Here is a 288,358-nt window from a genome sequence, read left to right as displayed (position 1 = left end):
TCTGACATCGTGCTGCCCTCAAATGTCCTGCACACCTATTTGCAGAGTGAAAACGATCCTCTGTCCGAAACCTGTCTCCGTCTGAAATCTGCAAGGAAGATCAAAGGGGACAGAGTGACGGACTGGGGTTTCAGCTCCACCGCTCGGATGAAAGGAGAGCCTCTCGGGGAGGGCGCGCAGGAGGGCACCGGGCAGAGCACGGCCTATGATTTCTAAATCACACTTTGGCAGGCAGGCTCTAGGAAGCCCAGTTGGAGACCCATGTTCTCATACTTAGGTCTCAGAAATCTGGAAAGTCCTGGTGCAGGGCGGGCACCAGAAGCATCGATTAGAGCCCAGCATGGCACAGGTTAGGCCAACCGGCCTTGGGTTTTCCGGCAGGAGGCCCTGCTTCATTGTTCTTGCTGTAAATGGACCCAGCACTGCGTGGGGAGGCATTGTGCATCGTTACCCCTAGGAAAGGACCGGGTCAAAAGTCATCCCAAGAGGAAATTTGGCCTCAGCACCCGAGGCCCCCCATCTCTGTCTGCAGGAAACTTGCATGAAACAAATCAGATATTCACACTGTGAACCCTGAGTGCTGCTTGCCCTCTGACCTTATCCAGTGACACCAGCCAGCACTTGGAGCCAGTTAGTCCTCACTTGCCCAAGGGTAGCCAAAAAAGACAGAGAGGGAGAGAAGGAATCGTTCTGTAGGATCCTGGTGGACATTTTACAGGGATATTTACTTGTTGGCATCTTTACAGCTTTCCCCCCAAGACGGTCATTATGGTAACAGACGGCTTTGCCTTTAGCGGTTCAATAAATAAAAAGGCTTTAAAAAAATTTTTTTTTAAATCTCTTTCAAGCTTCATCTCAATTATCTCAGGAAAAGAGCCTCAATTGCATTGACTGGGTCTTTTAAAATAGATTAATTGGCTGTCATAAAGTTTCCTAAGTTAGACTAAAAAATCACGAAACACATAATCCTAGCCAGAGCAAACGTCGGCTTTCTGAAAAGGAGCCTGACTTTTCCAGAAGGCTCTGAGGATTTGCGATTTACTGGTTTGCCTCTATGGAGAAGGGAGCCCCAGGCTCCTACTGCCCATAAAAAAACAATTTTCTTTGGTACCCTGGGGACTGACACCACCCGGTGAGGAGGTGGCCCACCCCTGAGGAAGCTCCCCCGATCCATCAGAACGAAGTGCCCGTTCCCTGTGTAGAGGATGCGTTAGAATTCTTTCCTATGCCTACAACATCTCAGCAAGCACCGAGCCTTCACTCATTCATTCTTTTGTTCATGAATGCATCAAACAACACTTATCGAGGCTAAGTCTATTCCATCCAGGGGCGAACAAGACAAGGTCCTGTTCTCATGGGGTTCCCATTCTAGTGACAGAGCCCAAAGAACACACCGGCACACATGTAATGTCATGTCAGGTAGTGAAGAAAAGTAGCACCGTGGAAGTAGACAGAGGACCCGGGGCAGGGGCCAAGGGACTCTTGGAGCGGTCAGAGACAGCCTCCCTGAGGCTTGAGCAGAGACTTGAGTGCACGGAGCGAAGAAGCCAAACAAATGTCTGGGAAGAACTTTCTAGGCCAAGGGAATAGAAGGCCATACTTGGGGACAAGCTAGTTGTATTCAGGGAACATCTATTCAAGAAGGCTAGAGTGACCTTGCACCTGTTGGGACGGCTAGCAACAAGAAGACAAAAGCTCCCAAGTGTCCGCCAGCATGTCCAAAGGGAGCCCTCTCGGTGGTCTAGCAATTCTTCTTCTGGTGATGTATCCAAATCACCAGCTCAGAAAGATGTCTGCAGTGCTCGTTGCAGTATTATTTACGATAGTCAGGGCATGGAAACAGCCTGAGTGTCCATCGATGGAGGAATGATAAAGAAAGGGTGATGTATAAAGCTCTACAATGGAATATAACTCAGCCATAAGAAAGAAGGAATCTTACCATTTGTGAAACGTGGATGAGCACTGAGGGCACTCTGTGAAGAGAAAGATACTACGTGAGCTCCCATATATATATAATCTGAAAGATCCAAACCCAGAGATACAGAGAACAGATTTGTGGGTCACCAAAAACAAGGGCTTGGGGTGGGTGAAACAGGAGGAGGGGGTCAAGAGGTGCAAACTTCCAGTTAGAAGGTAAGTCCTGGGGGTGTAATGCACAGCCTGGCAGCTATAGTTAATAACACTGGATCATATACTTGAACGTTGCTAGGAGAGTATATCTTTAAAGTTTTCATTCCAAGAAAAAAAATCGTGACTATGTGAGATGATGGGTGGTAACTAGACTTATTCTATTTTGCAATATACAGATATCGAATCATGATGCCGTACACGTTGGACTAATACAATGTTATAAGTCGATGATATCTCGCTAAAACTGGAGGCTAGGACGCCAGACGAGAATATACAAGGTGCAGGGCGGTGGACGATAAGGCGGAACCAGCTCACGCAGTCCTTGTCGGCTGTTGTAGGGAATCTGGATGCAACGCTTCTGAGGTCTGCCTTTGTCTCTGCTGGCCGCCGGCTCTCCCATGATGCCCTTAGATGTGGCTTTCTTCATAGTCACCGTGCTTGGGGCTCAGAGTGTCTGTGGAAAACGTGCTTTGCTACCTGTTTGGGGAACCTTTCCGTCATTATCTCTTCAAATCTTACTTCTGCCTCGTTGTCTCTCTTCTCTCCTCCTGGAACTTCCAATATTTGTGTTAGACCTTTCTTCTGCAGCCTTTCATCTCCGACTCTTTTCTGCTTTCTCCTCTGTACATCCTTCTAGATATTTTCCTTGTTCCAATTCACTAATTTTCTCCTCAGCTGTGTCTAATCTGTATATGAAGCCCTAGGGTCTTCCTTTGTTGTTATGTTTTTCATCTCCAAGATTTTCTTTCGAGTCTCTTTTATAGCTTCTAATTCTCTGCCAAAATCTTCTTCTATTTATTTCCTTGAATACATTAAGCATAGTTATTTTAACCCACTATTTTGGATTCCTTGTTGGTATGTTTCTTTTAATTCTTATGTCCTTATTTCTCTCTCCCTCTCTCTTCCTTTCCCTCTCTCTCTCTTGCTCTCTCTAAGTACTGCTATCTTGCCTCCTCATTCATGCACTAGGTGATTTTGACTGAATGCCAGATGTTGTGTATGAAAAGCCTAGGGATCTAGGGGAAGCACTCCCTTGTTGCCGAGAGAAAGCACATTTAACTGATGGTGGGCAGCTGTGGGCACTGACTGCCCCTAATCTCTTTAATCTGATGTGGGATTGAGACAATTCCCAAATGAAGCTGGGCTTCATTCTTGCAGGGGCCAGTCTATTTGTTGTGACCCTTGCTTACTCTTAGTCCATAGCCCCTTGTGGTTTTCCCCCACCAAATCCTCTGGGGTTGTGGCAGTGTCTGGGGCTCTGAGGGCCAATGTTTGTTGTCCCATCCCCGTCATCTATCAACAGCTCTGTTAACCTCTCACTCTCTCAGCTCCTTTCCTCTGCAAAAAAGACACCGAGGGGAACGTGGTCACACGAGCTGGCTTGCCCTTTTGTACTCCATCCCTCTCCCACACCTTGGCCCTGAAAATCTTCACTGCTGTGGTAACTCTCCAATGCCTTCAAACACTATTCCTATTTTCATTTTTAGCTGTTCTTTGGGGGGAGAGTTGGATTTCATTCTATGTATGTGATAGATTTCAAGCAAAAATAACCCAAATTCTCCAGCTCTCCCTCCATACACACAGACACGCGCACACGCACCCAGACGCCCATACACATTATTTATAAATTATAAACACATTCTATTTTAGTCATATGTTATGTACATTAGAGAATGTACAGTGCATACATTATTAAATAGAAAGAAGGATGGAAACCAGCAAATATAAATAGCAGGTTTAGTGGTTTCCTCTCCCCCCACACTGGAGACCATTGGTCCAGGAATAGCTGAGGGCTGTGTGCCAAATATGGGGGGTCAGGTGAACTGGGACAGGTGGTGAGAGTGGCTGTTTGAAGGTAGAGTTGAGAACACTTGCTGATGAATTGGGTGTGGAGTATAAAGGGGGGTCAAGGACAAATCCTATGTCCAAGCAGCTGGTGAATGTAGGTGCTACTGACTGAGACAGGGAGGACCAGGCTCCGAGAGGGGGGAGGAAAACTCTGTTGCGCCCAGTGGCGTGTTACAGATTCTGAAGCCTAGTCAGCAACTGCTTTCCCCCCTCCCCACCCTCCAGAGAATCCTTCCCTCTGAAGTTGAACTCAAGAAAGTTAAGCAGACTGACATCCCAGCTCTTCCAAAACCTTCCTTGGACTCCTTGCACTGCTTCCAAACCGTGTTCTCAATGGGGCAGCATTTCCCAATCTGAGATCTTCAGAATATCAGTTCTACAAGGAGTGAACGTATATTCTGTGGCAAAGAAGGAGGAAGAGGAGGAAGAGGAGGCAGAGGAGGAAAGGAAGGAGCATGTGGAGGAAGTTTCCCATGATCAGTTGGGGAAGTGTTGCACTGAACAGCATGTTGCCCTTTTTTTTTTCACTGCAGGACTTCTCAGAGCCTTTAATATGCTCATGTGCACTGACTCTCTAAGAAAGATATCTATAGTATTTTCCAAATTCATTTTTCTGCATGCCCACTAACAGCCCATGAAGTAATTTTATCCTACTAAACAGTTCAGGACACTGTGCTCTGGACCAGGAGTCAGCAACTACAGCCCCGACAATTCCGGCTTGCCATCCGTCTTTGTAGGGCCAGTAAGCTTAGCTAGTCCTTTTTTTTTTTTTTAATTGTCCTGTCTCAGCTCAGTGCCACTTCCTCCAAGAAGGCTCCCTGACACCCTAACCTAGGTCACATGCTTCTTTTTTCACTCTTCTCACTTCTTGAAATTGTGACCTGTTTCAATGGTTGAGGGAAAAAATCAAAAGAAAAGCAATATTTCATGACTGGCTCAAATTACATAAAATTCAAGTGTCAGTGCTCATAATGAGGTTTTACTGGGACACACCCATGCTCATTTGCTAACGTAGCGCCTATGGCTGCTTTCTCTCTACAGCGGCAGCGGTGAGGAGTCCGACAGACACTGGGTGCCCACAAAGCCTAAAATATGTACTCTCTGTCTTCTTACCAGCCCCTGCTCTAGACCTCCCACACAAAATAGCATCAAAAAACGTGCCCCTTAGAGACATTTTAGGAAACTATCCTGTAGGTTACCACTGTGAGAGATACCTCGTTATACATTTGTCCAAACCCGCAGAATGCTCGCCAAGAGTGAGCCCTTCCATAGACTAGGAACTGCGGGAGATGGTGATGAGTGAGAGGAGGCTCGCTGATTGTAACAGACACACCACAGTGAGCAAGGGGGCATGCTGATGGTGGGGGAGGCTGTGAGCGAGGGGGGCAGGGGGCTTACAGGAAACCCGCTAAACCTTTTGCTCAATTTTGCTGTGAACCTGAAACTGCTCTAAAATCTCTGGTTTGGGGCGCCTGAGTGGCTCAGTCGATTAAGCATCTGACTCTTGGTTTCAGCTCAGGTCACGATCTCAGGGTTGTAGACTCGAGCCCCGCGTCAGGCTCTGCATTCAGCAGGGAGTCCGCTTCTCCCTCTCCCTCGCCTTCTGCCCCTCCCCCTGCTGATATGCTCTCTCTCTCTCTCTCTCTCAAATAAATAAATAAATAAAACTTTTAAAAACCAAAAGTTAAAAATACTCTATGATTTATAAAAAGGACAGACTGCATTCCCACTTGAGTAAAAAGGAGAGGAAGCGACGCACGTGTGTGTGTGTTCAACACACGTGTGTGTGTACTGACTTATACATGCATCAGATATCTCTGGAAGAAGTCGGTAAGACCGGCTGCCTACGGAGAAGGGAGAGGGTGGTTAGAACATTTGTGTTGGGGCACCTGGGTGGCACAGTGGTTAAGCGGCTGCCTTCGGCTCCGGGCGTGATCCCGGCGTTCTGGGATCAAGCCCCACATCGGGCTCCTCCGCTGGGAGCCTGCTTCTTCCTCTCCCACTCCCCCTGCTTGTGTTCCCTCTCTCACTGGCTGTCTCTGTCTCTGTCTAATAAATAAATAAAATCTTTAAAAAAAAAAAAAAAGAACATTCGTGTTGAGGGGAGGGCCTTTGTGGTTTATTGACTTCAAGGCTTGTGAATGTCTTACCTACTACCTGTTTTAATTAAGATTGTTGAGAAGTAAGGTTTTTCTTAAGTATATGTTCTCTCATTCTGTATGAGTCCTTCCTCAGTCCTCCTCATGACTCTGAGAACAGGAACCACGTCCTGTAATTTTCTGTCTGTGTTCTGAGCACAGATACCGTGCAGTGATTTTCTTGCTGACTGTCCAATCCTTGTGAGGACCTGGCATTTCTCAAAGGCCTTTAGGACACACATGGGGAGTCTCAGCTGCAAGATTCTCTCTATCAGGAAAACAAAGCCACGCGCTACTTAGGACTGGCGAGGTCGGGTCCGCGGAGGGGGGAAATCATAGCGCGGCATGCACGATGGCCCCACGTGCACACTGCCTGATTCTTCCTCTTCTAGGAAAGAAATTTTTTTTTAAGATTTTTTATTTATTTATTTGACAGAGAGAGACATAGCGAGACAGGGAACACTAGCAGGGGAGTGGGAGAAGGAGAAGCAGGCTTCCAACAGAGCAGGGAGCCCAATGCGGGGCTCAATCCCAGGACCCTGGGATCATGACCTGAGCCGAAGGCGGACGCTTAATGGCTGAGCCCCCCCGGCGCCGCTCTAGGAAAGAAATTTAAACCACACGATCAAATGGCATGATGTGTGAGCTTCCGAGCATCAACGCCGGCAGGGGGAGCGTCCAGGAATAGCCCGGCCTGCACTTGCTTTAAAAGTTAAATAAGAGCAGTTGAACTAGACCATAAAAATTAAAACTGCTCAGTCAATGCCTAAGGCACTGTAATGCCGACCTAGGAGCCCTATCCAACGAGGCCTGCCCCTAATGTCAGTGGGGCCCAGGGGGAGAATACAAACGAAGGCCTACGAACCACGCATAGAAATATTTTGCAGTAATGAACCAAGCGAACCGACCATTACATTGTGTGCTAGGCTTCCACCTTGATAAATATACTGATAACAACCCAGAAAACTGGGGTTGAATTTAGAAATCTCGGACTGCGGAGAGTTCTGGAATCCAGTGGCTTGGGAGGGGCTGACCCTTACCCGCCAGCCTGCAGCCCACCCCACTGCTCTCCCTCCTCCCCTGCCCCCCACTCAGCTGTGTCCCACCCCTAGAAGCTCAAAGGCACCTGTGGATGTCCATCCAGTGGTCTTACAGACAGCCACCCCACATCCGCCCCCGGCCTTGGGGGGGCACAACCCGGGAGGGCAGACCCTGATGAGAACAGCCTTGGGACGACTAAGGTGGCAATGCCCGAGTCCCCAGCACCTGGAGTGTGGTCTGGAGGGTCACGGGCTCAGCCCCACGCACTCCTGACCCCACGGGAAAGCCGACGGGGGCCTGCTTGTCCAGGCCTAAGGGCAGGACTGATCTGACACGAAGCTGGGCTTTTCTCAGGCGGGGTGACCACGGTGGCGACAGCTCCTTCTCCCTGAGGGCTCCCCCCACGTCAGGCTCTGCGTGTGCTTAACACATACTAACTGTTTCACCGAACGACAAAGTCTCCCTTCAGCTCGGACTGCTCAGTGGATTTTTGTCTGTATCTCTCAGGACTTTCCCTTGAAAGTCTGTTCTCACCAAGAAGAAGGATTTGCTAAGTTCTCAGCGGAGAGGATTAGATCCCCCAGGTGCTTCCCTGGGATCGGAGGACCCCCCTTCCCTGGCGGTGACCAAGCCACAGGGAGCAGAAGGACATGAGGTCCAAAAGATCAGACACCCAGAGCCTGCACCATGTGAGCCGCGTCTCCAGGGACGGGAGGAGGGAGAGCAGGAGCAAGGGAAAAGCTGACACTTGTCCAGAAGGACACGTGGGAGTCCTAGAACATCCCAGGCACAGAAGAGGAGAGGCTGCAAGCCTTCAGCCCTGAAGAGGAAGAGGAGGAAGGGGAGGGGCCATGAAGATGGGAGCCTAGATGAGCCTGAGGAAAGGCCCCCTGGCCTGTGTACAGCTCGAGGGGCCGAGGACCCCAGGGAGGGGTGTGGGTTGGCAGAGCATGAGGGTGGGATGGAAGAAACCTGTAGAACAGCAAGAGTATCTAGAAAACTTCTCCTCCTTGATAAAGAAAGTCAGCTGAGGAGAAACGGGTCTGCCTCTCAGCAGGCTGTGCGTTGAGGTGATGGCTGGTGCAGCAGCAGCCACTTTCTGACCAGGAGAGGACAAGCTAGGGAGTTCACCCCCAAAGAGGAAAGGGGCTCTAGTCCCTGATGACATCCCTGAGCCACTGAACTTCAGAAGCACTGCCTGTGGGCTTGACAGTGTGGATTTGGGGGTTTAAGTCCTTTTTACTAGGATTTTCTGTGGCCCACCTGCCAAAGCTTCCTAATGACAATGAGCCCTTTCCTGCTCAGACACAGAAAGTTTCTTTCCTACCAAGGGACTTAACATCGTTGCTTGTCCTGGAGAAAGGGAAGGGAAAGCGGCAGATCACCAATACCAGAGTGTCTTGTGATAAGAAATCGTCCGAGCAGGACGGTTCCTATGAGAGAGAAAACCGCTTGGAAGTTTTTAATGAGACGAAGAGCATCTGGTTAAACCAGCCTCTGATGGAGGCGGGGAGGGAAGGAGGCCCCTGGGAGCGAGATGGCTCCTGAGCTGAGGCCTGGGGGAGACTCGGTCTCCTCGTGGAATTCTGGCACCAAGATCCGAGGGAAGGAGAGCAGGCCCTCTGAGCCTCCATGCTTTCCACTCCATGTCTAGACTAATTACGGAACCGGTTGTCTCTACGGCACATGAGAGAGGGCGACCTGGTGAAAGACGAGTGTCCACAAGGCCCAGGCCCCCAGAACCCCATCTGTCGTCCAGCCTCGGGAGCCGTGGGGTGTTCACACACCCAAGTGCTTTGAGGAGGACGCGGAGCTGGATAAGAAGGGCTAATGGGGGGCCCAGGGGGCTCAGTTCATGCAGCATCTGCCTTCGGCTCAGGTCATCATCCTGGGGTCCTGGGATCGAGTCCTGCATCGGGCTTTCTGGTCAGCCGGGAGCCTGCTTCTCGCTCTGTCCCTCCCCCTGCTCGCGCTCACTCGCTTCTCTCTGTCACATAAATAAATAAATAAAATCTAAAAGAAGGCTGCTGATAACCTCCTCCCCGGACACCAGCTCGAGCCACACTTTCTCAGAGCCCACTGTCCCCTGCTGACAAGAACCCACGCGTGCCTCTGCACCCCACCCACGAGCTTGGGGCCCCCGGGGGGCGTCTCGCCCATCCTGTGAGTGAGTCCATTCAAATGCCCAACCACAGCCACCTGCATCCGCCCTTTCCTCCCTCGGCTCCTCTGGGCCCAGCTCCAGGTCCCGCTGTGCCCCCCGGGGGCCACCTCCCGCCTGTCTTTCCTTCCCGCCCCACCTGCGAGGCAGCACAGGACAAGCCCAGCTGCCCAGCGACCCTGGACCCGCCACCCCGAGAAGGCTCCCGAAGGTCAGCTCTGGTCGAAGCCGAGAACTCATCCACGCGCCCGGTGAGGCGCAGAAGGGCAACGGGTTAGAACAAATCCATTTAAAGTACAAACGTGGGTTCGCCGTTCATGCTACGGTGTGTTTACAAGTGTTTATAAACACCGTTGAGGGGCACCTGGGTGGCACAGTGGTTAAGCGTCTGCCTTCGGCTCAGGGCGTGATCCCGGCGTTCTGGGATCGAGCCCCACATCAGGCTCCTCTGCTGGGAGCCTGCTTCTTCCTCTCCCATTCCCCCTGCTTGTGTTCCCTCTCTCGCTGGCTGTCTCTATCTCTGTCGAATAAATAAATAAAATCTTAAAAAAAAAAAAAAAAAAAAAACCACCATTGAGACAAAAAGGAATCAAACTTCACAGCCCCTGGTCGTGGAAGCAAACGAGGACGCTTTCCACCGGGTTCTGTTTTTAACTTGACCGTTAGGATGGTAGCAAAAGTTAGCGGCGATGACGAAGGGCTGCTCTTATGCCAAATACTTGTTTATATCCCCCAAATTATACCTTCTATGTCGAATCGGAAATCATTCACTCAGAAAATATCCCTTCCTGATACAGAGAGAGAAAAGGCATCGCCCAAGGAAACGGAGCCCGGGCAGGGCGTGGCGTGCGGACGGCACTCGCGAACGTTCCAGCAAGACGCCAACCAGCGCCAACCCGAGGGCCGACGGACCACCCGAGCTACCTGGGAGCACCTGGCGCCTGCGGGGTTTAAAAAATAAGTCGGTCAATAAGTCAAGCTAAGACCTGAGGACGGCCCGCCGATCCTGCCGTCCGCCATCAGACGCTCCAGGAAGACAGACGGGGTGGGCGAAGAAACGGGAATGCTGATTCATTTTAGCCTGGACCTCTCTCGATTTGCCAACCAAATAATACATTCTGGACTTGCAAACTGTACGAGAAAGCCAGGAAAGGGAAGGGGGAAAAGAAGGAACACCCTGGGACAAAACTTCCACAGCCAAGTGGAGAGGCTAGGCCATACGCATGCCCTTGTGTGGGTTGGATTCTATTTTCTCTGGGTTCGTTGGGTTATTATAGCACCGAAAGTTTTCCAAAAAAACGTCAGCCGAGTTTACCACAGCAATTAAGCTGTCTGCCATCTGCAAGAGGCTTGGCTTCAGGTCTACTGGAGTTAAATATATTTTGAAAAGAAAAAATTAAGACTCGCAATGTTTTGCATATCGGTGGGGCTCAGCAGCGTGGGGTGTTGGAGACGCTTTGGGGAGAAAAGTTCTCCCTAAGGGAATCGTTCGGCGTTCGCATGCTGATATTTCAGAACCCAAGAACACCCTGAAAATGAATTATTCCTTAAGAAACACCGTGCCTGATCTTGGGGTTGGCAAACTTAAAACTTGACTGGGAAACTCAGCCAAGCTGCTGAGATTAACACCGTATACCGTCTTCCCAAATGGCGAGTTATTTTCAGAAAACCAGACTCGAATATTAACTGAATGTCACATTCCCGCCCCACAGTTTCCATAAAGTAAATAAATGTCGAAAATGATGAGAGTAAAGCCGTGGTTTAACATGCTGTGTGTCTGCAAAGCCTTATATTCTTTCCGCAGAAGCTCCAGGATACACTAAAGCTTTCACAAGAAAAGGGGAGGACGGGCTGTGTACGTCTGATTGCACGCGTGCCTGGGAATGTTATGATTCTTTTCAGTTGCCCATCTTTGGCCCGGAGTTCTGTTTTATTCTTTCTTGAGGAAAAAAAAAATATTTCAGGAAGCTAAAAGACACTGTTGAATTTTACCCTCTGTGCAAGGGCGGGGCAGGGGGGGAGGGACCAATGCATCTTCTTCATTTTTTCCAAGAATGAATGGGGTTTTTTCTCATCTTCAAGCAGTGGTGTGCTGGCAAACCAGCTCCCTGAGAGGAAACTCAAAATCTTGATTGTAGCATTTGCCAATTTCCATGATGTAAATATTATTTAATATTATAATTATTGTCCACATATTCTTCGTCCAATATGTGTAAATAAACTTATGAGCATTGATAAGCTTCCAGTTAAAAATAGACAATATGGAATATTACTCAGCCATCAAAAAATGAAATCTTGCCATTTGCAATGACGTGGATGGAACTAGAGGGGATTATGCTAAGTGAAACAAGTCAATCAGAGAAAGACAATTACCATATGATCTCACTCATCTGTGGAATTTAAGAAACAAAACAGAGGATCACAGGGGAAGGAGGGGAAAATAAAACAAAACGAAATCATAGAAGGAGACAAACCATAGGGTTGCTGGAGGGGAGGGGAGTGGGGTGATGGGGTAACTGGGGGATGGGCATTAAGGAGGGCACGTGATGTAATGAGCACTGGGTATTATATAAGACTAATGAATCCCTGACCTCTACCTCTGAAACTAATAATACTCTATACGTTAATTAATTAAATTTAAATAAATGTAAAAAAATAATTTACTCAAAAATAGATAAATAAATAATAAAATACAGACAATAAAAAAACCTCTGCCATGAAGAGCCTCACTTAGCATTTAACAACAGGAAAAAAAAAAAAACATGCAACAATAAAGAGCTCTAAAACCCCATCCATTTTGGAATATTCTCTCCCCTTCTGGACATGACCTTTCAAGGTACTCCTAGCATACAAGAGTGTCCGGGCCACACGACCAAGATGGTACCAGGCATGGAAACCACAGGGCTTGGGAATGCTGGAGGAGAACCGAGGGAGTTTAGCAAGGAAAAGAGGAGACACAGATAAGCACGAAGTGCTTTGTCAATCCAAGTGCTTCCAAGACGGTTGTCACTTGGAAGAGGAGTTTGGAGTGACTTTGCTTTTTTCCAAAGATGCAAACTCCGTCTCTCCCAGGCATTGGATTAGGGGTTGGAACTGGACACAAGGCCATTCTGGGCTTCTTTAGGTTTCTAGGTAAATCAAAGAGTGTTCTCCTGGAGACGGTCATGATTTACCTACTTGGACCACCTGAGCGGGCACTCAGCATCAGTGATAATAGATGGTAGCAGAGCTCCCCAAACCATGGAGGACACACTACCGCAGGCACAGGACCAACCCGTGGAGCCTACCAGGGACAGCTCTGAGCAAATTCCCCTCCTGTAGGAATGTCCTGGGAAACTATCTACTGAGCCATAGTCCACGAAAATGAACATGATCGTTCCAACATCATGCAACATGGGGCTAAGGAGAACGATGATTTCTTGTCTGGGGGTTGTTAAGGGTCGTCACTGATTTAAGAAGTTTCCAGAGCAGGGTAGACATTCCTGCCCTGGTCCATCTACGGTCCACCTGACCACCTGCCTTCCAAGGCTTGCACTTAACCGAGGTCCCAGACAGTAAGACCACAGACTCTTTTTATTTTTAAGATTTTATTTATTTATTTATTTGACAGAGAGCACAAGCAGGGGGAGCAGCAGACTCCCCACCGAGGCAGGGAGCCCAACATGGGGCTCGATCCCAGGACCCTGGGATCATGACCTGAGCTGAAGGCAGATGCTTCACTGCCTGAGCCCCCAGGCGCCCAAGACCCCAGACCCTTGACTTGATCCGCTGATACTGGGTTTTCTCTCCTCACTTTGCGGACGTAAACCGAAGTCCACCAGCGAACCTGTAGGCCTCACAATAAAACCAGAAGACGGTTCAGGTAGGGTTCTTAAGCAGTCACAGGCGTTTTGAGCCAGAATCATGACGCAGACATTGAACGCTCCTCCGAATCGACCCTGAATTTGAGACATACCAGGCAGGCTTAGCCATGCAGTCATCTCCACGGGCCCCCCCACCTCCCCACACAGTAGTCCCCTGTGTGTTGGGGGGCCCATCTCCCCTTTGGAGGGTTGACATTCTTGACGAGTGAGTGCTGACAGTCAAGCCTGCCCGTGGCGACACAGCCCCCAGCTAGGGACCTGAGTCTCCAAAAGCCACGCTTCTGGGCCTTCTGGCGGGGCTGCCCCTGGAGATCCTTGTGCTGTGAGGTAGTGTCTCTGCTCCGGGGTTAAGTGTTCGGGGAGTGTCTTATCCTCTCCAAGACGACAGACATGGTAGCTTACAGTTTGGGGAGCTCTGGGCCCTTTAGGAAAACAAGGGGTGAGGGAAAGATGAAACCTCGCTGCGAAAGTACTGAACAGCCTCCAAATAACACAGTGGGAACCAACACAGAAAACCAGAATATTTTCTATGCACATATGTGTGAACCCACAACCAGCCCCTGGGGGATAATAAACCCGCACCACGCTTTGCCCCCAGACGTTTTGTGTCTCTGGATCTGGGCATCGGGAGATGGTCCCTCTGGTGACTTGCTCGGGAAGACAGTGGAGCAGGAATGCGCCCCCTGCTCAGACTGACATGCAATCAATCAATCCAAATATTATCCCTACCCCACCACCCCACCAGGAGCAGTGCGTTCCAGCCTCCAAGAAGGCAGGAGAGCCGTCGAAAACGCACCAGGCTCTGGGGGAGAGGGGGTCGCTTTCCACCAGCCTGCCCCTGACTTTGTCCCCAGCTGGGGCATGCTATGTGTGTCCCTGAGAAATGTCTCAGGGCTTCTGCAGTGAGCTCACCCTGGCCTCAGGATTCTAGAACCTCCACCTCAAGTCTTGAGAGCCCAGCACTGGGGCCCCCATGGATTCCGTGTACACAGCACAGCTGCACGTGGCCCTGTGGGCCCTCACCCACAGCAGCAAGCCCCAGGGCCTTTCCCACCCACAACTCCTTGGCAGCCTGGGCTGAAGGCATGGGTTGGAATGGAAGACAGAGTCCAGGAGCCTCGTTGCCACCCACCACATTCCAGGCCTAATGGCACGCCCTCCTGCCAACCTCATCCCCCCCTTCCAAGCATTCCTCCCAGTCCTCGGAGAAACGGAGTCCTTGCCCACCCCCCACCCCCCACCCCCACCCCCCCGTGCATATGTTGCATTCGACTTTTTTAGTGGTTACTGGTTGCGGTGGTTAATTTCGTGTGTCGGCTTGGCTGGGCCATGGTGCCCTGTCTGTGGTCAAACACCCATCTGGGTGTGGCTGTGAAGGTATTTTTTTAGATGTGATTAACATTTAAATCAGTGGACTTTGAGTAAAGCAGACTTCCCGCTACAGCGTGGGTGGGCCTCACCCAATCAGTGTAAGGCCTCAGGCGAAAAAGACTGAGGTCCCGGGAGGAAGAGGGAGCTGTGTCCCCACACGGCCTTCGGACTCCAGCTGCTCAGCCCTTCCCCGGGTCTCCAGCCCGCCTGCCCTGCAGACTCCAGGTGTGGAGATTTTAGATACGGTCAAGACACAGGTGAGAAACACGGGGGTGGAGAGAAAGCCGCACACCCTCTGTGTCATGTGTCTCAGGAGAACCCTGACACACGCTGGTGGACAGACGGGCTTCCCGAAATGCTCTCTGGAAGCTGAATGTCTTCAACCTCTGTGACCCCTGCAGTGTCCAGCCATGGCCCCCCACAAACAGACCCTCCACACATGTTGGACAGACAGAGCCCACGGCCTGGGCCAGGACAGGGGGACGTCAGGCTGACAGCCCGGAGAGGGGCCTCATTCAGCGGCCTCACAGTGGCCACAGGGGAGAGGTGACTGGTCCACGAGTGCGCGGTGGCCCTACTCGCCTCTGGCACAGCGCTCCACAGGGCCAAGTGTCTGGTTGGCACCAAATGAAAATCTTGAGGCACTCACAAGGTCTGGGTCTGGGGACCACCTGCAAATTTCAGTTGGCCATGCCCTCCCACAGAGAATCAGAACCTTCCAGAATCCTGGGCCGCACACCATGCTGCCCAGCGTGCCTGTCAACAGCCAAGGGCAGCCCTGAGCCAGGTAGAGGGGGTCAGAGGATGGGGTGCAGGCCGCAGGCCACAGCCCACCTTCCCAGCTTCAGACTCTTCTCCTGGACCGAGAAGGCCTTCCTGCCCTGGCTCCCCTGCATCTTTACAGGGAAGGAAACGGCCCCTCTTAGACGACTGGGCCCTAAAACTTCAGATGTGTGAAGACTCTGGGTGTCGGATATGAAACCGCAGTGTGCCCGGGGCGAACGCAGTGCACAGCTCGCACCACCGGCCCTCCGAGGCGCCTCCTTCCTCTGCTGCCCCATGGCTCTTGGCTTCTGTCTGAACTCCCAGCTCCTTCCTGGGGCCTCGAACATGGCAATTCCCACCCCACTGCTGTTGGGACAGAACCACAGAGTCAGGAACAACAGACACAAGAGGACCCCCCTCACCCCGCCCCTCCCTCATGGCGGCCCCATCTCGGCAGGTGGATGTCCGGCCTCCTGGCCCCTCCGTCCATCACCATCACCGGATAAACAAGAGAGAAGCATGGAGGCCTTCTGCCGTTGGTGTCACACAGGCGTTACTCAAGGGTAAGTAGGTCTCAGGACAACAGAGGCTGTGAGTTGAGAGTCTTGATTTGTTCAAAGAGCCCAGAACCATCCACACAAAGTGGGGAACCGCGGGGGCTGCCAGGCTCCTCCCCCGGACCACTCACGGAGATAAATCAGGTGATGGAAGAAGCTGGTGGGTCTAGAGCCTCTTGGATGCTGACAGGGTAGCTGTGGGTGAACCCAAGGGGAGGCAGGCCCCGGGATGTGCACGGTGGGCTGGGGCGAGGAGCAGGTAGGAGAGCCAACCAGGGGGCTCAAGGGGGCTGGAAGGCACTTTTGACCTGTGGCCTGTTCTCCCCCTCAAAAGCCATCAGGGCAGACCCCTCCCCACCCCCTACCCCCACCCCTGGTGCACTTGCATAGCTCAGCTGAGGACCATGGCCTGCACAGGGCATTCCGGGTCCTCACAACCTTGGAAATAGCATGCGCAGAGGGAAACAGCCACCGCGCACACCCACGGCCTTGGAGCCCACTGTCCCCACTGTCCCCACCATCCCCGCCCCAGAAAGAGGCCTCAGTGCCAGGTGAAGCCCCAGCAAAAGCTGCCCCCGACCCCCACCGGCTCTCCTCAGGACCACTCCAGGGAGGCTGGCTTCTCTGAAAAGGGAAGTGCCTGGAAGGAAGTGAGAAGGGGCTGGGGGGGGGGGGCGGTGGCTGATGAGCCCAATGCACTAGAAGTTTATACGTTCCTAAAACTCACACCCAAGGGCTGCAGTCAGCCTGGCCTTGGACCCAACCCCCAGGGAGACAATCCCAGCCTGATGAGAGCAGTAAGAACATAAAACTTAAGAAGAAGGTCAACTTTCACGTCCTTCCAGAAGAAAAGGTGAGTCACCCACCGTATTAGTTCACTTGAGATGCCTTAACAATGTCCCACAAACCGGGTGGCTTTATTTAAAAAAAAAAAAAAACGATTTTATTTATTTGACAGAGAGAGAGAGGCAGCGAGAGAAGGAACACAAGCAGGGGGAGTGGGAAGAGAAGCAGGCTTCCCGCTGAGCAGGGCGCCCGATGCGGGGCTCGATCCCAGAACGCCGGGATCATGACCTGAGCTGAAGGCAGATGCTTAACGACTGAGCCACCCGGGCACCCCAAGCCGGGTGGCTTTAAACAAGAGAACTTTCCTCTCTCCTTGTTCTCGAAGCCCAAGACCAAGGTCAGAGCGTGAGCAGGGCGGTGCTCCCTCCCGAGGCTCCAGGCAAGGGCATCTCCGGCCTCTCTCCCGGGTTCGGTGTTTGGGGGCATCTTGGGCATTCTGGGCTGGTCGAAGCCTCACTCCCGCTGTGCCTCTGGCATCCCCGTGGCATTCCCCCTGCGTCTGTGTCTCTTCTCCTTCTCTGATTAGGACCCCATCGTCCTGGACTAAGGGCCCCCCTCCCCCGGTCTGGCCTCACTTAACTAACCACAACTGCAGCGCTCTATTTCCAAATAAGGCCACATTCACAGGTACCAGGGCTGAGGACCCGAACATTTCTTTTTAGGTGGACAGAGTTCAACCCACAACAGCTACAAAAGGGCACAAATGATATTTTAATCGGGGCTTTCAATGATAATGGACGAAAGAAAACAGTGGAGTAACGGCTTAACTCTCGTGAAGGGAAAGCACGCTTAACCAAAGACAGCCTACCCAATGAAATTACTGCTCGACATGAGAAAGTAACATTATTCTTGTACAAACACGGGTTCAAAGAATTTATTCCACAGAGCCTTCTTTGAGAAAATTCTTGAAGGGTTTACTCTGGCAAGAAGAAAAAAAATGAATCCAGAAGGAAGCAGAAAGATCTAGTAAGTAGAGAAAAAACAATGTTGTCAAATTTAGCAGTGAATCCAAAACACTAGGTTCTCAGTGCCTCCAGTGAAGTTCCTGGAAGCAGAGCCTGAGACAGGGGTTGTTGTAGAGGTCGTTTACAGGGGAGAGAGAGGGAGGGAAGAGGACCAGGCAGGGGTGGCTGTGGGCAGCTGGAATCCAGCTCCAGCTGACTCAGTGGTGGTATGTCACTGGCTAAAGGCTGCCCAGGATGGGGACAGATGATGGGGACCAGGGTGCTGTCATCAGGAAGCCCTCTCAGCCCTCTAAAGGGATCTGGCAGAGTGCCAGCAGTGCCTAATGTGAAAATAACCTCCAGGTGAAACACGGGGGGTAAGGGGGGCAGTGGAAGGGGACAGTGAGACCACAGGGGGTGAGACAATGCCCAGTAAGGGGCTTGAGAAGTTAGGGGTGACAGGCAGAGGGGTCAAATTAGGATGTGTAGCTTTTGCCCCAGCTGCATATAGGAAGGCTGTGAGCCTTCTGGACCCTTGCGGCGGGGGGGAGGGTGCCTCTTAAACCTTTGTCAAGGAGCAGCACCGGCTGTGCTCCAGTGAAAGGTGGTGGAAGCCATGCACAGAGCAAGGTGGGGACACCCCACCCTGGTGGGACCTGGGGACTGAGGACTGTGGACACAGAGCTGCCATGCTCCCCACCCATAGCCCAGATCACTCCCCAGGCCACCTGCTTCCTCACCCCAGAGGACCTCCCCAAGGGACAGGTCACCACGGGCACTTGAGGATGACAGAGTCATCCCCTTGAACACCTCCTAAGACGTGATTGGTTTTTAACTGAAGCCTTAAAAGTATTCATTCTCTTAGACTCAACAATTCCACTTCCAGAAACTTCCACTTTCAGAAACTTCCACTTCCAGAAACTTCCACCTCCAGAAACAGAGCCGTGCTCTCTGTGTACAGAATCCCATCATAACATTATTTATAATATTACAATGGAATCAGCCTTTGTATCCCAAAGCAGGAGCTTGCTGAAGTCAGTTACAGTGGAACACGTGGGGAAGGGAAGATGGGGGACAGCCTGTGCTCCAAGGTCACGGAGTCCATCCCTGGCTCAGTGTCCAGCAGGCCCCCCTCGTACAGCCCTGTGAATGCCCTCATCTGCAAGCTAGAGACAAACACCAGTACTGCCCAGCTTCAGGGTTCTTGCTGCCATAACTGCAGCTCCCAGCCTGGGCAGGACTCACGGGCCAGCTGGGCAAGAGCTCTCGAAACCAAAGGGCAGCAGGTGCGCGACCAGAGAAGAAGGTCGGTGTTCAAAGGCCCACAGAACAAGGGGGGAGTTTACCATTTCCTTTGCCCACCCGTGGCCTGAACTCAACAGCCCAAATCCAGAAGGGGCTACCGGCGTGGACAGGGAGGGCTCAGGTGAATGGGGAAAGGGGCTCCTAATACTCAGAGAGGGAGAAAGCTCTGTGGGGTTTTTTTCCTTCTTTTCTCCCCACTTGTCCCCAAGCAATTCCACGTCTGTGACAGTGACAGGGTGGCAGGGGCCTACACTCTGGGGGGTGGGAACCTAAAAGACACCCCTACCTCAGAGCTTTGCAGAGGCTGTTTCCCTGCTGCGGTGCCCTTCCCTGATGTCCCGTTGGCTCCCTTCCAGCTCCACTCAGGTTCTTGAGCTCACGCACGTTATTGGTGAGGATTTCCCTGCCATCTGATCCGAAACCAGAACAACGAGCCCATTCCCACCTGTCCACCCAGAGATCCTCAGAGTCACCTGGGAGGGAGCTTTCGCCATCCCCAGGCGGAACCTTTCATTCCGCTGGTCCCAGGCGGCCCCCCAGGTGTTTCCGAAGCTCCAGGGGAGCTGCCAATTCAGGCTTTTGCAAACCCAGGTCCATCCGCTCAGCCCGCACCAACGGCGTCTATCACTAGCTTCCTTCACTTCTCCTGAAGGGCTTGCTTGTTCATTATCCATCCTCCCTCCCCCACACCCCCTAAAGGTTAGTCCTTGGAAGCAATGAGCCATGTCCATCTGCTTCTCCCCCATAGCCGCTCGGCCAGAAGAGGTCTGGGAGCCCGCAAGCACGTAAGAAACCAGTGTTCAATGAATAAAATACAGGGGTTGGGGGATTTTTAAATAAGCATTAATTGCTTTGATGAGAAGAAGTGATTCTAAAGTCAAGCATTTAAGCTCAAGCTAGGAGCAATAATTAAGATAATAAAATCCAGTACGAAGGGCTTAAGGAAAGGAACAGAGTTCTACATTCTACGGGGCACGAGAAAAGAAATCTGCGTGTGGAGCAGAGGGGCAGGGTGGAACGGGGATTGGAAGCTATCCACACCCTTTGCTAGGGCTCCAGCGAAGTCACGGGTAAGGAAGGGGGAGAGAGGGCGGTGGAAACGCTACAGCGGAGGCTCTGCAGGCCAGGGAACCGTCGTGGTGCATACACCGCACGACACACTTTTAAAAACCCGGAGAAAGTTCGACGGAAGAGTGAATGCTACTGAACACAGGGAACTTGGGCTGATAACCACGTGGCTGTCGATACTGGCCCAGCGCGGGCAAGACGTCAGTACAGGGGGAACGGCTGGGGGCAGCGCAAGGCATATGGGAACTCTGTCTGCAAGTTCTGCTCACTTTTCTGTAAAGCTAAAACACTCTGAAAAGTAAGGTTAGTTAAGGATAACAAAAAAAACTGTAAGCTACGGCACTATGTATAAGCACGGCCAGAAGGAACCAACTTGAAAATCTAGCAACAGAGAACCCGCGAGCTCACCACTGAAAGGGGACAGCAATGTCAGGGCAGAATATGTGGCCGGTTTTCTCAATCTCATGCAGACTGATTCTAGTTTAACCTCCAAACCCCCGAGGGAGGTGGAAGTGGGATCCTGCCGGTCCCTGAAGCCTCAGGGCTCAGACCCGGTGATCGGGCTCCAAGTCCGGGAGCTCTCTCCACCACATCATGTCACATAAGAGAGGGACCCAAAGAGGACCGTGCTGCCGCTTGGGAAGTAAGCTAGAGCCGGAGGACGGAACAGGAGAAGTAAATAAATTAGCCCTCAGGAGAAAATCTAACCAGCACAGCAAGAGATTCTGAGGTCAAGGAAGTGGTTGATCAGAGTTGAATATTTTTCACTAAACTCTACTCCTGAAACTAATAATACACTATATGTTAATTGAACTTAAATTTTAAAAATGTATGAAATCAAAAGGTTAAAAGTTATAAAACTTACACTTACAGAAGGACATCTCAATAAAGTGGAAAAATTTCTGAAAAAAAGTTGAATATTTGCTGGCTGGTTGTTTGAGTTTTATGAAATTGGCCAAGTTTATCATGGTCGTCTTTTTTTTTTTTTAAGATTTTATGTATTTATTTGACAGAGAGAGAGAGGACAAGGAGGGGGAGGGGGAGAGGGAGAAGCAGGCTCCCCGCTGAGCAGGGAGCCCAATGCAGGACTCGGTTCCCGGACCAGGATCATGACCCGAGCAGAAGGCAGACACTTGACCAACTGAGCCACCCGGGTGCCCCATCATGGTCGTCTTTTAAAGGGACCCAAAGCTCAGCATCTCAGAAGGCACTCTTGCTGGTACTGAAAGGCCCTGATGCCCAGCAACTTTGCTGCCTTTCTTCTCCACTGATAACGTCTGGCCGCCCAGGCTGCAGACGCAGGGCCCTGATTCTAACGCAGGCCCATTGGCCCACAGGACCGCCCGCCCTGGGCCTGTGCGACTCCCCTCTGGGCCCGCCCCCCCGCACCTGCTCACTTCCATGAATACGGGATAATGACCAGAGTTTGCCAGTCAGGAGGGCTGGTTAAAAATGACTCAGTACCCAGCGGGGGAAGCTGCCTCATGACTCAGACATGCCTGGCTCTCCTGAGCGGGTTGCCTTGGATTTCCATGGAAGGCTATCGGGGCTCCCCAGGTGACCCCGGAGAACAAAGGAGCTGAGCAGGCGGGGCTCCTGGCACCGGCCATGGGGCTGGGTCCTGGCGCCCCCACTTCAGGGAGCAGTCAGGTAGGCGGAAGGGAGCAATCCCCAGGGGTCACCACCATCCCTGTTTTAAAGAGGAGCTCAAAGAGGCATGGGGCAGCTCAGGGAGCTACTCGGGGCTGCAGGCTTCTTCTGCAGATGCTCTGAGCCACGTCCCACTCGGAGAGGCCACCAGGGGCCATCAGTGTTGTCAGAGGTGATGACATGAGGCTGAGAAGAGCTGGCGGACAGCCCTCCCTCCCAAGCAGTGGGTCTCACTGTGGGCGCAGAGACACCGTCATCTTCAGACACTCTTGCGTATTTCACTGTAAGAAAATGGAACCAGCTTATTTCTGGCAAACTGCGCACATGTGGCCATTTCTCCATGAGCACCAGTCAGCTGGTCTGATATCTCAGATATCAGAGGAACAGAAGACTCGCCCAAAATTCAGCCAAAAGATGTCCTGTAATCCAAGAATGGCACAGAAGATTCAACCAGCTCATGGTCTACAAAAGAGCGAGTGGGGGAGGCTGGAGGATGGGGGAAGTTCCTTCCCCAACCTCAGTGTCATTCCCCCAAAATGGAATCAGACCTCTTAAAACACACTTATAATCACCCGTATGCACACACACACACACGCAGAAGATCTGTGTTCCAGGGAGAATGTGCCCAGCTCAAGGTCTGCTCATCCACACCGGAGCTGGGAGCCCAGACCCCTGCCCCCCAGGGGCGGGCCCTCATCCTGCTGGGAAACAACTGAAAATGATACAATGGAAACTAATTAAAGACATTTGACCTTTTGTTTCTCAAATAATTTAGGGGTAAAAATACATCCTGATTCTTTTTCTGAGTACAGTTACAATATTTCCCATTAAAAAAAACAAAAGGCAACCACAAAAGAAAAGGAAACAATAGTGCAAAGAAACAATTGCATTTCCGAGGGAAAGGAAATCCCTTTTGGAGGGCCCCCCCCCCGCGCCCTAATCTGGAAACAGCCAACCTTAGAACCGATACCAAGGCAACCAATGTATGTGCCTCAGTGCTGGGCAGGGAGGAACCTTCCAGAACGTTCCCCACCTTGTCGTGGCAGCGAGAAACCATCTGTAGTGTGAGGGGCCCACAGCCCTGAAGGGAGCCCAGGAGGCAGAAGCTGTTCCTAGTGTGCGAGGAGGACAACCTCTCGGACCTCTGCTTGCATGTGCACAGACACGCGCGCGCACACACACACGCACACACTCTACGTACGTTCCCTGTCACTGTGCTTAAATTATGTCCACTGCGGCAAAAGGACAAGTAGAGGCTGGGGACAAAGAGAAAGGGACATTTGCTTTATGCTGTGTGTCTCTTTGTGACTTCTAAATTTTGTACTTGAAAAGGTGTGTGCGCGTGTGCGCACGCTTGTGTGTCTGTGTCCTGCGGGTGAACGGTCGTCTCCTAAGAGACCGTGACACAACTTCTTCATCTCCAGCAAGAGCCCACTCTCACCAGGAGCACACGACGCCCTCGCGCCCTCCGACCATACACCCCCCACACCCACACACAACCCAGCGCACGCCGCCCACGCACGTGCACGCACACGCCTGCGTCGGTCAGGGAGCTGTCTCCACCGCCCTCCCGAAGCAGTTCTGAACCAGGTGCAGGGTGGGGCTCTGTTTGCAAAGCAGGTCAAAGTCCGGTCACCGCGCAGGCAGCTGCGCCTGGCGGGCGGCACTCTCTAAACCTCTAGGACTCAGTGCCACCTAGAGGCTCCTCCCTTGCACTATTTCCCGGTCTGAAAAGGGACCCGCCAGGGGTCGGCATCACGCAGGGCACAGGGACAGCTGGAGATGTACGAAGAAGGCCCGTGTCTTACTTGGATCTGGAGGGTTGGGGCTGCCCTTGGCGGCGCTGGTCAGGCCACTGGTCGGCGGGGAGCTCTCAACGCCCCCTGTGATGTGTTTACTCCCCGCTTTTATACAACACACGGATGTGTGCATCTATCTTTAATTTTTGTCTAACTATACAAGTACAGCATTTGAAAAGCTGCTAAGCTTCATCAGTGGTCAGAAAATGCAAGCTGCAATCACACCCACGCAGCAGATTGCTAAGGGGAGCAGCTCTGAGGGCGGGCGAGCCTGGCGCCCCCGGACCCCCGGCCCGCGCAGGTGCGTGAGCCCCCTGGTCACTCGGGAAATCGGTCCGGCGGTCTGCTCAGCCCGGCATCTGCGACCCCCAGCAGCACGGTTGCTGCGTGGCCTAGTCCCACCCCATGTGCTGACACGTAGAGCCCTGACCGCCCAGGACGATGACACAGGAGCCCCAAGAGGGACGGACTCTTGCAGGGGAAGGTCAGAGCCTGCTGGCGGGCTTGGAGGAAGGTCACCGCCAGCTGGCTCCTGGGTGTGCGTGGAGCCCTCCACCCTGCCCGCCCTCCAGCCTCACCCTCTGAGCCGTGGTTCTCAACCGGGGGCGATTTGGCCCCCAGAGCACTGGTGGCGATGTCTGGAGACATTTTTGGTTGGCGCCGCTGGGGAGGATGCCAGGCTGGAGGCCAGGCGCGCAGCTCAATGTCCCCCAGTGCCCCGGGCGACCCGGCAGGCAAATGCCAACATCGTGAGGCTGACAAACCCTGCCTTCAATGCTTGGCCGCGAAGCAGTGGTGTAAATTAGTACTACTTTTAAACAAATGGAGGCTTTAGCTAAACATTTAGAAGGAAAAACTCTAAGAACACTGTTATAATGTACATGCATTTTGCCTGTATGGAAAAGAACAAAGTTGCCGGGCAATGCTGTTTGTCCAAGGAGAGCATGAATTTTTCCCGGGCTTCCATGCATCTTTTACTACTTCCCTCATCAGCCAGTGGGAGCACGGTGCTCCCCAGCCCAACGGCCCTCCTTCCTCTCCCTGACACCTGTTCCGCTCTGTAAGTGAATCCACATCCAGATCTTCGTATGTGGAGCTATGCATGGAGATGAAAACACATTTCTGCATATTCCTTTTTTCCCCCTGAGGGTAATGTCTTGTTCAACATTCCTTTTGCCTAATTGGGCCATTTAATTATTTTTAACTATGAGATTGACGATTAAAAGGTCACCACCGTGGAAATGAACTGCTCGCATCATCTGTTATAGTCAACATGAGCCGTGAAAATTGTTTCTGCCCACCCTGGAGTGATAAAGCATTACTTAATATTGCGTAAGAATTAACCGGATGCCAGGGGAGGCACAAAACAGATAGAAGACCCAGTCTCTACAGATGAGGAATTCTGTATATTTTTTGCCAAATGCCTTCTAGACTGTGGCTCTATCTGGTGTTTCGAAACCCCGAAGGCTCTTTTAATAACTGCGTTTGCTGATTGATTCAAATCGTTCAACTACGATCCAGCTAAATTTCAAAATTTACTTTGGCTGTTCTACTTTTGAAGAATTAAATGTTATCCTTTGGTGGGGGGGAAGTTTTACAGAAGAAACCAAAACCGAACAGCTCCAAACGTCTCAGCAGAACCCAACGTGAGGAACCAGCGATAACCTCAGCAGCGGCCCCCAGAGGAAATGCAGTCTGCTTATCGATGGTCGGTTTTAAATTTAAAAAGTAAGGCATGCACGTTGCAAACTAACATTCCAAACCGCACAAGAAGGTGTGCAATTGGAGAGGAGGCCTCCCCACGGTCTGTTTTCTGTGTATTCTTGCAGAAATTCTTTACGAATGCAACAATATTTTTATGCATTGGGACGGCGCTATATACCCACTGATGTTGCAAGTTGCTTTTTTTGCTTTATTTCTATTGTGATAAAATACACATAGCGAAATTCACCATCTTAACCATTTTTAGTCTACAGTTCAAGGGCACTAAGTACCTTCCCACTGTCCTGCAGCTGCCACCGCCATCCGTCTCCAGTGTCCCCGTTAAATACTGACTCTTCCTCCCCACTATCCTACTGTCTGTCTCTATGACTCTGGCTGCTCTAGGGACCTCAGGGAAGTGGATCCACACAGTGTCCGGCCTTTTGGGTCTGGCTGATGTCACTGAGCATCACGTCCTCAAGCTTCATCCACGTTGTGGCAGGTGGCAGAGAGTCCTTCCTTTTTAAGGCTGAGTCATATTCCGTTGTCTGAAGATTCTGCACTTTGCTTACCCACTCCTCTTCTGGTCAGCACTTGGATGGCTTCCACCTTTTAACGATTAGGAATCACATTGCAATGAACATGGGTCTACGAATACCCCTTTAACACCCTCTTTTCAGTTCTTTTGGGTACATTCTCGGAAGCAGACCTGCGGGATCATATATGATAACTCTGTGTTCAGCTGGAGGAACCGCCCTACCGTCTTGCATGGTGGCTGCACTGTTTCACATTCCCACCGACAGTGCAGGATGCGTCCAACCTCACATCCTCGCCAGCACTTGATATGATGGGTTTTTTATGGCAGCCATCTTAACGCGTATGGGGTGGTATCTCACTGCAGTTTGGATGTGCGTTTCCCTAACGGCCAGTTGCACTTCTAACATGGGTTAGGACTTAATCCTATGATGGCCTCTAAGGAAGTCTGAGAGACACAATGCATCACTCCCTATCTGCCTCACAATATCACTGCTAACGTAGTGCATTAAAACAAAACATTTCTTTTCTCACAGTTTCTGGGGGTCCGGAGCGTGGGCATGTTGGTATTTTAAATTTGTTTATGGTATCTTGATATGCAGAAGCTTTCGGTTTGTGTGAAGTGAAATTTATCAGTATTTTCCTTTACGGCTCCTGAATTTTGTCCCGATTTATGCCGCGCCACAAAAGACCTTCCCCATGCAAGGTTATATAAAATTCCATCCACGGTGTCTCCGAAGATAACTCGTATTATTACAGCCCAGCATCCCCATCTGGGAGGAATGCGTTCTTCGCGGTCATGGTGACTCGGTTATATAAACTATTTTGCTGCTGACTTGCTCGAAAAGCTATTTGTTCACGATTTTGCTAATCAGTGACTTTCTAAGGGGAAGAAGTGGGATTTCAGCAAATTATTTTCACCCCTTAATATACAATTCTTAGTATGGCTCTAAGCTAAGCAATAAAATCTCACAGAAAGCTCTTTTTCGGTGCAAAATCAGCATCACCCACGTGTAGTCAATGATACACGGTATTCCACGCTGTTTCCGCCTTCCTTGTACAGGACACAACTTTTGGGGGCTTCGGAGGTTTGTTACCACGTGGTTACTTTCAAACAGAAAAGTATGATTGTGTCTGTAGGATCCATTCGCTTAAAGTCACCTCCCTCCCACACAGAAGCTAAACCCTGGGAAATCCCAAAGACACGCAGGGAGTGCTCTGGCTTCAGCAAATAGTCAGGGCACCGGCCACTCTGGGCCAAGCATCCTATGCAAAGTGGGAAGTTGCTAGCAAAACATTTCTTTGAAAAATCACCACCAGCCAAGGAATGCCATACTTTGGTCCTACAGAAGCTACATTTGCGATAATATTTATCACACACCAGTATTTTTCAGAACAACTAGGTACCATTGGGGCCTTCAAACGTGGCCTCCTAGGGACCCGATGTCTAGAGCAGGGAACAGAAAGCTGGGACAAAGAGACCAGTGTCTCATGGCATCTTTGTATCGGCAACATTTTTTGAACAATGACCAAGAACGGATGTCCGTAAATGCTTGTGTGGCAGACACGACTCTCGGCCAAGAGATGCCGATGGGTGAGCCATGTGACCGTTCACTGTTCAGCACGATTTCCACCAGGAGCCCTCACCCTGTCCATGGCAGAAACTGGAACGCAGTCAAACCCGGGCCCCCCACTGCCCTGAGGTGCTGCTGGGTTCCCGCGGAACTGCCCAGCTTCTAGGTGCTGGGGAGGGTCATCTGTCCCTGCTGCAGCTCGGAGGGGCCTCACCCTGGCAGCCCAGCTGCACCGTCCCCCTCAGCCCCCTCGCCCCTCCCCAGGCCCCTGGCCCTTGGCAGGTGCCTTCCTCCCACCTGCAGCCCCGCTCGTGGTCCCGCTCAGCGGTTCCTTCAGAGCTGCTGAGACTGACCTTTAGAAAACCAAGCCCAGACCTGAGTCCGGGTTTTCTCTTTTTTGCCATCCTACCCCCTCCCAGAGACAACTAGAAGCCTATCCGAGGGAAGGGCCCAAGGGCTAAAGGAAAGCATCACCTCACTTCCCACCGCACCTGCCAGGCAGGCTGACGCCACGGGGAGATTCAGACGCCCCGCACAAACGACCGGCATCCAGTCATAATGCAGAAAACCCTCTTTTTCAAAAGGGAGCGATAAATGGTTCTTGAGCACTGCAAGGCTGTGCAAGCATTGATTTCAGTAAGTGTGATTAAAGTAGCTCCCAGGAGACTCTAAAACTCGATTATTAATTACAACAGAGCCTGATGGCTTTACCAGAGCTGCCACGGCACGAAACCCGGTTTAAACAAGAAAGGCTGTCTTTTCTCTCACGTGAGCCTGCAGGTGCAGGGTCCACAGTCACCAAGACTGTCCCTCTCTATCGCGGGCCTCCCACTCCCGGGGTGGCTGCAGCCCTGGCACCCGCAACGGCTCAGCACCAGCCTGGCCCCGCGTCAGCCGCCGGGGGGAGGAAGACAGAAAGGGGGCCGGTTCCCTCGGAGGGCACAACTCCGAAGTCACATTTCGTGCTTCCCTTCTCCTGCCCTTGCCACACCTAGCTGCCAGGCAAGCCTTACGGAGCCCAAAACCGGGGCTGCCGTAGAAGATGGCACGAGTGGGGAGTAAAAGGCGATGTGCCGTCTTGGATGCTCTGAAACAATAAAACAGCTACTTTCTCTTTTTTTTTGTATCACAATTTTTTAATCAGTTTCAGAGGTAGAATTTTGTGTAAAACAGCAACTTTAAAAGAATTCTCCCCAGCTTTCAAGGCCTAAGTCAAACACCTCCCCCTTCATCGGTTCTCTGAGCCAGCAGTGCTCCCCGCCCCTCTGAACTTCACCTGTGCCCTTCAGGTGGCTGGACCCCACCGCAGCACCCACCTGTGCCCGGCCACCCCCAGCGGAGGGAGCGCGCCTTTCCCCGCCAGCTCATTCCATTTCCTGCCATGAAAATGGTCTTTTTATTGAGCTTTGGGGTCGACAAACTTCCGTGACCTACCCAACACCCATTTGACACACACGCAAACACACTCACAAGCTCACACGCACTCACACACTTCTCTGAGAATAGACCCCTGCGGTTTGCAAAAGCGGGAGGGGTAAGCCCTCTCGTGCAGAGAGGGTCGGGCCTGACCTGTCCCCTCTGCCACCCGGGGCGGCCACGAGGCCCGGCTCTGGCCGATGAGATGTGCGCGGGTGTTCCCCGCAGGGTCTGCTCTCCTGCACAAGGGGACAGCGCTGGCTGGCAGCAGCCTCCCCCTGCCCCATCCCCCTTTCCCCAGTGCAGCTGCCCCCGCAGGTCCCAGGGGCTGAGGTGAGCGGCCCCTGAGCCCCTGAACCCCTGAAGCCCACGACCGCCCCGCTGCAGACCCCTCAACAAACACGACGACGCAGTTATTCAGCACAAAAGGCCGCTGTAGGCCATGAAAGACACAGAGAAAACTTACACGCGTGTCGCAGAGTGAAAGATGCCGATGTGACACGGCCGCATGCTGCCTGAGCCCAGCTGTTCTGGAGAGAAGTCTGCGGAGACAGGAACAACATCGGGGGTTTCCAGGGGAGGGACGGATGACGGGCAGAGCTCGGAGGGTTGGTGGGGCAGTGCTACGGCTGGCGGACACCGTGATGGTGGAAAGCTGTCCTCAGACCGCAGGCACACGCCACCCGTGAGCCCTGACATCAGAGGAGCCACTTGGGCTGGTTATGTGTTAGCGCGCGTTCTTCCATCATAACCAAGCACCACAACGGCGGGGGTCCACGGTGGAGGGATCTGTGGGGAGGGGTCGATGGGAGGCCTCTGTATCGCCTACGAAATTTTGCTGTGAACCTAAAACCCTAAAACCGCTCTTTAAAGTAGTCTATGGGGAGGCTGCCAGGGTGGCTCAGTCAGGTGGGCGTCTGCCTTCGGCTCAGGTCATGATCCCCGGGGTCCTGGGATCGAGTCCGTGTCGGGCTCCTTGTTCAGCGGGGAGCCTGCTTCTCCCTCTCCCTCTGATGCTCCCCCTGCTTGTGCTGTCTCTATGTCTCTGTCTCTCAAATAAATAAAATATTTTTTTAAAAAAACTAAGCTATTAATTTAAATATGTATATATATGACTACTCATCCATACTTGTTTCCACCTCTGCGGTCAGATGTTCTGAACTTGGAACCCGATGCACTCCAGCTGACACAATCCCTGCCCCCAGCTGCCCGCAGCACCTCCCCTTCCCCCCATTGTGAACTCACAGAACCCATCAGGACCCCCTCCCAGGCTGAGGGCCTGGACACAACCCACCTGAGGCCACAACCCCACTGCAACCCATGGCCGGCCCACTCTTCTTCATGGCCACAGCACAGGCCAGGAGCTGCCAACTGGAGCAGAGCCGAGAGGCCACAGGCCCGGTGTCCACGGCCACGCTGGGCTGAGATGACCCAGGACTCACTTTGAGGCTGGAATCTGAACTCGCTGGCCCAGTGGGCTACCCACCACTGGGATCCACCAGCCAGCCCGTGGCTGGGCACCCCGAGCCGAGCCGTGCTGGCCTTAGCTATAGAATGGGGAGCTCTGGGGACCACAGGCTCCCGGAGCGCACAGTGGGGGCCGCTGTGTCCACCTGCGGGTCCCCAGGGCTGGACAAGGTGCCTGGCGCCCAAGAGCGCTTATTATCATCCCTGGCTGTTGAGCAACCAACACGAAGTGCCTGTTGAAATCCTGCCGTGGCCTCAGCCCAGAGAAGAGCGCCCTCAGCAGGCCGAAGGGAAAACAGCAGCGAGAACGGTGGGGCGCGTCCCCTTCCTCGTGGAACCTGGACTTGGCTTCCGGAGCCGGTGCAGGGCTTGATGGCTCTCAAGTGTGGCCCAGCGGGAGGGGGAGACGCTGCCTGGAAGGAAGCCCAATAGACGCAGACAATTTACTGTTCCCGAGAGGGCACCTGGGGGGCCGCCTCTTCAGAGGGGTCCGCCGGGAGCACGTGGGGTCACATATGGAAACCATACCGGCCGAGCAGAACCGGGCGTCTGGAGTCGCGGCCCAGCCGGGGGCCGCGCCGTTAAAGGCAGGAAGCCCAGGTCACCGAGCCCGCCGTGCAAACAGCGCACGCAGACCCGCGGATCCGCGGACTGAGCGAAACCCCTCACATCCCAGCGCCTTTTCCTCAGGTGCCTCGGAAGGGGCAGTGGGAAAATCCATGCACTTTTCAGCCCTAACAAATGTCACCTCGGAGACTCGTTCGGACCAGTATGGAGGAGGACGGGACAGGGCCCGGATCGCAGAGGTGCACACTCGGGGCGGGCGAGGGCGGTCACAGCGTGCCCCCCGGAGAGGCCACCTCCGTCCCTTTCCGACAGTGTCCACTCAGAAGAAATCAGGAAACAACTGAAACATCCGAAATAACACCGCATTGAGTTTCGGCATCAACAGGCTTCCCCACAGATCAACTTCTCCTCGAGAACAAACCCTCCTAACTTAAGCGTATTAATATCTGCAGGGCAGAACGTTCCAGCACTGCTGATAAAGATCAGCGTTTTCCAGGAAAGGACCACGTTTTTATCTTTGGTAATAACTAGCAAGGATCGCATAAAAACGGCAAGAGAAATAAAATCCTTTAAAAATATATTTTAAAACAGTCAGCAGACATTTTAAAAGGTCTGATGCATACGGATTTCTTTGGTATGTTTTTAATCGCCTACAAGTCCTGGGAGAAGGAAGAACAAAGAGTATCTTGATACCATACATATTTACAAAGAGCGGGGTGTTAAAACTCCAGGGTCAGGGGCGGCTGCCAAGCATCTTTGTGGGGCAATACTGCCCCCTTGTGACCAATTTTCACGGACCTATTTCAGTAAATCAGCCCCTAGATCTGGACAGCCTGCAGATTGCACCCGACCGTCTTGGCCCCTTTCAACTCCCTTTTACTCCTGAAGGAAGCCGCAGACCCAGAACCACTTCTAGGCAAGGAGGAATTTGACGTGAGAACACTCCTCCAGCATTCAGGCTGCAGTTCCCAGTGGGTCTTACGCGTATGTGGGCGGATGCTGTTAGGAAGAAGGCCTCACTTCCACACCTTTTTTTTTTTTTAACATTCTCCATGAATCAGTGAGCTGCAAATGCCCAAGAGGGGTGAGTGTAAATTCCTTCCAGCCCACATAACTTACCTGCTGGATTTTTTGCAGTAACACGAGACTGCTGTTCCAAACATTTCCAGTGACTTCCAAGACTTTCTATCAAGGCAAGTTCACTGTAAAGTTCATTTACAATGTGTAGTCATCGGCACAGTCCCATGCTTCCTGTAATCCCTATGTTCACTAAATATTTATCCAGTTTGACTGGGTCTTACGGAGCATCTACTATAAGCCAAGAATTGCTGGGAACCCGTGCCCTCGGTCCTCTCAGGAGTAGCAGCCCATCACCTGGGAGTGCGTGAGAGATGCGGGATTGCAGCCCACCCCGACCCACTGAGTCTGCATCTGCATTTTGCTAAGATCCCCATGTGGTTTGCGTTAGGGTTTGAGATGCTGTACAGTGGTTTCCAGACATGAACAAGCATGAGCATCATGGGGTGCGGGGGTGTTAAAACACACACTACTGGGCCCCGCCCTGGGGGTCTGACTCAGTGGGTCCTGGTGAGCCCAAGAATGTGCTTGTCTAACAAGTTCCCAGGCAATGCAGGCCTGAGGGCCACGCTGGCTCTCGCCTTGGCTGCATGCTGGCAAGGGAGGTGGAAACGACACCGACCCCTGGGTCCCACGTCTGGAAACCAAACAAAGTGTGGCTTGGGAGCTGAACATTTGAAGAGTTCCCTGGCAGATGCGAACAGGCAGCAAAGATTGGGAACCACTGCTCCGAGGGATGAAAGGGGAGACATCGGAAGTCCTTTATCGCCAAGTCTCGCTAAGCCACGTGATTATCTGATGAAAATATTTTGATCCCGTGGTAAGGGTTCTCCAGAAGCCTACTTATATCCTCTTTGAGAGCTAACGCAGGACAAAAGAAGGTGTTGGCACCAGAGGGCAGTGTGATGTCTGCCCAGTGGGGCAGGAGGGAGACAGGGAGAGGACAGTCAGGTCATCCAAACTTCAGAGAAGCCACTGAGAAGAACGTCCTAGGGTAGTGAGCCGGCCACTGTCCTATCAGCAAACCCTCACAGCTGTGAGCTGGGGCTGGATTTTATCCTGAGCAAAGTCCGTGGAAGAGCCATGCCCACGTCACGGAAACTACCCCTAAAACCATTCCTCTGAACTTTTTTGTTTGCAAATATCAGGAAGCTCTGGCAGGTGTAGGACAGGCAAAGGACAGGTGGCTCTCGGCTTGGGCTGGTGTGTTCTTGGAAAATAAATCATCACCTGGATCAATACAGCCTCTTTTCTGCAACGATGGCATGATGGGGAAGGTTTGTTTTCCTGACCAAGACCCCTGCAACAAATAAACAGACACGACCCGCGCAATGTCATAGAAAAAGATTCTCAGCACTAGCAGCCATCCACTATCACCTAAAATAGCAAAATTTGCCTGTGGTCCTGATAGAGGGACATAAGGACACTGGACCGAGGAACAGAGCCATACCATGCAAAGGCTTAGGGCTAGAAATCGAAAGACCTGGCTCTGAATCACCTGTAAATAGAATTAAGAACGCTGCCCAGCTCACTAGGCTGCTTTGGAAAACATACGGAAACCAGCTGTGAAAACGCTTCCTAAGGGCACCTGGGTGGCTCAGTCAGTTAAGCGGCTGCCTTGGGCTCAGGTTGTGATCCCAGAGCCCTGGGTTCAACTCCCTCATTGGGCTTCTTGCTCAGCGGGAGTTTCTTCTCCCTCTCCCACTCCCCTTGCTAGTGCGTGTGCTCTCTCAAATAAATAAGATCTTTTTTTAAAAAAGAAAAAGCTTTGTAATTTACATAGCATCTATAAAGTGTTTTCTTACTATACACACTTAAAGTAAAATAGACATTACAGCACATGAAATACAGCTGTTTGATAAACGTTAATTAAAAATAGCGGGAAATTACAGGGGGCGCCTGGGTGGCTCAGTAGGTGAAGCATCTGCCTTCAACTCAGGTCATGATCCCAGGTCCTGGGATCAAGTCCCACATTGGGTTCCTTGCTCGGCGGGGAGCCTGCTTCTCCCCCTGCCTGCTGCTCCCACTGCTTGTGCGCTCACTCTCTCTCTCTCTCTCCCTGACAAATAAATACATAAAAATCTTTAAAATAAAAAATAAAATTAAATTAAAAAAAATTTTTAAAGACCAAATGGATAAAAATAGTGGGAAATTACAGCCAACACTGCATATTATCTTAATCATCTTCTTACAATTCAGAAGGGAATTTTTGGAAAATCATTCAATGATAAGATGTTTCCAGAAGGTTATTCAGGGGACTTTGCTTCATTAATTGCTTCATTTGACAAAATTTTATTGACTGGCATCTATGTGTCACCTGAAGTGGTGTGTCTTTTATTACATGTAAATTTCCCAATGACGGTAACCTTCAAAATATTTACGGGGAGATAAACACAGGCAGTTCTGTACAGAACAAGATGGTCACCTGGGCATGTGCTGCTTTTCCTCCCTTTCAAGAATCCATTAAAATGAAAGCAAAGGATACTTAAAAGCAATAAGCCCATAAAAGCAGAGAGTTGGGAGTCACACCGAAGCCCTTCCCCACATGAAGCTGAAACCTCTCTTGGCAGGAGCAGAGCAGATCGGGACAGTTTTCCCTCCCTAGCACATCCTCCTGAAAGGGAATTCTTAGGAACACACTTCATGCAGAAGGAATGTGACTTCAAAGAAAGGGTCTAAACTATACAGCAGGAAGGAAGGACAAAGAAGGTGGTAAATGAGTGGGCAGGTTTCAGTGAACCTCAGTTATGGAAAATGCTATCATAATAATGACCACTGGGTTGCTGGACAGATCTGGACAGATCTGCATCTAAAATCCCAGTCGATTAATCATATAAAGAGAATGAATAGACTGTTTTCTAAGATCCGCGTATCGTCCAGGGAAAGGATAAAGGTTTTCATTAACTTTAAACAATAACTTAATTTTTTATGTTGTGAATTTCTAAAGTAACCACTAGAAGACTAAAAACAGAGAGTGTAATTTACAAACCAGAGGGGGGGAAATGGGATGATAGAAGGAAAAACTCACTAGATCCGCCCAAAAGCAAAAAATGGAACATCGACATCACAAAATAAAATGGTAGAAATAATCCAAATAAAACAATTACATTAAATGTAAATGGACTAAATGCCTCACTTAAAAGGTAAACATTTCACTTTTTAAAATCCAGCTTTAGGGGTGCCTGGGTGGCTCAGTCGTTCAGCATCTGCCTTCGGCTCACATGCCCCGCATCGGACTCCTCCACTGGAAGTCTGCTTCTCCCTCCCCCACTCCCCCTGCTTGTGTTCCCTCTCTCGCTGGCTGTCTCTCTCCATCAAATAAATAAATAAAATCTTAAAAAAATAAATAAATAAAATCCAATTTTAGGCTGTTTACAAATGCAAATACTTGCATTTCAGTATCCATGACTGGACATGAAAGAAAGAGAGCCTCCAGGCCACCAGAGAAAGATGCTGGACGTTGCTACAAGGATCAGCGAGGCACTAAAGGGAGCACAGACAGAGGATCACCAAGACGCCAGGCACCTCCCACAGGAGCGGACACCACAGGGTGGCCCCCGGCAGCACCTGCAGGCCCCCCTCGGGCACCAAGAACAGCGGCCCAGAGTGAATGCCCAGAGAGGATTCCCCAACCAAAAGAAAGCATCAGACCCATTGCTTTCACCACCTGGGGAAGAGGTGTCTGTTCATTAGCTGGTTGGAGAGGACAATGAGCAATCAGAAGTGGGGTTTCCAAAACCACGGGGGCACCTAAAGCCAAGCTATCATCCTCACACCCCTCTGAGGGCTGTGGCAGGAAACACAGAACCGCTCAGAGCCACCACCTGCGGCCAGGCAGAGAGCGAGCGTTGCATGTTCACCAACACCGTTTCCTCCTCCTCCTCCTCCTGGGCAGAGAGCGGCCCACATTCCCACCTCCTCCACACCAGGGAGGACATGGCTCTCCGCTCTGCCAGAGGAGAGGGGGCAGAACTGATGACAGTGCCTTGCTGCGGAGGGTAGGATGGCTCCCATGGTTCCTCTGCCTGTGTCCCCACCCTTGTGTAGTCTCCTCCCACAACTCCTGGTCCAGCCACCTGGTTTGGGCCAACAGTACCATCATAAATGAGTCAGCAGCCAAAATTTCAATAAATGCTTGCACCTTGGGCTTGTCCCCTGTCATAGGTGGGAGCCCTTCTCCACCACTGACCGAGGCCAGGCTAGCCTTTTGGAGGGCAACGGCACAGGGAGAGAGGCCCAGCCAAGCCCATCCCAGACCCTCCAGCCCCACCGGAGTCAGCCCAGACCAGGGCAAACCACCCAGCAAGTCCACAAAACCACGAGAAACAATAAACATCTATTGCTTTAAACCACGAAGTTCAGGGTGGTTTGTTGAGTAACAAAATCTAATACAGCCATGAAAACCTCCGGCACAATCCTCCAAGTTCGCTCTTTCTTTATCTTCCAGCTGAAAGGAAGGGGTTCTAAGGATCTAGAGAAAGGAGGAGGCAGAAAATGGAAGGAGCTTGGTCCCTGAGTGACCGTGTGGAGCAGAGTACTCCCTCCCCGCCACCTGTTCTGTTCCTTTGAGCTAAATATTTATCCTAAATATTTAACCCCACAAGATGGAATATGAGCGAGACATAAACTTGTCTTGTGTCCAGACCCCAAGGTCAGATGGCCAGAGAAACAGACAGGTCTGTTACATAGACTTGAAGGTCAGGTTAGATTACTCTTTTAATGGCTTTATTGAAGTATAATCTACATATTTAAAACAATTTACCCACTTAAGTGTATCGTTCCACGAGTTTTGATAAGCGTATACCTTACTGTCAAACAATCGACACAATCAAGTTTTAGAATACTTTCATTACCCTAAAAATTCCTGTCACTTTCCTTTGCCTTCAGTCCAGATCCCTCCTTTGCCTCAGGCCATCATTGGTCTGCTTTCTGCCTCTATAGTTTGGCCTTTTCTAGAATTTAATACAGATCGATTCAGACAATGTGCAGTCTTTTATGTATGGCTTCTTTCACTCAGCATCACACTTTGTTGTTTTTAATCTTCTTTAAGATTTATTTCTTTATTTGAGAGAGAGCATGCACGCACAGGGAGGAGGAGCAAAGGGAAAAGGAGAGAGAGAATCTTAAGCAGACTCCCCTCCGAGCGGGGAGCCCAACAATCTCACAACCCTGAGATAATGACCTGAGGCAAAACCAAGAGTCGAACCCTTAACCAATGGAGCCACCCCCGTGCCCCAGCATCCTACTTTTTAGATTCACTCATGTTGTTGCATGTATCAACAATTCATTCTCTTTTGATTGCTGAGTATTATTCTATTTATGGATACATTATGACCATGTGTTATAATATTACAATATGATACATTATAATAACATTTTGTTTGTTCATGCCCCAGTCAAAGGACAGTTGGGTTGTTTTCACTTTTCAGATGTTACGAATAATGCTTCTACCTACAAGTCTTCTTGTGGACATGTGTTTTCACTACTCTTGGAGTGGCATTGTGGGGTCACATGGTAAGCTTAATGTTTATGGCATGTTTACCTACGAAAGTACAAAACTGTTTATCCAACCATTTTCCATTCTCACCAGCAGTGTTTGAGGGTTTCAATTGCTCCACATTCCTGCCAACACTTAGTATTTTAATTCATTTTTTTAAATGTTAATTATTCTACTAGGTTTATAGTAGCTTCTCGTTTGTTGCCTTTATTTGCATTTTCCTAAAGACCAGGGATGTTGCCCATCCTTCCGTGTTTATTGGCCATTCATACATCTTTGTGAACATCTCTGATTTCGTTTGTCCATTTTTTATTGTTATTTTTCTTTTTTTTTTTTTTTTAAAGATTTTATTTATTTATTTGACAGCGATAGAGACAGCCAGCGAGAGAGGGAACATAAGCAGGGGGAGTGGGAGAGGAAGAAGCAGGCTCATAGCGGAGGAGCCTGATGTGGGGCTCGATCCCAGAACGCCAGGATCACGCCCTGAGTCGAAGGCAGACGCTCAACGACTGCGCTACCCAGGCGCCCCTATTGTTATTTTTCTTAAGTTGTAAAACGCCTTCATATAATTTCAGTGAATTACCTTGACGCCTTTGTCTAAGTTCGAATGATCATATGCATGCGTCTCTAGTTTCAAACTTTTTATTCTGTTCCTTTGAGCTAAATATTTATCCTTATGCTGATCCCATGCTTTCTTAATTACCACAGCTTTATAGTAAGCTTTGAAATCAGGTCACTGAAGTCCTCCAACTTTGTTCTTTTTCACAATTGTTTTGGATATGCTTTGCTTCTCCATATAAAGTTTTGAATCAGTTTGTATCTTCTACATAAAATCTTGCTGGGATTTTTATTGGGATAGTGTTGAGTCTATAGATAACTTTGGGGTTAACTGCCATCTTAATAACACTGGGTCTTTCAGACTATGGTACCCCCCTCCCTTTTATTTAGGTTTTCTTTCATTAACATGTGTTAAACTTCAGAGCAGGTTGTTAGTAATATTTCCTTATTATCTGCTTAATGTTTGTAAGATCCGTAGTGATGTTCCCTCTTTCTTTTCTTTTTTCTTTTTTTTTTTTTTTAAGATTTTATTTATTTATTCGACAGAGATAGAGACAGCCAGCGAGAGAGGGAACACAAGCAGGGGGAGTGGGAGAGGAAGAAGCAGGCTCATAGCGGAGGAGCCTGATGTGGGGCTCGATCCCAGAACGCCGGGATCACGCCCTGAGCCGAAGGCAGACGCTTAACCGCTGTGCCACCCAGGCGCCCCTCCCTCTTTCTTTTCTAATTGGTAATTTGTGTCATCTTTCAATCTAGATGAAGGTTTATCAATTTTAGTGATCTTTGCAAAGAACCGGCTTTTGGTTCCATTCATTTTCTCTTTTCTATATTGTTGATTTCCACACTGATCTTTACTATTGCCTTCCTTCTACCTACTTTGCATTTAATTTTCTCCTCTTCTTTAGCTTCCTAAATTGGAAGCTTAGTTTAGTGATTTCAGACCTGTCTTCTCCTATAACAGAAGCATTCAAAGCTATAAATTTCCTTCTTATCACTTCTTCAGCAACATCACACAAATGTGAATATATTGTGTTCTCATTTTCACTAAACCTGATGTATTGTAATTTCCCTTGTGATTTCCTTTTTGATTCATGAGCTATTTAGAAGTCTGTTGTTTAATTTCCCCATGTTTTAGGATTTCTCAGATTTTATCTGTTGTAGATTTCTAAGTTACTTCCATTGTCATCTAACAGCATGCTATGTATGGTAGAAATCTTTTTAAATGTATTGACACCTGTTTTATCATTCAGTATATGGTTTACTTCATGAACATTTCTTGTACATTTGAAAAGAATAAGTATTCTGCTATTGTCGGGTGAAGTATTCTATCAAGTGGGTTGGTAGTGCTGTTCAGTTTTCTATATTCTTGCTCAATTATGCCACTTGTTCTGTCAATTACTGAGAGAAGAATATTGAAATCAACTATATCATGTTTTTACTTCATTTGTTTTGGAGCTCTCTTATTAGGTACAAATAAATCTATAACATTTAACTTATTTCTGTCGCATAAACCCTTTTATTATGAAATGCTGTCTTTAGTAACATTCATTTTTAAAGTCTATTTTGTCTGATATTAATAAACAAAATCATCCCAGCTCCTTTCTGATTACTGTTTATATGTTTGCATCACATACATTTTGCCATCCTTTCATTTTAATCTATTTGTGTCTTTGAACTTAAACTGATCTCTTATAGACAACATATCTCACTTTTCTCCAAACAGTTTGTTGGAATTTTGATTGGAATTTTTAGTTCATTCCCCTTAATATAAGTCTACCATTTTGCTAATTTTTACTATTTGTCACATTTTTCTCTCATTTTGATGTTACCCTTGTACCTTTCTGTTAACAAATATTTTAGTATTCCATCTTAATTCCTGTATTGACTTAATTCCTGTATTTAACTATATTTCTTTGCACTATTTTTAGTGCTTTACCTAAGTATTATAGTATAAGGCTTTTACTTACCACAATCTATTTGAAATTAACACTGACTGACTTCCAATAAAATATTGGAACTTTGTATTTGTCTAGCTCCCTTCCCTTTTGTGCTACTTTTGGTGCTATTGTTGTCATATATTTTAATTTCTATATGCTAAAGCCAAACAATACAGTATTATAATTTTTGCCTTATATAGTCATATGTCTTTTTTATATTAAAAATTATATGTGGGGGCACCTGGGTGGCTCAGTCAGTTAAGCATCTGCCTTCGGCTCAGGTCATGATCCCAGGGTCCTGGGATCGAGCCCCACATCAGGCACCCTGTTCAGTAGGGAGTCTGCTTCTCCCTCTCCCTCTGCCCCTCCCGCACTTGTGCTCTCTCTCAAATAAATAATAAAATCTTTAAAAAATAAAGATTATATGTGTATATATACATTTTACATATATACTTACACATGTTTTACATATGTTTACATACATATATACAGATAATATATACATATATATGATAGAATATATTTATATATCATATATATTATAATCTGTATTTCTTACATCTTCACATGTTTCCATTTAGGGTTTTCTTCAATCCTTCTTATGTATCTGAGTTACTATCCAAGCTACTATCTGATGTCATTTCTCCTTAGCAGTTCTTTTAGCACAGGTCTGCTAGTGACAAATTATGTTTTGTTTTCCCTTTAAAAAAATCAAAAAATGGATTTGTTTTTGTCTTCAGTTTTGAAGGAGACCTTCACTGGTTATAATTTTCCCCCCTCTCAGCACCTTGATTATGTCATTAAATGGAACAGGAACCCATTAAAAATAATAGGAAGCCACCGTTCTTTTACAGAAAATGCAGTAAATTCACAGAGTCTCTTGGGCTTTCAGTGTCTTTTGACGTCTCATGTTTCTGTGAAAAGTCAGCAATAAATCATATTGTTTATTGTTTCTGTATATGATGTAACATTTTTCTTTTGTTCCTTTAAAAATATTTTCTTTACCTTGGGCTTTGAGCAGTTTGACTATGAGGTGTTTTTCCTCTTTATTCTTTAGATAATTACTATTATTCTATCAAATTCAATTATTCTTTCTTCTGACATCTGACTTATGCCATGAACTTTTTATTTCAGTTAGTGTACTTTTAAGCTCTAGAATTTCCATTTGCTTTTTTCCATTTCTGTTGAGATTCCTTGTTTATTCATTGTTAGTATATTTTCCTTTAATTCTTTGGATATATTTTTAATAGCTGCTTTGAAGTCCTTATTTGCTAGATATAATGTGTGTGCCCCTCAGAGTCAGTCGCTTTGACTGGTTTCCCTCCACCTCCTCTCCCTGAGTTTGGGAAATACTTTATCTTTGGTTTGCATGTCTGCCAATTTTGTATTTAAAACCAGACACTGGGGACGCCTGGGTGGCTCAGTCGGTTAAGTGTCTGCCTTCCGCTCAGGTGGTGATCCTGGGTCCGGGGATCAAGTCCTGCATCATCCCTGCTGAGCAGGGAGCCTACTTCTCCCTCTGCCTGCCGCTCCCCCTGCTTGTGCGCTCTCTCACTCTCTCTGACAAATAAATAAAATCTTTAAAAGAAATAAAAATAAAAAAGAAAAAGAAAAAGAAAACCAGACATTGTAGGCAATATTTTGTAGCAATTCTGGATTCTGCTTTTTTCTGAGAGTTGTTGGTTTTAATAGACAGTTAACTTGCCTGGACTCAACCTGCAAATCTATCTCACTTTCAAAGGATAGCCATTGATAGCTCTGCTTATTATTATTATTTTTATAAGTCTGGCTCTTAGGGGTTTTCCCTTCACCTGCATAGTTTTTAGCCAGGCAATGATTTAGGCAGAGATTATGCTAAGATACCTCGAGCCAATGTACCCACTTCCACTGCCTAAGCTGTGTGTAGATTGAGGGATATTTTCAAAAGTACAGTAAATGTACCAGTCTCCCACACTTTCCATTTCTGCTGGGCCCCCTGTGGGTCCCGTGTGCCTACGAAGTTTAGCCACCAACCAAGAACGTATGGAGAAATTCTCACACATGTTCTTTTTTGGCTCTTCCTTTCAAAACCTCACCCTTAATTTTCTAGTTGTTTCATCAACTCCCTGAATGAAGTCTGTTGTATATAGCTGGTTAAGTTGCAGATGTCCATTACCCAAGCTGGGTGAGACGGGCAAGAAGGCACCAACTCACCATTCCACCCAATAGAGTAGCTGTTTTTGTAGGCAAATTCTCCAGTTGGTATCTGCGGGTCCTGTTAGAAAGGGGTAAGGGCTAAGAGGAGCCTGAGGAGACAGCCCACCAAGGCTGCTCCACGGCCCAAGAGTGGGCTGGCCCTGATTCCATTGTTCGTTGCAGACTGTTCCATCTGTCAGCCTGGGCTGCCCTTACAAAATACCACAGACTGTGGGGCTTAAACAGCAGACATTTATTTCTTCAGAGTTCCGGAGGCTTGAAGTCCAAGATCAAGGTGTTGGTAGTCTGAGTTTCTGGTGAGACTGCCCTCAGTGGCTTATAGAAGGCCACATTCTCCCTGAGTCCACACATGGCCTTTTCTCTGTGCCCATGCGTGGAGAAAAGAGCTCTGCTGTCTCCTCTTTCTTCTTCTAAGGACACCAGTCTTAGTGAATTAGAGCTCCACCCTTCACCACTCATTTAACCTTAACTGTCCTTAAAAGCCCAATCTCCAAACACAATCACATTGGTGTCTTCAAGGAATGAATTTGGGGGTAGAGGGCAGACTCAATTCAGCCCATGATACCAGACAAGGGGCAAGGATTTGGGTCTCCTCAGTGGTGGCCAGCAGAGCTGCAGATCAGCCTGGAGATTTTGCAGTGGCCTCCCAGGCCAGCCTGGTAAGGGAAAGGAGGAAGCTGTGTGTACACACACACACACACACACACACACACACACATGCACGCATGCAGGCACAAAGCAATTCTATTAAATAATCCACTCAGCTAAGATTGAAGATAGGAAAATACCTCTCTCATTGGTAATGAAGGGATTAAGATACTAAGATAGCCACCGTCAGCTGTGACGCAAATGCAGGGGCCACGTCCCAAGAACTGTACTTTTAAGCTCCAAATCATCCGTAAGTCAGGAGGGAAAACAGTAATAGAAAATGAAAAATAAAACCATATCTAAAAACAAAATAAGTCAATTTTTAACCCAGGGAAGAAGTTATAAATATAATTAGATTTACCCTCCTGCAAGGTGTTGCGGGCACGGTAGCCCGAGGACTGCTCTCCACACCATGGAAACAGGCACCGTCAGCAGCCTCCCACCTCCCTCTGCATCTTCTTCCATTCCTCCCCCAGTGCGGAGCACAGAATTATCCCTCCCCGACCACCCAGATTTCTCTGTCATTCCTGACTCAGGGCCCGTCCCACAGAGCAATTGTTCTGTTTTTGCTATAGACTAAATATTGTTCTTCCCAGCCCCCTCCCCCAAGTTCCTAGCTTAAAACCCTCCCCTCAGTGTGATGGTATTTGGAGATGGGGGTCTTTGAGAGGCAATAAGGTCACAAGGGTGGAACCCTCATGATGAGACTGATGTCCTGGGTAAGAACAGACATGACAGAGCTCGCTTCCTTCCTCTCTCTATCATATGAGGATACAAGGAGAACATGGCCTAGGTCTACAGGCCAGGAAGAGTCCTCACCGGAAACTGAATCAGCTGGCATCTTGATCTGGGACTTCCAGCCCCCAGAACCACAAGAATCGATTTCTGGAGTTTAAGCCACCCAGGCTACGCTGTTTTGTTACAGCAGCCTGAGCCAACAAAGATCCTCAGCAACTCCCCTCCGCCCACACAACCTGCCCCAGTCCTCCAGGGACAGAACTGTCACCTTGAGGAGATGGCTGGCCAAGAGGACCCTGTTCGGCTGGAGACCGCTAAGCCAAATGGAATTGATCCTAGTTATTCGTGGCAGTGATAAAGTCTCCGCGAGCATGGATTTGGCAAGTACGGAGCCACTGCTCCTGGGGAAGATGTGAACACATATACAGCATACGCATATCTCACAGAGATTATAGCCCTGAATTCTAGACACAACTCATCCAGGTAGAGTCTATTTTCTTTCCTTTAGGGGAGACAGACAAGATTCAGAAGTGCTAAGTGACTTGTCTGAGGCCGTACCGCTAACTCACACCAGAGTGGGGCTTCAACACCACCCAACCGGCCCACGAGCCAGAGCCTGCTGGTCTACTCCCGTCTCCAGCCTCCCCTCGTCTCTGGAAGGCAGGGTGTCGCTTTGTTCAATCTCAGCCGGAAGCGCACGGCTGGGGACTGGTTGTGCTGCTCTGCACGTGTCCACACAAATGACCAAGACAGTACTGGGAGTATTGATTTGGGGCTGACAGATCAATTTTAGTGAACGGAATTCGCAAATACAGAATCCGCAAATAACGAGGACAGGCTGTACCTTTCTGTCACTGTAACAGGAGCAGCGTCGTGAGGACGGCATCCGTACACGGGGCTGTTGTCAGGTCCCCCGTGGGACGGTGGGGCTTGGATCCAGGCACCACCCCTCAGGTGGGCTCCTCGCCGACCAAAAGATCCGCAGCAACAGGCACTGTGTCTACCTTGCCCGTCTCTCCGTCCCGACTACTTGGAAAGAAGTACACGGGAAACAGAGGCAGATGAATCATCGGGCTGAGAATTTGTCTTTTAACGCAGGTCTTTGTGAAGATTCAACAAGAGATTTGGTGGGCAAACCTGGGGGCGCACTCTGAAATGAGATCCAAACCCGACAGACTGGAAAGGGAAACAGGGTGGATCTTTTTTAAAATTCCCTGGTCTGGGGGTTATTTTTCCTCCTAGTTATAAAAGTAATTCATGTTCAGGGTTGAAAAAAAAATTATTTTTTTAAGTAAAAAGCAGAAAACCACCAAACCTAAAAACAATCATGACTCAGATCTGAGCAAATACTCTTCCAGCGTCTTTGTGTCCGGTTTTCTGCAGCGTGACTATGGTTTGTGTCCCTCGCTGTCCCTGCACCCTGTGCCCCCCACCAGTATCCTGTGCTTCATGCCACACGGAACGGATGACCCTGCAGAGCTCAGAGTCCAGGAGTCAGACTCTGCACGTGTCCAGTCCCAGAATGGGAGGTCTTGGCCTAAACGGGAAGACAGAGATATGACATCTGTCCTTCCTGTCCCCAGACATGAGACTGCAGGGAAGTGGATGAGGAGGGTGGGGACAAGGGGTGTAGATGTTTTTGGGGGTCCCTGCGTGTGTCCCGACTTCCCAAGCCACGGCCGGGCAGAGGCTGGCACAACAGATCGCCCGGATCACCGGGCAAGGGGAGCCTTCCCTAGGAAGGGCCCAGCAAAATGCCCAACCCCAGAATTTTACCAGACATGAACTGCAAGAGAAACAGTGGGCCCCCCAATGTCGGGGCAGAAAAGATCCCCTCTGCCTTGTTGGAGTGCTCTCACTAGTCATATGTAGATATACAGACATATAGATAATAACCTTCCTCTTCTTCGACGGTGTGTGTCCTGGTATTTTCCTCTAATTCCTACTCACTGAGAAATTCACGATAATCCTGCACCGCTGTGGCTGAAATCCCACTTCCCAATTGTGGGAATGCCCTCACTTTTGTCCTGTGTCTGCTAAGATGCTGGCTTCTGGCTTCGGGGCCCTAACTCTTACCTGCTGAGAATTCGTACCTGTGCGAGGTACCCCCCCCCCCAGGGCCGACTCCTGACCCTCTCATCTTTGCCTCTGTCCAGCGAGTTCCCCCAAAATCCTGACAGAGCATCACCCCACCCTTAAAGCCCCTCCACGCAGATGGCCAAGTGCTGGGGCGACAGGTGCACGTGCTGTCCCGCTCTGTGGAGGTCCAGAGGCAGAACAGAGAGCTACCGGTAGGCTGAGCAGGAAGGAGCAGCTTTTGGAAAAGGCAGCACATACCTGAGTTTTTTAAAAAAAGCGAGGAGGTAAGACTGGGAAAGATCAACTCATCTGGACCAAGCAGAAACCTGAATGGGGATCAGCTATTCGGAGTTTATCTGACAGACAACAGGAATGGCAGGGCTCCCAGTTCCCGTGGTGAGAGTCCTTTGGCGGCAGTCTGAGAGGGCGGGGAAGGAGGGACACGGGGGCACCGAGGCTGGCACTAAAGCAAGCTTCTGTGGACCTGGTGGCAGCTAATCTGAAGAGGTGAGCGGGCACCCAAGAGTAGCGGGACCTGGTGCGCTGGGACTGGGACGCTGCCTCGTACACCCACACAGACCGGTGTTCCAGGAGCGCCAGGGGCCAGACGACCAGAGATGGGAAGATGACTTCAGCTCCTTGTTCAGCAGGACTGAAAGAAGGTTCTAGAACACGGGGGGAAGCAAGCATGGTTGTCGATGGAAATAGAGCATTATAGGGAAAGGAAACAGAATGGTTTAATCAAAAACCTAAGCAGATCATGAGTCGAAAGCAGAAACGCTTTTGTGGTTATAACATATAAAAATTTAAAAAAATACCTCGTATCTTAAAAGTCCAAAGATTTCTGTGAACTTGCAGTAATAATTGCATGGCCTTTTACCCCTTCCTCAAGATACCTTTAAAGTTCACTGTGGCTATAAGGATTCAACATAAATCACTGTTTTCTTTGAAATAAATACACTCTGAGCTATTTTGGTATGGGTCATGTTTAATAATGGTTTCACAATGTGTAGACATGAATACACGAGCAATCTCACATTTAATATTATGAGATTGAGCAGACGGCCAAGTTATTAATATGTGGTTTAAATCCAGCGCTCTGGCCTTTTGAGAACATGAGGCGGAATTTCTGAGTAATTGCCAGCAATGCTCAGTCTGGCAGCCACATGGCAACCCAAAATACAGGTTGTTTTGTTATAAACATCAAAGGCGCACATTTGACCTGGCAGAGACCTCCAGGGTTCACAGCACTCGCAGAGCAATGCGGATGCACGTGGATCTCAGAGCCCAGCCGTGAGGCCTCGGGGTGCCTAGGGACCCCGCCGCAGGCCTGCAGCTCACGGACAGGGCAGGCCAGGGTGTCCTTTCATCCTGGGGCCTCTGCCTGGGCCCCGTATCTCTTGAAGTTGGAGGCATTCTGGGACTGGAGAGCGAAAAGAAGCCCAGAAAGCAACAGGGACCGGCGTGTCTTGGCTGGGCCGGCTGGCAACCAGCGTTCACTGTCGGGCCTGCGGGCCAGGCCTTGTGGGTCCTGCTGTCTGGATTCTGACTCCATGCCCTGGGACGGCCGCCCGGGCGCTTCAGCAGCTCCTGGCCGGGCCTCGCCAGGCTCAGCCAGAGAGCTGACATTCCCAGAAGGCACTTCCAAATACCATTTTGCCTGTAGAGCACGGTTCTGCTGTCAGTTCTCAGATTTCTGGTACGTTACCCACAACTAAGTGCCTGCCGAGCTCCTTTGCCTGGCAGCTTTCAGTGCCATGGCCCACACGCCCTGCGGTTTCCTTTCCAGCACGACTTCCCTCAGGGACTTGGACCCTGCTCTGCCTAGCCTCCCGCCCACCGCTCTCCAACGGGCACAGGAGGAGACAGGTTCCGGACAGAGACGTCTGCACTTGGGCAAGGGGGCTGAGCGTCAGGAGAGCCAGGTGTGGAGCCGAGGGCACGCTGCCCCCAGGAGCCCGAGATGGGCCAGACCCCAGCTCAGCACCTCCACCTGATGTGTCTGCTCTGTGCCCACGGCCACCAGCTGGGACTTGAGATGTGGAGCTGCTGAGGCGGGGAACTTGGTTCTTTTGGACCAGTCCCATCCCCGGGAGGCTGAGCCATCTTTGGTCACGGGGTTTCCAGTCTTTTGGATGGTTCCAGCCGTGAGGCCCTGGAACCCTGCATTCCCAGCCTTGGGCAGGCAATTTTGCAGCGAACGCTGAGCACGGTGCAGCAGAGCTGGGCTGAAACCCACCACTCACCAGGGTCTGACCCCGTGGGACTCAAGCTCCTTAGCGCCCTTCCTCAGCCTGTGTGAGATGACAACCACGAACTGGGCTAGGCAACGTCAAGTGCAGCATAGGCCCCTGCCCTGTGGTCAATCATAGGAGCTCCTTTCCAGGATGCGGTCCGGGTCAAAGGGGACTAACAGCATCTCCAAATGGCAACGAGGCTGGAAAAGGGAGAGCGAGGGCTGGTTCACACTTGTCCTTTTTCTCAATAAGCGAAACTGACACTCACACGTAGCTACACTGGCCCGGCTTCCGAGGAAACCCTCCCTTCCACGCCCTCCCCCAGCTCTGTCATAGTGAAACCAGACCGCCCAGGTGCACTTGCAGGCAGCTCAGGCTCACCTTTGCGAGACGTGTTAACAATCAAAATGATCAGACCTTCATCCCCTCCATTCCTTTCCCCAATCACTAACGGAGAGTGACAATGCCTGGGATTTTCACTAGACAAAAGAGAATTTGCAGAGAACCGGGGAGACAAGGCTTCCAGGGACAGCCACGATAGCTTATTCCAGCAGCATCAGAGAGTTCAAGTAGGCCACCGGAACGGGGCCGCTATTTTTCACCTTCTAAACTGTCTGGGGTGGCCGTGTTTCATGTGAGGGGTGGAGCACAGATTGGATACCCGGAGCTGAGCTAGTCTGGTCGGGTAATCAAATCAAGAAGCCACACAGAAGGGGCAGGTAGGGCAGGCGAACAGAAGACCCTCCTGTTACCGCAGGCTCCGGGCCAGGCCTCCGCGGAGCTCTTCCAGAGAGCGACTGGCCTGAGAGCCCCAGCGTGGCACCACCGTGCAGCCTGCCTCCCCCTTCTCCCCAGAGAAGTGGGACTCCAGGCAGCCTCAGTGCAGACCCTCCTCCTCTCTGCCCCTCTCCAGCCCAAATTAAGATCTCCAGACTTGAATACAGCTCACAAATGAGCGTCCATCGGCATTAGAGCGAGCCACCTGTGTTCATTCTGATTCCTTTTCTCCGGAAACCACCACCGTTCAAATTGGTGACTTATCTGCATGAACGTAATTACAGATTCTATGCCGCTAAATACTCATGTTACTGTAAATGAATCTCGGCGCAAAGTAAGGAGCATGTAACACACTCATCCACCCCGCCACACTGCTGGACCCGAACGCTACGCATCTCCCCCAGCGACTCCACTCCTGCCCTTGATATCGCCAAGAACTGTGGCTCTAGAACGTGGCATGGAGTGTGGAGAAGGAACGGAGGGCAGTGCCTGCCTGTCGCTCCTTCCCGGCTGCACTGGGAAGTCGGGCTCTTTGGGGTGGATGTACACAGGGCCGTGGACACTCTCCTGTTCATCGAAAGCATTTTTGTATTTTTATACTTAAAACCACCCAACCACATAAGCAGATCGATTGTGGAACCTGAGGTAAGAAACATTTACTGCACACTTAATATTAATTCATTAATTTCCTTTTCCTACCTGCCGTGTACAAATGAGGAAACTGGGACTCCAGGGGCCACTCGGCCTGTAAGGGTCAGCCTGAGAGTTGCTCTTTTCCAAGGTCGCTCTTCCTGTGACCACACTAATCCTCAGTACAAGAGAAAGCTCGAGCTCCAGACTAGACTCCAAAGTCACCACAGGGCTCTGCAAACACATTTCTGAATGGATGCAGACATTTCTGCAACAAGAATGCTTCAATTTCTATCATCAAAGCATGTTCACATGTGCCGTGCACAAGACTTCTGACACTCAAGAAGGGGAGGGCAGAGTGTCCTCACCCCACCTCCAAACACCGTCCAGAACAGTAAGCAAACTCAGTCTAGAAGATGCAAGTACGTATCAGAAAGAACGAGTTCTCAACATTTGCTACAACATGGACGGCACTGGAGGAGATAATGCTAAGTGAAATAAGTCAAGCAGAGAAAGACAACTATCATATGATTTCTCTCATCTATGGAACATAAGAACTAGGAAGATCGGTAGGGGAAGAAAGGGATAAAGAAAGGGGGGTAATCAGAAGGGGGAATGAAGCATGAGAGACTATGGACTCTGAGAAACAAACTGAGGGCTTCAGAGGGGAGGGGGTGGGGGAATGGGATAGGCCGGTGATGGGTAGTGAGGAGGGCACGTATTACATGGTGCACTGGGTGTTGTATGCAACTAATGAATCATCGAACTTTACATCGGAAACCGGGGATGTACTGTATGGTGACTAACATAATATAATAAAAAATCATTAAGAAAAAAAAAAAAGATGCAAGTACGTTTTCTCCATCCGTAATATACAGGTGGATGGGGGATGGGCTAGATGGGGGATGGGCATTACAGAGGGCACTTGTGATGAGCACTGGGTGTTATACGTAAACGATGAACCACTCAATTCTACTTCTGAGACCAATATTGAACTATATGTCAACTAACTAGAATTTAAATAAAATAATAGTAATAATATAGTAATAATAAATCTGTAATATACAAAGGATTCCATAACTTATAAAGAAAGAGATAAGCAGCGTTCCTCAACTTCACCACTGTAAAATTTATTTTCACTGACAGAGTGTAGGGTGTGGTTTTCTGTAGCAGGGTGGCTACTTCAAGCTCATGACTCAGGTCACATTCTAGCAACAACAGCCGGCTACAGCTACGGCCGTAGCTAACCCTGCACCAGGGCCCGGAAAAGTCTGCGAAAAGAGCCTGCCTGGCAGAGATCACTGAAAAGTGATGAAATACACATTTCTTTTTATTTCATTTTGAGCAAATGCATAACTTTGCTACCTGATCAATTTTTACCCACAACAAAACCTGGAGAACCCATAAAATACAAACTTTTTACATATTAAGAATAACCAACAGGGACACCTGGGTGGGTCAGTCAGTTACGTGTCTGTCCTGTTCAGGTCATGATCCTGGGGTCCTGGGATCAAGCCTTGGGGTTGGGATCAATGCTCACCGTGGGGAGGCTGCTTCTCCCCCTCCCTCTACCCCTGCCCTCCTCCCCCAGCTCACGCTCTCTTATAAATAAAATAAAATAAATAATCACCAACAAATCAACTTTCGGATATCACACAGAACTGCTGCACTGCAGTAACTCTACGTAGGTATTACTAAAACCTGTTACCTGTAGCTTCTTAAAATTTTAACTGTATTACTATAAAATAGTCAAATAAAACAATACTCCCACCTACTGGATAAAGAAAAACATCTGGCTTATCTCGGTTGTCAAGAGTACCACCATAAAAAAGGAACTAAAACTACAATGAATTTAAAATAAGTTTATTCTGTTTGTACACCCGCATAACCCCTTGGGGGAAAAAAAACAACAAAACTACACACACTGCTCCCTTGAAGGAATGTATGGGTAATACACTTTATAAAACTATCTTTGGAATCATGTATAGATGTTACTCTGAATCTCATTTGTTGTCATCAATTTCTTCAGTATCTCTGTGCTCTGGGGAATATTCTGGAAGAAGAGAAGAAAGTCGTCAGTGCCGCGGGATGGAGAATTCACTTAGAAACAACGTACACACTCCAGCCCCTGCACTCGCAGGACGGAGACAGAACGACGGACAAAGAACAGGCCCTGCCCTGCGTCTCCTCTTTGGGGAGGTAAACAGAGCCGAGCGTCTCAGCGCTTCAGCGCATCGTGTGTTTAAGCAGATAAACATCTGAGCCTGTCCTCCCTTTGCCCAAGACTGTCAGGTGTCGCTCACGGCCTCCGCGGACCGCCCGAGACCCAGACCGCCAGCGGGAGGGACCCTGCAGGCCGGCCTCGCTCCGCGCCGGCTCCTCTGCACCTCCGCCCCCCCCCACAGCTCCGCATGCGCCGGATCCGAGGCTGCCCGCTCCCGCTTGCTTCCCTCTCAGACCCAGCTCGGCCCCCTCTCCTCGGAGGACCCCCTCACCGCGGCTGCCCCCTCTCCTCGGAGGACCCCCTCACCGCGGCTGCCCCCTCTCCTCGGAGGACCCCCCCCCACCGCGGCCTCCCCGTCTCCTCGGAGGACACCCCCCTGGCGGCCGCCCCCTCTCCTCGGAGGACCCCCTCACCGCGGCTGCCCCCTCTCCTCGGAGGACCCCCGTCCCGGGGCGCTCCCTCCGCCCTGCTGGCACGACAGTGGCCCCGCCACCTCCAGGCCGTGGCGCTCGCGCGGCTCCGGGGCGCTCAAGAGAATCCCACGTGGCTGCCCGCACGCCAGACAAGAGACTAGTGAACTCAGCACGGCCACGACCGCCCCCGTGAGAGAGACAACCGCACTCCTCCCAGGGCCACGGCACCCTCCGCCGTCAGTACGTTCACAAAGAAATGAACAGCTTCGGAGAAGGGATCTCAGTTTCCCCTTCGGTGAATCCTCCGAAAAGCGGCGGGTCCACTCGGGCTCCACGCGACTTTGCAGTTCCCAGCGCGAGCGCCGGCACTTCTGGAGCGGCCGGAGCCGAGCGCGGGGCCACGCCGGGGCAACGCATACACGGGCCGACTCCCGATGCCGCGGGAAGAGCCCATCAGCGAACCCCACAAGCAAACGATTAGTCCGTCCTCTGCGCTACCTATAAACCAACTGCGCTGGCCAGAAAGCTTATCCAGGACTCCAGCTAATTTGAAATCATGCTTGAATTACACGAACTTAGGTTTAAGTTTTACTCTAATTCAACAAGTGGCTGGGAATGCATTCTCCTATATGCCAGGGACATGACGACCTGGGGATACCACAATGGAAAATCGGGGTCCATTCCCACGGAGCTATCTAGCAAGCAAACTAATTTAATGAGACAAGTGCAATGAGCTAACTCCAAAAGAACTGACCAGAAAAGGTGTCTTAACACTAACGGTCGTTCTAGAATAAAACAGGACTCCCACTGTGGAACGCTGTTGTCTCTTCCTTGTACGAGCGAAGTTCTCACCGAGGGCACATGCACTTTCAGCAAATCTCTTAGGGAAAGGACAGGAGTTCCTACACTACCTGAAATCACAGGCAAAACTTTTTGTGTTCATGTTCCAATATGAATTTTTCTGGGGAAAGAGCCCAGGGACAACCACACACGGAGAGCAGGAAACAGGTTTATCTTGCCTTCACATAGCCAGTCCCGTGCAAAATTCAGTGAATACACATTGATAATTTGATCCATGCTGTGCTCAAAAAATGCCTTCTTAAATATTACAACCTTCCAAATGAATTAGTTACAGAAACTTCCTGAACAGTCAAACCATCTTCCTCACAGCCATCTGGGATTCATATCAGTGCACTGCACTGATCTACCATGAAAAAGCATGAACAGTTACAGAAGTACATCTAAAAGAGAGGGTCACAATCCAATTCACAGTGCCAGATTAGAAAGCTTTGAGAAAAAAAGATCTTTAAGCATTCCTTACGTTTTAAATCAGTACCATAAATTTACCGTTTGTTATTAAGTTCATTATAACTCAGGTATTAAGTCAATGAGCTAAAACCTTACCTTCACCAAACCTTTCAAGCTTCTGGAAGAAAGGATAGGCTTAAAAGCTTCAACTGTGATTAGGTCTAACTTCATCACATCAGTATAACACAAGTAGAGAACTGCAGGAATCTTCCACACTTGACAGTAACTCAGAACTATGAATAATACAAGGAAAAAAACCATTTACGTCTTCTACTGTATGATTTTTAAACTAAACACCTCTAAATAACAAAGGCTACTTTTAAAAGTAGTTGTCTGTTGCTTTCCTTAAAGTGTTTACTGCCATATCAAACCACTTATAATGCATATTCTTTCAAAGCCAATTTATTTTCACTAAGTAATTTCTTGCTTTTGCAAATATTGCTTATTTTGCATTTCCTGAATATACTGAGACACGCCATAAGTAACTACAAGATTAAAATTCTGCTGAATATAATAAATTAGCTATTTATTCCAGTAAACTTCACATTTAAGGGGAAAAAACTTACTTATTAACAAATAACAATTATATAACATATTGGCTACCAAAAAAGTAAGTGACAATCTCATCTTGATGTGATGCTAGGGTATAATTAAACAGAAATAAAAACTAAAATATAAAAAAACTCCAGATTCAGGATCTGGAAACTTCTATCTTGACAATTTTTTTGGTCTATCTTGACAATTAAAACATACTTTATCAACTTTCATGCACCAACAATTTTCACCTAACATCAGCTTGCATGATGTTATCACAGACCAAAAAGAAAGAGAGCAACTCTGCAACCTAACAGTTAAGAACTCTGAGCTGCTCTCGCATCATAACTGTGTGTGGACAATGTTAAAACTCAAACCAAATACAACATACTAGCAACAACAGATTTTAAAGATTAACAACAATATATTGGTATCAATCACCATTAACAAACTACCTTAAAAAGACCTTAATAGTCAAAGTAATAACTGATAACCAATAAAGCACTAAGAAGATATACTGTCAGTGTTACAAATTTTAGTGTCACCTGCTGCAGGAAGATCGTGTACAATATTTGGTTGCTCCAGTAATGGACAGCATGGAGGCTCTTTGAAATTCTGTGTTTTTAGGGCTTTCAGGAAAGGAGAATGAAGGCTGCTAGTAGATTCTGAAGTTTTATAGTCAGTAACATGTCGACATGTGAGAACAGTTACTTGCATATTCTTCCTTGCACAAGAGCCAAAGACCTAGGGCAAAACTGACCTCAAATTAAAATACGCACATAATTTTGTTACAGAACAAAAATACTCCTCTAGCTCTTTCTCTAACACCATTCACAATAATATCCCCCCTGGAGAGGTGGAAGTGCCCAATGGAAAAGAGAACACATTTGCTGTCCCCTGACCTGGGTTTGGTCTTGGTTCTATCACTTTCTGGCTTGCTGTCTTTTTTTTTTTTTTTTAAGATTTTATTTATTTATTTGACAAAGAGACAGCCAGCGAGAGAGGGAACACAAGCAAGGGGAGTGGGAGAGGAAGAAGCAGGCTCCCCACTAAGCAGGGAGCCCAACATGGGGCTGGATCCCAGGATCCTGGGGTCACGCCCTGAGCTGAAGGCAGATGCTTAACGACTGAGCCACCCAGGCGCCCCTGCTGTCCTTTTCTAAGTAACTTTCCTCAGCTGTGAACTGAGGACATACTACCCACCTAAGGAGGCTGCAGTGTGGCGTCAACGACATCAGGAAGAAACCGGGGCAGAGCAGCTGTGAAAACAGCAGGACTGGCTTCCAGGGTAAAGCAGCTGCTTGACCTTGAGATCTCTTTTCGTACAGATATTTCTAAGAACACCACTTCACTTGCAAGCTACATTCAGACTAGCAGTGTACCAGCAAAAGGAAGTGATCCCCCTTCTCTAATCCATGTGTTGATGTGTTCAAGAACACTTGAATCAAGATGTTTCTAAGCTACAAGGTGCATTCCTAATAGTGTTTTATCACTGCAATATTTCTTAAATTCACTTTTTAAGTTATTTTGCTTGTAGGCACGTTTCAATCACTCTAGACCTTTACTTTCTCCTCAGTGTGTATTTCATGAAGTTCCAAGGACCCTTTTCAGCTTTTAAAATCTATGGTGACATAAACAAAAAGAGCAGCTATTGTATGGTGACTAACATAATATAATAAAAAAAAAAGCAGCTATTTTTTTTAAGAAAAAAAAAAGCAGCTATTTTTTTTCTTTTAACCCTAACCCTAACCCTAACCCTAACCCTAACCCTAAGTAGACTTTAGGCCACTCTACCTTGTTGGGAAATATTTTACAAAAAGAAGAAAATGGCTATTTCCAGTAATAACAATAGAACTAAAGATTTTACACATCATTAATGATTTGTAAGACTAATTTCATCATCTCACAGCTTTGTAAATAAACACAAAATAGTTAATTAACATCAGCAAGTACATCCCATTTAAGAAATACAACATCACTCACAAGGCCTAATTTATCAACCTCCCTACAACACCCATAGACTGAATTCACACCTGACCACTCTGTTAGACTGGATATGTTTATCAGGATTTTGTGGCTGACATGAACCAGAGAGCAGGGGGACGTAAAGAGTGTCGCTAAGGCAAAAAATATATATATATATTAATTAAAAAGCTTAAAGGTCTGGAACAGAAAAGCTGTCCCATAGTACAAAAATAATAAAATATTTTTGACATAACAGTCATCCTATTAAATTAAAAAAACACAAATTAGAGCACCTGGATGGCTCAGTCAGTTAAGCGTCTGCCTCTGGCTCAGGTCATCCAGGGTCCTGGGATCAAGCCCCGAGTCCGGCTCTCTGCTCAGCAGGGAGGCTGCTTCTCCCTCTGCCTGCCACGTCCCCTGCTTGTGCACACGTGCACGCACACTCTCTCTCTCAAATAAATAAAATCTTTGTGTTTTTTTTTTTTGTAAAGAGAGAAGGCACAAACAGGAGGGAAGGGCAGATGGAGAGGGTGAAGCAGGCTCCCTGCTGAGCAGGGAGTCCGACTCGGGGCTAGACCGTAGGACCCCAAGACTATGACCTGAGCTGAAGGCAGACGCTTAACCAACTGAGCCACCGAGGGACCCCCCTAAATAAAATCTTTTAAAAAAGAACAAACACAGATGAACAGCAAAGTTTCTTACCCTTTGAGATCAGAGGAAAGCTAAGAACTCTCCCTAGAAAAATACACATTGGCATGTAAGACAAAATCACGTATATGATCGTGAGAAGGGCCACAGATCTTCTTGAATAACTCCTCATTTAAGGAAGTGTATTTAATAACTTTTAATAAATGTTTCCGAGTATGCCAATCTGGTTTAAAACAGGTGTACACCACATTTCTTACTTCTGATGAATTTAATTTTAATACCTAAACTAAAACATACTTAAGATTTAAGCTGAAATGTTGCTAAGATACATATATGAGACCTACTTCGTTTAAAAATAATATGCACCTGGGGCGCCTGGGTGGCTCAGATGGTTAAACACCTGCCTTCGGCTCAGGTTGTGATCTCTAGGTCCCCAGACTGAGCCCCACACCAGACTCCCAGCTCAGTAGGGAGTCTGCTTTGCCCTCTGCCTTCCCCCACCCCGCTCATGCTCTCTCTCTCTCTCTCAAACAAATACAAAATCTTAATAATATGCAACTGCCAAAATTATGATTATTCTCTAAAACTCCTAAATTCTTCACTGAAAAATGTTGTATTGGGCACATAACGTGCACAATTTTCCCACAAAATGAAGCCTCAATTAAGCCATCCTAATTCCAAGACAAATGGACATCAATATTTTGGAATTTGGAGCAAGTCGCAGCCGAGTGCCAACTCCCTGAATACAGATCACACCTGTTTCCTGCCTCACAGCCCTGAGCCATCGCCAGCCCACATCCCGCCCACGTCGCCAGCCTGCATGGTCAGCACTGCTGTTTTGCACCCTGGGCCATAACCCTGTTCTGTTTCATGTGAGTAGCTTGTTTTTCTTTCAAACGTAACAATATGGCAGATGGGAAGAATCCAACTGTTTTATGCTTCTCTGACCTATATGCTGATGACATCTGTTAAATGAGTTCTTTTATTCTTTATATTCTGTAACAAATTCCTATGATATGTTTAAGAAAAAAACAAATACTTCCCTGCTTCAGTATCTTGCTGTGTAGGCTCAAGTGTTAGGATACAGAACCCTTAAAAAAAAAAAAGGAGCTCACCCACCAGTCTTCATTCCTTGCTTACCTTTTCCAGCCACTGATACTGCTGGTCTTCAGCAACATAGCAACTGCACTGACAGAGGAGGACCTGGAAAATCACAGTCCAAGTTTTTTGTCAGGTCAAGGGAAGTTTACACACACTCTGAACTTCCACCTTATGTGTACCATTTGCATCCTAATATAACCTTTAGATAACACCTGTTTTATGAATTTGCTATCGGCTTATTTATCTTTAAAAGTTAGGACTCAAACCACTACTGGCAGTTAACATGAGAATAAAGTACACATTAATGGAGTGACCACAAGAGTTTGCATAGCAGACACCGAAGATACTACCAGTAAACGCTACCAGAATCTTCTTTATGACACAGGAAAGACACCAGCCCTGCTGCCCTTCTGGGGGGTCACACACTGGGAAGACCAGACACAAAACAAATGTAAACACTATACAACATACGCATTATACAGACCCTAGGTTCCATCAGAGTGGACGCCAGCCTGATAGCATCGCAGCCCAAATGGCACTGTGAAGCGGTGCTGCGGCCTCTGAAGATAGTATTATTTTCTAAACCAAGTTCCAACCCATATGCTCAAAGTGAAATAATTTGTAATGCCACAATGCCATAAAAGGATGGATTCCTGATTATTAATGCTCATGGAATGATTTTATCCACAGAACTCAAAAATGTCTTCTGTTAAAACACAGCCAGAAATGCTAACATTTAATTACCCAAAGGAAGTACAGAAGGGAAAAAAGGTACATGGCAATGGGGGAAAAGAAAAAGACTGGACGCGTAATTAACTACACACGTAGGTTGTGCACAATCAAGAGATATCTAACTAATACACGGTACCACTAGACGAGGTGACAGAAATTTCTCTTATCAGACCTTCACAATCTAAAGTACAATCTTTCCAACTAAAGATCAGATCAAAAACATGCTTAGTTTCATTCTTTCCTATAAATGCTGGATGTGCATAAAAATCCTTATGTAAACTTGAGTAACTTTGGGTTAGATGTTAAAAAACCAAACCAGAAGTATTAAAAAATCAAGCTTTACAGTTTACAAGGCTAACATTTGGTCCTTACCTTTTGAAATAAGCCACATTATAATATTAGGGACTTAGTGGCTTCCTGCGTTGTTTGAACCCCTGTGCTGGCCTGTGATCAAGAGCTCAGCAGCTGGGGAATGGCACTGTCAGACAAGCAGGTGGGGACGCACATCGCCTGCCTGGCCAAATCATCTGCCTGACTTTCAAATCACCCACTATGCTGTGTACTCTGAATGGACCCAGGATTCGGATTCGAATGCACAGGACACAAGGAAATCTCCGGATCAGCTACAGAATGACTTTTAGGACTAAAAAATCAGGACAAATCAGGCTAGGGTAAAAGCTCGATGTCAAGAGAATTATGCTCAAAATGCATAAAGCATTCATTTGTTCAACAAATATTAACTGAGTTTCTAGCACGTACCAGGCATTTGCTAAATCCTGGGTATCCTGCCACAAAGGAGGACTCCCCGCTTTCACAGAGTGAACACATGTTTGCACATTTAGAGTTATCAGCTGAAATAATTTTTTGAATGAGAGCAAGGTGTGAATGTCTAATGTCTATGTTTTTTTTCCTAACAAAGTTATTTCAGAATTTTCTAGAACTTTATCAATACACTGTGTACACCACGTTAATATTCATATAAATAACAGAGGCTGCCAGTACTGTCTGCAGGTGCAACTGCTCCGCCCAAAAGCAGATAAAAAGAAATGTGAAATTCAAATGAACACCACATGAATGATAGCTAAATGGCTCCCTCTGAAGCATCCAAGTCCTACGCACCGAGGGATTTGATTTCAGATGATAAAACACACAAAAGGCCTCTGCCGGGGACAGATGTGTAGTGTCCGTTGTTCTACACCATTCATTCCAGAGTTTAGCACAGCCAACTTCTTCCCAGACTCCTGAATTCATAACGAATGACGACAAAAACGCTGTGAAAAACAGTTCACGTCAGTTAGTGCCTGGTTCTGCAAGCTGCATTTTCTACAATCAAAAATGATTTCAAGTTACTCTAGAATTTGAGAGCTACAGGAGCCATTAAGACTACTGACCTTACACCGCCATTTTCCAGAAAAGGAAACTGAGGCCTCAAGAAGTTAAAGGCCACGGCCTAAGTACAGATGGTATCCGAGGCAGGAACTGAGAACACGGGTTTACTGCTGGGCTCTACCACACTCTCACAAGGTAAAACTTGCGGGAAAATCGTAGGCCGGGAGAACTTTGTATAAATGAGTCAATGGTTATTTACCACATACTTACTATGTCCTGCAAGCAAGAACTACCTGACAGGGCAAGGGATCGACTTCACTGGAGATTCCCAACGCTCGCCCCCAGAGCCTGTGCACCAGCTAAAATCACACAGGTTGGCATACGCGTATGCTGTCCTAGCTGAACTCAGCACTGTTCTCACCTTAACCTATCAAATGGGCTCAAGTATGTACAGACCTGCAAACTTGAGAGCTCAAAAATGTTAGCGACCATCACTATGATTTTTAGAGCTCTCGTCCTGTTCTCAAAGGAGCCTGTTAATTCAAAGAACCACTGCCCCAAGGGGGCCATGTACACATGCCACCGCTGTCCCTCCAAGTCTGGCCCAAATAGGCCCAGGAGTCTGAGGAAATGCGGCTCCCTGAACACACCATAAACCCAGTTCCTGGGATTTGCAACTTCCCGAACCAAAGCACAATTCCTTTACGTCTTAAAGTTTATCCAAAAGACAGTATCACGGGGCGCCTGGGTGGCACAGCGGTTAAGCGTCTGCCTTCAGCTCAGGGCGTGATCCCGGTGTTATGGGATCGAGCCCCACATCAGGCTCCTCCGCTATGAGCCTGCTTCTTCCTCTCCCACTCCCCCTGCTTGTGTTCCCTCTCTCGCTGGCTGTCTCTATCTCTGTCGAATAAATAAATAAAATCTTAAAAAAAAAAAAAAAAAGACTATCACATGAGCAGGCACAGATTTTGCTCAAAGTTACTCTGCTGTGACTTTTTCTATAAAAGTAACAGACATTTGAGGTATGACGGAAAGAAATAAGTAACAAGGGATTTTGGTTTTTCTTCTTTTTAAATTTTTTATTTAAATTCAATTAATTAACATAAAGTATATTATTAGTTTCACAGGTAGAGCCAGTGATTCATCACTTGCATACAACACCCAGTGCTCAGTACCTCACATACCCTCCTTAATGCCTATCACCCAGGTACCCCATCTCCCCACCCACCTCCCCCGGATTTTGTTCTTTCAACAAAACGACCAATCTAGCACATTTCTACTCACCTACTGCATTATTTCCTATAGCAATTATGAATTTGGAGCAAGGATATTTTTCCAGCAGAGAAACTTCCAAAGATTTTTTTGTTTGTCTTCGAAAGAGCCGCACCTCCCTAACACAAGAAACAAAAGGCAAAACTAAAGCAACTTAATTAGTACCGTATTATGAGAAAAAGGATACTAGAGACATGATTTTGTAATAAGTAATATGCAGGTTTTAATTTCATAAAGAATGTAATTATCATCTAGAGGGAACAACAGATTCAGGCAACAATAACTAACAGATAAAACCATCTGATGCAAAATTCATGGAGAACTCCACAACGGAGATCAGGCTATCCACCTGACCCACTGATCAATCTTAGCACCCCCCAAAGCAGCACAACTGGGTAGTGTGCAATAAGAAATGGCAAGCACCACCTTCCTGCCAGCAAAATATTGAACTTGCATCTGACCACGCCTCCAAAAGGAACATCCATCTACAGAAAATCCAAGGTAATGGACACACAGGTTAAATCAGACAAACTGAGAGTGTGGGACACCCTACAGAACCACGAATCTCAGCAGGGGTGAGAAGGAGGGGCTGCTCTAAATGACAGGCATCTCAAGAGAGACACAAAGTCTTTAGTAGCGTGTGGACCTTGTCAGGATTCTGATTTACACAAACTCACCGTAAAACGTCCTGTTTGAGACTCCTGAGTAAGTTTGGTCCTGCACTGGCTATTAAATGGTATCAAAAATCATTAATTTTGTTAGGGGTTTTAAGAGTATATTCAAGAAAATGCCTCCACCGTCTGATGTGCATTCTGAAAAATGGAGAGGTGAAAGGCCGCGGTCACTCGGGCTCAGAGGTGGTGGGAGATAAAATACATGCGTCGAAATCGTCACAATTGCTGAATCTACATGACTGGGTAGGAGTGAAGGGTCATTTTACTATCTGCTCCAATCTTTTTAAAGAGACAGGTTATCAACCTGCTACGGGCACCGAGGCTAACGGAAGAGCGGGGCGCAGGATAAAAGGGCTTTAAGAGAGCTGTCTTACGTCCACGCACCAAGCACACGACGGCCGCCCGGGAACCCGTTACGAGTGCGCAGGACGGCCCCCAAGTCCCCGCAAAGGAAGCCCTGGCGGCACCCACGCCACCGAGGCCGCCGCAGGCCAGCGCCAGCCCACCCCCGTGGACCGGACCTCACCTCTTCCGCGCCAGCTGCCGCCGGACCTCCCTGTCCTCGGCCGTCTCCCTCCTTCCCTCCTCCTCCTCCTCTTGGTCCTCCGTCCCGGCTCGGCACGGCGCTCTCACCACCTCGCCGAAGAACGTGGCCGCCATGGTATCCTGCCCCCCGTCACGGCAGGACCTGCGCCCCAAACGGCGCATGCGCCCCCGCCCTCAGACTCGCACCGCCACGCCCCCTGCACCGCCCCGGCGCCCCTGAGCCCCGCCCTCACGCCACGCCCCCGCGCACGCGCGCCGGGCCCCTGCAGCCGCGCCAATCCCGAGCGTCTTGTCCTGGAGCCTGAGCCCGCGGGGACACCGAGAGGTCGGATGACTGCGGGCTAGAGAGGCCAGCAGGGGGCGGGGCGTCCTGTCCGGCAGGAGACGCACGGAGGAGAGGAGCGGGGCTCGGCCGCCGGCTCCCGGGAGAAACCGGCCCCGCTCGCCTGACTTCCTTCACCCGGTGTACGTTCCCCATCTCCATCGGCGGGGGGTGGGGGGCTGGAGGGGGGCGGTGCTGCGGACCGGGGTGGGGTAGGGGGTGGAGAAGAAATACAGCGCTTCGTGGTGGTATAAAATGCGACTTTTACTTCGGCAATAAGAATTCACATTTCAAAAGCTGATAATTGTCAAGCCGATCTGAAAGAGTTTATGAGAATGCAAAAATAGTTACTTCTTTTTTAAAACGTGGCCGTTTCCCATACAAAATTTATTTTCTCCTTAAATAGCCTTTCATTACTAAGCAAAGTATGCAGTAGTTCTGGAATCGGTTCTCTTCGTTCGAACGCGCTGAAGACCGAGATGGCGGAGCACTGGGAGCGGGAGGGAGGGACAGCTGTGCCCCGTTACAGGGCGATGTCCGGCATTGCCGTGAAATGTAAAAATCCAATTACCTGCGTGTACTTGTACTGAAAGTAGATGACGTTTACATTTTGGAACACTGCCCATCAATACCAAAGTGCTAACTTGGGGCCAGGCAGAACCTCTTGAGCTATTCAAAAGAATCTCAGAAAGCTGCCGGAAATACCTTGTTTTCAGATGTGGAGAAATAGTATCAACAGAAGCGTGTACATTAAATCCGTTTTAGCAGTTTTACATATTACTGCAAAATGAAAAAGTTTGGGATTTGAAGCAAAATTTGAACATTTAAGTATAAGCAGCGTGACCACATTGCTATCCAGTGAGCGCTTGGGAAACTTTGCGGGTAGTTATTAGCAGGACTAATATTTGTGTGTGATATTTTTAAACTGGATTGTTTTATAGAATGACTGAATTGCAGAATAAAAAGTATGTTTGGCTATCACTTTGTCTTAGTCCTTTTGTCGAATAAAGTAACTTGTAATTTTTACCAGTAAAATTTACCGCGATTTGATTTCACAGTTGCATTATGAAGAAATCATTTCTAGAAAGCTGATTAAAATTATGAGTAGGGTAATAATAATACATTTGGCCGTGATTTAAATTCTGCGTACATTTCAGTGAGAGTTTTACAATAATGTTAAGTTTTAAACAAATGCTTATTTCATGCAGTTACAATAAATTTAGGCCAAGCACTTCAAAAAAAGGCAAATAGACGTTCAATTTAAATTCTAAACCAGCAGAGATTCCCTTATGAAAGAAGGCTGGTGATAACCTCCTCAAGTACTGATGGAAATGAACCCCATCACAGAACATTGTAAATTCAAAACAAATTCTTTGATTACACTGAAATTGATAAGAAATTTTGCATTAAAAAGTCTTAACTGAGACTTAAATATTTTCATTTTATGGTATTTGTTGATGATGTAACAGCCCCAATGAGAAATTTCTATAAAATTAAGGGTAAATATGGGAGTGGAAATAGGTTTAAACGTTTCATTAGCAATCAAAAATCAAACCCCATGCGCCTAAAAATATTAGCAGTTTATTAGGAATTCTTCCTTTTCTCACCTGTACTAGTAACAAGATACTGGTATCAGTATTTCAGATGAAAGTATACTATAAACAGAGCAAAGGACACAGACTCTGTAGGTTAGAAATATTCTGACTTATGCTAAAGAAAAAAAAAAAACAAGTTTTTTTTTAAGCAGACATGCAACCACAAACAAATTTCTCAAGTAATCTAGACACTTGGGTCTATCTGTATAACCGAAATATATGTATTACATTAGTCTTTTAATAAAAGAATAGAAACCCTTGGGTTTCTGTATTTTACTTTTTCAGATTTACACATGCAAATCATATATTAATATTCACAGATATTTTTAAATGGGAAAACAACTTGCTTCTAACAACTCATTTTTCCAATAGCATGTTACTATGTTAAAAAGGTTCAATAGTGCATTCATTTAATCTGGTGGTCTTAATTTCAACAAATACCTGTTGACAAATTAAAACCTCACGGCAAAGAATTCTTTATCAAGATCAGATTTTCTAATCCTAACAAAGGCCACAATGAAAAAGCCCACACATGCCGTCATTAAAGTTTGTTGTGATGAGACTGTAATTAATTGGCTCAAAGTGTTCATAAAGTACTAATTTCTAAGGTGCTGTAGAGAAACATAAGAGGATGTCACTGTATCATCCAAAAATATGACCGTTTTGATCTTTACCTATACCTTTATTTTCTAACTGGTTAAAACTAAGACCTTGCCTCATAATGAGGCACATTTTGGCATCTCTGTAAATGCTGTGATGTGCAAGTAAAAATGAGGAAAATAAGATGGGATAGTCACATTCATAGCCTTCGTAGAAAAATATATATTCCCTGAATTAGTCATATCAAGTGGTCACCATTCAGTATGAATCCCAGTACTATAAACAAAACATTAGTGGGTTTTCGCAAACTGCCTGTTTCCCACACTCTGCTTCAGAACTCGATTATCAACGTCCGCATCATTGAATCCCCAGGTCCTTCTAGTGTAAGTTGTTTTTGACTTTGCAGGTGGTGAATTTTAGGGACTGGAGCTTATGAAAGTATTTGCTTCTCTCAAAAGTCAGATAGGCTCAGTGGCACGTCTCCTGAAATGTGCCTACTTTTTGTTTCCTCTTCCTGCAGTAATGACACCATTAGCCATGCCGGTCTGAATTTTTTTTTTAATATTTTTATTTTAATTTTATTTTTTTAATAATTTTTTATTATATTATGTTAGTCACCCCGGTCTGAATTTTTATTCTCTGATGCAGAACCCTTAAAATGAGCATCAGGTTGCAATTTTGACATTTTTTTTTCAGTCCTTGACATTTTTGCTTCAGACCCTGTACACTTCCCATTATTTTCTTCTCCTAAGGAATCAAGAGATTTCTTCAAGGCCCTTCCTTTCTGAAAAGGAACAATCTTAGGACAGGCCACTTGTCTCTTCTTTCCACCTCTCGGCTACAGGCTCCACCGTCTACTTCCCCCTCAGATTCTCTGTAGTGGGTATCTGTACAAGGGCTTACTGGAAGGAAGGCTTCCTCCCACTGTGACCTGCTCAATTATGGCTTTTAGAAAATTCCTCAAAAAGGTGCCAACAAGGGATTAACTTTAGAGCTGGGAGCAGCATGCAACTGACGGTTTACTTGTGGCCCCTCGTCCCGTTTCTACATTTCCATAGTCACTATTGTGCTTTTGCTTTCCAGGATCTGAACCGCCTGAAAAAAAGCATTTTGCTATTAATATCTTCTAGCTCTTTTTCACTGTCAGAATTTATGGTTGTATCATCCTCTTTATAAACACTCAGTAATTTTTTCTTAGCTGCAGCAGAAGCATTTCGATGCGGCAGCTTTCTGCTGCTCTTCCTAATCCAGACATTTTCTGGTCCTGAAATCGTGTGATTACTCTTATTTTTATTTTATTTGCAGCTACAGCAGCACATCTGCGGAGAACATTCTCAGGCACCATGTTTGCTTTAGGAGTTTCTGATCATGCATACATGTTCTCATTTTTGTACTGGGTTCTCTGTCTCTAGGAACAGATTCTCAAAAACGAGTGAAAGTTCGTGTAAATGCAAAAACCTTGTAACACAAGATTTTACTACTACTTAACAATTCCTCAATAACATATTCCTAAACAGTAAATTTAAAAATTACATTACTAAAAAAGTAAACAACTTTAAGTGATTCTCATCAGGGATACTACATGCTCTTGACATGGATAGAAACTCCCATTTCCTTATCCACAAAAGCAAGTCCTGAGTAGTGTGCCACCTGGCATACTTTCTAATCTGCAAGGACAACTGCCACTTAGAACAGGAGCAGACTTGTGAGAATGTATCTTCAGCATCATAAAGCCCTAAATTCTTGGTTTCATTTCAGATATTATCTGTTGAACTACTTTAGGATACCCAGTAGGAGTTCTGAAATAATTGCCCTAGAACCTCCAAGAGAAGGCAATGCCATGGTGCCTCTGTGGAGGCCGCATCAGCTCTGCCTGAAGAATGTCCTTCAAGTTTGAATTCCAACACCTTTAGTCAAAAACACATGAACCCGTAGATAAAAAGGAATCGCCTGTTAGTTTTATCTAACCAAAATATGGCTTTAATCCCAGATCCATTTTTCTCAAGTATTTGAGCATTTTACATAACTGGAATCATTTAATTCTGGTTTCATTTTTATTTGAATAATTTTCTGAGCTAGGTATATGCCAGGCATCCAGAGGATCCGGATAAAGATTCTAAGGCAAACTAATTCTACACATGTTAACTCTAGTTGCTGTAAGAACTAAGAGGTGCAGGGGGCGTTGAGAACCACATTCTAGAAACCGAACACAGCCGCGGGGCAAGGAAAGCTTCCTTTGAGGCGTGTTACCGCGGCGGAGGGCTAGGAACAGGGATCCGCCGAACAGCAGGAGGGAAGCTGCTATGGAGAGGCAACTTTCCAAGGGTGGCTCGAGATCCATCCCAGCTGTGCTGAGAAGCCCCGCGATGTTGCGCCCACTACCCCACGTGTACCAGCTTAGGTGGGCTCGAATCAGTTTTATTCCTGCCAAGGTCTCAAAGCCAGATTTTCACATTTCTAATACAGGATTCATTAATGCATTCCTAGGCTTTTTGAAAGTTCACATTATGCCACTTCGCTTTTACAAAAGACCTGCCCGGTTTTGCTAGCCAAAAGAAATCTAAGAGGATTTCACTTTTATTTAAAAAAAAAAAAAAAGGCGCGGGGGGGGGGGCGCCTGCGTGGCTCAGTCAGTGAGGCGTCTGCCTTCGGCTCAGGTCATGACCCCAGAGTCCTGAGATGGGGTCCCGCGTTGGGCTCCCTGCTCAGCGGGGAGCCTGTTTGTCCCTCTGCCTGCCCCTCCCCCTGCTTGTGCTCGCTCTCTCTCAAAAAAAAAAAAAAAAAAAGGACGGGGGCCACAGGCGCAAACAGCATGTGGTGCTGGCTTCCCGAGCGCGTCTGCAAGGCAGCACACGCCCTGAGCGGCAAGAGCGGCGCACCGGGTGCCCGGGCGGCCCGAGCTCCTGAACAGTCCGAGCATCGGGGCTTGGGCTACACCGATTTTTGTGCACCCGTTGGTAAGCCATGTCCTAAGGTATCAGAGAAGCTGGAGAGGTGACTTTTCAGTCTGCAAATGCCCTCAATTTTCTCCATGTATTATTAATGGTAGTTGTGTCTTTGCTTTATCCCACTTGGGCTTATGAGAAGTTTCACAGGAACGCCTTCCGAGAGCTGGCAAAACCTGTTATTTCCTGACAAAAATGCATCCGAAGTTCAGCCCTGCATGTTAGGCCTTATCTGTTGGCAATGTAGCCTTGCGGCCACGAAGTCAAGCTACCGAAGACTGCTTTAAAGACACACAAGCCTTGCTGAGGGGTTTGGAGGACCCCACCTCGTTTGCAGACATTCAGCAGTTGGCAAGAACAGGCTAGAGACCGCTGAAATACCCACACTCCACATCTGGACTCTCTCTCCCACTCTATCCCTTTCACCACTAAGGATGAGAAAATAAGGACTCGTTTTGTCAGCCCTCAAGTAATGCTATTATTGTACTGCAGTGAGACTACCAACCACCACCAATCTTCCCAGTTTTTCCTTTATGAACCGAGAGGTTTACCCTTCTGCCACCAAGCACGAATGAGTACAGGTGAAAACGGGCTTCTGTGGATTGACATGTTCATGAATAGAGTGAGGATTGAGGAAAAGTCTTCTGCTCTCAAAAGGAAAGCCCTTCAGATTTTACCCTCAGTCTGTGAAACTCACTTCAAAGATGTGCCTGTGCTTTCTCCAAGACCTGTTAGAGGTCTCCCAGGATAGGTTAGGAACTACTGTACTAAAAGTAACCCCCCAAGAATGCATCAGTCCCTTTTTGTCAATCACGTGACTTCTATAATTTTCCAGTGAAATTCTACTTCTGAAGGTAACACGTTTTGTTCAATTAAGTCCCCCGGCATTGCAAAAATGGCATTTTCACGGACTAAGTTCATCATCATGGACTGCTGGGCGGCACAGCCTCGCCCGCCTGGCGGGGCTCTGTGCGGTCACTGGCACAAACAGCAGGGATCATGAGAAAGCGCGCAGCCTACGGTGTTTCTACTTCGAAGGGAATTTTCTCAGGAATGTTTAAAACTACCAACAAATGTCTCTGCAAAGCAACCTAGATCGGTGTTAAGCAAATACCAGAATGTGAATTAATATGCTACAAGACAAACGCTCTTATAAATATACAACAAAATTATGGTGAAATCTGACCTATGCAAGATGAAGACCAGCGTCGCTCAACTACATCCATTTGCATGTTGAAACCGCCTTTAAAGTCGATAACCAGTTCATTCCCAACAACCTATCCAGTTGATAGTATAGATAAAATCCTAGCACAGCTAAACACTTCTGTGGGACAAAAAGACTTAAGTGGCAGCAACTAATTCCTTTTTGAGGTACTAATGCAACTTACGAGTCCAGTAAATACAAACTCATTTTAATGAAGGCTTATCTGTAATCCAAAATAAGGGAAAACAGTTAAGATTCTACAAAAGAAACTCTAAGTAGGCTTTTTAAAGTACTTGAAGAAAATCTGCACTTCAACTATGTGTGTGTGGGGGGATAACCGAGTCAATTCTGTGTACAGCCACTCCAACCTGCTGAGGCTGCAGCTCCTTACACCTAAAAAGGGAATGTCACAGAATAAAGATAAAAGCACTCTGAGGAAGACAGAAGAGTGACAGCGTGGGAGATTAAAAAAATAATAATAATAATGCATACATGAAAGTCAGTGTTAATTTTATTACTGAGAACTTGGTAAATTATAAAGTGCTTTATTCTCCTTGAGAAAACTACAAACAGTTTGTAGAAATATATACAGGATCATTCAGGGTTAGAGAGAAATCCAATTTATATGTTAGGGCACAAGCTTAAAACTCCTGGAGGATACTGCTCTAATACATTTGTGCGGCATCGCTTAATACTAACAAGTCACTACCGGACTCGGGGAAGTCCTCCTGTCCCAGATGGTCTTGGTCGGTCACGTGTTTTGGAGCAGTCAATGAGAGCTTGAGGCATTGCTCCTTTCCTATAAATGATTCCCTATTTGGATATGGCAAAAACCTCATTCATAGAGTAAAAATTAACATCGGTAGTTGTACCCCATCACAGTTCACCTAGATGACCACTTTGTGTCCCTGTGTGTTCTAAGATGGTCTGTGGTGAACAGAAGAAACTTGGATGTAGACATTAGTTCTGATTCAAAGCAATTATCTCTAGTTTCTCTATTTTAAGGACTAATCATATTCTAATTATGATACTTAATACAAAACTTTCCCTAGATCCAAAATAAACTTCACGTCATTGCTCTAGAAGCATGAACATTTTTAATCTCATCAGCATTTTAACTGTGGAGTATTAAAAACAAATCAGAGAATGGAAAAAGATGAAAGCATGTCTGAATCAAAATGAAAATGTACGAGCCTATTTCACATACTTTTGAAGTACTTATATTATTGGTTGCTGTGGCTGGTGGGGGAAACCTTTTAATTGCAAATCACAGCAACTTCTCTCCAACAAGGCTTTTATCAGAGCTAGACTGAGATGTCGTCTTGTCTGCCCTTCACTGAGAAGCAATGAAATGCTCAAAACTCAGGAAACAAACAGCATTTATCACTGATATTCATCCCTCCTAAAGCGCAAGTTTCCAAAAAGATCCCATACGCCGGAAAGTCTGTGTACGTGTTTTAACTCCCCAGGCTGAACACTTTTCTATTTTCTGGGGAGTTAACACTGAGAAGTCAGCTTCTACGGTATGGCCACATCGGGTCTGGAGATTGTCAGAAATAACTCCACAATCAAGAGCTGTTCTTCGCTAGCGTGGTCACTTTTGTGGTGGAGCAGATGAACTCCAGTCTTCCACACACGCAGTGATGGCACCACAGAACTTCGTCTGGCTTTGACAGCTCTTGCAGCCCATCACTCTCCGGCTCGCTCTCATCCCCAGAAAACAGTTCACTGCTTAACAGTCACGATTCTCAAAGACTTGTGATGGCTACTGCAGTTTTTTTCTAAAAATCTGATAAAAGCTCTATAAAGTATGAATTCAGGGATCCTGTATCTGTTTAATGAACTTTTAAATTTAAATTTGTGTTAACATACAGTGTAATACTGGTTTCTGGGTTTGATGAACTTCTTGAGAGAGATCTCAGAGCGTTTTTAAACTGTTGGGCAGGATAAGGTAACCGAAATCAACCCTGGTTTTCAATCTACTTTATTACTTCCCCAGCGAAAAGCAGCACGGCACAGACAATCCAAGGACAACCTCTTTTCAGGCCCATCTTTCAACCCCCTTCAACCCCCTTCAGCCCCCTCCGCCCATACAACAGGGTGTGGCCCTGCATTCTGCCTGCATGAGAAAGAAATCACAAATGGACAGAGGTTTGAGAGAGAAAATAGAGCTGTTTAAGACAAGAGTAAGGGTGAGTTGCAAGGGAAATCGACTGCCTACTGCAGACCTTATAGAATTAATCAGCTAGAAGGCTTGAAGTAGTTTTTAAAAAAAATGTTAGGATAACATTACACTTATTATACTCTACTATCTTAGTTCGTAATTGCTTTAAAAAGTAAGTAAAACTGGTTCCTAGATGACAACTGAGAGTTGTGAAATGTGGTAACAAGTTAATTTAGAAAAGTTTGAGAGATCTTGTGTGGGAGTGGAAAAACAAAGATTTGGCTTTTTGTCCGGCTCCAGTGAAACGGTTAGAATTTCACAGGTGAACTGAACATGTGCATACGGTCCGAGGACTAAGTCTGGATCAACACCTAGAAAACTACCTTCAATATATTAAAACCGGAAGATTGTTTTAACATTTAACCACTCATCAACAAAGGTAGCAACTTCTAAATAATACTCCTGTGGGCCAGGCTGGCGGCTGCAGTCCATGCAAACTGTAACTGGTTGCCTCGTTTCAGTTAGGTCAGTCAGAATGCCTCTTTAGGAGTCCAAATTCCCAATAAAGGTTTTAATAAATGACAAAACTTACCTTAAAAACTAAAGCATGACCAGAAAATATGCTCAAACACTGATAATTCAGTGGAACGATCAGTCGTGACACATACATACATGTCCTATGGTTACTTACATGCTGCCAAAGACAGGGCCTGCAGAAACCGTAAGACCACTATGTTGGAACTGTCCCCATCCGACCTCCCCACATCAGATCCATACAAGTAACACTTAAGGAGACACCAAGTAGAAGTCTTGATATTTTTCCACCAAATTCACAATGTATTAAGGAACCAGCCTGGCAGATTATTAGTGACTAGTAAAAATCTTTCCACTCTGAGAATCCCCACGTACTCTTCGGCAACATCTATAATTTAAGAAAATAGCTACAAAAACCTTAATTAAAAAGTGAGAAACGACAACACAGCCCTCACCATTATAGTCTTTACACTTTAATCCTCTCCATTAACTCACAACTTTTGAGCTACCAAGTGATATTAGCACTAATCTAGTTGGACTAGATTTTTCCACAATGTTCCATTTTCTCCCTAGCGTTGACAAATCTTTCTTGGTTTGGTCTTTGTTCCCAAATACTAGAATCAGAGACAGTCTTTAAACAGTGACGTTGCAAATTTCTTACGGTTTCTGCTTTATTACATCGTGTTACCCACAGCAGAAGCTGAGAGACGGTCTTCCGTAATAACGGAGAGCTCTCCCGCAGGGAGGGTGCTGTCGCACTACATCACACCAGGAAAGGCTCAACTACAATTTCCACACAATCTAAGACACTGGAGTGTTCGCGGACAACTCCGAGATGCTGAATAAAGGCAATATGCTGACTTGACATGGATGAAAATGATGGAGCTGTTCTAGCCATTTAAAAGTTACTCAAAAAAATCCAATACAACTGAGTAGAAAGGAAAACCAAAAATATCGTAAGCACCTTGAACAATGTTCTTGCATTCTGATACAAAAACCTCTCATTTTTTCAGGTGGCACAAATTCAATGTGCACTGACGAGAGATTGAAGTCCTTTCAGTGTAGTTTTTAAAATGATACACTGAAATTAATAAATTGTGTTCTGGTTATTCTAAAGAAAGAAAGGCTAGAAGAGGGGCAGGGAATGTAGTATGAACCCAAGGCTGTTCTAAGAATTGTTACCTAAGATGTCAGCAACCAATGGTGTGTGAAGATTTAGTGACAAGTCTTATTCTTATTTTTGGACAGTAATACCTTCAAGATGGCATTGTTATTGGCTTGCTTCATACCTCCTTTTTCATTTGCAATTCTAGGTTTTGAAGTGCCTTTTCCCCAGACATAAGTTCTTTCCCCCCATTTTTGTATTATAAAATTAATTTGCTTTTTTAGGTGCAACTCTCTACTATTTAGAAGAAATTTTGGTGTTGTAACTGCTTTACAAATAATAACTAAATTGAGAAAAGATTTAATCAGAGATTTTTCCCCTAAAATAAAAAAGGGAGAACGACCACCCTAAAAATTATCTGAAAATGGGATACTTTCCCTTTTATTCAGAAGTTACTACACATTGTTGGTATATCCTTTTAAAGTCTGACATGAAAAAAAAAAAGTTTTTAAACCTCACCTATTTCTCAAATGTTTGACATCTTTTTTCTTAATAGTCTTTCAAAGGAATCAAAACTCAAATCTAAATACCTCAGCCCTTTTTTTCAACCCTGAATGAATAAAATCATAGGACTCTGGACATACACAACCACAGCAGTTTGTTGTTGTTGTTCATATACACCGTTAAGTGACTTCAAGTGCAATGAAAAGCTACAGCACTTACTTCCGGATCAGTTCACATTCAATCTGCAAGCTTTTGTCCTTTTTCACAAGAAAATACAAACTGATCCCAAACACATTAAAGTACATCCGTGCATTAAATCCCTGCGCATTTCGCATAAAGAGAAGTAGAAAAAAAAGTCAAACATGTTCTAGTGCTCAATGTAAACATTTTGAACTATTAATTATTTATTAATTTTCCTTAAAGTACTTAGGAGTGTGTGTCACATATTCAAAGTTAACCTTAGGAATAGCACCATGACCAAAAAAACCCATAAAAATGATTCTCACTATAATCCCTTAGTTCTACTTCAGAACTTGAGAAGCTAACATTGTCAACCATGCCTTCAAAGTCATGAGGCCAAATTCTTATTTTTTTTTTTTTCCAGGTGAAACCAAAATACTGCTTTCTTAAACACAAAGGTCTAACAATTTTGGACAAAAAAGAAAAATTAGTAATTGGATGACCAGCCAATCTGTGACCAGTTAATTCAGTCCAAAAGATAAGAATAGTTCTACCGATGAAGCCTAAATGATCAAAGTCTCATTTTACCAAAAGAATTTATGTATTTATGAACGTATTCTATATTTGTATTTATGGATTTTTTTGGTACCTTTTTGCAGACGATGGTAAACATGGAGTTATAACCCTGAGAATAGATATAAAACAGAGAAGCTTTAGAAGAGTTTAAATAAATTAATGGATAGGACATCTACCACCATTGCTTAAAACTAGGGAAGTAAAGAACATTCCATTAATGTTTTCAGGTCAATAGTCAAGGACAATTCTCCTGAATCACTCTCTCTACCACATACTTAACACAGACTTTGATAAAGAAGAGCATCTTAGTTTTGACGTGGTGACAGCTCTCTAAACAACCAAAGGAGGGGTAAGTCCGTCCCACCTATCTCAGTTGGTAATGTCCAAAAACACCCTTCCCCTTGCATCAGAGTGCAAAGTACCTTCTACCATGTCGAATGGAACAGATAACTGAAAAGTAACAACACTTAAGAACATTCTCTAACACTGACACCAGAGTCTGATGCTTTTCCATACCTGCCACCTTCGGGATACACAGGAGAAAAGGGTTAATTTTGTCTGGAACCAAACGCAGGGCCAATAAATAACAAAGGTGGGAGTACGGTAACATACTCCTTTGCTACAAATATGTAAACCATTTGAATCAAGTCCATCTTCAGGCACAAACAAGCTAGGAATGGCCACCTACACTGTATGGAGTAGCACAACCTATCAAGCAAGAATATTTGGCTCGAAAATAAGTACTTATTTGATGTATTTGATGATGTGATAGAAGTTTCACTTTAAATGGATTCCAAAATTATTTTCCCACAACACATGACAGTTTCTTAGATTTAAACTAGAGATCACTAGTAAAGATACACTTAGTTGCCCCATCAAAGAATGCCTGGGATTGCACATGGCAGCAGTGAGCTAAAACAAAGAGATGGAGAATGACATTTAACTATTTTCCTATATAGATGAGATTTGCGATTGCACTCTTAACAAAACTCAACTCTACAACCTCAATGGAAATGGGGGGGAAACTACATATACTTTAAATACTCTCTTGGCCCCGTACAACCTATGAAAGAACACACTTTTCCTAAATCTAAGGCACACAAACTCCTCTATTTCACAGAGTAAGACTATGGAAGACCAAGATTTTGGTTAAATCCCTTACACAGAAACCAGGAGACCTTGGAAAAGACAAATTATATAGCATTCTGTTAGTGCACAATTTAAAAGAAAATGCTAGGACTACGGTCGGGGCCTTAGAGGTTTAAAATATACAATCAAAACATTTTAAAAAATAATTTACCAGCACTTTATAAATTCAAGTTTATAAAATAAAACTGATGATATTTTCCTTAAAAATAAAGAAAAAGAAAGAAAAGACCAACAGCATTTGGAAAGAAACCATTTCAATGAAAATGACCAAATCTGGTATAATGCATCTGCTCAAGTAGCCAGGGAAAGAAAACAAAACAAAACAAAAAGTGGTAGGTACCTCGCCTACTAATCATGGTTACACCTCCCATGATTGTAATGTCAGTATGCACATAATATTTATGAAGAATCTGTAAACATAGGTCACGTGAAATTGTTCGACTACAACAGGACAGGGGTTAGAAACTACCACCTCTTGACGCGTTCAGAAAGTAACTGCGTGACACTTGCTACCATGAAAGTAATGCTTATCGGTTTTGATAACCAGGATGTCTAGTGTTGAACACATTTCAAATTCTTGCTATCTGTAGTTAAATACTGTCAAAGTAGATCTGCCCCCAAAATGAAGCATATTTTGGCACCTGTGCTGAGCGCTGCTACAAAGGCAAGCAAGTGCAAATAAAAATAACAGTCATGATTTAGTCACATTCATAACTTTTCATAGAAAAATATAAATATATTCCCTGAATTGTAGGACAAAAAATAATTTCAACAGCCAACTTTCACCATAAATTCCAGTCCATTTCCTCTTTCAATGAACTGGCTTTCTCTCAAGGTCATAAGGTGCAATCATCAAAATCTAACACATTTTCTAAGCTTCTGTCATCATCCCCATCATGGTATCTCACGGTCCTTCTGCCCTGATTTCTCGTTTTTATTTTCGAACGTCGAAGACCTCTCTTCGATTTTGCATAGTCCAAGTCCTCCCAGTCGTTATCGTCCACACTCAGCCTAGGCCGTTTGCTCTGTCTCTGCCGCCTCGAGCCTCTTGCTGCGGCGGCTGCACAAGCTTTACCTTTTCTTGCCGCTTTCGCCTTTCCTCTCGTTTTCCTCTTTTTGGTTTTCGCATCGTCGGCACAGTCCCCGTCTGATTCCGTCGCAGACGCCAAGTCCGAGTCGGATCTGGGGCCGGCGTCGGGCCCGCGCTTGGAAGTGCCTCCCGCTGCGGCCGCCCGCCCGCTCCGGGGCTGGGGCTGGGCCTGGGGCTCGGGCTGCAGCCGCCGCCGCCTCCCCTCGGCCTCGGCCGCGCCCCGCGCCTCCCGCAGCACTTTGGTCTTGCTGAACGGGGCCTTGCCGTAGGTCCGGAGCCTCCGGCCGTTCCACCGGCGCAGCCCGTAGTTGAGGTCCTCCTCGAAGGTGCTCTCGGCGGCGGCCTTCTGCGCCGGAGCCGACTCGGGCGAGCACTGGCTGCCCCGCTCACCCCCCGGAGTCTGGCTTTTTGACTCTTCGTCTGAAGACGCCACCGAGGAACGCCGCGCGCTCGGAGCTGCAGCGGCTGCTCTGCGGCTCCGGGTGTGCCTGCCCCTGGGGGCTCTGTGGGCTCGGCGTGGCGCCTCGGAGGCACAGTCTCGCCACACCAGCGGCGCCGCGACACTCCGCAGCCAGCGCTTCCCGGCCGGCGGGCGGCGCTCATAAGCACTCGGCCGCGGCTCAGCCACCAGCGCCGCCCCCTCGGCCTCTGGCGCGCCGCGTCCCGCCAGCCGCCGCCCCGTCGCCGCCGTCGCCGCCGCGGCGCACGCGGAAAGCGGGGGCTTCCTCCTCCCGCCGCTGCTCCGGCCGCACGCGCGGTCCAAGCCGGCGTCCTCCGCGTCGCTCGCGAGCTTCGTGTTCCGGGCAGCCGGGGCTGCACGCCGGCGGGGAGTCCTCAGGGGACCCGTCTTGCCTTTGGAGGGCTTCTTCACCACCTTCGAGTTGCTGTCTGAGTCACTGGAACAGACCCTTTTCCTGGAAACTTTTCTGCTTTGTCCGTGGTCTTGTGATGTAGAATCTAAAAATTAAATATTCAGAGTATTCCTTTAATCTGTAAGAGTATGTGTAAAGGAATTAAATGCCCAACATTTTAAACGGGAAGTCCGGGATTCTTACGGACTTGGAAGGAGGATGGCAGCGAATGTTCGGGATCTTAGAGCACTGACCTTTCTTTGGGCAGCCTCAATACAGCACATTCCCAGCCTTGCTGTTCGCATTCACAATACAGCTGACACACACAGTTCCGTGAATACAGACTAACTTCTCTTTACCAATGCACCAAGGTATGCAAACTAATCACTGATTCTCAGCCTCCCTGAAACTTTTTTTCAGCTCACAAGCTCCGATCACACCAACACCTTTAATCTTAGCTCTAACTGCCTCACGCTCTTCAGTATTTTTCATCAGCCCCCACCTACCAAGAGTACAGCCTTAAATCAGCAAGTGATTTTCACCCCTCTGTGCCCCAGGGTTATTACAAGTAACGTGAACAATAATACTACTACCTAGCTCATAAAAGATCTGAAGACTGAACTAGTTAATATAGGTAAAGCATGGAGAACAATTTCCTGATCCATAGAACAGCTCAGTGGCCACTCTGTTGGCTAGCTGCTGCTGTTATTCTGACTTACACATCCCTTTCAAGCAAACAGTCCTACCCTTTTCTCTCCTCTTCTGAAACTGGCTAACACCACAGCTTGTAAATGTGTTTGTCTCCGCTTTTCTGAAACCCACAGCCAATACAAGAAGTGAAATCTTACTAGAAATAGCTGTTACGGCCTGTTATGTGAATAAAACTAAACATATATAACGACCAGTTATGCATGCACACAGAACATCAGGGATGCACAGCAAAGACGGAGAATGCATGGGGTGGACAGAAAACCACTGGCGAAGAGAAGTTTCATGGGGAAAAACGATGTATGCTATAAGGACAGAGAACAGAGAAAACATGCCAGTGAGCCAAGGTTACATGTTTTGAATTACCTTTCAAAAAATTGTTTGGTTTTTCTTTTGTGTTGTCATCATCTGAATCCAAATCAGTCTCAGATACATGATCTGAGGAACGCTGGGACCCGGCAGTCGGTTCACACTTCGAACCCCCTCTAATCAGGTTTGTTTCCATTATGTGACAGCTGCCATCTTCTCGATCTTGCTCTTCAGATTCAGACTCCTCCGACTCACTGAAGATCTTTGCTTTTTTAAGGAAAGTAAGATTCTTACGAGCTGTGTTGTATTTCCTACCGGCATACTTCCTTGGTTCCGAATCTGCTTCCTCCTCTTCCTCTGAGCTGCTGTCTGCCTTAAGTTTCTGCCCAGATGTAGAGGGACCAGCAGTTCTGTTATGTACATTATCTGAATCATGACTTTTAGAGTCTTCGTCAGAAGACTCTATTTTAAGAAATTTTGTTTTAGAAGTTGCTGGAGCCTGCGACTTATAACCATTGGCGTGCCAATTTTTGCGGGCTACTCGCAAATCACTTTCGGACTCTGAATCCCCATTTTCAGACTCATTCGTGGTATTCTGGGCAGCATGAGAACTGGACAGTGGTGATGGCTGATTTCGATCTTTTAGCTCCTCTTCTTCAATTTCGGACTTTAAGCTCTGATCATCTTCAGAATTATGTAATAACTTTTTTCTAGCCACAGCAGAAGCATTACGGTGAGGCAGCTTACGGCCAGAGCAGACACTTTCAGAGCTCGAGTTCTCCTCTACGTCACTCATGAGCTTTATCTTATTGGCAGCCACGGCAGCACACTTTCGTAGCACTTTCCGGTTATTTCCAGCCCTGGCTTTTAGACTTTCACTGGTCTCCACTGAATTGTTATCAGAGTCACTTAAATAGACTCTCTTTCGTGTGGCTTTTCTGCCACATCCATTCTCTAAAGAAACTGGACCTAGAAATAAAGTAGCACTGAGATTAGAAAAGTCTTCCTTATTTCAACATTTTTTAATGAATTTATTATTTTAGAACTGATGTTCCCTACCTTTTAATGCCAAAACAGATTTCCCTTCTAAATCCAAAAAGCCCTAAGGATGGGGGCACCTGAGTGTCTCAGGTTAAGTGTCTGATTCTTGATTTCAGCTCAAGTCATGATCTCAGGGTTGTGAGTTCGAGCCCTGCCTGGTGCTCAATGTGGAACCTGCTTAAGATTCTCTCTCTCCCTCTCCCCACCCCTTCTCCTGCATTCTCTCTCTCAGGGGTGGGGCGGGAAGGAGCCCTAAGGATGAAACAGAAGAGAAAGCCCAGAAGAAACCCATGGCTACATCATCAATTACTTTATAAAAGAGACAAGAATATATAATGGAGAAAAAACAGTCTCTTCAACAAACAGCGCTGGGAAAACTGGACGGCCAACAGGCAAAAGGATAAAACAAGATTACTATCTTACACATACACAAAAATTAACACAAAATGGATTAGACACTTGAATGTAAGACCTGAAACCATAAACCTCCTGGAAGAAAACACAGGGGGTAAGCTCCTTAACACTGATCTTGCTGACGATTTTTGGATCTGACACCAAAAGCAAAGGCAATAAAACCAAAAATAAACAAGTGGGACTACATCGAACTAAAAGCTTCTGCACAGCAAAAGAAATCACCAACAAAATAAAAAGGCAACCTACTGACATGTGCAAACCATGTATGTGATAAGGGGTTAACTGTTCAAAGTATTTAAAGAACTCATACAGCTCATTAGCAAAAAAAAATCTGATTAAAAAATGCAGAGGATGTGAGTAGACATTTTTCAAAATATGGCATACAAATAATGGGCAACAAGTGAAAAGATGCTCAACATCACCAATAAGGGAAACGCAAATCAAAACCACAGTGAGATGTCATCTCACACCTGACAGAATGGCTATCATCAAAAAGACAAGAAACAGGGTTGGCGAGGATGTAGAGAAAATGGAACCCTCATGCACTGCTGGTGGGAATGCAAATTGTTACAGCCACTGTGGAAAACAGTATGGAGGCTCCTCAGAAAGTTAAAATTAGTACTACCCTACGATCCAGCAATTCACTGCTAGGTATTTATCCAGAGAAAACTAAGCACTAATTTAAATAGATATTTGCACCCCAATTTCACTGCAGCATCATTTACAAAAGCCAAGATACGTAAACAACCAAGGCATTCATTGATGGATGAATGGAAAAGATGACGTGGTATAGCTATACGATGGAATATTATTCAGTCATAAAGAAGAATGGAATCTTGCCATTTGTGACAACATGGATGGACCCTGAAGGTGTTATGCTAAGCGAAATAAGTCAACAGAGAAAGACAAATACTGTATCATTTCACTTATACGTGGAACCTAACAAACAAAATAACCAAACACTCCAAAAAACCACTGATCAGAGAACAGATTGGTGGGGGGAGGGGAGGTGGAGACCAAAAGGTACAAACTTCCAGTTTAAGTCACAGGGATGTAATGTACAGCATGATGACTATACTTAATACTCTTGCATATCTGAAAGCTGCTAAGAGTAAATCCTGAAAGTCCTCATCACAAGAAAGAAAAACTTTATGTACAGTAACTAACGGTAACTGCACTTACTGTGATCATTCTGCAGTGTATACAAATATCAAATCATTATGCTGTACGCCTGAAATATAATGTTGTATGTCAATTATATCTCAATTTTTAAAAAATCTAAAAAGGAGGGATGCCTGGGTGCCTCAGTCAGTTTATGCATGTGCCTTCGGCTCAGATCGTGGTCCCAGATCCCAGATCCCAGGGTCCTGGGATCAAGTCCCGCATCCAGCTCCTTGGTCCGTGAGGAGACTGCTTCTCCCCCTGCTTGTGCTCTTTCTCGATAATAAATTATTTTTATTTATTTATTTATTTATTTTTAAGATTTTATTTATTAATTTGACAGAGAGAAACAGCTAGTGAGAGAGGGAACACAAGCAGGGGGAGTGGGAGAGGAAGAAGCAGGCTTCCAGAGGAGGAGCCTGATGTGGGGCTCGATCCCAGAATGCTGGGATCACGCCCTGAGCCGAAGGCAGACACCTAACGACTGCACCACCCAGACGCCCCTCTTGATAATAAATTTTAAAAAATCTTAAAAAAAAATCTAAAAAGGACATTTAACCGTATGTAGCAGACACATTAAAAAAATAAGCCATTCCACACTTAGCTTATGGATTCCCTGGGTATATCCGTGCAAAATACCAACCATGAGTCTCTTACCAGTTTTCCTTTGAGCAGCTCTGGTTCTGGTCACCCTGAGATTACTGCTTCTGGCCAGCCCACTACGTAAGGAAGATTCACGAGGTCTTGAACTCTCTTTGCTTTCCTCTGAACTATTAGAAGCCGATGATGAAGAGGTACCTAAGGAATCTTCCATCTCACTTTCTAAGAAAAACAAGGCATCAACAGTTCATCACACATATTCTATCTTTACACACAAGCAGTTGTTTCGTAACAACAGACTAAAAGCAGATTCTCAAAATACTTAGAAGAGATTATATTTTTAAAAACTGTTTTAAAGAACAACTCAAAAAATTTTGGCATTAGAAAGTACATAATCGGGGCTCCTGGGTGGCACAGCGGTTAAGCGTCTGCCTTCGGGTCAGGGCGTGATCCCGGCGTTCTGGGATTGAGCCCCACGTCAGTCTCCTCCGCTGTGAGCCTGCTTCTTCCTCTCCCACTCCCCCTGCTTGTGTTCCCTCTCTCGCTGGCTGTCTCTATCTCTTTCAAATAAATAAATAAAATCTTTAAAAAAAAAAAAAAAAAAAAAAATTTTAAAAAAAAAAAAAAAAAAAAAAGGAAAGTACATAATCAGCATTCCAAATCAAGTCTGTTCTCTCATTTCTGAAAGGAACATATTAATCCTGGGTTGGATTCAGAAAATACAGTTTATATATTTCATAAAGTTCCATTTAAAAATGTTAATTAGGGGTGCCTGGGTGGCACAGCGGTTAAGCGCCTGCCTTCGGCTCAGGGCGTGATCGCGGCGTTATGCGATCGAGCCCCACATCAGGCTCCTCCGCTGTGAGCCTGCTTCTTCCTCTCCCACTCCCCCTGCGTGTGTTCCCTCTCTCACTGGCTGTCTCTATCTCTGTCAAATAAATAAATAAAATCTTAAAAAAAAAAAAAAAACTGTTTAAAAAAAATGTTAATTAGCCCCCATCCACTTCTGTCCTATGAGACTAGTATTTGCTGTAGGAAAGACAACCACTGTTAAGCCCCACGTCAGTGGACACACTTTCAGGCCTTTTGCTAGTAAGCCCTGTACAGTGGTACCGCACACACTTTCGGCTCAAGAGGTCATTTTCACATGTTCCACCAGAAAGGGGGAGGGGAGGGATAGAAAAAACAAGATAAATAATTTAAACAGTACAGGTCACTTCTCCCTACTACCTCACTAATGAGTGCATGCTCCAGTTTGAACACGGCACAGAAAAGCTTCCCGTTCTTTCGTCCACTCCATCCTTACATACCTACCACAGAATGAAAGTTTTATCAAAGTGAGTGGGAGCATGTTGCTAAAAGGTAAAATTTTGCTCCACAAATACAACCCCAACTCCGCGTTAAAGAAAGTGGCTGCATTAGAAGGGCACCAGTCACCAAGTTGTGTTTCTTCCTCTGAAACTGCTCTGCCACTTGCCATTTTGACTGCTCATATTCTATTCCATTCCACTCCCCACCATGTTGACTCAGTTTCCAGATTCTTCCCCTTCCCTGCATTTTACTGCCAAAGTGATTGATCATCCCGAAACAGAATTAATCATGTGATTTCCTTACTCACCAAGGGACCCAATTAAGTAATCCAAACTCTTCTGCAAGGCTTGCCACTCTAATATGTGGCTGCATTCTACCTCTTTGGTCCTATTATTTTAAATTATAGTAATTTTTACACTATCATCACAAGTCACCAAAATCACTCAGAGCAACAGGGAAGTATACACCCACCACAGCCTCATTCCCACAATGCTAACAAAGGGTTAGGATCAGCTGTGGTTATACTACCAAACAGCCAAGAACATCAACAGCTTAGAATTTACTATGCCATCCAGTTTTAAGCTCACATGATGACTATGCCGTTTATTTTTTTAAAGAAAAACAAAAGCATCAAATTTTGCATACAAAGTGTGATATTTATATCCCATTATTTAAAATGTAGAAGATTCAAGTTTGCATAGAATGTGGCTGCACCATTTGCAAAGACCAGCACTTATCAAACATATAGTTATAACTGCTGCATATTTGTTACTTTTGACTCTATCATAGAATTGTAAATTCCTCAACTGTTAGGCCAGTCTTATTTATTCTCTCCTCTGAACCCACAGTAACCGGCAGTGCTACACACAGGAATGCTGGCAGTTAAATAACAATGCTCCTGTCTCACCAGATAACGTAGAGCCGTTGTGTAGAGTGACAGGCCTACTTCTCATTCTTTCTGACGATCCCGCTGAATCCGCTGAATCCGAGGAGTCACCAGACGTCACCCCTGAAGAGACACTAGCACTTGTCTTGTGGCTTGCAGAGTAAGCGGCCCTACTGGAGGTAGACTGGGTAAGAGAACCTACCAATTCAGGAATTACTTTTGTCTGAGATTTTAACCGCTTCTGCTTGACATTTCTGGTTAAAGACAGGAACAAAGGAAACAAAATTTAATTAAACAGAGAATGCCTGAGTAAAAGTATACTATTACTTAACCTGAGAATAATTTTATGATCGAAACATTAAAATATTCATTAACATCTTATTCTCACATGGATTACTACTAATATTTTATTCTAAACTGGCGTAAGTAGCAGAGTTACAGAGAATCAGACTGAATACCGTAAGTTCTTAGGATTAAATGCTAAGAGGAGCCAAGGTTTTTGTAACACGGGCATTCATTCATATTATAAAACTGAGTCTCAGACACAATTTTCTCTCTGGTCTATTCATACGTTCCTAAAGACTCTAAAATTAAGAGGAGAAAGCAACAAAACCTAAATAGTAAGAACAGAGGCAAAAAAAAAAAAAAGATCAGAACAAGGTAGTTTTTTCTAGGACCAATCTGTTTACTTCTAAGTACCAACCAGTTCACCGTGTTGGGTCCCTGAGCCATGGATTATGAAGAAAAAGGAGAAGTTTAGGACAAGACAGTCTTTGATTTCAAATTAACAGATCTCGGTAATATTCATGTTGAATAATCCTATTTTCATTTAAAATGACAAGATAATGGAGGTTTTAAGAGTATCTAATCTAAGCTCAAAGACAACCACAAGGTTCTTTAAAGCAGATGTTTTATCACCAAGAAATTTCAAGCTTCTTATGTCAAAGTATTAATTTCCATTACTATCAACTGGAGGACAGACCAATAAATACAAAAATAAATAATTACATGCTCATATTCATCATAAACTTCATTTTAAACAGAAAACAAAGTGGTAAATGTAAGATTGTTCCCCTTTTATCCTATGTCTTTCTGAACGGTTGGACTCTTCAATTTTTCAAAAGAGAGTTTTTTTAAATAATTAAATGAAAAAATTAAACTCATACGGTAACAGAAAAACCCAAACTCAGATTCATTTTATAAAATAAATGACCCATACTCTCCAAAACTGTCAATTAAGAAGACAAAGGCTGAAAATAAAATTCCTGATTAAAACTAAAGAGAGGCACCTGGCCGGCTCAGTTGGTAGAGCCTGTGACTTTTGATCTCAGGGTTGTGAATTCAAACCCCACACTGGGCGTAGAGATTACTTTAAAAAAAAAAAAAAAATTTTTGAAAATAGGATTGTGTGATGATTAAATGAGTTAACATTATTTATTTTTTTTTTTTTAAGATTTTATTTATTCGACAGAGATAGAGACAGCCAGCGAGAGAGGGAACACAAGCAGGGGGAGTGGGAGAGGAAGAAGCAGGCTCATAGCGGAAGAGTCTAATGTGGGGCTCGATCCCAGAACACCGGGATCACGCCCTGAGCCGAAGGCAGGCGCTTAACCGCTGTGCCACCCAGGCGCCCCGAGTTAACATTTTTTTAAACAACAAATTACAGAGACAGTAACTACATGCAATGCAAGATTCTCCTTTGGGTTTAGATTAGAAAAAAAAAATTTGCCTTAAGGACATTATTGGGTCGATGGTAGAAATACAATAAGGTGTGGTTAGAACCTTATTTTTTAGGGGCGCCTGGGTGGCACAGCGGTTAAGCGTCTGCCTTCGGCTCAGGGCGTGATCCCGGTGTTATGGGATCGAGCCCCACATTAGACTCTTCTGCTATGAGCCTGCTTCTTCCTCTCCCACTCCCCCTGCTTGTGTTCCCTCTCTCGCTGGCTGTCTCTATCTCTGTCGAATAAATAAATAAAATCTTAAAAAAAAAAAAAGAACCTTATTTTTTTAGCAAATTCACACTAAGTATTTAAGGGTAAAGGATTAGGATGTCAGAAATATCTTTTTGAATATTTAGAAGAAAAACACGTAACAAAAAGATAAGGCAGTGATAAAGCAAATGTGACATACTATGAAAAACTGGTGAGTCCAGGTAAGGAGTATAAAGGAGTTCTTTCAATTATTCTTCAGCTTTTCTGTAATTGTGAAATTATTTCAAAATTAAAAGTTGAAAAAGAAAAAAAAAAAAAAAGCAGGGAGGACTCACATAGTACTTCGTAATGTATGTCCCTGAATTACAGGCTGTAAAGCAGCTGAACAGGACAAACTCATTTACCTGAGGAACACGTGTTTACCCATTTCAGGGCAGCTCTGTTATTCTAAACAAGGGGGCAAGGATGCAAGGAAGACTTTGGCAAATCCTCTCACCCAAAAAGCAAAGATAAAACTGGCAAACTCATCCAAAAAAGTCATTTTACAACTCTGGAAAGTAATCATAGGCCCTTAACAAATTAAAAAGCGTTTATTCAAGAAAACCTTCTGAATCTAAGAAAAAACTTGACTGGAGTTTTTGGCATTTTAACTTTGGGCTCCTCCCAGTCACGCACACCCCAATTCTGTGGCACAGCCTTGAGGACCAGGAGAAAGAGGCAGAGGGAGCTGGCCGATTTGGGAGCTTCAGACAATGCATGCTCTGCCCGCGGACACCAAACTCACTGCTGGCAATGCAGCCAGGCCAATCACACAACTGCCTAAGCTCTGCCACCGGTTAGAGCCAACAGAAGTTCGGGCAAAAATCTAAAGGAGATCTAGGGAATTAGAGTCACAGGAATCTTTGAAAAGCTCCAATGTCTTCCTGGGGATGTAGAAGGTTCCACATACATACTCAAGAAAGACTGGGGAGAGCCCTGTTATCTAGTTGTCCTTGGCTGACCTTGAGACTCATGCCTGAAAAAATGTAAGCAGAAGGTGAAGTCTGCCCCACTCCACACAAAGACCTTCTTCAGAAAAGGGTGGAAGGCTTATTACTTAAAGTGTTTAAGCACAAAATTTCTGACCACTGAGCTATGCTAAGTCAGGGAAAACATCCAGGAAGACAGTCCCCAAAATTTTCTTTTAATTTTTAAAAAGCAGATTTCAGTGGCTTTAACACTGCAGGAAAAACAGACTACAGAACTGGTTTAGGCAACTCACTAAAGAAGACCAGCAACAAGCACCATCACTGAGAGAGAAGGACCAGAATTCAGAGTTTCTACAGTATGTTAACAAACAGCAACAAGAAAATCTGAAGAGATGGTATTTCCAGAACGGCAACGTTATTTTACTAAGTATGTCCTGCTTCCAACAAAACAAGACAAGACATACCAAGAGCCAAGGTAGTTTGCCCAGATACAGGTAAAAATGAAGGCAACAGAAAGTCTCTGAAAGGACTCAGATGTTGAACTAAAGACATTTGAATCAACTACTATAAACACATTTGAAAACCAAATGAAATAATGTTTACAGAATAAAAGGAAGCACGATGACAGAGAATATAGATGAAGACATAGAAATCACAAAAAACAAACAGATTCTGGAGCTGAAAAGCGCAATAACCGAAACAGACATTGAGAAGACGGCTCAGCAGCAGATGGGAGCTGGTGCCAGAATCCGTGACCTCGGTAGGTCAGTACGATCCCATCTGAACAGGAAGAGCAGGAAAAACAAAGAAAGCCTCAGAGGCCTGTGGGAGACCATCCATCATATCCACACATGTACATATGTGCATAATGTTTCATCAATATTTCTGTTACACAAATGCTCAACAGTCATATAAAGTACCCACTTTACTCTCTGCACTAAAAAAAAGCTTATTAAAAATAGTATTTTAATCCTAAGATTTTTAAATCTGTAGTCTTCATTAAATGCTTTAAATACCTAATTACAAATTGTACAGTAGCTCTATATGCAGTGCTTTCAAGCCATAAAAAAAACATCATTCTGAATATACCGTACTCCTAATCATTTTAGAATAAAATTAAAGAAGTATCACAACCTGAAATTTGTCTAATTGCATACAAAGCCTGCAATAACCAATTCACCTGATACTTTTGTTAGCCTGATTGACACGGTTACAATTTTGCCGTCTCTTGAACCTCTGGCTTCTTCGAAGTTTTTCATTGAATTTTTGACCAATTTTAAAATCAGAGGAGATTTTCTTCATTTTTTCTTCAAATAAGGCAGACAATCTCAAGGTCATACTGTAAATCTGCAAGGATATAAAAGCAAAACTAGAACTACAACATACCTTTAAAAATACTTTCACAAAAAAAAATGTGTAACACAGGCGACTTGCAATCTGTTCTATCACTATTATAGTCAACAGCTTTTCCTTATTTTACCCACTGCCCCCCTTCCTTCAGTGAAACAGCATCAAACATATACCTCTCAGATGAAAAGAAAGTCGTTTTAAATCAAGCAATTCTCTGGAATCTAGGACTGATGTCTACATGTCAAGTGTTCTCATTTGGCTTTTCCCATTTTCATATTCACATGTACAAATTCAAAAAATGTCCCCTTCTCCCAAAGTTAGATGTGAAGTTGGTGGGTTTAAGGATTACTATTTAGGCAGCAAAAGAGCAGTGTCTCCTTGGGAATGAGGAAACAAAGGCACTTTCACCCTGGTCTCCAACTTGCAATTTGACTGCCTCTGAAGCTACCTAGATCTAAATATGAATTACAGACCAAAGGCTATCTTCCTCCAGGAGAAGAAAATAGACCCTAGGCCTTTAACAGATAGGAAAGACTGTGTCTTAACAGGTTTTACCATTAAATAGTATCAAATTTTCCAAAGAATTCAGCAGTGTGATGTTAAGTGCTACTGTAAATAACTTTGGTACAGCTATGTATTTACAAGAAGTACTCTCAACTCATTCACAATCACTCTTGGAAAATAAGTGAAAAAGTCTAATGTTCAAAAGCTACGTATCAATCACTGATGCACTGGGCAGAAGGGTGGAGAGACTAACACTAGAGAATCTTTAAAAAAGGTGTGTGGGATACATGAATTTCCTGCAAGCTTTATAAATATATACACACATACATATGCACAATATATGTGAAATTCAAAATCTTTGAACTGATCTTTGAATCTCTGAAATGATCTTTGACAATTATTTCCACTATTTTGTATATACCTTAAATTTATTCTTTTCCTTCAAATCTGAATTCTAGTGTAAGTCACCAGTTTTAATGAGTGATTTTTTCCCTCATCATATTAAGTTTGAAACCCCCACTTCTCTTAAGAATCATCACTTTCATATTATCTGTCTTCTCATTAGGTTTTACATAAAATTCAGTAGTACATTTGAATTGAACATAAACATTTAACAAAAACGGGTACTAAAATTATTAGTGCCTCAAAATGAAAAGAGGGCATGTATGAAAAAACTCAGCGTTACCATCATACGCAGTGGTGAAAGACAGAAAATTAAGTGAAATTAAGACAAAATGGTTAATTAGCAATGATAGTCACTGATCATGGACAAGGTGCTACAATATTAAGCAAGTGCTTTACTTGAAGATCTTCTCGAATCGTGGTTTTTTTTTAATTACCCAACACACACTGGCTACAAGGGTTTGTGATATTTGTGAAAATTAGCTGAGAGTGTATGTACCCTTCTGTACATTTATTATGCTTCAACAAATTTTGAAAACTTATCCAATGTGTAACATTTTAATAATACTTGAGGGACGTCCTCTCTACTAGTGTTCTTAAAAAATCAGGTGGCTCATGTGCTTCCTCTTTGCATCCCAAATACTAGTATGGCATCAGGAGTCCCACCCACACTTCAGATCTTCCTTCACTCACTTGTAATATTCTTCCACCCTCTCTCAGTAAATTTCTAATCCACTTTTCAAGAGTCCTACACGAATGAAAACACAGGTTTTTCTCATTCTAGGTATCACATTCACCAGCAGTCTCATTCCCATCAATTCCCATTTGTTTATACAACTTCAGGAAAGGTAAACATGAACTGCTGTAAGGGGCCAACCGCAGACACTCGGGCAGCGGTAGAGCGCTGTTCTTACCAGTGGTCCCTCTCCTCACTTATCTGTAAAGTTCCAACAATTACCAGCCAAGGGGAAAATGACCATCAACATAGATTACACACTTTTTTCTCTGATAACCACTTTTAAAATTACCTTTGATCTTTTGTTTGGCGTATATGCTTTTGCATTGCTAAATATCAACCGGATGTCTTTGCAAAATTCCAAAGGGCTGTCATAATTTCCTGCTTCTAAAGTTTCCCTTACTGTTCCAAAATCCATTGGAGTATCTATAATATCTCGATAGTCCTAGGTTTTAAAAACAATAATTAGTTCAAAGATTTGATTCCTACTTTTAGAAATGCAAGTGCATCAGAGCTCTAAAATATTCAAAATGAGGGAGGAGAAAAAGGTTAGAAGATCTTAAGAATCATCCATAATTTTTAAAGAGACCCAGACATTAAGAAATATACCAAAATGATATACTTGGTAGGATGTGGAATGGTTTTTAGTTCCTTCTTTACACTCTTATATAATTTCCAAGCTTCCTACAGTAAATCTGTGTTTTATAATCTTTCTTATTTTTAAAGGTCATTTTCTATTCCCATACTGGAGGAATGAATACAGATGCTTTTATCCAATTTATAGTTTTCCTGGGGCTGGCCCTACTAACATAATAACCATGTAGGATCCTCCCATTACGAAGTAGCAGTGATTAACTAAGTCTCAGCCCAAGTTACAAGGGTGTCTATAGATTCAAGAAAAACTGTGTAATACAACTCTTCCACTCAGTGTTAAGAAACAAAGTTAACATGAAGCTAAGACATCTTACTCATTAAAGTCTACTTTAAATACCTCCACCCCAATCTCTACACAAAACAGGAAAGGCCCAAACATTCAAACAGTGACAACTTACTGGATATTCAACCAAATCAACAGGTTGTCTAAATGGTTCAGAATCTTCACACTGAAAAATTAAGTTCACTAGTTCCTTACACTGTTTCTTCCAGTTATTTTCAACATAGCTGGTCGCTTTGATGCTCCTTTTTTTCCAATCACGGACCTAAAGACACATTTACAGTATTAAAAGTTTTTTCAGTCTTGGAAATATATAACACCGTGGTAGGGCATAGTATGGTGGTAGAAACGCAAGTGAGTTGTTGTCTTCTGTACCGTAACAATGTGGCTACTCTGATTTTCTACCTACTTGGAAAAAACTCACTTTTCTGTAAAAACCCAACGAGCATCACATCCATTACTCTGAAAATACTGTTCATCCCATCACTTATCTCCCAAGTACAGAGAATATTTTCACAGAATATGAGGTATCACCTGGGATAACCTGGTAGGCTAAATAATGGCCCCAGAGATACCTACACCCTAATCCAAGAACTCGTAACTGTCACTTTCCATGGCAGACTTGACTAAAGACACGGACCCTGACATGGGAAGACTGTCCTGGATTATCAGGATGGGCCCAATGTAATTGTAAAGGTCCTTTTAAGAGTGAGGCGGAAGAGGCACGCATGGGTGGCACAGTCGGTTAAGCGCCCAACTCTTGGTTTAGGCTCAGGTCATGATCTCAGTTGTGAGACTGAGCCCTGCGCTGGACTTCACACTCAGCACGGAGTCTGCTTGGGATTCTCTCCCCCTCTCTGCCCCTCCCTCTTGTGTGTGTGCTCTCTCAAATAAATAAATCTTAAAAAAAAAAAAAAAAGAGTGAGGCAGAAGAGTCTGAGCCAGAGACTTCAAGCTGCTGGCCTGAAGATAAAAGAGATGGCATGAACCTCTAGAAGCTGGAAAAATGTAAGGAAAGGGATCTTACCCCAGAGCTTCCAGAAAGGAACACCGCTAATGCTGACACTGTGATTTTAGCTCACTGAGACCCATGTCCAACTGCTGATCTACAGAAGTATAAGACCTTTTTTTTTTTTAAGATTTTATTTATTTACTTAACAGAGAGAGAAAGCACAAGCAGGGAGAGCAGCAGGCAGAGGGACAAGGAGAAGCAGGCTTCCCAATAAGCAGGGAGCCCGTTTAAAAATGAAATTATATGAAAATGATAATCAGATGACAATAATCAAGTCTAACTTTTTCAGTGTTATCTAGGGCAAGCATATTAGGTAAATTAATATGCTAAAAAGCTTAAAATTTAAGCAGCATCTGGATGACATTTAAAATGTTAAGTTTGTTGTTGTTTCGAGAGAGAGCATACGTACAATTGCAGGATGGGGAAGGGGTAGGGTGATAGGGAGAGATCTTAAAAGCAGGCTCCACGGCTCAGCACAGAGCCCCACTCAGGGCTCAATCTCATGACACTGAGATCACAACCTGGGCCCAAATCACAAATCAGACGCTTAACCAACTACACCACCCAGGCACCCCCTTAGATTGCTTTTAAAACACAGAATAAGTAAACAACAAAGGTCAATCAGGAAGATTAACTTACTCTCCTTCCAGAAGATGTTTTAGGAAGATCACTATCATCCTAGGAATAAAAATCAGAGCAGCTTAAGTGTTAGTATTCTCATTAGAAATATAATAATCTAAAAGCCTATCAAAGACATTAGGTCTTACAAAGGTTTTAACTTATTTACAAAAATCTCAAAAGGCAGACCTTATCATATGACCTTTGTGGCACCCAGACTCCCAACAAACCAACCATTCTTAATAACCCCTTACATCCCTAAGAACATGCAGTAATTCCAAAAGACAGCTATAAAAAGTTGCTCTGTGCAGGACCTAAACAGCACATGCATAAGCAGCTTTAAATTTGTGTTTTACCTCTATCCATAAAACCCTAGAAACCATCTCCTACATTTCCTGAATTTCCTACTCTACACATTTTCTTATTCTCTAAATCAAATATCTATATACCCATTTTTATTCCAAGATGTATTAGCAAGAAAATCAGTGAATTATAATAAGGGCTTGTGTAGAAATTGACACTACCGCTGACATGGGTAGTGTTTTTAAAGAATATCCTTTCTACAACTCCTAGAATTTCCTGCCTGATTCTGTATGAAGTGAAATTATTCAACACCACTGATACCTGCCTTAAACTTCAATACCGTCTTGAGTAAAGAACTTGTGGGTACTGTGAACATGGTAAAGTTCGTGAATTTTTAATTACAATTAAGTCCAACTCTCAGATATTGGTTTTAGCAAAAGCAGAGAACATATTCCGCAGCTATGTTATTCACGTAGACATATTTTATCTGGTATCAATTGCTGATTATAACAAATTACCTCACTGAACATCTAGACAATTAAGAAATGTATTTTTATCAAAATAGTTTTCATAGTTCACTGGAATATAGTGAGAATTGGTATTTTCTACTTCACTCAGTATTTTTAAGTTACCATTTGAAATTAACAAAAATCTTTATAAAATTGACAAACTTCATACCAAATCCTCGGCATTTTGCTCATCATTTTCAGAAGTGTTAGAAAGTTCTGAGATATTTGTACAGTCTTGATTCCTAAAAAACAATTTTTCATGTTTTTAAGAGTATGCAGATGTAGTTATTACTGTTGTCAAAAATTCGAACCGCAGGTTAAGATATAAACAGTTCCCCAAGTATGCATGCCTCATTTCAAGCAGAGGAATACCACGGTTTTTTAATCTACCCTCTGTGGGAACAACTGACCATCCTAGAATACTGAAAGCAAGTTTTTCCCCTCCCAGCTATGTATGTGTAAAAATTAAGCTGGTAATCCAGAAACAATACATGCATGAGCTCAACTGGATCAATGTGCAGATGAGTTTTCCTACACGTCATCACTGGTAATATTCATACAGCGACTACCAAGAACATGGTTGAGATAAAAGAAAATAGAGGGGAAAAGTGGAAATTAAAGCAAATTATATTTTCACCGCACACACAAAAGAAAGAATGCTAAAGTACGAATGTCTAAGCACAAGGTAGATAAAAATGCGTATGTGATTTTTCTGAAGCAGAAAAAAATGAAAGTTCTGGAGAAGGGGAAATAAGTCCAAGTCATCTGGGCAAGAGGTGGATTCAAGCCAGCAAAGTGAGATAGACTAGAACCAGTTATTTCCCAGTGTGTAGACTGATGGTGAAAATGATGGCACAGTTTATAAACCATGTTCTCCAATACATAATTCTTTCTAACAATTTGTACGGCTATGGTGGAAAAAGGCATTAAGATCATAGAGCAAAACTCATTAATTTTGAAGGAAACAAGCTGAGTAATTTGTTTTAAGTGACAAAGAATGTTCACTCAAACAGATTAGGTTAAAACTCAGATCTCACCTTCCAAGTCCGTTTCCATCCTAACTGATCTCCCAGTGCAAGCAAGCATGTGCAAAGTCACACTTAACACAAACACACTCATGGGATACAATCCCAAAGAGATGAAAACCAGTCTAGTCATGACAACACATCTCACAAACCCAAACTCAATACTCTCCACAAAATAAGTGGTGAGAAAAAATGATGAGGTCAGGAAAGAAGGGAAAGGCCGGGTAGTAGATGAACGGACACACAGACAGCAGACGCATGAAAGCCATGGGGTCTGGACTGGGTCCTGGGACACAGCAAGGCCACTGGTGTTAAGAACTGAGGAAATTCACAGGCGTTCTCGACTACAGTCATTAGTATTACACCAAGGAGAATTTCTTAACGTTTCATAAGGACAGCATAGATACAAAAAATATTTCCCTAAGGGGACACCAGGCAAAGGGTGTTTATAGGGCAACTCTCTATAGTATAAAATTAGTTTAAAGTTTTAAAAAACAGAAAACTTTGGATTGTTCAATTTCTCATGCCTTTACTGAAATTATGTTCACAATATATATGTAAAGAAATGTCATTTAATGCAGCACATTAAAAGAGTATAATTCAGACAGCGAAATTTATGAACTGGCTGGTTGCAAGAGGTACAAATGCAAAGTCACTTTTCCACAACATCTGTAATAGTTGAGGTAACTTACTTTATAAATTTTAAAAGTTGGTCAGTTATCTTCTTAGCTGATCTTGCAATTACACTCTCAGGTTCATTAAATGTCCTGGCATTATGTTCTATGTATCTAACTTCCCATACCAGTGCAGACAGCCTCCTTCAAAATAAAAAGTACGCAATTTAGGACACAGAAAATGAAAAGACAGAAACCAAGTAAAAAAAAAAAAAAATTAAGCCAGCATATATTAATGTATTAAATGTAAGTGCCAAAGTTACAATGAATAATAACCTTCTTATGCTACCTAACTGATCACAGTCGTAAGCAACTGTATCAGAAGTTAAACCACAGAGAATACATTTAAAGACCAAAAATCTTAACAGTTCACTTAGTCACATCCAGAAAACCAAAAGGGCAACCCTCCCTTTCACCTTGTCTAGAGATATAATTGAAGCTACTGAGACTCAATGAAGAAAATGTGTTAAACACCATTAATCCTGTGAGAGTAACCTGGCAAAGTTGTTTCTGAACAAATGCATATTCCCAGGTTTGGCTACACAAACGATGTAAGAAGCCAATTTTTTGTACTGGTAATTTCTTGAAGTAGATGAATTATAAAAAATACCATAAATTACTTTAAATAAAAAATCACCAAGAATAAGAAATTTTATAGTTATCAGTACTCTAGAAGCCAAAGATAAAAAGCTGATGACTCTGGGGAATTAATCTTTCAAAGGCCATCTTTTTTTTTTTTTTTTTTTTAAGATTTTATTTATTTATTTGACAGAGACAGCCAGCGAGAGAGGGAACACAGGCAGGGGGAGTGGGAGAGGAAGAAGCAGGCTCCCAGCGGAGGAGTCTGACGTGAGGCTCGATCCCAGAACGCTGGGATCACGCCCTGAGCCGAAGGCAGACGCTTAACGAATGAGCCACCCAGGAGCCCCTCAAAGGCCATCTTTAACCAAGTTGAATTTTTTCTTTAAATCGAGCTGCTAAATAGGAATGTTAACATGCAAATAAAAACAAATATGATGTCTAACTACTTAACATAATTCATAAGAAAAACAGACTACAAAAGACTGAGGAATAAAAGATGGTATTTTTCATCTAAACAGCTAACAGTGTCTTAACACTTAAGACCACATATCACCACAACGAAAGAAGAGAATGAAACAAAGTAATGTCAGTCAGCTCCCACACCACCACTGTCCCCATCAACCACCACCCCCGTTCACTCTGGTCAGGACGACCAAATACCCTTTCGAACCATTTTTCAAGGAGGCTTCTCCTGACCTGTAAAAGCGATTAACGAGTCTCATTCGAATTGTGTAAAGATCAGTCGGATAGGCTACTACGGTACAGTACTTCGGATACGTGCACAGATCAACCGGACCTGCAAAAGCTGCTGCTATGTCTGTGGAGGCAGACAAAAGAACTCTTGGTCAATCATTTCATTACTTTTAAGAGATTATTTCTCTACAAATGATTCAAAAATAGAGCTATATTTAACACTGCAGGCCCAACCAAAAGGTAGCAAATAGAAACCGTCGTGAAGAACACAACCACGATTTGCTATTATTTTAAAATACTTTTGTGGAAAGGAAAACTTGAACATGAAACTTCGCACTAAAAAACTTACCAAGATTCAGAAGTTGATCTATGCCACTAATAATTCGTTCACACTCCTCATCTCTCGATTTCTGACCCCATTCACCCTCCTGCGGTTTGTAGAGCAGCTTCTCCAGCTCATCTGAAGTGACAGAAATACTAGCTCCTAATTCTTCAGGTGGATCAACTATGAATCCCATTAAAAAGAACAAAAAGAAAAATAATCAACTGGACAAATATACACTATATTTAAGTTGTCAAAACTCATCCACAAGACACTAAAAAGTAGCCACTTTACAGTGGAGAAACCTGGTAGACACCAGCTAAACCACAGGATGATGGTGAACATCTTCAGTAATAGAACCAATGGGCATCATGTGCCTCCTGATAGGATGCACTGAGGACCACACATCACTTCTCTAACACTAGTGCCAAAAATGCAAACTCCGGATGATGAACAAGTATGAGTCCAGCCTGAACTGAGAGAAACGCTGCATGAGAAACGATAGTGGCGCTACTGAGACGCAGTCAGCATCAAGCTGGGAGCCCAGGATAAGGATTAATAAAGATACACATTAATTCTCTGAGTTTAGTAAAGCTCACAGTCACCATAATAATTTGAAAAAGTTTCTCAAACTGAAAACACAGGTAAAATATTTTCATTATTTAAAAATTGTATACCATTATCAGGAATTGGTTCCATGTCCCATGGGCTAAGTTTCTCAATTTCAGTATTGTCCCACCTGTTATAAAAACAGAAAGTCCAGTTAGCCTCTCATAAAAAACAACTTGTGGCTAATAACTAGGTATCCACTACAAAAGTAAAGAAAAAGACAGAAAATGTGAAAACTTTATTGTAGCAATTTTAAAAGTTTAAATATTAATACTGAGATTTTTTAGGAGGATGTATTATGAGAAAAAAGTATAAAAATGTATGGCAGGTTCAAAGACAAAGCCAGAAATCCTGTGTGGCTTATACACAGGGTAGGTGTATGAAAAAAAACTCGAAGACACCATGGAGCCTTGAATGCCACACTTCAGAATGTGACTTTATTCCACAGCCAGTGAACAGCTGTACAGACTGCCATCAACGAGGGAAATGATGTAATGTGTGCTCCTGAACAAGGATTCTGCAGTATTACGCCGAGGAAGTATCAGGAGGCTACAAAAATGGTCCCAGGGAAGCAAGCAGAGCCTGCCGCAAGGGGGTACTGGTGAACAGGAAGCAGCAGAGGCGTCCTAGAGATACTGCATGGGGGAGACTGATAGGACTCAACGACAGACAAATCATGGTCTTTGATCTGAAACGTAACAGTTCTCGGTAAAACCACCCACCACGACGCATGGATGTTTGTAGAGGATTAACTTTCAACTGCATACAGACCTAACGATGTAGCACTGGAAATGACTATCAGGGTACTGTGGCTGATACGGCTCTTGACTTAGCACTGTCCCAAACCACCAAGCATCATCAATGATAGATCGGAACCTATCACCTGTAAGAGATGACCAAGTCTGAGACAACAATTTGCCAAGATTAACATTTTTAATTTATAAAATACCATGATACAGATAAAAGAAACTACTTCTTTATCTTAAAATTAGCCACCCTTCCCACTTTCCAGCAATCTTCAGTGATAAAGCCAATGTAAAAAGATACAATGTTACACTGAGCAATTAATTACCTGAAGGCATATAACCAAACAGTATAACAGACTAAAATAGTTACGACTAGATGCTGTTGTTTGGTGGATTCTACCCGAAAATAAGTTCCATTCCATTTTACAACATGAAACAAAGAACAAAGTTTAATAAAATTCAAAAATCTTTAATAACAACGTTTACTACCAATAAATCCTTGTTTAATTAGTGTATTAAATACTTGTTTAATTAGTGTATTAAATATACAGCTCTGAAATATGTATTTCCTGAAGAATAAAACAAATTATAAAAGTATGGTGAGAATTTAATCTATGATTATTCTAAAGTTGTTCCTACATATACACTGCCACATAAAACAGTTTTAATTCTTAAGACTTCAAAATAAAAATCAGTTCTAGATGTAACCTTGGAAATGCTTACATACTGATTATTTAAAAAATTAGGCGAGCCTGGGTGGTTCAGTTGGTTCAGCATCTGACTCTTGGTTTCAGCTCAACTCATGATCTTAGTATCGTGAGATGGAGCCCCACGTCAGCATGGAGCTTGCTTAGGATTCTCTCTCCCTCTCCCTCTGCCCCTCCCACCTCCCTCTCTTAAAAAAGAGAAAAGAAAAGAAAAAAGAAAAAAGAAGTAAACATCCAAATATTCCTTTATCTCAGGATATATAAAAGCAGGGAAGTAGATTTTAGAAGGACTCCAGCACAAACCCAAATAACTGTAGAGAGTGCTCCAACTACCTTCAGTCATTTTCTGAATGTGCACACTGTATGTGAGCTATTTCACGTATATTACAAAAGAAACATAGACTGCTGTAATAATCCCACCTTTTCCTTCCCATGCTTTCTACCATTCTCAAAACAAAATCATTTTAATAAAAAGGCACGTATCTGTCCTTGGTAATTTGTAATTCTTTCTTCAGGAAAAGTTTTATGGAAATGGTATCAATCAAAATTAAAGCTATATCTTACCCCCAAGAAAGAGAATATTTATGTAATAAAATATCCACAAATAGTATTAACTAAACAAAGTATGCTTACACTGAATTCTGTAAAACTGAAAAAAAATAAAAAAACAGCACCATCACAACTATCGGAACTACATGTTTTGAGGGTTTTGGTTTTTTTTTTTTTTTTAAGATTTTATTTATTTGTCAAAGACAGAGAGTGAGCACAAGCAGCGGGCAGAAGGAGAAGAAGGCAGCCCGAAGCAGAACTTGATCCAGGGGCCCTGGGATCATGACCTGAGCCAAAGGCAGACATTTAACCAACTGAGCCACCGAGGCGTCCCAGTTTTGAGGTTCGTAATATATTTTCAAATTCATGTAAACATGACTTTTATGTATATTTCATATTTTTCAAAATCACTGGAAACCCGTAAGTCCCTCATCCTTCTACCCATCTCTCTGCCACTGATAAATTTCTACTTTTGATAGTATTTCATTAATATAAATATTCTAAAACAGAACTTCAACTTCAGAAAAAAATCTTGGTAAGTTCTTCTAACTTTTTAAGTGAAAGGCATTATGTTAAAAATTTGATATAAAACCCTGGTTTTTATCTAATTATGTAATGTAAATAACCTAATTTAACATAAATATCACCCACAGTATTTATTGTAATAGATATTATTGTAGTAACAACAAATCCAGTGGCTTCATTTTAAGAGGCCTAACATAAATACATGGTTATAAAAAAAGCCAGTCTTTGATAGCAAGAATTAACTTTATAATAATTTTTCTTCCTTAAAAGTAGAAGATACTTTCAGCTTACATAAAAGTATTTCTTCAGTGTAAGATAACATTTTTAATTAAAAGGAGCCTTAAGAAATCACTTTTCTGGGGGCACCTAGCTGGCTCAGTCAGAGGAATGTGCAACTCCTGATCTCAGGGTCATGAGTTTTAGTCCTGTCGTTGGTATAGAAATTACTTAAATATATTAAAAAAAGAAAAAGAAATCACTTTTCTGAAGGTAAAATGTGGCTTTTCCTTAAGCATAAAAAAAAAAAACACACCCTATTTTTGCCTATCCAAGAGTAGGATAAATTTGAGTAAAGAGTACATTAGAACTTGAGTAAAGTTCTCAATATAGGAAAATCAGAATCAAGCAACTTCTTTTAATAGCACTCCTCAAAATTCAAGAGAACAGGTAAGATTTTATGGGGGGAAAAACTGAATTAATTAGAAGATCTGGTACATTCACTTCTCAACCACAAAAAAAAAAGCCCTAAATTAAAAGAGGCAAGTGGGAATCCATCTCAGAGCTAACTACAGAGAACTGAGTTTAAAACAATTTTTGGATGTGCAGGTTGGTGGAATGAAAGGACAGCTTCCAACTTTTAGATATCATGGGAGTTGGAGAAATGTAATAGATGGGAAACTTGAAAGTTCTTCAGAATCTGGGTATAGGACTTGCTAATTCCCACACATTCCAGATGACTTGAGTTTGGTTTTTTGTTGCTTCTGTGTGTGGCTAGATGTTTTTCTTCAAGAAAAATTTCCTTTACCTCTAGTCCCAAAATAATGCTGACTACCTGAGTGGACATTACCGTTAAAAATAGTCCACTAACAGCATCCACACTCCCTGACAATCTTTCATTTCAAATAGGGATGGCTCAGGGAATTTATCTATAATTTACCTATTTGTAGTACCTAGAGAAAAAGGCAGCAGACAGTTAGAATGGCAAAAATGGACAAGGCAAGAGACAACAATTGTTGGAGAGGATGTAGAGAAAGGGGATCCCTCCTACATTGTTGGTGGGAATGCAAGTTGGTACAGCCACTCTGGAAAATGGTGTGGAGGTCCCTTAAAAAGTTAAAAATTGAGCTATCCTATGATCCAGCCATTGCACTACTGGGTGTTTACCCCAAAGATACAGACGTAGTAAAGAGAAGGGCCATATGCACTCCAATGTTCATAGCAGCATTGTCCACAATAGCTAAATCGTGGAAGGAGCCGAGATGCCCTTCAACAGATGACTGGATTAAGAAGTTGTGGTCCATATATACAATGGAATATTACTCAGCTATCAGAAAGAACGAGTTCTCAACATTTGCTGCAACGTGGACGGCACTGGAGGAGATAATGCTAAGTGAAATAAGTCAAGCAGAGAAAGACAACTATCATATGATTTCTCTCATCTATGGAACATAAGAACTAGGAAGATCGGTAGAGGAAGAAAGGGATAAAGAAAGGGGGGGTAATCAGAAGGGGGAATGAAGCATGAAAGACTATAGACTCTGAGAAACAAACTGAGGGCCTCAGAGGGGAGGGGTATGGGGGAATGGGATAGACCGGTGATGGGTAGTAAGGAGGGCACATATTGCATGGTGCACTGGGTGTTATACGCAACTAATGAATCATCGAACTTTACATCGGAAACCGGGGATGTACTGTATGGTGACTAACATAATATAATTAAAAAAAACATAAAAAAAAAAAAAAAAAGGCAGCAGAAACTAGGAAAATTAATGAGGTCTTAATATTATTTACAAATGTGTATACCAGATTTAAAACTTAATATTTCTAATATGAGATCTGAGTAAAACTTAGTATTTCTAAGAAACTAAAACTGATGAAAAGAGAAGGAACTGAACTATCCTAAGTGATTTAAGTCAAACTCAACACATGAGCTCCCCAGACAGCATTCCATACTGAAAGTAATATACGTATACCTGTGAAAGGGATACTACAGTTGCTAACTAGTATTACCTGGCCTGGTTACAATCACCGATTTTGTCCTGTAGAGTTTAATGACCTACATAACTACACAAGTCTAAGCAAAGGAGCCCACCAGCCCACCCTAAATGGTCACCACAAAAACCACAGTCAAGCTAGCATGTACATTGAGGTAATTTTATTTTTTCATCCAGCCAGATGTCTCAGGGTTATAAAGTGGAAATATTCTATGAATTTTTTATTTTTTAGAGGAATGGTTTCCTCAAGTCAACCTATTTAAGTCTGGTTTGATATGACATTAAAGTAAAATATTCTGGTATACCAGAACATTATCAGTGTGAAATATGCATTATTTTTCAACTTTCTGATTGTTTTATATCATAGAATGACTTTGTGAATTATGCCAGTCACAGTAAAAGGACAGAAAAAATGCAGTGCAGGGAAGTCTGAAAGGAAATAAAAGGTCAACTCTAGCATACAGTCAATGAGTAAGAAATAATCCTTTCAAAACATCAGCTACCGTAAGAATACAAGAAACGGTGCTGGGCTAAAAAGGGTATTAAGGAGAAGGAAGTACCAAGCCCTAAGCAAAAGACACTCTTCAGTCACTCATATCTTTTCACAACTTACATCTTTGCATCCACCATAATAGGGAGCACCATAACCAAAAAAATAGACCAGTAAAATGGGAGATCATTTTCTAAAGGCATATAAAACTCAGTAAGGATGAACTTACAAGACTGCCAATTCCTCTGTCTTGCTTCATCATAAAATTGACGCAATACAAGAAAGTCAATAACATCTGGCATATCATGGTATCTAAACAGAAATATAAAAAATTGTTGAACTCCGTGAGTAGCAGATTATTACAGTCTAGAGCAACAATGTCAAAAAGAAACAGGATGGGAGCTGCACTTGTAATTTTTATTTTTCAACTAACCTTTTTATTAAAAAAAAAAGGTAAAAAGAAGCTAGTAAAATTAATTTTAAGGGAGTATTTTATTTAACCCTACATACCCTAAATCCTGTTTCACAATGTCATCAGTAAAAATGAGATATTTTACATAACCTTTTTCTTCAGAACAAGTCTTCAAAATCTAGTGTGTACACTCAACTGAAATCCACCACATTCTAAATGCTCAAGAGCCACATGTGGCTAAGGGCTACCATAACAGACTAACGAATTATTTATTCTAACATTTTCTCAAAAACAAAGACAAAAGAAATATCCCCTCCAGGCCAGAATCCTCCACACATTTAAGTGGCATGGAGAAAGGTATAAAACGTGCCAATGCCTGACTGCTGCCATAGCACATGATCTTTACTTCTAGTGGATTCCCAACTACCAGAACCTCAACTCACAGGCTGTCCACAGTGCTCGCCATTTACCCTGAGCTATGGAAAGGACATGCTCATCAGCAAGAGGAAAAATCTAAATTTAAGTAATTCCATTAAAAAAATAATAACACATACCTAATAGAGAAAGATTTGTCCATTAGTCTTCCAGTTGCAGGATCTATAAACGCGAGTTTGAGGCAACAGAGTGTAGGGGGCCCAACCTCATATCTTATTCCAACTATTTTGACCAATTCTTGATCCTTCAACAGATATTTTTAAAAGAGTAAGTGTTTAAAATGGTTAAAATAGAGCAATTCCTCAATACTATAATTCTCCACATATTGCCACATTAAGTCAACTCACAATTTAGCTTCCAATTTAACATTAATTACAATCATTTTTGCTAATGTTAATCTTCACATCTTTTTGAGGACAGACATTTAATACTCTTTCTAATGTAAGGAATATACTCACTTTAGAAAATATACCACAAGTGTAAGAAGTAAGTCACTGACCAGCTCAATATCTAAAGACAAATACTGTGAATAATCTGAATTTCTTTCCAGATTTGTTCCCTTCCTAGAGATACACAATCCTGTTTTGTGTTTTTCTGTGTAAAGATGCCTCATCTAATATATTGATTCATTAGTGCTGAGTTCACAGCCCAAAGCAGTATAACTCACGTCTAAACAAAGTTTATCTAACGCACACACTTTCTCCATAAAGCCTGTCATCACTTTCTTGTGCTAACACAGTACAGCACTTGAAGCACTACACTTGGGGGCTATTTTAAACAGTAAGTCACCAACAAAAAGCATAAAAATGTAAACATTCTTTACTGTTGCATTCAACAGACTGCGAAAAGAACTCTTATTTATGAGATGAGGGCTCAAATAAGAAGGCATCACCTTGCTCTATCTCAGCTAGAAACATGCTGGTCACGCCAATCAAATTTTTTGCCACTCTGCATGTTCGCAAATGACCAGGAAGCATTCTGAGCACTGACTTTGGGTTACAAATAACATACCAAGTAGGCAAATTCACAAATATGGAATCTGTGAATAATGAGGACCAACTGTACTCAGAGACTCAGTAATAAGTGAGACAGACATACATAAATCAGAACATGACTCAAGCCAAGTTCAAGGACAGTCACTAAGTTAAAGGGGAGTTAAGAACAGCTGTCTTTGCTATCATAGCTGTTTTCATCTCCCAACAGTTGCTGAAAGTATCAAAAACATAAAAGTATAAAGAATAAAATAAAAATCAACTGCAATGCTATTCCACATATAGTCACCAATGACTTTCTGATGTATTAATTTGGTTGAGACATATGTTTGTAAATTTTTATCATAACCAAAAACAACATTTCACGTCCCATTTTTCCTCTTAGTAATAAATTATAAAATGTAACAGTCGTTCATTCAACAAATATTTTAAAAGCCTCAAATATACAGCAGGCTCTACACAGTAGTCAGTTCTATGAATGTACCATGATTTGATTCATTCAATACCATAGGATATTTGAATTTTTTCTAATTTTTTGTTTTTATAAACAATGATATGAAATCGCCTTGCTTATAAATTCACACATTTCCAGTTGTTTCCTAAATTACTGGAAGCAAAATCACTGAATTAAAACATCTAAATATTTCTCAGTCTCAATTCCAATTGTCCAAATAGCCTCCAGAAATCCTGGGCTGTTTCATGGACCCTGTCACCAATGTGAACAACTGATAACAAACTAAAACCTTTGCTACTTGCTGAAATGTGGTAGTTTCTTTCTTTAAATGTTATTTTAAAAAAATTTATAAAATTGGTTAATTACGGGGGCACTCAAGTGTTTTCAGCAATCTAGTCTATTATGCATGGGGTCCAACCTTTTTTCCAATTTGTATTTCCTCTCTTGAAAAGCTGCACTTCTTTTGAATATGTATCCTAGATATACACATTTTAGGATTAATGATGCATACTGCCAAGCTGCCTTCCTGAAAGACTCTAACACGCAATTTTATACACCAGTCAGCAATACACAAGGACTGCCCACTGACAAACATGTCTTCCTGCTGTATCTTAAAACATACAAGGTGATAGCAGAAATGTTTATAAGTAGGAAATCAATGGAAAGATAGTAATGAACTATGCCTCCAGTAGGTTTATTTTTAGTGGATTTGTAAATATTTAACTATACATGTGCTAAATATTTAATGACTTAATAAGACCATCATCTTACCCTGAGATCCATTTTTCTCCATGGCTCCTTGTTAGGGTTCAGTTCATATATGTTATTTCTTCTGACAGCCTCAATATAAGCTTCATGACCCTGTCGAAAATATATTACCTGCAAAAAGCATGCATTTAAAAATAAATTAAAACCTAATAGTAAAATATTTTGTCTTATGGCCCATACTCATGTTTTTAAATTTTATTACTCTCACCTCATCACCCATTTGAGGAACAAAAGGAGACTTTCGAAGTGTGGTGTCAGTTATCCAAACTGGAGGATGAAATTCATATAAATGTTCCATATTCGTAAGCTCCACCGGAGTCATCCTCTGCAAGTTCTGCCAAGGGGAAGAGAACAGAGTTTAGTTCAATAGAAAGGGCATGCATGTACTGTTTAACTGAAAAACAAAAGAAACTTCACCACTGAGAATGACTACTTATGGGCATGTTACCTAATGATTAGTTTTTACATAGTCTACATATTTGGTTCTGTAACACACACAGAAACGTTATCACTTGTGAAAGCACTGTAGATTTACCTCGCACTTTCCTAGGATCTCCTGAATTTCTAATAGAGTCTTCGTAACACTTTATATACTACAGAAAGGCCTAATTTCCAACCTAAATCCTCTTCGACAGACAGCCTGCTCTGACACACCATTCTGAATTTCACCACGGACTAATCATCACAGAGTCTCCTCTTGATTTGAGATTTTAAGACTGGTGATTTTAAAACATGACCACAAACTCTTTGATCCTCCTTCTCTCCTCTCCAAGAGGTGCAGCCACACCTCCACTTGAGGGTGGGCTGGAATTGCTTCTAACAAATAGAATAAAGCAGAAGTGACAAAGAGAGGCTTCAAAGACTAGGCTGTCCCAGGCATTAGTGCTCACCCCTTGCTTACACTTCAGGGTCACTTGCTCTAGAGAGTATCAACCACCATGTCTTGCAGACACCCGAACAGCACTATGGAGGGGCCCATGTGGTGAGGAGCTGAGTTCACCAGCCAACTGCCCAATAAATAAGCTTCAAAGAAGACCAGCAAGCTTCAGTCAAGCCTTCAGACAATTTCCAACTCCAGCCAATGTGATAACTGCAACCTTGTGAGCCCAAAATCACCTAGCTAATCAGCCCTCAATCCATCAAAACATGAATATACGTTTGTTGTTTTAATCCCAATCCATCAAAACATGAATATATGTTTGTTGTTTTAAGGAGCTAAGTGTCAGGGTCATCTGTTACATAGCAACAGAGAACGAGAACAAAGATTGGCATCTTTCAATGAGGGCTGCCACCTGCATGACACGAGCACTGCACGTATGATCAGGAACAGGGACAGCACCGTTAGGAGAGGCGTGTGAACACGCCAAATGGAAGAGAACACGTCAGATGCATCTGGAGAACACAGCAGTAATAGATGAAAGAAGAAGAAAGTGCCCTAAAATGCCCTGAAGCATATTTCTGGTGTTGAAATTAACAGGAGAAAATGAAGAGTTATGGTGGGATTCTGAGCAAAACAGAGCTCCCCCTTTAAGTGTCAAACTGGGGAAGGAGTAGGTGCCAAGGCCAGCTGGTGCAGATTCAACAGAGAAGCCTTCATAATAGAATAACTTTTCCAAATATAAATTCCATTTTACATTTGAGTCTTGATGACTTAACACTGTCAAAAGAATATAAAAGTTCCAATTTCCCAAAGACTTTAATTTCTAAATATGGACAGAAACACCTCTATAAAAAGTGTAAACAGATGTTTTTAAAGATATACTTCTCTTACCTCTTTTTTAGGCTTATTTTCTTTCTTTCTCTTTCGTCTCCTTTTTGGAGGAGATAAATTCTCAGTAGACATTTCATCCTCTGAACTACTGCAAAAACGGGTAACTCGCCGACGCGATGACGTCCGTAGAGGCGGCTGCAGATTGATGCCTGCGTCAGCAGTCCAATCAGAGTATCTAGATGACGAGTCACTGGGAAATGAAAACAGTGTACTGTTTGCAGGGAACCAGAATCTAAGCCCAATAGCAAATCAGTCACGTAACATTAAGAGAAGAGATGAAGAGGGAAGGAAGGAAGGATCCTGGGAAGATTTAACCTGAACAATCTGCCTTCACCATCAACGAATACTTAAATGACCAGAGATCGTAAGAAAGAGAGAAGCCTTCACTGACACTGGAAATTAGGAAAGGATGTAAGCCTAAAGAATTTTTTTGAAGTATAATATATAGGAGACCTCATGGAAGACAACATTTAGAGCCAATCAATGATTCCCCTTTCAGAAGGTGGAGTGTAGTTATAAAAACAGGAGAGATCACACAGATCCGTTAAGAGTAGGCCCTCCTTCCCCCACCCCAAGTGAGAGGTGGCTCAAGAATAGACTAGAATTTAACTGGAATGAAAAACCATCTTTGAACAGATTAGAAGCCCAAGGAAAACACAGCCACAACAAATAGAGAGCTGCAAGTGGTTAGAGCTTCTTGCCAAGAGGGGGACCTTTCTCTGATATGAGAGAAGATCCATGACAGGAACTGGTCCTAGCCACTCCAGAGCAGAAGCAGAGTCAAACAGGAAACTAGATCCAGAAAACAAGCCCCCTGCCCACGACAAGCTTCAGCAAATACAGAAAAAGATGACAAAAGGCTCTACTGGGCCATCACTGGCCAACCACGTACTTCTCAGGCTCAATAAAACACACACTAACAGACACATTTCCAAGAGCTGTTTAATACAAAAAGAGCTATTTAGAAAAATTTTAGGAGCAACTACTTTGTATAATAAAATTCAAGAAAAGCTGAATTAAAAGATAGTAATTATACAGAGATAGAAAGCAGAACAGTGGTTGCCAGGGGATGGGAGCGTGAAGTGGAGAATTATTCTTAATGGGTATATAGTTTCACTTTTGCATTGAGCTCCAGAGACTGGGTACAAGACAATATGAATGTACTTAACACTACTGGAATATACAGTTAACAATGGTTAAGACAGTAAATTTTATTAACATTTATTTCATAATTAAAAATGAATTTATTTAAAAAAACAGACAAGTATTCTAAAATCACTCCAGCTCCTAATCATAATAGAATAAAAGGAGTCAAGAAAGGAAACAGGGAGTACAGTATGGTAGTCTAGACAAGCACAGCACCAATGGCAACAGAAAAGAAGATACTCTGAGTCGTATTTGGCAGGGGTATCCTCCTAGAAGTGATGGACAGGTTCATGAAAAGAGAAAGAGGTCTAGGTTTCTGGCTTGACCATCTGCCAAGGTGAAGCTGACATTTATTTACCAAGAAGAGGAATAGATGTTAACATCCTGGTCCCACGAAATTTGGATACCAAAACTAAACAAGAAGTCAACACATGCAATAACTAATGATAAGCAGAACAATGGTTTTACCACATATACTTTGGATACTACTCTTTATAAATGCAGCACAAGACTAAACCGATATTTTGAGTACACACACCTGACATCCTGCCGGCTCAAACGTGTAGTCAAAAATACCCAAAATATTTTCTATAGAAATAGCTGTTAATCTGGTTTTCTTCTCCTTTTAAATGTACTAAAAAGTCAGTTGTTCCACAGATGCGAGCTATTACATCTTGAATGCCATCCGTGTCCCGATGCATCCAAGCCTATGACTGAACCGTGGGAAAGATGGGAACAAGGAAGAGCAGATACCTCGAACTCTCACTGTCACTCTCACTTCTTCGATCACTCCTCCACTCTTCTTCTTCAGAAGAACAAGAGCCTTCACTCTGATCACAGGAAGTCTCCTATTTGTCGGGGGTGGGGAAGGGAGATAAAATAAATAAGTAAATTAATCAATTAAATAAAAAAAATAAAAATCTAAAAATCCTGATCTTGGCGATTAAATAACACAAGTCAAGAAAACCTGCACGTTGTCCTAATCTTAGGCCATCGACAAGAAAAAGAATTAGATGGACTTAAAAAAAACAAAAGGTAAATGTCTTTATTATTTTTCTTAATAAGGCATAAGGCACCAGAGCCTAAGACTTAACGCTACCACTGTTAGTACAGCCAGCCCTTCTCTGAGTGAAGCTCATAAAAAGTCAATGTAAATGTTCTCAGCGTTTTGTTGGACTTAGGCCGTGATAGGTATGGGATCTCGTCTTTCTACTCTTATCCCCTATGACTGATGTGCATCTTTCCGTATGATCTATATTCTTTTATGAGGTGTCAGACATTTTGCTGATTCTTAAATTGGATTTTTTGTTTTCTTATGAATGTGTTTTAAGAATTCATGGTATGTTACAAATACAAGTCCTTTATCAGACAGGAGCTCTACAACTATTTTCTCCCAGTCTATAGGCTTGCCTTTTCATTCCCTTAACAGTATCTTTCCCAGAGATTTTAATTTCAACAAAGTCTAGCTTGTAACCTTTTTCTTTAATGGATTGTGCTTTTCGTATACTATCTAAAAAGTCACTGCCATATGCAAGGTCCCCTACACTTTACTGTATGCTATCTTCTGGAAATTCCAGTTTTCTATTTTGTATTAAGTTTATGATACATTTTCAGTTAATTTTTGTGAAAAGTCTGTCTAGATTTTTTTTTAACATGTGGATATCCAGTCGTTCAACACCTTTTGTTGAAAAAACCATGCTTTATCCATTGAGTTGTCTTCGCTCCTTCGTCAAACACTACTTGACCATATATGTATTGGTCTATTTCTGGGTTTCCCTATTCTGTTCCACTGATCTATTGTCTACGTTTTCACCAATACCATAATGTTGTAAAAACTATAGATTTATACTAACTCTTTAATATCAGTAGTGTCAGTCCTCCAACTACATTGTTCGGTATCCTATTAGTTATTCTAGGTCTTTTTCCTCTCCAAATAAACTTTAGAATCACTTTGCCAATATCCACAAAATTAACTTGGGATTTTGACTGGGATTGTGTTGACTCTACAGATAAAGCTGGGAAGAACTGACATATTAACAACAACATACAGAAATAGGGTCTCTCTCATTCACTGTTTATGGAAATGAAAAATATAACATGGCCACTTGGGAGAGGTCTGGAAGTTTCTTACAAAGCTGCACAAGGCCTCATCATGTGATGCAATAAACATGCTCCTTGGTATTTACCCAAATGCATTAAAAATACGGTCCACGCAAAACCTGCACATGTAAGTTTATAACGGCTTTATTCATAATTGCCAAAACTTAGAATCAGGCAACATGTCCTTCAGCGGGTGAATGAATAAACTGTGGTAAATCCAGGCAATGGAATATTATTCAGTTCTAAAAAGAAATGAAACACCAAGCCACAAAAAGTTGTAGAGGAAACTTAAAACTCGTATTACTAGAAAGTAGCCAATCCGAAAGGCTACATAGTATATAACCCAACTAAATGGTATTCTGGAAAAGTCTATGGAAACAGTTAAAAGATCAGTAATTGCCAGTGGCTCAGGAGAAGGGAGAGAGGAATGATTAAGTATAGCCCAGCGGAGTTTTAGGGCAGTGTAACTATTCTGTCTGATACTGATATGGCAGATTATACATCTGTCAAAACCCAGAGAACTCTACAACACACAGTGATCCCTAACGTAGACCAGGGACGTCAGCTTACCAGCCACAGCAAATGTGCCACACTAATTCCAGATGTTACTAATAGGACAGACTGCGTGCAGGGACGAGAGTGTATGGGAATTCACTGTACTCACTGCATAATTTTTCTGTAAACCTAAAACTGCTTCATAACTTTTTTTTTTTTTAAACCCCATAAAGGGAAGAGAAGGGAACAAACAACTCTCTGACTCCCACAGCACCGAGGCGGCAATCCACCGGAAGCTCCGGCCACGGAGCCCAAGCAGTTGAAACTGAGCGGGACCTTTTCCCGCAACAGCATTTACGTTAGGAGCTTCAATAACGGATAATGAAAATGTCCATGAGAACCAAAACTCAAAAGACAAAATCTCAAGTTAATATCTGCTTTGGGGGCTGCCTGGGTGGCTCAGTCAGTGAAAAGTCACATGGACTTTTTTTAAAATCACAGTAATATAACAAATTCTTAAAAGCTACTACCTAGAAACCATACACCTTATGAAATGTCTTATATGTATTATCCCAACTCTCCAAACACCTGTTAACAGAGGCAGGATTAAGAAAACTAACGACACTAAGTTTTAGAGACTTCTGATTTAACTTGCCTATCAAAGCAGCATGTATCTACTTGAAACTTACTTTTCTTAAAAAAAAAAAAAAAAGTCCCTAAAATTACAAAAGCTTCAACCCCACAAAACATGGATCCACCCTGCCTAAGAGTTTTGTATTGTCTCCCAAGTCTCCACGTGTACATTACTAGCTCCTCATCTATAGGGACACCTAAGGCTAAGAAAAGTAAAGTTACATGCCTGGGGTCACAGGAGGGTAAGTGCAGGAACTGGAAATTAGAAATCTGGCTAACTACAAAGCCCGTAAACTTTTTCTACCATCAGTGCTTTCCAAACCAAAATGAAATGGAACCAACATGCATATACACAATGCCACAATCTCTATCCTGCTGCCATACACACACATATACACACACCACAAACCCCCCCATCTCCACCCATCCACAACAAGAGCCACCCCTCCCTCACCTCACTGCAACAACACAGGTGAATGAATTCATACCAGTGGAAGTAACACCAACTACCAAACCACAAAATTTTGATTTTTAAAAAATTTTTAAAAGAGTTTATTTATTTGACAGAGAGAGTGTGAGCGAGCGAGCATAAGCAGGGGGAGCGGCAGAGGGAGAGGGAGAAGCAGGATCCCCGGGGAGCAGAGAGCCCGACTCGGGTCTCGATCCCAGGACCCTGGGATCACAACCTGAGCCAAAGGCAGTTGCTTAACCAACTGAGCCACCCAGGCACCCCTTATGATTTATTTTAAAAGGTCAGGTAGATTTAACATTCCACATTATCTATGTTTGCATTGGTTTAAAAAGTTCCTCATTACTTAAAAACACACCAAATTAACAAATATAAACAGAAAAATTGTAAGACTGATACCAGTGACGATTTAAAAAGGAAAAAAGATTTAAAAAGGAAAAAAAATCTATAATCAATCCTGGTATTTGAAAAAGAACATAAGAAAATAAGCATTAGTTGATATCCCCTTAGCAAAATAAAATATGTATGTATACTGCAGACACCTAAAATAAAGCATCTTACTTATTAATGTGAAAACGGTAGACATGCATCCCCCAACAGGAATGCAGTCTACTATCTCCACTACTATTTAGCAATGCCTGGAAGAAATGAGCAAAGCAATTAGACAAGAGAAATCAGTAGGAGGTATAAAAATCAAGAGTAAAACTAAGTATCTGTACAAAGGAGAAGATACCTGAAAAACCTCAGAGAATTCAAAGATAAAATTAACCCAAAAATTCAGTAACACAGCAGGATGTGTAAAAAAATCTACTGAAATCAGAAACCTTCATCTACGCTAAGTAACAACTATTTAGAGGCCATAATGGCAGAAAACACCCAGCACCTTACAAACTACAGAGAAAGAAATAACATATCCCTAGTACATAAAGAACTTTTAAAAATTAAGGTGAGGCATGTGCCTGGGTGGCTCAGTCAGTTAAGTGTCCGACTCTTGACTCTTGATTTCGGCTCAGGTCATGTTCTCAGGGTTGAGATCAAGCCCAGCGTCAGGCTCCACATCAGGCTCTGCCCTGCGCAAGGAGCCTGCTTAAGATTCGCTCTCTCTCCCTCTGCCCCCTCCCCCCTAAAAAAAAGAAAAAAATTAAGGTGGGGGGGCCAAAAACGTAACAGAAGAATAACCAAAAGACATAAATACACAGTGCATAAAGATTTAAAAAAACCCTCTAAATATATGAAGAGATATCCAGTAACTGCACATATAATATGAGAAAGTCAAAATAAAACTATTCTGTGAAATAAACCAGACAAAAGGACAAATACTGCATGATTTCACTTACAGGAGTCCCTAGAATAGGCAAATTTATAGAGACAGAAAGTAGAAGAAAGGCTAGCAGGGATGGAGGAGGTAAATCGAGAGTCAGTGTTTAATGGGTACAGAGTGTCTATCTGGGATGATTAGAACTAGAAACATACAGTGATCGTGATGGCTGCACACACTGTAAATGTACTTAATGCCAAGGAACTGGATGCAGAAAAAGTGAAAATGATAAATTGTATGTTATATATATCACACTGAAAGAACAGCCAAAACATAAAAATGAAACTACACTAAGACATCATCCCTCACCCATTAAACTGGCAGAAGTTAAGTATAACACATTCTGTTGGCTAATGGGTAGGGAAACAGGCACTCCCAGGCACCACTGGTAGGAACGCCAAGTTGGAACCCTCCTTCAGCAGCAATGTATCACTGTCTCCTACAACTCAGACATCTATCTTTTGGACCCCACAATCCCAGTCCCAGGAACGTACTCCCAAATTACATCTCTGACAGGACAAAACTACATACAAAGACAAAAAGATTATTCATTGTGGTACTATTTATGACAAAAACACTGGAAATGTCTTAAATGCCCATAAGACAGTAGTTAAATAAACTGTTAGAAGTCCAAAATTACGTGTGATGCAACTCTTAAAAAACCATAGGGAAGATATTTAAGAACTGATATGGAGTGGGTTCAAGAATATTTTCAGTGAAAAAAGTCAAGAGCAAAAGAGCATCTATAGTATGCTCTACCTTTTGTACAAAAGGAGAAACAATAAAATATTCACAAACGAAGAAAAAACACAGCGAGCCAGAAGCAGTGAGGATAGGTGGGAATGTTTATCATAATTACCCAAAACTATAAAGAAAGGGTTAAAATATACTCAATTCACTATAAATAAGAAGAAAATCTAAAAACAGTATCATTACATAGAACAAAGTCCGTTAAATTAACAGGCTGGTGATAACAGCAAGCAGCTAGCATTACTGGGTATTAGGCACTGTTTTAGACACTTCACAATCAAGTAAATTCTCACATCTCTCAGGAATATATGCTACCAATGACTACTTCTACAGATCTGGCCAGAGGCACCAAAAGGGTAAACAACCTGCTCGAGTAGAAGAACTCCGATGCTGAACTACTACCTGAATGCTCTGTAACAGAATTAAATGAATTGTTTGTCCAACCATATGGAACATTTCAAGCCTCGAAACATTACTGGTGAGAAAATATTAACATTCTATTATTAAATTTTAAAGACTCTTTACAAAAATATTGGCTTCCCCCGAAAAATCAAAATGAAGACCAATAATTCCATGTGATTATTCAAAGTCAAGCAAAGGGGTTAGAGAAAGGCCGAGATATGAGAGCAAAAGCAGAAACAACTAGTTTAAAAAAAAAAATCAACTGGACTTCATTGAACTGTAAAACTTTTGTGCTTCAAAGGAAACAAACCATCAAAAAAAAGAAACGCCAGCGCCCTGAATGGGAGAAAATATGTCCACGTCCTGTATCTGCAGAGGACTCGTATCCAGAATAAAGAACTTTCATGGCAATAAAAAAAAAGACAACCAAACTGAAAAATGGGCACAGACATTTCCCTAAGGATAGACAGGAAATAAGCACATGTTCCACATCATTAATCATTAGGGAAATGCAAATCAAACCCAGTGAACTCCTCCTTCACACCTGCTAGCATGGCTAAAATCAAAAAGTACAGACAATGCAGACAAGGATGTGGTGAAACTGGAATCCTCAACACGTTACTGATGGGAATATAAAATAGTGCAGCTGCTTTGGAAAATGTTTTAACAATTCCTCAAAAGATTAAAACATACAGCTACCACATGACCCAGCAAACTGAGTCCTAGATAGATACCCAAATGAAATGAAAGCTTATGTTCAATCTAAAACCTGTTAGTAAGTTGCACTATTCCTAACAGCCAAAAACAAGTATGGATACATGCTACACATGGATCAACCTTGGAAACATTATGCTAAGCAAAAAAAAAAAAAAAAAAAAAGCCAGTCACAAAATCATATTGTATGATTCCACTTATATAAAATGCCCAGAACAGGGGCGCCTGGGTGGCTCAGTCGGTGAAGCGGCTGCCTTTGGTTCAGGTCATGATCCCAGGGTCCTGGGATCAAACCCCACATTGGGCTCCTTGCTCAGTGGGGAGCGTGCTTCTCCCTCTCCCTCTGCCCCTGCTTATGCTCGTTCTCTCTCTCTTATACAAAAAAATAAAATCTTTAAAAAAAATAAAAATAAAAAAATAAAATGCCCAGAACAGGCCAAACAATCCATACAGACAGAAAGTGGTTGCCAAGAGCTGAGAGGAATAGACTGGGAAGTAATTTTAAGTAAGTGTAAGATCTCGTTTTAGAGGCAATGAAAGTATTTTGAAGTTAAATAGCAGTTATGCTGACACACTTCTGTTAACATACTAGAGCTACTGGATTATATACTTGTATGGTAAGTATCTCAACAAAGCTGCTAAAAATTCATCCTAGTCTCGGCAGACTCAAAGGAAGGAATTAAGGCAAAATTAGTGAACATTATTTTATATAATTTAAAGTTAAAAAACTCACATGTCTCATGGAGCTTGAAGATTCATTTCCAGAAGATAACTCAAGCCGGCCAAGATTTCTTCTACCATAATTTGGGTATTTGCGCCTACATGTCCTCTGCCTAGACTGTGACAGCAAAACCACCGAGTCAGACTGAAACACAAACATTCAGATAAAAATCAACACCCAAATAAGTACAATCATCAGCAAGATGGGCATTCTTTCAAATTACAAAAGGAATTTACCGCAAAAATAAAAATTATAACAATTCAAATACACACAATTAAACTTGGCATTTTTACCTTTAAGGTACTTAGAAGACACACTAGATCAGCATTTTCCAAACTAAATCATTAACTGTTTTGCCATTAATAATATAACAACAACAATAACCCAAAAGGGATACCCCTTAGATTATATATCTTAGAAGTGAAAATACATACATTCGTATATTATGATGCTGTCACCAACATTAAGGAATGCAGGTACAGAGAAATAGTATTAACCCCACTTATTTCCAGGTTTTAAATTTTTAGAGGATTGGTTTTCAGTACTTTTCAGCACCACTTGAATTTTTAAAATATATTTTATCAAAACAAAATTAAATAATCTTTCAAAATCATCTAAATAAAACAGAATGCATTTTTTAAAGGGTGGAGGGAGCATGCTAGTCCTCAAACACCCAAGTTGTATGTGAAATCACTCAATGAAAGCATATATTCCTTGAATTGATATACAAATTGACTTACCATTTTGATATATCACTGGCTGGTTTTAAAACAAATGTCCTTTCTTTAATTTGTCAGTACTGATTTTTGTTAAAACAAAAACTCCTATTAATGAGTTTCATGGCTAAAATTTGTTAACACAGGTGGACCAAACTACCATTAAGAACTACAAGAAAATCCCTCAAAATATATGTATTTTTTTAAAAATAAGTTTGAGAACATCTACCTAATAAACCTATAAAGAACTGTAGACCCAAGATTGGAAAAAAGAGTACAAAAAACAAAATGCACACAGCTAAATAGAACTAACGAAGCGGAATAGAGGTCAGAAAATACTCAGAAAAGCAGATAGCAGCCTAACAAAAGGGAATCAGCAGAAGTCTAATATACATGTAACTGCAGTGTCAGGAGGAGAGAAACATATACTATGCAAACACTAGCCAAAGGAAAGCTAGCATAGCTGTATAAACAATTTGGAGAATAAAATATTACTAGAAATAAGGGGTGAAAATTCATACTGAGAAAAGACTCAATTCAATAAGGAAAAAGGAAATTCTAAACATGTACACACCAAATAATATAGCTGTAAACCATATAAAGAAAAACAAGCAGAAAGAGCGAAATCTAAACATAATGAAATTTTCACACATATCTCACTACAGGTAGAAGTGCCATCATTCTGAAATGGCACAGGGCACAAACTACCAAGTGGGATACATGCATATCCTGTAATCCAAAAATTTCACTCCAAGGCATATACTTAAAGGAAACATGGACACAGATACCAGGAGATACATACAAAATGTTGAAAGGAGAATTAGGACTAATAGTCAAACATGAAAACAACCCAAATGTCCTTCAAGAACAGACTGAACAAACAGCAGCATGTTCATCGGGGAGTACTATACACCAATGAAAATAAATGGATTTCACCTACTCACAGCAACAGGGATAAATCTCATTAAATCTCATCCAACCAAATGACAAAGCCACATACAAAGGACTGCATACTGCAGGGTTCCACTTCATGTTTCTCGACATTTTTGCAACATCACTACCCTACAGGAAACTCTGAACTTTTTCCTAATTTGATCCCCCACAAAATGGAATGCCACGGATGCATGTGGTCAGTGTTTACGTACTATATATAACCGGGCTTTGTACATAAGATGGTTAAGTATAATGCTTATCAGATTTTTTCTCAATACAGGATTAAGAATAATTTCTGAGTTAGAGATTAAATTGAAAAATTTAAAGCACATTTAACTTTATAACTATTTCTTGAATTTAATATAATTTAATTGCATAGACCGTAATATATCAAATAATATATCCAAATCAGAAAACTATGAATACATAAAGAACAGCAATGTAATCAAATTTTTAAAAATCTTCCAAAACTTATTCTTCCAGCAAAAGTAAAACTGAAAAAATTTATTAGTTTCTTAAAAATTATTTTAGTGAATTTTACTTTCAAATTTTTTTCATGAGTAAACACCCTAACTCAGGCTGAAGAAACTCAATGAAATTTTTTTTTCTTTTCAGTACTTGACATAATGAGTTAAATCACTTTTAAGTTAAAGATAAAAACTATTTTTACTTCATTCTCAAGGCCGAAGCCATATACAAAATTATCAAGCATCAAGCTTAAACGACAAGGCATGTCATGGCAGCCAGGCATGCACAGGCCATCTGTCATGACAGGCCATCTGACTGAACGGTCAACTGAGAACAAGCCCTGGAAACACAACCACTTTCCAACAAAGTTCTGTGGCACTGATCTTGCAAACATCATGCATCTTCCAGGAATCAATGTTAATGCTGCTCATGTGATGACCATGAAAAATAAAAGAGATACTAAATATTAAGGAATAAGATTTTCTTTGGCAGAATGAGCTTTAGAGGGTCACAAACCATTGTAACATCTAAGTTTTTTTTTTTTTTAAATGTGCATCATCTGGATAAACTTCAGAAACAGACAAAACTAACCAGCAGTTTTAGAAGTCAAATGGTTAGCTAGCTGTGGAAGTCAGTGAGTGGGAATGGACCTGAAATGCTTGCAATGGGCCTGTAACGTTCCAGTTCTTAACCTGCGTGGTCATCAGACAGTAGTTTTCTAGAGCCCTTTAGCACTGATAGGCATTAGGCTACTACTTCCTTCCCTCAAGTTTCAGACTACTCTTTCCTAATAGCTGTGCAACCTTACGTCTACTATTTTAAATCCCATACAGAAGACCATGAGCAAGAAATATCCTACTTCGGGCAAAAGTTACTAATATTCTCACTGATCAAAAAAAGGCACAAATTCAGTTTAATTTCTAGTTATTCCTAAGAAAACAGAATTTAGGTTACCTTTTGTGTGAGCTGGAGAGTCTTCCTTTTTCTTCCTATTATATAAAGATTTCTTTCCTCTTCACCTTTCTCTATTCTGAAGTCTTCCAACTTCCTACAAATTTAAGTATCCAGTATATATTGGTTAGTGAACTGATGGATAAAGTAAAGGATATAAAGGGCAGAAAAATAATCATTATGATTTGGGGCATCATAAAGTTATATACTTTTTAAATTAATACAGAACAAAATTTTAAAGTTATAATAAAACAAATCAAGCTATACTTTATGTCAAATTTAATATAAATATAATCTCAGAGGCAGTTAGGAAGTCATTCTTTTTCCATAAGATTTATTTGACACTACATACACTTCACTCTCAATCAATAATAAAGCAAAGGAACATTCTAAGGCCTTCATGAGTATCATCTTCAACTCTGTGCAATTCCATGGCTAAATGAGATGGTTAAGAAAAAAGATAAAGATCACAGGATGGACAGAATTAGCATGACCAGAATGAAGAGAGTTTCTATGATTACTGAATTAAGACAAACTACATGCATGAAATCCAGCCCCAACCAGAACTGTGTCTACTGGGAAGCAATACTGGGTGCTCATCATTCTGCACCTTAGAGTCAATGATTGTCTCACACTTTCATCTATTGCCTAAGTTTTTCACAATGGACACATACTACTTTTATAGCTGGAAAACAAAACTTTTTAATTTTCTCTTGATCCTCATCAAACGCCACCCTAAGTAAATAGGTATGTAAATTCCCACTGCTCCCACTAAAAGGACTGCCATAAGGGCACTGACCATTATTAGATCACTCGGCATCTCCCTTACAAAATCTCACGTGTATTTTAGAATACAGCACTATAATAAGCTACACTCTTCTTGGGGAGAATTTTATTATAGGAGATTGCTAGTTGATGCAAAAACTCCATTATCCTTTTCTTCATTTGAAACAGAATCTCAGTTTTTATCTAGGCTCTTTGCTGCCCTAAACATAACTACATCTAGCCTCCTCTGTAGCTAAGTATGGCCATATGACAACATTCTTGTCAATGAGTTAGGAGAACAGAAAATGTCATGTGCGACCATTAAGGATGCTTAAATGAAGCCCCTCAACAAGAAATGTCCTTTTTGCCTCTGTCTCTCTTCCTTTTTTCTGGCCTAAACCCCCACCCTCCAACACAAAAGCAGATGTATCATGGCTACTGTGTAAGTCCAGCTATCTTGGACTTTGAGGTGACTTTAAGCCTGGAAGCCATACTCTAAGATGGAGATCAGAAACAGAGGAGCCTGAGTCCCTGATTAACCGGGGCACCATGATTCCAGCCTAAAACTATTTCCAGTCTTCCATGTTAAGAGAATAAATATATGCCTGTTTAAGGAACTGTTCTTCAGGTCTTTCACTCCTGCTACTAGTTTGCTTCCCTTGGTTTCAACAATAAAAAGTGCCCCAAAATGACACTTTTGGTTCTGATGACTATGCAACTTAGATACAATTCTAAGTCTTAATTATGGCATAGTACATAGATGATGGTGATTTTCTGTGTTTCTCATCCCAATACCAGATTTTGGTTTTCATTATTTTATTGTGTATTTGTAAACATCCTTAAATTCACCATACAATATGTAAGTACTACATTCCTCCACCAATCACTGAAACTCTTCTGCCTAAACACAAGAAGGGCATACCTTTACAAAATTATCTTCAAAGTATTAGTTATTCTGAGAGATAACAGAACACTTAACATTTCAGGTATCAGTGGAAAGCAACATCTACTACCTCCATTTCATTAACTCAAAAATCAGGTTACACCTCAGTAGCAAGAAAGACCCTACTGCCCGGCTGTAATTATACAATACTTCCCACTACAAGAAAATCAGGCTACTTCAAGAATGATTCCACATCCAGGATGAGAAATTTAGAAGATGAACCTGTGACACTTCGCCATGCCTGGCAGCAACGGCACTACAGCAGGATACCACTGTCATTTCAAAATGACTCAGGAGGCACCTTGAAGAGGCTCCTCCTGGCCAGAGATGGAAAAACTTAATAAGGATATTAGAAATAAGCTAACTCACAGCAGTGTGATTTATAGAGTGAAGACCACAAACACAAATTGGTCATTACTGGGGGTGGAAGGGAGTAAATCTTCATTCTGAAGGTAAATAAAGCAAAATAAGCATCTATCTTGTCTTTTTTATATGAACTTTACCACTAGATAATAAAACAGTACATTTGGGTAAATTTCTTTTTTAGAAGTGTCCACTGTAACAAATGAAGACTTCACAGAGTTGAGAGGTCACTGTTTTATGGCCCCTAATGAGTTAATGAGCCTCCCCAGTGAGCACCAATGCCTGCCAACATCACGGAACAAAAATACATATTACATGCCTTTTGACAAAATTATGCCACTGAAGAAATAGACTTGCTGACATCAAACAGTTGGAAATTTAAACACTGGACATTTGGTTCTGTTAAGGAATTGTTTTTTTAAGGTATGATAATGGCACTGTGCTCATATTGACAATTCCTTATCTTTTAGAATTACATAGACATATTTATGAACAAAATGACACACCTGGGATTTATTTCAAAATAACACTGAAGGCAGAAAAGCAGGTATTTGTAAAGATGGAATAGGAATGGTCAAGAAAAAAATTTACCATAGTAAAACCTTAGAGAACAATTTCGACATTTTCCTACCACAATTAAAATGGATTCCAACCCATTACTAAAATATATTTATATGATTACTTATACCACTAATGGAGTAAAAAACATGTAAATAACCATATAGATATATTTTTGTAAAAAGAAACAATATTAATAGATATCCTAAAACAAACCTAAATATGCCTAGTGGTACCTCTGGTACAACCACTCTTCGTTTCCAAGCCTGCAGGTCCCGTTCCGTAGCAATCTGACTACGAGGAGCATTCTGATGCATCTGACGAACACCTTCCACTTGTCCGCTACGACGCAGACCAATATTTGGAGGGGACTGGATGTCTAAGCTCAGTCTTCTAAAACCTGCAGGAAAATTGTCAAAATTGATTCCAAAACAAATTTCAATCTAATATGCATTTAACACATAATAGGCATATACAATCCTCTTAATAAATACAAACCAAAAACACAAATCCAAAACACTTTGTAAAAAAGAATCATAATGTACCTGGGATCAAAATACAGAATACAAAACAAACATTAACTTCAACTTCCATTTTTACTAGACTTCCTGAAATCTTTTAATGTACAGATCTTTTCTACTATAATGCTATATTTGCCATCCTAAAGGCTTTGCCTTCTTCAAAACTGTACACTAAAAACACATCTTTTTGGAAAATTTAGCTGTGATGGCTTCATAACAAGAGCTCGAACACCAACATTACCTGTGACTTTAGGAGATAATCTGAACTACTCAGGCAGGCAAGCTGCCAGAGTGGATATTAAAACCACAACATGCAGAGTGGGGAAATGCTGGCAGCACTTGACTTGGAGCTGAGAGAGTGGAGGACAACCCCAAGACTGTGCAGAACCGATCAGGTGGGTAGGGCAACCCCCCATGAGTCCAAGTCAGCAGGATGAAGGATGGAGACCAATGTGGCAGCAGGTATCCCAGATAAAGTGCTTGCTTCCTTAAAATACTGGATGAAGGGGCTCCTGCTATTGATGTAACAGAGAAACTGGAGGCTATATCCTTGCCTGCAGGAGGCTATAAAATTCTACTCCCTCTGCCAGCTCTCCTGGGCCAGGGCAAAATCCACATGACTGAACACAACCCATGTTCTTCTAGGTACGACACTCTGTTTACCAATCAAATGTGAACCAACTTGCATTGCACCACACTTCATCTACTGAAGAGAACATTGTATGACCCTTTTTTTTCTTTTTAAGTAGGCTCCACATGGAGCCCAATATGGTGGGGCTGGAACTCAAAACCCTGAGATCAAGACCTGAGCTGACAGAGTTGGGATGTTTAACCAACTGAGCCACCCAGGCACCCCACCCCTTAAAGGCCCCTACTAATCCAAATATTTATATTAGAATGTATTGATATTTAAGAAACATGTTTTGAATTGAGAACCAACAATAAACTCTAAATTTAACTGCCCACATTAAATTATTGTTCTCCAACAACATGAAGAAAACATATGCACGGGTTATTCATCACATCACTCATAAACAGCAAGTCTGAGGACTCAACTGCTCATAAACAGATTAATTACAGAAAGTACTATGAAGTTATAAAACAGGATGAGGAAGTACTGTGAGTGGATACGGAATGATATGTAGAATATACCGTCAAAGGGAAAAAGCAAGTCAGAGAAGAACACAGCATCAACTCGAAGTAATATTCTTGCACAAAATATTTAACCTGTCTCTTGGGAGAATTTGCTTTTTCTTTTCCACAGACAAGTGGAAACATCTGGCAAGGAAAGATACTGAAATTCGTAGCCAAGTACCCCGCATAGGTGTGACATGACAGGGATGACCTCTGTGGCACTGGAGGCTCCCCCCATCTTCCACAGGCATTTATCTTCCCCAGCAAGTTTTCATTTGCGGAACCACGGTCTGCTCCCCTCCATCACTCCCACTACTGAAGTAACTAGTACTATATTCCAGGATCAAGAACCTCACCCTGAAAATTCACTTTAAGCCTTCTGATTCCGTAAGAAACATTTCATGATCTACCCAATTTTTTTTTAAATGTTTAAAGGGAAATCTAGAATTGTAGTTTTCCTTTAAAAAAAAAAAACAACTTTCTTTACTCATTTAATACAATTTTGCAAATACCCTTATTTTAGAGCACAAAAGGTTTTAATAGCCCTTCGAAGTACTTGAAAATCAAATGTCCATTTGCTAGTATATTAACTTCACACCTAATGAAATTACCTTCAGACTACCATGCAGCAGCCCCTGGCCGAGAGCTTATGCTAAGGATAAAACAGGAAAACATGTTTGTGACCCTGCGTGCTTTAGCGTAAACGTCAGAGCACGAGCAGTTGGGAATGTCTGGCTTGCTCAGGGTGGAACGCTGCCCTTCCTGAAATTCCCTCAGATAACGAGCCGCCAGGAACTCTGGGTCTGCTAAAGGGTGGAACGCAACCCCAACCGAAACCTGATTGCTCTTGACCCCACGAAGTCCATAGAAACATGTTTAAGAATAGGCCTCACTTGCTGAATGTTACATCATCAAATCCCACTACCTTCCCCGTGATGTACTACTATTCACTAGGATCACGAGACTCCCCTTGATTGTATTTGATTGTTTACCGCCAATAAATACGTGAGGTTGCAGCTGTTCGGGGCAATCGCACTCTCGGCGGTGGCACGCTTGCAGGTGTCCCCTGCACCCACGATTTCTTTCACGGCTAACCTGTCTCTGCCTCGTCCTTCTCCCGAATCACGCCACGGCTCCGCGGGCGGTGTTGCGGCACCACTGGAGTTATAAAATACTCTTAGGGGCGTCTGGGTGGCTCAGTCATTAAGTGTCTGCCTTCAGTTCAGGTCATGATCCCAGGGTCCTGGGATCAAGCCTTGTATCAGGCTCCCTGCTCAGCAGGAAGCCTGCTTCTCCCACTCCCATTCCCCCTGCTTGTGTTCCCTCTCTCGCTGTCTCTATCAAATAAATAAAATCTTTAAAATAAATAAATTAAATAAAATACACTTAAAACTTTTCATACTGCATGTTCCTGACAATGACTTCATTTACTCTTCAATTTCAGCCACATTAAGTCAAAATATTTCTCATATATATTACCTCGTCGAGGTGTTTCTTCTCCGCTTGGAAGTCCATTTGGAATAGTATCCTGATCTGCTCCCATTCTCTGATCCTGCTGCTGCTGCAACTGTCTTATCATTCCATCAAGAACACTAGACTCTGGGCTTCGTTCACCATTATCATTGGTTTGTAGGCTTATAATCTGTTCAATCACCTCTCCATCACCTGTAAATTTACAACCATAATACAAAATCATAGTAAACATGAACAGGAAAACAAACTTTCAGAAGACTACAATTAAAATTATATTAGCAATTATCAGATTTATTTTAGGGGTGCCTCGGTGGCTCAGTCATTAAGCATCTGCCTTCAGCTCAGGTCAGGATCGAGTCCCGTGCCAGGCTCCCTGCTCAGTGGGGAGCCTGCTTTTCCCTCTCCCCCCCACTCATGTGTGCGCTCTCTCTTTTTCTCTAATAAAATCGTTAAAAAAAAATAAAATTTAAAAAATAAAAAAATAAGCCATTAAAAATATCCTATATCATAACTAATTGGATCAAAAAAAGATTCAAAACACACGAAACTCTTCCTTTATACCAAACACTACAAACCTCAACAAAGACATTGAAACCCCTGAAGTGAGCACATGTAAACATGTGGAAGTTTCAGTGGAAGCTTTATATTTCTGTTTCACACTAACACCCCCCTTGCCTTACATAAGATATATTTCATTAAACTCTTATTTCCCAAGGTCTCTGACAAGACCAAAGCAACGTGTGATTTCTGATGTAGAGAAAAGCAGTGGCATTTCTCCTCCACTCTCTTAATTTAAAAAAAGGGTAACACTCTTCAACAAACTACAACTGTAGCTCCCCCAACCCAAGAGTCCTGAGAGCAGGTGCCACTGAGGACGGTAACTACACATGCCTCTCCCACTAAGCTTAAGTTACTCTATCTCTTCCGTATGCTTTTAGCATAGCCGGTACCCATAATTCTTCAAGTACAAAATCAGCTTTTTTAAAAGTGCCTTTGCTGCTTTATTTTTGAAATAACAGGTTCACTTAATATTAATGGATAAAAAGTGTTAGATGGTTGTGGGGTCTGGAAAATTATCTGAACACTAACTTTTTCATGCAAACAATTCCTTATATATCCTCCCACATAAAATGCATCTTCCTTGAACATAACATATAACACAGACTAAGCCCCCAGCAACTTATAAGGAGAACCCCTAACAGACTGAAATTAATAGTTCCGCCTGGGGCAAAGACATTTCAGAATCACTGCAACAGGCCCTTCCCCCCAGAAGATCAGCAAGAACATCCGGCCAAGACCAAGTTTATCTATCAACAAGAACTGCAGAACTCCAGCACTAGGGAAATACAGCATACAGAATTCATGGCTTTTTTCCCATGATTCTTTAGTCTTTCAACATTAATTTTTAAACTTTTATTTTTTCTTTTAAATTTTTCTTCTTTTTTCAACCAACTTATCAATTCCTTTTATCTTTTTTTAATTTTCATTTTTATAGTCGTACAGTCATATATTTCTTTCCTTAAAATTTTGGGATGCAGTTTCTTCTGACCAAAATACACCCCAAATCTAGTATATGGCTCTCTTCTGTTCACCAGCCTGATCATATTCTTTTTTTCTCTCTCTCTCTCTTCCTCCCCTCCCCCCCCGTTTCAGGTCTCTTCTAATTTGTTTAGTATATAATTCTCTGGGGTCATTGTTACCCTTTCAGCACGTTTTTCTCTTGTTCATCTATTCTTTCAACAAAATGACAAAACGGAAAAACTCACCTAAAAAAATAGTACAAGAGGCAGTACCGACTGCCAGGGACCTAATCAATATAGACATTAGTAAGATGTCAGAACTAGAGTTCAGAATAATGATTATAAAGATACTAGCTGGGCTTGAAAAAAGCATACAAGACACTAGAGAACCCCTTTCTGGAGAAATAAAATCTAACCAAGTCGAAATCAAAAAGGCTATTAATGAGGTGCAATAAAAGATGGAAGCTCTAACTGCTAGGATATTAAATGAGGCAGAAGAGAGAATTAGTGACATAGACCAAATGGGGAATAAAGAAACTGAGAAAAAGAGAAATAAACTACTGGATCATGAGGGGAGAATTCAAGAGATAAGTGATACCATAAAGTGAAACAATATTAGAATAATTGGGATCCCAGAAGAAGAAAGAGAGAAAGGGACAGAAGGTATATTGGAGCAAATTATAGTGGAGAACTTCCTTAATTTGAGGAAGGAAACACATCAAAATCCAGGAGGCTCAGAAAACTCCACTCAAAATCAATAAAAACAGGTCAACACCCCAACATCTAATAGTAAAGCTTAGAAATCTCAGAGACAAAGAGAAAATTCTGAAAGCAGCTTGGGACAAGAGGTCTGTAACCTACAATGGTAGAAACATTAGACTGACAGCAGCCCTAGCCACAGAGACATGGCAGGCCAGAAAGGACTGGCATGATATATTCAGGGTACTAAATAAGAAAAATATGCACCCAAGAATACTTTATCCAGCTAGGCTGTCATTGAAAATAGAAGGAGAGATAAAAAGCTTCCAGGACAACCAGAAACTAAAAGAACTTGCAATCACCAAACCAGCCCTACAAAAAATATTGAAAGGGGTCCTCTAAGCAAAGAGAGAGCCCAAAAGTAACATAGACCAGAAAGGAACAGAGATAATATACAGTTAACAGTCACCTTACAGGAAATACAATGGCACTAAATTCATATCTTTCACAATCACCATGACTGTAAATGGGCTAAATGCCAGAATCAAAAGACAAAGGGTATCAGACTGGATAAAACAGCAAGACCCATCGATATGCTGTCTGCAAGACTCATTTTAGACCCAATGACACCTCCAGATTTAAAGTGAGGGGGTAAAAACCATTTATCGTGCTAATGGCCATCAAAAGAAAGCTGGGGAGGCAATCCTTGTATCAGAAAAATTAGATTTTAAACCAAAGACTGTAATAAGAGATGAGGAAGGACACTATATCATACTTAAAGGGTGTTATCCAACAAGATCTAACAACTGTAAATATTTATGCCCCTAACATGGGAGCAGCCAATTATATAAGCCAATTAATTAAAAAAAAAAAAAAAAAAAAAACAGCAAAACACATCAACAATAATACAGTAACAGTAGGGGACTTTAACACCCCCCTCATTGAAATGGACAGATCATCTAAGCAAAAGATCGACAAGGAAATAGGGCTTTAAATGACACACTGGACCAGAAGGACTCACAGATATTCAAAACATTCCATCCCAAAGCTACAGAATACACATTCTTCTCTAGTGCACAGGGAATATTCTCCAGAACAGATAACATCCGGGGCCACAAATCAGGTCTCAACCAGTACAAAAAGACTGGGATCATAGGTCCTGCCTATTTTCGGACCACAGTGCTTTGAAACTCAAGAAGAAAGTGGGAAAGCACTCAAATACATGGAGGCTAAAGCACATTCTACTAAAGAATGAATGGGTCAACCAGGAAATTAATGAAGAATTTTAAAAATTCATGGAAACAAATTAAAACAAAACACAACTGTTCAAAATTTTTGGGATGCAGCAAAGGCGCTCCTAAGAGGGAAGTATATAGCAATACAAGCCTTTCTCAAGAAACAAGAAAGGTCTCAAATACACAACCTAACCCTACACCAAAAGGAACTGGAAAAAGAACAGCAAATAAAGCATAAACCCAGCAGAAGAGAAAAAATAAAGATTAGAGCAGAAATCAATGAAATAGAAACCAAAAGAACAGTAGAACAGATCAATGAAACTAGGAGCTGGTTCTCTGAAAGAATTTGTAAGATTGATAAACCCCTGGCCAGGCTTATAAAAAAAAAAAAAGAGAAAGGACCCAATAAATAAAATAAAATCATGAATGAAAGAGGAGAGATCACAACCAACACTAAAGAAATACAAAGGATTTTAAGAACATGTTATGAGCAACTATATGCCAACAAATTAGACAATCTGGAAGAAATGGATGCATTCCTAGAGATGTATAAACTACCAAAACTGAACCAGAACAAATAGAAAACTTGAACAGATCCATAACCAACAAGGAAATTGAAGCAGCAATCAAAAATCTCCCAACAAACAAGAGCCCAGGGCCAGATGGCTTCCCCAGGGATTTCTACCAAACATTTAAAGAAGAATTAATACTTATTCTTCTGAAATTATTCCAAAAAATAGAAATGGAAGGAAAACCTCCAAACTCATTTTATGAGGCCAGCATTACTTGACCCCAAAACCAGAGAAAGACCCCACCAAAAAGGAAAATTACAGACCAATATCCCTGATGAACATGGATGCAAAAATTCTCACCAAAACACTAGTCAATAGGATCCAACAGTACATTCAAAGGATTATTCACCACAAACAAGTGGGATTTATTCCTGCACCGCAAGGTTGGTTCAACATCCACAAATCAATCAATGTGATACATTAATAAAAGAAAGGACAGGAACCATATGTTACTCTCAAGAGATGCAGAAAAAGCATCTCTTCACAGTGTAGAGATAGAGTACATACCTCAGTATCATAAAAGCCATCTATGAAGAACCCACAGCAAATATCATTGTCAATGGAGAAAAACTGAGAGCTTTTCCCCTAAGGTCAGGAACATGGTAGGGATGTCCACTCTCACCACTGCTGTTCAACACAGTACTAGAAGTCCTAGCCTCAGCCATCAGACAACAAAAAGAAATAAAAGGCATCCAAATCGGCAAAGAAGTCAAACTCTTACCCTCTGAAGATGATATGACACTTTATGTGGAAAACCCAAAAGAATCCATCCCAGAACTGCTAGAACTCATATAGGAATTCAGTAAAGTGGCAGGACAGAAAATCAATGCACAGAAATCAGCTGCATTTCTACACACCAACAACGAAATGGAAGAAAGAGAAATTAAGGAGTCGATCCCATTTACAATTGCACCAAAAATGTGAAGATACCTAGAAATAAATCTAACCAAAGAGGCAAAGGATCTGTACTCAGAAAACTATAGAATACTTATGAAAGAAACTGAGGAAGTCACAAAGAAATGGAAAAATGTTCCATACTCATGGATTGGAAGAACAAATATTGTGAAAATGTCTATGCTATCTAGAGCAATCTACACATTCAATGCAATCCCTATTAAAACACCATCAACTTTTTTCACAGAAATGGAACAAATAGTCCTAAAATTTGTATGGAACCAGAGATGACCCCAAATAGCCAGAGGCATGCTGAAAAAGAAAACCAAAGCTATTGGCATCACAATTTCGGACTTCAAGATCTATTACAAAGCTGTAATCATCAAGACAGGATGGTACTGGCACAAAAACAGACACACAGATAAATGGAATAGAACAGAGAACCCAGAAATTGACTCTCAACTCTATGGTCAACTAGTCTTCGACAAAGCAGGAAAGAATATCTAATGGGAAAAGGACAGTCTCTTCAACAAATGGTGTTGGGAAAACTGGACAGCCAGATGCAGAAGAATGAAACTGGACCATTTCCTTACCCCATACCCAAGAATAGACTCAAAATGGATTAAAGACCTAAACGTGAAACAGGAATCCATCAAAATCCTTGAGAACACAGGCAGCAACTTCTTCCTGGACACATGGCCAAAGGCAAGGGAAGGGCAAAACTGAACTACTAGGATTTCATCAAGATAAAAAGCTTTTGCATAGCAATGGAAATAGTCAACAAAACCAAAAGACAACCCACAGAATGGGAGAAGATTATTTGCAAATGACATATCAGATAAAGGGCTAGTATCCAAAATCTATAAAGAACTTACCAAACTCAACACCCAAGGAACAAATAATCCAATCAAGAAATGGACAGAAGACATGAACAGACATTTCTCCAACGAAGACATCCGAATGGCCAACAGACACATGAAAAAGTGCTCAAAATCACTTAGCATCAGGGAAATACAAATCAAAACCACAATAAGATACCACCTCACACCAGTCAGAACAGCTAAAATTAATAAGTCAGGAAATGACAGATGTTGGCAAGGATACAGAAAAAGGGGAATCCTCCTACACTGTTGGTGGGACTGCAAGCTGGTGCAGCCACTCTGGGAAACAGTATGGAGGTTCCTCAAAAAGTTGAAAATAGAGCTACCCTACGACCCAGCAATTGCACTACTGAGTATTTTCCCCAAAGATACAAATGAAGTAATCCAAAGGGGCACCTGCACCCCAATGTTTATAGCAGCAATGTCCACAATAGCCAAACAATGTAAAGAGCCCAGATGTCCATCAACAGATGAATGGATAAAGAAGATGCGGTGTGTGTGTGTGTGTATGTGTGTATATATGTACACACACACACACAATATAATATTATGTAGCCATCAAAAAAATGAAATCTTGCCATTTGCAAGGATGTGGATGGAACTAGAGGGTATTATGCTAAGCAAAATAAGTCAATCGGAGAAAGACAATTATCATATGACCTCACTCATATGTGGAATTTGAGAAACAAGGCAGAGGATCATAGCGGAGGAGAGGAAAAAATAAAACAACAAACTAGAGAGGGACACAAACCATAAGAAACTCTTAACGTCAGGAAACATGAAAATAGCTGTGACCTTAAAGACCCCAAAAGGTCATGGATAAAACCACAGGTCTGCAAACCCACACACTGACAATTCCCATCTTACCATTAGAACCATTAGAAATAACCATTAGAAAAAAAATAAGACAGGTATTGTTAGTAAGACATTAGGGGAGATAATATGAAATACTAAAAGTAATTAATTTCAAACAAGGCAGGAAAAAAAGAAAAGGCACAAAGAACAGAAAGGACAAAGAGAAAAAAAGAGCAAAACGGTAGAGAATTAACCCTGATGACACTAATAATTTTATTAAATATAAATGGTCTATATTTTCCAATTACCAGATTGTCAGATTGGATTGATGCCTGCACAAAATGTTTTAATATAAAGACAAATTGGTTATAAAAACTGAAAAGATACACCATGACAATACTCACCAAAATTGGTTGGACTAGCATATTAATATGAAACAAAGAAAAAGTCTTCAAAACAAGAAATACTACCAAAGAAAAAGAGGAACAATTCATAATGATAAAAGAATTCACCCAGAGGACAATCTGAAATGTGTCTGTGCCTAACAGAACTTACACAGAGCAAAAACTAACAGTACCAAAGAAGGACATAAGATAAACCCACATGGTAGGCTGATATTTCAGCACTCTGTATAATAACCCCAAAATAGAAAAAAAGCCAACTGCCCTTCGATTGTTCCTGAATGAATAAATGAGGGCATACACATACCATGGTACACTATCAACAAACAGGAACAAACAACTGACCTGCGCAAAACAAAAACAAATCTCAAAAGCACCATGCTAAGAAGCCAGACACAAAAGATTTAGTATTGCACAATTCCATTTACACAAAATTCCTCAAAAAGACAAAATAAAAGTGACAAAATAGAACAGTCATTACAAGGCGCCAGGAGAAGATTCCAAACAGGCCCAACAGAACCTGCATCCCAAGGTGTTTACAGCAGCAACGTCCACAATAGCCAAACTATGGAAAGAGCCCAGATGTCCATCGACAGATGAATGGATAAAGAAGATGTGGTATAAACATACGATGGAATATTACTCAGCCATTAAAAAAAACGAAATCTTGCCATTTGCAATGATGTGGATGGAACTAGAGGGAATTATGCTAGGCAAAGTCAGTCAGTCAGAGAAAGACAATTATCATATGATCTCACTGACAAGTGGAATTTAAGAAACAAAACAGAGGGTCATAGGGGAAGAGAGGAAAAAATAATAAAAGACCAAATCAGGAGGGAGACAAACCATAAGAGACTCTTAATCACAGGAAACTGAGGGTTGCTGGAGGGGAGAAGGGTGGAGGGATGAGGTAACTGGGTGATGGACATTAAGGAGGGCACGCGATATAAAGAGCACTGGGTGTTATAGACTGATGAATCACTGACGTCTACCTCTGAAACTTTTAATACATTATATGTTAACTAACTGAATTTAAATAAAAATTAATTAATTAATTTTAAAAATGTTTAAAAGGGGCGCCTGGGTGGCACAGCGGTTAAGCGTCTGCCTTCGGCTCAGGGCGTGATCCCGGCGTTCTGGGATCAAGCCCCACATCAGGCTCCTCCGCTAGGAGCCTGCTTCTTCCTCTCCCACTCCCCCTGCTTGTGTTCCCTCTCTCGCTGGCTGTCTCTGTCTCTGTCGAATAAATAAATAAAATCTTTAAAAAATAATAAAATAAAAAAAATAAAAAATGTTTAAAGGCCCAACAGAACTTTTGAGGGCACTGGAAACATTCTGTACCTTGATTGTGGTGGTAGTTACATAATGGTTTAACATTTGCCAAAGTCATTTGACTCGTACACTTAAAATTGGTGAATTTTGTTGTATGGAATCTATACGTCAATTAAACTAATAAAAAACACCTGAAACAGTAAACCTATAGTGATAACTGGTGATTAACTTTTAGTAAAACTAACCTCATCCAAACAAAAGAGAACCATTTTTTTTCTTTGCTTAATAACATCTGTATGGAGAAACACTACCTGCTGGAAACAAATACAAAAAAACAAAGCAAAAACTCTGCCCTTGACTAGAACCAGCAAAGTACAAGATGGGACTCCAACATCTTGTGCCAGAAAGTAAGGAAGTGTTCAAGGGACTCAGGAAACGGAACACTCAGTCTGAAGAGACTCACACTCAAATCTAAAAATAATATGAGCAACAAAATAATGACCATTATGGATTATAAGCCACTATATAACAACCCCCAAGTCCATATTAAAACTTAATGAACTACATAAACATAAAAGACTAATAAAATGCAGATGCAAAGATGACAGAATTAGAAAACAACCATTTTGCAACCTTTAGAACAACTGATTCAGGCAAAAATCACCAATGAATCCTAAAACTTACAGGTAAAGTTTGGTAAGGAACAGGTTATTTACATCGTATCTCCCCACAAATTCTTACTAATTACAAAGAGAAAAATAACTTTGTAGGTGGCAGGCACCACCTTAACCAAGTTTTCAAAGACATCACCACCAATATCTGGACAAAGCACAATCATAAGCACCCTGGCGTGATGCTCCAGGAAGGCTACATCATTTATACCGTATTCTACCAAAAAATGTATAACCTGGGGGCGCCTCGCTGGCTCAGTCAGAAGAGCATGTGATTCTTCATCATGGGGTCATGAGTTTGAGCCCCACACTAGGTGTAGAGATTAGTTAAAAATGAATAAATAAAACTTTTTTTTAAAAGATTTTCTTTCTTTATTTGACAGAGAGAGAGACAGCCAGCAAGAGAGGGAACACAAACAGGGGGAGTGGGAGAGGGAGAAGCAGGGTCCCAGTGGAGGAGCCCGATGCAGGGATCGATCCCAGAACGCTGGGATCACACCCTGAGACGAAGGCAGACGCTTAACGACTGAGCCACCCAGGCGCCCCTACATAAATAAAACTTAAAAAAAAAAAAAAAAAAAAAAGGGAAGCAGAACCTGAACTTCACCAAAGACAACTAAATTTAATGTGCAGTCCCAAACTGAGACCCACAGCAGGGGAGAACAAAAGTTTTAACAGGCATTAGAGTAACAAAATTTGATTACAGACCACAGACTTAGTAACAGTATTCCATCAGTGTTAAATGTCCTACTTTTGATAACTGTTTATAGCTACGTAAGAGAATACCTTTGTCCTTAGAAAACACATACTGAAGTATTTAGGGATAAATGAACATGCGGTCGAGAACGTCTCTCTCAAATGGTTAAAAACAATTATATGTATCTAGAGATAGAATAAAACAAATACTGCAAACTATTAACACTGGTAAATCTAAGAGTTGCAAGTTCTATATATTATTTTTTACATTTTTCAAATAAAAAGTGAAAGGAAAAAAAAAAGAAACCAAAGACTTTGCACTCACTTGTTGCCACATAGCCTAGCTGTGGAACCAAATGTTCATCTGCAGAATTTTCTCGACCTGGTACTAATCGCTGATACTTAGTTGGATGAGGATTTCCATCTACATCTACCAAGAATGGTGGAGGCATAAGGTGAGGAGCCTGCTGAGTTTGCTCATCTAAGACATAATTATTAGAATCTCTGATCAGCGGTCGATAGTCAGTATGGAAGAACATCTGATCAGGAATCTGAAAAAAAAAAGTTTACAGATTGGTATTTTGAGGTTTACCTATGTTAAAGAATACAAATATTAAAGTTATTTATAATTTGAAAAAAACAAGGAAACCAAATCAATCCGTCTAACCTATCATCAAAACAACTTTCGTTAACTACATATTTTACTATAAAAAAGCAGTAAGAATGACCTTTTCAACACAAACCAAGAAACAGACTCTTAATATAGAGAAAAGATGGTTACCAGAGGGGAGGTGGGCAGAGAGATGGGTGAAACAGATGAAGAGAATTAAGAGTACACTTATCTTGATGAGCACTGAGTGATACATTGAATTGTTTAATCACCTGAAGCTAATATAACACTGTATCTTAACTACACTGGAATTAAAATTTTTTAAAGTGGTTAAGATGCTACCAAAAAAAAAAAAAAAAAAAGACCTTTTCATATGGCTTGCTGCATCCAAAACCAAATATCAGAAGGTGTCCATGAGAATCTGTACAGGCAAAATGCTGTCCATCCTGTGAAAACTTACAGTCAAAGACAGCTCCATGTCCTTGCCCTTCAATCTAGGAAACACAGAGGGGAAAAAGTTATAACCAATTCTACACATGTGCTTTTGCTTTATCAACTGTTTTCATGTCAACTGCCTGCTATAAATATCACTTTTTTTTTTTCAATGAGTTCAATGAGGGGCTTGAACTCATGACCCTGAGATCAAGACCTGAGCTGAGATCAAGAGTCAGACACAACCAACGGAGGCACCCAGGCGCCCCCAAATATATCACTTCTGAAAGAAGATATTTAAAAACAAATTTTGCATTAAGCACATAATATTTTCAGAAAATAAAATTCATTTCAGATACCACCAGCCTAGAAAAAATTTTGAAAGGTATTCTAAGAATGAGTTCTCAGAATCACAGAATGAAAGACCGTAAGCCAATCCAAAGTAGAGGCTTTCTTTACTTCTTAGAAGTGAATGGCAAGCAATTTCATGAACTTTTGTTTTGCTATTGACTAACAACCCACAAGACAAATGAGTAAAGATCAAGAGTGTGGTATTCATGAACTAAAATCAGTACTTTCCTAGAATTTAAACTTTCCACGAAGATGACTGACCACTATGCAAAAGTGGAATGCTGCCGAGTCACATGGGTGCACATGGAAATGCCCGCACCTACCTTACCGCAAACTACTGCAGGTTTCAGGGAAAACGCTCCAATTACATCATGAATGATGCGTTCAATAGGCTGCTTTTCAACTTTATTCTTGCTCTTCAACTGAAATTATGTTAGTTTAGCACCACCAATTTATAGTTAAATGAGTTGTTTCATTAACAGCTTAAAGCTGTGTATTTGTTGTCTGAGCCTATAACTTTCCAATAACTTTGATCAGTGCTAGAAAATGAATCCTCCACTCACCAACTACCAGAACAAACTCACGCTATGCCCAAGTATCTGCCTGAAAAGCAGCACGTCACTACTACTATACCACACAGAAGTGGGTACCAATTAACAACCTTAAAAATTAAGTTACTGGGCTATTTAAGGGACTGCCCTACTATGTGTATATAAATCTGTATTCTCTAATAACATAAAAAGGAATAAACTGTATAAATCTCTTTCTTCCAAATTTTTGTTAAAATATAGGAACACTGATTCACCCACACGGTTTTCTGAGCAGGCATCTCCACTACAGCCCGACCCGTGCCCTGGCACCACTTCGCAGCCCGGGCCTGGAAGCCCCAGTCCAAGTAAAGCAGAGGCAGGAGCCGGGCCCTGGGCTGGCCAGTCAAAGATGGTGGCAGCTACTCTCCCGTCACACACCACCAAAAGTGTTGCTAAGGTACCTGGAGAGAATGAAATTTTCCTGAGTAGGTGCTCGCAGAGCAAGGCAGACTCGGGTTTCTACGTGTAGTTTAAAGAGTCTTCCACAACAATTCTGGACAAAATGCAACCTGCAACTGTGCTTGTGGAACAATTCCATGTCATACTGAAAATCACCGTATCTTTAATGAAATACTGTGATGTTAGTAATTTATAACCCTATGTAATCTGTCTAACAGAACATTGGGAGCCTCTCAGCTAAGCAGTAAAGGTAAGAAGAACTCAGTCCAGGGACGCCTGGGTGGCTCAGTCGGCTAGCATCGCACTTGATTTCGGCTCAGGTCATGATCTCAGGGTCGTGAGATTGAGCCCCGAATCAGGCTCCGCGTTCAGCGTGGAGTCTGCTTGAGATTTCTCCCTCTCCCGCTGCCTCCCCAACCCCACTTGCATGCATGTGCACGCTTTCTTTCTTTCTCTAAAATAAACAAGTAAATCTTAAAAAAAAAAAAAAGGAAAGAAAAGAAGAGGAAGAAGAACCCAGTACACACAGAAGTTTGTATGTCTCACTGGAAGTAAGATCACTGTTGCCCACTTCAGACTTCTTTGGCTCAGAAGTTGTTTAGCTTATATTCTGCTTAAAGCCTGAATTAATGTAGTTTTCTTTTTTGGTAAGTTAAACTCAGGATGTCATGTTCTTAAAGAGTTTTAAAGGGTAATTAAGAAAATGGAGATACCTATGAATTTTAAGACCACAAAAAAATTGCTGAAAAACTTATTTTTCCAATAATTTGAACCCAGAGATGCAACTTCCAGAGATGCCTAATTATACATGTGCAATTTGGCCATGTTATTTGCGTTATTTCAGTGCATTTTAAGGTAATAAATAAAATAAGAGCATTTTAAACTGTTTGTCAAGAATTGTCCAAAATAAGCATACTGAAATAAAAATTTCAAGGTTAAATAAAAAAAAAAAAACGAAAACACGGAACACCTGGACTCAAATGGCCTTTAATCAAAAGGTCTAAGAACCACTCATCTACACTCTGTGACTAGACTGCCTCCAAAATGAATTATACTTTGAACTGGAATTCAGCACGAACTGTACAGTAATTTCACAAAACATCTCATATGTATATCAAACAGAAGTCTTGACAACACAGAAACTCTTTTATACAATAACCCCCTCAGAATTTATCCTAAGGAAATAATCACAGCTCTCCATAAACAGCCACGTATCTGGATATTCAAAGTGGTGCTGCTATGCGTACCTCAGAAACCACTTAAACACTCGACAACTCTAAGTTAACTATATATGTAACCTTCTGAGAAAGGCTGAATTTACAGTAAAAAATATAACTGCAAATTCTTAAAAATATATGTAAGATTTCAGAAAACATTCTTTACATAAAATGAAAAAACGATTACAAAACTGTGCGAGAATGCCAACTAATAACTATGGGAAGAATGATGCCACTAAAAACCTTCGATGGATGCTAATGTTTGTGAGTGAGAAGTTTAATGAGGAATACGATATTTACGGAGTCTCAAAATACCTCCTGAAAAAAATTAGCTTAATATTTACAAAGAGGGAAAAAAAAACAGCTTCAAAGAGGAAAAACAACTATTTTATTGTGGGGAAAACTGGCAAATGCCACCTTACCAAATATTTAAAACTACCACCACCAGGGCACCCTGGGTGGTTCAGTCAGTAAGTGTCCAACTCTTGATTTCGGCTCAGATCATGACCTCAGGGTCCTGAGACCCAGCCCCACATCCAGCTCTGTGCTGGGTGTGCAGCCTGCCTCGGATTCTCTCCCTCTGCCCCTCCCCACCCCCACTCACACTTGCAAGTTCTCTCTTAAAACAAAGTTTTAAAAAATAAAAATAAAATCACCACTGAAAAAGGTGTAACAGAATCAAATCATGGAAAAACAGCAGAAAAAGCACAGATATTCTCTAACATTATTTGTCTGCACTCATCAAAAAAGTTAAAAGGTGAGAAACATAAAAAAAGGATTGTTGAGGATTTCAGAAGCCACTTAACATAACGCATGATCCTGAATTAAATACTGCTCCAACGGCCAAATATAACTAAAAGACATTACTGGACAACTGACAAAATTTGAATATAAAGCTGGATTACATAACGCTACTTTATCAATGTTAAATTTGCTGATTTTGGTAACCAGCTTGTGGTTATATATGAGAAATTCTAAAAATATGCCACAGGATTATAATTTGGCTTTAGGGTATCACATGTGCAAAAAGAAAAAAGGCTGGAAAAACCCAATGACGTTTTCGATTCCCTAGATGACTTTACTAAATATTATGTTTTCTTACCAAATATTTCAATAAATTTAGTGAAAATGTGTATAATTACCATAATTTTGCCAATTTAAACAAATTCAAACACACTCGCACTTACACAGAGGGCTTTAAATAAGTAACTTTTGAAACTCCTTCCCTCATGTGACTCAGTTATACAGAGAATTTCATGAATGCATATACATGTATGTGTATGGCTGTCGGATATTTATTAGGCTTTGTGTATCCTGATTTCTAGAAACATAAACTGCCAAAACATGCGGATCAGTTTCTGGCTAAACTTCATAATCCAAATACTTGAAACCAATGCAAGCATACATGAAGATACACTTCACTTACCATATTAAAATAATGTTTCATCTTGGTGCCTTTTGTAATATCCCATATAAATATGCTGCCATCATGTCCTGCAGATAACATAATTCTGGAATCAAAGGGATGTGTCTCCAAAACAAATACTTCATCAGCATGTCCCTTTATTCAACAAAGTCATACAGTTAAGGAGGGCTTGCAAGTTGAGTTTAAAATTAAAAACCCATACTGTCATAGAGTATGAGGGCTTTTAAAAATGTATTAATGACAATGATTTGAACATTAGTATATCTACAAATTTCTACCCATTTGATAATTAGTGGACGAAACATATTTAATGTTAATTTTATAGCTTTAAACATCAAATTATAGTTCAAAAAATTTTTTTGATTTGTTTTGGTTTGTTATATTATATAAAAACAACCTACCAGTAAGTTATGAAGCAGTTGCCCTGTGTAAGAATTCCACACTTTAAGGACATGATCATTCACAGCTGTGACAACAATGCTATCATTCTGATTCCAAGCGATCATTGTGACTTTGGGTTTCATAAACCTTTCCTCTTCCAAAGATAAGTCCCTAAGAAAAACATAATGTGTAAATTCATTTGAAAAGTACAATCAATACAAAAATAACTAAAGTAATGCAGTTCATGTACATACATGATTATAGACCTGATATACATCTTACCCATAACAGATTGTCTATAAACAGATTACGGCAAAACTGGGACAGGGAGGGGATGATTATAGAAGCAGTTCGGGGGGGACTGCCAGGGTGGCTCAGTCGGTTAAGCATCTGCCTTAGGCTCAGGTCATAGTCCCAGGGTCCTGGGATCGAGTCCTGCATCAGGCTCTCTGCTCAGCGGGGAGTCTGCTTCTCCCTCTGCCTGCCCCTCCCCCTGCTTGTGTACGTGCTCTCTAAATAAATAAAACCTTAAAAGAAAAAAAAAGTTCAGTCTGAATAAAGGCATATGTTAGGATGTCACCACTGCTCATAAAAGGAAAGCTTTTTCTACCTCTTTTCTATTATTCCCTTCCCCTGGCCCCAAGCCCCAACAGCAGTAATTTTGTTGTCTCTCTCTCCAGAGAAGATGACAAGAAATTTTAGGAAGACAGAAAGAAGGTAATGCATCCTCACATCCCCCAGTGTCTAGAAAACTGCCTGAACACAGATATTTAATCTTTTGAACTATAAATAAAACCGTACTCATTTCTTTGCACTTCCTTATAGATGGTTACTATGGCTCTCTTGGCAAGAATGGCCTTGGATACAAATGTCTACAATATTCTGCAGCCTTTATGAACATGAAATGCAAAGTTTCTCTGTAAAATATTGTAGTCAGTAATACACAGAGAAAAGGTAAAGACCAGCTGCTTTTGAAATCAGAGAATACATCCTAAGAAATTATAAACATATAATAAACATATTTTAATTCAACAGCTGTAAGAATATGGAATGAGTGCCATTAACACTGATCTATATAAGCACAACGGAACACAGACAAGAGAATAATTCTAACCAGACTGGTCAAGTAAAAGTTTAACAGAAGAGGCAAAATGGAATAAAGGCTAAGACTCCATGCTTCACTTTAAACTAAAGGCATCACCTGTTAGTGACCTTGAAGCAACAGACATACTATAAGTCCTCAAGTTGATCACCCAAGATTAGAACACTAAAGCAAATATACCCATTAATTCTTCTTTATTTTTAAGATTTTATTTGCCAGAGAGAGAGAGAGCACAAGCAGGGAGAGGGGCAGAGGAAGCAGCAGGATCCCTGCTGAACACGGAGCCCGATGTGGGACTTGATCCCAGAACCCTGGGATCATGACCTGAGCCGGAGGCAGCCGCTTAACCGACTAAGCCACCCAGGCATCCGCCACCTCTCATTAATTCTTATATACAGAAAACTCTGCTTCTCAAGATTGGAAAGATGTAAAACTCTAAATGAGAAGAGAATATTCCCACCATTGGAAGGAATTACAGGCAGAGCACCCTCCATGGCAGCAAAAAAACGGAGCAGTTTCCACTCTCAGTAAAAATTTTTATATTAAAGTTTTCACACTGATGTTCCTATTTTGCTTAATAAAATAATTGTTCACAGGTAAATGTGATTTCAAATTATCCTCTATATAATGAAATAACCTTCACTGTTACAACCAATTAAGGACTGACAGTATTCACTCTCAAACTAAGATGCTTTTGACTATCCAGATAGAACATTTTTAAGTAATGGTAGAGATGTGATTTGTTTGTGAACAAGGATTATCAGATTTCCAGGATCATATTCTCTCCATTCCCTACCACAGATCACTTCACAAAAATGTGAATATCAAATTTATTTTGAAACCAAATAAAATTGTTTGAGTCACAGAAGAGGAGTTAATCTCCCCTACAATTATTAAAAATAAAGCAGACATGAGGATTTCCAAAGGACTAAATGTGAAACATTTCTCAGAAAAAACTGGTAAGAACTTCGATATGGCGCTACCCTAGACCAGGCAGTGTACTAGAAACATAAATGTAAGGATAAATTCTTCGGGATATATGACATTTATGTATCTATGTATCAGATATGCACAAAGTAGCCATTCATTTAGATCACTGCTCTTCGTAATAGGAGGTGGCTCCAATCCCCTGACAAAGCAGTCAACCACCAGGGAGAGAAAGACCAAGTAATTATGATGCACCTGCTTCCAACAAACCGTCTCCACTCACCCTGAGACTCGGGTTGCCATATCCAATAAAATGCTTCTCCACTCCAACTGCTCAAATCTCCAAATCCGTGCCGTTCCATCTCTGCTACCACTTAAGAACCTTAAAAAATTCAGAAAAAGATATTATATTCACATACATGCCACCAAGAACTACAGTTAAAATCACATGCAAAAACATTTTTAATGTAGCTATCCTAACTGCAGGTAAACGTATAGGTGTTAATTCAAAAGACAGGGATTCAGAGCAAATCTAATGGGGAAAAAATCTGGTTTGCTATAATTTGCCTGGCCCTATGGAGTTAAAGCACATTTCCAACTCAATCAATATCTTGTCAGATTGAGTTCTGAGAAGACAATGTACTAGTAGTATCTGGAGGGGGAAAACAACAAGAAGAATTAAAGATGTGTGGGAAAATCAGTAAGAGCAAAAACTCCACTGTAAGCATCTTCATTCTCAACTCAAATTCATGCTGGCCATGTTAAATCAATCTTTTAACAAAGGAAAGTATTAAAAACTGCAATTTAGGAAAGCACACCTAAAAGAAACTGGGGACTACAAGAAAGTATATAATTTGAGTGACAATTCTGTCATATGACACATCACAGTGGTTGACTAGAGGAGAATTTTTTTTAACTACTCAAACACAAGGAATTTCATCACCTTTACATCTAATAGGAGAGCTCCCTTTGGTCATAGGACCCAGTGGAAGCTACAATTCTAAAAACCTGTGTTTAATGTGTTTCCCCTGCTGCAAACACTTTTCATTCAATTAATATACTTACTACTAAGTGCCTGCAATACACAAAGTGATATATCAGCTGTACTAATATGAAGCATAGTATATTGCCTAAAAACACACTCACAAACACAAACACACTTACCGATCACCATTGTTACAAAACTGGATACTATCAACTTTATCCTGGGGGGGGGGGCAGTAAACAAACACAAAAGTGATCACTCTTGTTTGTAAATAAAACAAAAAAACCCCACTCCGTTTTAGAACTAGAAGCACATTTGGTTTAAAGCAAGAATGTGGGGGCGCCTGGGTGGCACAGCGGTTGGGCGTTTGCCTTCGGCTCGGGGCGTGATCCCAGCATTATGGGATCGAGCCCCACATCAGGCTCCTCCGCTAGGAGCCTGCTTCTTCCTCTCCCACTCCCCCTGCTTGTGTTCCCTCTCTCGCTGGCTGTCTCTATCTCTGTCAAATAAATAAATAAAATCTTAAAAAAAAAAAAAAAAGCAAGAATGTGCACTTGTGCTGCTTAGCGATCGTTCAACCACGTATCCTACATTTAAGTGCAAAAAACCTAACTATGACTCTAACAAGACCATAAAAAAAGTTCTCCTTCTAAATTTAAAACTATATTTACAATAAATTACATCTGTATAAGAATTCACATGTGGATCAAACACACAGCAGCTGAAAACAAGGCATCACTTTGAGTTATGTACAAAATTTTTTTTCTTTTAAAGTGATTTGGAACTGTTATCAAATGACTTCATAGAACTTCCTATAGGAAAAATAATGACCTGACCACTGAGCAGTATTTCCAGAATCCTGAGAGTTAACTATCTTACTATACATTAATAAAACAGCATTCTGATTTCATGAGTGTGATTAAGATCAACAGGCCCCATGAAACTAAACACACCCAGATAAACTGTTATAATCAAGATTTTCAACTTAAAGGTGAAATAACCACCATAAAATATTAGCACACTCACATACTTAGTTGTCAATATCCTTCACCTTTATATATGCAATCCCTCCTACATTTAAAATTAGAATCAATAACAATTTTGTTAGCAATATTTGACTATGGACCAATAGGAATATTATCAACAATTAATCTACAGAATTTTATAACATGAATACTTACAGTGTGGCTTTCAAGTTCTGCGATTTTTTCAGGTGCTTCAAAACCCAAAAAATACATTCTGATTACATGATCAGTACTACCTGTGGCTAAAAACATACCACCTGAAATAAAAATGTTAAGGTTTAAAAATTCAGTTTGTAACAAATATCTGAACCAGATTTCTATATCAAATTAAGCAAAATCTTTTATTCCAAAATTAAGTTTATCTCAATAGGCCCATTCTCTAACTCACTATATAAAGACCTTTTTAAAATTAATATAATACACAGTGATATAATTTATAATAAAAAAAATACATACATACATACATACATATATATATATATATATATTTGGTCTTCATCCCTGGTTTCCGGCACAGAGGTCCTAACACCCTTGGCATTTCCTTAACAACAACATTGATAAAAGTATCCTGGGGCGCCTGGGTGGCACAGCGGTTAAAGCGTCTGCCTTTGGCTCAGGGCGTGATCCCAGCGTTATGGGATCGAGCCCCACATCAGGCTCCTCCCCTATGAGCCTGTTTCTTCCTCTCCCACTCCCCCTGCTTGTGTTCCCTCTCTCGCTGGCTGTCTCTATATCTGTCAAATAAATAAATAAAATCTTTAAAAAAAAAAAAAAGTATCCTGATATGCGTAACAAATCCATTTCACCCACACCAGCGTTTATATTAATAAAGTGACTCTTGGAAAGCACCTAAGAACGGGGCTGCTTACTGCCAGAAGTACCAACCATGTGATCAGAGGGTTGGAACTTTCAGTCCCACTCCCCTGACCTCTGGGGTGGGGGAGAGGAAGGGAGGTGAATCAATCACCAATGATTAAATCAACTTCCTATGTAACAGAGCCTCCATAAAAAACCTCAAGGACAAGGTTCCGAAAGCTTCCAAGTTGGTGAACACATGGAGATCTGGCAAGAGTGGTGTGTCTAGAGAGTGCCCATACGCTACACCCTCTGCATCTCTTCCATGTGGCTGTTACTCAATTGTATCCTTTTATAATAAGCTGGAAATCTAGTAAAATGTTTGAGTTTTGTGAGGTGTTCTAACAAAATAATCAAACCCAAGGAGGGGGTCGTGGGAACCTCTGGTCATCAGCCAGTCAGTCAGAAGCACAGCTGACAACCTGGTCTGAAGGAGGGGGGTGGGATCTTGTAGGACTGAGCCCTTAACCCGTGGGATCACACACTGTTCTTTAGGTGGATAGTCTTAGAATGGAACTGAACTGCAGGACACCCAGCAGGTGCTGGAGAATTGTTGGATGGTGTTGGATAAAAAAAAGAACAGAACACACGTACATCAGATGGGACTTTAATTAAAAGAGTAATTCAATCTTGAAATGTTCACTATATCCCACTGCTTTATTAATCATGGCAATGACCCTATGTGCCGCTACTCTAAAGATGACAAAAGGGGCTCTGCTTTCTAAATAACTTCACATACCTAAACCTAGCTTCAGAATACAAAATTCACTCATTCAAGTTTTCAGACTTTTATGGGGGAAAATCTTTGACTTCTCCTGAAAAAAAAAAAAACCATTACCACAGAAGTTCACTGTACACGAAAAGAAAATGTGCAATAATTTCACCAAAATGAGTGGAAAACAAATTTTAACTATAAAAATCTGCAGTTCAGCCTGTTCAAGAAAATTAGTCTTGAGATATTTCACACAGGGGGCTCATGTGGATACCTTAAGCCTCCTTTCGCTAGCTCTGATTACCATTAGAAATCAGAGAATGGTAGAATAGGGGAGCAAAAGACAAGAAAAAAGCTAATGAAATTAAACATCTTGGATTAAGCCTAATGAAATGGGCATAAGTCATTTACCATCCGATAAATGCTCTTAGCAATAATGCAATCATTCAATAAATGCTAAATTAAACTAAGAAGAAAAATTACTAAAGTTATCTTACCAACACTAAAAGAAGAACAGAGCATCTGAACACCTGGTCTAGGCTTTTCCGTGAACTTCAGGGGACGTGGACTTTAAAAGAAGAAGATGTCGTTTTAAAACTCATTAGTTCAACACATTTACAGGGTTTATAATGCTGGTTTTAATTTAGTATACGTAAATATTATAACCTTATTTATAAAGTACCTCACAAGTATCTCTGCATATGCTATTACAGCTGGACAGATTCTGCAAGGCTCTGTCCAATCCCTATGTTCACAAGAACCCTGCCCCACAGCGAGAGTGGACCTACCGACCCCCATCTTGTAACTGAGGGGACTAAAAGTCAGAGTGCAAGTGAACCCGCATGCAGCCTGTAGGGCAGGGTACACAGCCACCAGGGAACAGCACTGCTCAGCAGAAACAATACAAGCCACATGTGTAACTTTAAATTTTTATAGTAGCCACATTAAACGTAAAGATAAAATCAGTTTTATTTCATTTAAGCTAATATATCCAAAATATCACATCACTATGAATAAAATATTAATGAGAACTTTAGGTCCTTCTTTTCATACTACATCTTTGAAATCTTCCAGAATATACTAGATACATACTACATCTCAATTTGAACAGTTTTCATCAGATACTTTATCTGTATTTAGGTTTCATAAAAATCGCAGTTGAAAAACTAAATTCACATAGTCAAGTTATTTGAAATATGCTGAAAGGTTTTGTGACACCTGAAACAAGTATCCATTTTTAAGATGAAACTAATAATTCAGTTCCTCGAATGCACTACCCACATCTGAAGTGCTCAACAGTCACATGCGACTTGTGGCTACCGTCCTGGACAGCACAGGTCTACAACCTGTCTTCTGATTCTTAAGGAATCCTGACTAAATTTCTGAGTATGCGTCTAATTATACATCTCTAACATTTTTCAAAACATTTCACATACATACAATCTCACTTTTTTCCCCCACAAAATGTGTCCACTAAGATACAGTAACTGTGGTTCTTTTACATATCCATCTAAACAGTGCACTGTAGGGGCGCCTGGGTGGCTCAGTAGGTTAGGCACTGACTCTTGATTTTGGCTCAGGTCATGATCTCAGGGTCGTGAGGTCGAGCCCCACACCCGGTTCCGCACTCAACATGGAGTCCACTTGAGACCCTCCGTCTCTCTCTCCCTCTGCCCCTCCCCCTGCACACACTCTCTAAAATAAATAAATCTTTATAAATAAACAAACAATATACTATAAACAGTCAACAGGGCACTAATGCTGTATATAATAAAAAGTAAAAAGGCAACCACAACATAAAATTTCCCTTTATAATCAGACTTCCATCTCATTAGACTAAATTAAACATTAAAGAAAGAAAACTTATCACATAATTACGGCCACTTACCTGAATTTCAGGGATTCTAAATCCCACTGCCAGAAACAAACTGTTCCATCAGCACCAGTAGAGACCATGTATCTTTGGGAGCCTTTGGCCATTGGGCTAAACTAAAATGCAACAACACAGACAATTCAGTTTCCTGAGCTTCTACTGACGTAATAGTTTAATGGTTTTTCAAAGTTAATTAAAATATAAAGACTACAAAATACAGGCGACAGTATAGTGAAAAATGATAACCTAAGAGAGAAAAAAAGGTCTATCTCTAATCTATAAATGTAATGTGATCTCAATGAAAGATTACTTCCAAAACTAATAAACAAGAATAGCCAGAAAAACTTTTACAAAGAGAAAGTGAAGACCTGGTCTTATCAATATGAAAGCATATCACAAAGCCTCAATAATTAAAATTATGGGGTATGGTAGGTACAGTGACAAGAATGACCAATGGAAAAATACACTATGAAGTCCAAAATGGACCTTAATTTAAGAGCTAAGATAAAGGTGCCATCTCAAATCGGTTGGGGAAACAATGGATCACTGCATAAATGATTTACCAACTGTGCAGCAATCTGGAAGCTACTCTTTGAACTGTACACCAGTATAAATTCCAAGCAGATCAACAATTCAAATATTTAAAAAAGAAAACTATAGAAGTATTCTTAAAAAAACAAGAATTACACCGTAACTTCAGAACTGAGCTAACATTTGTGTTTAACGAAGTTCAACTGTGTTACACAAACAAGCTAGACAACGTAAGACCAATCTGGACCAGAGACACCCAACAAGGCTTAACGGATGGAGAGGAAAATACAAAGAAAACAAGAAAAAGACACTAGGCAAAAGAATATGAACAAAAGTACCAAAATGAGACGGAAGATGGTATGTGATAGCAACAGAAATTATCTATAGGACTAAAGTGCTTTTTTGAAAGTGGTGGAGGAATGGTTTAAATGGGTAGAGAATCTGGACCCAATAATAGCAAGAAGTAACTGCAGTTCTCAAGCCCAAAAATGTGTCAGACAGCAGTATATAATAGTTACTGAAAGGAAAAAGATAAGAAAAACAACTAAGAATCAATCCAGCTAATCTAAGAACCTTAAATGGAAGAAAGTACTGCCTTTCCCCAGAATGGGGAGGAAAGCCGTGAAGACCACCACAACCTGCTGACTCATGAGGCATTCAAGACAAAGCAGGTTAGCAAAGACCAGTGCTGCCATTAACCGAAAAGGAAGAGCTGGGAAGAAATTTTTTTAGGTTATTTACATAATTATCACTACAACGTCCCAGAGAGAGATAGTTTATTATCTGTGCTATGGTTTTTCTCAAGATTATACACTTTGTAAGGGAGGTAGGATTTGAACCTAATACTTCTTCAAAGAAGCTTCTTCCAAGTTCCTTCATTCAAGTACAGGAAATGAAAGGCTTTTTAAATGTTGAAAGTGATTACTTACATTTAAGATGTGTTCCAGAATACAGACTAAAACTGAGTTTTGGAGCATATCCCATTAAAATTGGTAACTGAAGGTAAGTAATAGTCAAATATTCTTGTTAATTAAAACACCACAGTAAAATTTGTAAATTTGCATAAAGTACTTTAAGAATTCTAAACCTGAGTTTCTGTGGAAGAGTAACTATTTTAAGTCACCTATGTTCTAACTAAATCCAATTCTTAGATACACAAGTGGTTGTAGCTCTCTATTTTGTCCCTAGCTCGACACCATACTGTTTTCTCTGTTAACACCTCTGAAGTATTTTTAAATATCTAGCACAGCAAAACTTGGGACATTTGTTTCGCTTATGGTTTTTGGTTTTTTTTGCGGGGGGAGGGCTCTTTGTGCTTATTTTCTTCTAAATGAACTTGATGGCATGCGAAAGTCCATTAGAACACAGCAACTGGGATTTCAAATATAAACACACTAACTTTACACCAAGACTTGGAGAGATATGCTATCTTTACAACACTGAATCTTCCGATTCAGGAGTATACTACACATTTTCACTAACATTTCACTAACATAGATTATCCCCCCCGCCCCGGAACCCCCAAGGTTCTGTCATTATTATTTTTTTTTTTTAAGATTTTATTTATTCGACAGAGATAGAGACAGCCAGCGAGAGAGGGAACACAAGCAGGAGGAGTGGGAGAGGAAGAAGCAGGCTCATAGCAGAAGAGCCTGATGTGGGGCTCGATCCCATAACGCCGGGATCACGCCCTGAGCCGAAGGCAGACGCCCAACTGCTGTGCCACCCAGGCGCCCCTGTCATTATTTTTAAGACCTTTCTTCATATACACTTTTCCCATTTCCTGGTAAATGTATTTGAAGGCTTTTGTTGCTACTGTGAATTATGTTCTTACTCCATTCTATCTGCTAATTCAGTTATTGGAAGTTTATAGCGAAGTTTTAGTTTTAGGACATAGGTCCTATATTCATCCAGTTTACTAAGATCTCAGCAATTCTAGTAAGTTTTAATAGAATTCACCAGTGAGTTCTCCGAGCCTGGAGTCTTCTTTTTAGATTTCTTTTGGTGCCCAACAGGCATTTTTTTTTTTTTTGAAGATTTTATTTATTTATTTGACAGAGATAGACAGCCAGCGAGAGAGGGAACACAAGCAGGGGGAGTGGGAGAGGAAGAAGCAGGCTCATAGCGGAGGAGCCTGATGTGGGGCTCGATCCCATAACGCCGGGATCACGCCCTGAGCCGAAGGCAGACGCTTAACTGCTGTGCCACCTAGGCGCCCCCCAACAGGCATTTTTAACATTTCAAGCCCTTCCCTTACTGTTCCTAAGTAGCAACATTCCTCAAATGCAGTATCACTGACAGCCAGCCATGTTTCATTAATCATCCTCAAAGCTACTCATCAGTGACCATAAGATGTATTTCTGGATATTAAAAATAAGAGTCTCACTTTTCCAAGATAGGTTAGATAAGTCCTGCATAAAGGAAACAGTAAGAAGTATGATTTCTCAAAGTCGCTCGTGGCTTCAAGACTCTGTACTACAATCTCACATGGCTACTTCCAAAGTCAAAATAGTTTTTTTGAAATCTACACATTTTGAGTAACTATTCAGTATATAACATATGCTTGGGTGCATAACTTCTACTTTTACAACTTGTTTGGTGGCAAAATAAGATGGAGTTTTTAATGTATGATCATCTTTTCCTATTAAAGAATGAACTATTCAAAACTAGTTGGCTACTCTATTAACTGCTAAATGCAAATCTTTCCTATGTGTTTATTACATGACCATTCTAGACAAAGCTGTGGAGGGGGCAATTTGTACAACATAAAACTCACCATTTTAGCTATTTTAAAAAGTACAATTCAAGGAGCACCTGGGTGGCTCAGTCAGTTAAGCATCTGACTTGATTTTGGCTCAGGTCATGATCTCAGGGTTGTGAGATCCAGCTCCAGGTTGGGCTCCCCACTGAGCGTGGAGTCTGCTTAAGATTCTCTCTCCCTTTTCCTCTGCCCCTCCCCCCTCTCATTCTCTCTCTCCTGCTGTTTAAAAAAAATAAAAATAAATAAAATGTACAGTTCACAGTAGCATTTAGTACATTCACATGCTGTGCAGCCATAGCCACTATCTGGTCCCAGAGTTATTATTTTAGAAGACAAATTATAACCTGTCAAAGCATTTTCAATGGATTCTTGTGGCTTTTTAAAGTATATCACACATGTAATACGGCGCCACACTTGTCTCTTGCTATACATGGATAGACGTGAACCATGTGGACCTGAATCATGACACTTCAGCCCTAAGACCCTCAGTAGGAGTCTCCTAAACAACAGTGACATTCTACTCTGTAACTATAACAAGCTTGTCAACACTTAAGAAATTTAACACCAATATAACACTATTACGTAATACCTGATTCATACTGAAATTCACCCTAATTTCTCAAAAGTGCTTTATAGGCATTCTTCACTGCTAAAGCCAAGACCCAAATCAAGGATCACACATCGCATTTATACTTGTACCATTTTCTTAGTTTCCTTATACAACACTTTTTGTTGTTGTTGTTGTTGCCTTTCTTGAAATTAAACTTTGGAAGGATACAGAATATTTATTTCACGGACTGTTTCTTAATTTGAATTTGTCTGATTTCTTACAGAAATACTACATAGGTGGATAAAGAAATTTAACTACACAGTTTTATAGTTATAGGTCTATTCAGATTTTCTTCCTTTTTGTGACAGTCTTGATAAGTGTTCTTCTGAATATTTACCTGTTATCCTCTTTTTAGGAGCGCCTGCCTGGCTCAGTCAGAAGAGCAACTCCTGATCTCAGGGTCAGGAGTTTGAGCCCCACACTGGGGGTAAAGTTTACATCAAAAAAAAATGTTTAAATATATAAAATATCCTCTTTTTAATGTCTAAAGGGTCTATAGAGATGCCCCGTTTTCAAAAATGACAATGGTTATTTTTGACATTTTTTTCTTACTTGATCAATCTTATAGCAACATTTTTAGTCTTTCAAGAACTTTTGGTTTTGCTGATCCTCTCTACTATTATGCTTACTTTTTCTATTCTTAATTTCTGTACTTATCTTCCTAATGTTCTCATCCTCTACTGTTTCCTGTTCTTTTTCTAACTTTCTGAGAAATACACTTGATCACTGAATTTCAGCTTTTTTAAATACATGCATTGAGGGCTATAAATTTCCCTTTGGGCACAGCTTCTGCTGTGTATTAATAATCTAATGCCATGTAACAAATTACCCCAAAATGTAGCTACTGGAAACAATATATATTCATACCCCAAGTCACTAAGGGTCAAGAATTCAGGATTAGTTTAGGTGCTTTTGACTCAGGGTCTCATGAGATTGCAGTAGGTGTCAGCCTGGGCTTACCTGGGGGGTGGAGGACCTGCTTCCAAAGGGCCCGACTCAACGTGCCTATGGCAGGAAACTTCAGTTAATTGCCATGAATGCCATGGCTGTCTGAGGGTCCTATCAACATGACAGCTGGTTTCCCTCAAGATGAGCTAGTCAAGAGAATAAGACAGGTCAACCCTATTCAAAAACGGGGATTACCAAGGGGCATGAGTCCAGGAGGCAAGAGTCACCAAACACCATCTTGATGGCTGCCTCCCAAACTCTGTATCCCCCAATACATAATACCTAATATTTTCATTAGTAATCCATTCAAGTATTCTCAAATTTTTACTGTTGACTTCTCCTTTGATACATGGATTAGTTAAAAGTATACTGCTTAGGGGTGCCTGGGTGGCACAGCGGTTAAGCGTCTGCCTTCGGCTCAGGGCGTGATCCCGGCGCTATGGGATCGAGCCCCGCATCAGGCTCCTCCGCAACGAGCCTGCTTCTTCCTCTCCCACTCCCCCTGCTTGTGTTCCCTCTCTCGCTGGCTGTCTCTATCTCTGTCGAATAAATAAATAAAATCTTAAAAAAAAAAAAAGTATACTGCTTAATTTGAAGATTATTCTCCTATTAATTCTGTTAGTAATTTCTGGTTTAACTGCACTACTGTCAGAGAATATATACTTGGGATTATTCAGTATTTTCAAATTTGAGAACTTGCTTTAAGGGTCAGAATGTAGAAAGTATTTATATAATAAACACCCCACTTAGGACTACAAAGAAAGGATGCAGATATTATATGTAATGTTTCAATCTAGCATCCAGGTCAAGGTTATCATTTATGTTGTTCAAATCGAGATTTCTTAATAGCATAGGCTCTTCTTTCAATTATGGAGAGACAGAGGTGTGTCAATCTCCCACTATGATTATGGAGGTCCATTTTCCCCCATAAATTCTATTTTTGCTTTATGTATTTTGATGCCACATTCCTGAATATAGAACTCTTCTATCTCATGAAACTTTTTATCATTATAAATTGTCCCTCTGTGCCTCTAAAAATGTTAATTGCCTTAAAGCCCTATTAGCTAATATCAGCATGCTACACCAGCCTTCTAATGGTTAATGTTTGCAAAAGTCTTCCATCCTTTACTTCCAGCCTCCCTATAGCCTTATAGCAAAGATGGGGCTTTGTTTCCTTACTCCTGTTTGAAATCTTTGTCTCTCACTGGAACCACCTAATGCACTTACAAATAAAGTGTTCACGAACATACTGCTATCTAATCACAGCCGGGTAGCATTCTAGGACTTCCCACCTTTCTTTCGCTCTCCTTCCTTGCCTTTTTTTTTTTAATTATTCCATATCTCCCCTCTGTTAGCCTGGTAGTTATACACTCTCTTACAATTCTTTTAGTTGCTATTTTGGAGATTACAAAATGCATCTTCATCTTATTGAACATCTACTTCACTTCTCAAACAATGCAAAGATGTTAAGAATACTGAAGTTACCTCCTCCTGACATACAATCTTTTACTACCATCATGTTAGTTTGATTCTCTATAGTAATTTTTATTTTTTTAAAGATTTTATTTATTTATTTGACAGAGAGACACAGCCAGCGAGAGAAGGAACACAAGCAGGGGGAGTGGGAGAGGAAGAAGCAGCCTCCCAGCAGAGCAGGGAGCCCAATGCAGGACTCGATCCCAGGACCCTGGGACCACGCCCTGGGCTGAAGGCAGACGCTTAACAACTGAGCCACCAGGCACCCCCCTCTATAGTAACTTTTAAACCCATAAGCTATTATACTTGTATACAATCGATGCTTTTTTCCATTTGCCCCCACAATTTTTTTTTCTTTAACTCTTCATTCTTTCTTGCATCTCCAAGCCTGGGATCACATTTCCTTCTCGGCCTAAAGAATACTATTTAGAATTCCCCCTTAGGGCTGTTCCCTTGCTGGGAAATTGTCTGAAAATGTGTTTAAAGCACTTCAATATTTTCAACAGGTTCAGAATTCATGACGGGCAGTCATTTTCTATCAGCACTTTACTTACTGAAATAAACCCAAATGTAAGGCTATTTTTATTTTTTTTTAATGTATTTAGCCCAAAATGGGGCTTATACACACGACCCCAAGACCAAGTTGCATGCTTGACCAACTGAACCAGCCAGGTGCCCTTATTAACACTTCAGAAGTATTTGTCTATTGACTTCCACTGTCCTACTGAGAAGCTAATCATCAGTCTTATGGCTTCTTTAATATTTCTCTGTAGGGTGATGTTCAACAGCTGCAGTCTTCTGTATTCTTCTTTATTCTGCTCAGGGTCCTCAGTGTTTCTGCAATCTGTGGCTCTACTTCTCCAGTGCATTTTGCAAAATTCCTGGCTGTTACCACTTCAAATACAGCTCTGCCTCATTCTCTCCTCTTGTTCAGGAAACCCAATTACACATGTGGTATATATGTATGTACAGAAACGTGGTATCTTTTTAGCAGAGCCTGATAGTCCAACCTCTTCCTGCTGTGCTTCACTCCATTTATTTTCTTCCGACCTCACTTCCAGTTCATTAAATCTCCAATTTCTTCAGTCGTGCCTAATCTGTTAAAACCATCCACTCAATTCTGAAATTCAGCTTTATATTTCAACTCTAGAATTTCCTTTATACTAACTTCCAGTTTTCTGCTGCAATTTTTTCTATTCTAATTAGTCGAACTTATGTGTAGATTATTTTCAAGACAGATCCTCTCTACCCCTACAAGTGTGTCAAAAATTCTGCTAAGCTTTTTGGCCACCTCCTCTGGAATTGGCAAATGCCTTCCAACTCAGAGCTCCTCGCTTTCCTTATCCACCATATCTTGGCATCCTAATTTCTCATTACATGTACCTCAGGTATTTTTTCACCTTTGTCTAGCTTTTCAAGTTATTTTTAAAAAGAAAGCTAGTCCAAACCACCATACAGTGTCTTTCCTTCCTGCAGAATGCTCATTTGCTATTCTTTCAGACGGACAAAAGGTTCTACTTCTGATTGTAATAATACCAACATTTTTAAGATGTAACTGTATCAAATGACATTGTATAATGTTACTCTTGAGAAAGGTATACACGAAAATATTCACAGTGACTATTTCTAGACGGTAAGATCATGAAGGCTTATTTTCTTATTTGCTATTAACTATTGTCTAATTTTGCTGCAAGCAATATTACTTGTACATCTTTAATATAGTTTTTAAAAAACCCTTTACTAAAGTGAAAAATGGTTTCTATATGCCAGTAACAACAAGGCAAAGAACATAAAAAAGATTAACAACTAAAATTGTGTACTTGTGTGACTCTGAACTTTGGCAACCAATGGCAAGTACAGATGAACCTTCTGATGTATAAAAACTTACTACCACCCAAACAGACTTTTGAGATATTTTCAGTAGGTGATAACTGAATGTAGGCCCCATTACCAAATGAATGGGTTTCAGGAAAGACCAGAGCTCCACTTTCACATTGAGGGATTCACACTGAGGACAGACACCAGCACAAAGCCAGTTTTCTCATTTGCTGCTACACTGGTCTAGAAGTTCGTATCAAATAACACAATGTCAACTGAGGAACACACAGTGGAGATTTGAATTAATGTTCTAATTATGAAAACTTATGGAGAACTCCTTGCCTTAAAATAAACAGGCACACCAAAAATCTTGCTTAAAGTTTCAAAATAAAACACTATCTCAATTATGGTTGTCTTCATTCAAAAATAAATCTGTTATCTCTATTCTTCAAGAAAACTGACTGGAAGAGTTGAGAAAAATGTCTCGTCACAGGACTTCACATCATATCTATTTAGAGACCACTTAATATACAGCCTGCATGAATTTGTACCTGAAAGTGGAACCACTCCCAGTTTTATCCAAAATCAAATCAGAGGCACCAATGTGCCTTACAAGGCCTTACAAATCATATCTTCCTAACAAAACGTTAATTTTCAAAAAACTGACCGAACAGCATCATTTTCATGTACTAATGGCTCTAAGACAGTATCATCAATCGCTGCTACAGACAGACTACCAGCCATGTCATGCCTAGAAGAGCGTATACCTCAAAGTGATCAAGCCTTTAGATCAATGACTCTGAAAGTGCAGTCCCTGGAGGAGGAAGAGCAGCAGCGGCGGCGGCAGCGCCTGGGAACTTAATATAAATGCATATTCTCAGGCCCCACCTCTGACATTTTCAACCAGAATCTTTGGTGGTGGGGCCTAGCAATCTGTGTTTTAAACAAGGCCTCCAAGTGATTCACATGCACATTTAACAGAACTACTGCTCTGGATCCAACAACCAAGTTACAGGAAATACACAGGAACATGTTGATCGACTCTGCAAGGATGCAAACAGTAACATCCAAACTGTGGGAACTACACACACAAACAACCCAACTCTTTCAACAAAGAAACTGTTAAGAGGATTTTTAAGAAACTGGGCAAGGGAATGCAATTTGTTTTAAGCTTCTTTTAACTGACAGTAACCAACTGTAAGATACAAGTTCTGCCTGGTTCCTCCTTCAAACAAACAAAATATTGCTACTGATGAGACAACGGGAAATTTGAACATGAAAAAAAGTAAGTATGATGGTAATGTTTTAGCTATATTTTTTAAAAAGAAATCTTTCTTAGAAAGACACACTGAAATATTTACAGAAGAAATGATATGAAATCTAGGATTTGCTTTAGGTACAAAGTGAAGTGGTTGGAGCATAAAATTGGCCATGGGTTAATGGGCACCTAGGGGTTCATTATACTATTCTACTCTGTGTATGTGTAAAATTATCCTCCACAATAAAGTGAAAAGATTTTTTAAATATACTTCAGCAAACTTAGAAAAATCCACAGGTTTTAAAGTAGGAAAAGCATGAACCTATCCTGTTGGTAACTGACACTCCCTCAGCTCAATTGTAAGCCTAATTAGAAAGCAGTAAGTTATCCATCATGCCTTCACGTAAAGCCCTAACTGCACTGGACAACATTACCTCACCCTTCCAAGATTCATGGAGGTATGATTAATTACATCTTCTCTTGGTTACTAAAATAGATCACAAAATTACTAAGCATCTTACTATTTATCTCTAACGAGAAAGAGTTTTAAAGGAAAAGATCACACACAAATGTGCACACTAAAGCTAGTTTACCTGTAAAGATGTGATTGACCCCGTGTGTCCTTGGAGCACAGCAACCGGGGCGCAAGTTCTCAAGCACCACACTCTAATTATCTTATCACAGCTTCCTGCAGCAATCATTGTATTCTCATAGTTTACTGCCATATCTGAAATTTCTGCAGAATGACCTCTTAATGTAGATAATAGACGGCCATTGTGTGTTGACCAAATCTTCACCAAACAATCGTCTGAACCCTGAAAAAAATACACCCAAAAACAGATGTTAAAACAGCAAGTCTTTTCTAGCATTTTTTTCATGTTTACAGCAGCTTTATTCACAATTGCTAATACTGAGAAGTAACCAAGATGTTCTAGCATTTTAAAAAATACCATTTACATGTCATTCAAACTAAGTATCTATAACTCTTCCCTTTCCAACTGTACAATACTCTGTAAATTATGAACCTTACAGTCAGAACACTTACGGAACAACAGTGTTTTTCTTCAAATCAAGTAACATCTATATAAAGATACTATGAGGATTTCATTTCTGTGGATCAGACCACATTATAAATACTATTTTCCCAAAATTCCCCACCAGGTAATGAGTTCAACTAAAAGTTCATGGCTCACCTATTTCAATTAACAATGGTAAAATGTCAGTTCAGCTCACATCAAGCTAAATAATTTGATACGCATTAGGACAGACCTAGGGTTCACCAGCAATCTCAAAATCAACTAAAAAATAATGGGACTAGCACCCTCATTTTAAATAACCCAACAACAGAGTCTCAAATGTATAGAACCAGCCAGCACCCATCTAACTCAGCAAATTTTTGAGTATCTACTCTGAATTTCACTCTGAATCTCACAATTGAAAAAGGAAACAAACTTCTGACCCATCATAATCTTCCTTTAAAATATTAAAATGTTAGATTACGGATACTTACATATAGTTTTATTATAATAATAATAATCTTTCACTGTTCAAATAATCAATTTCCCTGGATCAATGAGTAATCAATATGAAGAGATCACCTGCAGAGATCTGGATTTTTATGGAAGCTTTTTTGGTCTGTTTTGGTTACTAGACATACTAGAAACTACCCTCATCAGTAGGTCTAGAATGGACTAGAAGGGAAGTATTAGGCATGCATATTTTTTTAAAGATATCAGCAATATGTTCATTTTTTTTATTTTTTATTTTTATTTATTTTTTTGATGTAAAGTTCGATGATTCATTAGTTGCGTATAACACCCAGTGCACCATTCAATACGTGCCCTCCTTATTACCCATTTTTAAGATCCTTGACGGTCATGCCCTTGAACCACTCTCTAAGTCAATGTCTCACAAACACTACACAAGGCCTGGCTATCTGCATCTGAATCACTTGGGAGACTTAAAAAAATGCAAATTCATGGACTCCACACCAGATCTATGGAGTCAAAATTTCTGAGAATGGAATCCACTGAATCTACATGTTTTATAAGATCTCCTACATGATTCTAATGCACACTGAAGTGCTCCAAATGATACCAAATTGAGTTTAAAACGTTAACTCACGGTAAAGATTCTATGTCCTGTCCTATCAAATGCTACACAGTAAACAGCAGACAGATGTCCGAGAATCCTTCTGTGCATTTTTATATGCTGATACATAGTTCCTGGAAATGCTGTGCTAAAAGTGGAACACCCTGTGAGCTGTTTTCCTCGATGTATCTCCACTAGGAAATAAAAACAATGAAAATGGTTAAGGAAGAGCTAACACATAAAAAACGAAGAAAAACTCCACAACAATTTCTAGAGGGTCACAGAATCTATGTTCAAGAAATCCTAAGGACACAAGTTTCTCCCCAACTCTGTTCTACTGCGATCACCATTATGGGCTTATTACCATAAGATTATCTTTCATTAATTTTTATTACGCTTAGTAATAACTTAAGGAAAACAGTAAGCCTGGAAATTGATACTTATTACTACCGAAACAACACTACCAGTATTTCCTTTTAAATTTTAATATAGCCATTACAAAGTTGGTCAAGAAATTAAAAACATGGTTTCGGTCATCTGCCACGCCACGCCACACTCACTCACCAAGACTGGGTGGGGAACCATAATTCACTGGCATTTCTGGAGGTCTTCCTCTGTGAAGAGCAGCAAAGGCAGAGCCCTTCCAAACTGTGTGCCTGCAGTCTTTAAAACGAATTTTAGATACACATAAAATCTTGAAAGTTAACCCCAAGAAAGATTTTATAGAATACTTACGTATATTGTAACAAACTGTTTATTCAAATTTTTACCAACTAATATACTTTAACAGAAAAGCCCTAGAGGTTTATTAGACTATTTCTGAAGGGGGAAAAAAAATTAAGACATCTCAGATACAACAACAACAGCTAACATGAGTATAGCACTTTACAATGTACAAAGTGCTTTCCACGTACATCATCTCATTGAATCCTCACAACAACCCTGTGAGGTAGGTGTGATCGCCAACGCACAAGTGAGGTAACTGAGGCTCAAAGGTTCTGGGACCTTTCAAGAGACCCACTGCCAATGACCAAGTCCAGACGGACCGTAAAACCAGATCTTTTGACTCCCAAGTCCTAGTCAATGCCAAGTAAGTTTTTATTTGTCAATGCAGAATTACACCACACAATATGAATGGTAAGAGATCTTAATCACAACGGATCTAACTTTTCCAAAATGGAAATTTTTTAAGAAAAATTGTATGTGACTTATATGAAAATCCTTAAAAAGTTAATGGAGTTTTAAAATTAATTTTGGCCAATATTACCATGACTGTAATCTCCTTAGGAAATATTGACAAAATTAAATGGCTTTCCTCTTGTTTTAGGATCACGGATAAGCCTTTACCCAAGAGCACATACACAGGATCTGTGAGTGTGAACACTAATTCTAGAGTCCCGTCCCTCTTTGACCTATCAACAAAACACTAAGAAGAAACATCTGCCCCCTCTATAGGAGATAGCAGCAGAACACAGATTATGCTGTGCCAGAAATTAGCTTCTTCACAAATGACAGAGGAAGGGAAGGAAGGTATCATATAAACCTCTACTGAGCCTCGGGTGCCCCAACCTAACACGCATATTACTTTTTACATGAACGGATTCATTACCACTATCATGACCAAAGAGCAGTTACAAGGCATCCTCTCTTGACACCAGTACAAAACAGAGAAATATGGGCCCCTACCCTAGGGCAGCTGGCTCAAGTCTCTTCTAAGGTCTGCCAGTTCTAAAGCAGTGCTCATCACAAAACGACATGGAGCTTGACACAAGTAAAGAAAACAGAGGAAAACAGGCCACTCAGGCGACTACTACATAACAACCTAAAATAGAATAATTACAAGGTGAATAGGGACACAGAGAAGGGAGAATAAGAACAGTTTCCTGACCCAAGCCACAGTGTGGCAGGGCCACAGAGCACTAAGAAATAACTCAAGCTGACAAACCAGTCTGGCACAGAACCAAGGAGGAGGGTGGTTCTTCCTCAGCCAAGCTTTACGCTGCTGGTGCACCCAGGAGGCAGCACTGTGTCAGCAACGGGTCTTAAAGATAATCATGGGGGATGAACTTGACGTGTACTCAGGATCAGAAGAGCCAACATGCTTGCCCATTAGCAGTTAAGCCACGTTGTATACATAGATCATATCACATACATATACTTAGTCTAAGTGATTTATACCAAGCTAACAGAAAAAGAACAGCAATTTCAAACATTTTGCTACCACATAACTTTGCAAAAAAAAAATTAATTTGATGGAAAAGAACCATGCAATTATACATTTTTGGTGCTTGTTTTCAAACTGCTACCGATTTAGAAAATCACTTCCCCTTATTACAAAGGGCTTTCAGAATCTAAATACCAAAGAAAATACTTCTAGCGTTTAAAGAGTTTATTAGACACATACAATTACATTCAATGAAGTTATAAGTGAGCTACAAAATGGAAAATTAAGAACTCACATCGATAAAACCTCAAACACATCTCAGAATAAATTCAAGCTTTTTCGCTTAACATCTAAACCTTTATCATTTTGTTTAAATGCAGGAGGACCCATTAAACACTTATGTAGTAAAATTCAATGTCTATGCTAAACGCAGAGAATTTTATAGTCCACAGCATGGTTTCTAGTTACATATCGCCTTTCTTCCACAATGCTTACATTACTTCACAATTATAATTATTATTAAGCTACAAAGCAGAACACTTCTTCAAATTAAGGTACCTTTTGCTGTACGTAGCAAAGACTGCCTTCCTGCACCAAGTAAAGAAGTGACTCTTGAAATACTGGGTGGAATTTCTTTATCCAACATGGGACCAATGCGTTGGCAGATTTGCAACAGATGATCAGGAGCCACATGCTTATTGGACAAGACCTAAATTGGAGAGCAAGTTTTAAAAACATTATTTACAATATTACCAATAAATATTAAACACTTACGGCAAGTCTGACAAAACATGTGAAAAACATGTACGATGAAAACTACAAATCACTGCTGACAGAAATGACAGAAGACCTAAAGAAAGAGCAAACGGATCTACAGGTTCGAAGCCATCCCAATCAAAATCCAAGCTGTCTTTTTTGCAGAAATTGGCAATTTTATTCTAAATTTCATATTCAAATGCAAGTGGCATTTGAAAAGCCAAAGCAGCTTTAAAAAGAAACATAAAGTTGAGGTATGAAAATAATACTTGACTTCAGGAATCATTATATAAGGACAACTGATTTTTTACAAAAGCACAAAGGACAAAAGATAATCTCAACAAACACAGCTGGAACAACTGGATATCCATTTGCCAAAAAAAAATTTTTTTTAATTAGCTTTGATCCATATATCACACTACCAACAAAAATCATCTCAAGACAGATCACAGATCTAAATGCATAATCTAGAACTGCAAAACTTATCACAGAAATCACTGGAGAAAATCTTTATGACCTGAAGTTAGACAAAGTTGTCTAATGACAACAAAAGTACAATCCACCAACCGATAAACCAGACTTCATCAAAACTAGCTTCTGGTTTTTCAAAAGGAGCTCTTCAGAGTATGAAAAGACAACCCACAGACTGTCTGCAAAGCACATATCTGATAAAGGACTTGTATCTAGAACATTAAAAAAGTCTCAAAACTCAGTTTAAAAATATCTAATTTTTAAAAACAGGTAAAAGATTTGAACAGACATGTGTCTCTCTCTCTCTCTCTCTCTCTCTCACACACACACACACACACACACAGGAAGATGCTCAACATCATTCACTGGTAACTGATGAAACACAAACTAAAACCATGAGCTATTACTACATACCTGTTAGAATGGCTAAAATTAAAAATACTGACCAGACCAAGATTGACAAGAACATGGAGCAACTGCTGGTGGATATATGACAGTACAACCACTCTGGAAAACAGCTGGGTGCTATTCCCAGAAGCAGCCTGAGGTGTTCTCTGAAAATGGTTCGCTATTCACTTGACCCAGATAGAAAACCCTACAAAATCAGGCAAATCAAGAGGTTCAAATCTTTGTGTTCACTTTAAGAACACGTGAAACTGCCCAGGCCATCGAGGGTACACATATCTGAAAAGCCACCAAGTATCTGAAGGACGTTGCTTTGCAGAAGCAGTGTGTGCCAGTCCCTTGCTACAATGGTAGAGTTAGCAGGTGTACGCAGACCAAACAGTGGGGCTGCACACAGGGTCGGTGGCCCAAAAAGAGTGCTGAATTTTTACTGCACACGCTTAAAAATGCAGAGTAATGTTGAACTTAAGGATTTAGATGCAGGGGCGCCTGGGTAGCGCAGTTGTTAAGCGGCTGCCTTCAGCTCAGGGCGTGATCCCGGCGTTCTGGGATCGAGCCCCACATCGGGCTCCTCCGCTGTGAGCCTGCTTCTCCCTCTCCCACTGCCCCTGCTCCTGTTCCCTCTCTCACTGCCTCTCTGTCAAATAAATAAATAAAATCTTAAAAAAAAAAAAAAGGATTTAGATGCAGATTCTCTGGTCATTGAGCACATCCAGGTGAACGAAGCCCCCAAGATGTGGCACAGAACTTACAGGGCTCATGGTCAGATTAACCCATACAGGGGCTCTCCCCGGCACACTGAGCGATCCTTACTGAAGAAGACCAGATTGTTCCTAAACCAGAAGAGGACATTACACAGAAAAAAAAGATATCCCAAAAGAAAATGAAGACAAAAACTTATGGCCCGGGAGTAAATTCTATAAAAATAAATGCAGTGACGCCTGGGTGGCTCAGTGGTTGTCTGCCTTTGGCTCAAGTCATGATCTCAGGGTCCTGGGATCAAGTTGGGCTCCATGCTCAGCGGGGAGTCCACTTTTCACTGTCTCCCTCTGCTCCTCCCCCACCTCATGTGCTTGCGCGCATGCACAGGTTCACATGCGCCCACTCACACAAATAAAATCTTTAAAAAATAATAAAATAAAATAAATGCAACTAAAAAAAAAAGACAGAAAAAAACATTTGAGCAGTTTCTTAAATAACATCACATATACCTATACCATAGTAACTAGCTATTCTACTCCTCGGTATTTACTCTAGAAAAATAAAAGCACCGGTTCACATAAGAAGTTTGTACACACACATGGACCCACTACATCTGGCTGCAGCGGCAAAAGGCTTTTCTCTAAAATGACTAAAAGTGCCTCCCATAATTAACTAGTTCACCCAGGCCCTGAGCCACCAAACAGCTACTCAATGCTTAAGCTGGCCCACACACATACAGACCAGAGACAAAGCAAGAGAAGCAGCAGAGACTGTTGGCCCAGCTGAGAAGAAAGCTGCCAGCAAACGGGATGTCCCACTAAGAGGCCGCCTGTCCTTTGAGCGGGGGCTAATACGGTCACCACCCTGGTGGAAAACAAGAAGGCTCTGCTGGCAGTGACTGCACATGACGTGGTTCCCATTGAGCTAGTTTCTTCCTGCCTGCCCTGGGTCGTAACGTGGGGGGTCCCATACAGCATTATCAAGGGGAAGGCCAGGCTGGCGCGTCTGGTCCAAAGGAAGATCAGCACCACTGATGCCTTCACACAGGTTAAATGGGAAGACAAAGGAGCTCTGGCTAACCTTCTGGAAGCTATGAGGACCAATAACAATGACAGACAGGATGAGATCTACCGTGACTGGGGGGGGCAACGTCCTAGGTCCAAAGTCGGTGGCTCGCACTGCCAAGTTGGAAAAAGCAAAGGGCTAAAGAACTGGCGACCATGGTTATGTGCCTGCTGCTGAATTTTCTGTACATAAAAGTAATAAGTTCTCTTAAAAAAAAAAGGAAAGAAGTTTGCAAATGAATGTTCTGAAACTTTTTAAGATCCCAATATTTGGACACACCCAAATATTCATTAACAGGTGAATGAATACACACATTCTTGTATATCCGTACAATGAAACACTATCCAGCAATGAACAACAAAAAATGAACCGTTAATAACACAAGATGACATGGATGCTCAACATCAGTCAAATCAAAACCACAAGCTACCACCTCACACGTCAGAATGGCTAAAATGAACCACTGAGGAAACGACAGACGTTGGCGAGGATGCAAAGTAAGGGGAAAACCTCTTACTGTTGGTGGGAACGCAAGCTGGTGCAGCCACTCTGGAAAACAGTACGGAGGTTCCTCAAGAAGTTAAAAACAGAGCTATCCTACAACTTAGCAATAGCACTACTATTTATCCCAAAAATACAAATATAGTGTGATTCAAAGGGACAGATAAATTGATAAAGAAGATGTGGGATATATACATAAATACACACAGACACATACACACACAATGGACTATTACTCAGCCATCAAAAAGAATGAAATCTTGCCATATGCAATGACAGGAATGGAACTATAGGGTATTACGCTAAGTGAAATAGGTCAGAGAAAGACAAATACCATTTGAATAGATGACATAGGGGAAGAGAAGGAAAAATAAAATAAGACCAAAACAGAGAGGGAGGCAAACCGTAAGAGATGCTGAACTCTAGGAAATAAACTGAGGGTTGCTGGGGCGGGGGGGAATGGCATAAGTGGGGGATGGGCATGAAGGAGGGCACCTGATGGAATGAGAACTGGGTGTTGTATGCAACTGATGAATCACTAAACTCTACCTCAGAAACTAGTAATATACTATATGTTAATTAAATTGAATTTTTAAAAAAATTTTAAATGAACCATTAATAATACACAATGAGATGGATGAAGTCTCAAAATAATTATGTTGAAAGAACCCAGAGAGAACACCCTGTATGATTTTATTTACATAAAACTCCAGAAAATGCGCACTAATATATAATGACAGAAAGCAGATCAGAGGTAAGCTGGGGGCAGGGAGAAAAGAAAAGCAGGAGGGATTACAGAGGGGAAGAAGAAATTTGGGGGTATGACAGAAATCTTCACTATCTTCACTGTGAAGGGTTCATCAGTATTAACGCATATCAAATTCATCAATCCGAACCTTCAAAAATAAGCGTGCAGTTTATTTTAGGTCATATATATTTCAAAAAACAAAAAAACTGAAAGGTACTGTGTAAGTTTAACTCACGAAGATGCCTAATGTTACCTGATTTGAATGGATGTCACAAACTTTAATGCTGCATTAATGTTTCTCAATCATGAGATGAGATTTCTCAATGGTGACGTTACCAACATTTGAGAAAAGACAAAAAACATCACTATACAGGGCTATGTTTATATGCAGGACATATGGTGCCCCTGGCTCCCTTCCATCAATGCCAACAGTATTCCCCATGCCACTCTGACACCAAGAGTGCCCCATACACTTTTTCAAGCTCCCTGAGAAACCCTGCTCCAAAGAAAATTTGAAACATAGTTCAAAGATCTCATTTTTGGTTCTTAAATGCATTAATTCAAATATAAAATAAGCCTCGATTCAATATAAAGTTATTGTGGGGAACCCGGGTGGCTCAGTCAGTTGAGCGTCCAACTCTTTTTTCTACTCAGGTCATGGTCTCAGGGTCAAGAGATCAAGTCCCACATAGGACTCTATGCTCAGCAGCGTGGAGTCGGCCTGAGATTCTCTCCCTCTCCTTTTGCCCCTCCCATCTCCCCCTGCACTCTCTCTTTTTCTCTCAAGTAAATAGAATATCTAAAATTTTTGTTCATAAGCCCTAGTGACAGAAGACTAACTAAAATAACTTTAACTTTTCAACCTGACTTTTGTTTCCTACCCTGACAGATATCCACAGCAAAACTACAAAGACCTATCAAAGCTCAGGCAGACATCGAAGTGTTTAATACAAATTAGCACTCTGGGCTTCCAAGTGTCAGCATGTGAAAGTCCAAAAACTGCTGTAGATGTAAGTTCATCACGGGAGGGGAGAGAGGAGGAACTAGAAGGTAATTCCAACAGGGCCAAGAAAATCACAGATCTAAGAACCTGTCAGGAATGCAAATCTGAAAACAACACCCCCCTGAAGTGGATCACACTGATCCACCTAAATAATGTATCTAAAAAGCTTAAGAAAAATAAAATGACTTTGGGCAATGGCAACATGACTTCTATAAGGCAGAAAATCACTCTAATAGTTTTAAAGATTTCTACTATTCAGGTGGATAGATAACTTATATAACTGGCTTTAAGTTTTGAGGGTACACAACCAAGCCTGCCTCCTGAGTGGAGACTTGTTCTTGAAGACGAGCTGTAACAGACATGGCTAAAAACATCTTCTCCAATAGAAATGGTACGGATAGAAAATTTTAAACAGAGTGCTTCTCAGTGCCAGACATGGTCTTATTTTATCTCTTAAATGATCTAGAAGGAGAACTTTCTAGATTATACTCACTGCCTGAACTGAAGAAGCAATAAAACTGATCATTAAAATAACAGGAGGCTTCAACATAGGCAGGTGTACTTAGGACAAAGTCCAGGTGTTGTAGGAACACAGATTTCACAGAGCAGCAGCAATCCCATAAAGAGAATTACAGATTCATTGCATTTCTGAGGATTCTGCATCATCATCCAAGATGGAGGCGGAGGATGTCTGTTAACTTATTTTTGTATAAAACAAGGTATTTCTGTAAATTAATGTGGTTCTAGTCCCAATACAGGCAACACAAATGATGAACAGAAAATGGCTGTGAGTGTGAGCCTCACACTGGGTATAGAGATCGCTTAAAGAGAAAATCTTAAAGAAACAAAAACAAGGGGCACCTGGGCAGCTCAGTAAGTTAAGCACCCGACTCTTCACTTTGGCTCAGGTCAGGATCTCAGGGTCATGAGATCCACCCCCATGTTGAACTCCACACTCAGTATGGAGTCTGCTTTAGATTCTTTCCCTCTCCCTCTCCCCCTGCTCATGTGCACACACGCTCTCACTCTCAAATATTTTTTTAAAAAGAAAATGGTTCTGGATTATTAATAAAAATTAGTATCACATTGACCAAATCAATATGATAAGTAACGTTCCTTCAGTATTTTCAAGTCCTACACAAACTAGTAATAGTCTCTACCAGCGACTTCAATGAGTAAGGCAGTTATACAATATCCTCAGGAATGAGGCCAGCACTAAATTCCTTCCAATATCAAATAGCCAATCTCTCTACCATCTTATTTTTTGTAGCCACAGTCTCAGAAAGTTTATCAGCCACAATCCTAGGATCACTAGGTTACTATCACTATCACCAAATACTGCTGTGAGCATGAGCCTCTTCAAGCCCAGGGTAGCAGTTATACAAAGTGGTAGCACGGTCTAGACAACGTGCCTAATTGGAAAGTTACAGGAGAAAGTAGCTTTTTCTGCAAAGTTTGGGATACTCTAATCTAATGAGGATCTAGAATGAATGTTTAATATCTTCAGCAAGTACCTACCTGACCTTTAGCTTTCCCTTGATTAAACTACATCTAGAAACCTTACAAGGGAAAACACATGAGTAAACTACCACATCATATCACAACCCCTTTATAATAAGCATACAGCACCACAATGAAACAAGAAGTGATAGCACAGTCTTTGATACAAAATTAAAAAAAAATTGATGCCTTCCTTCAGTAATTCCCCTCAGCCTCTGAGGCCACCGAAGTTCTTGGCCCCAGGGGAAAAGAGCTTAACCCTCAGTTTATACAACAGGACTAGGTAGAGAAATGATCTAGTGTTGGCACTAAGATCCTTCACTCAAAAGCACTGATTTTAACTCAGGAAAGATAACTAGTTTTGGCTTCCCGGAGATCGGATTTGCTCACCTTACGACCACTATCTCCCCCAATTCGGCAGGACCTTCCTGCGTAACTAGGAGACCATGTGATGTAGTCCTGACCAATGAAACAGAAGAGAAGAGACCTTCTGGGGCAGGGGAATGTTGGTGAAAAATTCTCCTAATAAAAGAATCCTTCCCTCCCATCATTTCTGGGATATGATGGCAACTGTAAAACTAAGAGTTTGAGGAGAAAAAAGCCAAAATGTCAATCTGCCCAATCAAAAAGACAGAGACTAAGGACTTAATGACACCATTAAATCACTGCATCAATTCCACCTACAGACATATAAGACATCATTATATCTTTATTACTTAGGCCACTGCTTCCAAGCAAGTAGAGCATCCCATAAGCCTACTATCACATGCTACGCAATCACACCAATCCTACCAGCACGGCCCACCAATCTGAAAATCTGACGCAAAGTCATCCACCAGCCATCCCGTAAAGTGAGACTTGCCTGGAAAATGCTATTAATGCTTAAGCCAATACTAAATGAGGACATATCCTTAGTTAGTATTTTTGTGTAATCTATTAAAATCATTTTCTTCTTCCCTTAATTACCAAAACAGTGAGCCCTATTTCTAGACTATAATAGCTTTTCCAAATTACAAATTATTCAGAAGAAGAAAATCTAAGATTTCTGATACTCCTGATAGAGAGTTCTGACATCACAGTACAGAGTAAGATCATCTGAAAGGAATAAAATACAAAAGGCAAAATACTCAGGGGCTTTATCCATAAATCAGCTGACTTTTGAAAAGAAACCACTGAACTTGAGATTATTCTGTTGTAACATATAAAAGTAACTGAATTTTCTAAGCAGAACATAATTAAAATAAACCTGTGTGAAGACTAATTAAAGTCTGGGTCCTTCTTGGAACTTAATGAAGACATAAATATCTTTATGTCAATGACCCCTTTGTTTTTTTTTAATATTTCACAAGAGGTATTAAAACAGAAGAGACAGGACACTCCAAAATGTATGAGTTTTAAACATGCTACAGCCTACAGAAGATATGAAATAGTCAAGCACTGGTCAAGTAACAATTTCAGCCACATGAACATAGCAAAGACCACAGTTTTCAATATTAATGCAAAACACCTTCTAGCCAGACTTAGTTTATCATTTCATCAAGAAGTCTGCTAAATTCTAAAAGACCAACAGAAATAAAACCTACTCATTTTAGCTATGTCTTTAAAACAAATTCATAAAATTCAATACAAACAAAACAAGAGCTTACGAAGAGTCAAACGAAAGCCCTGCACTTGACGCAGATTCTAAGTTTAGCTGCAGAGTCCTGAAATGTATGAAATAATTCTTCAGTAAATACAATTAAATCATTCAGAATAGAAATATAATTCCCCAAACGAATAACAAGACAGAAAGCACCCATAACTGCACAGCTACTGGTTCAAGGTAGAGTTCAGAACCAATTCCTTCCTAATTGGCTTAAAGCATAACACTGTGTATTTAAGGATCATCTTCTTTTTGAGCTAAAATGCTGAGCAAAGGGAATTTGATAAACCATTCTAATAAGAAATGTATTATAAAATCCGATCACTAACAGTATAGAATGTTACAGAAATGGAGAAGAAAGTCTAGATGAAAGTCACCAAGAATGTAGTACACGATGATGACCACGGTCCCTGTAGAGAAAGCACAGAAGACTCAAAATGGTACCTGCAAACTGACAATCTGGAAAAGGCTAGATTCACACCTTACACCAACCATATGCTCAAATCAACTGAACATAAAGACATTACAAAGAAACTACAGATGGACTGAAAAAATAATGATGAATAGATACATAGTAATGCCTTTTATAATATTAATCGTTGAGTGCAGAAGGGCTTTAAGGACAACTCTAAAGACAAAATAAAGATTAAGAGACATAACCAAAGTAAAAATCTTAAACCTCTGTAAAAACAAAACAGAAGTTCCCAACAAAAACTAAAAGCAGCCTGCAAGCTGGGACAGGAACCTAGAACACATGGCCGACTAAAGGAACCTAGAGAGATGAAGAATTCTTAAAAATGGTAAGACAGCAGTAGAAAAGCAGGTAAGAGATACAAAAAGGCAATTCAGAAAAGATGAATTATCAACAGCCACAAAACAAACTTCCTTTAAAAAAAAAAAAAAAGTCTTAAGCATGTAACTGCTGGGTCAGAGGTTATACAGGGTTTTCCGGGTTTGTTTGTTTTACTTCTGCAATGGTTTCATTGCCAAATAGTTGGAAAGGATTATTGTTTAAGAAAAAGCCCCAAATCAATACAGCTTTTATTGCAACTTTAAAATATCACAAATAAGTCTGAAAAATCATCTGGCATCTTGCTGTTTCTGTAGCTAGACAACCTCTGTCTTATTCATCAGCCTGCTGAACTGTTCCTTTTTCAGAAACGTAGATACCATCCAAAATTTTTCTGATATCCTTGTTTTTACCGTTGTGGCTTGCTGAATCGAAGCAACTGAGTTTGATACAAGTTCAATGCCATTTCCTTCAAGAATTAACTCATCTGGGGTGCCTGGGTGGCACAGCGGTTAGGCGTCTGCCTTCGGCTCAGGGCGTGATCCCAGCGTTCTGGGATCGAGCCCCACATCAGGCTCCTCCACTATGAGCCTGCTTCTTCCTCTCCCATTCCCCCTGCTTGTGTTCCCTCTCTCGCTGGCTGTCTCTATCTCTGTCGAATAAATAAATAAAATCTTTAAAAAAAAAAAAAGAATTAACTCATCTTCTTGGGCTTGATACACAGAACTAAGCAACACTGGCCTCATCCAAACTTTGCAAATAAATTTTTCACCCAATAAATTTCAGATTTCAACAAGAGAACCATTCTCCTGAATAACAACGTTGCCAGAGAGGGCAGCATACATAGATCTCATCTTGTGATGGAAGCCCAGGGGAACACCCTTGATCACCTTTTGTACATGATTACAGATAGTGCGGACAGTAGCCAGTTCTGTTCTAGTTCCCACCATTTGTCAACTCACAGCCTCTTCTTTTTCTTCCAAGGAGACTGAGTTCTACATTGACGTGACTGAAGTCCCTTCTCAGGGTTCCTCCGGGGCCCTTCATAGTAACACCGTGTCGTTCAGAGTGATGTTGACATCTTCTTGAATGTCGACAGTCTGATGGCTGATAATGGTCTTCACTCTCGCAGTCGATGCAGCAAAGAGCTATACAGGTTTTTAAGACTGACGGCAACCACTCTTTCCTCTGATCCTCTTGTGGCTTCACTTTCCTTCTTCATCCTTCAAGTCAAATGTCACTCCACGGACAAAAGCTGTCCCTCCCCACCCCTCCTTCCCAATCCCCATCACCTATGTGAATTTATTACAGTAACTTGCCTGATACTTCTGGTTACCCCTAGAGTGTAAAGCCCCAGGAAACCAGGAGCCTTGTCCATCTCATCCACACTGGTCTCCCTGGAACCTTGAATACAATAGGCTTTCATTTACTGAACAAATGCATCATACATTCGTGAATGAGTATCACACAAAGCAGGCTTGCAGCTGGATCTGCCCCTTAGGAATATAACCTCACTGAAGTTACTTACCCCTTCCAGTTTCATTTCAAACAGGAAATCACAATACAGACAAGGTAATAGGATTGCTAAAAGTAAATGAGATTATATAGATTGAAGCTCTTAACTTTTGTGCAGTACTTGGCAAAAAATGACTCAAACATTAGCTACTGAGGGGCACCTGGCTGACTCAGTCAGAAGAGCATGGGACTGGGGCGCCTGGGTGGCTCCACTGTTAAGCGTCTGCCTTTGGCTCAAGGCGTGATCCCCGCGTTCTGGGATCGAGCCCCACATCAGGCCCCTCCACTGGAAGCCTGCTTCTTCCTCTCCCACTCCCCCTGCCTGTGTTCCCTCTCTCGCTGGATGTCTGTCAAATAAATAAAATCTTTAAAAAAAGAAAAGAAAAAAAAAGAGCATGGAACTCTAGGTCTCAGAGTCCTGAGTTCGTGCCCCACCTTGAGGGCAGAGCTCATATTTACATATAAATAAATAAACAAACTAAAAAAAACACAAACTATTTTATTCAATTATTAAGTTTCTAGAAATTTATGACAAGTGACAATTACAGAAGATGTAAATAAATGCAGATACACAGATCTTTGGTATTCACAGAATCACTAATAGAAAAAAACCCAGACACCAACCAAATGTCCAACAAACAAATGGTTAGATAAAATTTTCTAGAGAAATGGAAAGGAATTCACAAAATATTAACTTTTTAAAGATCCTATTTTGGGGGCCACCTGGGTGGCTCATTCGGTGAAGTATCTGCCTTCGGTTCAGGTCATGATATCAGGGTCCCAGGTAGAGCCCCGTGTCAGGCTCCTGCTCAGTGGGGAGCCTGCTTCTCCCTCTCCCCCCTCATGCTCTCATTTGCGTGCTCTCAAAAAAAAAAAAAAAAGATCCTATTTTTGTCAGAGTAGAAGAAAAATAAACACTTCTCGCTCTCATGATTTTTCTATTTTTTCTTTGCTTTTGCATTTTCTAAATATTCTACAATAAACATTAGCAAATTTTATTTAATATTAGGACACTCTTTGGTCAGATTACAGAGAAAAGACTAATGAACTAATTACATCACCTTTCTGTTACCCCCCCCCCACATTAAGACCACTACCAAGATCCTCAAACATTTACGTATTAATACGGGCAAAATGTAAGGCTTTAAATTGAGGCTCTGTCACAAGGTCTTTTCTCCAGCAAAAGTTTCTCAATGTGGAATCCAGCCTGAAATATACCAATGATAATTTAACTAACAGATACTAGAGTAAGAGGGCAGCAGACTCTCCTGACCCTCAGGCAATGTGGTTGAAAGTACTAGCTAGCCCTATCTAACTAGTTATAGGACCTTGGACAAGGTACTTTCTAAGACTTCAGATTCCACATTTGCAAAAAGAACAGGTAATACTGCACACTTAAAATGTACAAAGTACACTTTTAAGTCTTTTAAGGTTTTGACTAATTTAACTCTTCACTAATGATAACAGCTAACATGTTACACAGTGATTTCTATCTGACACTGTTCTAAGCACTTCACATACACTAACTTATTACAACCCCAAATATTCATCTGCATTTTACAGATGAGAAAACCCAGGCACAGGCATCAAATAACTTGCTCAGTAGCAAAGAGCTAAGAAATGGCAAAGCTAAAAATAAGAACCCTGGCTGTCTAGTTCACAACTCTCTAGCATCACCGGATCCTTGCAACCAGCTGTACTGCATCCTAATAAAAATGGCAAGTAACAAGATAATCAAGGAGTATTTGAAGAGGTTTAGAGCCAAAGTGGCCACTAGAAGTTTTTAAGCCAAATATATGCAGACGGATTAAAATCAACATAGAGAATTTTTTCTAAGCAATTAAAGAGTCTCCCATTCAAATCTCATTCACTTACCCCATTACAAATAATAAGCAAAGTCAAAGTCTCCACCAAATTCTGAATACCGCATGCATAATTCATCCTGCGCTGCTATGGTTATTACATAACTATAACACAAAAGTTTTGTGTTCAAAATGTCACTTTTGCATTTCTACGTAAGAAAAGAAAGAGAGTCCATATCACTCAAGGATTCTATTTTGTACCTTCCTAATGAAACAGTCTAAGGAACTTAAAAAAAAAGGGATGTACAACTTCCATGTATCTCACAGCCATTCCAGTGCTGAACGTTGCTCTGACCTACAAATGAAGCACAGGTCTCGGAGAGATTTTAAGAAATCAAAGATCATTAAAAAAATCATTTAATAACCAAACTGATGATGACTGGTTCTCAACAGGAAAATATACTAAGCATTCAGCCACCCACATTAATTCTTTCAATGAACGGTGAAAGCCGACTATGTGCCAGAAAGGACAATTAAGTGTACCCACGGAGGACTGCAGACAGTTACATGTCCCACATAATTTTGTTAAGTTGAAAGTAGTCATTTATTTCAACTATTAAAAGGAGATGATGTGTGAGGCTACTGCCCTCACTTTAACAATGAGAACAGGTTGGACTAGCTTGAAAATAATTTTTAAACCCATCACAGGGCTGAGAAAACAAGTCGACATCAACTACACCCCAGAAACTGGTGAGCCCTTCTGTGACCAGAAAAAGATTCACAGCTGCTTTCATCCCTAGCAGAGGGGCAGGAAAAACGGACCACAGATAAGGAAAAATCTGCTAAACTTTTAAACTTCACAGCCACCTGTGGGCTGGCATGTCTGATGCCTGATGAGAATGCTGAGGGCCCTCAGTCAGAGTGTCTACACCACCCCAATTCTCCCCGTGGGCCTTCACCAACTGCGCAGGGCCAAAAACGGGATGCTGAGCAGCTGGGGAAGACCCAGTCCGCTACAAGTGCACTCCAGAGGCCCTCTGACAGTTAGGGATAGGAAAACAGAGTAGAAAGCCAAGGGCCCAACCGGAGAGGAAAGAGATCTCCTCAGCAACCCCAAAAGCTGGCTATCAGGCTATAAAACAGAGCAAGCTCTTTCCAGGTTTGGGAAGCTGACAACCTGGCTATAAAATACAGACTTCTCCAGGAGTTCAGAACCTCAGTTGGGCTCCATGCTGAATGTGGAACCTACTTAAAAAGAACAGACTCGCTCACTCAGGAATCTCACCAGTGCGCAAACCCCAAACTCTGCTGGAAGGGAAAGTCCTGATCCAACCCTGAAGCTATGTGAAGCTAGTGATGGACCAAATGCAACTAAAGCTGCAACAGAACACAGAGACAACCAGACAGGACACAAATTAGACGTACCAGCACCTCACATTAAGAACTTGAGAGAAAAAGGGTGCATCCTTTTCTGGGGCTAATTGTATTACCTCAACCTCTACTCTTTTAGTACAAAACAGCCCAGCATACTTCAAAAGATGATGGAATACACAAAGCCAAACTCGACCCATGATCAAGAGAGGGAGAGTAGTCAACAGTGGACCCAGAGAAGGCCCAGACGTTGAAAATGCTCAGCCGTCACCTCTTCAAAATATTTCTTCTGCCTCATTCTTCCATTCTTTCCACTTATGACTTTAATTACACATTAGACAATTTCATATCCCACAGATTCAAGAAGTTTGAACAACCTCAAGCAGAGTAAATGCAAAGAAATCTACTTAGGTGCATGTAGAAAGCAACTTCTGACATGGCGTCCAACGATCCCCACGTCCTGGTACTGACAACCTTGTGAAATCCCAAATCCCTTCCCTTTGAGTAAGTTACTTCTAACCAACAGAATACACTCAACACTGAGGGGATACCACTTCCATTATTAGGTTACAAAAGACTGTGACTTCTGGGGCGCCTGGGTGGCACAGCAGTTAAGCGTCTGCCTTCGGCTCAGGGCGTGATCCTGGCGTTATGGGATCGAGCCCCACATCAGGCTCCTCTGCTATGAGCCTGCTTCTTCCTCTCCCACTCCCCCTGCTTGTGTTCCCTCTCTCGCTGGCTGTCTCTATCTCTGTCGAATAAATAAATAAAATCTTAAAAAAAAAAAAAAAAAAAGACTGTGACTTCTGTCTTACTGGCAGACTCTTACCACCTGGCCAGCTTTCATCTTTTGATGATGCAAGCTGCCTTGTTGGACAGACAAGTAGCAAGGAACTGAGGGCAGCCAGCAGACAACTAGAACCGAGACTTCTCAGTCCAATAACTTGAGAACTGAATCTAGCCAAAAACCTGGTGAGCTTGGAAACAGACCCTCCTACAGTCAAGTCTTCAGCTGAAACCCCAGAGCTTGCCAATCCCTGGACTGCAATCTTGACAGAGACGGAGACGACTCAGCTCAACTGTGCCTGGACTTCTAATTACAGAAACTCTGGAATAATAATAAATCTGCATTGTTTTAAGCCACTAAGTTTTGGGGTAACCTGTCATGCAGCAATAGATAACAACTACAGTACATCGCAGTAAAACTGCTGAAAATCAAAAACGAAATGAAAATCTTAAAAAGCAACCAGAAAAGAAAAAAAAAACATTATCTTGAAAGGAGAAAACAGTAAGACTGCCAATTTTTCAGTATTAATGTGCTGAAAGGGAAGCGGGGGGGAGAAAAGCACCAACCAGAATTTCACCTTTAAAACAACTTTTAAAAATAAAGACAAAACAAAATGTTTCAAACCAAAAAAATAAATAAATAAGAAAAAGGAAAATCAAAGCCATTGCCAACAAACCTTCATTCAAAGAAGTAACAGAATTGTCCAGACTGAAGAAAAATAATCACAGATAAGATACATGGGAAGATAGGCAGGAACTGAAAATACCAGAAAAGGTAGACAGTAGGTAAGCAAATGAGTATTAACTTTAAAACAACAGCAGTAACATCTGGAAAAATTTACAATATATGTAAAAGTAAAATATGATAATAGCCCAAAGGACAGGAGGATAAGAATTAACAGTTTTAATTTATTTGGGAAGTGGTAAAGTAACTAACATACATGGTCAACACATATTATAACGTCTAGGGTAACCGCTAAAATAATAAGAGGATATATACCTAAAAAGCAATAAAAAATAGTTCAATAATTAACCCAAAAGACAAGAGAAATAAAGAAATGGGAACATATATAAAAGATACCCGGTAGACTTAACACAATTTTATTTAAATAATTATATTTAATTACTTACTTAAATTATAAATAAAGACTCCAAGTAAAAGACTGAATAATAAAACTATATGCTGTTTACAGGAGACATACTTAGAAAATGAGAACATGGGAAAATGTATGCTTAGATTTGATGAAGTTTGTAATCCTGAGGTGGCTGAAATAATCATTTATTCGTACCACAGTGTGAAATGCTCAAGGAAATTTAATTAAGACAATTAAGTGATGTTAAATATCTTCAGATTATATTACAAATTAAACATCAATAAAAATAAAATTACTTATTTCTAGAAATATTACTGAATCTATAAGATTTATAAATGAACTTAAAGATTTAAGAAAAATGACTACTTACAACCCTAATAAACTTTGTATTTCAATACAAATAACTTTTAAGTCTTTTCCTTAAAAGCCTACTTAACATTTAAAAGAAAAAGCATAATGACAATAAATCCTCTAACAAGAGACTCCAATATAAGGATTTTCTGATTTTATTTACTGGTTAAGGAAGACAGAGGCCTACAAAATTGCATGTTACTCAATTACTAAGTCTATAGAATCACGTTCGCCTTATTTTAAACATGCTCCTCCTTTACAAATTACGTCTTTCCTCCTGTGCCCCATTCTATAGCTCCATTTTCTTCTTTCTCTTTCATGTTCACCACCTATAAATCATGAACACCCCAGTTACACTTTACGAATTCACAGCCCCAACTGCTAATGCAGATAAATCGCAATTCTTTAAAGAAATATAAAAAAGATTCTTGCTTCCAAAGTACAGGTTGGAATGACAACATGGTCCCAAGTCTAAGATAAACTGAAACTTCGTAAGCAGTGACACTGGATCACCTGAAAGCTTTCAAAAACCAGCAATGTCCAGTCCCAAAACAAAAATTCTGATTTAATTTGTATGGGACATGGCCTGTGCATCCAGATTTTATAAAGCTCCCCAGATGGTTCTGATCCAAGAATAAGAACTACTGACAAAAAGGAGTAAATTTAACAACACAAGGAAACAAACAGCATAAGGAAACTATCAGACAAAACCCAAAGGTGAAACACTCTACAGGCTGACCGACACAAGTGTCTTCAGGAAATCAATGGCACAGGAGAAAAAACTATGGAAGATGAAAAAGAAATGAAAAATAATTTCAGTACAACACATGGACCTTACCTAAAGCCTAATTCAAACTAAATATAAAAAGAAATCCAAGGAACAAGAGGAAATCTGAATATGGACAAAATATATAAATAAACCTACATATGTATCATCAAAGAATATTATTCTTTGGATTATAAATGTGACACTGGCACAGTGGCGGTCTAAGAAATAATCGTTCAATTTTCTCGAGATGCACTCGGCAGAATTTAGAAAGAAAATGTAATGTCCAGATTTACTTTAAAATACTTCAGCACATTAACCAATAAAATAAAGGAATGTCTGGAATTTGCTTTAAAACAATACAGCCTAGGGGAGGGAGCTAACAGATGCAACATTCTTTGCTAATCACTGAGGCTGATAAGGAGTACCTAGTGGATGGTTCATTACTCTTTATTTTTCTATGTTTAAAGATTTCCACTGGTACCTTATAAAAAATACTTCAAATAGAAGCCAAAGTAAAGACAGCAAATTGGCAACGGGGTTCATTACATTATTCTTATTTGTGTATATCTGAAATACTGCTTAATTAAAAGAAAAGTGGACTTGGTTTGGAGAATTAGACGCTACTCACATACTCTGACAAAAGAAAAGCTCTCCTGTATACAAGAAGCTCATCCTCTGTCATTTAGTGCTAGGAGAAGCTAGAGGCAGAGGAAGCCAAAGGACAAAGAGATATCCACCAGACCCAATGAACCAGGTGATGAGAGATGACCTGGCTCACTGCCACACCACAGGAACGTATCACAGAGATCTGGGGTAATTTTAAGCAGAATTTTAAGTACAGTTTTAAGGAATTCTAACAGAAAAACCAAAAATGTAATATTTGAAAAGCTTTCCAGTAGTTATAGGAGCTCAAAATTTACACAATTATCTCTTCCACAGTACAACTACCCTGTTAATAATGCTCTTCCACTTCCCTGATAACACTAATTTCTCTCACCAGAAGATGTAAAACAAGTAGTCCTTCAAACGTTTCCAAGACTTAAATATCAAAATAACAAATTCAATTCTGCCATGATGCAGAATTTTTAGAACTCACTTTCTTGGCAATACTATTCACTTTTAAGTGTTTGCTTCAAAAAACTCTACATCAGTAAATATTAAAATTGACGACTGAAATAGAATCCTTTCTCCAGACTTGGTCAATAATACTTAACTGTTCGTATACAGATGACAAATCCCCTAGTTTGCTTTTTGTCCTTTTGCTTAATCCAGGAACAGTGATCATATCCTACTACCAACTCTATCACAGGTATTAGCACTGTGGTAAAAGGCCATTCAGGAGTTTTCATTTTGTCCTCCGTTGTTTTGCTCGTACAAGGTGCTGATACAGCCTGGCAACTAAAGAAATCCTTTTACCCAATACACAAGTTGGCAAAGATATTTTCCTAAAGAATGTTTAATTTCAAAGGACAAACCAGTGGATAAGACCGAATTCTATACTGTGAGAGCAACTCAAAAAGTTGACAAGGTGCAATGAAAGGAGAAATGTAATCTACGCTAATCGTGCTCTAAAATGAGAAGCTGCACAGTTAGGGCCTACGTTAAGTTACGTACAGCAAGGTCAATACAAAATAAGTTTTCTAAGGCATTCAACTATTGTACAGTTTAGAGACGCAAAAGTATTGGAGGAGTGGCGTACTGTCACAGCAGCAAGATTTTTATGACGCTGCTGAGGGGGAAGAAAAACATGCTAAAGAGAGGAACATTTCTCCACCTCTCAGACACCAACGATTCTATTCCTAGGGAACAAGTGGTTAGAGGAGCTGGGCGGGGCAAAAGAGTGAAGACCAATCAGAGGTCGAGTTACAAGTCGGGTACGAAAACAGAAGGATGAGAGCAGCTCGTTGAGTGGCTGGAGGCCCCCCCCACCCAGCCCGCGCGCACGCGCGCCCCCGGCTCTCAGCAGAGGCAGCCGCACCTGGGGACCCACCCCACCGCAAACCGCGGCGCAGGGTCGCCCCCACCTCCCGCCAGCCACCCCTCCCACCCACCAGGGCCGTTTCCTCCCAAAACAAACCCGGCCGCCCCAAAACAAAACCAAACCTGCCGAGGGAGTCCCGCTATCCCGGGGACGCCCTCGAGCACCGCTCAGCCACTTCACCCCAGGAGTAGGAGCCCCGACAAGGGGGCGGGGAGCGGGTGCTCGGAAACACGGGGATGGAAATGTCAAAAATCTCACCAATTCCTCGTAGCTCCTGTTGTGCTCATTGCCCTCCCAGTCCAACCTCTTCGGCAGCAACTGTAAAGGCACGAGACGCACACGAGTGACCACCGCGCGGGGTCGGGCGGGGGGCCGGACGGGGGGCGGTGGGGTGGGCTGGGGTGGGGAGCTGGGCGAGCGGCCCCGGCAGGGTAGGGAGGGGTCACGGAGGGGACGCGGCTGGGCGGGTGCGGCGGGCGCCACGAAGCACAGACCTGGTACTGCTCCAGCTCCTGCACCAGCACCTGCAGCCGACGAGACGCGCAGTTAGGGGGGCGGGGGGCACCCGGGTCCACCCGGCGCCCTCCACCCGCGACCCCAGGCGGCGGCGCGGCCGGGGCCCGGACACTGCCGCCGCCGCGGCCCGCGGGGCCGGCACTCACCTGGGCGGCTCTCCGACACGGGCCGGCCGATAGGTACCGGGCGATGAGGAAGTACAGCTCTGCGGGAAGACGGGGAGTCGGGTCAAGAGCGGGCGCGGCGGCGGGGAGGGGGCCGCGGCCGTGGCCGGGGGCGCCGCGGGGAGGGCTCGGGCGGCGCGTCTTACCCGACTCGATGAGAGGCACCGGGCGTCGGGCGGGCGAGGGCTCCGCCATGGCCGGGCGCGGGGCGCGGGGCGGGAGCGGGCGAGCGAAGCGTGTAGGCCGCGCCGAGGCCTGAGCGGGCCGGCGTCCCTCTACCTCTGGCGCGCCGCCGCCGCCGCCATGCCGTGCGCGCCTCCACGCCGATGCCTCCGCGAAGTAGTCCCTCCGCGGCAAGGAAAGTAGTCCCCGCGCGGCGACCGCCCGCGCCCCCGTCCGACCGACGGTGGGGCCGCGACCAGGGCGGCTGGACGCACCTCTTTCTCCCCCGTGTCAGGGCCGCCGCAAGGGGAACGTGGAGGGTGGGCGAAGGCCCGGGCCCGGGCAGGCGGCGGGTGGGGGCGGGGAGCGCGCGTGGCCGGGATCCCTGCGCGCGGTGAGGCGGCACCCGGCCATTGTGAGGCGGCAGCGCGGCGGCCGGGCTCGCTGCTGGGCGGGCGCTGGGGCGGAGGTCGGGCGGCGCGCGGGGGCGGGGGCCAGCCGGGGGCGCGGCGGGGGTGGGGACAGGTTCCCGTGCCCCCGCCGGAGCGGAGCCGCTCCCCGCAGGGGCTCCGGACGCGCAGCGGGTCTGGCGGGGTCGCCCGCTTCGGGCTCTCTGAAGGGACGTTTCTCGGACAGTCGTTTGGGGCCGGTGTGCTTGCCCCCCACGAAAGATCGCTCGCTTGGAGGACGCGAGACCCGTAAAACTGAGAGTTGAGCCATCCCCAGAGAGGAGAACGTCGGCCCGCGAAGCTTTCCCCGGGGAGGGGAGGACGGATGGGGGGAAGCCACAGGTTGGGGGGAGACCAGGGGTCCGCGCACACGGACCGTCTGCGTCTTGGAGGACAGGGCAAACGTCCACCCGGACGGAAGGATGACTAAATAAGACCGAGCCGCAGTCCTGGGAGAGTCCAGCAGTCCAGCAGACAGAAAGGGTTAAGGAAAATGCAGTACGTCGCAGAGTATGTAAACCTCGCTAGTCAGGGAAAACAGCCTGGAACCGGCGGTGACTTAGCCGAATGGGGAAAAGGGGTGGGAGGAAGCGGTCAGTACGGACAGGCAGCAGCCCATTCCCAGGAAGAGAAGCAGGAAATTTGGGGGAACACGCGAGAGGAACCGTGTGTAATTAGGATTCGAAACTGGAGCAGTGGACAAGGATTTTTGTCTCTTTTAATTGCTGTTCTAGGCTTCTGGCCTAACTGGGTTCATCACTCAGCACGTCCAGGGCATCCTATTCTGAGCCCTAAAGAACAGCACTGAGCAAAGCAAAGATCCCTACCCTCCTTGGAGTATACATTGTCATTGTAATTCCTACTCAATGTAATAACCCTCACCGCATGTGGAGGTTAAACATAGTGTGGTTCAGCTCAGGTTTAGGTGGGACTGACCCTGGGTCTTGTGCCACAATCAGATGTGTGACTCTGAGTAAAGTCACTTAACCTCTAAGCCTCAGTTTCCCCTCACCTGTAAACTGTAAATCATATATGTGCCTACTTCGTAGGGTTGTGAGTATTTACAACCCTGTGGGTTAATATGTGTTCCTGGCCTATAGTAATAAGCACCATGTCTGTGCTAGTTTTTATAATTATTTACACCAGGTAACAAAAATTCTTCTATATGTATGTGAATGAACAACCCAAACATGTTCAGACAAGTGCATCAGTAATGTTTTTTATATGTTAATTCAGCAAACATTACCAAGTGATGGAGACAAAAAAAAAAAAATGAAAGAATAAGCCACATCTTTGCCATCAAAGACTTCAGAGTCTTTAAGGAGAAATGAATGTAAGCAAATAATGATAAAATTTAAGGCAGAGAGAGATCAACCTGCCTGTGGGAGGGAGAGTTGTTAGAGAAGTTTGAGCCTTCCCAACTTCTGTGTGGAGCGGGATTCCAGGAATCTGAACGACAAAGGGCCAAGACATGAGTAACATTTCAAGTGTAAGGAACGCAAATTTAGTATGGACTATTTGGGGTGACTTTGGAGGTGTGGATGGGACCCACGAAGAAGTTAAAATTGAGAAGAAGAAGAAAAAAAAAGTTTAAGAATTGGGAGCAATCGAAAGATTCTAAGCCAAGAAGGGTCTGTTTTAATTTTAGGATTGATTTGAGAGTATTAGGACCAAGAAGCAGGAAAACCACTTAGATGACCCTTTAAACAGGGAAGAAATGAAGATGCATTAGGACAATAGACATAGGGACAAAGAGGCAGAGACGGGATCAGAAACACATGGAAGGCTAAGTCAACAAGATGAAGTAGAACGAGAAGAGCCACAAAAGTCTCAAGTTTGGGGCTTAGTAGGCCAAGGTTGTGCCACCAGCTAAGATAGGACATACAGGCTGGAGCTCATCTGTTAAAATGAATAGTTGGCACAACTTGAGCCTTTGAAGTTACAGTGCATTTTGTGGGACAGTATGATCTGATGCTAGAGATTACCCACGTTAGCAAGTGAGGAGGACATAAAAAAAGGGAGGATTTAAACTTTCCAAGATTGACCCAGGAGCTGCATATTTCACTTTGGGTTTTTTGTTTTGTTTTGTTTTGTTTTGTTGTTGAAAGATGTTCTCTTTAAGCAATCTCTACACCCAATGTGGGCCTTGAACTCAGAACGCCGAGATCAAGAGTCCCACAATTCACTGACTGAGCCAGTCAGGTGCTCCAACATATTTCACTTTGTCACAATATCATAAAAGTAAAAGATAGCCCCCCAGACATATAAGAATTTATATCTCGAGTACTGGTCATTGTCTAAAACTACAATTCCTGTATGGGCAGCTGGGTAACCATTATGAGGCATCAGAAGTGAGGACAGTTTTCCTTTGCAAAAGCCCTGCTAGTTAGTCCGTTTACAACCTACTCTGATGTCCATGACAAGTACCGCTTGTAGATTTGAAAGAGAAACACAAAGATTCTGGCAAGAGGCAGAATATGTTCCCCGTTCAACTCTCAAGTGACAGAGACCCAGATTTGATTCCCACTTCTGCCACCTGGAAAAGGAGATACACTGTCCCATCAGCAGCTCCACAGTGAGGGCCCTGCCAGGAGTCTCCGAACAAAGCACAAATCTTGTATACACCCCCCCTCCCCGCCAATTGAACCCAAACCACTCGAAATGCAAACGCTAAGATTTGCCTCGGGGTAAATGGAAATAACTTGAGTTGCACCATGGGCAAGCTATATGGAGAGTCAAATTCTAGAAAAGTTGCTAGAGAAGCAGGGGCCAGAAGATCTTAACAGCCGGTGACAACATCTGTGACACGGTCACCCTTCTCCACCACAAGAGAGCTAGAATGTGTTCGTCCTTGGCAGCTAACACCTCTCCTGGATAAACATCACCAATCCTTAGTCAGACACCATTAATATGCTCACTTCCCGGCTGAGAAAGCGGAGGCTGGCCTAGGGAGAGCTAGAAGGGCCTGAGGGCACACAGCCAGGCTGCAAGCCCAGCTGGGACACAAGTGCCTTAGACTCCCCTTGCCACATTTCGCAAAGGAGGAATCAGGGCCAGAACTGAGCCGACTCACACGAGACCACACCGATGGTGCATGAGAGCTGAGACTGGAAATGCAGGAAGACGTGCACCATCTCCTTTATCACGGGCAACTCTGCACCGGATCCTCTTGTTCTCATTTTAAGCATGAGGAAGCTGAGGTTTTGAAAATCTCAGGACTTGCCTACAGATATAAACTCTTAAAAAAGGAAAAAAAAAAAAATCCAGCTGGACTTCCCAAGTGACCGCTTAGAAGTCGCGAAAGCATGAAGTGTGAAAAGCACATCTGGAAAATGGGGAGCAAACCAGAGTTCGGGGCAGCTTTGAAGGAGTGAGATAATGAGATCTGAGCGCAGCGGACACCACGCAAAGAAAACTGTAGACGTGATTCCGATTCTGCTATCAGCATGTTTGTGCAAACGTACGCTAACTGAATCTCATCTCATCCAGCAGGCACCGCTCAGGCACGCACCATAGCGGCAGAGTTCCGAGGGGCGTAAAGTGGATGACGTTGGACCTACAGAAGGGTGGTACCCCAAAGCTTAATCAGGACACAGAAGTGAAATCAAGTGCACACAAAAACATCCCATTCATTCAACAAAGATTGTCCTGGAAACCTTCTCTAAGGCAGGCAGTGCGTGGTAATCCTTGGTTTCTGGGCTCCTGGGAGCTAAATCCCCTAGAAGTAGAAGAGTCAGTATCTTGATAGGTTACCAGAGGACTGTGGGCAAAAAACGGCAGAATGAAGGTATCTGGTTTTTGATGAGCCCTCAGTCACTAGCAGACCTTGCACCTGATCCCCGAGGCTCCTCCTCTACTTCCTACAGTGTCATCTTTCCCTCAGGACCTTTCCTTCCCTTTCAAGCCAGACCAACCAGCTGTCCCCTTAATGCTACTCATCCCTGCCTCCTTCAGCAAATGGCTTCCACATTTATCCCTTCCCTCCGCAACGCCTTCCTCTCCCTTGTCACCGGCTCCCGTCCCTCCGTGTTCCCACGTTGCAGGCATTGGCCCATGTCTGTGTTCAAGTCTCACCAGTTCTTTTGAAATGTTTCTCAGGGTGTTGGTGAGAACACAGCGTGACTGGACCAGAGAGACCTTGGGAACGTGGGAGCGGAGATCAGAACATGTCCATCTTTGAATGCCACTTAGGAGTCGAGCCAACTCTCCGGCTCAGCGTTCCTGCTTGGGTTTCAAGCATCTTTCCAACAGGGATTAGCCACAGTAGATAATATTTGGTGACTGTATCTATATCCTGGACACTGCAAACCCGTTTACATGTTTTATTTCATGCTATGAGCTAGCTAGAATGCACGAGCTGCTTGTGAGCATTTCAGAGAATGCCTGTAAAGCTCTCTGAACAATGCCCAGCTCCCAACACCATACTATGAGATAAAAATTATTTTTTTCTCCATTCCCTCAGTGACCGACAAGTCTCCTCAAAGGTCTCTTTGACTCCCTACCCAATTAATCCTATCACTACTTTTACACTTCCTGAAGTACAACTGAACAGATTCTCCATTCAAGCCTGTCTCCTTCCCTATCACTAAACCCAAACTCCAGGCTTCCTTTGTAAAGCTGTGTAGGTTCCCCTGCTTTCTACCCTTTTCCCCTCGGGGCATCCGCAGGAAGGGGAAGGCTGGCTGACCAGGCTGGGAGCTCTCTTGTCCTCTGGCTCCCAGGGGGTCATGCCATAGGAGGCCCCAGCAGCAGATGGAAGAGTGGAAGGAGGGTGAGCGTGGGTTTCTATTTCCCCAGCGCCTTTCCTGCCAAGCCACAGGTTAGTGGTGGCTGTGGGTTCTCGAACAAAAGCCACGGTTCATGTGGGACAGCCCTCTCTCCATACAGAGACCCTCTCTCAGTTTTCATACCTCGACCTCCCCTGGCCCTTCGGGACTTGGGCTTCTCTTCTGAGTCAAATGGGAGCCGCTGGAGGGGACCCAGCGTGCCTTTGAGTCCCTAGCGGGTTTATTTTAACTCTGCCCACACCCATGTAAACAGCAGCAGCAGTAACTCTCCTTAGTTATCCCAATGGATTATGCCTTCTCTTTCCTTCCAGTACCTGGTAGGTACTCAAGCTCTCCATGATGATGCCTGCACTCAAACTCAGTCCAGAGCATGCCCTCCTGTTCTCTCTCCCTCTGCGCCCCTATTTCTTCCTTATCTCAGTACATCTGGTCCTCTAGCTTAAGAGGACTACCTAGATCCCTAACTCCTTGCTTCACAGAACCTTTCCTGAGTCATTAAGTTCCTTTTCAAAAGTCCTCCAATTATCTCTTCATCACACACGTAATCCATCGGTAAGCCCTGATGAGCTCACCTTCAAAATCTGTCTAGGATATGAGCACTTCTCACCTGGATGAGCACAACCTCCTAAGTGTCTTTCTGCTTCTGTTTATCCTGCAACAGCCAGTTTTCAAGAGGCAGCCAGAGGGGTCCTGTTAAAACTGAAGGCAGATCTGTCCTCCCTTCTCAAAACCCTCTGATGGCTCCCATCTGACCCAGAGGAGAAGCCTGAGTTCTACAAGGCCTCCATGATCTGGCCTGTCTGGTGCTTCTGTGACCTCTTGTCCCACTCTTGTTCTCTCTTCTCACTCTGCTCCAGCCACATTGGCCACCCTGACCCTGACGGTCCTCTGGCATTCCAGGCATGCCACTGCCTCAGGGCCTTTGTACTTGCTGTTCTCTCTGCCAGGAACATTCTTCCCCTAGAAAACCACATAGCTCAGTTCCTCGCCTCAGACAAGTCTTGGCTTAGAGGTTGCATTTTCAGTGAGATCTTCCCTGACTAACCTAAATACAGTACAACTTACCCTCACCCTGTGCCCCCCCTTCCCTTCTGTCCTGCCTGCTTCCCTTTTCTCTGCAGCACTTTTGACCTAACCGGCTGTAAAATGTGCTCGTCATTTGTGTTTATTGCCCGTCTCCTCCCACTTTATGAAGGCAGGCAGAGAGATTTGTTGTCTCTTTTGCTCTCTGATGTACCTCTGGAGCGACGACGAAGCCTGATTTATGGTAAGTACGCGCTGTTAAAAAAAAAAAATTGCTCCACTAGACCGTCCCTCAGATACGAGATGGTTATGCTCTCAACATTCCCTCATAAATCTTTTTGGATGGCATGGTGGTTTAGTCTGAGGAGAGCCCACAACAACCTGTTGGCTCACGCCATCCCTGGAGACGCGGCCCCGACGTCAGGGCCAGCAGAAAGAGAGCTGGCAAGACCAGAAACGCTTTCTTCCTCTCCACAGCCTCCCCCCACAGTGGCCCCCCAGAAGAAAGGCCTCCTGCATTCTCTCAAAGGCAGAGCGAAGTCATCAGAGCCTGGAGAGAGGAAGGGCGTGTGGAAAGAGCGCGTTCAGGAGCAGGAAGCGAGGCTGCTTTAGGGAGACCGCCAGACCACTATGGGGATGGGACATCCTGTCGTGCCTTTCCCGTGGACGTGGCTCGGCCTCTGCCTCCTCCCTGGCCACACAGCGCCCCCATACCCTCCCAGGAGAGAGCTCACTCTCCTGGCTCCCCCACCTCTCCTCAAGCAAGCACAGCCTGGATCACAAAAAGGAGGAGGCCAAGAAAACTGGCCTTGCCTGAGGGGGAGGTGAGTCTGGGAGCTGCTGGGAGCGCGGGGAAACTCAGCACGCCCAGGAGGAAGTCTGCAAGAAAGAACAGCGGATGGAGGGAAAGTCCAAGGAGGTGGGGCTGGGGAAGAAGGTAGTGCACCAAGGTCACTGGGTCATCTCACCAGGGACTATTCCCCTGTCACCAGTTATGCAACAGCTAAGTGCCTACCGCAAGGCCTTCCCGTTAATGACATTTGACACCCAACTGCAGAAATAACTCCCTGTTTGCAAGCTGGACAGAGCTTTCTGGTCCCTCTTTTTTATTTATGGGGAAGTCTGATCTGGAGCAGGGTGGAAAAAAAAAAAACACACAATCCACTGCTTAACACAAAATAATCAGTTTAAAAAAGAAAAGGCACCAAAGGTTTCAGATATGAATATTGGTAATGAGATGAAGTTCAGATGATGTTTGAGTTAAGAATCCAGAATCCCAAATCTTGCCTTTAGCCAGCCGCTTCCTCCCTCAGGGTCTCCAAGGAAGGGGGTACTGGCTGCAGGCCTCATCCTCTAATGATCTAGGCTAGATGGTATTTGCCCAGGCCAGCCAGTCTTGGGAGACTAGCACAAAGCAGCCTAGAAGTGCCTAAACAAAGCTGGGGGAAGGAAACAGCGAGAATGTGCCCCCAAAGCTTGAAGAGTGCCTGCCTGTCAAGGCCAGGACTCCCAGAGCCGTGGCTCCGAAGCCCAGCGGGTTTCGTCAGCTACAGGAGAGCAGAAGACATGCTCAACCCTTCTTCCCATAGCACCCAGCCTGCACTCTGGAAGAACCGGGCTTTGAGTGGGTGAGACATGGGTTGGTTTCCAACTGGCTTTTAAGGCAGCAGAAACCAGTATACTGACCAGGCCATGTGTTCATACCACTCACACAGAGGATATAACACAAAATTAACTCAATCCCGGGAGCACAAGAATTATCACAAAGTGGATATGTTCCCTACAATTTTTGTGACGGGCTTCATTTTCCATAACAACGGCAAAAGGATACAATTTCCTGCAACAAGCCCATAACACAGGCTATGCCAAAATCTAACCTCACAAAGGTCACACGCTCCACAGAATTTAATTACAAAGGCTTTGCGGAGAGCAGAATACGAGAGGAGAACATCTTGCACTTTGCAGTAAATAATCCAGAAACCCAACTTCATGATGACAAGATAAATAAAATACTTAGTTTACCTTGAACAGGATCTTGGTCCCAAATGACAAATGCTTTCTAATCAGTAACTTTGGAACTACTGGGGTATATGTTATTCAGCTTTCTCTTTTTTCTTTAAAAAGAAAAAAATCTTTGCCACCACTTTGAAATCTCTCAATCTTGCAACTCCCCAAGTATTCTAACTGCTTGGTAGTCTCAGTAAGACGGGGATGGTTTGACCCCGCAGGTAAAAAGTTTACTCAACAGCAAAGAACCCAGACATAAACTTTGACAGCTGCATAAAGCAGGAGACACGTGGCCTGCCTGCTCCCAGCCAAGCTTGGCTTTCCAGAGCCTTCTTCACTCCCCACAAGAACCCATGGCTGCAGAATATACAACCCACAACCAGTGAATACTTCGCTGGGTGGAAACAGCTCTTTTTTTTGCCAGTCTCCTGGGATTTTTTTTTTTAAACCTTCCTGGTCCTCTTTTCCCACCTGACACTTTTAGAGGCTTTGCTGTCCTGCCACCAGGTACAAAGCACCGCAGTAATTTTCTTTTTTTTTCTTTCTTTTTTTTTTTTTAAAGATTTTATTTATTTATTTGACAGAGATAGAGACAGCCAGCGAGAGAGGGAACACAAGCAGGGGGAGCGGGAGAGGAAGAAGCAGGCTCATAGCAGAGGAGCCTGATGTGGGGCTCGATCCCATAATGCCGGGATCACGCCCTGAGCCGAAGGCAGGCGCTTAACCGCTGTGCCACCCAGGCGCCCCCGCAGTAATTTTCTGAATGGATCCTGTGATGCAGTCATTTTGGTATAACCCTTTATTTAACACACCATTTTAACCCAAGGGTCATCACAAGTACCTTGTTTTAAAATTCAACCAAGTCATGTAGGAGGCAAGATATATTCGTCTGATCCTCAGTACCGGACCTCACTCCGTCACCAGCTCCTGGGACACCGGGGTACAGGAAAACAGGGAGGCCAGGGATGGGACTCAGGAATGGCTTTAGAATGGGTGGGATCCATGGGTCGCTCAGTCGGTAGAGTATGCGACTCTAGATCTCGGGGTTGTAAGTTCGAGCCCCACGTTGGGTGTGGAGATTACTTAAAAATAAAACCTTAAGGGGCGCCTGGGTGGCACAGCGGTTAAGCGTCTGCCTTCAGCTCAGGGCGTGATCCTGGCGTTACAGGATCGAGTCCCACATCAGGCTCTTCCGCTGTGAGCCTGCTTCTTCCTCTCCCACTCCCCTGCTTGTGTTCCCTCTCTCGCTGGCTGTCTCTCTCTGTCAAATAAATAAATAAATAAATCTTAAAAAAAATAAATAAATAAAATAAAACCTTAAAAAAAAAAAGAAGGAATGTAAGGGGTCTGTGTGGAGCAGGACTGCGGCTTCCACACTTCCTGCTAAAGCTGAATGTGTGTGTACCCGGGGGCCAAGCTGTCCTGCTATTCAGCTGTGTACCACAGAAAGGGACACGTGGTCATTGAAAGACATGTTCAAGTACGTTCATATAAAACTACCCATAATCGCCCCAAACTGGAAACAACCAAACACCCATCAACTGCAGAATGGATAAAGAAATTGGAATTCGTTCATAATGGTAAACTATTGGGAATGGGGATGAATGTACAACATAAAGGACTCATAAATATAAGGATTGAGCGAAGAAGTCAGACACAAGAGTGCGTGCTGCATGATTGCGTTGACATGCCGTTCAAAACCAGGCAAACAGGCCTGTGGCATTAGAGCTTAGGAGAGTGGTTAGAGGCGCCTGGATGGCTCAGTCCGTTAAACATCTGCCTTCGGCTCAGGTGATGATCCGGGGTCTTGGGATCAAGTCCTGCATCGGGCTCCTTGCTCAGCGGGGAGCCTGCTTCTCCCTCTCCCTCTGCCCCTCCCCACACCCCCTTGTGCTTTCTCTCTCTCTCAAATAAGTAAGTAAAATCTTTTTTTTTAAAGATTTTATTTTATTAATTTGACAGAGACAGCCAGTGAGAGAGGGAACACAAGCAGGGGGAGTGGGAGAGGAAGAAGCAGACTCCTAGTGGAGGAGCCTGATGTGGGGCTCGATCCCATAACGCCGGGATCATGCCCTGAGCCAAAGGCAGACGCTTAATGACTGCGCCACCCAGGCACCCCCAAATAAGTAAATAAAATCTTAAAAAATAAAAAAAAGAAGTTAGGATAGTGGTTAGTTACCCTTAGGGTGGGGATAGTAACTGGAGAGACACTTCTTGAATTCGGGTATATTCTCTTTCATAATCTGGGATGTATTCACTTGGTGAAAAATTCACTGAGCCATACACTTATGGCATACGTTATACTCCAATAAAAAGTTTATATTAAAAGAAAAGACACAAAAGGAATAATTTCATGGTGCTGTGGTTTTTGGTTTTTTTGTTTTTTAAAGATTTCATTTATTTATTTGACAGAGAGAGAAACAGCCAGCAAGAGAGGGAACACAAGCAGGGGGAGTGGGAGAGGAAGAAGCAGGCTCCCAGCAGAGCAGGGAGCCAGATGTGGGGCTCGATCCCAAGACTCTGGGATCATGCCCTGAGCCGAAAGCAGACGTTTAATGCCTGAGCCACCCAGGAGCCCCTTCTTTTGTTTGTTTTTGTTTTTTAAAGATTTTATTTACATGGTGCCTGTGGTAGTCAGAATAATGGCTCACCAGAGACGTCCACATTCCTAACCCTCAGAATTTGTGAATCTCTAATGTTACCTGGCAAAAGGGACTTTGCAAATGGCCTTTAGTTAAGGATCGCAAGATGGGGAGACTGCCCTGGACCAGTCAGGTAAGCCCCATAGAATCACACAGGTTCTTAGGAGAAGAAAGCAACCTGGTACAAAATGTCTTTTGTAACCTGCCCTAACTGATACATACGGAAGGAGAATTCTAGAAAATGCAGTTCGGCTCAGCAAGTTGGCACATTACAAAGCTACCACATGACTGTACCCTTATTAGCTGGTGTACCTTGGGGAAAATTCTTTCACTTCATCTGAAAATTGAAATGATAATAATTACACACGGATTTGCATAAGAATTAAGGGAAATAATACATGTTCTAGGCACCATGCCTAGAATATAAGACCTCACATTTTTTGTTGAATTCGCTCATTGATCCCATTACTAACCGAGATGTTCAAAGAATATGCTTTTGGTTTAATTGTGTTACTCATAAGATAATTAGCTCTTTGAAATGGTAAAAGGATTATTACATGCAAACTTGAGATTAGTGATAACATCACAAATTTCGTATCCATTTCTGTAGAAGAAGCAGCCCTGAACCGTAAATACAGACTGTGCTTACATTTCATCTTCCCTTCTGTTGACTTCTGTTTTTAAAAAGCAGTTTACAAATCAATATTCAATGTATGTTTCCCTTTTTACAAAAGAATTGAAGCCTTTTCTACAAAATGTCTGCATGGTCAGTGGACAGGGACTTGACTGTGGGCCCCCGCACGCTAGTCGTTTGGGCAAGTTAGGTGAACACGTGACTGGTCGAGAGTAAGAGAGGAGAGCGATCATTCCCCCACAGTCTTCATGAGTGCCCACCGAGAAAACGTGGGCTGCTGCTTACATCTGTACCTGGCTCACATTTGCTCGGCGTCATCATCACCGTTCATGTGCAGAAAACAGCCTGGACGCATATAAAGACGTGCAGGCTAACCCGTGGGGCAGGATGTTCCAGTTGTTTCCTCTTTTTCTAAGTAGGCTCCATGTCCAGCACAGGGCTAGAACTCACGGCCCCGAGATCATGACCTGAGCCAAAATCAAGAGTCAGATGCTCAACCGACCGAGCCACCCAGGAGCCGCCAAGAGTCATTTGTTTCCTTCTTTGAGCGTCTGTCTTCAGAATCATCAACAATAAATACCCACGTTATTTTTGAAGCCCCTCGTGGCCATAACACCCTTTGTTTCTCTTCCAAGCCCTTTCTTTTGACTCCATCCCCACCATCCCCATTGCACGTTCTGCTCCTCCACATACGAGTAAGTACTTACAAGTTAAATCCTTTCTGTGTCCCCAAGACCAAGCCAGCATCTCACTGTCTATATGGTTTTCTGCCATGATCGCCGATCTTTGGCCTCTGCGGGCTCCTCCATTCCCGAAGAGCGGCATCTTCTGTCCGAGCGCCTGTTAGGTAAGCAAGAGAGGCATCTCGAATAGTTGTACTGTAAGATTCAAATACGATTAGCACAGGGAAAACATTTTCTTCTAGCCAGTAGTAGGTAAGGTAGACCCTGCCAAACGAAACTCTACCTTTTCAACGAATGATTCAAGGGGCAAATATTTCTCCGTGGCTACCCTGTCATCTAAATTTAGATGCCTCAGCAAAATTACCCACATTTTAAAAATATTTATTTCAAGATTCCAAATAAATGTGGTGCCAAGTTTAGCAGTGTCAAAGCACAGGAATAACTGTGTTTTATTAGCCGAGTAATGTTCCTCTTCTTTTTTTGTTGTTTCGATTTTTTCCCCCTCAACTTTTTATTTTGAGCATTCTCAAGCCTATAGGAAAATTGAAAGAACAGTACCAAAAAATCCGATATATCCTTCATGTAGTTCATCAATTGTTAACTTTTTGCTGCATTTGCTTATTTTTATGCATTTGTTTTACTGAACCATTTGAGATTAAAACACACACATCAGGGGCTCCTGGGTGGCGCAGTCGTTAAGCGTCTGCCTTCAGCTCAGGGCGTGATCCCAGAGTCCCCGGGATCGAGCCCCACATCAGGCTCCTCTGCTGGGAGCCTGCTTCTTCCTCTCCCACTCCCCCGCCGGTGTTTCCTCTCTCGCTGGCTGTCTCTCTCTCTGTAAAAAAAAAAAAAAAAAAAAAAAAAAAAAAAAAAAAAATCTTAAAAAAAATTAAATAAATGAAAACACACACATCAGGAATTAACACCACAAATAATCGAATATGTACAGACAAGGATAAGGACATTGTCCTACATGATCACAATACCATGACCACAATACCATGACCACACTCAGGAAAACAAACAATCTTTTAAGGCTATCTACCAAGAAGCATATATTCAAATTTCTCCAATTGCCTAAAATTGTCAAATATATATATTTTTAAAAGGTCTTTGTTTTTAAGTTATCTGTGTACCCTACGTGGGGTTCAAACTCACAACCCTGAGATCAAGGGTTGTATGCTCTACCAACTGAGCCAGCCGGGAGCCCCAAGTATAGCATATATAAGTATTTCTAAATCCGGAAACAGTCTTGTCTCATGTACTGCATTTGGTTTTATCTCTTCGGTCTTTAGAACCATCTCTTCTCCCAACCTTCTTCCCTTTTTCTTAGACACTGACTTTTTTTTTTTTTTAAGGATTTCATTTGTTTATATGATGGGGCACCTGGGTGGCTCTCTGCTCAGCGGGGAATCTGCTTCTCTCTCTGCCTCTGTCTGCTGCTCCCCCTGCTTGTGCTCTCTGGCTCTCTTTCTCATATAAATAAATAAGATCTTTTTTATTTAAAAGATTTAAAAGATTAAAAGATTTCTGAGCCTAAGGCAGATGCTTAACTGACTGTGCCGCTCAGGCACCCCTTAGACATTGACTTTTTTTTTTTTTTAAGATTTTATTTATTTAAGTGACAGAGACAGCCAGCGAGAGAGGGAACACGGCAGGGGAGTGGGAGAGGAAGAAGCAGGCTCCCAGCAGAGGAGCCTGATGTGGGGCTCGATCCCAGAACGCCAGGATCACACCCTGAGCCAAAGGCAGACGCTCAATGACTGCGCCAGCCAGGCGCCGCGATAACTTGGTTTTTTAACATAAATTAAATCATGCAGTAATTTGCTTGTTTCTCTCAATAAGACATTTTTAAATCTTCCTGATTCAGTAGATCCACCATGTTTTCCACTTAATATTCCATAGGGTGGCGTATTAAACACTTGCCAAAATCTGGGGGAACTACTAAAATAGATTGAATGTGTGTGTCCCCCCCCTTGAATTTATATGTTGAACCCTAACCCCCAATGTGATGGCATTTAGAGGTGGGGTCTTTGGGAGGTGATTAGGTCATGAGGGAGGAGCCCTCATGAATGGGATATGTGCCCTTATAAAAGAAATCCCAGCGAGCTCCCTCACCTCGACTGCCATGTGAGGATACAGCAAGAAAATGGCTGTCTATGAAGGAGGAAGCAGGTCCTCACCAGACCAAATCTGCCAGTGCCTTGATCTGGACTTCTCATCTTCTATAATTGTGAGAAATAAATATTTTGTGCGCAAGCCACCCAATCTATAGTATTTTTGTTATGGCCACACAAATGGACTGAGACAACTATCTTCTCCCAGCCTGGCCCAAATTTTGCTTAATCAAAGTCCCAGTGGGAGAATGGGAGAAAGTTTTGAAAATCACATATCTGATAAGGGATTAATATACAGAATATATAGAGAGAACTCCTAGAACTCAACAATAAACAATAAACAACCCAATTCAAAAATGGGCAAAAGACTTAGACAGACATTTTCCCAAAGAAGATACACAAATCGTCAATGAACACATGAAAAGATCACTCAACATCAGTGATCACTGGGGAAACACAAACCGAAACAATGAAATTGGGGCACCTGGGAGGCTCAGTCAGCAGAGTATGTGACTCTTGATCTCAGGGTCATGAGTTCAAGCTCCATGTTGGATGCAGAACCTACTTAAAAAAGAAAAAAAAGAAAAAACTACATGACATAACCACCTCATATCCCTTAGGATGTCTACTATTTTAAAAAGATCATAAAATAACAAGTGTTGGTGAGGATGCAGGGAAATTGGAACCCCTGTGCACTCTTGGTGGGAATGTAAATTGGTGTAACAGCTGTGGAAAACAGTATGGACGTTTCTCAAAAACTTAAACATAGAATTGCCATATGACCCCGCGATTCCACTGGTAGGTATATACCCAAAATAACTGAAAGCAGGGATCTGAAAAGATATTTGTATACTCATGTTCATAGCAACCTTATTCACAATAGTGAAAAAGTGAAAGCAACCCAAGTGTCCATGAACAGATGAAGGGATAAACCAAATGGGGTATATCCTTACAATGGAATACTATTCAGCCTTAAAATTTCCAGAAAGGAAATTTCTGACACATGCTACAATTAGGAATGAACCTTGCAGACTTTATGCTAAATGAAATAAGCCAGGCACAGAAGGACACACTGATTCCACTTAGGTAAGTACTTAGCGTAGTCAAAATCGCACAGACAGAAAGTAGAATGGTGGGGCGCCTGGGTGGCTCAGTCATTAAGCGTCTGCCTTCGGCTCAGGGCGTGATCCCGGGGTGCTGGGATCGAGCCCCACATCGGGCTCCTCCGCTGGGAGCCTGCTTCTTCCTCTCCCACTCCCCCTGCTTGTGTTCCCTCTCTCGCTGGCTCTCTCTCTCTCTGTCAAATAAATAAGCAAAATCTTAAAAAAAAAAAAAAAAAGTAGAATGGTGGTTGTCAGGGGCTGAGAGTAAGGGGAATGGGAAGTTATTGTTTAATGAGTACAAAGTTTCAGTTTTTTTAATGAAAAAAAATTATGGAGATGGACTGTGTTGGTGGTTGCACAACATTAGGAAAGTACTTAACACCACTGAGCTGTATACTTAAAAATGGCTTGGATGGTAAAATTTATGTCATGTAAATTTTACAATAAAATAATCCAGTGGGCTTTTTTGTAGAAACTGACAAATTGATTCTAAAATTTATATGTAAAAGCAAAGAAACTAAAATAACCAAAGCGATTTTGAAAAAGAACGAAGTTGGGGGCTCCTGGCTGTCTCAGTTGGTGGAGCATGGGACTCTTGATCTTGGGGTTGTGAGTTCAAACCCCACGTTGGATGTAGAGATTACTTAAAAATAAAATATTTTTTTAAAAAGGAAGAAAAAGAAGATGGATAATTTATATTACCTGATGTCAAAACTCCATGAAATAAATTGGAGTAACTGAGACAGTCTGGTATAAAAAGAATAGACACAGAGATCAAGGAAACAGAATAGAGGCTAGAAACAGAGGCATACAAATAGAGCCAATTGGCTTTTGACAAAGATGCAAAGGAAATTCAAAGGAGAAAGGATAGTCTTCAAAACCAGTGCTTCAGCAATCAGACATCCCTATGCTAAATACCTCGCACCATAAATAAAAACTAACACAGAATGGAGACAAGACCGAAATAGAAACCTAAACCTAAACCTGTATATTATTCAGTTAGGAAAAGATTTCATATGTATAAAACAAAAAGTATTATCCATAAATTAAAAAGTTGATAAATCAAACTTTTTATTTCTTGCTGCATCACAAATTATCCCAAAACGTAATGGCTTAAAACAATGCATATTTATTATCTCACCAGTGTCTGTAGATCTGAAATCCAGGTCTGGCTTAGCTAGATCCTGTCTCACAGTCTCTCTCTTTCAAGTCGCCAATAAAAGTGTTGGCCAGGGCTGGGATCTCATCTGAAGGTGCAACTGGGGAAGAATCCATTCCAGGCCCATGTGGTTTTTTGGCAGAATTTGTTCCTGGAGGGCTTTTTGTTGGAGGGTTTCAGTCCCTAGCTGCTGTTGGCTAGAGGCTGCCCTGTTTCTTCACACGTGGGTCTCCAACACAGCTGCTTGCTTCATCAAATTGTACATGCCAAGAAGGTGATAGAGTCTATGAGCAAGACAAAAATGACGATCTTATGTAACGTAATCCCAAAGTGCTATCCCATCACCTTTGCTGCATTCTGTTGGTTAAAAGCAAGTAACAGGGGCGCCTGGGTTTCTCAATCCGTTAAGCATCCAACTCTTGGTTTTCGGCTCAGGACTTGATCTCAGAGTCCTGGGATCAAGCCCTGCATCGGGTTGCCCTCTCAGCGGGGAATCTGCTTGTCTCCCTCTCTCTGCTCCTTCCCCTGCTCATGCTCTCTCTCTCTTTCCCTAAAATAAATAAATAAAGCTAAAAAAGGGGCGCCTGGGTGGCACAGCGGTTGGGCGTCTGCCTTCGGCTCAGGGCGTGATCCTGGCGTTATGGGATAGAGCCCCGCATCAGGCTCCTCTGCTATGAGCCTGCTTCTTCCTCTCCCACTCCTCCTGCTTGTGTTCCCTCTCTCGCTGGCTGTCTCTATCTCTGTCGAATAAATAAATAAAATCTTTAAAAAAAAAAAAAGCTAAAAAAAAAAAAAGGAAGCAAGTAACAGATCCTGCCCACTCTCAAGGACAGAGGATTGCACAAGCGCATAAATATCAAGAGACTGCAATCACTGAGGCCATCTTAATATCTGCCCACCCCAGACTTTACCAAAATTAAACAGCTCTGCTCTTTGAAATACACTGTTAATCAAATGAAAAGACAAGCCACAGACTGGGAGGAAATATTTGTGAAACACATGTCTGATACAGGACCTGTATCTTCAATATGTAAAGAACACTTGAAACTCAATGATAAATAAACAACAAATTCTTTAAATGGACAAAAGGGTGATAGACACTTCACCAAGAATGACAAAGAAGTACATAAGGAGATGTTCAACACCATTGATCGCTCAGAAAATTCAAACTAAAATCACAGTGGGTACTACTACCCTCATAGCAGTATGCCTGAGTTTTTTAGAAAACTGATTATAGAAAATGCCAGCAAGGATGTAGAGCAACTCAAATTCTCATATATCGATGGTGGGAATACAAAATGATAACAGCATTTTGAAATACAGTTTGGCAATTTCTTATAAAGTTAAACACAGATTCACATTATATTCCGGAAAGGGTTAATTCAGCAGGCCTGGGCTGCTCAAAATTTGCATATTTCCAAGGTCTTCAGGACTGGCCCTTGGTCCAGCTCCTAGGAGATAACCTCCGAGTCATTGGAATATCCTGCCTGATCAGAGTGTCTTTGTATGCTGCAACTGTGGACCACACCAGAGAGTTTATGCTAATAATATGATTTATGATGAACGCTCTCTTTTGAGTGCCTGAGGTTTTGGCTGAATTGTAGCTTGACTTCTGGGGGACTGGGGTCTGAGAGGCTGAGGTCAGTCACATGGGTGCTGCGTGTCTACATGACTGACTCCCAGTAAAAATCCTGGACATCCAGGCTTAGGTAAGCTTCCCTGGTTGGCAACCCTTTGCACATGTTGTCCATAGAGGCGCTGGAAGAATTCAGGGCTCTCCGTGGGACTCCACCAGAGTTGTCCTAACTCGGAAGCTTGAGCCTGGTTTCTCCCAGACTCCACCCTATGTGCTTTTTCTGTTGCTGATTTTCGTCTACCTTTTGCTGTAATAAAATACAAGCATGAGTATAACAGCTTTTCTGAATCCTGTGAGGCCTTCCAGTGAATCAGCAAGCCTAGGGGTCGTCTTGGGGACCACCAATGTCTTGGGGACCGTTGGCCCCAGCTATTTCATGCCTAGCTCAAAACATGAAAATATATCTTCTCTCAAAAACCTGTATGTGAGTATTTATAAGGGTCTTAGTGATGAAATCTTTAAAAACTGGAAACAACCAACCAAAATGCCCTTCAACTCGTGGATGGATGACCAAATGGCAGTACAGCCATATACTGTACTCAGTGATAAAGAGGAATGAACTGGTGAGGGGCACCTGGATGGCTCAGTCGGTTGAGCATCTGACTCTTGGTTTTGGCTCAGGTCATGAGCTCAGGGTCCTGAGATTGAGCTCCGCGTTGGGCTCCACGCTCAGCGGGGACGCTGCCTGGGATTCTTTCTCCCTCTTCCCCTCCCCTTGCTCATACTCTCTTTCAAATAAATAGATAAATCTTAAAAAAAAAAAAAAAAGAGGAACGAACTGGTGAGACACTCAACAACCTGAATGAACCCCAAGAGCATTACGCTAAGTGAAAGAAGATGGACTCAACAGGCTGCATACTTCCTGATTCCATATACAGTATATGACTTTTGTGCAAAGGCCAAACTCTAGGGACAGAGAACAGATCAGTGGTTGCCAGGAGCTGAGGGTGGGAGGAGGGGTCGTCTACCAAGTGACATGAGGGGACTTTTTGAAATATTCTGTGTCTTCAGTGATTTCATGATCGCATGTGTTTGTCAAAATCACCAAAAAAAGTGAATTTTGTTGTGTATAAATGAACATGATTTTTAAAAAAATAACAAGGAGTTGGAAATTTCAGGAAATCAAATAGCCTAGAGATGAGCCAAAGGATTTTTCTCCTGCCTCTGGGCTCTAACAAATACCTTACTGCATAATGTGACATTATGACATTGATTTCAGTCCTCGGTTTGTGAGTTTTCTTTTCCTTATGCTTTTGCAGGTCTGCCCCTCTGTACTTTTTTGACTTTTAAATTTGATTTCCATAAAATAATATGTGTAATATAGATGTAAGTTATGAAGCCCAATGTTAAAATCAACTCCCTTGAACACTCGATCCAGTTAAAGAGTTAGAACATTATCAACTTTGTAGAAGTTGTCCTCCCGATCTTATATCTGGGTCGGCCCCCAGAAGCAGCCACTGGCCTGAACTGTATGTTTATCAGACACTTGCTTTGCTCTTTGTACATAGTTTTACTAGATATGTAGGATTCCTTCAATAAAATACAGTTTGGTTTCCTTGGTCTTGAGTTTGTAGAAATGGATCATACCACGTATTGGTGATATCAGCTGGGATCTCTCCAGAAAACAAAAGTCCACTCTGGGGTTCAAATGAAGAGATTGTATTGGAAGAGCCACAAGTTATGGTCAAAATTGAGGGAACCAGGGCGCCTGGGTAGCTCAGTCGGTTAAGCATCTACCTTCGGCTCAGATCATGATCCCAGAGTCTCAGGATCGAACCCCGAGTCGGGCTCCCTGCTCAGTGGGGAGTCTGCTTCTCCCTCTCGCTCTGCTCCTCCCCCTACTCGGGCTCTCCCTCTCGTTCTTGCTCTCTCTCTCAAATAAATAAATAGATAAATAAATAAATAAATTCTGTTTAAATTTGAGGGAAACAACAAAGGACATTGGGGCTCCCAGAGACCAGCCGCAGTGGAGAGCCATTACCCCCTAGGTCTGATGGAGCAAGGGAGCAAACCTGTCACCAGATCCAGTGAGAGCTGGGCCACTGGACGAGGAGCTGGAGCTGTGGAAGTGATCACAGCCACTGCCACAAGCACTGGAAGAAATAGTCCAACTATTTTCTCCTCTTGCCCTGTGACGTCTTGCTGCCATTCCCGTTGGAGGAAGCCAGCTGGACCCCAGCTGCAAAAAAAGGCACCAATGTTGCAATCCGCAGATCAAGCATTTGTGGACACAGGGCAGCGCAAAGAAGGACAGGTCGTGATCGGGGTAGGTGGTTGGAAGCACATAAAGGAAAACCCAACTCTCTTTGTCAATATGCTCTCGCTCAGTACAGTACCGTGTCTTGGGGTCATCTCTGTTGTGATGGCTGTGGCTCGCTCATTTTCAAGTACTGTTTAAATGCCATTGGGTGGATATCCCTTTATTAGTCCATTCTCTTGTGGATGGACATCTGCTTCCAGTTTTTACTGCTAGGAACAAGGAATGCGGCTGTGAAGATTTCTGTGATAACGGGTGGAGGGCTTTGCCTGTAACCAAGAATGTCATCAAAGTGGGAAATATCATGTGCTTTTTTATTGGCTTTCCTGGGGCAGAAGGGACCCAGTCAGGTCGCCTCACCTCACTCCAGAGCAACTGTTGGTGGTTTTCATTGTGGTAAAACATACATAATGCAAAGTGTACCATCTTAACTATTTTCGGTGTACAATTCAGTGGCATTAAGTGCGTTCACAAGGCAACTGTTTATTGAAAATTTGTGACGCTAAACCGCTAGTTGCGTAATTTTTAAACCAAGATTTCTCCCACAAATTTTACATATGTAATATGTTCCACTTGTCACAATTTCTTGATATATTTGCGAGAAAGGCACACAGAGTTCTTGGTGATATTTACTTGAGTAGGAAAGTACAAGTCTGGGGATTAAAAAAAATCTCTCTTAATAAGATTTTAATTTCTTAGAGCCCTTTTCCATTCACAGCAAAATTAAGCAGAAGTAGCAGAGATTCCCCATATCCCTTTGCCCCTTACAGGCACAGCCTCCCCCCACCACAGTGGCACATTTGTTACAGCCCCTGAATCTACGTTGACACGTCACTATCACCCAAAGTCCACAGTTGACATTAGGGGTCTCCCTTGATGTTGTACAATCTGTGGGTTTGGACAAACAGATAATGACGTGTACTATCCATCATCATGGTCCATACAGAGTAGTTTCACTGCCCTAAAAATCCTCTATGCTCTGCCTGTTCATGCCTCCTTCTTCCACGAGAGTGTAAGCTTTTATTTTCATGTTAATATTAAAGAGCAATGTAAAGGAGGTCTTAGGCCTATGAAGCACGACTCTGATGAAGTTGGTTTAGCCAGTCCCCTACCGAGAGACTCTGGGCTCTTACCAATTTGCACCATTGCAAACATTTCTGCCGTGATCGTGTTCCTCTTTCCCTCTTGGTGTTCTCTCGAGTTTTTTTAAGGTAAGCACTAGAAATGGCATGGCTGGGACATGGGAAATAGTGCATTTTAATTTAATAGGTACTGCTGAATTCCTTAGTCGGTTCTTAAAATGTCTAGAATGCTTAGATCAGCAGCGTCCTACAATATTGTAGTCATTCTCCGGAGCCCTGGAGATCTAAAAGCATGTTTGGGCAGGTGGGCCTAAAGGATATGATTTAGGTCTTGTCTCTCCCAAATCTGCTTGAGCAACCATGCACAAATCTTTCATTGTTTTTAAAGATCTTCTTTATTTATTTGAGAGAGAGAGCGAGAGCAGGGGGAGGGGCAGAGAGAGAAGCACAGTCCCCGCTGAGCAGGGAGCCCGACCTTGCTTGATTCCGGAACTCTGGGATCATGACCTGAGCCGAAGGCAGACGGACTGAGCCACCCAGGTGCCCCAACAAATCTTTCATTTAATTCACTTAACAAGTATTTGTTGAGTGTCTATTATGTGCTGGTGCTATTGTAACCTCAGAGGATAAAGAGGCTGAGAAGCAGACAAGTTCCTTTTAGTCAGGAGTTGGGTATTCTCGCCACTGTGAGCTTAGAATGTTCTGGACAGTGCCCGATTCCCCAACAGGGACTCAACATGTGTGTGTTCATGCTGGTCTGGCTTTGAACAAGATAACCTTTCTTGGTTAACTGGTTGAAACAAATAGTTTTCCTATTAATAAGAGGCAAAATTTTACCTTTCTATAAAATATACCATCTCCAATGTAGTCTATAATTACAGAAACTCAAAATTGTTCCACGTTTATCCAAAAAAAATGAAAACACATACACACACACACATTTGTACCAGATTGTTCATTGCAGCTTTATTCATATTGCCAGAAAATAGGAACATCCCAGCTGCCCATCAAGAGGAGAATGGGTAAACGATTCATGGTGTATCCATACATCGGATTTGTATTCAGCAACAGCAAGGAATGAACAAATGATTACTCAATCACATGGATGAATCTCGAAAACATTATTCCGAGGGAAAGAAGCCTGATTCAAGAGTATATATCACATGATTCCACTTATATAAAGTTCTGGAATAGGCACAACTAAGCCGCAGTAAGGCTATGGGTTGGGGCAAGGGAGGAGAGGAAGGGGCATGAAGGCACCTCTGGGGTGATGATGAGTCTCTAAATCTTGGTGGGGTTTGGGCTACGCAGGTGTAGCTCATCAAACAGTACGCTTGAGCTTTGTAAATTTCATCAGATGCAAATTTTACCTCAAAGGAAAAAATAGAACCATAAGCAAATACTGAGCTCTACCTATTAACGTGCGTGCTGAAGCATTAGGGAGAAGCGTACTGATGTCTGCAACCTCCGTTGAAATAAATGAAAAAAAGTAAGATGAATTGATGGATAGATGGAATGGGAAGAGGGACAGAACAATACGGAGTAAAGCGAGTTTAGTGAAAACACAAACTGTAGAATCTGGGTGGTAGGTATTTGGGTGCTCTCCATACAATTGTTTGACTTTTGGGGCGCCTGTGTGGCTCAGTCCGTGAAGCATCTGCCTTCAGCTCAGGTCAAGATCCCAGAGTCCTGGGCTCGAGCCCTGCAAGGGGCTCCCTGCTCAGCGGGGAGTCTGCTTCTGCTTCTGCCTCTGCCCCTCCCCCTGCTCATGCTCTCTCTCTCTCTCTCTCATTCACTCTCTCTCCCAAGTAAGTAAATAAAAATCTTAAAAAATTTTTATCAAAAAATTTTTTTGTATAAAAACTTTCATAATAAACTTTCATAATAAAATGTTGGGACAAAAACTATACCGCAAACTGGGGGAAACTTGACTCATTTTCCCTGGAAGGCTGAAATTTAGCCAGGTAAAACTGAATTCAAGTTCTAGCCATGCAGGTTTCTGGCTGGTCACTCAAGGTGTGTTTACTGCAGTTTTCTCAGTATCATGTGGAGAGGATTCTTTTTTTGTAGGGTTTTATGGGAATTGAAGTTTTTCTTTTGTTAAAGATTTTATTTATTTATTTGGGAGAGACAGTGAGCAAGAGAGAGAGAAGAAGCAGGGGGAGGGGCAGAGGCAGAAGGAGAAGAAGACTCCCTGCTGAGCAGGGAGCCCAACTTGGGACTCGATCCTCAGACTCTGGGATCACGACCTGAGCTGAAGGCAGAGGCTTAACTGACTGAGCCCCCCAGGCACCCCTGAAAATTGAATTTAGGTAATATACTAAAAGAATGTGAATGACACAGCAGCTGAACAATGAACAGGAGCTTTTATATTATTATTGGTGACTATAATGTAAGACTTCAAAAAAGACAGCCCTCAAAGTGGACTAGAAAAATCTAAGGAGGCTTCCTGGAAGAGGGGTGATGTTAAAAGAAGAGTAGAATTCAGACAGGGCAAANCAAGGGCATTCCTGGTGGGAGAAAAAGCCTGAGGAAAGGCCTAGAAACAAGAACGAGCGCATTGGGCAAGATTGGTGAGAGGACCCTGCATTTTTTTTCCAAGAGAAAATAAAAATATCTACATCTGTGGATCTCCAGATAAAGGAAGACTTGTTGAACAATTTAACATGCCCCCACGAGCCCTTCTAGGGGCAGGATCTTTAAATACTAAGGACAAGACGATTTTCAGTTGTGAGAGTAGACTTTTACTGTCTACTGCTTTTCAACTTTCTTGAAACAAGATTCCTTTCTCTTTATCCTCTGCCAAAAGATGCCCTGGTGAACCGGGCCTGGCAGGAGCTGAAGCTTCCAGTGCGTCCTTCCTCTACTGGGGCACGACTACCCCCAGGCCAATCTCACCCTAAAAGTGCAGACTAAAGGAACTCAGGAGGAATGGAGCACTGAGAGGCAGGGCCATTCAAAGCACCCTGAATCGGAGCACCCCACCTCCATCACGCCCTCCAAGGCACAAACCATCCCACTTCCCAGGGTGACTGTTGCCATGGCCTCCTGCGTGTCCCTCTGCCCCGCGCTTGTCCTGCAAGTAGGCAGAATAATGGCCCCATAGTGTCCTGTCTGCAGCTTCAGAGCCTGTGGATCTGGCAAAATGGATTTTGTGGATGGAGTTGGACTCTGAGGTGGGAAGAGTATTCTGGCACATCTGGGTGGGCCCAATGTCCTTATGAAAGGGAGGTAGGAGGGTCCAAGGCAGAGAAAGAGGTGCGGGGGCAGAAACATAGGACAGAGTGCTGCAGTCGTTGGAGGCGGTGGCGCGCAAAGCCAGAAATGCCGATGGCCTCCAGGAGCTGGAAGAGGCGAGGATGTGCCTGGAGCGGGAGTCTGCCCTAGAGCCTCCAGAAGGAACATGAAAGGAAAGGCTGAACAATTGACTTCAGCCCAGTAAGATTCCTCTTGGACTTCTGACCTCCAGAATAATGGCCCCCAGAATTAAGACAATAAACTTGTGTTGTTTCAAGCCTCCAAAGTTGTGGCAATTTGCTCCAGCAGCTAGAATTAGCTTTTAAAGATGTAAACCAGAGCACATGGATACCCTGCTGAAAACCCTCCAAGGCCTTCCCCTCACATCCAGAGTAAAATCCAAACTCTCTATAATCTGGTTTCTACCGATGACTTCCTCCTTGGCCCCTACTTCTCTCCCTAACCCTGTTTACTCTGCCTCACTTCCTTGACTAAACCCAACTCACTTCTACCTCAGGGCCTTTGCACTTGCTGCTTTCTCTGATCAGAATGCTCTTCCCGCAGACTTTCACAAGGCTGGCCTGTTCGTGTCTGTTCTGAAATGACACTGGCCCAAAACAGCATTCCCTAAACACCCTGTCCAAAATAACACTGCTCCAGTTTCTAGCTTCTTACCCTTCTTTAGCTTTCTTCATAACATGACTTCTTGAAATTATATCATGTGCATATTTTAATTTGTCTCTTGCCCGCCTCCACAGTAGGATGTAAGCTCTGATGTGTCTCTAGCACATGGGCCGTCCTAGTACCTTCATGTGAATGAAGAATGAACAGAAGCTACCTTCCTCATCCCACACTGTGGCTTACCAACAACCCTCCCACTGATAGATCAGTTTTCATGCAACATGAGGAAAGAGCTGGATGGTCAAGCATTTGGGTTGCTGATTATGTGATTTCTTGTGCTTTCTGGTGGAGCTGGGAATAAATCAACAACAAGCCCCCAAGCCAGTCATGAACTAAATAAAAAAGGACCTCAATTCAAAAGTATCTCCCCTACAGCGCCCAGCTGGAGATTTTTTTATTTATTATTTTATTTTATTTTTTAAGGTTTTGTTTTGTTTTGTTTTGTTTTGTTTTAATTCATTTGAGAGAGAGAGAGAGCATGAGCAGTGGGGAGGGACTCCATCCCTGGACCCTGAGATCATGACCTGAGCTGAAGGCAAACGCTTAACTGACTGAGCCACCCAGGGACCCCTGGAGATTTTTTTTAAAAATTATCTTTGGAGAGGCGCTTGGGTGGCTCAGTCCTTAAGCGTCTGTCTTCGGCTCAGGGCGTGATCCCAGAGTGCTGGGATCGAGCCCCACATCGGGCTCCCTGCTCTGCTGGGAGCCTGCTTCCTCCTCTCCCACTCCCTCTGCTTGTGTTCCCTCTCTCACTGGCTGTCTCTCTCTCTCTGCCAAATAAATAAATAAAATCTTAAAAAAAATTATCTTTGGAGATTCAAATGCCTCATCTCATTGTCATCAAGGCCTTTCACATGGCTAGCTCAGTCTAAATGGGGACTGCAGTTCTCCATGAAATCTCTTTTTCTTGGGAGGGATTCAGGCAAGGGTGGAGGAGAGAGGTTGAGCACAGGACTCGAAGAGATTGGGATGAATTCTTGTCAGGTGGTCCTCCTCTCCTTGAATACTCCCCAGCTCATCGTTTACAACATGTTTATGGATACTTGAAGAGTTCTTTCCAGACCTTTCATCCAAAAGGCACCATGACAGAGCTGACATGCAAATGCAGGTGGCACATTGTGGTTTCCTTATAAACCGGTCCGCACTACGCTGGTCCCCTTACCTACTCAGGCATGGTTCATCAAGAGTTGCCTGCAAGATCTTTTTCAGAAGCTTCCTCAACGCATCAGTAAGTTGGTGCTGCTGCTGGAACACATGATCTCACGTTGAGGGCAACACGGCCACGTTCTGACAGGGTATCCTGCTCCCTTCAACCTCGCTACTCTGATTCTTGGCCATTGCGGGGTAGAGGTAAGGCAGGGGGGTGAAAACACCCCAGAGGAGGTCCAAAGCTCCACTTTGGGTCAGGACCTCCAGGACCATGAGGAATGTGTCCAATTTGCCCTCAAATTGGAACCCTGGTCTCTTGCCCAGTTTTTCGAGAATCTTTAGCTCAGCTCTAAACTGAAAAATCCTGACCTGGATTTCTTTTCCCTCCTTAGTTTCATTTTTTTTTTTTTACAAAATTATTATATGCTTATTTTAACAAATTCAGATCATATAGACATAAATAAATTTAAATTCCCTCTCGAACTGTTGTTCCTCTCCTCTCTGAATCATGCTCCCTTGGGGGAGCCACGGTTAACACTCTCCAAGTGTCCTTCTCTGGACTCACCAGATACATCAGGACAATGGAATTATGTTGTGCTATTGTTCTGCAACTGGCATTTATTACTCACTCATGTGTTCTGGATCTTCTTCCATGTCAACATACACACGTCTATCATCTTTTTAGCTGAGAGCTATCCTGTAACTAAGGCTCGATGATGTACTATAACGTATTGCTGGACATGTGGACTCTTACAAATTTTATTACATGGATTATGCTTGCACATATATCCTTATGCAATTGTAATTTTCTTATGAGTAGACTCTCAGAAAATAAATTATTAGGTCAAAGGATGTATTAATCAGGGTTCTCCAGGGAAANAGAATAGGATATGTAATACATACAGATTTATTTTAAGAAATTGCCTCATGCGATCTATGGAGGCTGGGAGGTCCAAAACCTGCAGTTCAAGTCCGAAGGCCATCCGCTGCAGAATTCCCTCTTAGCTCTGGAAAGGTCAGTCTTTTTGTTCTCTCCAGATCTTCAATTGATCGGATGAAGCCCACCCACATTATGGAGGACAAGCTGCTTTACTTGAAGTCTACAAATTTAAATGGTCATCTTATCCCAGACGCCTTCACAGAAGCATCTAGGGTAATGCTTGACAACATTTGCGGTCACCATGGACCAGCCACATTTCTATGTAAAATTAACCATCACTAAGGATATCGTCATTTAAATTTTTGATAAGTACTACCAAATTGCCCTCTAAAAAGGTCATTTCCAGTTGACACATCAACCCAGCATATGGGGAGACATGCCTTTTATCCCCATCCTTGGGGCGCCTGGGGGGCGCCGTTGGTTGAGAATCTGACTCTTGGTTTCGGCTCAGGTCATGATCTCGGGGTTGTGGAATCGAGCCCTGCGTCAGGCTCCGTGCTCAGCAAGGAGTCGGCTTCTCCCTCTCCCTGTCTCCTCCCCCTGCTCTCTCTCTCTTTCTCAAATAAATAAAAATATTGAACCCCCATCCTTACCAACATGAAATATTATCACCATTCCTTTAAATTTTTACCAATCCAACAGGCAGAAATGATATCTCTGTTGTTTTTATTTGCACTCCTCTCTAACGCAGTTAAAACTATTTTTAAAAGAAAATAACCAATGTGGACAAAAGTGCGGAGAAATCGGAACCCCGGTGCACAGCTGGCAAGAATGTAAAATGGTGCAGCCGCTGTGGAGATGGTATGACAATGCCTCAAAAAATTAAACATAGAATTACTGTATGATCCACCAATTCCACTGTACGGTATGTGCCTAAAAGAACTGAAAGGGACATAAGCAGGTGTTTTTACATTTGTGTTGTAGCAGCATTATTCGCAAGAGACGGGAGCAACTCAAGTGCCCATCTACGCATGCAGTGGGATATTATTCACCGTTGAGGGGGAAGGACATTCTGACACCTGCTACAACATGGGTGAAATCTGGAGACATGCTAAGTGCCATCAGCCAGTCACAGAAGGACAGATATGATCATTCCACTTATATGAGGTCCCTAGAGCAGTCAGATCCATAGAGATGGAGAGCGGAACGGTGGGTGCCAGGGTCTGGGGGAGGGGAGGATGGGGAGTCAGTGTTTCATGGGGACAGTTTCAGTTTAGGAAGCTGAGTATGTTCTGGAGACAGATGGTGGTGATGTTTGCACAACAATGGGAAGGTACTTAAATGCCACTGACCTGTATACTTAAAAATGGTTGAAATGGTAAATTTTATATGTATTTTACCACCAAAAAACTATTTTAAAAATTTGAATTTCTTCTGAATTGTTTTTTCATTCCATTTACTTCTACTGCTATTGGATATGGACTAGGATTTGGAAGTTCTTTGTTATATGTGTTGCAAATATTTTCTCCCAATCTAACATTTCTCAGGTATTGGTTCAAATAAAATCACACAAAAACTAAAAATGTTATGAGATCAAATATTCATTCAGGCTTTTCCTTTATGGGCTCTGGATTTACTACTTTGCAGAGAAAGGAAGGTCTATTTTGTAATCATACAACTATGCTACACTTTTCTCTGGTATTTTCAGAGTTTTTCTATATTTGGATTTTTATATTTTATTTATATTTATATTTTTTATTAAACAAATTTTTATTTAAAAATCTAGATATAGATTATTGAAAATATTTTTATATATTTGTATTAAAATAGATTTTAATCTATTGGAATTTATCTCCATGTGTGGTAGAGGGAAGAGGTCTAATTTCTATTTTCCTAAATGGACAGCTGATTGGACTGAAACTTTTTTTTAAGATTTTACTTATTTGTCAGAGAGAGAGCACAGCACAAGCAGGGGGTGGGGCAGAGGCAGAGGGAGAAGCAGACTCCCTGCTAAGCACGGAGCCCAAGGTGGGACTTGATCCCATGACCTTGGGATTATGACCTGAGCCGAAGGCAGACACTTAACCGACTGAGCCACCCAGGTGTCCCTGAGACCCCTTTTTGAATGGTCTTTTCCTCAGTGATTTGGAATGCCACTCTATCATATTAAATCTGTTTTGCCTAGTCTGTTCCATTGGTCTTTGTGTCTATTTCTGTTGCAAACTCATATTGTCTTTATTACTATAGTTTGATAGGAACTTTTGATACCTGGTAGGACAAGGCTTCTCTTATATTCTTTTATCAAAAATTCTTAGCTAGTCTCACAATTTTCTCTTTCTGATGGTCTTTATTGTTTTTTTTTTAGTTTTTTTTTTTTTAAGATTTTATTTTTAAGTAATCTCTACACCCAACTTGGGATTCAAATTCACAACCCCGAGATCAAGAGTTGAATGCTTTGGGACACCTGGGTGGCTCAGTCATTAAGCGTCTGCCTTCGGTTCAGGTCATGATCCCAGGGTCCCGGGGTTGAGAGCCCCATTGGGCTCCCTGAGCAGTGGGGGGCCTGCTTCTCCCTCTTCCTCTGCCTGCCGCTCCCCCTGCTTGTGTGTGCGTTCTCTCTCTCCTTCTATCTCTCTGGCAAATACATAAATAAAATCTTTAAAAAAAACCAAAAACAAAACAGTTGCATGCTTTACCGACTGAGCCAGCCAGGAGCCCCGCTGATGGTCTTTAGAACCATCTTTCCAGCTCCTCATGAAAATTCTACCAGGATTCTGATTGGAATTGCATCACATTTTCTTAGGTAGGGAGAACCGACACCCTTAAATGCTGACTCTTCTTAGGAACCCTGTTTTCTCATTTATTCAGATCTTCTTTTATGTCCTACAGCCAAGTCTTATATTTTCCTTTTACAGAGAAAAATGCTGATTTTTTCTGCTGACCGAGACCCATTTTGAGTCCCAGAAATTTGGAAGAGCCGTGTGCTCCTTTGCCAAGTACCCAGAATCTCTTCACTCTGATTTCTAAGAGGTCACTTTACTCGTATGAGCTCAATTAAATTTGCTGAATTTATTTATTTTATTTTTTAAAAGATTTTATTTATTTGACAGAGACAGAGACAGCCAGCGAGAGAGGGAACACAAGCAGGGGGAGTGGGAGAGGAAGAAGCAGGCTCCCGCTGCCGGGAGCCCTATGCGGGGCTCGATCCCAGGACTCTGGGATCACGCCCTGAGCCGAAGGCAGATGCTTAACGTCTGAATCACCCAGGCGCCCCTAAATTTGCTGAATTTAATATTTAGTTTACCTTTGCTTCGACGATAAATGAGATAATGAGAAGTAAAGCCAAGAGTGAGAAATTATGCTACAACAGCTAAGACTCCTTTAAAAACATTTTTTATGAAAACGCAAATCCGCACTGGTGGAAGTGATCACCTTGCGCATTTCAGTAGGCGGCCGCACCCTGACACAGACCCATCCAAGCATGCAGTCCTCGCAAGGCTTCCTCTGACTCACGCAGGACAGCTTAGTGTATTTAAATTTGTTCATACATAACTTGAATTTATCATTCGTCTTTATCCATTTTTCAGCTTGAATTTCCTGTGGCTAACATAAAGTGCTTTCAGAGGTACAATTTAATATTAACATAACTGAGCTATGAATTCCAGTGGATCTGCAGCAGGAATCCTTACCGTTCAGGGTGTAAGGAAACAGGGCCGGACTCACTGCCACATTCTAGTAAGATCACAGCCAGATCGTAGGAGAAGGAGCTCTCACGTTCAAGGCTCGACCTCAAGCGAGTTAAATCGAATGTATTCTCTAAGGCTTTACTGATCAGCCTGTGCTGTGGCGAAGGGGGGGGAATCCACCAGGAATCTGGTCAGCATAAGCTGGGAAGATCACTGAGGACTACATCAGACGTTTACTGGGCACGGTGTGCCAGACGTGGCGTTAGCTCCTCAGGACCCTCTGCGGAAGGCATCAGGAGCACTTCAGTTAAAGCCTATTCCCTACCTTTTGCCCCTTCCGTTGCGGGGTCACGTTCGTCCGCGAGAAGAACGTGGGGAGCTGGGAACAGCAGCGGCTGAGACTGTCCCCAACTCGGGTCTGCATTTACGCGGGGAGTCCCGGGCTGCGCTGCCTCTTCTCCCCAGCGCCCAGCACTAATCACATCACTTCACACTGCCAAGCCCTCAGGAAACTCCAGAACACCGACTTTTTAAAACCAATGTAGAATCAGCATCTGGAAGGTTGTATGTTGATTCTAAAGGCCGAACTAGCCAGACTGGATTTTTCTTTTTAAGTAGCTTCTTGCTTGGTTCAAGTCAATCTGCATCCAACATCCAACCCTGACAAAATGCGCAAAACTTCAAAAATAAATGAACATTTTTTGGAACAATTTTTATTGGTAATGTACATTTTTGCTTCCTGTGTATTTTCCTATTTATACATTATTATTTTTATTTATTTTATTTTATTTTTAAAGAATTTATTTATTTGACAGAGAGACAGCCAGCGAGAGAGGGAACACAAGCAGGGGGAGTGGGAGAGGAAGAAGCAGGCTCCCAGCAGAGGAGCCTGATGTGGGGCCCGATCCCATAACGCCGGGATCACGCCCTGAGCCGAAAGCAGACGCTTAACGACTGCGCCACCCAGGCGCCCCTATACATTATTATTTTTAAAACTATCCATCCTTAACTGCTTCAAAACACTATGGATGACCAAGATTAGCAATGGTTTGATGGCTACTGGGATTGGTTGACTGGTACATGGGGGTTCAGTATACTGTACTGCTTTTGAGTATAAGTAAAGTTATCCCTAAGGTGGGGGAACTCACCTGTAAAGGCCAAATTATGGCATAGCCACATGAATTAAGCAAGTACTAAACCATCTTACAAATAAAACCCAAGCACACGTGAAAATTTCAACATATCTGAAATAATTACTTCTGGGGACACCTGAGTGGCTCGGTCTAGTAAATGAATTATGGTTGTTTTTGGCTTTGTCTGCATTTCCTGAGGTCTTTTCCCCAGTGAGTATAAATTGCTCCTGTACTTCAACTACGTACATACACACTTCTCCTCCCTAGACCAGCTCAGTCCCCCTAATTCTTGTCCCTATGCCCACAAGTATTTTCACACACACTTCCCAACCGGGGCTACAACAGACTGTCTTCTCCAGGGCCTCCACGATTAGCGAGTCTTGGTACTAGGCACCAGGTTCTCGGACTCGTAGCCCTCTCATTAACCCACGTTTGAAAGGTCAAACCCAACCTCTGACAAGCCAAAGGTGTGAAAGGTTCTTATTTACTGTCTTCGCTAGTTAACAAACTGAAGACTGATTTGTTCGTATCATTATTATCTTCTCTGTCCTTTTAGGACGTCTGATGTCCACTCAAGCATTCTTATCATTCAGTTCCCATTGCTCAAAACTAGCTGTTTAAAGAGATTAACTTTCCGTGGGCAATGAGCTTAAAAAATATGCCACTGGGCACACCTGGCTGGCTCCATTGGCAGCCCATCCAACTCTTGATCGTGGGGTTGTTTCGAGCCCCACCTTGGGTGTAGACATGACTTAGAAAGTAATTTTAAAAAATATGCCTCAAAGTGGTTTATTTCCTTAAAAATTGTTTTCCTTTGATAGCTGAAGACAACATCCAGGTGAGGGTTCATTTTTTCATAAAAGGATAACGCTCAAGGCAAGTAGGATCTGCAAGAATCCCCATTCCAATTTTCTACAAAGAACAATCTTTTAGGTATCTATAAGTAAAAACAAAACCAACCCTGGTATACTATTTTTTTAGAAAACTAGTAAATCTCTTTATTATTAGCAATGAGTTCAGAACAATTGAGGAAATCTTCCTGTGACTGTAAACAATGATGACTGTTCCTCAGGGTACTGAGGGTTGGGTAATACAGACGAATGCTGCCAGACAGGTGGAAGGGTTAAAATTCTAGTTTTCTTCCCATTGGTTTTTAGATACCACTTTGAACTGCTACCAAGAGAGAGGTGCTAGAGAAATTCTGGTGCAATGAAACTGTACTAAGTATCCATACACCGGGAGAGGTTTTCAGTTCAATGCTTCCATTTACATATCCCAAACCCCGTGCCGTCTATACTTAGAAATTGAATAAATCTGTGTTTATCATGGTTGCGGCAGCTCCACAGAGTAACCACCACCAGCAACAGGGGAACCTGGCTCCTGGGCCCCTCCCATTCCCTAGTGGTCACCACAGGCTCCTTTGGGTGTCCGTTTATCCCAAGTCAACATCCTCTTTCCATTGACATCCTGTGGTTTCACTGAAGGTCACACTTCACCAGCCCCTGTGAAGTCTGCTCAACATGGCCACTCATGCGGTCTTGCAGAGCTGTGATCCCTCAGGACTCCTGTTTCTAGAGCATTCTTGCCCCCCACCCCTGAATCATTCCAGGGCAAAATAACATGCCAAGCATAGTGAGGTTTACACAGTTTCCAGGTCTTCCCCCGTTCGGTGGTGACCTTGGCCTGGTGCTTTCTCTGGCCCTGGGTTTGCATTTGCCAAATCAGTGCAGGTGTCCACCAGCAGCTCTGAAGACTACTTAGATGGCAAAACAGAAGTGCGGTATGTATGAAATCTCAAACCACACTAGATGTAGTTTTAGCCCATTCAGTACCTGTAAGCTGAATATGAAGGCCAAATAAATATGTATTTAGTTTGCTTCAGAGGATGCTGGCCGGTTTGCCCACCATTAAACCAACTGAAGCACACAAACATCTTCAAAGCACACTGTACATGTGCAAGCATTACAAAAAAATCAAATAGTCCACTTTCAAATTTTAAGAAAACTCTGGGAGAACAAATGTGGTAATTCTTTGGATAAAATTCAAGCCAGAACTTGATTTATGTGCTTCACGAAGTTGTTTCATAATTGAGTTTTTATTGGTTGTTCTGAGGATCAGTACAGACATTTCAATTTGTACACAATTCTTAACATACGTACCGAAAATCTAAAAAATCATGTAGTTGTAATTCTTTTCTAGAAGTTATTCCAGTGACCTTCCAGCTTAAAATTTGGAGGCAAATTTTCCTTAACAGTATATCAAGTACCAATATCTTCAAATGCTGATACACTGTTACATTGTTAAGTCCCATTAATTCACAATTTAATATCATATACACTACATACTCAAATTTTCAATCTTGCACAGCACATTAACAGTGTTACTAGGAAAACTGGACTACCACGACCAAGATGTGACAGACTGCACAAGAATTCTGACAGGGAGAGCCAAGATCTAGGAGTGGTTTTCTTTAGGAAACAATTCTACCAAAAACAACACGGGAACAGAAGTAATTTAAAATATTCAAGACATATTAAATGCACGACTGACTCCAAAATGCCATTTAGTATGCTTGGTATTATAGGATATAAAAACTACCCCATCTATGGAATGTTGAGCTGACACCCAAGACAATCAAAGCCTCCCACATTCAATATCCCACTATTTCCTGGTTGTACCAAAAAATAAACAACCAGCAAATGATTTCACCTCTTAAAAAAAAGCATTTACACTTAAAAAATGGGATGAGGTGGGATTCCCTCCTTCTTAAAAATGTTTCTAGAGCTACTAAAAAACTTGCATTTACAAAATAGTTGATAAAAATATTCCTCTGGATTGTACAAGAAGGGAGACAGGGACCACTGATAAGACATGGTATGCGTATTAATCGGACTTGGCTTCTTTCTCTCCTGCTTCATCGGAGGCTGGACTCTGCAAATCAAAGGAAAAGTAATAATCAAATACTTGATTTGTGTCATTATAATGATCTTTGAGAGCTTCAACATTTAATGTAATGTAAGTTTAACTTATATAGATTAGATCTCGGAAATACAGACGATCCTCATTACATGTAGATTGTGTATTTGTCGATTTGCCTATTCACTAAAATTTATTTGTAACCCCAAAATCAATACTCCTGGCACTTCCACGGACTTAAAAGCATTTTTCTGGTTCATCAACATGTGCCTTCCCAGCTGGGGTGGTGGTTTTAGTTCTGAACTGGTGCCTTTTTTGCAGTTTATTTAGTACCACACATTTCACATCTTTTTTGTGCTTCTTGATGATGTTGGCTTGACAAATATAACAACTGTCTACCAAGCGCAAGAACGTTGTGATGTCCCTTATGGAGAAAATACACACGTCGGAGAGATTCATTCAGGCATAAATTACAGTGCTGTTTCTGTTGGCCCCAAGTTCAATGCTAATGTATCATCAACATGTATTCAACGAAAACACATAAAATAAGGCTATGTCTCGATGGGTTGATGGAAATGTTACCAGAGTGCTGCAGAAATCTAACCCTTTGTTTCCTCCATGTGCAACTGTTCAGTATTCAACCTTCGAGAACACAATCACCATGAAAAACAGGTGTAGTGTGATAACGCGTATTAGAAGGTCAAATTCTTCCCTTATAACTAGACTACTAATCTCATCTCAACATCACATAATATTTGATGTGTGGTTAGAACTACCAATTAAAAGTAAATTCTGATTAGACTCCACAAATCAGAAATAAGTACTTGGGTTGTTCTAACATTTGATCTATAAATCTAAAAGTTTTAAAAATACCCTGAATTATTTATCTTTCCAGGTTTAACCAATATAACATTAAAAAAGAAAAAGGCTTGGCTTAAGAAAAATTATTTATCAAAACTTGTAGCCTACTTGTTTAAAAAAAAGTATCTTCTTTTTATGACTTAAAAAGGTAAAGAATAAGGACACGAAGTCTTTTTATTTGCTTGATTTAAGTTATTTAGTCCTAACAGAAGCAGACACTTTTAAGAAAACTGGACTTCTTTATCAAAAATGAAATGGGAAAAATGTGCCAAATAAGGAATGGATTCAAAACATTTTTGAAGTAATATCTAGATAATAAAAAATTACAGCAGATCTAGAGATGGCAATAATAAAAAGAGCCTAGAATATTTCTTTAAACAAAGTCCCAAGATTATGTGAAAGAAAAAAGAGTATTAAATCACTTAGTAAATTAAATACTTTTTAAAACACACACAAGTAATTACATTAATGAGCCCTGAGTACGATAGTGGATGTGTTACTGGTGAAGTTCTGAGCATATTAAAATTTCTTGTTCACTCATTTAAAGAAGCCAGCAACATATACATTTTCAAATACGATCTAATTCATAAAAACCACCTGTCTATTCACTTGGGAGTCACTATGCAAAGCTTTAATATTTTTTAAACAAAGACGGTCTTATCTGCTATATAAAAATATATAACTTATCATCTGTTCAGAGTCCAAATCAACAACACAAAACACTTCTGACCTCCTCATCTTTAGTTTCTCCGTTTTCTGCAGGTAAGTCTTCTTTCGCTTCTTGGTTAGCCACTTCAGCCTGTTTTCCCTTTGCTCCCCTTTTCCCCTTTGTTTGCACTTTTTTGTCTGAAGATTTATCCTAGGATACATTAAGAATATATTTTAAGTATAACCTTGGCACTTACATTTTCTCACTTGCTATAGTGTCCCCAACAGCTGCCATGTTAATGCTAGGTCGCACAGCAGCCTGAGTGACAAGACCCATCTTTTACAGAAGACACCTCAAAGTCCGTCCGCGCTAGTCAGGACAACACTGTATGCCCAGAACTGCAACAGAACTCGCACTATCAAGTCTCACTAGGCTTACCCTGAGTAACCCTCAAGGCTGGGCTACACTCCTCCTCCACCTCCTCAGTAACCCACTAGTCTCTCAAGTTCCACACGACCGAACCAACGAGGGGAAGAACAGGTGGAGGAAATCTCTTTCCACTGTAACCCTACCCATCCCCAAAGTTCTCTTGAGCTTGAATAATAATCAAATTGTCAAATAATCACTGTCCTGACAAGACATTCACCCTCACAGTAAGACCATTCACCTGAAAACAGCACCATGGTGAATGGTCAGGTTGACTATCCTGCTACAGCTAATCCCTTGATATCATGTAACGAGTAGCTAAAAGGATCAATTGAGTTTATCGTTTTCATTTACATGTTGGAAGAATCTGAAAAGCACACATATTAGTATGACAATAAAAGACATTCAAAATTTAAGCCATTGTTAAGCAACAAAAAACTTTTTGGATACCATCCATCAATGGGGAAGAAGTTTGAACATTTAGTATTTATTCCCTGTAAATAAAGAATGCACCAACAGCCAAATTAAGTTTGGTCACCAGTGAGCTGTATCAAAGTCCCCTGTCAGTACTGACCAATATTTGAGTTAAACAGCCACAGAGACATGCAGGTAGACCTCACAACTTCAAAGCTAAGACTGGGGGAAAAAAACCAGTGTAACCAATTCTGAACCAATGATGGCATTCCATATATAAAGACAACATGACAGCTACTAATAATACACCATCTTTAGAATGAACCATAAATTATTATTTTTTAGTGAGCTCTACGCCCAACGTGGGGCTCAAATTCACAACTCTGAGATCATGATCTACCGACTGAGCCAGCCAAGTGGCCCAGAATTAATCTATCAATTATGAAAACAAACGTATTTGGGATAGCACTCCTCACACACTGATATCATGAAGTGTCAAAATCACCTCTGTAGTTAAAAGCTATTCTATAATCTGATTTCTTGAGATTTCTCATTAATTTTCTAACCACTATGGCGATAGTATAAAAAATGTAAATCCTTAGAAGTGAAAACAAAATACACAATAACCTGGATGGAAATAATACCACTTTTAACTAATAACAGGAACAATAGATGAAAAAAAGTAAAACAATGTTTTCCTAATACATGTTTCAATCCCCAAAATACTTGTAAGAAAATTATACAAGTCATAATCTCACAGAGTTTTACATATACTTTAAAAACAGCGTGCCTACACTGTAATCAACACATCAAGTATTTACCTTCCATTAAGGCTTTAAATTGGATTATGAAGGGTGTGCTACCGAAACGCAAGTAAAACAAAGCCCCCACTCCACATTTTTCCTTTGGCGACACTGAGTTGACACATGTTTCTCAAGGAACATGGACATGTAGACTTACCTGTTGGCCTCGCAGTGAGAGAAAGAAATGTGTTGATTACACCTGATGTCCCAAACCCAACTGAGGGTAAAATCTGAGCATTTTCACTAAAAAAGTTTTGGGGGCAAATAAAAATACAGGAAGGGGTAAATAAGGAAGAAAAATTTAAGAGGGAAACAGGCACAGTACTTCAGCCAATTGGTTTATTAAAAAAATCCCAAACAAAAATGGGTAATTATAGTACACAGTTCATTCCATCATTATGCAACAAGATCCGCTATTTTTTTGGCCTTCATGAAAAGTTCCTGTTTTACTTAACTTTTTATACAGAGAGTTATTGTTTCACCTTTTGTGTGAGAAATACCAAGTTAACATACTATGCTTATACCTTCTTTGAATACTTAGAAAAAATAGAACTTTCTACTTAACTTTCACATTCATTTCTGTACAATGTTTAAAATAAAGAGTTGGAAACAAAACCTTTGGTTATGCAGTGCTAGGCTTCCACCTATACTTCCACAAAAGGGGTCTAACACCAAACTCTCCCTCAAGTTTTAACTGCACAGAAATTAATCATACCACGAATTTCCCCTAAGACAGTGACAGCTTTGCAGAGGACAGTTTCAATGCTACACCCAAAATCAAAGTTGTAATGATTTACATACACTGTGCTTTCTCAACATAAGTTTTCGAACATTACATAAATGCCAGAACTTCATTTCAGAGACCTTCAATGCGAACAATGCAATCGTGAATCGATTCCAGGCAAACAACTCTAACGAGGTTAGGGTTAACTCAGTTTCTTAGGGTAAAACGCTGTAGTGTACTCTTTATACATAGTTACAAAACAGACAAAACACAATACTTATGTTCTCCGAGAACACCGTCTCGGTGTACCGCCTGCACACAGGATTGAGAACTTTATCCGCAAAAACCTACACTTTAGGTCTCAACCGTGGCTTTCAGGTTATCAAGAGGATTAAGCACAAGTCTACAACCTACGGGCCAGCGCTCACCATGACGTACACAACAACGCCAGAACGGATTTCCTTCGTCAGCTAGACTTACGAGTACTTTCGGTCGTCTGAAGTCTCAAATTCTGCAGCACCATGAACGCGACACGTTATATTCTCGTAAAAAAAACAGTGGCACCATATCATTATTATTAGTTTTTCTTACCCAGCCCAGAAAAGGTAACAGGTTGGTCACTGTTACCATTACGATATAAAATTTAAGTAGGAAAATAGGAGACAACGTCCACATTTCAGGCAAGTATGACATCTGAGACTCTCGGAGTCAAGAGCTTAATCACTAACAATGTCACAAGACCTAAGAGTCGCTGGGGATGGCTTTCTAGTAGGAAAAAGTCACACGTCAAGCAGCGCCGCAGCAGCTCCCAGACACCGCGCGCGGTCTCCCAAGTTTGGAGCCTACCTTTCCGGCCGCCTTTTTTGGCTTCGTTTCCACTTTCGCAGGAGCAGGTTTCTGAAAGGCAAAGGCAGCACTGAGTGTCTTCACCGGGCACAACCCCGCGGAAAAGAAACGGTTACGGGGCTCGCTCTACTTACAGCCGACAACCTCGCCGACCTCCTCTTGGGCTTTAGGAGAGAAAAGGACAAGGAGTGAGGGGTGAAGCGCAAACGGGACCCACCCCCCGGCAGAGGCGCGGGCTCTTACCTCCTCCTTCGCCGCCCCCTCGGCGGAGCTGACCTGCGGAAGGAAGCACACGCGCGAGTGAGCGCAGCCCGCAAACAAAAGTGCCCGCGCGCCCCGCGCCCGCCCCACGCCCGCCCCACGCCCGCCCGCCAGAACAATGCCCGGCCGCGTGACGTCAGCGGCTTCCCGCCGCCGCGTTCGAATCTCCCACCCGGCTCCTCGGCCGCCGAACGTTCCAGAACGCCGCGCCCGGGCCGCCGCGCGCGCGCTCGCAGCCAGCCCGCCCGCCCGCCCGCTGCGGGTCCCGGGGCGCCCGTCGGGCCCAGCGCCGCCGTGAGCGCGGCGGGCCTCGGGCCTCGTAGGGGCGGCCGCGGCGGGCCAGGCGGCGGAGGGCGCGCGTACGGGCCGCGGCCGCCGCTCACCTTCCTCTTGGGCATCGTGGCGGCGGGGCGGGCGCGTGCCGGGTGCCTGCGGGCAGCGGCGCGCCGAGAGCCTTCGCGAAGCTGGGCTGCCTGGCCGCTGCCGCTCCTCCCGCCGCCCGAGCTGCTGCGACCCGCCGCGGGGGCGGTGGGAGAACCGGATGGAACCGGATTGGGAGCCCGCCCCCCCCCCGCGTCCTCGGCCGGGCTTTCCTCCCCGCCGGCCGGGCCGCCCCCCGCCCCCGCCCATTGGCTGTGGGGCCCACCGCGCCGCGGCCCGCGCCCGGAATAGGTGAGGCGGGCCGTCACTCGACCACTGCGCCCCGCCCCCGCTCCCGGCACCCCCACCCCCACCCGCCGTCTCGCGGGGCCCCAGACCCAGGCGAGGGGGGCGGGGCCCCAGAGGCCGCTCTCACCTCACGGTAGTTTGTTTGAAGCCGAGCCGCAAAGTGCGGTCTGCGCGCCGATTGGCGGAGTCCCGCCACGTGATAGCCGGGTGACCCCACCCACAACCTCCCTGGTTACCTGGGTACTCCTAACGCCCAGAGAGCCCCAGGGACCGAGTTCATCTCCTCTAGTGTGAGTTGGGATGGAACATTTATAGTTAGTCTAATAAACTGGGAAGGGAGAGACAATGGATTCAAATGCGAGCCAAGTTCTCCCTCCTCGGGCGGTAAGAAAGACTATCTATGGGCCCTCGGGAAGCAGGCCTTCGGGAAGCAGGTCTTATTGCGCAGGCGCCAGAGGGGAGGTCGTGGGAAGTAAAGCTAGCGCGCGGGCTCAGCGCCGGGTGCCGCTGCGCAGGCGCTGGTCTTTGCGACGTCTCTCGGCTCGCGGCTGTCCGGAGTCCGGGCTCCGCTGCTAGGTTGCTCTGGGTCGCTCTTTCTCTGTCGCATTCTTTAGATCGTCTGTTCCTTGAGAGGCCGGGGTACCCACCGTCCCCAAGACGTGTCCTCTCGCAGACGCCTGGGCCGGCCGATCTCTCCAGCGCTGAAGTGAAGCGGGAAGCAAGCACACCCTCTCCAGCCCGTTTTTGCTCCCCTAAGCACCTTTTTAAAGTGGAAAAAGAGCATCAGGCTTGGCGGGGGCTGGGGGTGGGCGGTGATCTGGGAAGCCCGGAACCAGATCGCGTATTATCCAGTTTCTTTAATAAAGAAGAAAATTACGTTTAAAAGGACAAATTGTGTGGGCTTACATTTTTAAATCAGAATTGTCAGCTGGGATTCTTGAAAAGAAGGAAACGTTGGAGTAATTTGCGTCCAAAAGATAGGAAACAGATCAGATGTCCCTCATTTGAGAGGCCCGGATAAACTATGGAACCATCGCATCATGTAATAGCGAGCTGCAACAGAGAGAGATGAGGCAGCTGCTTACTGAGGAAGTCAATTTCAAAACCGCTAGTCAGGTGTTGCACCTCCTGACCTCAGTACCTAGCGTCTTCCCTTCTCAGTCATGGAAGCCTGAAGTCCAGAGTGGCTTATAAAAGCCCCTGCAATTTGGTCCAGTTCAATGATTTTCATCGCTGCGCCTTCTGTTTCACCTTCCCGTTCTCAGTCAGGCCAGGCACCGCCTGCTTCTCGGAGCCTTGGCACCTGCTGTTCCTGCTGCCTCAGACCAGTGTGGCTCTCTTCCTCATTAGGGTCTTTGCGCAAATATCACCCTCTCAGTGAGGCCTGACTTGACCTTTAAGTTTAAAATTGCAACTCCCCGTCTCTGATCTCTGCCTTATTTTCTACAGGGTTCCTACTGAATATATAGCTATATTGAGTATGAAGTTATACATTCATCGTGCACCTCAGGAAGAATTTTCAAAGTGGTGCCAGTGGTTGCTTCTGTGGAAAACAACTGGGAGCCGGGTAAGATTAAAATTTACACTTTTCTCTTTATTTCCCCACTCCTATCTGCATTACAAAAAAAAAAAAAAAAAAGGTGACTGAGTTTGTGGCACCTGCCCTGTCCCAGGCATTATGTTAGGCCCTGGGGTGGAGAGACAGCAGACAGCACATGTATGGCAAGGACTCTGGATGGTAGTTTAGCGGAGAGACAAGGCACCCACACTGTCCTAGCAAGGGAAAGGGGAAGCCACAAGCGGGGGGACAGCACAGACCAGGGCATGCAGAGGCACTAGAATGTGATAGTCCTCCAGGGCCTGCTAAATGGCAGTGGTGGATCCATGGAGAATGGACAGTGACAATTAGAGAAAAGAGGCAAAATGAGAAAGGCAACCTGCAGAAGGCATTTGATGCCAGGCTAAGGGGTTTGGCCATTATCCAAGGAGACATTGCAAGGTCTTAAGAAGAGAATGACAGGCTGAGATCTGAACTTACCTTTTATTTATTTATTTGTTTATTTATTTTTAAAGATTTTATTTATTTATTTGACAGAGAGAGACAGCCAGCGAGAGAAGGAACACAAAGGGGGAGTGGGAGAGGAAGAAGCAGGCTCCCAGCGGAGGAGCCTGATGTGGGGCTCTATCCCAGAACGCCAGGATCACGCCCTGAGCCAAAGGCAGAAGCTTAACGACTGCGCCACCCAGGCGCCCCTGAACTTACCTTTTAAAAAATTTTCTCCCATGAGAATTTAAGATGCAGTAGCCCAGAGGTGACAAACCGGTGGCCTATGATGTTTGCTTTGGGCCAGATTTTTTTTTTTAATTGGCCAACATAAGCATGTGGAACAACCGGAACTCAATAGGAAAGCCACTTGGCAGTATCTTTTAAAGGTAAGCAAGTACTCCATGACTCAGTAATTCACTCCTAGAAATACACCCAACAACATTGCTTTCATCTGTTCACTAGAAAGCATGAGTAGAATATTCATAGCTGACCTATTTTCATAGGCCCAACCAGCAGCAGCCTAAATGTCCATCAACAGCAGAGTAGATGAGTGAGTGGAAGACTATTAGCCATGACAAAGAGCCATCTACACTTACAACAGTGCAGGTGCGTCTCACAAACACAAAGGTGAAAGCAAGATGCCAAATCCAAAAGAATACATGGTGTGATTCCATTCATATAACATACGAAGGCAGGCAAACGAATCTAGTCCGTTAGAAGTCAGAATGTTAGTGCCTCTTTGGGGGCGGGGTGGGGAGCTATGACTGGATGAGAGAGACTTTAGGGGGCTGGTCATGTTCTGTTTCTTGGTCTGGATGTTGGTTGCCCTGTTGTGTTTGCTTTGTGAATATCTTTTTTAATCTTTTTGTTTTTCATATATTTTTATTGTCCATTACAAGGTCTTCTTTTATTTTTATTTATTTATTTATTTATATATGTATTAAGACTTTACTTATTTATTTGGAGAAGAGAGTGAGTGGGAGGGAGAGGGAGAGAGAATCTGAAGCAGACTCTGCCCTGAGCTTAGAGCCCACTCAGGGCTTGACCCTAGGACATGAGCCAAGACTGAGAGTTGTACGCTTAACCGATTGAGCCACCCAGGTGCCCTGTCACTTTGTGAATATTAATTGAGCTGTGCACTTAGGTATACATTTCTGGATATATATATTAGCAATGAAGTTTTCAAGTTTTGTTGGTTTTTTTTAGTAACATGTCAAAATCAGATGATTTCACGTACAGATTCAGCTCTTCGACTTCTCCTGGCCTCCTTTGTGTGTGCATTCCAAGGGCTTCACTTGACCTTGTAACTTGTAAAAAGGCACTCTATCCAGTTTGCTAGGGTCCCGGTCCCGCCAGTTTTTCTCACCTGTATTTTCTGCCTAGCCTCTGAAGACATTTCGGTTTGTGATGCCTGTGTATAAACATGGGTAATTATAGACACCATTTTTTATATTTCTGTTTATTTTTGGAAGAAATATTTATGTGGTTCAAAATTCTAAGGGTACAAATCTATTTCCAGAGAAGTCTCTGTTCCACGTTTGTGCTCCTATATATTAGTTCTCCCATGGAGAAAATAATGCTGCTCTTTGTGTACCCTTCCAGAAATATTTTGTGCGAATACAAGCAAGTGAATCTGTGCTTTCTGTCCCCCTTGTTTTCCCCTCTGTTTGGCACCTTGCATTTTTCCCTTCATGGAGTCTGTTTCCTATTAGCACTTACCAGAGTCCTTCTTTTACTGCTGAATTGTATTCCACTGTATAGATGTACCAAACATTTTTACACCAATTCTCTATTGATTTGACTTTCAAATAGTGTCCAGTCTTTTGTTCCTTCAAAGGATGCTGCAACATATAACCATGAACATCGATGTGCTTTTCCTATAAAACCGGAGAGCTGGCCCACTTGTTGCTAAAACTAAACACGTACCCAACCCACGCACTACAACTAGGCAGCCCTTGGTCAAAAGTCAGACTCTGTGCTGGATGATCCAGACTGTCGGATAACCGCACGGAAACAACATTTTAAAAATTCCTCAAGAACCCTCAGGATCTTTGTATCCATTCGCACAAGTGTCCTCACCACCACTGCACCCTGCACTCCACATGCCCCGCTTTGGAAAATCGTGCGCTGATGCAGGCTGGTTGATGGTACAGGGTGACTGAGGTTGTCTAGAGAGGAGAATCCCGAACCTAATCTAAGGCAGAACTGCTGGCGATAGGCAGGGTTCCGAGGGAAACTGAGAGAGTGAAATCAATAATAGTGAGCAGTTTGCCTCCCCTGTGTCAGGTGTCCTAGGTGCTGAGGATGTAGCTGTGAACACAGGAGTTAAGCCACCTGTCCTCGTGGGGCTGTCATTCTAGTGGGAGTACAATAAAGACGTGAACAAGATACTTTCACATAGCAATGGTGCCTTGAAGGAAGGAAAAGTGTCACAATATGCAGCATGCTGGAGGTGTGCCGAATGGGGCTGCTGCCGATGGGGGAGTCGGAGAGGGCCTCTGAGGGGAGAAGTGAAGGGTCAGGTGTCCTGGGCCTTTGGTTGCTCTGCAGGAATAGGCTTCAGGACAGAGGAAACAGCTAGTACAAAGGTCCTGAGGTAGGGTCAGCCTTGGCGTGTTCGAAGAAGAGAAATGTGCGTAGAGAAGCAGACAGGGGCGAGGATGTGTGAGGCAGTGAGGAAGCAATGAAGGGCTGCAGTGGGAACTGATGTCACTGGTCTGGACTCCCAAGTGGAGGTGAGGTCAGCTTGAGAGGTTAACACATGAAGTCAGTTGTTGCCAGAAGACATCTGACCAGAAGAGACCTTGTAAAGCAGTCTAGCCAAGGAACGTTGGCTTCGGGGAAGGAGGTCTGTGGAAGGAGGGATTTGGGATATCTTTTGGTGGTGGGGGCGGGGGACTGACAAGACTCTTCAGGGGACTGGGGCCAGGGAGAGGAGAGAGACTTTTGGCTATGAGCAGTAGAAACCCAATTAGCATAAGCGTAAGGAAATGGATTATCTCCCATGGCCGAATGTTCTGGACTGGAAGATTCAGCAGCTTAATGTGTTGTCACGGTCTAGGTTCTTTTCTCTCTTCTGTTGTGCCTCTTTCTGACTTAGCTTCATCCTCAGTTGGAAGTGGAATCCCACGCATCACATCCAGATTTATAACAGCCAGAGAAAGAATGTCTCTTTTCCCAGAAGCCCTCTCTCGATTGCCTTTACTTCTTGCCCAGAATTGGGTCACATGCAAGGGGAACAGGACACCCTTAGATCAAATCAAACCCACCCCTGGAGTTGGAGGTAGGGCCAGGAATGGAGGGAATGGATACCTGAGCAAAATAAGGTCTCTGTTAGGAAGGATAAGGAGGGCAATGGGCTGAGACTCGTGTGCCCACTAGGCTGTGTGGATGGGGAGCAATTCACCCAGCGAGGGATGAAAGAAGAGGTGTGCAGGACCGTGGAGAGGTCACATGGAGATTGTAAAGTGCCCCCTACCTTGACAATGTACGATGTCACCGATTGTCCTGATGGAGCAGTTTCAGTGAGTGGTAGGACAGAAACCAGGTTCAAGTTAGAAAGGGGAGAGGACAAGAGGAACTGAGAATGTATTCCAGCCCCCACTGTGCTGTGCTGCGCCACACTTCTGGAGAGAAGCCCAGTCTCTGGGCCAGTGTGTCTGGGGAGCGAAGACAGAAGATAAACTGTGGTAGGTGTGAGACGAGCCTGTGAGCAAGAGCGGGTATGAGGGAGATGATGTCGGAACACCGAGTGCCTACTGGTCACTGCGCTGTTGGGTATCCCAGCTGTTGTGGGAGAGTGAGATGCAAGGGGAGCAGAGGAGAGCAAAACTACAGGGCCCCATGCAGAGCTTTTGACGACCACTATGCTGAATGAGTTGGCCAGAAACGCCGGAACGCAGCCCTAAGATGACCAATAGTGGTAGGAGTCACCATGCATTGTATGTTTCTAGCCTGGTTGCAAACTTTATGGCTTCATGACTATATAAATAATTATTATTAGCTAAGATAATTGGAATTACTGTTATTATGAGCTTCCTGTTCAACAGTCCATAGTCCTGATTACTATTTTAGGAAAAACACTAAGCCAGCTACAAATTGGTCATGTTATTCTTTTCTGCTCGCAGGTGAATCTTGCCTTTCCAAACATGGAAAGGAAGCTTCTTAGCCTGTGCCGGCTGCTGTAGCAAAATACCATAGACTGTGGGCGGCTTATAAACAACAGACGTTTATTTCTCGCAGTTCTGGAGGCTGGGAAGTCCAAGGTCAAGGCTCTGGTAGTTGCGATGTTTGGTGAGAACCTGTTTCCTGGTTCATAGATGGCTGTGTTCTCGCCGTGTCCTCAACTCGGGAGAAAGGGGAAAGCAGCTCTCTGGGGTCTCTTTATAAGGACGCTGATCCCATTCACAAGGGCTCCACCCCCATGATCTAGTCACCTCCCAAAGCCCCCCACCCCCCAGATACCATCCCAATGGGGATTAGGTTTCAATGTTTGAATTTTGGGAGCACACTTTCATCTCAGGAACACTCCCTGCATCTCTTCCAGATCACTCAGCTTCTGTGGTTTCCAGAGAGAATCACCCCGTCAAATGGGCAGCCACTTCATACTATTTGAGACTTGAGCAGAAATATTCTACTCCATTGTGAAGGGGCACTTGTTATCCCTGACTCTGGAGATCGCATGAAGGAGTTCAAGGTTCCCCTGGCTTCTGTGAACTCTGAAGGCAGAGGCAGTGGTAAAAATGTGTTCAGCTGACATGGTTTGAGGGATGCCCCATTCGTAACCTACAGGAGGACACGGTTTCCTTTGGTTAGACATTGCCCCACATCTGTGGTTTGGAGTGTTGGCCAGAATAACAGCTAAAAGCCAAAAAAAAAAAAGTTCTCTTAATGCTACTTCTACATTATTCAGATACATTTGACTCTGGAGCAACATGGGTTTGAACTACAGGGGTCCACCTATATGCAGATTTTTTTCGATACACACACTAGAGTACTGTAAACGTATTTTCTCTTCCGTACGATTTTTTAAATTTTCTTTTCTCTAGCTTGATTATAAGAGTACAGTATATAATACGTATAACGTACAAAATTTGTGTTAATTGGCTGTTAATGTGACTGGTAAAGCTTCTGAAACAATAGGCTATTAGTTGTTAAGTTTTTGGGGAGTCAGAAGTTATGGATGGATTTTCAACTGCATGGGAGTTAGCTCCCCTAACCCCTGTGTTGTTCAAGGGTCTTTTGAAATAAATGTGTTTTTCTGAGTCCTTTCTCAGAAGCATTATAACTGATGAAGACTTCACTTTGATGTAATTTGCATTAAGGAAAAAACAGGAGAGGGAAGCTAATGTGACATTTCATTATAGTCAAATAATCTAAAGTGTTATTCCCATCTGAATGTCTTCTCATTTTCCTTTCCATTCAGAGAAGCCAGATACAGCATTGTTAGCAAAAATAGATGAGCCTGACTCTTGACTTCATTTTTAATTTTTCACATTTCTATAAATTTGAAATTATTTTAAAATAAAAAAATTTTGAAAGCTAATGAAAGATTTATGTAGAGATACATGTCTTCTGGACATATTCCAGAGCCTGGGAAAATTTGAGAAGTAAATGAAATAAATTGCACTAATGCTAATAGTATTTTAAACTACTCAATTTTGCATGTTCGGAAGGGCATAGCCTAACAGAGACTTAAAAACATTTAAAAGGTTATTTGGTTCTACCAGTATTTTTCTTAAATTGAAGTAAAATTCATATAACATGCAACTGTGTTTTTAAAGGTTTTATTTATCTATTTGAGAGAGAGAACAAGAGTGAAAGAGCACAAGCAGGGGGAGGGGCAGAGAGAAGCAGACTCCTGCTGAGCAGGGAGCCTGATGCGGGACTCGATCCCAGGACCCTAGGATCATGACTTGAGCCAAAGGCAGACGCTTCACTGACTGAGCCACCCAGGTGCCCCTGCAGCTAACTATTTTTAAGTGTACAATCCAGTGGCATTAGTACATTTACAATGTTGTTCAATCACTAAGTGTACTACTTTTAAAGATAATTTAACATTTACATTTAAAATTTTTATGTGTTTTTTAACAAGTTAGGAAACACAGCAAATTAGCTCAGATTACAAGCTGTTACATTTTTCTGTCTGATTATCTCCTAACACACGTGTACGTATGCTTCTGTGTGCTCACACTCGAGACTGCTTAAATATTCAGCTACACTGAAATGTAGTTTTCCAGGAGATCCTGACACTTCATTCCTCATTAGCTGTCTTGGATCCTAAAGCAGGCTGCCAACAGACAGGACACATGCAAGTCTCTGACAGCTAATGAGCACCATGAGGCCATGAAATTTGTGCATTTGAGGTCACTGCCTGTGCTTGGTTTGTGCCAGTCACCGAAACAAACACTGCAGATTTTACTTAATCCACCTGAGCGCTGATGTACCTCTAGTTCTTAATGGAAAAAAATGTCAGTCTGCTCTGTGATTCAACCCTGTATGTGACCACTAGCACCACCACCACCATCACCACCACCACCACCATCACAACCACTATCATCATCATCTTCATCATCATCATCATCACCACCATCACCCCTACCATCATCACAACCACTATCATCATCATCTTCATCACCATCATCACCATCATCACCATCACCACCACCATCATCATCATCACCACCACCATCACCACCACCATCACCACCACCATCATCACAACCACTATCATCATCATCATCACCACCACCACCACCATCATCACCACCATCACCACCACCATCATCATCATCATCTTCATCACCACCACCACCATCATCATCATTGTCATCATCATTTAGTAAAACCAAGTGGGCAAAGCTGGGAATAGGTATGTTCAGTTTCCACTAAATTGTGACTTCTCTGTATCCTTTCTGTTCTCACTGTGTTGGAAAGAGTCGAGGCAGTCTTTCTTTCACCTTGCATTTCAGTGCTGCCTTCTGGTTGTGCCTGTCGCAAGAGGAATCACCTTGCATTGGCCCCTCTGAATAACTGACCCCAAGTCACTCAAGTTCTGGACACATTTCTAGTCACTGCTGACATTCCTTTGAGTCTCTGACCAAGATTTGGTTTCCATTAGAGAACTCTTTTCTCCAATCCCAGTCACGATGAGCTGAAAATTGACATAAAAGCCATGGATATAGTTCTTGCTAAACCCATTCTCTGAAGCCCTATGAGGTGGAATTGTCAGAGGCTCTAGGACCTGTCAGTTCTGAGCAAACAATGATTTGATGAAAGCCCCCGCTGCTGCTCTCAATGGTGTTTGTATTTTCTGTGCACCTTGCTCTGGATGGAGACCCATTTGTAATGCTATTCCAGTCTTTATTTTCTACAGGCTGAATACCTTTTTTTTTTTTTTAACTTGACCGTCTAGTGCGATATTTGGATGGAGTTGGTAGCAGCTGTGACTCACTGGATTCTTCTTTTTCCATTGCTGTACTTGACTCAAGTTTTGAATTAAGGAATGGGGTACTTCTGTGTTCTATATCTGTCTCATTATAGACCTGCAAGACCTAATGTTGTGTAAAGATTTAGTTCCCCTAGGTGAATTATGTTCCTCAGAATGAACAGTGTCACTCTGTTTCTGAGTTTGTGAACAGCTTTGACTATTTAATGTTATTGGCTCTAGTCTTTGGATTGTATTTCTCACTGTAATATTAATTCTAGCACTATTTTTTCCAAACATGTACTTCTCTAAATGGTTTTCCTCCTTTTGCCCAAATTCACCACTACCTGATTGGTTTGCCCGACCACTCAACTTAGCATGTAGAGCAGCAGGTCTAGGACTCGTTCATTGATCCACCCTCAATTCCATTTCTTTTTTTTTTTTTTAAAGATTTTATTTATTCATTTGACAGAGAGAGAGACAGCCAGTGAGAGAGGGAACACAAGCAGGGGGAGTGGGAGAGGAAGAAGCAGGCTCCCAGCGGAGGAGCCTGATGCGGTGCTCGATCCCAGAATGGCGGGATCACGCACTGGGCCGAAGGCAGATGCTTAACGACTGAGCCACCCAGGCGCCCCCTGAATTCCATTTCTAATCTTCCTAAGGTTGGGAAGGATTCTTCTGCTGAATTTTGCTGTTTTGAACCATCTTTAAATCTAGCTCTTAGAATGTTGTAAATATTGCCATTGAAATTTGCCAAGGTTTGGCGTCTTGTTTGCCTACCCACAGGGCTCTTTGATCTTTGATGCTTATCTTTGGTACCATCATCTCTGTTGGTATTTGACCATTGAAAGTCCATTTCTTGACCAGGATTTCAAATCCAGTTATTTTCATGATGTATACCGATACCTAGGAGAAACCAACATTCTTCATTGGATTTGTTCTACTCAGAGATCTCCAAGTTTTTAACAACAGAATTGCCAACTGAACTTTCTTTGGGGATTCCTCAGTCTCTGGTGCATGCCCCACTTTTCGTATTTCTCCAGTCAGGTGTGTCTCTTGACTCATCTAATAGCTATTGTAGTGCTTCTGATTATTTCTCCAATGGCACTTGGAACCTTGTGGCCTCCCTCTGACATTTCAACACCAAGTTCATGAATAAGCTGATAAGAGGCTGCTTCTCTGTGGAGTTGTTCTTGTTGTCATCTTGGTTCGTTTTCACAATGATATGGTCTTTATAGTAGGCAGAATAATGCCCTGCTCCCCCAGATGTCCACTGTTTGATGGCCAGGACCTGTGACTATGTTACCTTTTGTAGCCCAAAGGACTTTACAGATGTAATGAAGTTAAAGGTTTTTAAATGGGGAGGAAGATTATCCTGTCTTATCCATCTGGATCCACTTCACTCAATAAGGAGGAACATAGGAGGGTCAGAGAAGATGTGACAATGGAAGCAGAGGTAGGAGGGGCGTGATTGCTGGCTTAACCTGAACTAGATATAGACTGATTGATACAGAGATGTTCTGGCTTTCATACTTTCTTTCCACATGTTAGTAGAATAATTCAGCCTTTAATTGTTAGTGCTCTTTTCGAGAGCTATCCAAATGAAGCAGTAGGAGAGATCTGAGTTGTTCAAATTGGGTTGTCTTCGAAGGCCGGGTACTGCTGGTTCTCTCCCTCCTCTGCTGCACAGTCAGGGACATTCTTCAGGGTTTTTGTTTGTTTGCTTGTTTGTTTTTTGTCAAATTCTTGCCTTGCCAGGAATTGGAGATCCTCTTACTTGAGGGATGTGCTGGTGTTGTAGTGTGGTCTGGTAGGGGGTGGAGAACAGGGATGCCCTCTTCCTCTGCCTGAGAGGCAGACGCTGGGGAGGGAGACAGGAAGGCAGGAGGAAATGCTATCACTTCATGAGTTGTTTGTCCTTCCTAATTCACCGAACTAAGTCTCTAGTGAGTAGAGGAGCCAGTAGTCTGACTATAGCTGCGGATGGTCCAGCAGCAGGGACAGGGGGAGGGACAAGCTCCAAGCCTGTCTTTCAGTTTGGTGAGTTCAGCCTCACCTACCGGCCAAGACGCCATTCCACAGAAAGAATTCATTCTACCACTGTTGAACACTTGACGTTTTCTTGAAGCAGAAATTTGCAGTGATGAGAGAAAAACTCTCTAAGGGCCTGATATACAAGGGGTGTCAGTTTAGATTTCTTTCTAAGTCAGCATGACTGTACAGAAACTTTGTTTAAACCAAAAGCCTGATTAATGGCCCAACCATCCATGCATTCTACACCTGCTTTGTGAATAAGTAGCCTAAAGGGAAACCGAGTTGTCCCGAGATATCGATCAATACTTCTACTCCCTGCATTCCTTTGTGGTAAGACTTGTGATTCCTGCCTATATGCTAATCTATAATCTTTTGAGCTTTTACAGGATATAAAAATATATAACCCTGTAAAAACTATTCATTCTCCAGAGCACTTCCGTCCCTGTGAAGAGCGTGTTTTCCTAGCAGCTGCCCTAACTTGGGCTCGAATGAAACATTTCTTTTCTCTTTAAAATTTAAGTTTTGTTCATTTTGCATCGGCATCTCTTGGCGCAGTGGGCAGGATATCAGAGCAGCTAGCCTGAGAAACACCTGGGGGTCCTCCAGGCCTGCTGCTTGGTATCAGCAGGGCCCCTTTGTGCCCCTCTAGCTTCTTAGCACCTCACAGGTTTATCTGGTGAGTTCTGCTGATATCCAGACATCCTCAGCTTAACAGTCCTGACTTTTATTCAAGCTGTTAAGGCTCACTGGTAATGTTCTCTAGGTGGGAATAATCTAGAGAAGTTGGCATTATGGGTAGCTTGTTTTAATTTGACATTATACTAATTGATGTTATTAATATAAGGCTTGAGTAAATTTTCTGGCTAGAAATATGAGAGACTGAATCACTCAGCTCCGAAGAAAAGGGGCACTTGCTCTTTCTGGCCTGCAGGCACTTTCAAGCGACTGAAAGCCGAGCGGAAGGGCCTGAGGGTATTCCTTGAGATGTGTAGGGTCCCATAGGGATTTCCCATCTCCTAAGATAATTAGCGATTGGCTCGTCCAGGGACACATACCTAAGAATTGATCACCCAGTGCTTCGAGCCGTACTCAGTGGTCTTTTTTTTCTTTTTTCTTTTTTTTTAAGTAGGCTCCATACCTAGTGTGGACCCCAGCACAGGGCTTGAACTCACAACCCTGCGATCAAGACCTGAGCTGAGATCAACAGTCAGACACTTAACTGACTGAGCCGCCCAGGTGCCCCAGCCCCCTCAATGGTCTTAGAGCCCACTGGGGAAACTGAGACGCATAAGAGTGTAGTATGGCTATTTGGAAGTGACACTCGCAAGCACTACCCTCTTGATCCATCACACTCAACATCCTTAGATTTTGCCCAAGTCTTATTCCAAAATGGAAACCAAAATGAGTAGGGAATTGTGCTTGAAAAGCCAAACAGCTCCCAGAAAACCAACAACCACCCACAGGAACTCCAGTAAGCTGTATGTACGACACATAGGGAGCCTCTACTTGCAAGTGCTTACTCAAGCAGGGAACTTTTTTTTTTTTTTTAAACAACATGGGGCTGACCTCATGACCCTGAGATCAAGACCCCGAGACCAAGACCTGAGCTAACACCAAGAGTTGAACACCCGGCTGACTGAGTCATCCAGGCACCCCAGTGGAAAAATTTAAGGATAACCTGTCTTGGATGGCCCAGGCAGGGTCCTTTTGACATGTCTAAATCAGTTCTTGTTTGTTTGTTTGTTTTTTAAGATTTTATTTTGAGTAATCTCCAGTGTGGGCCTTGAACTTACAACCCCTAGATCAAGAGTTGCATCCTCTACCAACTGAGCCAGCCAGGCGACCCCCAAATTATTTTTCTTGTGCACACAATTAAAGAAAGCAGGCTGTAAGATTAAGTAACCAGAAAGTAGGAAGCTGTTGGGTTGAGTCAGTGAAGCACTTGGCTTCTGAGAGGAACCAACACTCACAGAGGTATTCTGGGCCTCGTTTGGTTTATTTGTTGCTGTAGCTTTTGCCATCTTTGGACAAAACCAGCCATGTTATATTCAAAATGGGAAATGACTAATTCATGGATCCATAATTATAATGCTACCTTGCAATTTAATTTGTTTTAATAAAAGGGAGCTATTTGAAAATTGGGTCTTTAATGTCCTCTCCACAAATATTAATGAAACAAAGGCTAGATTTTGTTTGCATCTTGTTTGTGTATATGTGTCCACGTGTGTTATAAATGTGAGGTTTTTTCACTGTCTCTGGATGGTATTGTTAAAATTAATTTGTAAAAGAGCTCTATTTAATTGGCTTAAAGGCAAGTGTTTATAAGAATTGGACATTCTGAGTAGGGAAGAGTCCAAGATGGTGGAGGAGTAGGAGACCTTAGTTTCATCAGGCCCCAGGAATTCAGCTAGAATAGCCATCAAATTCTTCTGAACACCTGCACACTCAACTGGAGATTGAAGAAAAGAATAGCTGCAACTCTCCAAATGGAAAAGTGACCACTTTCTGTGAGGTAGGAGGTGTGGAGAAGTGAATCCGAGGTGATACATGGGAAGATAAATGGCGGGGTGGGGAGCCTCTGAAAGCTGGCATCCGGAAAGTGATATAGCCCCGGAGGGCAAATCAGAACTTTTAGAAGTCTGTTCTAGTGAGGGCCGTCTCTGCCTGAAAGGCGCTCAGGTGGTGAACGGGGGAGGGATGCTATGTGGGACAGTGTGGTCTCAGGATCCCCAGGGTCACAGGAAGACTGGGGGTGTCTGAGGGTGGCAGATTTCCCAGGTATTGGAGCGGGGAAGCCAGCTGCAATCAGCGAGCCCAGGAGTGAGCTCTCAGCTCGGGGTTGCCATAAACCCCAAACCACCACTCAGTTGGGCAACTGGTCTCCGAGCAGGGGCCCAAAAAAATGGCAGAATGAGCGAGCACCCCCTTCCTCCCCAGGAAGGAGAAGCACAGGAGTGCGCTGCTGCAGTCTGCAGGGTTTGGAGACTTGAAATGGGGTCGCCTGCCTGAGACAGAAGTGCTCAGTCACAGTCCAGGTGAGCACAGAGTGCCGACAGAGACCAGGGAGACAGGAGTGATTGACTGCTTTTCCCTGAGGGCGCATTGAGGAGTGGGGCCCCAAGCTCTCGGCTCCGGGCTGGAGATTGGGAGGCCATCGTTTTCATTCTCATCCTCTAAAGCAGCACGGTAAGCCTTCAGGGAACAAAAGCCACAAAGAGCAATCCGGGGCAGACTGCTTAGCCTGACCCCCTGGCAAGGGGGTTGCAACTCCATCTGGAGCAAAGACACTTGAGACTCAGTGCAACAGGCCCCTCCCGCAAAGGTTCAGCAAGAACATCCGGCTGAGACCAAGGTTACCGATCATAGAGAACTGCCATATTTCAGCCTAGGGGAAAACAGTATATAGAATTCATGGGTTTTTGCCCACGATTCTTTAGTCTTTCATTTTATTTTTTTCTCCTCATTCCTTTTTCAATGAATTTCTTATTTTATCAACTCCTTTTAAAAATATTTTTAATTTTTATTTTTACAGTTACATTCTATCCTTTCATTGTATTTAATTTTATTTTTGTATATATATAAGCTTTTCTTTTTTACACTTTTGGGATGCAGTTTCTTCTAACAAAAAGACCAAAATACACCCAGAATCTAGTGTATGGCTCTGTTCTCTTCACCTGTGTGATCATATTCTCTTGTGTTTTTTTTTCTTTCCTCTTCTTTTTTTCTTTTTGTATTTTTGTTTGTTTTGTTAAAGTCTTTTTAAATTTTCATCTTTACAGTTACATTCTATCCATTCAATGTATTTAATTTTATTTTTGTATATATATACGTTTTTCTTAAAATTTTGAGATATAGAGTCTTCTAACAAACTGATGACAGTACATTCAGGATATAGTGTATTGCTCTGTTCTGTTCACCTGTCTGTTTATATTCCTTATTTTTCCCCCTTTTTGGGTCTTTTTTAATTTTTACAGTTATATTCTAGCCTTTCATTGTATTTAATTTTCTTTTTGTACATACATAATTTTTTCTTTCTTTAAATTTTGGGATCTAGTTTTCTAACAAACAGACCAAAATACAGACAGGATCTAGTGTATTGCTCTATTCGGTTCACCTGTCTGATTATATTCTTAAAAAAAAATTTTTTTTTCATGAAACAAGACAAAACCACAGAGAGAAAGCCATAAGACACTCTTAATCTTAGGAAATAAATTGAAGGTTGCTGGAGGGGAGGGGGGGATGGGCTGGGGTAACTGGGTGATGGACATTGGGGAGGGTATGTGTTGTGATGAGCACTGGGTATTATATAAGACTGATGAATCACAGACCTGTACACCTGAAACAAATAATACATTATATGTTAATTAGAAAACTTTTTTTTTTTTTTGGTTTTGGGTCTCTTCTGATTTGTTTAGTATATATTTCTCTGGGGTTGTTGTTGCTATTTTAGTATTTTGTTCTCTTGCTCATCTATACTTCTCTGGACAGAATGACAAAACAGAAAAACTCACCTCAAAAAAGAGAATAAAAGGCAGTACTGACTGCCAGGGACATAATCAGTATGGACATAAGTAAGATGTCAGAACTAGAGTTCAGAATAACGATTATAAAGTTACTAGCTGGGCTTGAAAAAAGCATACAGGATACTAGAGAATCCCTTTCTGGAGAAATAACAGAACTAAGATCTAATCAAGTCGAAACAAAAAAGGCTATTAATGAGCTGCAATAAAAAATGGAGGCTCTAACTGCTAGGATAAATGAGGCAGAAGAGAGAATTAGTGATATAGAAGATGAAATGATGGAGAATAAAGAAGCTGAGAAAAAGAGAGATAACTACTGGATCACGAGGGGAGAATTCCAGAGATAAGTGATACCATAAAGCAAAACAATATTAGAATAATTAGGATCCCAGAAGAAGAGAAAAGAGAGAGGGGGAGATGCCAGAAGGTATGTTGAAACAAATTATAGTGGAGAACTTCCCTAATCTGGGGAAGGAAACAGGCATCCAAGTCCAAGAGGCACAGAGGAACCCCCTCAAAATCAATAAAAATAAGTCAACACCCCGACATACAGTAGTGAAACTTGCGGATCTTAGAGGCAAAGAGAAAATCCTGAAAGCAACTCAGAACAAGAGGCCCATAACCTACAAGGGTAGAAACATTAGATTGGTAGCAGTCCTATGCAGAGTCCTGGTAGACCAGAAAAGACTGGCATGATATATTCAGGGTGCTAAGTAAGAAAAATATGCAGCCAAGAATACTTTATCCAGCTAGAATGTCATTCAAAATAGAAGGAGAGATAAAAAGCTTCCAGGACAAACAGACACTTAGGCTGTCATTCAAAATAGAAGGAGAGATAAAAAGCTTCCAGGACAAAGAGAAACTAAAAGAATTTGTGATGAACAAACCAGCCCTATGAGAAATATTAAAAGGGATCCTTCAAGCAAAGAGAGAGCCTAAAAGTAACATACACCAGAAAGGAACAGAATCAATATACAGAAACAGTGACTTTATAGGTAATACAATGGCACTAAATTCATCTCTCAATAGTTACTCTGAATGTAAATGTGCTAAATGCCCCAATCAAAAGACACAGGGTATCAGATTGGATAAAAAAGCAAGACCCATTGATATGCTGTCTCCAAGAGACTCATTTTATTTTTATTTATTTTTTAAAAGATTTTATTTATTCATTTGAGAGAGAGTGGGAGAGAGCACACAAGCAGGGGGCGGGGAGAGGGAGAGGGAGAAGCAGACTCCCTGCTGAGCAGGAGCCTGATGTGGAGCTCAATACCAGGACCCGGAGATCATGACCTGAACCAAACGCAGATGCTCAACGATCTGAGCCACACAGGCTTTCCTGCAAGAGACTCATTTTAGACCCAAAGACACCTCCGGATTGAAAGTGAGGGTTTGGAAACCATTTATCATGTTGATGGACATCAAAAGAAAGCTGGGGAGGCAATCCTTATATTAGACAAATTAGATTTTAAACCAAAGACTGTAATAAAAGAAGGACACTATATCATAATTAAAGGGTCTATCCAACAAGAAGATCTAACAATTGTAAATATTTATACCCCTAACACGGGAGCAGCCAATTATGTAAGATAATTAATAACAAATCAAAGAAACACATTGACAATAATACAGTAATAGGGGACTTTAATATTCCACTCACTGCAATGGACAGATATCTAAGCAGTTCAACAAGGAAATAAGGGGTTTGAATGACACACTGGACCATATGGACCTCACAGATACAATCAGAACATTCCTTCCTAAAGCAACAGAATACACATTCTTCTCTAGTGCACAGAATAGATCGCATCCAGGGTCACAAATCAGGTGTCAACCCGTACCAAAAGATTGGGATCATTCCCTGCCTATTTTTGGACCACAATGTTTTGAAACTTGAACTCAATCACAAGAAGAAAGTTGGAAAGCACTCAAATACGTGCAGGCTAAAGAGCATTGTATTAAAGAATGAATGGATCAACCAGGAAATTAAAGAAGAATTTAACAAATTTATGGAAACAAAATGAAAACAACTGTTCAAAACCTTTGGGATGCAGCAAAGGCGCTCCTAAGAGGGAAGTATATAGCAACACGAGCCTTTCTCAAGAAATAAAAAAGGTCTCAAATTCAAAACCTAGCCTTACACCTAAAGGAGCTGAAGAAAGAACAGCAAATAAAGCCTAAACCCAGGAAGAGAAGAGAAAAAAGATTAGAGCAGAACTCAATGAAACAGAAACCGAAAGAACAGTAGAACAGATCAATGAAACTAGGAGCTAATTCTTTGAAAGAATTAATAAGATTGATAAACCCCTGGCCAGACTTATCAAAAAGAAAAGAGAAAGGACCCAATAAATAAAACAAAATCATGAATGAAAGAGGAGAGATCACAACCAACATTGAAGAAATACAAAGGATTTTAAGAACACATTATGAGCAACTATATGCCAACAAATTAGACAATCTGGAAGAAATGGATGCATTCCTAGGGACGTATAAACTACCAAAACTGAACCAGGAAGAAATAGAAAACTTGAACAGACCCATAACCAGCAAGGAAATTGAAGCAGTAATCAAAAATCTCCCAACAAACAAGAGCTCAGGGCCAGATGGCTTCCCAGAGGAATTCTACCAAACATTTAAAGAAGAAATAATACCTATTCTACTGAAGCTGTTTCAAAAAACAGAAATGTAAGGAAAACTTCCAAACTCTTTCTTTGAGGCCAGCGTTATTGATCCCCAAACCCGAGAAAGACCCCATCAAAAAGGAAAATTACAGACCAATATCCCTGATGAACAGGGATGCAAACATTCTTACCAAAATACTAGTCAATATGTTCTAACAGTATGTTAAAAGGATTATTCACCATGACCAAGTGGGATTTACTCCTGAGTTGCAAGAGTGGTTCAATATCCTCAAATCGATCAGTGTGATACACTACATAAATAAAAGAAAGGACAAGAACCATATGATCCTCTCAATAGATGCAGAAAAAGCATTTGACAAAGTACAGCATCCTTTCTTGATTAACACTCTCCACAATATAGGGATAGAGGGAACATACCCGAATATCATAAAAACCATATAGGAAAAGCCCACAGCAAATATCATTCTCAATGGGGAAAAACAGAGCTTTTCCCCTAAGGTGAGGAACATGGTAGGAATGTCCACTCTCACCACTGCTGTTCTAGTACCACTTAGTACTAGAAGTCCTAGCCTCAGCAGTCAAGAAAATAAATAAAAGGCAACTGAATTGGCAAAGAAGAAGTCAAACTCTCACTCTTTGCAGATGACATAATACTTTATATGGAAAATCCAAAAGACTCCACCCCCAAATTGTTAGAACTCCTACAGGAATTTAGCAAAGTGGCAGGATAGAAAATCAATGCACAGAAATCAGGTGCATTTCTATACACTAACAATGAGACAGAAGACAGAGAAATTGAGGAGTCAATCCCACTCACAATTGCACTCAAAACCATAAGATACCTAGGCATAAACCTAACCAAAGAGGCAAAGGCTCTGTTCTCAGAAAACTGTAGAACACTCATGAAAGAAATTGATGAATTCATAAAGAAATGGAAAATATTCCACGTTCCTGGATTGGAAGAACACGTATTGTTAAAATGTCTGTGTTACCTAGAGCAATCTATACATGCAATCACAATCAAAACACCATCAACTTTTTTCACAGAGCTGGAACAAATAATCCTAAAATTGTATGGAACCAGAGAAGACCCCAAATAGCCAGAGGAATGTTGAAAAAGAAAACCAAAGCTGGGAGCATCACAGTTCTGGACTTCAAGCTATATCACAAGCTGTAATAATCAAGACAGGTTGGTCCTGGCACAGAAAAAGACACATTGATCAATGGAACAGAATAGAGAACCCAGAAATGGACCCTCAACTCTATGGTCAACTAGTCTTCAACAAAGCAGGAAAGAATATCCAATGGAAAAAAGACAGTCTCTTCCACAAATGGTGTTGGGAAAGTTGGACAGCCACATGCAGAAGAATAAAACTGGACCATTTCCTTACACCATACCCAAAAATAGACTCAAAATGGATGAAAGACCTAAATGTGAGACAGGAATCCATCGAAATCCTTGAGAACACGGGCAGCAAACCTCTGTGACCTCAGCTGCAGCAACTTGCTAGACACATCTCCAAATGCAAGGGAAACAAAGGCAAAAATGAACTACTGGGACTTGATCAAGATAAAAAGCTCTTGCACAGTAAAGGAAACAGTGGACAAAACCAAAAGACAACTGACAGAATGGGAGAAAGTATTTGCAAATGTCTTACCAGAGAAAGGGCTAGTATCCAAAATCTACAAAGAACTTACTACTGAAATCAACACCCAAAGAACAAATAATCCAATCAAGAAAAGGACAGAAGACATGAACAGACATTTCTGCAAAGAAGACATCCAAATGGCCAACAGACGCATGAAAAAATGTTCAATATCGCTCGGCATGAGGGAGATACAAGTCAAAACCACAATGAGATAGTATCTCACCCTAGTCAGATGGCTAAAATTAACAAGTCAGGAAATGATAGATGTTGGTGAGGATGTGGAGAAAGGGGAGCCCTGTTACGCTGTTGGTGAGAATGCAAGCTGGAGAATAGTACACTCTGGAGAACAGTATGGAGTTTCCTCAAAGGGTTGAAAATACAGCTACCTTCTGACCCAGCAATTACACTACTGGATATTTACCCCAAAGATAGAAATGTAGTGATCCGAAGGGGCACCTGCACCCCAATGTTTATAGCAGCAATAGCCACAATAGCCAAACTATGGAAAGAGCCCAGATGTCCATTGTCAGATGAATAGATAAAGAAGATGTGGTTCATATATACACAATGGAATACTACTCAGCTATCACAAAGAATGAAGCCTTGACATTTGCAACAACATGGATGGAACTAGAGGGTATCTTGCTAAGCAAAATAAGGCAATCAGAGAAAGACAATTACATGATCTCATATGTGGAATTTAAAAAACAAGACAGAGGATCATAATGGAAGGGAGGAAAAAATAAAAGAAGATGAAATCAGAGAGGGAGATAAACCATAAGAGACTCTTAATCATAGGAAACAAACAGGGTTGCTGGAGGGGAAGGGGGTTTGGGGTAACTGGGTGATGGACTTTAAGGAGGGTACGTGATGTAGTGAGCACTGGGTGTTATATAGGAGTCATGGATCGATGATGATGGCTGGTGGCATATGAATCATGCATATAGGAGTGATGAATCACTGACCTCTACCTCTGAAACCAATAATACATTATATGTTATTTAATTTTATTTAAATTAAAAACAAAAGAAAAAAAGAACATTCTAAAACTCAGAAAGAGACCCAAATGTTTTTCATGTTTACATGATCTGGAAAAATGTTCAATATTAAAACTAGGTTAAGTTTGTCGGTTAAGTTAAAATAGACATGTCTTTAGAGATATTTACATTACCTAAAACTATTATTCTAACAAGGTTTACTAAAGGTCAAATAAGCTTGTGTTGTCTTTGGTGCCATTTTCAGCAAAAAATGACTTAAAATAATGGTTGATTTTGTCTGTCTCATGAACTTTTCCTGGGTAATTGTTACAAGCAAATAGGGTAAATAAATACAAAGTTTTATAGCTTTCAAAATCTTTGGTAACCTGAAACTTTGGAGTTTTGCTAAGTTAAATAATAAATTGGGTTGAATTCATTGGATATGTAGGTCTTTTTTTTTTTTTTTAAGATTTTATTTATTTATTCGACAGAGACAGAGACAGCCAGCGAGAGAGGGAACACAAGCAGGGGGAGTGGGAGAGGAAGAAGCAGGCTCCTAGCGGAGGAGCCTGATGTGGGGCTTGATCCCACAATGCCGGGATCACGCCCTGAGCCGAAGGCAGACGCTTAACTGCTGTGCCACCCAGGCGCCCCTGGATATGTAGGTCTTTGCCAAATACGATAGAATACTAGAGTGTTGATTACTGAATGTAGGTTTGTCTGCTTTTGCCTTCTTATTGCAGGGAAACTGGGGATACTTGGGTCTGTTTGGTAAACATGCTTTGTGTTTTACTGAAAGTTGTACTATAAAAAAACACATGAGCTAGAAATCACAAAATGTATTCATAAATTTCTTATGTAAAGTATTCTGGTGTAACAGTTCACAAGTGATTACTACTTAATTTTTACTAGAAATTAAGGTTTCTAAGCATGAAGAATTGCGATAGATGTATTTGAGACTGCTAGAAAATGATAAAGAAAGCAACTCTGTAAGGAAAGTAAGATGTGTTTTTGATAAAAGGTATGAGGAATGGGAACATATTTTTGTTGAGGGAAAGGAAAGTAATTTTGTCCTAAAACGAGACTGGTTCTTTAGAGAGAAAGGCTTAGGACAAAAATCTGAATGAAGAAGAAAGTTGTAGGCTTGTGAAGGGAAATCTTCGGAAACCAATTTTATGTATGGTCAGGAGTAATTAAGATTGGAATGAATGAGTTTGTTTTTTTTTTAATAATGATTTTTTATTATATTATGTTAGTCACCATACAGTACATCCCCGGTTTTCGATGAAAGGCTCGATGATGGAATGAATGAGTTTTAAATGTACTTTAATATAAGATTGAAATTTGGCCGTTTTCTCTGTTAAAAAGTCAGAGTTTCCTTGGATTGTTGGTCTGCTTTTGAAAAGAAATTACAACGTTTCTTATCACCCCCCCCCCAAACCATAGTTGCTATGCTTTGTCTTTATCAGGTCTTCGATTACTTAAGAAAGTTGAGAGCTTTCAGTATTAAAAGGAGCTAAGTTTTGCTAACAACTAGGTAACCTCTTGTATTTGCCTTTAGAATCTCTTATTGCCCTGTTGGTTAAATAGATAATTAAATATTAAATTTTATTATGGTCTGTAATCCTATTTAGGCATGTGCTTTAAAACCATCTGAGGTTTTTAACAGAACTTCCCAAAGATTTGAATTCTAAATGAAATCCTTTTCACTAATTAGGCTTGCTTATTTGTTGTGTTAAGTCATATGGGAAACATTGTTAAACAAATGATAATAAACCTTCTTAGGTTATATTGTATGGGTAAATGTTAAGTATTTTTAAAGATTTATTTATTTTGAGAGAGAGAGCGTGTGTGTTTGTGTGTGTGTGTGTGTGTGTGAGAGAGAGAGAGAGAGAGAGAGAGAGAGAAGGGGGAGGGGCAAAGGGAGGGGGGAGAGAGAATCCCAAGCAGACTCCCCGCTGAGCATAGAGCCCAACATAGGGCTCGATCCCACAATCCTGAGATCATGACCTAAGCCAAAATCAAGAGTCAGGTGCTTAACCAACTGAGCCACCAGAGTACCCTGAAATGCTATAACTATTTTAGAAATTATATGAAATTCCTAAAATTTTAATGTGTCCTGGTATAAGGTCATCACTTGACATTCTAATTATTGAAATGTTGTTTGTCACTGAAACAAATGGATTGTTTGTCAACTGTATGATAATGAACTCTCATCAGATCTTTAACCATGTCCATTTTGAGTCTTTTTGCCATTTGTAGTTACTGTTCTGATGCTCTTGAAAATATGTTTCATCTTTAATAAGATTCATGAGAAGGACTTTTTGACCAACACAGGTTTCTGATGTCTTTTAGATCATAAAACTAAGCTGAGTAAGAATTTCCAGTAGTGGAAAGACTGCATTCAAACAGAACAAGAATTAATAACATGAGACTGAATGAATTGGGGAAGATTATTGTGATTTTTTTTGACTCTTGTTTAAAACATTACTGGTCTTTAATTTATTTATTTTTTTATATTTTAAGTAGGCTCTGTGCCCAGCATGGAGACCAACGTGGGGCTTGAACTCACGACCCTGAGATCACAAGAAACATTACTGGTCCTTTAAAATCTACTCTTCCATATTTAAGGAAACCTTTCCTCTTAAGATACCTATGACTTACAGAGATATGATGAGATACACCTTTGTGAACAAATTGAAACATTTATCTTTTCTCTCTACCTAAACCCTCCAAAATTCAGAAACTCGCGGTGAGTATTCTTTCTTTCAGGGCAGTTAATAATCGTTTGCATGAGTTTAATAAAAATCTGTTCTTGTAACAGGACATCATTGGAAACATTGGTTATTTTACCAAGACTTTGACTGGAATGTCATATTTGAGAGAGACGTGCATAGACTCAGGTATGACCAGACAGCTTTAAGGAACTAAGGTTGACTTTCTGGAGCCAATAAAGTCCCTCGGAAGTGTTGGCCTACTATCTTGCTTGAGGAGTTCCCAGCAGCCTTACCAGGTGAGTAAAGAATGTCACTTCCTGGCAGGTGCAAGAACCTCAGGATATTTTGGGGACCTCAAGAAGAGGAATTCACCTAAATCTATAGGTATTGCAGGCAAATCTGACAGCAAGTATTTTGTTTGGCTTCTGGCCTTGAGAGGCTATTAAAAGTTCAATCTAAAATTCCTGATAAAAAAGTTCCAGGGGCACCTGGGTGGCTCAGTTGGTCAAATGGCTGTCTTTGGCTCAGGTCATGATCCCGGAGTCCCGTGATCGAGTCCCAGGTTGGGCTTCCTGCTCAGCAGGGAGTCTGCTTCTCCCTGTCTCTCTGCTCTCCCCCTGGCTCATGTTCTCTCTCTCGCTCACTCTCTCTCAAATAAATAAAAAATCTTAAAAAAAAGTTCCAGCAAAGCAGGTTTTATTTTATTTTATTTTATTTTATTTTATTTTATTTTATTTTATTTTATTTTATTTTTTTAAAGATTTTATTTATTTGACAGAGAGAGAGAGACAGCCAGCGAGAGAGGGAACACAAGCAGGGGGAGTGGGAGAGGAAGAAGCAGGCTCCCAGTGGAGGAGCCCGATGTGGGGCTCGATCCCAGAACGCCGGGATCACGCACTGAGCTGAAGGCAGACGCTTAATGACTGAGCCACCCAGGCACCCCCAGCAAAGCAGATTTTAAAAACCCTATGTGGTTAATCACTATTCTTGCTCTGCTTATGTAAGTAATTAGTCCAAGTTTATTAAAACTGGATTTATTTTGCAAAGAAATTAGTAATATTTTGGCTATCTTTGGTAAAAATTGTATTATAGAAGGAACATGTTTCAATAACACATCTTTGTAGATATTAGATTTTAATACTCTTCATTATAAACCAGACTCGATTCTGATTTCTTTTAGTGTCCTCCAATGCATGGCTACAACTCTTCGAACTAACACTTTGATTTTTCTTCCACCTTTCTGACTGGGAATCATTTGAGAATTAAAATTGTCCTTTTCCCTGAAGCCCTGCAAATTGAACAAAATAAACAATGTACAGAAATCACTGCAATAGCTCATGAATAGACAAAATCTTTGTGCCCAACTGCTTAGTGGGCCACTGAAGGATCATCAGAGACATCTGAGCTACAGACTAGGATGAGGAGTAGGTAACAGCAGTGTAGACTGCTTTCCCAAGATTTGGGACCAGGCTTGTACTTCGACTCTTGTTTTAAAAAAAATTGTGATATTAGAAGACAGTAAATCTGGGGCGCCTGGGTGGCACAGTGGTTAAGCATCTGCCTTCGGCTCAGGGCGTGATCCCGGCGTTATGGGATCGAGCCCCACATCAGGCTCCTCTGCTAGGAGCCTGCTTCTTCCTCTCCCACTCCCCCTGCTTGTGTTCCCTTTCTCGCTGGCTGTCTCTGTCTCTGTCGAATAAATAAATAAAATCTTTAAAAAAAAAAAAAAAGAAGATAGTAAATCTACTTGTTTGCTTTATTACGTCCTGATAAAATATCATGGGTACTTGCAGATTTACCTAATGTAACTTCGAATATTACCTGAGGACTTTATAACGATGAGAACTTAGATAAAATGTTTCTGACCTCTTGGACTTACTCTCATGTTCCTTTAGCTACACTGGTTCTTATAAAGTACCTCTATTAGGAAAAGCCTTTCAAGTGCTACCTAACTCAGATTTAACCTGCATGATATATAATACTCAACAGATCGATCATTGTGCCTCTATAAACCTAGCTGATAATGTATGAAGAAAGGTCCCCAGGTACAATGAGAGAAACTCAGCAGCAGCTTGTCCAACATGCCAAATTATCCAGTGTACATGCAACCTTGTTTTTGTGGGTGGAGCAGCCTAAGACAAAATAAGAAAAAACAATGGGCATCTGTCAAAGATGCTGCTTTAGGAGTGACTTGGTGGATTCAGCCATCTCCTAAATCTAACTTTGCCATTCATCCAAGAAGATTCTGAGATAACTGTGGGTTAATGGCCTTCTTTATTAACCGCAGAAACCCAAAATGTATAGCTCTCCTGATCTGTGGGAAAATCATTAAAGACCCTTGTAACTTATATAAATGTTCAATTACTGCCTTGGTTCCAAACTTACGGCTAATTAGACTTATTTCAATGTCAAAACGGGAATAGAAACTATTAGAAATACCACCAAAGTTCATCCCATTGGAGGAAGATAAGCCTTATTAGACAGTGAGTCTTATTGGATTCCAATATCTTCTGATGTCTGTGAATTCAGGAAAAATATATGGTTAGGCCCTAAACAACAATGGAGCCCTGAATTCACTCCACCTTGGCCTGTAATGGCTATGCCTATACAAACTAACATATGGTATATGGGAAAAGAAGATGTTGGGAAAGTTTACAAAACACCTCGTAGGGGTGCCTGGGTTGCTTAGTTGGGTAAGTATCTGCCTAGGTCCTGATCCCAGGGTCCTGGGATTGAGCCCCGTGTCAGGCTCCCTGCTCAGCAGGGAGTCTTCTTCTCCCTCTCCCTCTGCCCCTCGCCCTCCTTCTGCTTGTGCTTGCTCTCTCATTTTGTCTCTCAAATAAATAAAATCTTTAAAAAAAAAACAACACCTTTGTAACATTCCTTGATTTATTTTGTAACCAGAGTACTTTTCATCATAACTCTACTCTTATATGGTGTAATACTGGCTTTCTATCTCAAATAGAATTGCCTGATTCTAACAAAAATTATACTAATACTGATATTGATTACAAAATGTTTTGGAAGATAGAATTACAACCATCACAAGATGTAATATCTATGGAAACTAACTGGCCAGAGAAATTGTTACAAATAATAACAAAATTTAATTACCATTTTAAACCAATCAGCTCAAACATATCACAAGGCACAAATAACTACAGATAAAGGAAGTAGATACTCAAGTTAATTCAATATTACAAAATACCTGTAATGGATTTTTTGGGGATTCTTTTCTTTCTAATTCTGTACCTAGTCCCCATTAGTTGCTTCAGATGTTATTAATTGGATTTTTATTGCTATTTTTGTATTCATGTTACAAATATTACAAAAATGCAAAGACAAAAATTCATTACAAAGCATACATACAATGTTCGCATGACAATTCTGATTGAAAAAATATATATCAACTGTAATATTCCCTGTTAGAGGCCATACTATTGACCCCCTCCCCGCCCCCACAAGACTCCCAGGTGACTTAAATTGAGCCTAGAGGGACATGATGGACACAGGACAGAGAAGCAATCACTCTGGCATCAAGGGGCAAAATAATGATCATTAATGTTTTCTGTCAAAATATTATTGGTCAAAAGGGGGAAAAGATAAGAGAAGAACTCTCTAAAGCCCTGATGTACAAGGAATGCTATTTCAGATTTCCTTCTCAGTCAACACGACTGTAAATAAACTTTGTTGAAACCAAAAACTTGATTTATGGCCTGCCACCCATTCATTGTACATCTGCTTTGTGAATAAGTAAGCCTACACGAGAAGCATCTTGTCCTTAAGATATTGATCAATGCTCCCGCTTCCTGCATTCCTCTGTGATAAAACCCATGATTCCTGCCTATATGCTAATCTATAATCTTTTGAGCTTGTACAAGATGTAAAAAGGTATATAACCCTGTAAAAACGGATCATTCTCTGGAACACTTTCGTCTCTGTGGAGAGCATGTTTCCCCGGCAACTGTCCTAACTTGGGCGGGAAGAAAACTCTCTTTTAGAGATTCTAAAAAGTTTGCTCGTTTTGCAAAGATAGTGTAGAACCACAGTGCCTTGATTCATTTGATTAGAATTCGTTCTCAAAATCCAACCTTGGCAGAAGGGGCAGCTAAACATCTTTTATTTAATTTTTTATTTATTTTTAGAGAAAGAGTGGCCCATGTGCACACACATTCGAGGGTGGGCTGGGGGTGGAGGTGGGGAAAGGCAGAGGGAGAGGGAGAGAGAGAATCCTAAGCAGGCTCCACAGTTAGTGGGGAGCCCAGATCTCACAACCCTGAGATCTTGACCTGAGCCAAGTCAAGTCACAGGCTTAACCACTGAGCTGTCCAGGCGCCCCCAGCTAATATCTTTTGCTTTATGTACTATATGTAAACTTGAATTGGGATTATTTTGCCATAAAACCTCATTTCACCTAAACTTAGGTTATTATAGGCTGATCGTAAACAGTGCCTTCTGATTAATACTTATTTTTTAGGTATGCAGCTTTGTAAATTGTTTAGATTTATTTCAATGTTTTGTTTTGAAATGCAAACAAAGTATTTCACGTGTAATTACAAAACGTTTCTTTTTACAGTCACTTGCTACTATAATTACGGCAGTTTTCCATTTATGGAAAGGCTTATTTTAAGATAAACTTATCTAGGAATAAAACTGAGTCAATTTAAAGAAAGTACTCATTACATAATAATAACAAGTGGCTCGCAGCTACGACAAGACGAGCTGACGGCAGACCAACCACCAGAGCTTGGAAAACTACGGTCAGGAGGATGGTGGGGAGGGTGGGGACAGGCTACGGAAGCCGGAAAGGCCAAGGAGCAAGTTGGAAAGCGTCCACCAAGACCAAGAGGAAAAGACGGCCCCACCTCCCCGCCCAGTGTGGCACAGTGCGCAGGCGCGGCGCCAGGCCTCGGCGGCCGCTCGTCCTCACTGCGCAGGCGTCCGCGCGGCGTGGGCGCCGGCGTGGTCCCCATGGAGTTATCTTAGTAGAGCCGGCACCTCCTGGAGCATCCGGGATGAGCGGCGCGGAGGCCGACCGCTGGGCGTGGCTGCTGGTGCTCAGCTTCGTGTTTGGGTGCAATGTCCTCAGGATCCTCCTCCCGTCCTTCTCCTCCTTCGTAAGTGGCTGCCTTGACTTCCAAGGGCCGGTGGGTAGCCGCCTCGGTCCCCGGCGAGCCTGGCGTAGATACGGGGGTCTCGGACTGGCCGCATGAGGGCCGGATTCCGCCAGCAGAAGCGTCTTGGTTGGGCGGCTATGTTTTAAGATTTTTTTTTTTTTTGAGTTAGTTGTTAGCGTCTAAAAGTTGCAAAGCCTTACCCCCAAATCCAGATTTCTGGATTCTCGGGGAGAAAAAAAAAAGAATGACCTGGCAACACTTGGCCACGTTTTCACGTGGCAGCAGCCCTGAGCCTGGGAGTTCTCTGCCCTTCTGCCAGCCAGCGACACTTATTCCCGTTATCTCCTAGTCGGTGGAGGCATCAAGCGGCCCTCGCTGCTAGGGGCCAGACCCTGGGCAGCACGGAGTCCAGGGTTTCCCGGAGGCCCCGGCCTTCCCTGCATGCATGTAGTGCCGGAGCGCCAGGCGTGCCAGGTCCCCGATGGAAGGATCTCTGGGTGCAGCCCCCCCCCCCCCCCCCAATTCTTGCGGTCGGAGGCAGCGTAGTCAGAATCTCGGCACTGTGTCATGCTTCCTGTCTTCAAGAGAGCAAAGGGCACTGGGAGCAGCTCTCTGCCGTGCGTTTTGCGTAGGCATGAATACATTACCTCGTGTCCAGTTGTCACAGCTGCTGTAAGATGCGAATGTCATTCCATGTCCCTTTACCTCCCAGAGGAGGACTCTGACTCAGAGGGTCAGGTTAGTTGCGCTGTGTCATCCAGTTAGTGACTGCTGGGGTGGAGACTGATCCTTGGTTTGTGATTCTGCTAGTTTTGTCCCTCTGCCTGTTGGAGCATGGATATAGGTTTGGTGGCAGATTTGATTAGGTGTGTGGAAAAGAGGGAGCTGTTCCCTGGGGGAAGGGCGCCCCCCTTATGCCCGTAGCGGGAGTCTGACAGACTGAAGGACCTCAAGGACTGGGTGCACGCCATTTTAGCTTTATTGGGGGAAATGCAGTTCTCCCCGCCCTTATCTCTCCTGATGCAAATTGGTGGTGTGTGTGCGGGAGGGGAGGCGGTGTTATTTAAAACTAGGCGGGATTTCTACTTTCTTTCTTTATTCTACCAGCATTCATCGAGTGCTTGTTTCACGTAAATTCTATTCTGGGACTGTACTACCTGCATTGTCCAACTAAGGCATGGGGGATTCTCTCTTAACCCCTCACCCCCCACCCCCATACTGCTAAGTCTTTAAGATGATGTCCCAGATACTTAGCATTGCATAAAAGACCCTTGAAGAACTGGCCTCTCCATCTTTTTCTTTAAAAAAAAAAAAATTGTGGTAAAATACACATAATTTAAAATATACCGTTTTAACCATTTTTAGGTGTATAGTTCAGTGCCATTAAATAATTCACATTGTTGTGCAACCATCACCACCATCCATCTCTAGAACTTTTCCATCTTCCTAAACTGAAACTCTGTCCATTAAAGTCTTTATCCCTCTTTCACCTCAGTCCTGGCAACCACATTACTACTTTCTGTCTCTATGAATTTGACTAACTCTGATTATCTCATGTAGGTGAAATCATGTGGTATTTTTCCTTCTATGCCTGGCTTCTTTCATTCAGGATAATGCCTTCAGCTTGTATCTCTCTTGTAGGATGTGTTAGGATTGACTTCCTTTTCAAGGCTGAATAATATTTCATTATGTATATACCACATTTTGTTTATCCTTTCATTTTTTTGATAGTCATTTGGGTTGTGTCCACCTTTTGGATATTGTGAATAATGCTGCTGGAACACTGGTGTGCAAATTCCTGTTCGAGTCTCTGCTTTCAGTACTTTGGGTAAATATCCGGAAGTGGGATTACTGGATCATATGGTAATTTGTTTTCAACTTTTTGAGAAATTGCCCAACCGTTTTCCGTAGCAGCTGCACCATTTTGCATCCTCACCGAAAACGTACAAGGTTCTAATTTTTCCACAACTTCCAGCACTTGCTATTTTCAGTTTTGTTTTTATAATAGTCATCCTCAGTGGATGTGAGGTGGCATCTTATTGTGGTTTTGATTTGCATTTTCCTATGATTAGTGATGCTGAACATCAATGTATGTGCTTATTGGCCATCTGTATATCTTCTTTGGGGAAATGTCTGTTCAAGTCCTTTGCCCCCTTTTTAATGGGGCATGAGGAGCTTGTCCCTAGAGGAAGGGCATCCTCTGTGGGCTCAAAGCAGGGGGTGAGTCAGCGTTTGGTTTGTTGTTGTTGTTGGGTGAGGACTTGTTTACTTACCAGATATAGGATTTGTAAATATTTTCTCCCGTTCTGTGGGTTGCCTGCCCATCTTTCTTGAATACCACCTTGATTTCTCTTGTGTACCCCATCCCATTTCACCTCTTGTTGGAGCTATATGAAACAAAATTGCTCAAAGAGGCTGCGTTGGTTTTGTATTCCTCTATGAATTGTTCATAATTTCCCCTTAGCAGGGGGGGAAAGAGGAGTGTGTGTTTGCGGTATGGCAGTGGCTGTAAGTAAGACCTGTCAGTATCAAGCTCCTTAACCAAGCTTCCACCAAGCTGGTGCTCAGCAGCTAGGACACACTCAGCAAGGGTTATTGCTGCAATCTAGATGTGCATGGGGCTTGTGTCCTTGGATGTTCCTCATTGAGATGAAAAAGCACTGGGTTCACATTCTGTGCTGCTTCCCACAGGCTGTATAACCTCTGTAACCTCAAACCAGTTAGCTTTCTTTAACCTGTTTCCCCTTAGTTGCAACACTGTTTGTTAGGGTCATCCCATATGCTTATCCTAGTAGAGTACAGCCGCTACTGTTGGTGTTCAGAACAGGGAAAAGTAATGAAGAGATCTGTACCGCCCCGTCACTGGGTTTGTAGTGAGGGTCAGTGTAAAGCCGTAAGGAACGCTCTGGTCCTGGGTAGGGTAAGACGCTGTTCTTTCAGGACAATAGAGGCTGCCTGTTACAGGCCCTGTTGGAGGACCTAAGTGGGAAAGACTGAGGAGAAGCTAAGCGTGATTGGGAATGGGCCATGTCCTCTTACGTTATAGCCCTCCTGCCAGTGTTTCAGAAGCCTTTTCCACCCAGCCAGAAGCAAAGTGGGGGCGTACCATCCCGTTAGATAGGCTGGTTGAGGCCTTTGAGTGAGTTCTATTAAGTATCACAAGTCCTGGGGGGCGCCTGGGTGGCTCAGTCGTTAAGCGTCTGCCTTCGGCTCAGGGCATGATCCCAGCGTTCTGGGATCGAGGCCTGCATCGGGCTCCTCCGCTGGGATGCTGCGTCTCCCTCTCCCACTCCCCCTGCTTGTGTTCCCTCTCTCGCTGGCTGTCTCTCTGTCAAATAAATAAATAAAATCTTAAAAAAAAAAAAAGCATTACAAGTCCTCTGCCTAGCAAAGCCTTGCAGGTCCTGGGAGGGTCCTCAGCTGAATACTTGGGTGAAGGTGGGGGCCTGGATGAGGACACCCAGTCCCTCGTGTTGACTTGGTTGGAATTTTCCTGAGAGGTCTTAATTCTCTTCAAGCTGGTCACGGGGCATATGGATGAGAGGGCCTAGTTCATTTAATTGGTGATTCAGGACTTAATTCAGCAAAGGCGGAGGAAGAGGTGCACTGCGCAGGCGCCCCGCGCAGGCGCCCCAGGCTTAGCAGTGGCAGAGGGCAAAGCCAGTGTCCTAGCGAGCTGTGTGCACTGCGCATGCGCCCCGGGAACGCCGGTGGGAGGCGGGGTGTAGAGAGACGCACTGCGCAGGCGTCCCAGGATTGACGTGGCTGAGAGTGGGCGCTGTACAGGGGTCAACAGCCCCTCCCTTCCAGGGCCCCCGCTTTGCAGACCCTGGGTACGGGCGCGGCGCAGGCTGCCCTCTGGGATTTGGCTTGTAGGGTGACTGCCATTTTCATATTTGATGACGTTGAAATTGCCTTCATTTTCTGCTCTAAAAAGTGGCCTCCTCCCTTTCCATCTAGGGGCCCAGGCCCCTGAGGCCAGGGGCAGACACTGCAGGACCCGCCTGCTGCTGTAGGGGCCTTCCTGAGACCTCCCTTTCCAGGAGCATAATTGCCTCTTGAGTTCCTCCTGTGGACCACCAGGCGTGAGGATGGCCCCCGAGTATTAGTTGTGGGGGTAATTGAGGGGGCAGTGGGGGTTGAGTGCACATGCGCAGGTGGGGCCTCGTGGATGGGGTCGTCCAGGTGCGGGGATGAGTACTGTGAGGAGAGCCCTCTTGTGGGTCTGCAGCTTCGCAGGAGCCTTGGTCCCTTCTCAGGATGAGCAGTGTGTCGCCAGTATTAGGGACACATCTAAGCGGGCAACCCCAGCATGTCATTCCCTTGGTGCCCCCTGTGTTCCAGGAGGGACGAACCTTTGGGCTTGAATGTCATTATACATTAATTAATTTTCAGATGGGTCTAGTCCAGATGCCAGCCATTGAGAGGTGGAGTGGGGTTTGACTCTTCCCTGGTGTGACTCCAAGTTCAAACCGTAACATTTTGTCTGTTGGGAAAGGGGTGTGGATCTTGGATAGGATCTGAGGGTGAGTCTGGTAGGACACTATGAGCTCATGCCGGCTGGCAGCCAGCGTTTAAGGGACAAGGGTGACAAGAAGGTTTGGTTCTATCCTTGTTTTCTCCCTAGATTCTTCCACTGCCTGTCATCTTAATAAGAATTTTGAAAAACTCGTTTTCTGCTTGAGAATTCTTTGTGGACCCATCTCCAGGTCTTTGAAAAGCTGTTACACAGCTTACCTGTTTCTGTCAAGTGGGAGGTTTAATGTCCTGGAAGGTGCTTTTGAATCATAAGGTCAGAGGTTTATTTTTGTTTGAAAAATTAATGTTCAGAACACTTAAATTCAAATCTCATTAGATTTTACAATTTAATTAATAATTCTAGTACATTTTAACTGTCACTTATAAGGAGGTCTTGGATTAATATTGGTATCTATTTGCAAATTTAAACACTTCCAAATATTTGTGTGTACTTACAGATGTAATTTATTAATTTTCCCTCCCAAGCAACTACAGTTTTCTAATTTAACCATAAGATTCTAAACTTCTCCACAAGCTCATTTTCCCACCCTCATTCACCTAGTCCTGAGTAAACATCTTTGGTCTTTTCAGTTTTTAATTTTTTGTGTGTATTCTCTATACTGTTAAGTAATGTGCTTGTGCTTCTATTTCTTTTTTTGAAGACCAAGTTTTAAAAGTCAGGTTTATTGAGGTGTAATTTGCATTCGGTGAAATTCACTGTTTCTAGGTAGGTGGGCAGTTTGATGAGTTTTGGTGCACTTACTCGGCGTAACCACCATCACAATCAAGATAAAGAATATATCACCTCGAAAAACCTGTTTCCCCATTCAGTGCCTGTTTCTTGATTTATAAGGCTTAAGCAGCATCTATAGACTCTTGCTCTGAAAGATGATGCCGTGATTTTCTAAAGAAAATTTGGCCCATTCCTATTTTCATCTCCAGGGTGGATCAGGTTGGAGTTTGTATGTCCTTTAGTTCCAGTGTTGGATAGTGGTCAGGCTAGGGCAGAGGGCACGAGGGCAGAGCTGGGTTTGAAGACCCCTACTCTTGGCGTGAAGCCTGCAGGAAGATGCGCAGGGGCAAACACACTGTGCTTTGTGCAGGTGCCCTTGGGAGACCTCTGTCCCCACGAGAAGGGCTTCATTGAGCAGGCGCTAGAGGCTGCCGCCTCAAAGGGTATCCCAGGAACCCGCACTTGCGCAGGCGCCCCGGGAGCCCCGTGATGGGCCGCGGCTCCCCGGCTCTATCTGAAGAGTTGCCCTGTTGTGCAGAGGGGACCCCAGGCTGGAGGGACAAACTCAATTATTGTGCACTCGCCGTGTGCCAGTACACTTACATACATTCTAAACTCCTTCATCTTTTTTTTTTATTAATCTGTTTTTAAAATTTTGAAACAAACGTGCAGAAAAGTTACGCATACAGTACAAAGAACTGATTTTATGTCCTGAACCATTTGAAAATAAGTTGTTAACCTGAGCCCCTGCATTCCCCCACACATTACTGTATAAACAGGTGCCTTGTCCCACAACATAGCCATCAGGAACCTTCCTACTGACCTGCTCCTGTTTTCACTCGCCCCAACCGAGGTCCTTTGTAGCAAAAGGATCCCGCTCCCCGGTCAGTACTGTGCATTGCACATACTTGCCACGTCTCTTCAGTCTGGAAGGATTCCCGGTATTTCCTTGACTTGTATGGCTGACATTTCTGAAAATGGCAAGGGCAGTGAGTTTGCAGAATGGCCTTCTTAGAACATCTTTGTCCGGTGTCACAGCAGGGATGCTGTGTTCTCATTGCATCTCATCTGACGCCGTGGGACGTTCACTCGTCACTTGGGGCGGGTCCTGAGGGATTTCTCCGAGCTCCTCGCCCCCCCCCTTCCCCGTGCGGCTGCGTCCTCACCGCACCCTTGATGTCGCGCCATCCTGAGGCGTCCTGGCCGGCTGCCGGGCGCCACCTGGTGGCCACTGCACTGGTCCCTGGGTTCCCGGCGGCTCGTGTCCCCACAGCTGTACGTGAGGGTGGAGGGCATCTGGGGACGTTCCATGCGGGGTCTGGCTGTCGGAGCCGCCTCTTCACAAACATTTACTTCTGTGTTTCTCTACCTACCAAAAACCACCAGGTCACAGCCGTGCCTCCGATTCTAATTCAACATTGCAGGATTCACTCTAGTTCTTCCCCATCCATATTTCTAACTCCTTGCTCTGATAGTGAGAAAACTGGCTCCCATTACTTTCAGTATGTTTAGTGTTTGTGATGAGCGCTTTGTAATTAATCTCCCATCCCCACTGTTGCCTGCTCCTCCCCACCCCCATGCCTGCTGGCCCCACTTGGGCTCTGTCTCTGTGGTTGGCTGGGTGCTTTCCTCTTACCCTGTATGCCTCTTACTCTGACTCCTGTGCCTGGCTGCCCTTTCTGGAGATGCTCATATCACCATGCTTGGCTCTGCCCTCCCTTGCCAGGGTGCCCCTCTGTGGGAATGCTTGGGATTAAGTCCTCCTGGGCCACCCCCTCCTCACTAGCACCCCCCCTTCCTCTGCCTACCTAATTTAGGACTAAATTCTTCAGGAAGGGAAGAGGATGTGTGGTCCCTGTTACCTGAATGACCGCTGGAATTGGTTTTCATCTTACAATCACAATTTTACAGTTATAGTGAAAGATATAGACTTTGTGCTGGAGCGATTCATGAGCATGTCAGCAAAAGGAAAAGTATAATTTGACCGGTGATTCACATCAGAGGGAGTTTTTGTCGTTGTGGTGGTCATGGGGGCAGCAGCAGGACTAGGGAGCAGAGGGTGGCCATGCAGGTAAAGGACAGCCTGCCCAGCCGGGAGCGGCCGCAGTAGAATGGGGGGGGGTGTCCCCTGTGGGAAGGCACTGACCCCAGCTGTCCACTCCACCAGATGTCCAGGCTGCTGCAGAAGGATGCCGAGCAGGAGGCACAGATGAGAGCAGAGATCCAGGACATGAAGCAGGAGCTCTCCACTGTCAACATGATGGATGAATTCGCCAGATACGCCAGGCTGGAGAGAAAGATCAACAAGATGACGGATAAGCTTAAAACTCATGGTACTAGATTCAGCTGTAGTGTGGGAAGCTTCATGGGAGCTGAGGAACAGAGAAGTCTTTCTATAGAGATCAGTAGAATATATGCTTTGGTTCGTAGATGTTCTAAATGTTGAAAGGGACTTTTAAGTTTGTCCAGAAGAAACTCAGTAGTCATGATTACTTTCTCTTTGTTGGTGAACCTTTGCTCCTAAACACAGAAACAGCCAACATCCTCTTAGCTTTTCTTCTGTTTCTGTAGGTAGACATTCTCAAATTCAACACTTTTCTCTTTCTTTTTCTTTCTTTCTTTCTTTCTTTCTTTCTTTCTTTCTTTCTTTCTTTCTTTCTCTTTCTTTCTTTCTTTCTTTCTTTCTTTCTCTCTGATTTTATTTATTTATTTGTCAGAGAGAGAGAGAGGGAGGGAGCACAAGCAGGGAGAGGGGGAAGGCAGAAGGAGAGTCAGGCTCCCCGCTGAGCAGGGAGCCTGAGGCAGAACTCGATCCCAGGACCCTGGGATCATGACCTGAGCCGAAGGCAGACGCTTAGCCAACTGAGCCATCCAGACACCCCTCAGCACTTTTCGAGGTAAGCCTAGAGAAAGTGTCACAGTGGATGCCCAAGGGCTTTCATGAACACTCTCAAATGTGCCCAGAGTGTCCTTATCCGAGAATAGACTGACAGGGTCGGGATCTTGTTCATCGCCGCATTCGCCACCGTCCCTGACAGTCTCCTTGTGATGAAGACATTAGCACCCATGTGCTGGGAACGCATACCGTGAGAGAGCTGCCTCCAGGCCAATAAGACGTACGGAGCTCCCCACCCCCCCGCCCCCATGCCCAGGACAAGCTAGACTCCCAAATGTGGGTTAGCGTACTGTGTAGACTGGGAGACCTGGGGAGCAAATCTAGTCCTGTTGGTTAAGTGCACTGTAAAAAGAATCTCTGCTGTAGACAGATAGTTCTAAGGGTATTCAGAATTGAAGCTTCAAATCTTACGATCTGTGTGTGTTTCTGTTTTAACGCATGGCATCATGTATGGCCTTTAAGAAATTGTTTTATATTTTCTGAATATACTGAACAAATGTATGCAACATGATTAGAAGATATTTTATAAGAGGAGAATAACATTTCTGTGTATTTGAATATTTTTCTTTTTTTCAGGACTGATAGAATGATTTTGTTCTGTTTTTCCTTTCAGTGAAAGCTCGGACAGCTCAACTGGCCAAGATAAAATGGGTTATAAGTGTTGCCTTTTATATATTGCAAGTAAGTGTCCTGTTGTGTCACTTAGGGTCATTCAGGTTGATAATGACTGTCCTCCAGAACTCTGTGGCCCCCAGAATCCAGGTCGGAGAGTTCAGGCTTTTCCACTTTCCGTGGCGGTGCTGCGTGGATCCCGCCAGCACGGAACTGAACACGCTGCGCATTTGTAAGTGAGACGAAAAGAAAGGCTTCTCCTCTCTCTGTTGTTAAATCGAAGTACAGTTAACATACAGGGTCCTGTTAGATTCAGGTGTACAACACAGTGAATCAGCAGTTCTCTACGTTGCTCAGTGCTCGCCGTGGTAAGTGTCCTCCCCATCCCTCATCGTGCAACGTGATTACGATAGTCCTGCCTGCCTTCCCGCTGCTGTACTTTTCATCTCCATGACTTACTTATTTTGGAACTGGAAGTTTGTACCTCTTGATCCCCTTTACCTACTTCCCCCATCCCTCTACTCCTCGTCCCTCTAGCAGCCATCAGTTTGTTCTCTGTATTTATAGGTCTGCTTTTGGTTTTGTCGTTTTGTTTTTTAGATTCCACGTATGAGTGAAATGATTACTGTCTTCGTCTTCCTCTGTCTGACTTATTTCACAAGCATTATCCTTCTAGATCCATCCGTGTTGTTACAAACAGCAAGATCTCAACCCTTTTAGTGGCTGAGTAGTATTCCAGTGTGTGTGTGTGTGTGTGTGTGTGTGTGTGTGTGTGTGTGCGTGCGCATATGTGTACGTACACATCACCACCTCATCGTCGTCCGTCCGTCTGCCGATGGACACTTGGGCTGCTTCCGTATCTTGGCTGCTGTAAACATAGGGCTGCGTGTATCTTTTCAAACGAGTGTTTTTACTTTCTTTGGGCAAATCCCCAGTAGTAGAATGACTGGGCCAGATGGTATTTCTGTTTTTAACTTTTTGAGGCACCGCCACTCTTTTCCCTGACAGCGGCTGCGCCGGCTTGCGTTCCGCCAGCAGTGCACGAGGTTCCAGGAGAGGCTCTCTTGAGTTGTGAAGCATTGGGGTTTTTTAGCAGATGGATGCTGAAGTAGTTTCCCTGGGGCTCTTTCATATTGCCTGGCGGTTTGGGGAGCTTGTGGGGAAGTGAGAGAAGCTTGTTTAGACGTTGTATCTCCTAGGATGGTTGGTTTGGGTCATTGCTTATTACATGGCATGCAGACATGGAAAATGGTGCTCGCTGTCTGGGTGGGGATCCCTCTGTGCTCATCAGAGTCCAGCACTGTTGGTTCCCAGCTGTCCTGTCTGGGATAAGAAAGTTCCCCGGGAACTGTTCCTGCTTCTGCTTTCCTCTGAGGTCGTGGACGTGCTGTGTCCGCACTCGCGGCTGCTGTCGGTGACTCTGGGTTTCAGTGCTACGTGTGGTCCTGCCTGCGCTAAAGGCCTCGAGCCAGCCCTGCAAGCCCAGGCTGTCTGGGTGCATTGACGTACATGCACCCTGATGCCCCGTCACTCTGATGCTGGTTAGGGTTCCCCGGGGCGGGTTGGAAGCCAGACTCCCTCTTTTAAGTCTGCTCATTTGAGCGGCTTATCCAAGGCCAGCGGATGGGTGAAGACAGCGGCAGGAATGCTACTGCTTCGCTGCCCACCATTTAGACTCACGGGGCTCCCTCCACACCCAGATGCCAGCACTGTGTGTGTGTGCGCGTGGAGGGGGGCGGAGAACAGACTAGCGTTTCAAGGGTCTTAGAGGCATGAGATGGCTTTTGTCACTAATAAGGTGGGTGTATTTATCGTAGGCTAGCTACGTAAAGGAGAGGCTCAGTGAGAAAAGAACACCTTTGTTATGGGAGACCTTGGTTAATTTAGCAGCTGATTTAATAGTGTATATTTATTATTCAGATTAAAACCGTAAAAATGGCAGCTCTGTGAGCAGGCTCCCCCACTTGGCAGCAGTGTGTTCTGGATGTCCTGCGAACTCGTCTTTAATTAGACACTCTGTCTCAGGGTGCCGGCAAGGTAGTGGCTGCGTGGATGTGTCCGTGTCCCGCAAGGACTGGATTGATCGGGCTTGAGGTCATCAGTTTGGAGTTTCCTTAGTGTGTTTTCCTGTTCCGCCTCCTTCTTTGGTTACTGGGTATGTGTCCGGCAGGTTGTTGAACTCACCAGCAGTGTCTTTGCAGGCCGCCTTGATGGTGTCGCTCATCTGGAAGTATTACTCTGTCCCCGTGGCTGTGGTACCGAGCAAGTGGATCACCCCGCTCGACCGCCTGGTAGCCTTTCCTACTAGAGTCGCCGGTAAGAGTTTCCTGGGAACCAGAGCAGAAGAATACGGACGGGCTTCTGTAGACGTGTGGGGCACAAGGGGAAGGAACCCAAGCTCATGCATTCGTTAGTGAGCAGTTTTGTGTCTTGGCCTCACACAAGGCTCGCGGTGAAGGAACAGGTCTAGAGAAGTTACTTGCCTTGCCCGGTGTCACCACAATGTTAAGTAGCGGAGCTAGACTTCACCCCGGGTCCACTTACAGAATGTCAGCTCAGACTTTGAGTCTGATACCCTGTTCGTGGAAGCCCCGATCTCTAGTTCCTAGGTTCTCTGACTTCTCTTTATTTCTTTCGCTTGGCCTCTCTCCTGCATTTACTGCTGTTGGCCATTCTTTTATTTTTGAAAGGTAATAATATCCTTTGGGTATTAAAAGTAGTACATATTGAGCTCCTGGCTGGCTCAGTCAGTAAAGCGTCTGCCTTTGGCTCAGGTCATGGTCCCAGAGTCCTGGGATCAAGCCCCGCATTGGACTCCCTGCTCAGCGGGGAGCCTGCTTCTCCCTCTCCTCCCTGCTCATGCTCTCTCTCAAATAAATAAATAAAATCTTAAAAAAAAAAGGTACATATCCTTGTAGAATGATTAGGGATATAAGAACAATTTAAAAGCATTTCATAAGCTAGAGATAACCTGTCTTACCTTTATGGTATGTTTTTCCACTCTTTTTTTCTATTTATTCTATACAACTAAGGTCATTTGGCACATACAGTTTTAGACCCCTTTTTACCTTATATTGCAAACCCTTTCCCATATCAGTAAATAACTTTTTAAGGAATTTTGAATAGCCGCTCTTCATTGGGATATATCATAATGTACTAATTCCCCTGATAAAAGATACGTATTTAGGTCCTAATTTCTACGCTCAGGGATAATGCTGCATGTGGCACACATCCGTGTCAGCCAGCCTTTGGCTGTGATCTGTTGCGGGAGGTGAAGTGCTGAGTGAAAAGGAATGACTGTTAGAGATCCCGGTTTCACCACACCCTCCACCCCGCCGCCCATCCCCCCCAGCCTGCGGGCACCACCTGAGCAGGAGAACACGAGGATGCCCTTGCAGGCATCCAGAGGCCATTGGCCACTCCTGCAGCCTGACTTCCTGTCTCTGTGTTGCCGGTGGGGCAAGAAGGCATGGGTAGACACTGCTCTGTTGATAATGCTTTTTTGAGAAGGAGAAACAGATAGTCTTACAGGGCGGTTTTACCATGTGTTAATGTCGTAAATAACAACGCACAGCTCTCTGGCCGTGGCTCTGCGTAGTTCCTGTTTAGTAAAGAGGGCAGCGCTGTGAATCAGTAGGAGGTCTGCTGAACTTGAATCCAGGAAACACACACCTAGTTTTTCTTAGCTGAGCGCTGCTGTAAAAGTGTTGAGTTCCTATAAATTAATGGTAGCAAAGGCAGGATATTCGGGTGGACGGTTGGCGTGCTCTCTTACAGTGCGCTTCTTTATTTCCAGGTGGCGTTGGAATTACCTGTTGGATTTTAGTCTGTAACAAGGTTGTGGCAATCGTGCTTCACCCTTTCAGCTGAAAGAAGACGAAACGCAACTACGACATTTTAGAGAATGAATTTTCACGGAGTAGGTTAAAAATCTGATTTATACTTTTTTTTCTTTTTTAAGGAAACAAAAGCACACAGGTTAGTTTTTTTGTTGCATGTGTTTGTTCTTGGATGACGTGAGATACAGGAGTCACGATTTTGTACACTTGTCACCGGGCTGAAGGCCAGGCTCTCGCTGTGTGTCCTGGCCGGCAAGTCGTTGGTTTGTTACAAGAAGGGGCCTGGGCGTCCGTGGTACTTGGGGTGTGTACCGTTGGCGTACTTGAAAGGTCACGTTGCCAACCGGAAGGTCAAAATTTTCTAACTTAAGTACTTTAAAGACTTTGCACTATTTTTGATCCAGATTAGAAAGCGATTTAAATTTTGATACCACTACCAGAATTTGAAGTTTCCCGGAGTGCTACTGAAAGCATAACACTAAGTGACGTTGCTTGTGGGGTTTCCTTCCTCTTGTTTAAAGGTCATCCGCGGGGCGAGCCTTCGTATAGTCTTATCTACTTATTTGAAGCTGTTAACTTTTCATTACTGTGTTTTGTAAATGTATTCATGGGATCATGATGCATTGTTTTACGCTTGAATTGTATGTTTTATATTTGAAGCATTTCAAATGAAGTGTGTTTTATAAGCATTGAATATTTATGCTCTGTAGAATGGAGCAAAGTTGAAAAGCAAACTAGGAATTCCGATTAAGTTCATTTGAGTGGATACATTTTTTAAAACACTTTTTTTTTAAATGTGTTGCTTTTTTTTTGAATTCTAATTGACATTTATTAGTTTCAGGACTACAACATAGTGATTTGGTATTTGTATATACTGTGAAATGATCACCACAGTCAGTCTGGTTTCCCCATGTAAAACATTCTTTCATAATTAAAATTTTTGTAAAGGCCTGTGTGACTTTTCTTCTTACAGCCGCTTGCTTGCTATGACCAGTTTGTAACTGTCAAGGGACAGAGGACTTTAATTGTTAACTCCGGGTGGCCGCAGCCCTGTAAAGCTAAATTCTGTCACTGGTTTTTAAAAGGTCGTATTTACATTCGTGAGTTCCATAACGATCTAACAAGGAGCTCGTTGTTAATTGCGCCAATTGTACTAGGGACAGACCGAGTGCCATGGTGCTTTCGTTCATCGTCTCCAGAGGGGTGTCCGGCTCTTCATTCAGACGTCTCCCCCCCCAGGGTGACTTAGCTTTAAGAAAGGATGTGGAACAGGGATCACGGGAGTATTTATAGCAAAAGCATCAGAGGGCGTCCTTGGGCCACAAAGGCTGGGACGGCCGCGTGAGGAGGCGAAGGCAGCGGCACGAGGGAGCTGCGGGGTCCAGGCGCTCCACGCCCCGCGTCATCGCCATGAGGGAGCCGCCGGCATCGAGGGCGGGGTGTGCGGGGAGCACTCGGTGGCCACGCACGGCCTGCCCAGGGACATCCTTGGATCGCTAATCTGGGTCCAGTCTCCCTGACAAGACCCTTGTTGATCTCCTAAAGATCCGTTCTTTCAGTTCACACTCAGGGATTTTGACAAAGCTCGCTGAGGCTGGAGGAGACGTACAGCTGACAGCTGGGGACCTTCCCGCACACACCGGCAGTTGGCGAAAACCACACGAGGGACATGTAAGTGTCCTTCATGGTTTACACCATTGTGGGTTTTCAGAAATGGTGTTTGTTTTTAAATAGATAATAAACATGGTACTGGCTTCAAAAGCTGCAGAAAGGGATACAGTGGAAAGTAGATCTTCTGACCCTTGACCATCGTGTCACCCCATCTTCTGTTACTGGTTTCTTGCGACTCTTCCAACGATATTCCATATGTGTATGAATATTGTGTGCATTTTTAAAATAAATTTTTTAAAAATTACAAATGTAACACCTAAAAAGATAAAAATGGTTTGCTGTTTCTTTAGAAAAACTCCTGCTTGGAAGCAAGGAAACCAAGTCTCCCGTATCCACAGAACTGGGATTGCTGGTGTTAACATTTGTGCTTTAACTTGTCTATTTATGTACGGATAGCGATAGGTTTTGGGTTTCTATAAAAAAATACTGGATATAGTTTATAGCTTTACATGAAGATAAACACCTGTTTGATTTAATATATCTAAAGCTCTCTTTACGCCAATTCTGTTTGCTTTACATGTATGGTAGACCAAGCAGGGAGATCTCTATACACAGACCCCCAGACGTCGTTGTATGGGGTTAATACGCTTCTGCTGCCCCCACAAGGAGGTGGGACACTAGTCAGCTAGCTCACTCTCCCTTGAGCTGACCGGGCCCCTGGTGTCCCATGGTTTCTCCTACACATACGCAGCTCTCAGTGGGGGCTCTGTGTGTGTCTGTGTGTGTGTGTGTGTGTGCGCGCGCTGAGCCTCCCCTGCAACGTGTGAAGCCCTCTCTGATCACCTTAGATGATAGTGATTTCCTTTTTCTTCCCCTCCTCATCTGAACATCTTACATAGTATCTATTTGACTGATTTGTTAACCAGTTTTGTATTGACTTGGGGTGTCTGCTGTCGTGTAGTTTTGTTCCTAATGTTTTAGATGCTTTGTGTGTGTGTGTGTGTGTGTGTGTGTGTGTGATAAAGGGTTTTCAGTGATGCTACAAGTGTCTTTTGGGCCAGAGACTGTCCCTTAGGCTTTTTTATTCCTCTCCCAGCATGTCTTAAGTCAGTACCCAGGAATATTTAACTTAAAGAAGAAAATCACATAATGGCTTTCCACCAGGGCCATGTAAGTCTTTCCCAGGGAGTATGTTTTCTTCATAGTTGAGGCGTTACCAATGAACAGTTGGTAGAATTTTCTAGGATGCTCTTCTCTTACAAGTCCTTCAGGACAGAGCCCTTCGGTGGTGTCGGCAGGTTCAAAGCTGTGTGTTGCTGGTTTGCACACTCGTGGATGCCATCCTCTCGGGGCTCTCTTCCTGTTCGTGTGGGTTAGCTTTCCTGCTTGCGCATTTGGCACGTAAGGAGGACGCATCCCTCTTTCAACACTCAGCGCTGACTCCTGCCTGGGATTTTATTCTTAAGTTGAGTGAATATTGTGTAGCTTTTGTCAATATTTTTGTTGTTGCTTGTGCTTTTGGTGTCATATCTAAGAATCCATTACCAAATCCAAGGTCACGGAGATTTATGTCTATTTTCTTCTGAGAGTTTTATAGTTTTAACTTCTACATTTAAGTCTTTTATCCACTTTGAATTAATTTTTGTACAGTGAGTGAGGTAAGGGTTCAGCGTTATTCTTTTGTATGTGGATATCCAGTTGTTTAAGCATCATTTGTTGAGACTGTTTATTCCCTGTTGAGTGGTCTCGGCAACCTTGTCAAAAATCCGTGGACTGTAGATACATGGGTTTGTTTCTGGACTCTCAGTTCTATTTCATCCACCTCTTTGTCCGTACTTGGACCAATACCACAATGCTCTGGTTACAGTTGCTTTGTAGTAAGTTTTGAAGTTGGAAAGTGTGCATCCTCCAATTTTGTGTTTCTTCTTAAAGATTGTTTTGGCTATCCTGTGCCCCCTGCAATTTCATATGAATTTTAGAATTAGCTTCTCAATTTCTACAAAGAAGTTAGCTGGGATTCTGAAAGGGATTGTGTTGAATTTGTCAGCTTGGGGAGTATTGCCATCCTAACATTATTAGGTCTTCAGTCCATGAACATGGGCTGTCTTTCAAGCTGTTTAGATCTTTAATTTCTTTCAACAATGCGTTGTGGTTTTCAGATGATGTTTTGTATTTCTTTTGTTAAATTTACTCATAAGTATTTTATTCTTTTTGATGCTATTATAAATGAAATTGTGTAAATTGCATTTCAGATTGTTACACAGAAATTGGTTTTTGTACATTGACCTTGTATTCTGCAACCTCATTTATCAGTTCCAATAGTTTGTGGATCCTTAGGATTTTCTAGATACAAGATGATGTCATCTGTGAATAGAGATAGTTTCACTTCTTTTCCAGTCAGTGCCTTTTATTTCATTTTTGCCTCATTGTGCCGTCCGCAACCTCCAGTACAGTGTGGAATAGAAGTGTTGAGTGTGGACATTATTGTCTTTTTCCTCATCTGGTTTTGTTATCAAGGTCATGCCAGTCTCATAAGAATGAGTTGGAGAATGTTCCTTTTGCTGTATTCTGGACCAGGTTTACGGTCTGAGTTATTTATTCCTTGAATATAGGATGACTTTGCTGGTAAAATCTTTCTGGGTTTTCTCTTATTTTTATTGAAAGATTACCAATTTCAATTTCTTTAGTGATTATGAAGTTCTTCAGCTTTATATTTTTTCTTGAATTATATTAGGAAAATTAGTTTAGTATTTATCCATTTCTTCTCAACTTCAAAATATATTAGGATAAAATTTTTGCAAATGCTCCATTTGTGATGAAAAATACAAGTTTGAAGTTGTCTTCTGTATGTGTCCGTTGGATTAAGTAAGCTGGCTTACTCAGATCTTTCTCTTTACTGGTGCTTTTTTGTTTGCTGGGCTACCCATTACCGGGAAGTCCAGGCCATGCTTCTGACCAACCAGCTATAAATCAGAGGTTCCCACGAGCAGCTCCTCAGGTTTGATGAACGGAACTCAGGAAAGCCGTTTCCCCCGCGTTTGTCAGTTTATTATAAAAGGATATGATAAAGGATACGGACGACGACCAGCCCGTGGAGGGGATGCTTAGGGCAAGGTGTGTAGGAAGGGGTGTGGAGCGTCCACGCCCCCTCCAGGCCCGCATTCTCCCCGTACCTCCACGTGTTTGGCCCGGAAGCTCTCCCAACCTTTATGGAGGCTTCCTGGGGTTGGCACGGTGGGTCATCATCTCCATTTTCAGCCCTTCGCCCTTCTCGGGAGTGTGGGGGTGGGGCTGAAAATTAAATTCCAACCTAATCCCAGCGTGGTCTTTCTGGTGACCAGCCCCCATCCAGGAGCCCACCTGGAGTCACCTCGTTAGAACGAAAGAACCGCCCATCACCCAGGAAATGACCAGGGTTCCCAGAGCCCTGTGTCAGGAAGGGGTCAGAGAGCAAATACCAGAACAGAAGGTGCTCCGAGTGCTCTTCCCACGCGGGGAATTACCGGGGTTTCAGGAGTCACGGGCAGAGGCCAGTACAGACTTTCTATTATCTCATGATTGCCTTTTTTTTTTTTTTTCATATCCTTCTCCCCCTTCAATTTTGAAGTTACTCGATTTTTAACACCAGAAAATTTGTCCATGCTTAACGCTCATGCCTTCTTCCCGTGTGCAGCGGCGTGAGAGTCAGCGTGAACGTCGGCCCGTCCTTCCCTCCCGATGCCCGTGGTACTCGTCATCATACGTACGGAGCCTCAGCCCTGTGACCCCACAGGACATGGTGGCGTAAAGCCACGATGTTTAGGACCACACACTCACCACTCTCGCTCGCACGGGAGACCTTTTATCTCAGACCAGCCCTTCTGCCTGAGTCTGTCTGTCGGAACGGGAGCTAGGCGGCAGCTGGACGTGGCGATCGGGCTGCACTTGGTTCATTGCATTGGAAGGCGGCCAGGCCGTTTGCGAATCTTCTGCGGCTGTTTTCACATTCCAGTGGTGTCTTGAAGGTGTGCCAGAGGGCAAGTGGCCTGCGAAGCCTAAGTTGCTTACCATCTGGCCCTTTCCAGAAAAGGTTTGCTGATCTCTGAGTTAGTGAGGCTCTGAAAACGTGTCCTGTGTCTTCCTTCTTCTGGATAGTGTTGGAGGGTGTGCGGTTCTAGGTCACGGCTGTCCCCGTGGCACCCCACTGTGTTCTGCCTTCCTTGTCACGACCGATGAGTGCAGTGGCTCCTTTGGCAATACGCTGCCTTTTCCGGTGTGGTTGATCTAAGATTGTCTCTGTGGTGCTCGGCGGTTTCCTCGTGCCCTAGCCAGGCGTGAGCTTCGTTTCATTTCTGTTTCTGTTTATTTGCTCGGAATTTATTGGACTTTCTGCATCAGTGGATTCGTACCTTCTGTCAGTTCTGGAAAATTTTCACCCTTTATCTATTTAGCCCTGTTCCATTCTCTCTTCTCTCTTCTTCAGCATCTTAGATTCCATATTAGTTCAGCCTTTTTAATCTGTGCGCCTGTTAACCTCCCCTTGTATTGTCTCTCTGTCTCTCTGCTTCGATGGTGATCGTTTGTCTCTTTGCTCTCTGCGTTCTGGTTTCTTCTGCTGTTAAGCCCGCTTATAGAGTTAATTTACATTAAATGATTATGTGTACATCTTTTAAGTGCTTTGTTACATATGCTGAGTTCTTGTTCTTTTTATTCATATTTTCAGAGACTTCTTTTATTTGTTTAAACATGTTTATTTTCTATGTATAGTAATTCCAACATGTGGAATCTTTGCAGATCTGACCCTGTTATCTGTTGTTCCTGATGGTTCTCTTAGCACCTTCTTTTCTTGTGTTTTATCATTTTTTGGACTTCATGTATGTGGGTGGGTTTTTCTTTTTCTTTTCTTTTTTTGTTTGTTTTGTTTTGTTTAAACTATCTGTGGGAATTTCTTGAGGCCTGGGTCAAGGACGATTTGCATTTCTACTGCCCTGGGGGTACTACCAGTCTAGATCTCTCTCTCTCTCTCTCTTTTTTTAAGGAGGCTCCATGCCCAGTGTGGAGCCCAACATGGGGCTTGAACTCACAACCCTGAAATCAAGACCTGAGCTGAGATCAAGAGTCGGACCCTTAACTCATGTTATGATTTATGCTTTTGTTGTGGGTAGGCATAAGAAAAGAGCCCTTGAAAAATCCTAAACCTTCCATAAAGCAAGTAGATGTTGTAACACTGGAGTATTATTACATGTATCATTTCTAAGAATCCTTTTAGGAAATTTCTTCAAAATTTAGGGCTAGGCATTTATGTCATTCGATGGGCATTTGCGTATCTCCCTTTAGAAGCCTATGGGACGTCTAACTCTCCTCCCTCCCCCGCTTCCTTCTCCATTCCGATCAAAGATCAAAGCTTACGGCAGTTGCAGTATTTATCTCATCCTTGGTTTTAAATACAATTGTTTTCCCACCATGGTTTTCACTTTCTTTTAAAAGTTTTATTTCACTATTCTCAGTTTTTTGAAGTGTTAATGTTACACCCTAATCCATAAACCTCTTTGGAAATAGCATGGTCTACATCCTAAATAACTTGCCGTTAAAAATAAATGGGGGCGCCTGGGTGACACAGCGGTTAAGCGTTTGCCTTCGGCTCAGGGCGTGATCCCGGCGTTCTGGGATCGAGCCCCACATCGGGCTCCTCCGCTGGGAGCCTGCTTCTTCCTCTCCCACTCCCCCTGCTTGTGTTCCCTCTCTCACTGGCTGTCTCTATCTCTGTCAAATAAATAAATAAAATCTTTAAAAAAAAAAAAATAAATGAAGGTAAGTAAACTGATCTGTGCTGGGAGTGCGGCCCCTGCCTAGTCCCGACCCGAGATGCCCTCAGTGTAACGGAGCTGTTGGGCCAGGAGCGGCTCGCCGGTGGGACACCCTTACGCCCATGTGCTCTCGTTCAACAAGCCCAACAGGAAAAAAGGACAAGGTGCAGATAGGTAACAGAAATAAACATAGCGAGTCTCAGGCGCACGTGAGGAGAGTGTCCTCACAGAGGCCGTTTAGCTGAATTGGAGAACTCTCAAAAATCACTTTCATAAAACCACACTTGGTAATCACTGGGCTTCTTTTTTTTTTTTTTTTAAATAGAGTCGTCTCTTTCAAAGCTGCTTCCATGTGTCATTGCTGCGAACATTCCTACATATATGAGATGTGTGTGTCTTGACTGACTGAGACTTAGGAGCCCTGGAGTCACACAGAATATTAAAGTCGTGGAATAAATCAGTCTTCCAAAACAGAATGGACATGTTTCAGTTATAGGAAAAAAAGATATAACTTTATATTTGAAGTGTCATTGGCTAATACACAATGGATTTTTAAAATTGAGTTATAATAAAACCTTAATTATCCAAAGTCAGCACACACACACACACACACACACACACACACGAACATTATAAGATTAAAGGCACATAAGAACGAGAATATCGTATCAGAATGTATTAGGATATTGGCTATATTTAAATAATTATTTTTCTTTTTCCTTCTGCAGGTGAAGGTGACTTAATGGAATTTACCACAGTTCCGTTAGAGTCCCCGAGGGCGTTGCTGGCGGAGGCCTGACTGGGCGCTCGACGGTGCGTCTTACTTTCGGGAGTCGGCTGGGCCCGCTGAGCCGCAGGCCTGGTCCGGTCGTGCTTAAAGACGTGGCCCGACCCGAAGAGCTCTTCCATTAGACTGCTCTTCTTATCTCTGAAAGTATCTTTTGCTTTTGTTCGGGAAGACTTGCCAAAAGAGGGTTCATACCCACTCACAGAATGTTCTGGCTTCAGTCCTTCCGCGTTCCCGCGAGGCTTGCTGGTGGCCGCGCCACCTCTGGTCACACCGGCGCTGACCGGCCCTCCCGAGGCAGGAAGCCCGTGGTGCAGGTTCTCGATCGCTTCTGTGAACGAGTAATGCTTCCTCTGTCTGAAGGGTATCTTGATATTTGAAGCGGCATTTTTATCGGGCATCTCCTCCGTGTCATTTATCTGGAGACTTCTTTTGAACTTTTCTTTCCCTGCGTCGTCTTCCTGCTTCCCCTCCCTTTCAGGATGAGTCACTTGAATTCTTTTTGGTGGTAGTTCTTCTTTCACTGAAGTGGCTTTCTTTTCTTGATCTTCCTTTGTCTCTCTCTTTCTTCCAGTATTCTCCAGAGGTGGTTGTACTTCCAAATGTTCCTCTTCCTCCGATAAATCTGTATTCGGAAAATAGTCTATTTAGTGATCTTTGAGATGAACGGATTTCTATCTCAAGAAGGCGTGCTGAGTGCACGGACTGACATCTCCCAGGCACGTGAGCACATGCGTCCAACACTGGCGTACAGGGAAGGGGCTGGTAACAAGCTGGAAATGTGCTACTTTCTAGAACATGCCAAGGAAGAATTACGAAACCAAAAGAAACATATTCATGAAAGAATAGCTAACATTTGCTAAGCAGTTCCTAGTGGGTGTTCATCACTACTGTCGATGGAACACCAGTTAAAACAATGAGAATATTTCCCCATCCAAATGGGCAACTATTTTCCAGATTTGGTTAGAGTATTGGAACTTCTGGGGCACCTGGGTGGCTCAGTGATTAAGCATCTGCCTTTGGCTCAGGGCGGGATCCCAGGTCCCTGGGATCAAGCCCCACATCGGGCTCCTGCTCTAAGTTCTGTTCCCCATTGGTGGGTGTGTCCATTGGTACAGCTTTTTTTGGACGGCAATTTGCGCTATCAAAATTTTTTTAAATTTTTTTCTTTTCTTTTTAGAGCGAGAGCATGCATGTATGCATGGGGGGTGGAGAGGAGGGGCAGAGGGAGAGAGAGAATCTCAAGCTGACTCCCCGCTGAGCGTGGAACCTGACCCGGCGCTCGATCTCATGCCCCTGAGATCATGACCTGAACGGAGACCAAGAGTCAGATGCTCAGCTGAGCGCCATCCAGGCGCCCCTGTACCTAGCATGATTTTTTAAGTGAACATATTCTTAGATCCAACAACTGCACTTCTAGAACCAAACTCTATAGAAATACACAAAGACACGTATAGGGATGTGTACTGCAGCGTGGTTTAGTAACAAGGCAGCATCCCAAATGTGTGTCGGGGTCCCAGGGAAAGAGGTGGCACGCTCAGGCCGTGGGGTTCTGGGCAGCTGCTACAAAGAACGGGGTGGGTACTCATGAACTCACGGGAGAGAGGTTCGCAGTACGTTGTCAAATGAAAAAGTCACTTGAAGGTGAGCTTGCCTTTCCTGTTCCTTACCCAGGCACGCAGTGAGCCCTGCCCTCAGCTTCCCCCCTTCCGAGGCAGACAGACATGCACCCCTGAGGAAAACATGCACTGATGACCTGTGCCCTGACCACTTACAAACCTGGACGGCCGCTCCTTTGTGACGGGACGGGGGCAATGTCACGTGAGCACAGGGTTGGAAGATTTTCTCACGGAATACATTCTGAAATAAGACTATTCATTTTAATCCAGGAAAATAAAAAAAGAATTCTGGCAAGAGCAGTTGTTTTAACAATTAATGGTGAGCAAAGAAGCCAGTAGACTAGTTAATTCTAAATAACTTCCTGTTGTGCCCCACGATACTGGATGCAAATGTGAACATTTGACAACTTGGGCGAAATTGCTCATTTCCCACCTCCACTGTTCCATCACCTGTGTGAGTCACCTTCTTTCCTGCCTGCGGTAGGGCAGTGGGCTGCTCTGGCCTCCCTGCACCGCCGCCTGGGGAGGCAGATGGGGTCCTTCCCGAACTCCAAGCCCTTCATGGCTCCCCATCGCCCTCAGAGAGAAGGCCCGAGTCCGCACCATGCTCACCGAGCTGTCCCGCAGCAGGACTCGCCCCATCCGCCGCCCAGTGCCCCTTGCGCAGTCCCTCTGGGCCCCGCAGTCTTCGCCCGGAATGCCCTTCTAGGTGTCCGCACAGGTCGCTCCTTCCCCTCAGCCCAGTCGTGGCTGCCCTGCCCTTCCCTCTTCTCCGGGTCGTTCTTTGCAGCATCACCGCCCTCACACATGCCGCCTGCCTTACTTGTTTTACGCAGCATTTGTCGTTCCACGCGGGAACAGAGCGCGCGAGGGCAGGACAGCTCGTCTTCACTGCTGCATCCCCAGTGCCCAGAGCCGCACCGGACACACTGTATGCTCCAAGAGTATTTGTCAAGGGAGTGAATAAGCTTTTCAGGACAATGTGAATTACCAACACGGACCGACATCTCCGCGAAAAACTTAGACCAGTGACCCCAGAAGGAACCGAAAGTGGCGTTGTCAGCTTCCGCCACACTGCACCAGACTCGGAGGCGTCCAGCGAGCTCCGCCAAGGCTGTGTCATCACAGGGAGGGTGTGGGCCCTCCACGCCTCTCCGGAAGCCAGCCCACTCCGCCGAGGGAGCGCGGGACCCCCGACCCTGGGTGACTGGCCACAGCGGTTGTGTTTGCCAGCCGGGGGCACTCAGACACATTTCCCTTCGGCAGTAGTTGAACATGGAAGCAACAGGGCATCGGCTTTAAAATTCTGAGCCTAGTGGCTCAGCTGGTGAAGCCTTGGATTCTTGATTTCCGCTCAGGTCATGATCCCAGGTCGAGGGATCAAGCCCCGGGTCGGGCTCCGCACTCAGCGGGGAGTCAGCTTGAGATTTTTCTACCTCCCTCTACCCCCACCCCACTTGCATGTGCCCACTCTCTCTGTCTAAAGAAACAAAATCTTTAAAAAATAATAAAATTCTGAAGGTCAATGATCTCCACCCTTGAATTTCTAGCCAATTATTAATCAAGGGTGAGGGTCGCATAACGCCGTTTCCAGATGGAAGCACCCACACTGACGTGGCCTGCGCCCGTTCTCCAGCAGCCAGGCGCGATGTGCTCTCAGGGCAGGACAGCGTTTACGGGGCAGGAGGGGGCAGGGCTCAGAACCAGGAGACTTCGCAGAGGACGGCGTCGCAGGAGCCTGCGGGGGTGGGGGGGGGCGCCGCGCCGCGGGGTAGAGGGGACCGGTCCGGGGCCTGCGGCACTGCGGGCTGACGCCACCCAGACCCCCGCTCGGCCGATCTCCCGGGCACCGCGCGACCTCGGCCTGTCCCGCCCGCGGCCTGGTGAAGGTGCTGCCCTGGTCGCCACGCGCTGCCGCCGGGCCGGGGACAGACGCGCTCTGCTTGGACCTGCTGCCCAGCGCGGGAGCCGAGGCTGGTGGTCTCAGGACGGGAGATTCCGGGCAGCGCATTCCTTCCGAGCCGCTCTGTCCCGGCCTGGGTGCCAAGGCTCTGATGGGTCTCTGCCTCCCAGGGGGACGCACGACCTCACCCCAGACCCGACCCTTGGACATCGGGGAAGCTGAAGCCAGTCTGCATCTTTTCCTGGGAGTTTCCTTCCAAGCCTCCCTTAGAGGGGATGCTGCCCTTTACTCAGCTCGGCTTGGCTTCGCTAATCAGTGTGTCAAAACGGAACGTATTGTTGAAGGACACACGTTGTGAGGACCAAGAAGGGAGTGACGGGCATAAAACGGAAGCTGGTGGTGATTTCTGGCGGCCGGGGGCGCAGGGGTGTGGTTGGGCAGCGCCCACAGGTGTTCCGCGGCGCGCTAAGGTCCTAGTTCTCAAGCAGGGCAGTGGCTACACAGGTGTTCATTTCCTGATAATTCTTTACATTGTGTATGTGTGTTTTATGTATACTTTTATTTATTTTAATAAAGATTTTATTTATTTATTTGACAGAGAGAGAAAGAGAGAGCACAAGCTGGGTGAGCTGCAGAGAGAGGGAGATGCAGGCTCCCTGCTCCCTCTGGGGAGCCTGATGCCAGGCTCGATCCCAGAACCCTGGGATCATGACCTGAACCAAAATCAAGAGTCGGAGGCTTAATCAACTGAGCCACCCAGGCGCCCCTTATGTGTACTTTTACACACACTCACACACACACACACATACACACAGAATAATTCACAACTTAAATCAAGTAAGAGTAAAGGAAACTTTTACAAGTGGTTAAAATTACCTTCGTGTTTTCTCTTGGAATCCTCCTGGTTTGGAAGTTCGCTGCCACAGTGAGGAATAGCACGGGTTATTGCCGCTGATTCTTCTTTAGGACCAATGTTTCTGGTTGTCCTTTCACCCTATAATTTAGAAAAGTAGCATAACCACATTTTTTTGGGTACAGATCATTTTAAATTGCATTTTATTCAATGAATACAGATACTTCTGTGGAGCCTACGAGACTGTTCACACACTACCTGTAAAGACATCTTCAGACACTGCAGGGGTTCCAGTCTGTCGTACCTGAGCCGTCACAGACGGAGTGGCTTCCGACTTTTGGGTTTCCTGGTGTTTCATACTCGTCAACGAAAAGCTTCTGTCTGCTTGTACAGATTTTGTTGAAGAAACTACAGAACAGGTACATTCTATGTGAGAGACATTTTACATGTGGAAGCAACACCGATTTTAGATATGAAATAACACTGAAGTTTGTAGGGTAAGACAAAGTGTCCAGTTAAAACTTTTTCCCCAATATATGGTTAACATCCGCCAGTTCCCCTTTCCCTGCCAGTTCACCCGATTTGTCTTAGTTTGGGCCACAAAGGTTGTGGGTGTCACAGTGTTAGACTCCAGAGCGAGGAGGCTTTAGGCTAGGTGGGCGCTGCTGTGGGAGGGCACCCGCGCGTGAGGCAGCGAGCCGCAGCGTTACCAATGTTAGAATGATAATCCGTGCTGGAGCCCGCCACTAAATCTATACTTTTCTCAAAGTGTGATCGCATTTAAGTGACCCCATGGTTGCTATGATCATCTCTGCTACTTACAAAGCAGAAGCAAAGGAAGGCAAGGAAATTTGAGGTTGTTGCCTTTAAAAGTAAGCGGGTAGACAGATGACACAATACTCTATAAAAGGCTCCCCCCCAATTGCTAGAGCTCCTACAGGAATTCAGCAACGTGACAGGATAGAAAATCAATGCCCAGAAACCAGTTGCATTTCTATACACTAGCAATGAGACAGAAGAAAGAGAAATTAAGGAGTTGATCATTAAGTGCGCCAAAGCCCATAAGATACCTAGAAATAAACCAAACCAAAGAGGCAAAGGATCTGTACTCAGAAAACTATAGAACACTCATGAAAGAAACTGAGGAAGACCACAAAGAAATGGAAAAATGTTCCACGCTCATGGGTTGGAAGGACAAATGTTAAAATGTCTAAGCTACCTAGAGCAATCTACACGTTCAATGCTATCCCTACCAAAATACCATCAATTTTTTTTTTCACAGAGCTGGAACAAATAATCCCAAAATTTGTGTGGAACAAGAAAAGACCCCGAATAGCCAAAGGAATGTTGAAAAAGAAAACCAGAGCTGGGGGCATCACAATGCCGGACTTCAAGCTCTATTACAAAGCTGTAATCACCAAGACAGGATGGTCCTGGCACAAAAACAGACATGTAGATCAATAGAACAGAATGGAGAACCCAGAAATGGACCCTCAACTCTATGGTCAACTAATCGTCGACAAAGCAGGAAAGAATATCCAATGGAAAAAAGACAGTCTCTTCCACAAGTGGTGTTGGGAAAGTTGGACAGCCACATGTAGTAGAATGAGACTGGACCATTTCCTTACACCATGCACAACGATAAACTCAAAATGGATGAAAGACCTAAATGTGAGACAGGAATCCATCAAAATCCTAGAGGAGAACAAAGGAAGCACCCTCTTCGACCTCAGCCGCAGCAACTTCTTACTAGACACGTCTCCAAAGGCAAGGGAAACAAAGGCAAAAACGAACTATCAGGATTTCATCAAGATAAAAAGCTCTTGCACAGTAAAGGAAACAGTCGACAAAACCAAAAGACAACTGACAGAATGGGAGAAAATATTTGCGAATGTCTTATCAGAGAAAGGACTAGTATCCAAAATCTACAAAGAACTTACCAAACTCAACACCCAAAGAACAAATAATCCAGTCAAGAAATGGGCAGAAGACATGAACAGACATTTCTTCAAAGAAGACATTCAAATGGCCAATAGACACATGAAAAAAATGCTCCACATCGCTCGGCATGAGGGAGATACAAATCGAAACCACAATGAGATGCTATCTCACCCTAGTCAGAATGGTTAAAATTAAGCCAGGAAACGACAGAAGTTGGCAAGAATGTGGAGAAAGGGGAGCCCTCCTGCACTGTTGGTGGGAATGCAAGCTGGTGCAGCCACTCTGGAGAACGGTATGGAGGTTCCTCAAAAAGTTGAAACTAGAGCTACCCTATGACCCAGCAGTTGCATTACTGGGTATTTACCCTGAAGATAGAAATGTAGTGATCTGAAGGGGTACCTGCACCCCAACGTTTATAGCAGCAATAGCCACAATAGCTAAACTATGGAAAGAGCCCAGACGTCCATCGACAGATGAATGGATAAAGAAGATGTGGTTCATATATACACAATGGAATACTACTTAGCCATCAAAAAAATGAAATCTTGCCATTTGCAATGATTTGGATGGAACTAGAGGATATTCTGCTAAGCAAAATAAGTCAGTCAGAGAAAGACAATTACCATATCTCACTCATATGTGGAATTTAAGAAATAAGACAGAGGATCATAGGGGAAGGGAGGGGAAAATAAAACAAGATGAAATCAGAGAGGGAGACAAATCATGAGACTCTTAATCATAGGAAACAAACTGAGGGTTGCTGGAGGGGAGGGGCTGGGGGGCTGGGGTAACTGGGGGATGGGCATTAAGGAGGGCACTTGATATAATGAGCACTGGGTGTTATATGCGACTGATGAATCACTGAACTCTACCCCTGAAATAATAATACATTATATGTGAATTAATTGAATTTAAAACAACAACAACGACAATGACAAAAAGCAATAACAACAAAATAATAAGCACGTAGTGGCTTTTTCTACCAAACCAGGGGTGAGTGTTCCTATTGTACGTCTTCTGAGGAATGCCTGACGCTGGCAGATCTTGCGGGGGGTGGGTAAGGACGGCCTGTCTTGAAGGAAAAATACCACTCAGCAACGAAAAGGGACAAACGAATGATGGCGGCGGCAGCATGCGCGAATCTCAAAGGCATGGGGCCAGACACGGACGAGCACTGCTGTATGAGTCCACTCACAGGAAATTCTAGAACGGGCGAAGGAAGCTGCCCTGACAAGGGAAATCAGCGGTTGCCTGAGGCCAGTGCCAGGGACTCCTGATGGCAGGGGGTTGTGAGGGGTGCCCCTGAGGAAGGGGAGGTTCTGTCCTCACTGGGGTGCTGGTCACAGGCATATCAGCTTTTGTCAAAACCCACTGAAATGCACACTTAAAATGGGTGCATTTTATTGAGGCAAATTGTACCTAAATAATGATGATTTTAAAAACCCACAGACTGGCTAAGAGCTGTATGTAGAAAGTTCACTAGCTGGCGGAGATTTTGCTCCCAGCTGGGAAGTGGGGCTCCCGCTCTGCCTGCAGTGAGCACGCGCAGGACTTGGTTTAGAGGCCGGGAGGGCAGGAGAGCTTGTCTATGCCCTCCTGCTGTTTCGACCAGATCCCACAGCTCATTATCCTTCTAGAATCACAAAATGTTTCAATGCCTAGTACAATGATTTTTAAAATATCCATTATTTGCTTGATATAAAGTAGAAAAATACGACTACATACTTAAAAATAGACTGTGAGCAAAAATAATTAAAAGGTACCTTTTGGATAATCTTCTTTGTCATGTAAATTTTTAAGTATCCGACTAGTATAGATGTTTCTAATTTCAAGCTCTCGATCCTTCTCCTAAAGAGAACCACAATACCAATTTTTCTATAAATGTTTGCTCTTATCAGCCTCGATTTCTTCTATAAAGCAATTTCAGTGGGCTCAGTATTCTTTGAATACAGTCTATAGATGCTAGCAGAAACAGAAACAGGTCATATCCTTATATACCATTCCCGACACCAAAAAGTGCTTTTTAACAGAGCAGCAGACTTTTGTGCCGGGGACAGTACTGTCCAGGGCTTTTTGGGCCAGCGTCTCTCACTGTAGTTTTCCTCTCCCCTGGGTCTGTGCCATGAAGTTTACTGGCTTTTTCTCCAATGGTCCAATATAGCCACTAGCCACGTTGTGATCTGAACTAATTGAAATGAAATGAACACGTCAGTCCTCCGTCACGTTACCCCTACTTCCAGCGCTCGGTAGCTGCCCGAGACTCGGGAGCACGCTGCTGGCTGGGGCGCGCAGAACATTCCCACCACCGCAGGAAGTTCTACTAGACACGATTGCATTCAGTGAGTGCAGGGTGCGCAAAGCCTACAACAAAGGCATCATGGTTCGGCTTTGAATCTCAGTATTGACTTGTTATTTTATTATTTTTATTTTTTCAAGATTTATTTATTTATTTGAGAGAGCGAGCGAGCGAGCTTGAGCACAAGTAGGAGGGGCAGAGGGAGAGAGAATCCCAAGCCGACTCTGTGTTCGTGACCCTGAGATCACAACCAGAGCCAAACAGGAGGCGGACACTCAACCGACTGAGCCACCCAGGCCCCACCCGACAAAGTACTGACTTTTTAAAGTCTTGGCAAAAAAAAAGCCATGAAATCCTGGCTTGTTGAGGGGAAAAAAAAAAGGTTTCGTTAAGCAGCAAACACTCCTCTTACACATGCATCAAGAGGCAAGCCTGTTAGACTTAAGACCACCAAGTTTTAGCCAAAACCGCAGTCAAAAGGAGTGTCTGAGTGAAGGGTTTCCTCCCTCTGTGTGATTATTCAGGAAAGCCTGGAGGAAGAGGCCCGGGGAAGGGCGGGGGCAGAGAAGGGGGGAGGGAGAGAGAGCAAGAGAGATCGGATGGAGTTCTGGTCTCCCTGCGCCCCTCAGAGATATTAAGGGGGGGAAGAAACAACTCTGAGGTTTGGGAAACTCTCAGCACAGGAGGCCTTGGCGTGGCCCTCGGAATTCAAACCCCTTTGTCAAGCGCCCAGGCCAGCGTGGAGTGACAGTAACATGGCATTGCCAAGTAGTAAGTGGAAAAGGCTAAAGGCAATGTCCAGGCAAAGGGCCAAAGGTAGCGCTTCCCTCACTTGCACAGGGAGAGGGACCCCACAGAGGGGAACGTGCTCCCCAGTCCTCCAGGTTACTGACCCAGGTGATCCCACAGCACAGACTCAGATCAGATGACAGATGGATCTCAAGGCATTGGCACCAACAGACAAGTGAAGATCACCAAGATCTGACCTACTGAGAAGAGGCTGTGAATTTCACCAGCCATATTCAGCAGACACCAGCCAGGTCCGGGGGGCTTGGCTAGTTAAGACCAGTCCCAAATTCAGGTATTAATGATTTATGTTAATATGGCAGACTGCATTTTCCTAAAATGGCTTCAGCAATCTTTCTGGTCCCATTTCTGGTCCCATGCTCTCCCAGAACTTGTGACTCCCCATCGAAAATCCACTGCTCCCCCTCTTGTGCTGCCTTGACAAAGGGAATGAGGCAGAAGAGACGCCGTGTGACTGGTTCTCTTTCTGTCTGTATCTCTCCACTTTTCTCGTTGGAACCTCGCCGCCATGTTGTGCGGAAGCCCACACCACATGAGGGTGGTCTGGCCAACGCTCCAGTTATGATCTCAGCCGTCAGTTGGCACCAACTGCAGACATATGAATGAGACTTCAGAGAACTCCAGCCCCCAGTCTTTGAACCACCTTAGGTGATGTCAAGAGTGGCAGAGATGAGCTCTTTCCAGCAAGCCCTGCCCACATTGTGGATTCGTGAACAAAAATAATATTCTCATTTCTTAAGCCACTGAAAGTTGTGAAGTAATATGTTATGCAGCCACAGTGACTGGAGCAGTCAGGGCACTAAAACATCCTTAAGGTTTCTATTCCTTTTCTCCTTGGGTCAGTACTAGGGATGACCATGAAGCATAAAAGGCAATCTCATTTTTCCAGATGAAACAGGGCTGGAAAGAAGGTAGGAGTATACGCTGAATGCAGGAAGAAACTATCGGTGATAGGCCATGGGTGTAATGACTGAAAAGACCCAGCGGATTGTTTTAAATTACTTCGTACAACACATTCTTTGCATGTCTTATTTTCCTTCATGTATTTTTCATCTGTCTTCTGGCTCTTTGTTTTGGGGAGATTTCTTCAGTGTCCATGGATTTTCCTTATCTTCTAGCTCTTCTACTGAATTTTGTATGCTGGAATCTTCTTTGAGTTTTTACTTACTGTTTTCTGATTTTTTCCATGTTCATAATATTCTTATTTTATGGGCATGGTATCTTCTATCCCGGATATTAAACTGAACCTACAGGGTGAGCTGTTCTGCTTGCTATTCCTGCACTTTCTTTATGATGCTGGTTTTCTTCACAGATGTGGTTGCTTGAGCATATTTAAGAATGAGGGGCTGGATTATTTTATTTACCTACCTATTTGTTTTATATAGAAATGTATTTCCTTAGTAGGCTTCTTACCGGAACAGGAAGGCAGGCTGGCTCTGGGTAAATCAATGGGACTTGCTAACTGTCAGGTTTCACTTTGGGCTGAGTCATTCCCGTATTCCAGAATGTACTCTTTGAAGGGCTTTACCGGGAATGTCAGCATTTTACCCTAGGTGCCCTGTTTCTTCTCAAGCAATTCATTCAGGAACTTCCTGCCTGATGGAAGATGCTGGACTCGGGTGCTGTGAGTGCCATTGACAGACCGGGCAGGTGAGCCTGGTGATGCAATCCCACGAGCTCAGGTGCTTTCCCTCCTGTCCTCCGCTGGACAAATGCTTCCCCAGCACCTCTTGCTGTGGCTTCTGCTCTGTGTCACCCCCATAAATGCTTCCACCCACTTTCTGTCTTCAGTAAATGTACCCAAATCTCTGCTGTTTGCCGATGACTTGCCCCCAGCTCCTTGCTTTTGTGTGTCTACTTTCTTTCGGTCCTTTACTGATTCCTCCTGCGGGGGTTCTGAAGGGAGCGCAGTTAGATATGGTCTATCATCCCCAACAGTTGAGGCCAGAGTGAACAATGTCCTTCTCAGCCCAAAACAGAATCCCCGTTTATCTGCTGGTGAATGTGGTATAAGGTCCCCGCCTCTCGTGACAGCAGCTGGTCTCCTGATGCGTGGTGTCCCCGATTCTCATTTCGCAGGTGTGGGTGTGGCCGGGCCAATGGAGTTTTCAAGGCTCCCCAGATGATGAAGGTGTGGCCAAGTCTGCGGGCCTCGGCTTCAACCAAATGCGGAGACGGCTGCCCCAAGGCTCTGCTCCTGCTGGTCACTGTGCTGAGTCTGAGCGTGGGGTTTCCCTCCCCGTTCCTGGTACCTCACCAGCAATTTTTCTGCAATGTGATTTAGGTTGTGATTATTTGTGTCTGGTTTCTCCATCAATCCAAAAAATTGTTTTTGATCCTTTTATCTTCCAGAAATTCTTTGGCAGTTCTGGTACAATTGTGGTATCCTTTCTGGGGTTATGGGTTATTGTTTTAAAAATACGTTTTCTGTCATTTCCATGGGGTTGGTGCAGGAAGGGATGAAAAACATGCATTTAGCCCATCTTCTTAATCTATTCCAACTCTTTTTTATGCATAAATATGTGATTTTTCTTATTTTTCCCTTTGAAAGGATTTTATTATAAAAATATAAAAAATATGTAAAAGTAGAGAAAATAGTACAGTGAATCTCTATGAACCAATGAACCAGATTCACTAATGAACAACTTATGCCCTGTCTGTTTCTCTCTACACACCACCCTCTCTGATCTCTGATCCATTCCCTGTCTGGGAATTATTTTGAAGCAAATCCTAGACATCATATAATTTAATATGTAAGCCTTTCCCTGTGTATCTATAGCAGACAAGGCATCCCTTTTAAAACCTAACCACAAAAAATCAACATCTCACCTACCAAAAAAAAATCAGTAATAATCCCGTGATATCAAATATTCAGTTTGTTTCACATTTTTCCAAGTGTTCTATAATTTTTTTAAAAAGTTTGCTTGAATCAGATTCCAAACAAGGTCCAAAACATTGAGATTAATATGTAAAAGATTTTATTTATTTATTTGAGAGAGAGTGAGAGGGAGAAGCAGACTCCCCATTGAGCAGAGAGCCTGATGTGGGACTTGATCCCAGGACCCTGAGACCATGACCTGAGCCAAAAGCAAACGCTTAACCAACTGAACCACCCAGGTGCCCTAATTCTCATCTTTAAAGCACAGTTTATTTTTTTTCTTTTTAAAAGATTTAATTAATTAATTTATTTAGAGTGCGAGTGGGGAAGGGGCAGAGGGAGAGAGAGAATCTCGAGCAGACGCCACACGCTCATTTTCCTGAGATCATGACCTAAGTTAAAACTGAGTGCGCTGCACAAAGGACTGCGCCACCCAGGCGCCCCTAAAGCACACTTTAAAGACAGTTTTGCAAACATTTCCAAGGGAGACTTTAAAATAAATTTGTGGGTCACTAAAATTACTCAAAATATTTCAAGGATGTAAGGTAATTTTAAAATTTTAAAAACTTAGTTTGGGTTCCATTAAAAAGATAACAAAACACACTCATATTCATTCATGTGATGGAATGAGATGTTAACAGGAAGTTTTGCTAATGGATAGCGTAGAGATTTAATTTCTCTCGTTGCAGCACACATTCACCAGGCTGTGAACTCACCCCGGTAATTTCAGATCCTCTGTCTGTTCATATGGTTGTAGGGAAAAAAAGTTACTTTGAGAAATAGATGCTTGAAGTTAAATAATTTAAAGAATAGCTCTGGTATTTTGGGAACCAGAATTTCACAACTTTTGTTACATTTTGCTTTAAAAGAAGTACCTTAAGTTTTTGTTGAAGGCGTTTTATTTCCATTTGCAGAGTCTTCGTAGAGGCTTGAGCTGCTAACGTCTTCCGGGTCTCAATGGCCAGCTGCCGATTGAAGGCTCTGTTGTTCAACCGCAGTTGTTTTTCCAAGCTCTGAAAACAGTATATATTTCAACTATTCTGTAACCAATGTAGTATTGTTAAAACAAACAAACAAACAAACAACTCCAATTGCAATGGAACTAATTGCACTTATGAGAAATGTGAACTTTTAATACAATTTTAGTGCATGGCTGCTGCAGGGGACATATATTAGAACTAAATATAACCACACACACAAACACAAAAGCCAAAACACCCCAGATCCCAACTCTAGAAAATCAATATATTTTGAATCTAATGTTTTTCACACTCTAGAATTTGATTAAAAAAATACAAACAACTTTAGAAAATTTCTGGAAAATTAATGAATATAATCAATGCTATGCCTTAAAACCCAACCCAAGTGGCTGTGCCAGCGCGGGGGCTGCTAACGTGGCACGTGGACGCCGGAGCTCTGTCGGGCCTCAGCCGCTGGAGGGCTGGCCAGCAGCAGGGCAGCCGTGCGGGCTGGAGTCTCGGCTCACTGACCCTGGGAGCTCCTGCAGGGACTCGCCCCCCGCACCCCCCAAGGAGGAAAGAATTCTAAGACCAGGAGATCTCTGCCAGCCCTGCGGCCACCCGCATCCAGGGCTCATGGGGGTGCGGGCACCCCCTCTCCATCCTCTCCAGCATGAGAATTTTACTGCAAACCTCTTTGGTCTGGACTTTGACAGAGGCTTGGCCAAAAGGCCCTTTCTTTCTTTTTTCCCCCAGTTATAGTATTAATACTTTCTCATTAAAGCAAAGTGGGGCGATATGGTAAACTAGAAGGATGAAATAACCCCTAAAAATCCCAGTCCCCAAACTATTAACATTAAAAAATATGTTTTGGCTCATAAACGTTTTCTCCAACCACCAAATGCCTGACAACCAACCGAAGTTTCCCATATGACCAAGTTCATCTGGTAAGAATATAGTTCTTGAATTCTTTTTGGTTTTGGTTACAGATATAAAACATGAACTACTTAACATGCCTATGTAAAAATATGTAGATGAGATAGAAATACATTTACTTTTCCCTGATGGACACGTGCTAAGATGGGTCCAATATCACCTGGAAAAAGTGAAATAATAGCCGTTTGGTATATAAATTACATGACTGAAAATGAGGCTGCTTATCATTTTCTGCAGCTCACACACCCATTTTATGGGAGAAAATGCTCTTTGAAAATAAAGGAGGATTTTACCAAAGAGGAAACAACTGATAAAAGAAAGGGGATGAAATGAACTTGATATTTTCTTTTTATTTCAAGTTCATTAAAAAATTGGCCTCTTACCATCATATAATAAGGCATTAAGCAGTCAATTTTTAAAATTTATGTTCGTCTATAGAGACCAAGAACTAACATGAAATCGGCAGAATTCTCAGTAGAATCAGGGTGTTTTCCCAAATCATCCCTTACAGTGCGGTCCCCGAGCCCTTGATGACCAAGCATCATTCAGGAAGATCAACGCGTTCATGGCAGTGATTTTGGTTCACTTCCCCTCTCTGTTCCCAGGAGCATGACCGGGGCAACACTTCTGTTGGGAACATACCAACAATGTCTGTGCGGTGCTGAGAAGTCAGCTGACCAGGGAATATGAGGAAAGGGGCGGGAGAGATGCAGGGGGCAGGCTTTTAAGGAAGGAGGCTTTTAATAAACAGTTTGAAGTAGAAGTTTAGAAGGTTTCACCCAACCCAACCTTTCCAGCACACGAACAGGCTTAGAGAATGGTCATTTCCAGACCAACAAGCCCAGCCACAGAATGAGCTCACTAGATCGCAGAAGGACCATCTCCCCTGCCCCTGCCCCTGACCCCCCCACCCCCGCCCCACCTTAGACAGCATCACTGGTGTGGCCTGTGAGCCAAGCAGCTGGCGATGCTTCACTGCACAGCGGCAAGTGTCATGCACGTGCTCCCTCCTCCACGTTCATTTTGGAACATTACAATTTCTAGGCCTCTGAAATACGGACCTGTATTTTTTTGTCATTTGCCTCCGTTTTTGTTGTAAGAACAGACAATCTTTGAGTAAGTTCCTCCCTCTCTGCAAGGTTTTTGTCTTCAGAAAGTTTCTGCAGCACCTGCAAGGCGTCTTTAGTCCTCAGCAGCTCACTGTCAGCTTCTCGAAGTTTCCTGGACGCACTTCTTTCCTTTTCCTGGGATTTCCTAAGTAGCTGCCTCAAATTTTTGACTTCGTTCTGATGTTTTGCCGTAATCTGAGGTAGATTATTTTGTGAGCTCTCGTATTTCCCTAGAGCTTTCAAGTGCTTAAACTGAAGGTGTTTCAAAAATTGGTTTTCTATGACCGTGGCTTCCAGTCTACGGTGGATATCACCAAGTTCGTTTTTTAGCTCTTTAATCTTATGAAGCCTTGCTGAGAGTAGGCGGTGAGTCATGGCATCTCTTCTTTGGGTAATCATTGTGTTTTGGGAATTTAAAAGTGGTGCATTCCTGCTGTGCTTGTTTTCAACTGAGATTTCCTTCTGGCCTGTGTAAGCAGATAATCCAGTTTGTTACTAGTCCTACACATATAGATACGCAGATATGCACGTTTGCGTTCCCCCCCGCCCCCACCCCGCACACGTACACAGGCAAACTGGAAGGGGAAAGAACATGTCACGAGTGGCCATGCTCCAGGATAGTGATTGCGTCTGCAGAATACGTCCTTCAAGGTCAGCAGTAGTCTATGTAACAGCTGAAGACTGTGAGTCATTTGGCCAAGGTTATAGAACCACAAAGTCCCACAGAATAGATTGAAAACCAGGTCTTCTTTGACTGGAAAACCTATACTTATTTCTATTATTAAAGCTACACTAAAAACCATAATAATAGAGAACATTTACTAAAGGCTTACCGTGTGTTAAGCATTGAACTAAATGCTTTATGTAGATTGTCTGCTATAATCTTTCCGATAATATGTTATGAGGCGGTTTGAGCATCACCTTGCAGTCCAGCGTTATGTATGAAGATCTCCTATATTCAAAAGACCCCTAGAAAGCCATCGAACTGCTTAGAGGAAATATATGGATATTCCAACTCTCAGTAAATCCATCAGAGACCATTTTTCCTGTTACTTTGGGCTCTAAAGGAAGGAGTTAGTTGGCTTGTATTCAGAAGTCTGTTTTAAACAAAATGTATCTAAACTATATTACACCCAGCTTGGAAGCACCAAGCTTACATAACTGAATTGAGTGTGTCAAATGTATATGTCACATCACTGTGTTATTATCCCCTTTTAAAGATGAGCAAACTGATGCTTCGTGAAGTCACTTACTGATGGGTGCACAGCCAGGAAGTGGGAGACGGAACCCAGGTCCCATATGTATGTGCACTTGTATGACATTTATGTACGTGTATGTGCACGCTGCACATGTGTGTGTTCATACATATCTGTATTCTGAGAGAGACTGAAACTAGATTCTAGGATCTAAAAAAACATGGTCTTCATCCTGGAGAGAGAAAGCACTTAGTGGCCAATGTCACTGGCGTCCTAACCTTAAGCTATTGGCCCAAGTGTGGACACATCATCTGAGTCTTGGCTTAACATGTTTGGTATAGGTGGTGGGAAAGGTGGTTCTGCCCGCGCTGGAAGTGAGCCAGCAGAAACTGAGGATGCTTTTGGGGTAAGGCATTTCAATCGTGACTACGACAGACTACACAGGGGTGACAACGATCATAGCATCTGTATCACATCAATAATTGATGGACTGTCTTTACAACTATGCCTCCAGAGGTCTTTATTTTCCCACTTGGAACGATTTAGTAAGGGCTCTGGTTGGATATTTGGGTACTTTGGAATAGGTTTTTGAGCACATCGAAAATTGGAAAGCAGAAGTCAGTCTCTAGGACACCTACTGGAAGGCCAGGCACTTCAATGCCTTGGCCCTGGCTGGGGGAGCCCCAGACCCAGGCAGTGTGGATCGGGCTGGATTACAACAGGGGTGGGTGGGGGCTGTCATGTCCTACACCATGTCCAGCATGACTGAAGCCTGACTCCCAGCGTATAATGTTTTACATCTCTTGGGTGGTGTGACCTGGAGGAGAGAGGGATTTCCCTGGG

General features: G+C 43.1%; 5 protein-coding genes, 1 long non-coding RNA gene and 1 pseudogene across 8 annotated transcripts; 3 read left to right on the top strand and 4 right to left on the bottom strand.

Annotated features, from left to right (window-relative positions):
* Window positions 1-46,460: 46,460 nt before the first annotated feature.
* Window positions 46,461-62,030, bottom strand: PSMG1 (proteasome assembly chaperone 1). 2 transcript variants are annotated; one of them, XM_040621896.1, is made up of 7 exons: window positions 61,846-62,030; window positions 60,658-60,764; window positions 59,164-59,315; window positions 57,352-57,414; window positions 54,144-54,342; window positions 53,161-53,297; window positions 46,461-47,912 (listed from the first exon to the last, which is right to left on the bottom strand). In XM_040621896.1, exons 1-7 carry the CDS (start codon window positions 62,025-62,027, stop codon window positions 47,838-47,840), a joined length of 915 nt encoding a protein of 304 aa, XP_040477830.1. In that variant the 5' UTR covers window positions 62,028-62,030; the 3' UTR covers window positions 46,461-47,837. The 2 variants fall into 2 exon arrangements, with proteins under 2 accessions (XP_040477830.1, XP_040477829.1); XM_040621895.1 differs by lacking the exon at window positions 46,461-47,912 and adding an exon at window positions 50,967-51,172 and having other exon boundaries at window positions 61,846-62,028.
* Window positions 62,031-69,024: 6,994 nt separating this feature from the next.
* On the bottom strand, window positions 69,025-180,483 carry BRWD1 (bromodomain and WD repeat domain containing 1). Its single transcript, XM_040621894.1, has 41 exons — window positions 180,178-180,483; window positions 180,014-180,072; window positions 179,846-179,875; window positions 179,610-179,669; window positions 160,658-160,808; window positions 158,500-158,598; window positions 157,969-158,129; window positions 156,438-156,659; window positions 146,458-146,558; window positions 145,067-145,137; window positions 143,159-143,259; window positions 142,157-142,197; window positions 141,276-141,374; window positions 138,984-139,134; window positions 138,583-138,717; window positions 134,533-134,661; window positions 133,883-134,108; window positions 123,928-124,113; window positions 121,010-121,193; window positions 118,168-118,261; window positions 115,109-115,240; window positions 108,248-108,342; window positions 106,349-106,538; window positions 104,786-104,911; window positions 104,581-104,688; window positions 102,483-102,607; window positions 101,746-101,828; window positions 97,058-97,169; window positions 96,355-96,416; window positions 95,705-95,860; window positions 95,359-95,479; window positions 94,099-94,224; window positions 92,551-92,623; window positions 91,591-91,629; window positions 90,058-90,204; window positions 89,298-89,450; window positions 87,194-87,360; window positions 83,136-83,368; window positions 80,975-81,139; window positions 77,759-78,670; window positions 69,025-76,790 (listed from the first exon to the last, which is right to left on the bottom strand). Exons 1-41 carry the CDS (start codon window positions 180,224-180,226, stop codon window positions 75,580-75,582), a joined length of 6,885 nt encoding a protein of 2,294 aa, XP_040477828.1. The 5' UTR covers window positions 180,227-180,483; the 3' UTR covers window positions 69,025-75,579.
* LOC121100527 lies at window positions 161,652-162,645 on the top strand (annotated as a pseudogene).
* Window positions 180,484-186,260: 5,777 nt separating the features above from the next.
* Window positions 186,261-187,527, top strand: LOC121100459. The gene is made up of 2 exons (XR_005832248.1): window positions 186,261-186,696; window positions 186,930-187,527. It is a non-coding gene; the product is annotated as an uncharacterized LOC121100459 (long non-coding RNA).
* Window positions 187,528-215,280: 27,753 nt separating this feature from the next.
* Window positions 215,281-220,977, bottom strand: HMGN1 (high mobility group nucleosome binding domain 1). Its single transcript, XM_040621893.1, has 6 exons — window positions 220,822-220,977; window positions 220,421-220,453; window positions 220,312-220,341; window positions 220,178-220,228; window positions 217,046-217,174; window positions 215,281-215,469 (listed from the first exon to the last, which is right to left on the bottom strand). The coding sequence occupies exons 1-6, from the start codon at window positions 220,834-220,836 to the stop codon at window positions 215,422-215,424; spliced, it is 306 nt and encodes a 101-aa protein (XP_040477827.1). The 5' UTR covers window positions 220,837-220,977; the 3' UTR covers window positions 215,281-215,421.
* A 28,751-nt stretch (window positions 220,978-249,728) lies between these two features.
* On the top strand, window positions 249,729-263,785 carry GET1 (guided entry of tail-anchored proteins factor 1). Its single transcript, XM_008701917.2, has 5 exons — window positions 249,729-250,236; window positions 257,655-257,820; window positions 258,997-259,064; window positions 261,197-261,311; window positions 262,792-263,785. Exons 1-5 carry the CDS (start codon window positions 249,889-249,891, stop codon window positions 262,863-262,865), a joined length of 771 nt encoding a protein of 256 aa, XP_008700139.1. The 5' UTR covers window positions 249,729-249,888; the 3' UTR covers window positions 262,866-263,785.
* A 7,112-nt stretch (window positions 263,786-270,897) lies between these two features.
* On the bottom strand, window positions 270,898-286,786 carry LCA5L (lebercilin LCA5 like). Of its 2 annotated transcripts, XM_008701920.2 has the most exons (6): window positions 286,272-286,786; window positions 284,191-284,328; window positions 279,098-279,182; window positions 275,698-275,801; window positions 275,417-275,534; window positions 270,898-271,643 (listed from the first exon to the last, which is right to left on the bottom strand). In XM_008701920.2, the coding sequence occupies exons 1-6, from the start codon at window positions 286,716-286,718 to the stop codon at window positions 270,928-270,930; spliced, it is 1,608 nt and encodes a 535-aa protein (XP_008700142.2). In that variant the 5' UTR covers window positions 286,719-286,786; the 3' UTR covers window positions 270,898-270,927. The 2 variants fall into 2 exon arrangements, 1 of the variants encoding a protein (XP_008700142.2); XR_005832284.1 differs by lacking the exons at window positions 275,417-275,534; window positions 275,698-275,801; window positions 279,098-279,182; window positions 284,191-284,328; window positions 286,272-286,786 and adding an exon at window positions 272,798-272,956 and having other exon boundaries at window positions 271,518-271,643.
* Window positions 286,787-288,358: the final 1,572 nt, after the last annotated feature.

Source organism: Ursus maritimus, unplaced genomic scaffold, assembly GCF_017311325.1.
Source record: "Ursus maritimus isolate PB19 unplaced genomic scaffold, ASM1731132v1 scaffold_4, whole genome shotgun sequence".
NCBI lineage: Eukaryota > Metazoa > Chordata > Mammalia > Carnivora > Ursidae > Ursus > Ursus maritimus.
Note: the sequence above shows the minus strand (reverse complement) of the source record. Positions and strands in the feature narration are given on the sequence as shown.

Bases quoted from the DNA above. Each gene is read 5' to 3' on its own strand.
- LCA5L (XM_008701920.2), bottom strand. From the start codon at position 286,718: ATGATTACCCAAAGAAGAGATGCCATGACTCACCGCCTACTCTCAGCA. The intron at 275,802-279,097 runs GTACCTTTTAAT...CCTGTTCTGTAG, and splicing joins CAAAGAAGATTATCCAAAAG to TTTCTTCAACAAAATCTGTA. The intron at 271,644-275,416 runs GTAATTTTAACC...TTCCGAATACAG, and splicing joins TTCCAAGAGAAAACACGAAG to ATTTATCGGAGGAAGAGGAA.
- GET1 (XM_008701917.2), top strand. From the start codon at position 249,889: ATGGTGGGGAGGGTGGGGACAGGCTACGGAAGCCGGAAAGGCCAAGGA. The intron at 257,821-258,996 runs GTACTAGATTCA...TTTTCCTTTCAG, and splicing joins GGATAAGCTTAAAACTCATG to TGAAAGCTCGGACAGCTCAA. The intron at 261,312-262,791 runs GTAAGAGTTTCC...CTTTATTTCCAG, and splicing joins CTTTCCTACTAGAGTCGCCG to GTGGCGTTGGAATTACCTGT.
- PSMG1 (XM_040621896.1), bottom strand. From the start codon at position 62,027: ATGCGCCGTTTGGGGCGCAGGTCCTGCCGTGACGGGGGGCAGGATACC. The intron at 60,765-61,845 runs GTGAGGTCCGGT...TTCTTGTGTTAG, and splicing joins CGGCAGCTGGCGCGGAAGAG to GGAGGTGCGGCTCTTTCGAA. The intron at 47,913-53,160 runs GTAAGGTTTTAG...TCCCTTTTCCAG, and splicing joins GCTTGAAAGGTTTGGTGAAG to CCTCGTTGCCATTTGGAGAT.
- BRWD1 (XM_040621894.1), bottom strand. From the start codon at position 180,226: ATGGCGGAGCCCTCGCCCGCCCGACGCCCGGTGCCTCTCATCGAGTCG. The intron at 96,417-97,057 runs GTCTGTATGCAG...TTTTTATAACAG, and splicing joins TTCCAGTGCTACATCGTTAG to GTGGGACAATACTGAAATTG. The intron at 95,480-95,704 runs GTAAGTTTTTTA...CTGCCTCCACAG, and splicing joins AGATCAACTTCTGAATCTTG to ACATAGCAGCAGCTTTTGCA.
- HMGN1 (XM_040621893.1), bottom strand. The intron at 220,229-220,311 runs GTAAGTAGAGCG...TTTGCCTTTCAG, and splicing joins GGTCGGCGAGGTTGTCGGCT to AAACCTGCTCCTGCGAAAGT. The intron at 217,175-220,177 runs GTAGGCTCCAAA...AATGTATCCTAG, and splicing joins CAAAAAAGGCGGCCGGAAAG to GATAAATCTTCAGACAAAAA.